Source organism: Pungitius pungitius, chromosome 2 (genome assembly GCF_949316345.1).
Source record: "Pungitius pungitius chromosome 2, fPunPun2.1, whole genome shotgun sequence".
Taxonomy (NCBI): Eukaryota; Metazoa; Chordata; class Actinopteri; order Perciformes; family Gasterosteidae; genus Pungitius; species Pungitius pungitius.
Genome location: NC_084901.1, coordinates 15,256,322 through 15,544,679, shown reverse-complemented (window position 1 = coordinate 15,544,679; position 288,358 = coordinate 15,256,322). Strand labels below are relative to the sequence as shown.

General features: G+C 45.1%; 7 protein-coding genes across 20 annotated transcripts in view; 3 read left to right on the top strand and 4 right to left on the bottom strand.

Moving 5' to 3' along the window:
• fstl5 (follistatin-like 5) overlaps positions 1 to 87,086 on the top strand; it is a 102,594-nt gene extending 15,508 nt beyond the window's left edge. Inside the window, exons 3-17 of one of the 2 annotated variants that reach the window (XM_037460562.2) lie at positions 7,151 to 7,181; positions 21,253 to 21,501; positions 38,657 to 38,853; positions 41,894 to 42,014; positions 53,891 to 54,057; positions 56,791 to 56,802; positions 60,187 to 60,307; positions 67,670 to 67,831; positions 68,338 to 68,472; positions 74,971 to 74,997; positions 75,196 to 75,314; positions 77,470 to 77,619; positions 79,796 to 79,903; positions 81,140 to 81,264; positions 84,712 to 87,086. In XM_037460562.2, coding sequence (XP_037316459.2) covers positions 7,151 to 7,181; positions 21,253 to 21,501; positions 38,657 to 38,853; positions 41,894 to 42,014; positions 53,891 to 54,057; positions 56,791 to 56,802; positions 60,187 to 60,307; positions 67,670 to 67,831; positions 68,338 to 68,472; positions 74,971 to 74,997; positions 75,196 to 75,314; positions 77,470 to 77,619; positions 79,796 to 79,903; positions 81,140 to 81,264; positions 84,712 to 85,414 — 2,427 coding nt within the window. In that variant the 3' untranslated portion in view covers positions 85,415 to 87,086. The remainder of the gene's footprint in view (positions 1 to 7,150; positions 7,182 to 21,252; positions 21,502 to 38,656; positions 38,854 to 41,893; positions 42,015 to 53,890; positions 54,058 to 56,790; positions 56,803 to 60,186; positions 60,308 to 67,669; positions 67,832 to 68,337; positions 68,473 to 74,970; positions 74,998 to 75,195; positions 75,315 to 77,469; positions 77,620 to 79,795; positions 79,904 to 81,139; positions 81,265 to 84,711) is intronic. The other variant, XM_037460564.2, reaches the window with a different exon arrangement.
• Positions 87,087 to 148,467: 61,381 nt separating this feature from the next.
• Positions 148,468 to 216,655, bottom strand: rapgef2b (Rap guanine nucleotide exchange factor 2b). Of its 13 annotated transcripts, none has more exons than XR_009947816.1 (31): positions 216,466 to 216,655; positions 199,105 to 199,175; positions 197,192 to 197,248; positions 192,920 to 193,003; positions 186,263 to 186,338; positions 184,441 to 184,608; positions 179,824 to 179,841; positions 167,396 to 167,527; positions 164,210 to 164,387; positions 163,010 to 163,146; positions 162,268 to 162,426; positions 161,608 to 161,760; positions 161,339 to 161,503; positions 161,115 to 161,222; positions 160,816 to 161,019; positions 159,752 to 159,860; positions 159,343 to 159,619; positions 158,967 to 159,124; positions 158,492 to 158,506; positions 157,873 to 158,113; positions 157,130 to 157,513; positions 156,839 to 157,050; positions 156,576 to 156,699; positions 156,121 to 156,144; positions 154,764 to 154,987; positions 154,494 to 154,661; positions 154,106 to 154,255; positions 153,028 to 153,232; positions 152,408 to 152,937; positions 151,730 to 152,145; positions 148,468 to 150,884 (listed from the first exon to the last, which is right to left on the bottom strand). XR_009947816.1 is itself a non-coding variant. In XM_062560484.1 (31 exons), the coding sequence occupies exons 1-31, from the start codon at positions 216,532 to 216,534 to the stop codon at positions 150,859 to 150,861; spliced, it is 4,908 nt and encodes a 1,635-aa protein (XP_062416468.1). In that variant the 5' UTR covers positions 216,535 to 216,655; the 3' UTR covers positions 148,468 to 150,858. The 13 variants fall into 13 exon arrangements, 12 of the variants coding, with proteins under 12 accessions (XP_062416468.1, XP_062416464.1, XP_062416467.1 ...); XM_062560484.1 differs by having other exon boundaries at positions 151,864 to 152,145; XM_062560480.1 differs by having other exon boundaries at positions 148,468 to 152,145.
• A 2,333-nt stretch (positions 216,656 to 218,988) lies between these two features.
• On the top strand, positions 218,989 to 220,403 carry LOC119211145 (protein SPMIP2). The gene is made up of 3 exons (XM_037461820.2): positions 218,989 to 219,132; positions 219,703 to 219,932; positions 220,277 to 220,403. The coding sequence occupies exons 1-3, from the start codon at positions 219,009 to 219,011 to the stop codon at positions 220,337 to 220,339; spliced, it is 417 nt and encodes a 138-aa protein (XP_037317717.2). The 5' UTR covers positions 218,989 to 219,008; the 3' UTR covers positions 220,340 to 220,403.
• A 2,515-nt stretch (positions 220,404 to 222,918) lies between these two features.
• On the top strand, positions 222,919 to 227,280 carry ppid (peptidylprolyl isomerase D). Its single transcript, XM_037461059.2, has 10 exons — positions 222,919 to 223,113; positions 223,726 to 223,866; positions 224,271 to 224,377; positions 224,604 to 224,792; positions 225,079 to 225,201; positions 225,497 to 225,603; positions 225,711 to 225,852; positions 225,986 to 226,072; positions 226,255 to 226,297; positions 226,836 to 227,280. Exons 1-10 carry the CDS (start codon positions 223,029 to 223,031, stop codon positions 226,922 to 226,924), a joined length of 1,113 nt encoding a protein of 370 aa, XP_037316956.2. The 5' UTR covers positions 222,919 to 223,028; the 3' UTR covers positions 226,925 to 227,280.
• On the bottom strand, positions 227,270 to 236,408 carry etfdh (electron transfer flavoprotein dehydrogenase). Its single transcript, XM_037461058.2, has 13 exons — positions 236,204 to 236,408; positions 235,342 to 235,497; positions 234,708 to 234,937; positions 234,206 to 234,287; positions 233,635 to 233,753; positions 233,051 to 233,128; positions 232,295 to 232,441; positions 232,019 to 232,159; positions 231,013 to 231,156; positions 230,578 to 230,746; positions 229,632 to 229,814; positions 228,514 to 228,735; positions 227,270 to 227,865 (listed from the first exon to the last, which is right to left on the bottom strand). The coding sequence occupies exons 1-13, from the start codon at positions 236,232 to 236,234 to the stop codon at positions 227,702 to 227,704; spliced, it is 1,866 nt and encodes a 621-aa protein (XP_037316955.1). The 5' UTR covers positions 236,235 to 236,408; the 3' UTR covers positions 227,270 to 227,701.
• A 3,058-nt stretch (positions 236,409 to 239,466) lies between these two features.
• rxfp1 (relaxin family peptide receptor 1) lies at positions 239,467 to 270,344 on the bottom strand. The gene is given in 18 exon segments (XM_062560479.1): positions 239,467 to 241,241; positions 242,703 to 242,921; positions 243,044 to 243,454; positions 245,901 to 246,136; positions 247,362 to 247,433; positions 247,903 to 247,974; positions 248,369 to 248,440; positions 249,479 to 249,550; positions 249,698 to 249,769; positions 249,891 to 249,959; positions 250,054 to 250,125; positions 250,285 to 250,356; positions 252,106 to 252,177; positions 253,690 to 253,761; positions 255,600 to 255,705; positions 256,980 to 257,063; positions 266,795 to 266,932; positions 270,049 to 270,344. Coding segments are annotated over 18 exon segments (2,295 nt in total). The 5' UTR covers positions 270,098 to 270,344; the 3' UTR covers positions 239,467 to 240,906.
• Positions 270,345 to 281,184: 10,840 nt separating this feature from the next.
• tmem144b (transmembrane protein 144b) overlaps positions 281,185 to 288,358 on the bottom strand; it is a 7,673-nt gene continuing 499 nt past the window's right edge. The window contains exons 1-12 of the mRNA XM_037462641.2: positions 287,947 to 288,358; positions 287,673 to 287,840; positions 287,451 to 287,573; positions 287,057 to 287,156; positions 286,517 to 286,594; positions 286,365 to 286,443; positions 286,127 to 286,206; positions 285,492 to 285,610; positions 285,187 to 285,306; positions 283,047 to 283,144; positions 281,926 to 281,979; positions 281,185 to 281,753 (exon numbers count right to left, since the gene is read on the bottom strand). The exon at positions 287,947 to 288,358 is cut by the window's right edge and continues 499 nt beyond it. Coding sequence (XP_037318538.2) covers positions 281,670 to 281,753; positions 281,926 to 281,979; positions 283,047 to 283,144; positions 285,187 to 285,306; positions 285,492 to 285,610; positions 286,127 to 286,206; positions 286,365 to 286,443; positions 286,517 to 286,594; positions 287,057 to 287,156; positions 287,451 to 287,573; positions 287,673 to 287,840; positions 287,947 to 288,037 — 1,194 coding nt within the window. The 5' untranslated portion in view covers positions 288,038 to 288,358 and the 3' untranslated portion in view covers positions 281,185 to 281,669. The remainder of the gene's footprint in view (positions 281,754 to 281,925; positions 281,980 to 283,046; positions 283,145 to 285,186; positions 285,307 to 285,491; positions 285,611 to 286,126; positions 286,207 to 286,364; positions 286,444 to 286,516; positions 286,595 to 287,056; positions 287,157 to 287,450; positions 287,574 to 287,672; positions 287,841 to 287,946) is intronic.

Below are 288,358 nucleotides of genomic sequence, written 5' to 3'. Positions count from 1 at the left end.
GGCAAGAGAAATTGCGATAAAGAGACATCAAATGGGAGGACGGAACAAGACTGTGAATGTGCACACCAGCTTAATGTAAAGCTGGTATAGAATTGTAGGGGTGGGTCGGTAGGGCTCCGGACACAGACACACGATGACAGGGTGGTCGGTTTAAATATATTTATTTTACTTCCGCTCGCAGGAACGCCGCTCGCTCGGTCGGTCTTCCCCCCCCTCGCTCGCCCCTGCCTCACTGCTATAAAGGGGAGAGCACACACACACATGTCATTATCCCCAGGTGATTGTTATTATTTTCACCTGGCACTGTTCCCCGAGCCACTCCCCCTCTCTCCCACCTGCAGCCGGGCTGAAACCACACCCGCCACCACATACCCCCACCGCCCGACTTAGGCCGGGGAGCCGTCCGGCCTAGCTTACTCCCCCCCCCCTCCCTCCAGCGGGCGGGAGAGGAAGTCCGCCACGACCATCTGCGTCCCCGGCCTATGGACCACCTTGAAGTTAAAAGGCTGCATGGCCAGATACCACCGAGTGATCCGGGCGTTAGTATCCTTCATGCGGTGGAGCCATTGGAGCGGGGCGTGGTCCGAACAGAGGGTGAATGAGCGTCCCAGGAGGTAGTAGCGCAGGGAGCCCACCGCCCACCGGATGGCCAGGCACTCCTTCTCCACCGTGCTGTACCTGGCCTCCCTCTCCGACAGTTTCCGGCTGATGTAGACCACCGGGCGGTCGACCCCCCCGACCTCCTGGGACAAAACGGCCCCCAGCCCTCTGTCCGACGCGTCGGTCTGCAGCACAAACGGGAGAGAAAAGTTAGGTGTGTGGAGGAGCGGCTCCCCACAGAGAGTCTGTTTTACCTTCTCAAACGCCCGCTGACACTGCTCCGACCACTGGACCGGATCTGACGCACCTTTCCGGGTCAGGTCGGTCAAGGGGCTGGTGAGGTCCGCAAACCCGGCGATGAACCGTCTGTAGTAACCTGCCAGCCCCAAAAACCGCCTCACCTCCTTTTTCGTCTTGGGGCGCGGGCAGGCTGCAATTGCCGCTGTCTTGTCCACCTGGGGACGCACCTGCCCCCCCCCCAAGTGGTACCCCAAATACCGTACCTCCCTCCGTCCAACTGCACACTTCCCCGGGTTGGCGGTGAGCCCGGCCCGCCTCAACGACTCCAGCACCGCGTCCACCCGCCGCACATGCTCCGCCCAGGTGGTGCTGTGGATAATGACATCATCCAGGTAGGCGGCTGCATATGCGGCGTGCGGACGCAGCACCCTGTCCATGAGGCGCTGGAACGTGGCCGGAGCACCGAACAATCCGAAGGGAAGCATGGTAAATTGGTACAAACCATACGGAGTGGAGAAAGCCGTTTTCTCTCTGGACTCTGGGGACAGGGGAATCTGCCAGTAGCCCTTAGTTAAATCCAGGGTCGTAAAAAAACGTGCAGTGCCCAGCCGGTCCAGGAGTTCGTCGACCCGGGGCATTGGGTAAGCATCGAATCGTGACACGTCGTTCACCTTGCGGTAGTCCACGCAGAACCGCACAGTCCCATCCTTCTTGGCCACCAGAACGATGGGGCTGCACCAGGCGCTGTTGGACTCTTCTATTACCCCCATCTCCAACATAGCCGCCAATTCCTCCCGAACCACTTTTCTTTTGTGTTCGGGTAGTCTGTAGGGTCGTGACCTCACCGTCACCCCCGGGGGTGTCTCGATTCGGTGCGCTATCAGGTCGGTGCGGCCTGGCCGGGGGGAGAACACATCAGCAAACCGCTCCTGCAACTGGGCAATGTCTGCTCTCTGGTCCTCAGAGAGATGACCCTCACACGGGAGCGGGGTGGGATTGGCCGCTTTTGGCACCTCCGGCCCCAGGTCCTCTCTTTCCGATACTGTGGAAATCAGAGAAACAGACTCCGCCTCCCTCCAGGGTTTCAGGAGGTTGAGGTGGTATATTTGTGTAGCCCCGCCCCTGTCAGACCGCACCACCTCATAATCAACATCCCCCACCCGGCGTGTGACCTCGAAGGGCCCTTGCCACTTAGCCAGGAGTTTTGAGTTGGAAGAAGGAAGTAATACAAGTACCTTTTCTCCCGGTGTGAATTCTCGCAGCTTGGCTCCTCTGTTGTACAGCCGCTGTTGTCGTTCCTGGGCCTGGAGCAAATTCTCTCGTGACATCCTACCCAGTGTGTGGAGCTTTGCTCGTAGGTCCAGGACGTACTGGATCTCGTTTTTCCCGGGGCTCGGACCTTCCTCCCAGCTTTCTTTAATAAGATCCAGCACCCCTCTTGGTGATCTGCCAAACAGAAGCTCAAAGGGGGAAAACCCGGTGGAGGCCTGGGGGACCTCCCGGACTGCAAACAACAGAGGGTCAAGCCATTTATCCCAATTACGTTCATCGTCGCTAATAAATTTACGAATCATGGACTTCAGCGTCCTATTCATCCGCTCCACCAACCCGTCAGTCTGGGGATGATAAACGCTGGTGCGGACGGACTTAATGCCCAGTAACCCGTAAAGTTCTCCCAGTGTGCGCGACATGAACGAGGTGCCCTGGTCTGTTAGAATCTCTTTCGGGATTCCAACCCGGGAGATGACCTGAAACAGTGCTTGCGCGACGCTCTTTGCAGAGATATTGCGCAATGGCACCGCCTCCGGATACCGGGTTGCATAATCCATGAGGACTAACACAAAGCGGTATCCGCGTGCGCTCCGGTGGAATGGCCCGATTAGATCCATGCCGATGCGCTCGAACGGGACCTCCACCAGCGGTAGAGGCCGCAGCGGGGCACGCGGGATGGCTGGTGAATTGACTAGCTGACACTCCGGGCAGGACGCACACCAGCGGCGCGCGTCCGCCCGGATGCCTGGCCAATAAAATCGGGCCATTATCCGGTCTAGTGTTTTCCCGTATCCCATGTGACCCGCCATCGGATTATAATGAGCCGCCTGGAAAATCATTTCCCGGCGGCTTTTCGGCACCAGCAACTGGGTGTTTTCCTGCCCCGTTCGAGTGTCACGACTCACTCTGTACAACCTGTCCCTAATCAATGAGAAGTGCGGGTACGACAGTGCTACGTCAGGGCGCACCAAATGACCATCAATTTTTATCACCTGGTCGTAGGCTGAGCGTAGAGTATCGTCACGAGACTGCTCGAGTGGAAAATCTTCCATGGCGCGGAACTCGGGAACCGCCGGAGTCTCCTCGGGAGGCTCCGCCGGTTCCCCCCCTCCCCCGGCGGCGTCGGACGACCTCGCGTCACCGCTGAGCACAGCACAAATACCGCATGTCCCTGTCGGTCGTGAACGCACCCCCGCAGCCTCTCCCATTAGCGTGTTAAATCCCTCCCAATCCGTCCCCAAAATTACGGAGTGCGTCAGGTGGGAGCTAACCGCGACCTTTATTCTATATTTTCTCCCCTTGAACCTAAGTTCGACGGACACTATGGGATACTCATGAATGTCCCCGTGCACACACCTAATTTTCACCCGCGACGCTTCTACCAATGCCCCTGGCCGAACCAGGCTCTGATGTATCATGGACTGCGAGCAGCCCGAATCCACCATCGCCTGGCGTGTACCCCCCTGGATTCTTACCGGAACGCGGTACGTCGCTCCCGGGCCGGGGGAGGGTGATGGAGCGCCGGCGACCCGGATCACCTGCCCCACCTCCATCAGCGGGCACTCCCTCCGCAGGTGGCCGAGCCGCCCGCACTTCCAGCACTCCTGCCCTGGCGTTTGAGAACCTCCCGTTGGGTCAGGAAGGGTGCCGGGGTTTGCTGCGGTCGGGGGGTCCCGGTGTACAGCTGCCGGCGGCCGACGTGGGGCCGGTGTGGGCCGCTCCGTGGTCCGCTGCGGGCTCCCTCCGGCTGGCGCTACAGCCGGTTGCGTCGCAGGCAGCGCTCCCTCCCGGCCGCCCCGTCCGCTGCGGTGCACCGCCAGGTGGTCCTCGGCCAGGGTGGTGGCCGCCTCCAGCGTCGGTGGCCGGTGGTACCGGACCCACGCCGCCGTCCGGGCCGGGAGCCCCTCCACGAACTGCTCCAGTACCACCGCCTCCAGGACTTCTGCCGCTGTCTCCACCCCCGTCGGCCGGAGCCACCTGGCGGCGGCGTCCCGGAGCCGCCGCCCGTAGGTGAACGGCCGATCCTCTGGCCCCTGCCTGGCCCCCCGGAATCGCCGCCGGTGGTCCTCGGGCAGCAGCCCCAGCCGGTCGACCACGGCCTTCCGCACGGCCGCATAGTCTCTCCGAGCCGCCGGGGGGAGCCCCATGGCCGCCGTCTGCGCCTCCCCGGTCAGGAGGGGCACCAGCCTGACCGGCCACTCTTCCTCCGGCCAGCAGCATGCCTCCGCCGTCGCCTCGAAGGCCTCCAGGAAGGACTGGGCGTCGTCCTCTGCCGTCATCCGGTGGAGGGTCAGGCCCGCCATCGCCGTCGGGCCCGGTGGTGGTAGCGGGGGTCCCGACCGCGACACCAATAGCTCCAGCGCCTGGGCCTGCCTCCCCACCTGGGCCTGGAGCGCACCCAGGAACTGCCGGTTAGCCTCGGCCTGGTCCCTCTGGATCGCCGCCAGCTCCCCAATCATCTGGCCCAGTGCCAGCGCAGGTTGGGCCGGCATCGCCTGCTGTCCCTCATCCGCCATGCCCCACGTTGGGCGCCACTGTAGGGGTGGGTCGGTAGGGCTCCGGACACAGACACACGATGACAGGGTGGTCGGTTTAAATATATTTATTTTACTTCCGCTCGCAGGAACGCCGCTCGCTCGGTCGGTCTTCCCCCCCCTCGCTCGCCCCTGCCTCACTGCTATAAAGGGGAGAGCACACACACACATGTCATTATCCCCAGGTGATTGTTATTATTTTCACCTGGCACTGTTCCCCGAGCCACTCCCCCTCTCTCCCACCTGCAGCCGGGCTGAAACCACACCCGCCACCACAAGAATGTTTGGGTTAAATGTGACTGTCGGCATGCGACCCCCCCCCCCCCCCCCCACCCCAAACCTCTCAGCCCCCCCCCCCCCCCCCGATCCTTGTCAGTCATCTCGATGAGCTGTCTACTCTCTAACCCGCTCATGTAAAGTCTCCACGGGGGGGACGAAGGGAGCCGATCTGCTACATCAATGGCGGCGTTAAACTGTTAAAAGTCCGTCCTGCTGTGACTCTTCATCCTCTGGACGCTGTGCTTCATCGGTGTTCCGGTGCTTTGCAGTCGACCAAAGGGTCTGCGCTGGTACGCGGGGGAAGAGTGTGAAACCACAGCTGAGAACATGTGCGGGATGAAAGACAACCGTTTTTCTCTCTCTCTCTCTATATATACTGTATATATACTGTATATTATATGTCTCATTCTTACAGAAGCCTGCAACACGTTTCAGTGTTTACAGGAAACCACTTAGTTATGTTTAGGTACCAAAACCACTTCTAAAGTCCTTTTTCACTACGACATGTGTTTGTTGTAGCCCCCCCCCCCCCCCCCCCTTGGCTGCCCACCCCTCACACTGAAATGAAGCCAGCGAGGTGTGACTCGGCCAGATGAACCCCGATGTCGTTCCACTGGGTGCTTCCTCGTCTCCGGGGCCTCGGGTCGGCGGAGACGGACCTGCCGGCGGCCCCTTCGGGGGGGCGGGGGGGAATCGTTCTGCTCAAACAAATGGAGTGTGAACACAGTCTGCCGTATGCAAATAGGCCCTGTTTGACATCTTCCCTACCTGTGGTGTGTTTCTGAATGTCACCTGCTAAGGAGGGAGGAGGCACAGGAAGGAGGTCAGGGAGCCGCTGGTGCTTCTGGGGATTTATAGTAGATATTTTGTAATACAGCTGGAAAGATGCCTATTATCAAAGCATCATGTTTCACGCGGTCATCTGGTGGAAAAGGAAGTCGTTTCTTTTAAACTGAAATGATGTTTCTGGACTGGTTTGAATATGAAGGAATTCATTCCAAATATATACAACGGCTGTTACTCATTTTGGCGCTGAAACAGAAAGTTAATTGATTGATGAGTTGAACAATTCAGCTAAATCTGCCACAATCTGTTGACTGTAAGTCATTTTTCACTTAAAAATGGTCAGTTTATTGTACTTTCTACATCATGTAAACTGTTCAATGTGAAAACAATGAATGAATGTTTCTATTTAAAGGCTAATTCGGAGATCAATGAGTTGAAGAACTGCTGCACCTTGAGCTGAACAATATGGGAAATTAATCAAATTGGGTTTAAAAAGAAATTAGATATCATTCTCCTGTTTGTCCATTCTCATTTGTTTCACATTTTAATTCCGACTCTCTGTGGGAGACTCAAGTGGCCTTCTGATCATCGCCGGATTTTGGCACGTCAGGGTACCCTTCATGTGAAACTAGGACAATCAGGTTACTACACAAGTTAGCAAAAATATTATTATTATTACATCATTACCCTCATATGTGTAAAACAGTTTTTGCAAACTTAATTTATTAAGTAATTGACTTAGAATAAAATCCCAAATATTTAAAGGTAAAAACGTGTTCTTTGCATGTTGTAATCTGCCATTTTCTGTTTTCTGCCATGGACCTGTTGCATAATGCATCTCCTCTATAACACCACCCGTGCTCGAGTTTGAATGTTCTGTACAAGAACGAAAAGATGAGCTGTGCAGATCTCACTGGAGAGAAATCAAATATTAATGCCTTTCTCTTTGTTCAGAATTCCTTTTTTTGCATAGAGCAGCTAGGCAGAATAATAGTCCCGATAACATTGTTTTCTACAATCGTCATCAATATTCATGCCCCAAATGCATTTTATAGTGCACCCACTCCAGTGGTCACGGTTATTTGCTCTCTTTATGTGTTTATGAAACTGCAAATTTGTTCAAGTGGGCACACTTTTGTGTAAATGCAAAAAAAGAAATGTAAGTCTGGATGTGGCAGTGAAAAGAATCACCAGTGTGCATGTAAATTAGGAAAATTACCACTTAAGGTAATGGAATATTAGACCCCGACGTCATGCACTCACATCTGATCCCCGTTTGCAAAGCGTTGGCTCTTTGAAGTACAATTTCAATGGAAAAAACCTCAAACATTTCCCTCCCTGTGGTAAATGGAAATATGTCATTGATGTAGTGATTTTGTGGTTGATCTTAACTGTGATCTCTTCTTTTTTTCTCTCTCTCTCTGCTCTTGCTCCTGCAGGATGGGATCCCTGAGAGCTTGAGGATAAAAGGTGAGCTTCTATTTCTCACATCCCGCTCTTCCTAACTGGCCCATGACATGGGATTTACGTAACCAGCGTTGTACATCATGCAGGGTCGGCGTAGGGTTGTTGTGGGATGGAGGCCACGGCATTGCTCTAGCACATCTGCTCCAGTAGCTGCGCTGTGAATGATTTATTCAGGCATCTTTAAATAGAAAGCAACAGAGACCTCCAGATACAGAGAGCTCCTTTTAAACAACAATTCTCCACTTAAGGAAACCCATTAAATCTGAAGATCTCATCAAATAATCTAATCTAATCTAAATCCCTCCCATTTGGCTTTTCCAAATGTATAAATTACTGTAGTTTAATCTGTTTAAGTTCTGGGCGGATGTTGACAAAGTTAAAGTTGTTCTGTTGTTACCATTTTCTAAACAGTGAATTACTCTAAAGCGTAATCAATAGATGAGTCTTTAATGGACTTGACTATTAGCTGCAGCAGGAGTTGGCACCATTATCCCCAACCAGCTTAATCTAGCGCTATGCATCAGGGCGTGTGTGGATGCAATAATGCGCCGTGGTCCTCCTTGCAGTTTGACAGATGCGTCTCATCTCTCAACCAGGTCCCCTTGCTAGTGTCTTCTCTGTCTCCTCTAAACAAGAGTCAATGTCAGGCAGAAGGTGGACTTGTTGCCCAACTCGCATGCCACTAAGTGGTTGAAAAAGGGCCGCTAAATGGTCGTCTCCCCATTTTTCTTCGGCAGGGGGAAGGTCGAAGCAGTAATTGCAAAGGGTGCATCACCATAAAGGGCGGCCACAGCTGTCTCCTGCGATTCACTTTAATGTGCTGCGTAAGCTGAGAGGGGAGATCTCACTTTGGCCAGATTTCAGCAAACTCATTTCCAGCCCCAATAACAAGAAGGCGAGAGAACCATAAATAATTCAAGCGTCACCTCGTGCATTGGAGCCTCGTAGTTATTATGCAGCTGGGGTCAATCTAGCGTTAAAACGTTGATTTCACAAGCCGTGTGGCCACCTTCGTTTGGGTTGGACATTTAGCAAGTCAAAATGAGGGGGGGCAAGAACAAAGTACTTCTTGTTAGAGAAGAGGAAGGGGTGAAATGTGTACTTTTAATTATTGATGTTTCTGCAAAGCTACGCCTCAAAACACAAGATTTGACCATCCTTTTCTTCCTCAAAATCAAAACCAGTTGGGGCAGGTAGTCACACACAGTTGAATGTGTTCATCCCTCTGACCGGGTAATAGTCCTTGGCCTGCGTTACACCGGCAACCCGGCCAGTCGTTTCCCTGCCCCAATAATTCACCTAGGATGTGCTGCAGCCCTGAAGAAGACGAGCGGCTCAGATGGATGGATATTATATTCTCACATTTAGTGTGGATGCGAAAACACACAAATAATTACCGAAGGCAGCGGCCAACCAACTATAACTGAATGTCAGCGCGGAGGAGACAAAGACAGACAAATGAAGGCCGTCTTCCAGGATGCTCGGTAATTGGAGTCCCAGAACGAGCACCACACTAACCGGGCTTGTTATGCAGGCCGCGGCGAGGCCTTGGGCTTCTGGTGCGATGCAATTTTACGAAATAAATAGACGGATTTAGCAATAAATACCTGACGGAGACTTGCCTTTCTCATTACAGGTAAAATATGTCAGCGATGTCAACACTGCAATGAGGGATGACGTGCGCCGCTATGGGGCGCTAACAATAGACGATATGCCCGTGTTTACTGCCCCTGGTCACAGTAGCAAAGCCCTGTTATTCCAACAAATGACACTTTTGTTTATGTTCTGAATATGTCAAGTTAAAGAGGCTTTTTCCAAGAATCAAGACAATATTGTTTTGGCCTAGCCTCCTTGTAATTGGGATTTTTTATGCTTCCAGAATATTGTAAATGATGGGGCTGCAGCGATTAGTTGACACAATCGTCAAAAACCAAATCATCAATTCAATTTGCTTTACTTTGTCGGGGCTTCGTTATTTTAGGAGACAAGACAATACGTGTTGAGCTTCGTAAGCTCTGCAAATTGAAAATGGCTTGAAACAATCAGTATGCACGACTTCCGACTGCAAAAGCATCCCAGAGGGGATTACTGTTTGCTCCCACCATAGCGTGATATGTAAGGCTGATCAGGAAAGTATGCAGTAGTTACATCAGATGTGTTTTATTTAATTATTGTAATGCTGTTGTCATGGCAACGTAGCTTTACAACTAGCCTATGCTAACATTGTAGCTGCTCCTTAAGCACTCAATACAACGTAGTCATGTTCACACCACTGACAACCTATGGTTAGTACACTTATTTGGGAAGGAACTACAAAACACTTAAATTCTGCATCACCATTGCTGTGATTTACTTTATTTGCCGATGAGAAAAATGTATTTATATGGTTATTTATATTTATAAATATTGAGTTAAACTACAGTTTATGTTTCATCAATATCACTGAAATGCGTTGCTGCCATTTTTTACATGGACTTAAAAAGCATTTTAGAGACTTTTGTCGGGGTTTTCTTTTTTCGTTGTTCCGTTTAGTAGTGAGCAAAACTTGGGTTGGTTTTTAAAGAGTAGCATCTATTCAGTGATAAATGAACTGCAGCTACATGAGCACAGTATTTTCCCAGGTACTGGTATTGGAACCTCTCTATAGGATGTAGTTTGTATTTTGATTACACCTATAATTCTTGGTGATCAAGAAGATTATTTTAACACTGGAAAAATTCTGCATTTTAATGAACTTTTAGATAGCCGGTCGACATGCATTAACTGGCAAAGGACCCCTAGGTAAGCGGTACGGACTAATTCATGTAAAGTATGTAAATATGGCCGCTGAAGAAAGATTTCCCCCGCAGACACACAATGCAATATCAGTCTTAAAATATCAAACTCCCTAGACTATCCCTAATAAAAATATGGCAGAGCCTTTTCAGGTTTGATGTCTGCGCAAGAGCAAACATGTTGTTTTGTTGCCTAGCACCAACGTTTATGTTTTCGTAATCTATGCCACCTCCTATTCTTTCATTTACTGACATAATATAACAATTTGTATGCGCAACAGCTGCCTCGCCCCCACCAGACCCGAGCCCATAGCCGAGCCGCATTTGAATAATTCAGAGGCTGCAAACACGGAGCTCTAAATTGTATATTAATTCTAAAATTACACACCACCCCCTGGGCCCCGGGTTACACTTTTAATACCTCATCACAGAGTGCTGAACGCTGCGTTGCACTGCAACTTCTTTCTTTTTCCGACTGAATTATCGGAAGCCCTCCTGTTGTTTCATCTATCCTTTTCACTGTTTGGCTACAGCTCGTCTCGATCAAGTAACTGTAGGACTGCACTGCTTCCTATGCGACCGCCATTGACAGGCTTGGATGGGCCGCCGAGTAAAAAGTAAATGAAAAGCCTCTGGGATTTTCCCTTTTGAACTCCCACAAGAGGTCTCGGTCCTCCTTGACCCACTAAGCCATAGGGGGGGGACAATTGTGTCCGGCACTAAATACCACACAGTTCCACTGCGTCACCTCCTGTGCACAGAAAGCAGGCTCTACCTTCCAAGGTCACACTGCACTTTAGACCACAGGTCTTCACCCTCGGCTGTAAATGATTGCCCTTTTTTCTTGTAGATGACGGGTCAAATCCTCGACTAGAGCTCCTAAATTATGTCATCACAATATGACCTGACAACGATGTCAAAAACACACCCACCCAGAAGATGAACATCACCATAGATTTGGTTGTAGACACATTGTTTTTCCAATACTCTTTTCATTGAATATTCCTTTTTACAGGATTACCCTTGTCAACCAAAATAAAGGAAATCTCCATTCAATATATTTTTCACTTGATTTGTACGGTTTAGGGTTAACGTTAAATGCACTGTGTCCCCTCCTTCAGCCAGTGAAATCAAGCTAACGTTATTCTCATAAAGCACAAAGGAAGGAAAGGTGCTGCGATAGAAAAGAGGCTGCAACCATTGGTTAAGTTACACTTTTTCTTTAGAGGCTTTCATGTGTAGTGTTGTGCATCCTAAATCCGCTTAATTATTTGATGGCGTGAAGGAGTCCGGCAGAGTTCTCCGTGGTACCTGCTCGTTAGCTGCTCGTCCCTGGTGTCCCAGGTAAAAGTCAGTTCTTAATTAGATGTAAACCAGCAGGATTCTGCGTCCTGTGAACTGGTTTAGTTGCATCAAATGTTTCCTGCCCTGGGCGCAGACTTTTTAATGAACTAACTGTTCAAATGTTGTTTTTAAAAAAAAGCCAATTAGAAAGGATAGCTCTTGCTGCTCTCATCTCTGGATACACATTCCCAACGCCAAGTTAGCTGTTGGGTGGCCTCTGCTCTGTAGTTTGAAGTCAAAGATCCTCTTCAGCATCGGAAGGGCGAATCCACTTGAGTGGTTTGAAACGGCTGCACCGAAAAATGACGGATTTCCTGTTATCAGCTGTAATGTAGAAAATTCACTGTCCTCACCAGAGCAGCAAAAAAACACTCTGCGCCACATGAATGATCTTCCAGATGACACAAGTGGTTTTAATTCCTAGTTGTGTGCCTCCTGAAGATGTTTTTTAATTCCCTTCAACAGCCTTAACTTGATATACTTTAATTTATCTTCAGCTCTTTGAAGGCTTAATGAAAAAGTTAAACTTCTTACTTGAAAATGTAAGTTGTTAGGGTTAGGGTGAGGTAAATTGATAAATTGTTCTTAGTGATCTGCATGATCCCTAATAGTGTACTTGGCTATGGGCCTTTTTCATCTGAAAATCAACACAGAAATCATCGTAAGGAACAATATTCTTTTTTTTATATCTGAATTGCAGGACAGCATCAGTGTCCAAACTCTATATTTCACGTTTTCCTACTGTACATTGTGTGGCAAGTGAAGGTGGCTTTTCGGTTTTGCGGCTTACAAAAAAGGTTTTAAAAAGCCTGACGCGTATCGCCTCACAGCGGTAACGGAGGCTTTAATGTCTAAAGCGGCTTTCTGTGGTAAATTTAGGAGGCATCAATAGGTCGTGACTGAAAACCGCCGAGGCCCATGTGTCTCTGACACGCTGGCTTTTTGGGGGCACGGCTTGCATGTGGGGAGATGGGAGAAGTCTATTTGAGTGACAGAAGCCTCTCCTCTCGTCTGGTTTTGATCTCAGCGGGGCTCAGCTCATCGTTGCAGTTGCGGGGAAAAACAAAAACTGCCTTTTCTTGTTTTCTTCTTGTTTTTGATTGCCTTTTATGTGTTTCATCATGGCAAATAATAATAAAACAATCTCTTTGACTGCGTTGTGTGCTTAGATCGTTCTGTTATTCACTTTGTGTCCTATTTTTGGGGGGCTCTGGAATTTCTTCTCTTGCCCCATATTGAGCTTTAACGGTACAAACCTGACGACCAAATAAAAAAAGCCTTCATTTCTCGCTTTAGCATTTCAACCCGGAAAATAAAATGTCTTTTGAAAAAATAAACACACAAAAAAAAATCATGGTATAATATGTATTGATATTTCATTTTTGATTATTTGACAGAAGATCCATCTGCAGGAACAAAAACACGACTGGAGCGAGCGCTTTCTCCAGGGAAAGACGCAGAATTCTCAAAATTATTCATAGCTCATTTGTTAACCTTCGTACCCTCCAATCACAAACACTTCAGTATCACTTTGAACCCAGAGCGAGCTCTTAATGTTCTAGATGAGAGAATTTTGGAATGTTTCAATTAAATCTGAGGGGAAAGATTATATTTCAAACTAAAGCCGTGCATTGTGTAAATAAAATATCCGTTGGCTCAGATTTCCTCCGTGTGCTTCATTAGAATAGCGCCACTGGCTCAGACGTCTGTTTCTTTACTAAAACAATGTCATACTAATGTCTTAACTTTGCCGACATCATTGCTGAAAATCTACATTACATTAAACCGACACTTAATAGGTGGAAAAAGACAAAGTGACCCACAGTTATATTCGGCCATAAGTCTGCTTTGAATGGATAAACAAATGGCTTTATTCTCTCAAAAACCCTTGCTAATCTTTATTTATTCTTTATAGTCTCCTCACATTTGTGAAATTTGTCAAATCTGTTCAAACTAACATTTGAATTTCTTTTCATTTCAAATACTACTAACTACTCTTTTGTTTTTCTGCCGTTTGTCAACCCACCAATCAACTCGCTGTAATGTGTAGTATGGACGGCATTGGCGCGGGGTGCTCACCATCAGTCGACAGAATGAGAAAAATGGGGTTGTTAGTGGGAACGCTCCGGGTGCTGCAGCCTGATGTGGACAGAACGAGAGGAGCCGCGCCCACGTTAAGTCATTAGGAGACGGAATTAAATGGCGAGTGGCTGCCAGGTGCTCTCATATCCACTCAGCAGCTCATGCACTCAGCCACACACACACACACACACACACACACACAGTGGGAGACGGGGAAGTAACTCATCTCTTTTTGTCTTGTTTTTGTAATTCAACCCTTTTTGTTATTCAACTTCTCCTGTTGGAAGCTTTTGCAAAAAAAGTTGAATCCATGTAAATCGTGTAGCATCTGCCGAGGCACATTTAAGCGTTAAAATATACTACTTTTTTTCCACAGTGTTTTGGAAAAGCTGGAGAGAAAATAACAAGCAGCCCAAATAAAGCAGGTGCACATTAGAGTGATTGATATGCAGTGTTGAGTTTTCCATTTTCCATTAGATTATAATTCAGTGTCCTCTAGAGTTCAAAAGTAATAAAAGAAAAGTACTAGTTCATCAAAAGGATGTTCAGAATTACCGAATGAAAAATACGAATGGTAGATCCAATTAGCATGACATTTTGTTGTCCTAAAAGGTAAGAACTAGACAGTGCTGTGAGGAAGCCAAATAAACCTCACAGCTGATGGACACAATCTGAAAAGCGTAACTCAATAACTTGTATGCGATGCTTTGTATCATCCATATACTGCAAAATTGGAATACACCGTAACAATCAATTGTTTAATAAATAATTTATGAAATATGCTGGTCATTTTTCCATTGGAAAACGGTTCAAATTGTATTAGCTTATTGGAACAATGGATTCAATAAACAAGGTAAATAAAACAGACTTCACATCTTTATAGGTCAAAAAGTATTACTCACAGCAGACAGCTATGAAACATCCAGCTGCATTAGAGGATATTAATTAGATCTAAAAATCTGATTCTTCCAACAATTGTAGCCGACATTAGCCCCGGTGGCTAACATTAGCTCCAGTAGCTAGCATTAGCCTGGGAGCTAACATTAGCCCCGGTAACTATTCCCTCAAGTAAGGACCCTTTGTGATTTGTTTCTTACCCCTTTACCATCTGGTCTGGAAATAAACTACTTCGTAGAACGTGCACTCTTTTCCGAGATTACAGCCATCTCATGGTCTTCGCTGGCAAATTGAAGTAAAGTTTGCTGAGTTGTTATTACATGACCTTGACATTGACTATTTTTATCCCTAAAAGAACAAAATATGACTCGGCAGGAGGCGACAGAAATGCTCATGATGTAGTAGCTTTTGATAATGCCTAAAGGGAATTTGTTCTGATTCCAATGTGTACAGAAATAAACTATAAACATGTCCTCAATGATTGGTGGGGTACTTTTAATGGTCACAAGGGAGAAGAGTCATAGTTTGGGTATTAATATATTTTTGAACCGTTAAGCCGGAGGACATTCCAAACGCAGTATGACTTTTAATTTGTATTTACACTGTGTCTTTCTTAGTCGGCTAAGTACGATGTGATGTTTGTGTCGAACGGTATTTTATGAATAAATTGCACGTGACTTGATTTGGTTGTTTGTCTCCAATCTGCCTCCTTTATCCGAGCTGAAAATGTTCCTGTATTCTTTAAAAATACATTTCTTTCATTTTGCCGTATCAGGGCACACAGGACTGTTTTGTGCTGCCACTTCTGCCAACCCTTGCACTTTCTAACTGTTTAGCTGTCTATTTTAGAAGTAAATGTCAGAAAATGTGAAGGCAAAGGCTTCCTTTTCAATTAGTTATCAGATGCAGGGTGAGGCCGGCAAGGTGTCAGATCAGCAGGTGGCAAAGCTTTAAAAAAAAGCAATTGGTGTCCTCTTATTAATTACACTGTATATTTTTCCTGTGTTTGGTACAGTAGATCTGCATATGCAATCAAATCATGATACATGAAACTAGAGCTATAATAACTCCATATACCCACCTGCAACTACACGGTTAGTGAAAGTCTTCCCATCAGGAGCGTGAACCTGCTAAATATAAGAGATGACTTCACTTGTGATGTGCACTTCAGAGGAAGGACTATGGAACGCAGTCATTGAGGCGGAAGGGAAGACATCAATGTTTTAGACGTAGTGGGTTACTTTGCTCCAAAGGGTTGAAAAAGCTCTTACGCCTCAAATAGCTTCTCATAAAATGTTGACGAGTTGTTCATGCCACCAGGAGCAAAAGTGTAACACGTCTGCAATAAGCCGCATACGTCTTGGGAAGGAAGAAGAGACGCATTTCAGCAGGTGACCCGTTCACCGATGGACGAAAGGTCTTCCGGGCAGCTCCTTGGAGACAGACATCTTTGACACGTGCGTGCCGAAGGACAACGGAGCTACAACCTGCTGCCTTTCTGACATTTAAAAGCACAAAAGTGTGTGACCCCACAAGGATCTTTGCCAAGAATACTGAAGTTGCGTCGAAGTTGCGGCATACATTTCCATATTTCAAAGCAGTAGAGCTTTCTAAATTGACAGCTGAGTTTGAGAAAGTGCTAGTTATGCTCATTTGCAATTGCATACATGACACTTTCGATTAGACATGAGCTGTAAAGTTTTAAACAAAGTGTTGGCTGCATATTTTGATTAAATGAAAAATGCACCAGTCAGAATAACGGCTTCAAGCTTTATTGTAGATGGATGGATGGATGAATCCTTTGGAAGTGCGGTTGTTTCTGTGCACAACATTGAAGAGATTATTGAACAAAACAAAAGGAATTATTTTCAAATATTCATAACAAACATGTCATTTACGTTTTTCACCTATTCAACATTACCAGACACCGTATTGAGTAATCTTATAATATATGGATATGTGTGTGTGGGGGTTTTCTGTGCATTTCCTTTTATGTGATCACTTGGTGGATACATTGATGGGGACCTACGGACATGCAGTGTTGATATATTGCAATTAAAATATGTGACTGGTTCTGTGTTAATGAACTTTGACTTAAAACTTGAGCGGCGCATCAGGGCTCTGCATAGTAATCATTGACTGCAGCACTAGGCTGTCCTTGAGCAAAGAAGTTCTTGGTTGAGTTGTCTTTTATATGAGACTAATATTGCATGAAAGAAACATGTGAAAGAATACTCGAACACTGAAGAAATCCTAATGGACCACGGCGATTGATCCGGAACAGCAGTTCTTCATTTTGCAAGCTCCGACATGCTACAAGCAGAGACACCGCAGCTCAAAGATCGACTCATTGGGAGCAGGCGATGCACGAGGAACCTCAAATTTAGACATTTACTGTAGTTTCGTCTAATAAAAGTGTATTATAGCTGGGCTGTCTGGTTATTCGTTCAAGAGTTCAAAAGGGGAATGAATCCGGCTCCCGTCCATGCGTCACTAGTAATATATTCATTGTCAACGAATATCTGACATTCAGGATCTGGCTGTTCGTGAGACCCTGCTAATGGCCACAGTTTATTTTAGTCACTGTGGGAGAAAATCTCAGGTTTGGTTGCATAGATCAACTCTTTCTCTCGCATGACAACGGCTTTGCTAAAAATACACTCAACTGCTGCTGCTACTGTAGACGCTTATGTTTTCCAGTGTTTCCAGGGCTGCACACGGCCCCCTACATACCGGCGCAACACCTGTTGACGCTTTCAAACAAAGTGTCTGCTGCTTTGAGGGAATGTGACATTGCTTATGTGCCATGAACGATTTCAGCATTGTGTTAGTAGTTGTTTATTCTGAGTTGCATCCCCTTGTACTCCTTCATGGGCCTTGTGGGCCAGCTTAACTGTGGGTGTGCCGAGTGAGCTAGTAGCTCCTGAGTGTTGTTTTGCACACTCGGGTGTCTCCCTCAGGACCCTTGAGTTGCTGTAGTGGAAAACATCCGATGTGTACCGAGCGAAACCTTCTTAGTTTAGAGGGAGAAGTGCAGCCTGTTTGAAAAAAAGCAATAGGATTTAAAACATTGGGGCATTGCTAAAGTGGGAGGCGGCTGGTCCTCAGCGGCCCCGCCTCCTACTCTCTGCTTGTTGAAGCGTCCTTGATGTGCGTTCTTGCTACTGACCGTCGATATATATCTTTTTAGTTTTAAGTGGTGTTGAACATATAGATGCACAATGTCAGAAGGCAGCTCGAACTTTTACAAAGTTTCCACTTTGATGCTTTTTGTCTTTTTCTGCGATTGCGATGCTTTAAACCATCTGCACTGACAATCTGATTTTGCCCGGGCGCAGGCCTCCATCGAGATTGACTCGGCCAATTTGGCAGTGTGACATGAAACAGCGGCTTCTCGATAAAAAAAATAAAAAATAAAAAAAATGTCCCCGACTGCGGCTCGGTGGAAGAGCTGGGTCATCCTTCAATCAGAGGATCGGCGGGTTTTTGATCCCCGGCTCCGCTGGCCCATGTCGGTGCGTCCTCGGGCGGGACACTTAACCCCCAAATTGCTTGTGTGAATGTCAGTCATGGGCAGGTGGTAACCCCTGGCCAGAAGAGTCAGAAGACGAGGAAAGCGCTATGCAGTCAAGTACAGTCCACCATATATATTTTTGTGGAGCGAGTCATGTATAGATAAGTCACTAAACACATTTGAGAATTCACCCGTGTGCATAGATTGTGATAATATATCTAACCTGTCCGAATACTTCCGTCACCCTTTTAGAGAGCGTTCATCTCATTACGAATGCTTCCACGGTTGATGCCCTTCAGATTAAGTACTGGAGACACACCTGGTGTTTCCCACCTGCTCTCACTAAAGGTCAACATTTTACTCTGAAGGGACTCATTTTCTGGATACATTGTTTTTAATTAGATCATTTCTTTTGCATTCAATGCTGTTCTCCATGCAAACTGTGACAATAACAAATCAACAAAGACGTTTGATCATCGACATTATATAGTGGCAAAGTGCTTCATGTTCAATGAGGGATTTGCTGTCCGAAAGATTGTTGCTCATCTTTTCAGTATAAAGGGTCAACAGTAGCAGGAATTTATTAGTAACTAATGAATTAGGTGTCATGTGTTGTATCAAAACATTGTCTGACTTGACTTAACTGCAGTTTTTAATTAAATATTCATTTAAATGAATACATGATTATTATTATCTCTCTTATTCACAAAGGAAAACCAACGTTAAATGGCATTTAACATTTTGATTCCAAATCCGTCACTTGAAAGTCGACAGCTCAATTATTACATTTCATTGGGACAAATGTCCCAGTTCTGAAACCACAGACGCCGCAGCTTCTGTTGCGCTGGGACTTTAATCTCGTCTTATTCCTTGGATGAGCTGCAGTCTCGGTGAAATGTCATTTCAACTTTACCAACAGTTCACAATTTCCTAATAGGTGAAAATGACCTTCCCTGTTCCCTGAGCAGCCACCACATCCCCCCATCATATCTCATATACCGTACAATATTGTGCTACTGCAGGGTTTGGGTCTTGTACTAAAATACACAAAGCGGTAGCAGGGAGTAATCCACCCCTCGCATGTTACAGCTCAAAATCCCCGTAACAACCTCCGGGTTGCCGCTCATCGCTGAGCATCTCGTATTTCTGCCGCGCTCTGAAAAAGTAATAGGTCATCGATAAATGAATGGCAGCGCGTGGACAAGTCCTCATTTGTGCCTGATGTCAGCTGACAACCAGGCGGTTGGATGTGCATACTGATAACAAATGACTGCGCCCTTCGTTGACCCTTCCGGCGGCGCAGGACGCCCGGCTGTGCGACACAGATTCACCGAATAATGATTATGCCAGGCCACCACGAGGGATTTAATAAACTAGCAAATTGACTGGCTCCAATCAGGTCACAGTGTGCGCCCTCGTATCTGGTCTAAACCCTGTGTGACGGCTCAATGATGATGCAGGACGCTGCGTGGGAGATGCTGGGGGTGCAATACTTAGTGTGTTAACCACAACGTACAGCAACTGAAGCGCCGCAACACATTTAAAAAAAAAAAAGTACAATTCAATATCAACTGATATCACAGACCTCTTTTGATTGCATTAACTTTTACCAAATACAAAATGTAAAACTGCATTCAGCGGTTGGTTACTTTTTTGTAAAGCTGTGTAAAAACTGTGCAAAGACTAAAGCAGCTTCCTGTTGTGTTTTAATGAACACTGACACTTCCCATTTATCGGACACAGTGTTCAAGTTATTTGCCTATTCTGTGAATGTTGGGTGTTAATTTAGCCTTTTCTTTTCTTGTCGTTCTGCTCAAAGCCAACCGCATCGTAGATTGTAATTGATGCAGTGAAGCAGCACTCCAGTCAATATTTATGGGTCAGTGAGACATGGTGTGCGATGGGAGAGAAGAGGATAGTGCACGTCTGTATGTGCATCACTTCACTGATTGGTCCTTCTTCACGGAATGAGTGCTCCGACATCTTAGCTTTCATTGTAACTCTTAGCTTGGTCTGCTCGTCATGTTTAGAGAAAAACCAAAAGCCGAGATACTTTTATTAACTTTCATTAACGACAGTGCAGGTTTGAGGGGCGTTCTCTCTGAGGGATGTTGGGGTTTAGTTCTTTCTCCGTTTTCTCGGCCCTTAAGGAGTTTTGTAAAGGGCAATCTAAGAGTGAGCAGGCTGCTATTAGAAAGCCAATAATTGGATGTAATTCATGGCTTGCTGCACAGATCTGTGGCTTGTCAAAACATATTGGTGTTCATACAGGTTGAAACGCCCAAACCTCAAAAAAAAATAACACACAACTTTTATTTTACAGATGTTTTCATGAAAAGTTTTGAATATGAAGTCATGCTCACGATCCAGCAGAATTTACTGTTTTTTTTAATGAATTTTTTATTATGTTATATTTCCTCAAATAACTGCGACTGGAAAAACACATGAGTTGCAATGTTTAGGTCTGGTGCTTTTCGTTTGTTCCGGCCGCTCCACCAACCCCCCGGAGAGAAACCCTCCTTTCTTGGCTGCGGCATGCGGTGGTCAGGGGTTCAGGCTCCGCTGCAGGGAATAAGAGCCCCGTCTCGAGAGGCGCTTTGCCTCTTTCCTTTTGCTTTCCATTTCGGTTGAAGATTTCCTCAGAGTTTCACCTGCGACCCAAAGGATTATGAACTGGTGCTCTATGCGACAGCCAGATGAATACCTGTATGAGCACTGTGTATACACATTCATACACACACACACACACACACACACACACACACACACACACACAGAGGCCTCGCCCCCCCCCCCCCCCCCCCCCACTGCATTACGGTGAGGATGTTTCTTTTTTAGAGTCGAAGCATGCATTAAACATAGAGTGGGGCGCACTGTGCAGGCTGAGGTCTTTCTGCAAGAGACTGAGTTTGAATCTGACCCACAATCCTTTGCAGCGTCTTGTTTTCTCTCTTATCTTCCTTCTTGTCTATTGCCAGCTGAAGTTTAATAGAGTATTGGAGGATAAAAAGACCCCAAAATAATCTTTAAATTATTTTAATGTCACCACATGTTCCATGAAACCTTATGAACTACGAAAATTATACAATAATTAGCACTATATTACTATTATTATTATTAGCACTGAATCTTCTGTTTTAGTTAGTTCACTAATTTTACCACTAACAAATTTGATTAAATTTGACTAATTAAGATGACAAAGGCTTGTGCCAATTAAGCCATGATGAGGGTTTACCTTACACACATATTTCTCTTTTTGTTAAAATATTCAAATGTACTCGCATTTATATGACATCATTGCAGTCTTGGGTTGAAAATATTTTTAGCCACTAGCATTTTGTGGCCTAAAGATATTATGGGGATTTTCTTGCGGGTTGACAGCATTGAAAGAGCCTCAATGGGATCCAGCTTGTGACAAGAGCTTAACGTTGATCACGGCTTGTGGTGTGTTTTTTTTCTGCAGGTTTTATGGGGCACAACGGCCACCCGAGCCCGTGTGAACACAAGTACTGTGGCTTGGGGCGTCACTGTGTGGCCGACCGCGAGACCGGCCGAGGGGAGTGCAGGTGCTTGGATTACTGCAAGCCGCACTACAAGCCTGTGTGCGGATCAGACGGGAAGCTCTACCAAAACCACTGTGAGCTCCACCGGGCCTCCTGTCTCAGAGGACAGAAGATTACCATCATGCACAGCGAGGAGTGCTTCTACAAAGGTAAGAGCTCATGTGACCTTTCCTCCAATGCGGCGTGTGGCCCGGTGGATGCTGTTCTATGTCTACCGCCGGGCCCTCTGCAGGTTCCCCCCTCGGCCTTGAGACCTCCCGCCGTGACGGGTACCTAAATGTCAATTACATTCGATACACCCACATTATAGATATCTGACGCTAGTTTCCGCACAATTTTGTTTGTTGGCTGAAACATTTTTTGTTTCATTGCAATGAAGGAAAGGAAACTACGCAACATAATGCATATGAAGTCTTGCTATAGGTACCCTGCATGGGACACAGATGCTTATCCCTGGGCAGTGCTCTTCTCATGCACAACCCATCCTGTGACCTAGGTCTGAATCTAGGCTATGCATGACCTGAAAGGGAAAATCATTTTCTTCAACTTAGACGAAGAGGAATAACTGAAACATCTGTGAGCCACGGACAGTCTGGGAAATCACCATCAGCCAAAGGTTGGCCGCGGAGCCGGTTGATTCCTTCAGCATCTTTGGCAGTTAACCAGCCATCATTAAGGGAGAGCCCCTTCTAGTTTTCAGCTACTTGGTTCCTAACATGGTGCAAGTGTCCATTTTGGCCTGCAGACTCAAAAAGTTATTACCCTAGATCTAAATAGCTTAACGAAAAGATGTCACCCCAATGAAGATAAATAATAACTTCATCAGAAAACAATGACAAAAAGAAATAAAACCAGCCGGATCTACTAGTGAGCAGTATTTCTTGAATTTTTTGGGGGGAATGTATAAAGGGATCAATATCTATCTATAAGAAAATTACCACTTTGGGGAAATAAGGTGTTGTCTTAGCTTAGCAGAACAGCTAGCTTGGCTTGGATTAAGGATTTCAAAACTCTTAGTATCTTTAAAGCTGCTAAATTGTGCAGTTGCCAGTAGACCAGCTGAGACTCCAGGAAGATACCACAAGCAGCAAAGAAATAGTCTCTATATTTTTAAAAGATGAAATAAAAATACTTAAAATCCATGTGGGTGTTTCATACAGAGACAAACTCAGTATCTAAATGGTGTGGTTATCTCTAACATTCTCTGTAGATGCAAAATGTAGGTCATTTATATAAAATACACTATCAAATAACATAAGAGCACGTGCAATTTTAATTTAACATCTTACACATCTTTCATTAGCACAAATAACCTCGTTGAACCCATGATTTATTTATATATAATATTGTATCACGTTGCATGTCGTCAACCATCAGAGGACTGAAACCTTATCGTGAAGCTCAAAAGGCTCCGTTTGCAGGAGGGAGCAGGTGGTTGTGGCAGCGTTCATATTTCCCCAGAGGAGGATGACTGCTCCCTACCATTGATTGTATAAACACACCAATTATTTTTAGTCTCTGGATACAGGGCCACTCTCCCTTTTTGTAAAGCGAGAACCGGGATTGTTGCAAACTCTCACTCAGCATATTCATAATATTCACAAGTGATTCGACAGGTTTTTTTCCCGGCTCAATTGTTCACTTCTTACGCGACTGGGAACCACTTTGGCTCCGTGTCATGTTGCTGATGAAACCTTCTCGTGGTCGTCCTCAGAGGGCGTTTCAGGTGCGACATGCTGGGACTCTGACGTATCTCCCCGCAATCTGCCACGGCTGAAATGTTCAGTTTAGTAGAATAAAAGCTCACTGCGGAAGAGGTAAATATGTTCAAAATGTACATTGAAATCAGCCTTGAAAGAGCGGCGCCGTGGCCGCGGCGTCCTGCAGAGCGGCGGCCCGAGGCGGGACGGCGTGGAAAAGCCACTGGTAACAATGAAATAGCATCTGTTTCATCCCGATCACGGGAAAAGGTTCAGCTCAGTGATACGGGCCCGGCGTCAGTCGTGATCAGACCCCCCCACCGCTTCATCGACCAGTCGGCATCTCTCCGCATGCAGAGTGGGATATTGGGCCGATGTCAGGCGATCAATATCAGATCAACAGCAGCCGAAGGAAGCTCTTTTTTTTTTTTTCCTTCACGTCATCTCATCACCCCTGTCGCTGGGCCCAGACCTTCTTTCTTTTCACGGTGCCGGATATAAAATCAATTTCTCATTGGATGAGAGTGCCAGGGAGGGGACACGGGGCGCCGTTACTAATCTCTGCCCAAGGCATTGTTTTCTTCTCTACACTTTTAAATGTAAAAATACATCTAATCGGAAATTACACCAGCGTTTGCCGTTTTAAGTCTTTACACAGGAAAACAGAGGGGTCGCCTGGATACTACACGGCCTCAGGGGATTTGTTCTTTGTTTCAAAAGGGAACAAGAGGAACCGTGGAAATCAGAGGAAATAGATCATAAGTGATTGAGCTCACAACGGAATCTTGATGTGATTATGATTTGGGGGTCATTAGTGGGAGGAGTGGAATTGGCCCTTGATGGCACGTTAAAAGCGTCACTTCAGATGCAATCTCGTTATCACAGCATACAAACGAGTATCCCTCAGTTCAATATTAGTTATTATAGTGATGGTGGAAGGATATTCACTCAAAAGGGGCCATGGGTCAAGGGTCGGGACCAGTGGGACCAGGGGAGGCGGAGGGAGTCTGTTGGTCTGTTCACAACAAAGGATCAACTGCCATGAAACTTCCACAGAGGATGGAGGTCTCATTATAATAATTGTCCTCATAGCACTGTTTTGTCACATGTTATTTGTGTTGCCGCGTCATCACTCGTTGCAGCATTTCAAAGCACGAGGTAGAAAATATGTGTTTGAGTGTTAAAGCGGCTCATTGCTCTATTTCTGTTTCAAGTAACCAGGTTTTATAGTTATATATGAACACGTCGGCCGTTGATTTCTTACATTACAACCTTCCTATAGCACTTTTAAACTCTTGGCAATGTTCACACCTGATGTGAGAATTGCAGATTCTTCCCACCAAACTTTCCTTCCGCAATTTAATGCAGTGAGGAGAAAAAACACCCTACTGTAAAGTCAACTTGTTTGATGAATACAGCACGCAAGTGTCATTTGAGGGGGGAATGCATCATATTTGCACCTACAAACAGGTGCAGAAACCTTAATAAAGCCATCCCACCATTACAGCCGCATACAGTCTTCCCTTGTTCAGTATATTAAACCGGTTGTATTCCTTTTGTCCTTAGGCTGTTAAATGTGGGACACGGTGCAATAAACTGTCAATGGCCAATGGATGATAGGCCGGTTCCACTAATACTTCCCTTGCTGTTGATCCATGTGTGTTCCATGGATCTAAATTTCTCCACAGCACAACTGCTGATTAAACACTAACCCCCCGACAATGGAAAAACAAATGTTTAAGTTACACTCCAAAGTGCGTTTCACAACCATTGACACGTTTGGATTCCCTACTGATCTCACACACATTCCACATTCTACTTTGAAAGTGGAAATAGGGCTGCGGGACATTCTCATTATGAAGTGCTATTAGTTAATTTTTTAAGAGACACTGTGAAATTGTACCATTATCCCCTATATCGAAATCGTCTCAATGAGACGGAGTATCACACGAGTCCAGAGGATCACATGAGCTCTGAGGAGATTCTGCTTTGTATCAATGTGACGGACAGACAATTAGTCCCTCCGGGCAGCTCCCGAAATGATTGCTTTTGATCTGACGTCCCGTCGCTGGTTCTGGTACCAGCTGGATGGCTGCGTGTTGGAAATGGACAGGCTTTGTCAGCCCGGCACTCTCTGCTTCACGCCATCTTTGGAGGACGGGATAACAATGACAGCCACGCGTGGACCCGAGGTTTCTCATTAGCGCCGGTGGAGAGCATGTGACCCACCATTTACCCCTCGCACTGCATGGCAACTTAACCGGGATGGGATCTGATTGAAAATTAACTGGTGCACAAAAGCCTGTCCAATCTGGGGAGGGAAATGTGTTCACGAAGGCGAGCAATCTCTGCAGTTGCCACGAGCGGAGACAATCAGGGCTGCTAAGGTGGCGGCACATAAAGCAAGTGGTTTCAGCGCTTTCAGCACATCCAATTACCTGGAAGATCATACATTTAGAAAAACCTTCAGACATTTGGCTCCAAATAAATCTTCTGTGCCGGGGCTTCGCTATTTCTTTATTTTTTATTTACTACTTACTGTGTGCTGCCACTGCATCATTTACTTTATTATTGCTTCAATGGTGTTGGGGAGCACAGACGGAGGGTTTAGATGAGATGTGATGTGATTCAATACTGGGATGAGCAGACGGTGTTGGATGACACCTTTATAAAGCAAAACGACCTGCGGACTTTTTTAGTTGCATAGAAGTTCAAAAGTCTCTAAAGAGAAACCAACACATACTCAAAGTTTGTGAAATAAACTGCTTAGTTGCTATACTGTAAAATATGTAAGTTAAGCATCCCTTCTTTAACAGGATATTAACACACCTGACGCGATAGATTATACATCTTTTTAATCACGGTAATAGTTTTAATCATCAATGGGTTGCTGAGTTTTCAAGTACTGTCAAAATGTGATTGATGAGTAATGACCGGGAACTTTGAATAGCACTTTCATAATTACAACGCTTCAACAGCTCGGCTTCCTGTAGCCCTACAGTCACAGCTTCTTTGAACGGCATCATCTCCCGATTCCACCGTCTCAGCTTCCCGTAGTTCATCTTCATACTGTTTGTTGCTACTACCATTGAATCAGCTGATTGTTTGAGCTCTAAATTGCATCGATAGTGCAAATACACTGTGTGCATTAGAGCTATATACATTGGAGGAGATAAATAGTTCAAGAAACAAACGGTCTATAATAGTAATACATTCATTTGCATTTCATTGAGGGGAAATAATGACTTGATCCCTAATCTAAGCAGCAAGATTCCTGGCTCTCACAAACCAAAGAGCCATCTCAGGAAGGCAGGGAAACACAAAAGAAACTCAAAATTACCACGCAAGATCTCGCCTCGCGGGGTGTCATTGATCATGACAAAGGTGACGCATCAGCCCAGAGCTGCACGGTGGAGGAACTTGTTTATGATGTCGACTGATGACAGTTGGGAGCGCAGTCACCAAGAAAAACATTGGTAACACAAAACGCCGCAATGGATTCAAAGCCTGCAGCGAGGTGCCCCCGCGCTCGAGAAGCCACAAGACAGACGTGTCTGCAGTCTGCCAATGAACACCTGAATGATTCAGAGAAGCCTCGGGGGGGGGGGAGGTGATGATGAAAATCCAGCTCTTTGTTATCCACTCGACAACATGACCTTTGTGCTTGACACCGGTTGCTCCAACGAGTCACGTTTTGTTCAGGGGACCAAATGCTTATTTCCCCAATTCAAATGCAAATCAACGTTCATTTCTTTGTCCTGGGGACACTTACAAAACCAGCAAGGGAACAAATCATTTCATCCTATATATACTGTTTATGCTTCTGAAAAATGTTGTGCAATTTGGAGTGTAAAATGTGTTGATAGGATTGGATGTAGATTAAGAGAAACTACTCATTTCTGTTTTTTTCCTAATCACTGAGATGGAAAAATCAAAAGGAGTTTGACTTCGCTGGAGGCTCGTCCCTCACGGTCCATCTGTCAGAGTCAATCCCAGGATGTCATTTTTATCCAGTCCACTTGGATAAATATGTACTATTGATATGTAGCATTTCATTTCATAACAAAGCAGCCACACATAATGAAGAACATCCAGGCCGTCTCTGTAGAGGAGCTTTTTGAACTTCAGTGCTTTTGTTGCCGGCTGCCTCCCTGATCAAACTCTTTGTGGACCGCTCCCCTGGGCTCTGCCTAGAAAAACACGCTCGCACAGCATCCGGCCTCCAGAGACCCTCTGCTTTGGCGATGCGTCTCTTCTCCCCGCCCCCCCCCCCTGGAGGCTTCCAGTGAGAACACCTGGTGTGACTTTCTGAACCTCCTGTGGGCTCTTTCTTTCTTTTTAATGACTCTCCGGTGACCTCCCTGAGAGACCTGGCGTTGTCATCGACACCGGAGCCAAAAAACAAGCTCCCCCATTAAAATCCAGACCCGTTGGATCATTAAGTCTGCAGGGCCCATCGTCAGAGGCGGAATCGCTGAAGTCCTTGGTCGTCGGGATCTGCTCTGACGATTTGCTCCAACACAAAACGCGTCTTGGAGGTTAACCTCAGAGTATTTTTCTAACACATTCTTATTACCAGTTGAGGAAATACAGCATTGAGGCTGTGGCAACTGGCTGAATGTTGAATGTTGGATTCAGCCGTGCTCAGGGCGGAGCAGATTAATGTTCCAGTTCAATCTAGGGCAAAAAAAGCTCATCACCATCTCAGAACATGAGAATAGACAAAAGCAAGGTACTTCTCTGACTATGACTACCGTTCTTGGAAAGGTTTGAGCAGAAGAACACATAAACATAAACAGCGTTGTGACATTACAACGGAACTAAAGTTTGTTCACTTTTTTCCCATCGATTTCTTTTCACCTTTCACTCCATGACACATGTCACTGAATACACGGCACCACTGGCCTCCCTTATTATCGCTGGATGGAGAGCGATGAAGCAGCAACACGGTGCAGAGGCGTGACACAGCTGTAGGGAAAGGCAGGAGCCAATTTGTTAATAACTGATGTGGTCACGGAAAATTCAGAGCACAATGATCATCACTCTTTTTTTTTCCCGTCTCGGCTCGCAGGAATCGGCTCTTCTATTACAAGCGCCTGGAAGGACGCGCTGGGGACGGCAAGTGATTGACCAATAACACAGATTGGATTAGGAGGAGAAATGGAAACTATGATGAGGGTGAAACGTTGTGTCGCGGGCGGATCAAAACCCCTACACACCTGTTCACATTCAAAAATCGCCTTTCTCTCGCTTTCTCACACTTACCGTGCGACTAAACATATCCAGGGTTACTCCCGAAACGCATTTGGGAGGGATTCGTCTCGCTTGGTGCTATGGATGAAAAGGCAAGATGACGTATGTGTTGTATGTAACTTTGTTAGCACCGCTGCAGCCTGAACATTCTCCCAGCGTGCGTCAAAGTTTAATCCTTTAATCTGTGGAGCCAAATCCAGCTCAAAAGTTTTGTTCATTCAAAAAAAAAATGTGAACCTGAAAGTTTAAGTTTTGTTGTTGAACATTGAGAAATACAACACTCTATTCAAAATAAAAAAAAATTCGAGTTGAATATAGTTTTGACACACTTTATTTATTTTTTTCATTTTTCACTATTTTTTGATTTTTAATTTTCAAATTCAAAACTTTTTCTTGCAGGTTCAATTTTTTTTTTTTTCAGATTCTTATTTTTATTTTGAGAACCAAACTTTTGACCTGGGTTTGGCTCCATATTCATCCTGCCCACCGACGTTGGTCTGTGGAGAAAAAGATAGACGAAATAATCTGGCATTTTCCAATCCAACACATGTAGTATACGAACGCTTACATGCGTCGGGATAAATACAATTACAGAAGGGATTTGGAGGCAAAAGTTCACCAACTACCTCGTTGTTATTTCAGACTGTTTGTTCCTTCTCCTTCCTCCTCCATGCTTTTGTGAAGGTAACATCAAACGTTAACTAGAGACGGTGGTTACACTTCAGAATCTTTATGTCTCGGTTTTTATTGTATCGTGATCTCGCTTAAATGCATTTCTTCTTTATCTTATGTTTTTTATTTCGTTGTGTTCAATTTGCAGTTGCAGAGGGAGAATATTTGTTTATTCGAGGACACAGAGACAACACCTCCATAAATTGCTGGTATGAAGACAACATTAGCACATTAAAACATGCCTCATCCAAAGCAGTGAGAGATTTACGTTGAGTATGTTTGCTTACAGAAAATAAAAAATAGTGCTTTATATATTACTCGTTGATTCTAAACATATGAGGAGGGGGGAATATTCCACACACAAAAGTACAAAAAGAGGAATGGCATACAGTTACCATTATACTGTTTTGATTACATTTTGTTCCAAAGGCCCCATTTCTCCGTATCTTTCTATAAATAAATATGTAACCATGTGTTTATTCTTAGCAAAGGAGGAACCCTTCAGGGGTGCTCGTGAAAATATATTGAGTTCATTCAGTGTATTCTGTGTTATTTTGATGGTTCCTCAGCAGCACTCAGTCGATACACCTCAGGCTTACCGTATTCATGAAAACAATTAGCAGCAGCTGCTTTGCCCTGTACTGTGAAAAAGATGATTGTGGCTTGCTTTATTGTAGGTGAGATGGCAAAAGTTTGTCTCCTCTCAGTCATGATTTGAAGAAAGTGTAAAGAATGTTAAGCCCTCTGAAGCTAATTTGTCATTCAGAGTTATACAAAATCAATTAAGTTGAATTAAATTGAGTTTAAAGGTCTTTATCACAAGGTCTCGGAATAATTGAGTAAAAGAAAACCACCTTCTCTTTCTGAACATGGACCATAACCTTAATTAACAAATGACAGTCTAATCTATTATCCATTACCACCATTTTAAAAGCATTGAGCACCAAACAAAATACCACACAAGCATTATAAATATAAGACATACACAGAGGTGCAAGCCAAAGTGGGATATCTGTGTCAGGTAGAACAGTAAAATAAACAGGAAAGATATTGACAATGAACAATAAACACGTTTTTTTTTCCTTGAACCAACGGACTGAACTAGCAGCAATCAAAAGGGTGAATATAAAAAAACAAGCACAAGAGAATTCTAAATATTACATAACGACGTTGTGCTGCATGGATTTGAGAGGCAACAAGCTCATGAACATGAACATGAAGGACATGTTTGGACTAAATACGTGAGGAGAACCTGACTATACCAATTATTTTTTCTTTACAACACATTTCCCTTGCAGAAGTTGCATCTTTTTATTGCTCAAAAGTAACGCAGAGCGGTTTGCACTCTCCTAGACGGGGAAGTGGTGTGTTTGATGGACGGGTTTATTAATAGCTGCTGCTCGGCTTCAAAGCATCCTCTACTCATGTTCATTATGTGCTTTAAATTACCAATTATTCCATCAGAGGCGTGTGCACAGGACCGGGCCACACATCCCAAACAATCATGTGACAAATTAGCCAATTAAACATCTCTGATGTTCCTCCCTCCCTCCTTGTGCGGGTTGGGTGTGTGAAACTGAGCAATCATTGTGTTGATGTTCACAAGATGGCTTTGTGAAAAGGATGAGAGTTAATTACAAACATAGTTAAAAGAAGATTAAACTGAAAAAGAGATACAAAAGCTCAGGTTCAGGTAAATACTTCCCATTTCTTACAACACATTTGTACAGTTTCAACTTCTTCCAGCACTTTCCATGCAGCAGTTGGGGGTTGAACGCTTGAAATGGGTTCCGACTTCTCCAACTCTTTTTCTTTTTAAATTATTTTTATAATTTATTGGTAACTCATTAATGCTTACCCTTAAGAATTGTGTTTATTTTGAGTGAATGGGTTCAATAAACATTTTTGCAGTCTGCATTCTATCTCCACACCATTGTTTTCTTTACAGATGCCTTCTCAATTGTCCTTTGAGGTTAAAGAAATATAGACACTTTCCCTTTTTCCTGTGAAATGGTGTTCATTTCATTGCTCTCAGCCTTCTTTTGTCTCCACCTTCTCCATCCTGGATATCAAGCCTTTGAACAATTTGCTGAAATAAACGCAAACACTAGCTGCCAACGTGGCTTAAAGCAGTGCGCTTCATGAGTAAGACGCTACACGGAGATGGAGAGGAGAGACGAGAGCGCGCTGAAGGAGGGTCGACTGGGTTGCAGCAATGTGGGCGTTTTCTAATATCAAAGTGTTGACTTCGTTCTATGTATAGCACATCCCCTCTCACCCAGCGACGGACCCAACGCGTGATTTTTAGCTTGCTGGACAGTGAGCAATGGCTCTCTTATTAAGGAAGGAAAGGGCAGAATTGAGAGAAAAAATGTCTCTGTAATGTATGTTGAAGGTCATGTTTTTAATTGGCCTGAGGACAGAAGTCTCCTCTTAACAATGAGCAGCATAATGGAAAATAGAAAAAAAAACTGGGCTTACAAAGACATCCTCTGGAACATCCGAGTATCTCAGCTCTTATTCCGACATTCTTCAAGCCGGAACAACAACTCACAAAACAACGACTTTACGAAGCAAAGCTCGTGAACACAGTCTCAAAAATGACTTGCAACTCTGGAAAAGGCACCGTGTGAGAAGCACCTGAACGCACCGCTGCTGCTTTCCCTGAATGGCGAGTGACATTTGATGTTTTGTTATAGTTTTCTTTACAGTTCTTTGTTTGTGTCCAGCAGAGACTTTGAGAACGTTAACTGGCGGTTAACGTTCGGCGGTTGGCAGTTGTTTCTTTCAAACATCCCCCCCGAGTAAGACGACAAAATAAGTTAGTTAATCTATAACTATGAATTATTCTGTAAAAACATAATAGGATCAGCTACATTTTTGGTAAAAAAGCAGTGAAAGGCTAACACAGTTCAACAGAATACATTATTGATCAAACTTCTGAAAGTTCCTCTGATATTTGAAGTCGTTTAGCCTCTCTGAGTCTCTCCGGATTGGAAAATGGCTCCAGGTAAATGTTCAGTGAAGCCTCCTCTTTGATTCAAGCCGAGGGACTTTTCCCTCTGATTGCGTCTTTCAGTTTAAATGTGAGTCCTTCAAACAGCTGAAGTGACTGAGCTGGCTGCCAATATGGCAAATTACTCAATACATCAGAAAAAAAAAAACATTCCAAAATTCCCGACAAAACCATCAGTAAGAAAAATGTCCTGGACACAGAAGAAATGATTTAAAAAAACAGCTGACATGGACCTGTTTACTCCCCCCCGCTGACGTTCAAAACGCACTTCAACAAATAACCAAGATCGATGGAAATTAAGAGACAAAACAAAATGATATGTGAGTGCTGAAATAGCAGCAGATGAATGTTTGTAAAGCTGAAGCCTTGATGACTCGACCAGTGAAGGACGCTGCAGATCTGAAGGAATCCTGCAGGTGCTCAAACTGGCTGATGGGGTTGTGTCTGTTTAACATAATGCGAGCGTGCGGCCGACTGTTTACCCTACAAACGTTTCTCAGGCTCATCAATTAAACTCGCCGGTCCCAAGTAAACACGTTGAAATGCAGAAGCAAAGATGCAAGATGAGGAGGACAGCTAGTTAGTACTTCACAGTCCGGATTCCACGTGAGCCAAAACCGCAGGGTTAGTGTTGCAGAGGCAGATTATTAGCCAAGCATTAGACTCTCTGGGTCACATGACACATTTACGTTCCTTCTGAGTGCTGAGATGTCGTGATGTCTGTTTGTTCCATACTGAGAAACTCATTTTTACACATTTGTCCACAAAGAAAATATTTTTTGTAAGAGTTGAAAATACGTAATTTGAAGAACAACCACAAGTAAAAAATCCCCACTTGTTTTTGTTTTTTTGCCAAATTTCTGTCTTGAATTAAGAATTAAGCATAAAATAGCAGCATGTAAAGTCTTCCCAGCCGTTTACATTCACTGACACCACGGCCCTGTGAGCCGCTGTACGAAGCGTTAACTCGGGAATATCACATTTTATTTTTCTTTCGTCAGGAGCAAGAGCTTTTAGATTTACGATGTCACGAGGTTTCATTTACCTCCCTTTTCCCTCTGCAGTTCTAACGCGTCTATTAATCAACGTATGCCCCATCTCTGCATTTGAAGGCTGGTTCTTTTTTAAAAACAATATTTCCCTGCAGCTCTGCTGCGGCTCAAGTTCCGACCTGCAGCAGTGTGTCGATTTCCGATGTCACTACCCAGGTGTGTTCATCCCCTGGGTCACTGTCCTCCATCATAACCAACAATACCTGCCAAGGACGGAGTGGGCTCCATGCAATCAACTCCACTGGGATCAGATTTAAGAATATCTCAGTCAAGAAGGGCTGGGCGGTACCGGCCGCATATCACAGCTTTTTATTGTATGACAGGAGCTTTATGAAGGACTTTTACAAGACGTTTAAAATGTCCCCGCAGCGTGCTGTTTGGTGTGAATTTGTCAATCTGCCATTTATTTAGCTTTCAGTTCCATTAAAAAGGCACTTGATCCATTGGATCACATCACATTAAGGATGGGATAGGATCCGACACAGAGGTTAAGCCCACTTAAGTGGAACTGGTCCAGTTTGATGGTGCTGTAGTGTTTTGTAGCAGAAGGCATCTGGGGGGGGGGGGGGGTGAACTTCTTTTAGAGGGAGATTTTAAGGCTGTGAAACACCTCTGGAGGCTTCTGTCAGAGCTCAGTGAAGAAGACGAGGGCGGCAGGGGCAAATTGGACAAGCGGGAAGAGGTTGTGGGAAAGGCTCCTGGATGATAATGATCCCCTCCAAGGTGAGATGGGAGACAGGTGATACATCAAAGATGAAGACATGAGGAGCAGCAGCAGCAGCCGCCCAGCAGGGTGGGAGGCAGAGAATCCCATCTGCATCCGAGGAGGAAGCGAAGGATTCTGTCCTGAGCCGTTTCCAAAATACTTCCAAAAAACTGCTTTCTAAAAAAAAATGGTTTTACGAGTCGTCAATAAATGTTACATAAATAATCTGGGACACTTGTTGCAGATGTTTGGCCACTCTTCAAATGCTGTTTGTGTTTGATACATGCAAATTAACGTAAGCGACATAACAACTGGTGACAATGTGGTTTGTAGAAGAAGTAATACCAGCTCCAACACACTGGATGTGCACACGCACATAAAAGAAAACTGCATCTCCATGACAACGGAGCGCTTTGTGAGGTGCTTCGCGCCGACGCACAGCTCTGGCAGACCGAGACCAAAAGTTTCCTTCCGGACTTTGAAGGACCAGAAGTCGGTCATCTTGTCACCCAGGAAGGAGCGGCATGGGAGGAGTTTTTCCACTGCAGGTCCGGTCGGGCGCCGCCCCAGTGATGCCTCTAGTTGCTCTTAAAGAAGAGAGGAATCGCTGACCTCTGGTTTGGTCGTAACCCAGAGGTCACGCCATGCTGTCTCCGTGTGATGTGAGCCGTGGCAGAGTTGGGAGAGCTGGGGGGGGGAGTCAAGCTCGGTGGAGCAAAGATGCGACAGTTTCGGCGGAGTGGACTCCGGTTGTTCCGCTGAGCCAGCTTTTCCTCACATATATAAAGCAGTGGTGCTTTTAGAAGGGGGCAGGCGGAGGAGGAGGGCTCACCCACAGATTCAGCCTCGGTGGACGCGATGGATGAGGTTTGCCTTTTTTTATCTGTGACTTTTCAACCCGCCCTCACTCCCAGCGCTGCAGGCCCATCTATAATCTCTCTCTCCGCTTTTTAGATCGACCTCGATGGCTTCTCCTTGCTGTAATAATTATTTAAAGGTGTTGGATCTCTCTCTTTAAAATGGACCCTGGATGCTACAGTTTTTTTACATTTTCTATCCTGTAATGGTTGCAGGGATTCAATCAGCTAAAGGTGAAGCCTTTTTGCAATTTAGAGCGCAGCGATTGGGAGAATCCCCTTTTTGTTATAGCTCAGTACAAGCCGCTGCATGGGATTTTCTGCTAAAGTCGCATTAAAACTATAGTTTTGTAAGATTAAGGTTAGAGTCTGTATCAACCAATTTATTTTTCTCACATCATCATTCATTCACAAAAGCAGCATGTTTTTTTTTCAAATAATTTCACCAGAATCCGACACCTCGCGTACACTGGCCATGTAAAGACAGATGTGCAGCGACAGCTGTCTATAAAGAACCCTGCATTGAGTTTATTAGCAGTTATGCACTTAAAGCAAGTGAAATGTGACGCTTGTTGTTTGCAGAGGTGTCAAAAGTATTCACATTCATTACTCAAGTAGAAGTATAGATCCAACCACAATCAAATTCACGCAATCCCAACGGCGCTATTTATCCGGATAGTTTTTTGTGTTTCTGAACGGTGACAAGCCGGAAAACAATCCGAAATGAAAAAGTAACGTGGCGATTTTTTAAATGTAAGAAGTAGAAAGTACAGATATTTGCGCGAAAATGTAAGGAGTAGAAGTAAAAAGTCGCCTGAAAAATAAATACTCAAGTAAAGTATAGATACCCCAAATTTCTACTTAAGTACAATAACAAAGTATTTGTACTTCGTTACTTGACACCTCTGGTTGTTTGCGAGGCAGTTGGAACCTGTATTTGATTTAAATATTGTCCATCCGTTGTGAACTGCAGGTGCGACGTGCCCACGTAGACAGCCTCTGGCTCCGTGTTCCTACCATGAAGCAGCAGGTCTTTGCACTGTGTCATTCCAATTAAAGGACCACCTGTTTGTACCCCTCCTATTAGCCGTGGTATAAAAATACCACACAGATGGACAAGCTTTCAGCCAAATGGTTATAGTGCTGCTTGGACCGGCCTTAGTTTCCACTTTATATCGGTGGCACTTATAAGAGCACCTCGCTGATTTCACCTCGCGCCGACTTGTAGAACAAACAAAAAAGGCTAAATGTAGGAAATCCAAAGTTGTATGCATCTTATTCTTCTATGCATCAGTATAGCACAGACTGACATGCATTATCATGTACGCGATTATTCAGCGATGCCTTCAAGGTCTTCTTTTATACCTGCTACCTGCTATACCTTGCTGAAGATGCGGAAAAGTTGTCAACGATAAAAATAAAGACGACCTTTACTGTGCCAAGCAGGGTTTTACACAATTTGAAACAAATATAGATCTAAACGTAGCTTTGCAGTGGAATAACCAATCTCTATTCGCTGCTGTTCTGTTTAAAGAAACGCTTTGCCCTCATTGGACGAGTCTGACTCTCTGACGTGCATTTCCATCCAGGAGGGGACTTGACCTCCACATTATGGGAACGGTTCAAGGCAATTAACAAGAGGAAATGGCTGAGCTCGGTGGAACTTTGGCCAGTCGCCTGCCACATACGGGGGGGGGGGCATGTGACCAGGGGTGTTCGTCACGGAGGAAGGTCACCGAGCAGCCGAAGCGAAACGACCACTCTGATGTCCTCCGTGTGCTGTTACCAAGCAGTGTTAAAAGAATAATACCACCTGGCGTTAAATCACACCACATTCTGACTGAAAGGCACGTCGTCAGATTAACAGCCCCGATGAAACGGTACTATTTCACAGTGCAGTGAGAGCGATGGTGAAATATTGAGTGTATAAACTGCTGCGAGTGGATTAAAAAAAAGCTTCCTTCTCCACCTTTTGGCCCCCAGGGAAAATGTTGCGCGCTTCGTTCCTGAACGATGTTGACTGAAGCAGCGGCATAATTAAGTGGTACGGTGTAACACACCTAGCTCTCTTTCCACAGTGTTTATTCAGCTTGTAATGGGATGTTGGCGTTGGTAATTGTGGGAATATTTCTCCGGATGAAATTGTCCATGATAGCACGGGCACGGGTTTATTTCCGATTTTGTCATTTAGTGACAAACACTAAGTGTGTTTGCAGTTTGACATTTGTGTGGCAAATGCAAATCCAAGCCGTGGCTCTTGAGGTTGTGCCTAACTTCAAAAACGAGAAACGTAAATCTGCTAATTTGTATCATTATCATTACCGATAATTACCGATAATACGCATTCATGCTTTTTATTATATCTTTTAAATGTGAAAGTGAAGATCTGACATACCTGCAGGGAACAGGTTTGCAGAACGTTGTGGGCTGCTGCTATACTTCTCCAAACCCAAAGTCGGACCATTCAAGAACCCGACCTGTCAATCTGGCCTCAAACCAAATCTCTCTCAGACTTGATTGATTCTTGCAGCCATTATGTCATTAATGCTCACTCTTCCCCGTGCAGACACGTACGCTTTGGATACTCTGGGATGGGGAGACTATAATGTGCGTGGACAGCTGCAAATGTGCTTGTGTGTGCGTGTGTGTGTGTGTGTGTGCAGGCTGCTTTGATGCCGCTGACCTTCGTGTCCCCCAGTTACGCCAGCAGCCATTTATCTTTTATTCATTCTGCCATTTGTGACCAAGGCAGCTTCTGCGGCGCTGACGCTTGTCAAAACCGAGCCGGTCCCCCGACGTGCGGCGCGCTGCATCTGCTGATGCAGTTTCCTCTGCACACACACACACACACACACACACACACACACACACACACACAGAGGGAAGTCAGTGAGGGAGGGGGTCCACAATGTAGACATTCCTTGATTTGACGAGAACTGTGCTTGTTGCAGTGCAACCCTTGTGGTTAAAAAAGGCAGAAGCCGATATATAGAGGAAACATCTTTTATTATTCTGCCAAATATGAAAAATATAATTTCTGTTAACAAAATACATAACATTTAATTTGAGATATTATAAGAATTTTGTGAGCTTCTTAGTTTCGATGAACACTTCCACTTCAAATCCTCCAGCTGCAGATGCAGAAACACACTTTTCTTCACTCACGGTACTAAATATTTCAATGGCAGCCGATCGAGATTTGACATGTTTGTACTTCACGAGGTCACGCGGTTGCGATGAAATGGGCTCGATGGTCTCAGCGGAAGCTCGTTGATTTCGCCCACAGTGTTTGGAGAGCTCCTCTCAGCGTCTTCTGCCCCCCTCGTTGAAACGCTCCCTGATTGCTCAAGTCGTTTCCGCCGAAAGGAAAGGAAAGGAAAATGAGAAGAGAAGCGAGACCCAACGCAACCCGGCTAATGACGTTTGGTCTTCTGGCTGATTCTGATTCTGCTTAACGAGTCCCCCCCCCTTCCCCCGTCTGTTACCTTCCACACCCTCTGAAAGCTTGAGAAGCACCACCCGGGAGGAACAAAGTTGTTCGGCGGGTTGCTCAGCGCCCCGTAACGCAACCGTTACCCCGACGAGGAGTGGATGCGACGCATGTCAGCTCCAGTCATTATTTTGCTTTTGCCTTGACTCTACTCTCCGACTCCTTTGATGGCGGATTGTAAATGCAACGCCGTCGTGTTTTTTTGTCGTTGAGGCGGCTGACACTGTTTGTTCTGCCCTCGGGGAACGAATGAAGCTCAGCGTCTCTTTTTGTGATTCAAACAAAAATTAATTCCAACACCTCTCCTTGTTTAATAAATGCAGGCTGTTGTTTTTTCCCAGGTACTAATTAGCTGACTTTTCACACATTTATATGCTTTAAATAAAGTTTGATTTCAGCAACGGGGAGTAATTGGACGTCTTTATTTAATAGCTGCTTGTAGACGGCCTGTTAAAATTTTAAATCATTTTAGTGATCCAAGCAAGCAACAAAAAGACAACCATCCTCTCAGTTTATTCTAAATATTCTGCCTCGCCCCTTTTATATTTTTCTCCCCAGACGATAACTGCAGACTGAGCGACTACCGGCGGCTGAAAACCAAGATTTTGGATTTGCACGACAAGCGGTACATGGGGTCTAAGCTCCACGGGGCCCACAAGGACAACATGGCTGCCAGGAAGCAACTGGTGGACGTGATGTTCAGACGCTTTGACGCAGACAGCAACGGTCAAATAGATGCCAGCGAGCTCTCACAGGTAAGGATGCCCATCGAGGTCGAAGTTACAAAGGAAGGTTAAAGGATCGGTTTGTGTAGCTCAATATAAGTGATCACTAATTTACCTTAGATGGAAAAAGGATGAAACCTCAGGCATCGGAGAGAAGATCCCTCCCCCAGGAGTGAAATGTATACGTCATGTAGACGGAACATAACGGATTTACAACACGGTTGATCTGTGTGATGATGATGATTCATGGAATGATGGTGGTCGAAGCCGAAATAACACCAATGGTAGCAGAGTAACGACGGGTGATGGATGATCCATAATATCAGCAGTGGCGGATACTTTTAGAAATGTGACCACGGTGCAGAAAACGGAGGCTACTTTAATCTCTTTGAAACAAGTCGTGGTGTCGGTTGTACTCTGCCTCCCCTTCCTTCCGCTCGCTGCTTCAGGTGAAACTTTTGAGCAGCACTGAGGTTCACAGGGGCCTCGTGCTCGGGGGGGCTGCGGCCTTTAAAGAGATGCTTTCTGTGACTGCTACGAGGAAGGTAGATATTCTGTGCATAACAAATGACGTCTCGCAGCACCTGAGGACAGATTTGAGACAGAAGTGAGTTAAATGAATGGAAGGGTAAGGAACTGTTCTCGGGTCAGTTTCCCGCTGATCCAGCAGGATGTCCCATCTGGGTCACCTTGGTGCTCTTCGTCAGCGACCCTACGCCCAGCGGGGGGGGGTCTCAATGGATTCATTTAAATATTTTTTTTGTGTTTTGACTTCAAAAGCCTCCAAATAATGCTTTAAAAAACTTTTTGTTGCCATATTTTCACATAATTTACACATTTTTACATGTTTTTACATTTACTCTGCGCTCTGTTCCAGCATGAGAGGCATCAATATTTAGGGATGGAAATGCACAGTCAACTAATCATGTTGTGCTGTGTTTTATGAAATAATATTGTCAGAATGCTCTATACCTGAATTAGATTCCGATTCTCTTTGATTTCATTGTCGAGGCCGTCTGCACGCCATTAACCTCAGCAGCTTGGACTGGACAAATGGGGAATGTTGAAAGGAGATTTATGTAAACGATATTGAACAAAATGAGTGAGCAAACCCTCAAAAGGAGCGTTGCACGAGTCGATCACACCTTTATCAGCAGCTGAAAGCACCGAACCCTGCTGCCCCGAGGCGCCCTTTAGAAATTGGAGTCTTTTCTGCTTTCATTTGCCCCGGGAACAGCAAAACCGTTCTTTTCCTTCTTGCATTTACCATACCTATAATTTGACTACATGCACAATGCTGGAAATGTGACCTTTTATTAACAAAAAAAAAAGTATGAGAAGATTTCCTTTTGTATGGATTAGAAATATGTTATTATTATCGAAAAATGAATTGTCATATGCTCTTCTTTGTCCCTCCAATAAAGTAAAGTCAGAGTGTGTTATTCACCTATCTGAGTGTTTTTACAGTTTACACTTTGAGAATCAGACTGGAGCAAATGTAATCCTCGTCTAGACCAGAATGATATAATTCATTTTGCAAATCTCTGAAAATGCTCTGCGGAGAAAAACCCATCCACGTCCTCCCACCAATGCTTAGCATTTAAGCAGATTCATGTAGAGGGTTTTATTCCGTATCTTAACTCCTCCGCATCTAAATTAAAAGGAAAGTTTCCCAAAGAGGGGACAAACGTGACCTTCAAACTTTGTCCATGAATTTGCAGAGGCTCGGTGTCAGAGCCTGATTAGATTCATGTGGTTTTACACCAACACACGCCATGTGTTTTTACCGGAATGAGTCTGAACTGTTATAAAGTAGGGAAAGCTGTGATTGATCATCAATCAAGCGGCTACAACGCGGCTTACAAATCAAGTACGTGTCAATAAAAGCAAGAAAGGAATAAAGAGGCGAGCACAGTTTTAACTTTCAAAACCATTTCAACTGAAAAATCTGCATAGAGAGATTTGAGATTAATACCGGATCGGTTTCATTCTGCTTTAATTGAGGTTCCTTCAGAAAACACTGAAGAAAACACAAGACAGAAGAAGTAAAATGATGTACTCCACAGCGACACGCTAAGGATGCACCATCACTGGTGCACTGGTCCATTTTGGGCCTGGTCCCCCACGGGGGCGGGGGCGGTGGGGGAAGTGCAGGGATCCGATGCACCAGGCCTGCTGTGCGAAGCCGTCCCTTGTGATCGCTGGTCTGACAGCTGATCGGCCGTGATGGATGTCTCCCTGCGCGGCCGCGCCGAAGGACGCGTGTGTACGACTCCGTCGATGATGAAATCTGCATCGTTGGAGACGTTTTTTTAACCTTCTATTGTGACAAAACTCCAGTTCGGCTGCACCACAGTGACAGCTGAGGCTGTGTGTGTTTCATCATCTTTGACACTCGTCACAGCTCAGATTGGGCTCGTAATGTTGATTTATAGCCCAGAATATTCGGCAGAGCATATTAAGCAAGTACATGCACTGCAACTATTATATTCCTACGATTCAATTAGTGAGACTGTACTGTGATTGTGTAAAATAGTAAAAGTAATGTAATGTTCAATCAATGTTATTATCATTATCTTTTTATTACACTGGAAACGGTTTTAGGCAGAACATTCATAATAAATACTGAAAGCATTCACTTGAGTGCTGTTCTTTGGACCAGTGTTTAGATATTTGATAGAGCCAAGAAGAATGTCATTAACTTTCTACATTCAAAGCTTCTACTAAGGTCACCGAATTCATTCTGAATGTCTGATATTTTATGATGTCGTGAAGAAAAATAATCATAATCATCATAATTAAATCCACTTTGTTTGCTTCATATTCAGCTCCCTTTGTGTGAGGTGCTTGGATTGAAGGCAAATATGTGGATTTAGACTATTGGACAGAAACAAACCTATACATACATTCAGTATCAATCTGTTAGGAATTTGAGACATTCAAGTTAGAAACATCTTCAGTCTATTGACAAAAGCATTGAATAATCCGGGCGACAATGCCGTATTTTTCAATCACACCCGCGAGCACCATCCTCCCATTTTGACCAAACTTTAATGCAATCTCCTTCAAGGTCATCAAGCAAGAAGGGCTGTCCAAGGATGTCTCTGAGTGCACCCTGTTTGACCTGCTGAAGTACAACGACGTCAACGACGACGAGCACCTGACAAAGGACGAGTTCTACGCGGCCCTGGGTGAGTCCGAATGTTTGATAAAGTTTGAGAAGCCCGAACGCCGTCCCTGAGAAATCATCAGTGTAGAATGTGGCAGAGGTGAAAACCACAGAAATCCAACCTTGAATGCACCTCCCATTGTTTCCTTTTCCCTTTGTCACATTTCCCTTTCAGCACACCGAGTGTCATATTGACTGACCTCCTCCCCCCCCCGATGAATGACACCTGTCTCAAAAAGAACAAACCTTCCACGACAAAAAAAAAAGAAGTGCTTTATTTAAGTTTGGATCATTTTCTTTCCTTGGATACAGGGTTCATCCTGGAGTTACACTCTTCAAAGATTGAAACAGCGTTAATTATATAGTTTTAAAAAAGTCGGGCGGGCGGATTATTTACTTTGAACTGCAGCTTGTTGGCGGCGGTACTGTGGCTCTTGTTGTTTTCTCTCTCTTGGGGGGGTGGATAGAGGCGTTCAGCGCGGAGCCGGTGCCAGAAGAAGCGGGTGATGACTAATGCAGGCCTGTAGTTCAAACCCAACTCCTCGTTCCAACGTTCCAGGTCCTGCCTCTGATTCCCTCCAACACACATGGACAAGTTCCCTCCTTTTGTTTGCCCCCCCCTCCCCCCCCCAGCTCCCTTTTCCCCCGGATCTCCTCCGTCTGACACGTTCAGTCGACTCTATATCCATCCGACGGAATACATTCTGACATCCGGCTGGCTCGTCACGTTTAGCGGTGGGCGAGAATTTGTAATCAAGCTCCAGCTCATCAGTCGTTTGTCATTTGAAGCATTTCTTTGAGCAGACAGAAGAGAAGATACGGGGAGAGGGGGGGGGGGGGGGGCATCACGCGTGAATGTGTGGGAGCAAACCCCTTCAGGCAAATCCTGAAAATAATGTAGCCCCGGCCCATCAGCGAGAGCTGCATTTCCTCCTAGATTAAGTTCCCTAAGTTCCCAATTACTTCCTCCTCACAAGGAAACGGGATATTAAAGGAGTTTTATTCAACCCGTCTTTCTCTCGCGCTGTATTATTTATGAATTCAATTCAATCAAGCAGTAATGAACTCTCCTTGTCAACAACTCAGCATGACTCAAACAATCCAACGGGGGACTCAAACAGGTTGCAGTGTCTACTTGGAAAAAACGCAGATGCGCCACAATATGCGGTTTAAACTTATCCGCAGATTGCAGCGCGGCGTTATGCATCCTCCCCTGACGCCGCCCATGATGCAACATTCGGGAAAAACTGGCTGATTGGTGTATTTAATACTCGAAAGCAGTGCTTTCCCAGTGTGTTTTGGTGCAGCTCTTTTGTCACGCGGCCTATGAAACCTTTTCTCTCCGCGTGGTCGACGAGGACTTGAGGCCCCACAGGACATGCGCTCGGTGCCTGTGGCATGAATGCGATGCCACGTTTTTTTCGTTCACATCCTTTTCAGCATCACCTGCGAGTCGTGAAAAGAAAAAAAAAAAAAAAGAAAACTGATGCAAATACCTGGAGCGCCGATCCGAGGGCCGTCCTCGAGTGAGCCAGTTGATCCGGGCGCGTCCCTGCGCACGCTGCGGCTTTGAAGCAAACCGCGGTGAATGCAGAATGAAAGCGGCACCTGTCTGAACGCTCTCCTAATAAGAGCCGCTCGCACACCTTTGTGGAATATTCAAAGTGTGTCAACGATGTTTGTCATGACCGAAGATAACTCTTTAATGGTCATGCATTATTCATTCCTCCGTTGCATGGACCAGAAGGGGGTTGAGAATCAATTTGCTTCAGCTAGCAGTGAGGCAACAGTCTGGCAGAAGTGATGTCTTTTAATTAGATGATGTCACAGATATGAATGATGTCTGCCACGCTACTGATGGTCGGCCCCTTGTCGTCCTTGAATAATTTCGTGAATGATGGCTTAGTGCATCATGGGTAAAACTGATAAAATGTCATCTATCATAAAAAACGTCATTAGCTTTCGGTGGTAGAGTGTCACGATACATCGGGGCATTGTTAGTGAGACATTAACATCAGCCATATAAAGTACACACAAAGCGTAGGAGGAAACCCACAGTGCAATTAAACAAAGGTTCAGTATTTTCCCTCAGTTCTGTTTGTAAAGCTGCAAAATTATTTTTGCATTTCAATAAGTCAAAGTTACTTTTAAATATGTGGCAGGAATAGTTGTGATGTTGTAATCTGAATCTGAATCCAATACTTTCTTCAATGTCCCAGGGTAGAAGGTTGTTGATTCAGTATTATGCAAATAAACCCCAAACTCTATTATAAGTTGGTTGAGTTTCAAGCACACGCTTTCCTTTATTGCATCCAACCAACATTTCTTGACAAATATATTAGCAGATTTGCATTTTCAAAGACTGAGACATTGGAAGAAAGCCATCTTGGTTTATACTTTAAGGGAAGTATCAGAAGTGCAGCAATAGTCCATAGAGGGAGTTGGAATAAGTGATACAGGTGCACAAAAAAAAAAATGATGAAGCCGTGAAATAAAAATCGACATTCGTGATGACTGGAAATGAACTTTCTTCTCACTTTTTACCAGAAGCAGTGGAAAAGGAACCTGGTTGGTTGTATTAGGACTCCATTATTTACCATATCCAGACACTATAAGGGATGATTAGCGTCATGCCAGCGTCCGTTCAAACTTCCCTTTGAAGTCGCTCGGCCCGATGTTTGGATATGCACCTGCTGAACGCCTCTCGACATACTGCTTCACAGACGCCGCGCCTCTCCTTCTTTGACACGCGTGTAAACATCTCATCCCTGTTTGAGAGGCTCCATTTACCTGCAGCTATCACACTCTTGTCCGTCTTGACCTTGAGCGCACTTTTATGACTCATTCCGCCGCGTCTGTCAAATACAAACAGTTTATTTATTCAGTGCGCTGCTCGGCCGGTTTCGCAGTAATGACCTTAACTGTCCTATCAAGCAGAGTGCTGATGCTATTTGTGCTCCACCGCGGGACATACATCAGCCTTCCTTGTTGCGTTTTGGGTGCTATGATATTGATCTAAAACCAGGACAGCTCTTTGCAGAACACAACGGAGACACGGGTCTTTGATTTCTGCTGAGGGTGGACGCCTGGGACGGCTCGTTCGGTCACTCGAGGGACGTGTGGGAAACTGTGAGAAAGACTGTACGGTGATGCCCATGTCCCGATGGACCGGAATATGTCCCGTACGCCCTCGATCCATCCATTAACTCTCAACATTTACTCACACAAAGGTCTCGGCGGTATTCGTACTTTAGGTCTGGGGTTCACAGTTTGGTAGAGAATTTAAACAGAAATCCAGAACGAGAATGTTTATTTAAATATTTTAAATGGTTTCAATGTGCTCTACATTACTTGAATGCAAAATGGCGGCCGTGGTCTTGGGAGTTGCTGTCTTCAGTGAACAAAGCTGTCGCTGGTTGATGTTAGCGAGCACTGCTGCCACCCTGATGGGCCTTAATGAGGGGGATTTTCTCTACACTTTTCTGGTCTGTTCTTTGTTTCATTTCATTCTGCTCGTTGTCTTTTGCTTTAACAATAAGACGGCTGCATCCATGGATTGGAAGTTGGGGGTAATCCCTACATTTGCAGAAAGTTTGCACAGTTGGAAAATAAGTTGACTTACGCTCCCTGCTTCTGTCAAGATTTTAATTAGACATCCACAGCCTGGAAGGCTCTCTCCACTGAGGAGAAACTCTGCTTTTATTCAGCACACAATTAATGGATACTCAGCTTTTTCTTGTCTAAACCCCCCCGCTGAGCGTCCATTCACAGGCGAAAAAGAAGTGGTGTTAAATTGGTTTTTATAATTCATGGTTTATTTTCCAGCATGTGCCTTTTCCTATCTCCGGAACCTATTAGAGAGATTTAAAAGAGGTTGGATTCCTTTTTTTAGTTTGTGATCCTCCGCTGAAGGACAAGGGACAATTTCCCTCAACAGTTCTCGAGGGAGGATTATTCTTGTGCCACTAAAGGGAAGCGACCGCGTGTTTGTCACAACTATATGTTTACGCGTAACGCATGCAGAGCTGTTCATGTGTTTGTTTGGAATGGAACAAATTATGCCACCGCTGTTGTTTAAGACAGTTGAGTTGATTAGCGTTTTATTTGTTCTGGCTGAAATCCATCACTTCACAACTCGGCCTGGTAAACACAAGCAAACTGGTTAAGATGATGCTCAATGAAAATGAATTAGACCAGGATTGTCTCATCAAAGCAAATTCCGGTTGATGGTTTATGTAACAAGATTAAGTGTTACCGTTTAAAAGCTGTTGAACGGAAAGAAAAAAATCATCATCTTTATTTTAAGTGATGTGTTCGGAATTATTTTAAGGAGCGGCCACAACAGTTTAAATTCTACATCTGAAAGATGGACACAATAAATTATGAAAACGTAACTGCCACAACTAAGAGTGGTTTTGACGGAAGAATGAATCTGAAAAAAGTGCTTTTCACCACAGCAGCTTTTACAACATTCCACATCTTCTCCATAGAGAAGTGCCTTTCTCTTTTCTACTTCTCAAAGCGCCAAGTCGGTTTTAATTTGTTTGAAAAAATGAAGAACTGGAATTTGACTTGATTCAAATTTGACTACTCACTTTGGATACTCATAGATGGTTAACGAAAAAGAATCCCCACAATTTCAGATGATCCATTAATTAAATTAGTTGGCGCAAACAAAAAGCTGTGGCTGGTTTCCTATTTCTTCTGCCTAATCTAAGTAGTTAATCCAACTTGAATGAATTTTTCCATATGAGACATCTGGATCAGCATTCTGACTTCGTCATGTTGAACTCAACAACTTCCATTGATACCAACCATCTCGTGCTGGCTTTTTTGCACGGCCAACTGACGTGGCAATTTTTAAAGAGATCCATTGACCTTTCACCTCTGGATATGTGAATGGAAGTTGGTTGAATTGGTAAACACAAGACTGCCTTCACATACATGCCCACTTTATTATTATAATACCATGCAGTTTCAGGCAAAAATGCAGTTGTTTGCAAGCAGTATAAATGTATTTGTTTTACATATTCAGAAAAATAAATTGGGTAAATTGCATAAATCAGAGCCTCCCTTATGCTAAAGTTTAAGGGCTATAATATTTCCTTATTGTTGTAGGATGAAGAGATTTTTCATTAGTTGCTTTCCATAAGGTAGGCGTGATCACATTAATCCAATTAGAGCTCCTCACAGGCTCGGTTGCATGCTAATGCTGGTCGTCCCTCAGGATCTCCACCAACAGCTGCTTTGGAAACAGACTTGAGGCTGATCATGCAGAGGTAAAGCACTCACTAAGGCCATTTGTAAATGTTTAACAGCCATCTTGATGTGAACCATTTTAGTGGGAGGAGAGAGGAAAGCAGGTTATAATTATCCCCTCAACCTCTGCATGAAATTACAATAATACTGCAAAAACTGAACCATGCCATTAGATACTGAAACTAGGCGTCACTGCAGCGTTCCACTCAATCAAAGGTAGTCCCCCCTCCCCTCAAAATGACACCAGAGTTCGAGCTGCAGAGTTTTCCAAGTAAACAAACAAGAATCCGCACATCGACTTGAGCGATGACGTTGTGGATAAAAGTTTGTTTCAAGTGTTCCTGCCTGTCTTTCTCCTTGTGCACAAGTAACAAAGCACATGATGCATAAGAAAGGGATTGTTTAGATAAAAGAGCCCGAAGGGCTTAAAAAAGGCAGCTTACAGAAAAACAAAGTTTTAACGTAAAACACAGACATATTGAAAGCAAACTGGAATTACACAACATCATTTTTTCAGTCGGATTGAGTTTGCTGAAAAGGCCTTATCTCTGGTGGGGTAAAAATCACCTGATTGTCGTTGCTGTTGTTGCCTTGTGGCACTGCAGGGATGCGGTTTGTTCAGTACTGCGACAAGTGGAAGCATTTCAACAATACAAAGCAGAAATAAGTATTCCTTGGTTTGACAAATGGGGAGTTTGTGTGTTTCAACGTTCAAACTGTATTCTTTCTGTCAACATTTAAGTCCACCGAGTGCCTCCTCTTCCTCTTCCAAAACAAACACTCCATTCTTCTTTTGTTTTGGGAGTTGCACAAATCAACCATCCAGGATCAGAGTCACGAGTGTAGATCCGATTTTTTCGGGTTTTTTCTTTTCCCTCTTTGATAAACATCGTCAGGGCAAATACTTTATTCTCCGCTTCCAACTGTCAAACTCAAAACAATCGAGGGTACCCAGCTTTCCAGCCTCGCACATTTATATATATATATAAGAAGGTCGAGAGGAAGTGTGCTCAAGGATCGATGGGGGTTTGCTAATTTATCTCCCCTCCCCGCTCACGGTATCCGGCAGGCCCGGGCTTTTTTCCCTGACAAGCCTGTTGCATCCAGTGCAATAGGTGATTTACCTCCGGGCCGCGGCACTGACCGCCATCCCATTCCGGCAGCAGAGCAGAGTGAATCAAACGCCTGCGCCCTGTCGTTAATCAGTAATTACAGGTCGGACTGTGAAGGTTGATCCTTCTCTGGGGGCTGAATCCCTCAAGCCTCAAATCAGACAAAAAGAACAGGAGCCAAGGCCACTCCCTCCTCTGATAAATCTTTCAGAACTCAAAGTGTTTGAGACGGCTCCAGCAGCCAAGACTCCCTTCGCTCGGAGGAGCTTCTCATCCAGGTCGGATTCCAGCCCTTCGCTTCCTTCTTCCCTCCCTCCCTCCCTCCCTCCCCTCCTTCCTCCGTCCACCAGCCACGCTGCGATGGAGTCTGCCCGGCCTTCTGTCTGCCCACTTTCTTCTTCAAATCCTCCCTAGAGCTTCACTCATTTTCATCCTCTCTGGGGATCAGCGGCAAATTGAGTTTGCTGCTGGCGGGATACACCACAAGCATTTGGATACAAGGGGGCTGTAATTGAACGGTTTATGGGGGGGGACATTATTGACGGATGATTTCTGTCAGCGTATCCGCCCACCATCTCCTCAACATCACGAAGAGCGCCAAGTGGCTGAATGGGGTTGATGGGCTGATGTAGGGTTGATAAGCTGGCTGTAGGGTTGATAAGCTGGCTGTAGTGTAGATAAGTTGGCTGTTGGGTTGATAAGCTGGGTGTAGGGTTGATGGGCTGATGTGGGGTGCATGGGCTGCTGTAGGGTTGATGGGCTGGCTGTTGGGTAGATAAGCTGGGTGTAGGGTTGATGGGCTGATATATGGTTGATGGGCTGATGTAGGGTTGATGGGCTGCTGTAGGGTTGATGGCCTGATGTGTGGTTGATGGGCTGATGTAGGCTTGATGGACTGATGTATGGTTGATGGGCTGATGTAGGATTGATGGGCTGATGTAGGGTTGATGGGCTGATGTAGGATTGATGGGCTGATGTAGGGTTGATGGGCTGCTGTAGGATTGATGGCCTGATGTGTGGTTGATGAGCTGATGTAGGCTTGATGGACTGATGTATGGTTGATGGGCTGATGTAGGGTTGATGGGCTGATGTAGGGTTGATGGGCTGATGTAGGGTTGATGGGCTGCTGTAGGGTTGATGGGCTGATGTAGGGTTGATGGGCTGCTGTAGGGTTGATGGGCTGATGTAGGGTTGATGGGCTGCTGTAGGGTTGATGGGCTGATGTAGGGTTGATGGGCTGCTGTAGGGTTGATGGGCTGATGTAGGGTTGATGGGCTGATGTATCGTTGATGGGCTGATGTAGGGTTGATGGGCTGCTGTAGGGTTGATGGCCTGATATGTGGTTGATGGGCTGATGTAGGCTTGATGGACTGATGTATGGTTGATGGGCTCATGTAGGGTTGATGGGCTGATGTAGGCTTGATGGACTGATGTATGGTTGATGGGCTGATGTAGGCTTGATGGACTGATGTAGGGTTGATGGGCTGATGTAGGATTGATGGGCGGATGTATGGTTGATGGTCTGATGTATGGTTGATGGGCTGATGTAGGGTTGATGGGCTGATGTAGGGTTGATGGGCTGATGTATGGTTGATGGGCTGCTGTAGGGTTGATGGGCTGATGTATCGTTGATGGGCTGATGTAGGGTTGATGGCCTGCTGTAGGGTTGATGGCCTGATATGTGGTTGATGGGCTGATGTAGGCTTGATGGACTGATGTATGGTTGATGGGCTGATGTAGGGTTGATGGGCTGATGTAGGCTTGATGGACTGATGTATGGTTGATGGGCTGATGTAGGCTTGATGGACTGATGTATGGTTGATGGGCTGATGTAGGGTTGTGCTGGGCTGGCTGAAGCCGTCAGTATCAGGGCAGGAGCAACCGAGCGTGACTGATGGAAGATCCATTTTTTCCTAATTCTTTACTTTCCACATCAGAGCGGATTTAACATGTTACACTTTCTCCGCTGTGATCTTATTCTCCTATTTAGGGATTTTCTTTTTGTTTTTTGTTTGCTGTGTTGGATTTTGGTTTCTTGGCTTAAACTGGTTATCACATGTTTGTTCGGTTTCCTGCGGTTATTGAGGGGAGAGGTTATTGTTATTACAGCAGTCACATCAGCACTTTTGAAGAAGCCCAGTAAAAACAGAAAGTAGTAGTTATGATATTCAAAAATGGATTAGGGCTTTGCCCTGTAAAGGAGTAAGTATTCAATAAACTATCCCAAATAGTCGAGATGGGTTTAATAGCTTTTGGGTTTTTTTACTTTGTGAGTTCATTTTGGAGGTGCAGAAAATAGTTTCTAAATTAAGTTCATCAGTTCAAGGTTAAAGTTTCCTTTTCAACATCATTATTATCCCATCTTTCAATCCTCTTCTGCAGCATAGTTCCTTGTCATTTTTTCATTTCTTTCCAGTCGTTTAATTTCTCTGTCTTTATTGGCTCTGCCATCATTCCTGCTGACTGCCGTTGTCACTGCTTTATTACTGACAAACAGCTTTTAAACGAGCAGATGATCGCTGTTACATTATGACGTCCACAGGGAAAACGTTTCAGTCGCTTTATGTAGTCGGTTATATTTCTTTTCACGTTCCATTTGAACCTTTCTTAGATAAATCAAAGTGACGGGTGAACTACTACTTTTAAGAACTAAATAAAAGACCTGGAAACAATCCTGCCACGTCAGCCGTGACGCTGCATCAGTTACGACTACTAGTTTTTTGCAAGATGGCAGCGGGCGGCACAACGAGAAAATCTGTAATAAATGATGCAGTCTGATGTAACAGTACAGCAACACTGACTTCATGCAGCTGTAACTTTTTGTCATCTCGGTCACTCAGGTATTGGCTCCACCGTGTGTTTGTACTGGAGGTCAACATTTGGGACTGTTGCATTGAAATAAATTACAGCGTGGGCGGTTTTTGTGGCCAAAGCCGAGAGGGAAATTAATCAAACGCTGTCACGCCCGGGAGGAAAATAGGAAGCAGGCGCAGGGTTCTCAGGTAGGAAAGGAGATCTTTATTTACGCAGCAAAGGTCTTCCAGACAGAGTCTAAGGCGGGCTATGAAATTATCCTAGGTCACACTTCTTCCGATGAAATAAACCAGGAAGAAGTGTGACTATAAAACTATGAAAATACAAAATCACTCCGCTCTAGGAGGAAAACAAAAAGGCTTTTAAATTGATCAAAATAACAAACGCACTCTTTAGACGGAGGCAACGTCCCAAAAACTAAATCACTCCTTCCGGAGGAAAAACTAAGAACTATAAAAGATTAATGTCGCATCTAACCTAGGTATACAAAACCAAAGCAAAACCAAAAACAACCTGCGTGGAGGTGAAGGCACTGGACCGATCAAAGATCCTGAATAACAACAAAAAGGAACCTGTGGCGTGGCAGACGAGGTAGAACTCATGGGTAATGACGAACACACTGGCAGAGGACAAAGGGAGACGCAGACTATTAATACACATGGAGGGGAAATGGGGAACAGGTGGACACAATCAGGAATCAGGGAAGACAATCAGACTGGTGACACACGAGGAAGGGTAAGTGACCTGAAACGAGAGGAGTTATTATTTCAAAATAAAACCGTAAATGACAAGACAAAATGCCCAACAGAGTAAAACAACAGACAATTTCACCGCGGTGTGACAAACGCAGGTTTTCCATTGTTTTGCAAAGCTGTTACTGTTATTTGGCTTTCTGGGTATATAAAATAACAAATAACCAAAACTTGTAATAATGCCTGCAGAAAGAAAGTAGTAAACTATTTATCGAAAATATTTATTTATTAATTGTGGTTTACTTGATTAAATCACACAGATCTTGATTTTCTTTTCACAATAAACTGTGGCCTCCAAAATAACAACAAGGATCAACTCTACATTAACAATATAATCAGTCTCACTCCACTGAGAATAAATGGCTTTTATTAATCCTCTGACTTTGATGAAATCCGGGCCGAGATCTGGCCGAGCTTAAGCAGGGTTTCATCGGCCCAAATGGAAGATTAGAAGTCTTAACTTGGATTTTCCCACGGAAAAGAGTTCTGAGTGGTTGTGACTTTGGGCTGATTGGCCTGGATCCAACGGGCCGGCCAAGTTCGCAGTTCAAAGACGCAAACGAGCGAGAGGGTTAAAGAGCGCTCGGGGGGCCCGCTGCTACGGGGCTACCGGGGCCGCGCTGTAATTGAAGGTGCTCTCATCCTGTTTCCCTTGGCTCTGTCTGCTGGACCTGCTCTTTCATTAGGTTTTGTATTTCACGCCCTCAGGAGCAGAACAAATTGAGTCTCTGTTTTCTTTTGCTCTGTTGCTCATTACCCGAGAGGAAGATTAAAAAGAACTCTCTCACAGGCGGCGTTACCTAACGCCACCGCAGAACGCATCGTCTAATCAGCCCTCCTGGACACACAAAAGGCTTTAAATGGCCACGCCGACCCCTCGCCAGCCCACACTGGCTCCTCCCAATGGCACCAGTTAATGTCGGTTTACGAGTAATAGTTAACTGTTGCTCCCACAACCACATCTCAACCGCACCAGGAACATGTTTCAACGCCTTTTACCTATTGCAGCAATACTTAATTGGGCAAAGCTCCGCCTCCAGTTAAAGCCTCTCTGGCAGCAGGTTCTTTTTGCTTTTTCTCCATAACACTTCATCATCCGTCATAGAGAGGATGCACTCCTGGGCTTTTACCACAGTGCAGAGAGGCTAGCTTGTCTTAAACCAGCCTGTAGTTACATAGCAGCGTGCTCCAGGGAAGGTTTCATCAGACCAGCACATGGTGTCATGGAGTCCAGGTTCCTCAAATCAAAAACAAAAAGTAAAAATTCCATTATAGTATCAGTACATAAATTATGCAAACTATTAACACAGCATTTAACCTCCCAATTTTTTGTAATATTGCAAAATCCTTGCTGCCTTGGTGCGTTTTCAACAAAAAAAACATCCGCCTCCAGAGCACAGCAGCAGCTTATTGAGACACTTGTTTCCAGGCTTCATTAAAACAAAAATGTGGGCAAAACATGAATTGTAAAGAGAATCATCTCACTGGGCTCATTCCACTGAAATATAAGCTTATAATAAGTTAGAGAACAAAGTACAGGCAGAGTTTGTTAAGATTTATTTTTTCCTTTATTCAAGATTGAAAACTTGAAAACTAAAAGTTTTGGAAACTGGAATTGTTGGCTCTTTTTGTTCAGCAGCTTAATTTACTTTCTCCAGTCATTATTCGCAAAGGTGCAGCATGCTCCGAAAAAATAGGGGGGCAGTGTTTTACCTCTGCTGCAGGGTCCATTCAATTTAAATACACAGACAAGAAGAAAAAAAAAAGAGCCAATACTAAGTGACAGCAGAGCGGGAATGTGCCGCCTATGAGATAACGTCGCCTCCGTAACCTCTTCACATCCCGTTGATGATGTTTTTTCTATTTCTCCATTAGAATTCCAAGCATAGCTTCAAACGCCGCGCCTTGAAGAGCATTTTGTGTAATATTCTGCGTCATTTATTTTCCCCCTTCGCCAACAGATGTGTACCTGCTCACTCTCCCGGATGACCAGAAAGTGAGCGTCACCACGGTAACCGTCGGCCAGAGCGCCGTGCTGACGTGTGCCATCACCGGGGAGCGGCGGCCTCCTGTGCTGTGGAAGAGGAACCATCAGTTTCTGAACTCGTTGAACCTGGAGGACATCAACGTAAGCGCCGGCATCACATCTTCTTATAGATGGATTAAGGGGTTTATGAGAGTGATAGGTAGATACGTAGAAGAACAAAAGGTAGATGGATGATGGTATTCTTACACCTCTCACACTGGTGTAATTATTAGCGTTTCACGCTGTGAAGCATCATCAGTCCGTAACGGCTGGCTGCAAATTGGAGATCATTGAATATTTCCCTCTCACAACATTTCAATTTCTTCATATTTCGTTTTGGCAGTGGCTCTTTTCTCTGCCTGTTGGCGCTGGCTTTGTATTTGCGTGTCTGACAGTGATCCCGGATGACAGTCTGTGCTCATGGTGTCTGTGTTTAGGGACCGCTGGGAAAGGATTGGGGATTTCAGACAGAAGAGGGGAATGTGGGGGGGGGGATACCAAAGGGGTTCACCCCACGAAGAAGAACCTACTTTTTTTTTTTTTAAACGTGGTATTGGGTGTAGGAGGTACGGAGGAGCCAGATGCCTTTGGCCTCGTGCTCCCCCGCGGTCAGTGTGATTCCGCGGCGCATAATTAAGTCAACGCGCGTCGCGGCGGGCGAAGGGAGCCCCAGCGACGCCGCTAATGCGTCATTAAATGTTGATTGCCCTTAAAATGAGTGAGAGGAGGCCAGCTGTCGCCAGTCATCCCTTGGCACCATCAAACGGCTCCGAACCGGCGCTCTGGTGGCGCGTCGTCGTTTCCGGGAAGTTCTCCCTCCGTTAGCCTTTTAATGTCATTTTGTTTAAAATATCAAAACGGCTTTTGAAGCAAATCACGGCAAGAAAAGATTAATGCAAGTGCAGGGCGTGACAAAGAGAAAGAAATGTCAGGCCAGATTATTTCCTGGAAATGTTCCTGAATATATTTTGGAGGATTTATTGGAGTATAGGAAAAAAGAAAAAAAAAACTGCGAGGTCTTTTGCGGCGAAATAAATTGTCTTTGATCTGTCTTAAATTAACTTTTGTTTTGTTTTGTTTAAAGCAAGAACTATTGATTTTTTTGTCGCATATCCAATGGGGCTTCTGTCTCATCAGCTGATTGCGCCTGCAGACACGTAGCAGAGCTCGGTGTCTTCATCTGCTCTTCCCTCACACATCCCATCTTGTAAAGGTGTATTTTCAAATGTCAGCTCAGGGATCAAGATGCTGTCCACTTTATTCATTGTAGCCAAAAAAAGCTTCACATATTATGCTTAATATCATGTAGTTCATCATTAGCTGGAATAATGAAAGCATGGACAAGTGTCGAGCTGAATTGACATATGACCTTTTGAAAAGTGTAAAACCACTGTTTTAACAGTAGATTTCGAAAAGGCTTCATTTCTTTTAAAAAGAATCAAGCCCTTTTTGTAATTTGCAGCCATCAAACTCCTGGAGACGTCGACCTTTGATTTCAGTCCTGACGAAGCTTGAGTTATTTGTCAGAGATCCAAAGGAGAAGAAAGACGGATCAAACTAACAATTAACCACTTTGGTGCTGTGAGGATCCTTACGTTCCGTCTCTATGGTGCATACGGCCCGACGGGTCGGTACCCGTTCAGCTTCACGAGGTGAGTCTGCGTTAAACAACTGCCGGGACTAACCCGTCCTTTCAGCCTGAGAGCGCTTGCTGCGCTTTGACTCCAGATGTCTGCTGTTGTCATATCGCATTTTTGTGATTTAGTTGGAGTCCACCAGAGCCCGAGCTTCACGACCTGTGCAAAAGTGCACGGCTTTCCTCCCCGACACTGAACTCCACCGACGTGTGAATCGGCGTGAATCTCGTTGCGGCTCATCAGAGAAACGGTGCCCCGGTGGAACGTTGGCCGGCACGCCGTCACCGGCCTAATCCGCATTTACTTTTGGCACTCAGGCTACCAGTCAATCATCGTTGGCCCTTCCAGAGAGGGGAACGGATTTGGTCGGCACCTGTTCTCCACGGACTAATTCTAAAATGCCTCGTAGGCAGTTTCTGTATAATTGCGTGTTGTTGATATTCGTGAGCATCGACTGCCAGCCTCAATTAGTCATATTCCTCTGAGTACACATGCACTTTGTGCGGGTTTAATCCCAGAGGCTTTTCCCAGTGTGGAATTTGGTTATTTGAAAAATGTCGTCGGCTGAGTGAGTTATTCCCAGTGGCGCGCTTGTGTCCCGGAGTTCAATAGAGCTTCTCTAACTTTTGACAAAGCAGCTTACTGTTGACAGTTGATGGCTATTGCATCATCACAAAGGCTGTCAGTATTCCCTCCCTGAATAGCCGAGCCAAAGACATAGTGTGTGTGTGTGTGCCTTTATGTTTGCAGATGGTCAAACTAGTTTTAAAGAACATTTGATAAAATGTAAGTCTTTGAAAGTTTGGAAATGCAACAAAGCGCATGCTGCAGAACGATGATGTAGTTTGTTTGAAGCAGCTTTTTGCAGGATTATATCCTACTTGGACATTAACAATGTGAACTAAGTCCTTCTTCTTCATCTTCCTTGTTCTTTGGTGTTTTTATCCCATGGATGCCTTATTCTGTTACGATATGTTATAATATATGTGTATAATATATGTCCAGAAGCGGGAGGTTTTGTTGTTGAATCGCCTGAACAACACACATGAACTCGTCTGTATCTAAATACATGATCCTGCCGTTAGATCTTATTATGCCAATCATTCCGGACAACAGCAGTGCTGTGAAAAATTTATTTACTATGCTGTTATTGAGTTTAACTTTGTGATGTTTCACCTCTGTTTCACCCCCCTAACAGATCCCTTCCCAGGTAGGGTGTTTTTGTTTGTTTACATCGTTTCACTCACTTTGGGTTTGTTTTTTTCATTCACCAAAAGCCCACAAAGCTACTGAGGTGCTGACAGCGGATGCATTGTGCTGCTAGGGTCACAAATATGCATTAAATTATTTAAGTATTTAGCTTTTTTTTATTTTTCCAGCTGCTGCACAAATTTAATCCAAAACCAATAATCTGATAGAATCAACGGATTGAATAAATAAAAGCTACTTGTTTTTTTCATCCCTCTGTGACTTAACTTCCCCAGCTGGTCTGCAGCTCTGGTCTCAAGCTATTTCAGCCACTTTGCAGATTCAAGTCCTCATTAATGAGGGCAAACCTATCTAAAAACACTTTATAATCTCACAAACAGCTGAGAAAAAAATACCAAATCTCATTTTTGGTCGTAGTAACAAAGGAACGCACCGCAATGCAAACAGAACATCTCTTCCCAGACACTGTCCTCATTAGCAGCAAGAAAACACCATCAGCAGGTTAATGGGAGGTTTCCTTGATAACAAGTGATGCTCAGTGACACTGAGGCCTGCGGATGATGCGCGCGGAGTGACAGGAGTCTCTGCTCCTCACGAAAACAAACGCCGCTGCAAATCTTTCTTGTTCCGCGAGCACCAAAAATAGGATTGTGTTCAACTCCCCTTATTCATCGGGGGGGGCGGATGAAATGTTAGCGTTCAGGTACCAGAGCATCGGCACATGCAACTCAAACGACCTCTGTGCTTAAATAATCCCGGGGGCAAGCCAGTGAGTTTGTATTTAACATTAGTCCCGCCCTCACACACCTGGGGGTGTCACTCAAATGAATGTTTCCCCTGAGGGCCGCTGGGCGGACGCCTCGTCACTCGTAGAAGTCGGCTCTTTATCGTCCTTTCAAAAGGGCCACACGGCTCCGACAGCTTTGTTGATTAGAGTTTCTTGAGGGGGCCACGACCTTTTTGTAAATCCAGCTACCTACCCCCGGGACGTCGGCCATCTTTGTCTGCAGAGTGCCGCCGCTAGCCGAGGCGAGATGAGGTGGCGGAACCACGTCGACGGCCTTTGCTCCTCTGCGCTTCATTTCTAGCCCCATTCTTTTTTTTCATTTGAGAAGGTGACACGATATGTTCTCAGCCCCCCGAGGGGGCCGGAGCGCACACCATCGATTCCCCCCCCGCTCCCCCCTCGCATTGCAAAGCTCCCCCCCCGGGTTGGATCGGAGCGCGCCTGTAAACACACTGTCGAGCAGACGCTAAGCGCCGGGATGTAAACAGCTGGCGGAGGTGTGATCAAAATGTTAAAAGCTGTTCACTTTCCTTGTCGCGAACTCGTTAATTAGGGCCCGGTCCTTTCTGGTGAAACGCGTGCCGCGTTGGGACGAGGGTCACAAGGACCACACGGGGTGACGCGCATACATTTTAAGAGCAGAGTTCACGCCACTCCAAGATTTCTGCATGTTTTTTTATTGCGTGGCAGCGACACGTTTCAGCACTTGGCCTCCATCAGGTCAGCGGGCGCCGAAGAAGACTCTTAAAAAGTCGCTGTGCATCGGAATGAGGTGAAAGCAATACATTTCTCTGCAAAGTTACATTTGTGTTGTTGAAACAGTGAATCGTATTTGGGGTTGTACATTTTTCTTCAATATCGCCACGAGCAACTCAGAATTGACATTAGCAAGAATCTAATGTACTTTATAGATCTATATAGGAGGTACCGATAGTGATGAATGATGATACCTTATTCTGCATAGTAGGCTTATCTTTTTAAATGACATGTAAATTCAGGTTACAAATGGTCTTCCTGGCCAACGCTCTCCAAATGAGCATGTAAGTTAACAAATAGCCTTTAATCATTCGTGAGGTTCCTTTTAACCCGACAGAAATGTCTTTTTTGTGAGAATCAAGATGGTTCACTTTACTTTATTACCACAATAACACTCTACATATAATGCAAAGACTCCTCCTGATGATTTTGCTTTGCCAGCAGGGCGTTTTACTGCTTGTGATTTTAAACTGTGGTTCATGTTTACTGTTTGCCAAACGGATTCATCACAGCACAGAAACGTCCCTGGGCTCATTAGCTTTGGGGGCTTCTATCTGTGCTGCACCTGAATAATTAATTCTCTCTTTTCTTGTCCAGCACCATTGTCTTTGTGTTTGCCTGCTTAATCATTGTGCCTCACTGGGGGACATTTTAGGGCTTTTTAAAAATCTTTATATTCTTTGATAATTTACTGTGTCATAATCCGTGTCAGTAGGTCAGCAGAGCTGTAAAAGGAGGGTCAAGATCAGCTCCTGTAACAACAAATCCATCATTTATACCGCTGAACGGTTCCTCAACAGAACAATCAAAACCACTATTTCTGATCACACGCGTGATTACATCAATTACACATTTAATTATCTCTGGCTTTCAATGTAAAGGCGCTGCTGCACATTCTCTTATGAAAGCGAGCGAAACAAATGCCATCGCTAATCTTTGCAAAATAATATATAATTATAAAAGAAAAAGAAAATTACCCAAAAATGTGAAACCCTTGCTTGCAAATATTTTACGCTCTGTTATGCATCTCTTTAAGATCAGTACAATTAAACCGGTGAGTTGTAGTTAGAAAAGAAGCATTTTGTTGCATGTCAGTATTTAATTGCAATTATTTATTGTCGCGGCTCATTGAATAGTCCCATCTAATAGCAAAGAATAATTCTAATTTAGTGTTTTATCTATTATTTTTGTAAAAACCAAACCAGTGAAGAACAATAAAGCTTCTTCTAATACTACTTATTTAGTTACGAGCAACTTTTTCAAAGTCAGGCACAAGGGTTAATGATCACACCGCAGAGTGAAACATTCATATTTTATTTGCCTCTTCATTAGTTCACACACGCTGATGTGCAATACGTTTTGTGTATTCGTGGGACATGCATGTTGTCCTATTTGTGGAAAAGGGACATTTTGGAATTCATTTTGATTGACTGCATGTATGCAGCACTATATTTCCCTGTTTTTGTTTTGGGAGCAGCTAACGCTGTGTCATTTATATGCTAATCAATTATCGCCTCCGTCCTTTTGCATCAGATCACCTGCCTCTGATTGAACAAAATGACACGTACCAGAAAACGCTTTCTCCTCATTTGTTTTTGTGTGGCACCAAATGGCTTCAACTCAGATTGATGGACGTTGCACCACAACGTGTCTTTCTAAACGTTTCCATGGCCTGTGATATGAAACATGTTCATCTTGTCGTCTGCACACTGCAGGGCTTTTTGCATTTATATTGAAACCGTTCATTCCCAGCTTCCAACACCCGTGTTGCAAAGAGACCCCTCAGTTCCTCCTGTGAGTCATGACGATTGTTTTTTTTCTCTTCCGTTCTCTCGCCGGCAGGACTTTGGCGATGACGGCTCACTGTACATCACCAAGGTGACCACGACCCACATGGGCAACTACACCTGCCATGCCGACGGATACGAGAAGCTCTTTCAGACCCACACGCTTCAAGTGAACGGTGAGAGGCCCCTCTGTCCATCAATCCATCACCTGCCGTCCATTGCAATGGCTCCTGTTGTTTTGCATTGATGTATCACAGCGCATCGACGCACCATTCGAGGAGCCGCCGCCCAAATCTGGCATGGATCGGAAACGCCTGCGTTCGGTCGGCAGAGCGCTGAGACACACTGAGCCCGCTACGCAACACGTGTCGTTAGCTAATGGCTAACCGCTATTATTAGCTAACGACAGACTGCGTCTTATCTGACGTGTCTCGCTTCTTTCGGTGCAACGGCCTGACTACCAGCAGACAAAACGCAGACCATTCGGTGGAAAAAGGGGACATTTCTGTTATTTCCCTACGGCCCATCAGCCACTATATATATATCTGTAGCTTGCAGATGGGAAATAGTTTTGCACGATTGGTTGACTTTTCTTGTGCTGGCAAATGGAATCATTGTATCTTGTTCGAAGGGTCGAAGGGATTTGTTGTTGGTGTTTTTCGTTGACAAAAATCTTTAAGTCCAACAGAATTTGCCTCGCTGGGAAATCTTTTTTTCTCTGAATACATTGTGAGTTGTGGTTTTGGACGCGAAGGCCCTTTCCTTAATGCTCCCTCCCCCGACAGCGCTTTAAAATGTACTTGAGGAGCTCCGGGTGTTACTCCTCGTTCATTTAACACAAGGAAGCACCGGCTGGTTCGCGTCACACAGCCGTCGGAGCGGCGGGAGGGAGGCTTGGCGGCGAAGGGTCATCGGTCGCTGTGCATCACCGCTTCGAGGGCAGCACGCCGCTCTCACTTCCTCCTCCCTCTGCGTCCGCGCTCCGGCAGGCCCATGTGATGTAAGCGTTACGATGTGAGCTCCATGCGTAGTGCCAGTTCATTCAGAGATCCTGGTGAACCTGCACGTGAGGGCAGAGGGCAAAGGGGCGTCGCGGGTTGAGTTTGTGGGAATGAGCCTGTTTTGTGGCTGACTGTTAATAAACCACATTGGAATCTTACATTACGTTTGACAGACAGTTCATTATCATTCTTACAAAGGCTTGCCGGCAAGTTGATTGCAATGATCTACAGGTCTTATTGCAACACAGTATATTATACACAGTTATTGTGTTTACAGAAACAGGGCAAATGTTAAGGGACCTTTGACCTCAGTCTTAATTGATAGCAAAACTTCCAGATGACCTTTTCTACTGCAGACTACATTTTAAATTCATGAACCGGGGGAAGTCTCGGAGGAGCAGCTCATCACGCCGACGTGACTACTGACAATTTCAAAAAAGTCAATCAAGAAACAGCTGAAGGAGTCATTCTGGGAAAGTGGATTCAGAGGGCTGTCCATCACTGTGAGGCCACGTGAGAAGGACAAGTGACACGGCATTTGATTTGATTCAGATTAGGATTTCCCTGACAGCTTTATTACACACACACAGATACGCAAACACTGAGTCATCACAATGCCCCTCGTGGATTGCACACATGCCCTTTGCAAGTTGTCCATGTCTTTTTTTTTAACCGGCAGTCGTCCTTGTAATCTGCCTCTCGGTGACACTGGAAGGCTTTCTCTTAGCTCATGATTATTCACGATGTGCGCCACGCCATGTCTGCTCTCTTCTTTGTTTAATCCATAGCCCCGTCGTTGTTGCAGTGACCTCACTTTACACACAGGAATCAATAAAGTTGCATTTAATCTGTGGTTCGGCTGCAAACTTTGGCCACTCTCCCGGGCAGTTAAGCAGACAACAAATTGTTTTTTAAGGGGGGGGGGGTAAATTAATGAAAGTCTAGGTTGAATCGTGGAATACAACAACCACCCTTTTAAAATGAAAGTAGTCTTGATGTTGCTTTTACTTCTGCCCGGCAGCTTCATCGCTCCAAAGGAAGCCCTACCTGGTTGAAGCCTATCAATTCATTAACATTATAGATTTCACATATTTTACTGATGCGGTAAACATAAGCAGTTATTTGTCATTGTCATCATTTTTTCCCTCTCACTGTTTCTGAGAACAATGAAGCAACACCCTTCTGGGAATGACCTGCTGCTGACGGTGGGAGGTGGGGATTGGTGTGCCTCCGTCACCCCGGCTGTCATGTTGCTGGGTTTAACATTAAGACCCGATTCCGCCATCGGCCAAGCCTTTACCCAGGAGGCCTTGCTGGGAGGTAATGTGAGAAAGGGCCAGCGTCGTAAGACTGCAAAGTAAGTGGCAGGATGTGGCGTGCTGATCCCTCACATGACCTGTGATGTCATATCGCCGGTGGGGAGAGGTGGAGCCGCGCCGAGTGGATGGGCAGCGGTCGAGCTCGCCTCGCCTCCCAGCGGAGAACCGATGGCCTTGATCGTTTCCATGGTTACTGAGCGGTTACGGCTATACTCTCGGGAAACAACAAAAAAACATGCAGTAAATGTATGTACAATATGCACAAGCATAAATGCCGATTCAGACTCATTTCAATTCATCTTTCAACTTCTCCCTCAGAAATGATAAATATCTCATATATACATTTATCTATTGCTAATTTGTCTTTTAGGAGTGACGTTCCCTATGCGCCACATTGTATTAATTTCAAGTGTATTATTTAGAATCCTCTTAGTGGTTGAAGAAAAAGAAGAAAAGCCTGAAGAAGACATCTGCTGCACAGAAGACATGATGCAAACCTAGTGGGACTCCTCGGAGATCCGTTATGCTTCTTCGCTTTTTGTGCCGTGTCTTTTTTTTAGAACAGAAAAATGTAACTTCCGTCGGCTATGTGACGTACATGTGATGTGTCGAATTTCAGGTTGTGGGTAAAACCGTTGGATTATCGCCACACGTCTCCTGTGAGGCGTGACGCTCAGGTGGGACAGTGATCACAGCTGTGAGAGACAGCTTTCATCGTGGTGAGAGCACGTTTGTCATGCCGTGTGTGTGTGTGTGTGTGTGTGTGCGTACAGTGCGTCATGGTGAGTGTTGATGTGTGCATGTGATGGAGAGGGATCACGTGTGTTGTTTCGCTGAGTGTTCGTCACTTCTCACAATCCAGCGGTTATTATGGCCGCCGGGGTTTGCAGGCAGCCGCGTGCTGGTTGGACGGCGGACGTGGTTCTGCCCCCCCCCGCCGCGGTGACTGTGAGCGAGGCCGACGGGAGCTTTGCCGGTTGATTGACGGGCGGCCCGTGGCGCTTGATGCGACGGAGCCTTCTGCCCTGCGGCGTCGCATTCCACCGACACTCAGAAACACTTTGGAATGCAACTTCTCTCCCGTCTGGCCTTCATCGGGTTTCGTCCCACTGACCGAACCGCTCTTTTCCTATGCTGGACCGGGGGGTGGTGATTTTACACATGCACACCGGTGGAGTGTGTAAGCAAAGCATTTTGAAAAGGAGGGAAAAGTAGCGCTTCATGGTTCTCTGTGGATAATAAGGCTGTTGGGCACCTGCTGGAAGATGTAGATTTATTCTGAGAAAGGAGGAATATCCATGTTTGTCTTCAAGCAGAATACCAAAGCTTTTGGAAATTCTTTCAATATTCTAATCACTGCTTTCATTTGATCATTTAATGCCGTAGAATATTGATATATACAAGGTGTTAAAAGAAAGTTGGATCACTCTATAGTTGCTCCCTGGGATGTTTCTTCCCTTTTTCCCCGAGCACAAAGCTGACCAAAACACCACAATTCCCATTTTCCTAAGAATTCTAAATCCTTCCCTCTTTTCAATCCCCTTTGTGATGAACTAGATGTTCACTCTTGGCTCATTGCCATTCCTTAACCCCTCCTCAAGGGGAAATTTAGACATTTACTTTTAGTGACTGTTTGTTGAAACTAAAGAAATCCAAGATGTGCTTTCTCTCCCATATTCAAGTCCCAGAGGGGACTCGTTGGCACGAGGTTTTCCTCAGATAATAGGCCTTTAACTGAGGAGTCACGTTCAAGAAGCCAGTGGGAAATGACCTGGCTCCTCATACATTTGGCTCTCTGATGCCACCCCCTCATCCCCCCCCCCTCCCCCCCCCGAGTAATCGACATAGAGCGGATTTCAAAGAAGAGGTTGGTAAAGTGGGAAGATGGGCCGAGCAGATACCCCACAGATGGGTATAAGAAGCTAATACAATGAACGCAAACCCGTTATTTTTTTATTTTTTAGATCTTCAGCCTAAAGAATGAAGTGAGTCATCGTAGGAGGACGTGAAGCACTTAGTGGAGATAACACGAATTGACTGATGTTCAACAAAAGTGATATTTTCCCACCGCGTGGAAAGACTTCGGTGCTCTCACGCTGTGCCTCACGTGTTGCACCTTTTAAACTCCATTTAAAACACCACTCCTTTCACTCAATACCTTTAATGCCTTTTAGCAACAACATCGGGAGGATAATCCCACGTTGGTGGTTGGAAGTGGAGGAGGTGGGGTGAGGGGGGGGGGGGGGTACTTTAATTTTGCAAAAGGTTTGATGATTTACAGTTTCCTCGGTCCTTTATTCAAACTAATTGATAGCAGGTGACGTGTTCATCCTCGCAGAGTCTTTACAGGAAAGAACAGTTCTCACAACAGTCCAAACATATCGAGTCCACTCGTACCAGCGTTTACCCCTCTGAGCATAAATGAAGCTTAGCTTTGCTCTGATTGGTCAATTGTTCCTCTAACCAAGTGAGTTTTTATACAATGTTTACTGAAGTGACTTTGTCCACAAAAATGCTTCAGAGGACTCGGCTGAAACTTCTGCCTCTCGGACGACCTCCGCGTTGGCAATTCGCGGCGCCGATTACGCCTGCACTCACTCACACACGCACGCCATTACCGCCCATCCACGCGCTGCACCTACTATTTCCACCGCCACCTCTCTGACTCCGGCTCGGAGTGCAGATCTTCAGCGCAAAATACCCACCGGTTCCATCTTCTCGAAAGCTCGCGAGCAATTTGCTCAAAGAGGTGTGTGAGATGAGATGTGAGCTCGATGGCATGCCATCTATTTTCTATCAGTCTCAATGGCATCAGAAGATATTTCTATTTACCCTATCAGGCCACCCTGATGATACGATCTCTTCTCCGTCGCCTCTGTTTCTCGATTGATTCTTATGGCTGTGAAAAATACAAACTCATATATATAGATATACTATATATCTATATATCTATATATATAGATATCTATATATCAGGGTCTTCAATGGCTCACATTTAGATCATTTCTAACTCAGACTCTAGGTCAAGTTGGTCCTGCTTTAGTTTAAATGCATTTATTTTTTTTGCTCAATAGAATTTTCTCTTGAACTAAAAGTCCTGTGGATCTGCTTTGCTTTAATTCCAAGAACCAATTAATACAACGTTTGTAAGATTTCCTCCGAGGCTTTAATAACGAGGTGCTGAAGGGAGCCCGGGTCGATCCGTGCTCGCGCCGCGCGACTGTTGATTAGCTGGCAAAGACCCCAAAATCTGCCCCCAACCCGCCGCCACGCACACAAAAAACTGAAACCACGATTGATCCGATTCATTCACCACTGAGCATAACTTACGTGTTACAACTTGAGCGTGAGAAAAGGGAAGCGCTGACCGAGCCGGCCCTCGTAATGAGTACAGAATCTAGTTCACATTTGGGGTATTGAGTTGACATGGAGCCAGACACGTCTAATTATCCAGGTCTTTGATTGCGTCGGTGTAACTTACAGTTCTGAGTTACATCTCACTCAGTTTTTGGCTGCGTGCTGAATATAGCTGAGGAAAAAGATAAAAACAATTCAAGCTATCGTTGGTTTTTGAGAAATGTAAAAAATTTCGAGACCATTTTAAATCCCCAACGGATCAACCTGTCACTTAGTACAAAGGTGAGCAGCATATCTTATGGCTTGGAATTTCTTCTTGACAAAATAATGCAAATCATTTTCTTCAGCTATAATTTCATTTTAACTCATTTAAACTTTTATTTTTGTTTCACTTTCACACTGCCACCATCAATCATTTTCCAGCCACCTGACCTGAACTAGCGTGCACACTGATTGAAAAAGGACGCGCGCCGTGCATGATGCCAAATCAAATCACATAATTCACACCAGGCTCTTAAAAGAATTCACCTCTTAGGACGACTTGAGATGGCTTCTCTTTACTACGTGAGCGTCCAGGAAGACGGATGCAGAGGTACAGCTTTACTTTCAACCTGTCCGCGTACACAGAGCAATTTCACCCCCCCCCCCCCAACCCCCCCATCCACCACGAGGTGATTCACAGTGAACACACGACACGTAACGGGATAAAAAGAAACGTAATAAAAGCAGATGGAGGGCTGGATCTGCACACACACACACACACACACACACACACACACAGTGTGTGAGGATATTGAGTGTGAGTAATAATCTCCACTCGAAAGATGGTACAAAATAATTGTCTCCGTGGGCTCTATCCAGTCAACCTTGTTACCGCTGAGGGCCCGTCACAGCAACCGTGACTGCATGGCTCTGCATGGCCCCGGGAGGGGGGGGGGGGGGGCGTGGTTACCAGATGGCGGCTCACCTAGCTGAGTAGAGACGCAGGAAGCCGTCCCCACGGCACGTCTCTGCCTCTTCTGCTGCTGCCGAGACGCTCGTCTCTGAAGTCTGTTTTCAGAAAAGGGAAAACATTTTAAAAAAGAGATGACCAGGGGTCGTCGTCTCCTGTGCGACAGGCGGCAGTGGGATGACCCACGCGCCCTTTTTGTGGCCCGCCTTGTGAACGCCGCATTGTCCAAGGAGAGACCACCACGCTTTCTCTTCAAAAGGTTTCATGATTGTTGTGCTTCTGAGAGGAGGCGACTTTCTCTGAAGGATTATCACTCTTCTGATATTTTCCATGTTTTGTGGCTGTAGGACATTTTTCTGCCATAATCTCAGCCGCTGTATGAATTCCTCTTGTTGATGTATATTTGTGTGCTTTATTGATTTATGTTGATTCATGGCTCTTGGAAAACACAGCGTGCAGGATAGTTTGTTTTTTTGTTTGTTTTTCGCTTCGGGGCAGCGTAAATAACTGAAGGTGCAGGAAGGCGTCCGGTCAGCTCTCCAATCAGGAGTTTCTAGTTAGACAGCGAAATTCAGTTTGTGACTTTTCTTTATTCTTTATTCCGTCCTGTCATTTCCTCTTGACAAAAAGCTAACATGAAATCAATGGCTACCAAGCAAAATCAATCCGGAACGGAGATTCTCTGCCTTATTTATCTGTCTGATTGGTTTTGGCTTCCCGACGCCTGAAGGCATTCAGCAATGTGAATGCCAAACCAAGACTTGGCATCTCCTCTGGAGCCCCTCGTTTCAATAAACCGGTGGCACTTAAGGAAGCAACGTTGCGGGATGCGCTGCATTTATTCACCTCGAGTTTCTCCTCCCCCCCCCCCCCCCCCCCTCCTCCTGCTCTTTGTCCTCTGTGTTCCAGTTCCTCCCATCATCCGAGTTTACCCGGAGAGCCAGGCCAGGGAGCCCGGCGTCACGGCCAGCCTGCGCTGCCACGCCGAGGGCATCCCCGCCCCCCGGCTGGCCTGGCTGAAGAACGGCATGGACATCGCGACCAAGCTGTCCAAGCAGCTCACCCTGCAAGGTGTCCTTCCCACTGAAATGAACGGCGCACTGTGACCTCCATCTAAAGCTAGCTTCATGTTCATGACAGATGATTTAAACAGCAATTTATATCCCGGAACAAGCAAGGTTTTGGAGATATTAAGATTATTATTGTCCATGTTCAAAGATTTGAGGAAAGAGAGATTCATGTTGTCGATAGCCTGCTACTTATTTTAATTGCTTGTCCACAGCGTGAAAGACTCATTTTCAAACGACTTCATCGTCCTTTCAAATAACAGCAAAGCCAAATGCACCTCTTCTCACGGGCCCTCAGTGTGTTCAGAAGCACAGCAAGTGGCAGCCACGCGCCACCTTCTTACTTTGAACTCCTCCCTCCTTTAATTCCCCCATAAAATAACCCCCTCACCTTCTCCCCCCCGACATGTGAGAGAACTGTTGTGTAACAGAGTAATAGGTGCATCCGAGTCTCCTTTCATCTTTGTCTTTTTTTCTGTCCGTTTCTCCCCCTCCTCTCGCTCCTCAAAGCCAATGGGAGCGAGGTGCACATCAGTAACGTGCACTTTGAAGACACCGGCGCCTACACCTGCATCGCCAAAAATGAGGCCGGCGTGGACGAGGACATCTCTTCGCTGTTCGTGGAGGACTCCGCCCGTAAGACCTGTACGTATAAGTCATGCCGGTGGCCATGTTGTTGTTTTTTTCGTGGGATAATGGGGTCAGTTCTTAAATACTTTCTAAGACGCGGAGCCTCTGCAATGGAAATAGTGGCCGACGCCATTGTTACTTTCCTCATCATCAACCTTTTGGTATAGTGGCTTACAGTGCTTGCTATCTCCAATCAATTGATTAATATGTCAAATGAATCTTCATATTGACTGAAAACATTCTTTGGCAGCAGCCCTAATGTTTTTGGTTGTATCCAGTTAATTAAAGGTGAAACAACTAGGGTCTGATGTTGGTTGATCTAAACCAACAGAAGGACTAACTGCTCAACCCTCATGTCCTCTCCGTCCCTCCCTGTCACAAGTGAATACTCGTAATTGATTAGAATGGTATTTGGCATTGCCAATAGGTTACCGTGTAACATCTGGATTGTGACACGAGTAACCTTCTTACTTCATTTGGAGGCCTTTTTTTCTCGCCACAAACAACCTCCTGTTGCATCCTCCTCCCCCCCCCCTCTCTCTTTCTCCCCCCACATGAATAGAGTCTCACGCGCGGTGATTAACGTTGACCTTCTCTGGAAATGTCAGACTCTTGTCTTCGGGGGTCGAAGACCACTTGTTTTAGTGTGACGTCCTCTCCTTCGGGGTAATTAGGGAGCCCAAAAAGCTCACGTATTCACCTCGCTGTCAGGTCACACGGATCAAGTGTCCCCCGCCCCTCACCTCTGCTACGCCCAACATGGATGTCTTCCTCCGCCCGCTCCACCGCGCGCTCCCAGAGGACGGGTGTCAGCCGCGCGCTTTGAACCTTGTGAGGCCGAACCCCGGGGGCCCAAAACGGGCGCTGGGAGGCGGTTGTTGGTGTGAGCGAATTCAGCGCCTGAGGCTGAAGGAAGACGTTGTCTCACAGCCTGCACCCCCCACCCCCCCCCCCCCCCCCCCGTGAAACATTCCCCTGCAGAAAATGAAGTGAAAACACTTAATGTCCTTTTTAAACTCATGTCATTAACGTCTACCACAAATATAACAAATAACACTTTCATCAACAAAAACCCAACAACACACTCATCCGACTGCTTTCAGACGTTTATGATGAGTGTTTTTTCGGTCGAGGCATCAGCTTAATTAATTGGTACACTTATCATGAATGTGTTTTGTTCTCAGGTATCTCTTCAAATCTCAAGCTCATCAAGGTGTCCTGATTAACGGCATCTATTAATAACCGCAGCGCTCACGTTACTAAATATTACACAGTACAAATGTGTTGCTTCGATGATTTTGAGATGATTGGGCTACAAATTGGATTTAGATTATTGGATAGTATTTGTAGGAAGTAAAGTCATTTCAATATTCTTTCCACAAATTCAAAAAGAAAAAAATGATGATAGTGAATGCTTCAAAGGTTTAAAATATCATTAAGAAAATAAGCAACATTTACAAAGCTCAAAACAAGTTGAATTATAATAAAAAATACAATACATGCAGTACAAAATATATATATAATAAATACAGAAAAAACAAGACGGAAAATACAGGGACAAAAATCCTGGAAAAACCTAAAACATCATCAACCTCGTCTCACACACACATACATGGACATCGAGCAGTTGGTCTCTTAACAACAGCTGTACGTTTCATTTGTGCCCCACACACAGAACACACATCTGTCAGATGATTGCCAACACGTTTTCTTCCAGTATGTTCTTTGAGCCTTCTGCTCGTCTTAACTTTTTGTTGTCCCGTCTCTTCTGCACTTACTCTAATTGCCTTTAAACGGGTGACGGTGGTCTTTGACGCCCTTCTCCGATCCGTCCACACGCTGGTGGGCGCATCGCGGTGCCTGAGTCCAACGCCAACGCCACTGCCACGAAACCCACTGCCATCACACTCGGAAATGCGTTTCAAAGTTATGACTTTGTGGAAAGTTAATGATCTCATTTTGTGGAAATCGCGGCGTTCACGAGCCGCCCGGGGGCGTCCCTCACTGAATGAGAGCCGGCGCCGAATCACCAGCTAAAGCCCGTCGTCAAAGGGCTGAAAATAAAAAGGTATTAAGCAGCAGATGAACTGAAAAACTTGATCTGATGAGCGAGGCCCGAACAATCTTTTTTTTTTTTGAGTAATTCACATGAAGGTCAAAACCTTCTCCCCAGTGAATTTTTATTTATTTTCTCTCAAATGTAGCCGAGCACTGCTGTGCTGTTTTCGGGGGAAAAACCCTTGAGGTCGTTTTTTAAACGGAGCCTCCGTCACCAGCAGGCCGAGCGCCGTCCGTCTCCGTCTGTCTGTCGCCGAAAACCCCCCCCGCCTCCAACACCTGCACTTGACCCGCGAGCCAATCCTTTCTTGCAGAGCGGATGTGCGGCTCGGCGTCCGCTGCTTCTGTCTCTAAAGGGTTGGCGCGTTGTAGCTGGCAAGAGCTGCGGTGCCTTTCTGCGCCAAATAATTATCCCAGAAGTATTCCTGGTGCTGCTTTAGTGAGCGGGAGGCTGGCTGTAGAGGTTCGGGGGAGTAAATTACCCTCTTTATCCTCCACTCTTCCATCTGTAAACCTCCCTTGACCTTTCTTTCTTACTGTGGTGCAGGAATTATCGCAAATGGAGATGTGTTTTACCCGCGCTGTGTGTACTGAGCAGTTGTTCCCAAATGTTAAGGTTTCGCCGCGTGGGCGTTCCATTCTGGATCGGGTCTCATTAGGAAAATAATTGGCGCAGAGGACACAGCGTGGCAGAAGCGCTAGTGCTTTATTTGCGCTGTAACACAGGACTCATGCGCGTAATTAATGAGATTCAGGGACGTTTTCAGTGCCAATGTTGTTCATAAATAATCAAATCCTGCACCATTATACTGTATAACTAGCTACCAACAGCTTTAGGACTGAACTGTTGCATACCCCAGTTTACCTCATGTCCGCTAAATACCTCTTCACTAACTAACAAAACTTTTTTTATGAGTTCATGAGCATCACTTGAGTCCTGATTCACGTGACTCTTTGCTTTACTCCTTACTGAAGGCTTCATGACAAAAAAAAAGGACGTCTCGACGACTCCAGTGGGCTTAAGGAGCATCTCTCGGTCACGAGTCGGTTACTGAACCCTCTGTTATTATGGGCTGAAGTTATATCACCGGTTTAAATGTAAATCATTTTCAAAAATCATACTCCTGATCTCATAGTTCTGTCTAATTTGTTGATTTCGGGACTGTTTCACCTGTACTTGCGTCATTCTCTCTGACCTAATTCACACTTATTAGCATCACTGCCTCTTTTAAAGTGATGCATTCCACACAGCACTCTTCAATCTCTACAGTCTTCCGCAGCCTCTTCCCTCTTTTGACGTTCAAGCATTTGCTCCCATCACGACCGGCGGCGTTAGAATTCAGGCAGAGTGGCAGATCTAATCGGAGGAAATCCGCCGCTGAAGTGATTGGTTGGAAACAAGAAGCCTGGAATCTCTCGGGCCTCGACGCCCCCCCCCCCCGATAAGAAGCGCAGCTCCACGCCAAAGTCTCCACAAAGCTGTCTGCTGTCTGGGCAAAGCTCCCAATAGGGGAGTAGCGTCCACGTTTCCATGGCGGCGGGCTTTCACGCTTTCACGCTCTACCCAGACCTGCCCGTCTGCCGGGTTTCATGCTCGGGGCTCCACGAAAATCCAGCGGAGAGTTTGAAATGCATTTTGAGCTCTTGGTTACAACGCGACAGTTTGTGAATATTTCCAGACGATTCGTTGCGTATTGAATTTTGGAAACGCCAGTAAACTTGTACTGTTTTTAGTCCTCTGCAGGGCTTAAAGCTTCCTTGTTCTACTTGAGTGCTCTGCTTGCCGTAGTCCTCATTCTTCAAGCCCCTTCAAACATATGCAGCGCGGAGACGCTAAAAGCAACGAAAAAGTATAAAACCTTTGAAAAACACTTTTGGATCAAACAGGAAATAGTTCAAAATGACAGTTGGGTGCATCTCCTGAAGTGTATGAATCATCTTTTTTTTCAAGAGAAATCTTGTAATCTTACAGAAGTTCTGAGAATTGCAATTGCATGACATTCTATCTGCCCCTAAAACTCCCTGTGCTTTAAAGCTGCTTTCATAATGTCTCTGAATAATTGACACTCGATGTTAAGTTTTCTAACCTATTCGTAAAGTTTTTACCCGGCTATTTTCTTAGGAGATAAGATAGGTCGTATTATCTTCAAAGGACACGGATGGACTAGAAGGGACCTTCAGAGTACTGTGGAGTGTATATACCGGCAAAGGCTGAAGTGATATTCTGTACCAAATAATTATAGTTACAGCAAGCGGATGGCTCACAATAGATGTTCAAAGGAGTGAATTATCCTCTCCATCCTTCGCTTTTCCATCGCTAAACTTCTTTTGACCTCACTTACTTTGATGCACTTTGTTTGAGTGTTGAATAGAAGTTGCTTGTGGGTCTTGAGCAGGGGCCCAGGGGCCTGTAGCCGAGGGCCACAGACTGATGCATTGTGTACTGTAGTCTCCTAGAAAACAACCTGCTCAATTCTTCAAACCCTGCAGAAGCTGGATCTCAATTGAAGGGATTGGAACTCTCCAAAGCTAATTAAGAACATTAAGAAAGGCAGCAAAGTAACCTCCGATCCGAATTAGAAAGGCAAAGGTTGGGCAAAAACTTGCGAAAAATGAGCACACTTGAGTTTACAAGCTTTGGAATTCGAGACGTCATCGATCAACACACATTTCTGCTGATCCCTCGCTTCACAGGCTCTGCTAAGAGCCAAAACAGGGGGGGGGGGGGGGGCCTGATGCATCCTAATCCACGCCGGGGTGTACTGTAAGCGAGTGTTGGCCGAGGCGTCAGAAACCCCTTTGGTGATGGATACGTGTTCCCGCTGCGCTCGCTTCCTTTCTCTCAGTGGCTCGCCCCATTCTGCCTTCTCATGGCGGTGAATCAAAATGAAAGCGTGATTTAACACACTTTGCAGTCAAAGTTTCCCGAGCTACTTTTTTCACATTTCATCTCCTGTGACCCGATCACTCCGCTGGCACCGCGCGTCCGTACGCGTCCACGGCTCCGCCGCCACGGCGAGCACCACGGGCCTCTTTAGCACAGCCCTGGTAAACAAACAAATTGAATTCACGTGGCGGGAAGGAGCCCCCGCGGACCGGGGGGGGGGGGCGCCAGCTGGTGAGCCCGGTGACGGTTTGGCGTCCCCCCCCCCCACCCCCACCCCCACCCCCCGCGCGCGTAGAACCGAGCGGAAACACAGTTATTACGGCCAGAAAGAGCGAACTCGCCGCCTGCGGTGGCAGCGGGCTTGTTTTGTTATATGGATGAGGAAGTTGATGCATGGGCCCCTTGCACAGCCACAGTCTTCCTGCCAAGTGATGAATGGCATCAATACTGTGGACTGGTGGGGAAAGTCCGAGGCGCACAGATCTCATCTCAGACCGCTCTCTTCCATTTTCACCCTTTTTCTTTTTTCCTTCCTCTCAAATAAAATGGGTTGTTGTGCTTTGTGTTTGGCCCGACGCCCCTCCCTCTGCATACGTTTTAATGAGCTAAAAGGGACGCTTTTTGAAAAGATTAAAGGCCGACTGACGGCGCACAGTGGCGTCTCGTTGCCTTTGTCTCTGCGGCCCTCCGGCTGCAGGGACGAGCGCTGAAAGTAGAGGTGAGATTAGAATCGGATGTGAATTGGGCTGCAGATTGGTTTGTAGGCTGAAAATGCCTGAAAGTGGAAGACGGGGAGGAAGCAGATGAACAATGAGAGAGAGAGAAGGTCACCGTTAAGAAGCCAGTGTGTGAGGAAAATGCTGCTGGTGTTGTAGAAGATAAGACTGATTAAATAGAATTTCCATGGAAAATAACTTTATAATGGCTCCAAATGTTCTCCTTGCCACATCACTCTTTAGTCATGTAATTTTAAAGTAATTGCACTTTTCTGTCAGAGTGCCCATCGGCTGCTTTGAAAGCCACCAGCTGCTCTGCGTTTTTAGGCCGTCCATTAAAGCACTTAGTGTGTTAGGTGGCTTTTATTCGACTTTACACATCATTAGTCACCTCTATGTGATTTTAATGAGAAATGATCTGTTACAAGAGCCAAAACTTCTTCCTTTTTTTAAAGTACATATGATAATCATCTGAGCTCAGAACCCCGGTGCTTATCCATACACCTATTGATGGAAGGCGGTCCGACGTCGGAGGTTTTATTTCCTCTTTTACCAATCTGCACGAACTCAGCATGCAGCATCCGAAAAAAGAAGAAAAAAAAACACACAAAGTGTTTTGCAGCACTCCATTTTCCAGTGTTTGGTATCACATTATTTCCTTGCAGAGGGCTCCATCGATTGTTTGTGGAAGCAGTGTCACAGACACAGCTTCCATAAAACTTTCATGCGGCCTGCTTTGGTCTTTGCCTCGACAGGAGTTAGTGTTTGCGCGTTTAGCTCTCACAAAAGCCACCGCATTGATCCTCGCATTGATTTTCAACAGCACTTCTTCCCTCTCTTTCTCCCTCGCAGTGGCAAACATTCTGTGGCGAGAGGAAGGTACGTCTGCTTCTGCTTCGCCGCGGTGTTGATTAAACTGAGTTAATTGAATTTTTTGCAACGGGGTCACTGAACTGTGATGAGAGGGATTAAATGATTCGATGCATTCAGAGCAGATAACAATGCCGTGGGCCAATTTCCGCCCTGTGCAGTCTCATGATGCATTTTTATCTCATGCACTTTGTGCTTTCTTTCCAGGTCTGGGCATTGGCAACATGTTCTACGTGTTCTACGAAGACGGCATTAAAGTCATTCAGCCGGTGGCATGTGAGATACAAAGACACATTAAGCCCAGTGAGAAACTGCTGGCTCTGCAGGTGAGTGGTCGTGCAAACGGTGCGATTCATTTTAAAAGGAAAAAATGACGCCGACTCACTTTTTTTTTATACGTAATTCATTCTCCGGCGAACTCAACCACGCAGCTCATCCGAGTTCGCACACTCAGGAGGGGGGACGTTAGCAGATCTGCACATTTGTTCTACTTCCCTGAACAAGTAGAATGATTGTTCCTTCTTACCTTCTCTGGATAATCAGTGTGCAGACAGGCACATCTTTCTCTCCCATATTAGTCAAGAAAACCTTACAGATTTATTCCTGTCAAGGACGTCGGCGTTGAGTTGAATTCTGGCCTTAAAATCTCTTATTACATTAGTAAACCTTTTAAAGGAACCAGACAATGTAATAAAGAAGAAGTGGAAACGGGAGCGTGCATCAATCAAAAACTCCACCAAGAAGCAATAATGAACTAAACCTTTATGATGTCCTTTTCTTTCAGTGAACTGTTGTCAGCTGCTGTGTGTTTATGTTTTTGAAAAGCAAACCGGGATAATAATGTGGGACTCGTGTGATTTGTCATCCGCCGGCCTTGGCAAGCGTCCTGTTGCCCGACCTACTAGAAAGACTGAAATCAATCACCAGCAGCCAATAGTTTCCATCGGGATAGAACTGATGTTCAGAAACGGCGAGCTTAGAGGACGCGGCCTCCGACCATCACAACACAACGTGTAGCAATGAGGAGATCTTGGTTTTCAGTTTAGGCCAGAATCGCTCATTAGGGGGGGGGGGGGTACGAGTCTAAATGGGAACCGTTCATCACACAGAACACATTTGTTCCCTTTTGAATGAAACAGATCTTTGTCCAAGTTTTTATGTTTCTTGGATGGACTCTCTTCTTTCAAGTTGAAAATTGGAGACACTGGATTATTATTGAGCGCCGACCAAGAATATGTAGAATAAAGAACCGTTTTATTAGCAATGCAGTTCTAAAACACAATGATTGAGAGTTGCATGATGATCTTCAGATCTTGTTTCTTGACGTTTCTTGTAAAACAATGGTTTCCGACGGCTGCACACGTTCTCCAGGCTTTCGCTGCTGGCCGCTCTGCCTGCGGCGTTGCACCTTCAGGCAGAAGGTTTCACGTTTCATTCTCTTTGCATGCGCCCCCCCCCCACCCCACCCCCGCGGAAAGGAAACCCCGTTTATCGCCGAAGCCTCCAGCCTTGCAACAGGTTCACACCTCAAACCGGATGCTTCCCTTGGAGCCGCAGCCCTCCGAGCTCATTGGACGGCTGTTATATACATGAAGTGCGTCCGTGAATGAGCAGCAATCAGGGAAGCGTTCCTCGGAGGGCTGTGTTTGTGTAAATCCATCACCGCGAGCTGCGCCATGGGGGGTGGGGGGGGGGGGGTCTCTTTATGGTAATCTTGCGGCCGATTCATTCTCCCACCATGTAGAGCGTTTCACTGTGACACACACTGTGGTGTCCAATAGTTCTGAACTCGGTTTCCCTTCCATCTGCAGCCGGGAAGAAGCTGGGACACTCGCTTTTTTCTCCGAGCCAAACCATGGTGTCGCGTCCTCTCGTGTTGTTAAATGGTTCTTGCACAATGGGAAGGGTTTGGTGATTGCATTAATCCAAACATAACATTCAACTAGTCCAGCAAATCATTTAAAAAAAAGTATCAATGAGCTGCTTTTATATCTTTTCGTAGTAGTATTTATTCTGAAATCACTATCTTACTGTTACAGCAGTTTGGATTGAGATACACATGCACCCACGTGCATACAGAGGTATGGAATACACACACACACACACACACACAGAGAGGAGAACGGCCGCCTGCATCCACACCCTCAGCAGGGCATCAGCATCACGTGTTTGATTTCTCACCTCTTAAGGGTGAGATACCTAAGATGTGGTCAGCCAGGAGGCGCGGGGGCCGCGGTGCGGGACCCAAGGGGTCGCCAAGAGTTCAATGACTCTGAAAATTTGTTCGCGAAGGATGAAGCCTGTTCTTTGGACTCAAAAACACTGGCGGACCGGACGCTGCGACGTCACCGCTGCAAATAATTGAAGCCAGAAGAGCCGTAGCCGTGTCAACGGTTGACCTTTCTGCTCTGCTGTGTGCAAACCTGCCGAGTGCCGACTGGATGGACATTATTGTAGTTTATTGTGTGTGTTTCCTTGCAGGAGGAGGTGTGCCCCACCTCCCCAGGGGAAGAGGTCCAGAGGTGCGTGTGGTCATCGGCGGTCAACATCAAGGACAAGTTTATTTATGCGACGCAGCCGACCTTGGATCGAGTGCTCATCGTTGACATCCAGTCTCAGAAGGCTGTGCAGGTAGTTTTAAGGATGCACTTTAGAAGCAGGTTGATGTTGTTTTTTATTAGCAGCATCACAACAAAGTGACGTGTTGGAAGGAGTTGACGGGAGCCAAAAGAAACTCAATAATCTTTCCCCATTTTGTCAAATCAAAAGGTCTTTGTTCCAAAGTTTTCTTAAAAGAAGCACACTTTTTTGTCTCCAATCTGTCCTTGTTTAATAGCGAGATACAATACATCCTCCTCCATACAGGAACTAAATCCTTTAACGGCGTCCTCCAACTTTCACCCAAAGTGCGCGGGGAATGTTTTTGAGAACAGCTTGCGCATTAGATATGCAAGCACTTCTAATATTCTACTCCAGTAATTATTCAGCAGGACAGCGATACACAGGAGACATTGCCGTGGCGACGTCGTCCCCGGTGACCTTCATCCGTTCATCGGGGGGTCGAATGCAGGACATGTGTGACAGCAGGCTGCGTCCGGAGGACACTTTATTATGATAGTACATAGAAGTCATTATTTACAAAGCGATGTAAATTTAAGCTGCTTTTTTCTGAGGCTCATTCAGATACGCACAGCTCATATTTATAACAATGTTGTTCCAACTAATACTACCAAGCACTGCCTCTGTTTTAATACACCGATAGTGCTTTGACAAGATGACTTGCTATTAAATCTATATATATATATATATATATATATATATAGTCCATATGCAACAAAACATTGCACAGAAAAATGATGATGCAGGAAAACAGGCAAATGACGTCATCAGCTTCTTCATTATAAAACACCCTGGGCTTTTATCCTCCAGTATTTGGATCATGTAGCTTGAGTCTAATGCGTCTGCTGCACTAAATGACCATTTCATATCTGCGGCTCCTCATCTCAGTCTCAGGTTGTAGCTGTAGCTTTTGAATATTAAACAGGCTGCCACTCCAAACTGTTTCTGCCCTCTCAGCCAACAACAGCGGGTCGATCCCTCTTCCAGTGGTGGACTGCGATGTTGCTTTTCCAGCTTTAGAATCGTCTTCTCCACCTTTGGTTCATCTGCTGACCCCTGACCTGAACTGCCTCGCACCTGCCGCTGCGGTCAGGACCCGCTCCTTAACTGCCACATTGATGCGGGCCCCCGAGACCCCGCCTCTTCGCGGAGCCGGTAACCTGGCAACCCCCCCTCCGTAGATGTTGTAACGTGGCAACCGCCGGGTTTCCTCACTGATGGATTGAGACACAATTCCCCAAACAATCAGCAGCACGCTCTCGCAGCTCCATTTGTTTTTCTGAGGGATTTTTGTTTTTCCCCCGAAGGCCGGGTTCAGGAAGCTGCACGATGACGTGCGTGACGCTATCACCAGGAGAAAGTTGGAAATTCGTGACCAATGAAGTGGCCGGTTTAATGTTTAATGAGCAGCTGGTGTTTTGTGTTTCATAACCACTCCCGTTGGAAAATGCACACGGATAAACGTTTGAAGGATGCTTTCTGCGCTGCGTCGTCGGCAGATTCCCCCGTCGGCGAACATGTTGGTACAGGATTCTTGCTAATCCTCCGCAGCCTGAAAGCAGTTGTTAATCGGGAAGAAAAAGAACAAACGCAAACACCTGTTTTCTCCCGTGACAACACATGCTCGCAGATAAAGCTGGGATTCAACAGATATTCCCTGTTTACGTGCAATAACTCATCTCTGGCTCCGTTAACAATACATTGTATATTTGGGCAAGCTAAACAACACCATTAGGTCTGCATGGCAAAACAAATAATAATAAAAAAAATAGGGGATTGTGGGGATCTGGAGCTGCACTCAGGTGGACGTAATGCACGTGTGACTCACCTATCGTTCTGACTGGGAATATTTGCCGCGGTGCGTCAAGGAAACGGATAAGGCCTGAAAGCAATTACCTCAGCGCAGTAAAGCAATCGCGTCTGTCACCGTTTGATCTAAAATGCAGCCCCAACGCCGGCAACAACAGCGCGTACTTTAAAAGACCGCCTCCACCCGCCTTGTTAAAGGAAGACCTGCTCCTGTCAACCACCCCCCCCCCGATGCATTAAAAGCAGAACCACCGCACATCAAAGGAAGGATCTCTTCTCTTCACAAGCAAGCTCTCGATGGCCCTGAGTTGTTATTCTGTGGTCCTCGCTGTCCCTGAAGTTGGGTTTTGGATTTTTGCCGTCTCTCTCTCTCTCTCAGACCGTCGGCACCGACCCGTTCCCCGTGAAGCTCCACTACGACCAATCGCACGACCAGGTGTGGCTGCTCAGCTGGGGGGACATGGAGAAGAACCTGCCGACGCTCCAGGTGAGTCCAGAAAGGTCCCCCCCCTGTGAAGTGGCAGAAAAGCAGATTATGTGTTTGGGTCCCTTTAAAAAAGTTGTCATTGACAGAATATATTTGGTTTTGGATTCGATTACTAAAGATGGTCCAACATTTTCCATCAGGTCTTTTTGCTAATCACCATAAATAACACAATTGCTTTCAAATTGGCCCTAATATCGGTTTTGCAAGGGGCAAGGTCACAGTACAGACTTTGTCCCGCCTCCAACCAACAAAGACCACGTTCAAATGAATGTAAACAACTTTATCATAACCATCTGTGAAAAAACAGGGAACAGCAGGACATTTCATTTAATGAAATGTCCTGCTGTTCCCTATTCTTCCAATTTGACAGAAATGCAGCATTAATCACTGCATCCTCTCTGGGATATCCAGCGGCTGATTGGTTCGTGTTGCTTGACGAGGGGTGATTAATCCTTAGCTTAAAGTGCAGTGTGTACGTGTTTGGACATCAGCGTGGGACAAGAGCAACGTTTTAAGCCAAGAATTCGCAAAACGCTTATTGTCACAATTTCACAAAAATGTCCAACAATATTCCGACTTGTTTTGTCGGAGGCTTTTAACACGAAAGGCGGAGAGTTGTAGTTATACGGGATATTCTCCTGGTATAACAAGACAAGGAGGAAGTCAAATCCATATTAATGTTAAAATGAGACAATGTTCAAAAAGAAACCCGACGCGGACGTGAAGATCATGCTACAAACAGACTTATTGTAATGAAATGGTAATTTATTATAGGAGTAGCTTTTGCTGCTCTTAGTCGCCTGCATCAGAATTCTAATGGTAACAAAAGGGCAGAGTTTGTTCTGTGCCAATTGTCTTTGTGTGTTGCGGCAGAAAAAGCTGCCCACACACGCGAGCATCTGTCCGCCCCTCTTTCGTGCACGCACACGTGTCGTTTGGACGCCGGCGACAATGGCACAAACATCACCTCCCACTGCCGAGCGCCAGCATCTCAGCGGAGAAGAGGCTGAGGTCGTGTGTGTCTCACAGCGAAGATGAGCATGATAGCAACAGACTACTTTCACTTCATTTCACTGTTCTTACTCGCATTAAACAATTCGTTTACACGAAAAAAAAACGTAAATGACAAATATATCGCCGGCTTTTTGGGTTGCGAGCTTCGTCGTAAGAATCAAGCGCCGGGAAGCCGCCCTTTGACCCCCTCTGACTCCTCCTCCTCCGTTTGGTGTCCACCAGGTGATCAATCAGGCCAGTGGACGAGTGTCCCACCACACCGTCCACACGCAGCCCGTCGGCAGGCGCTTTGACAGGGTGGACGACTTCTTCATTCCCGCCTCCGGCCTCGTCGTCAACCACGTCAGGTGCGTCCAGTGTGATCCAAAGAGCGCTGCTAATGGAGATTGATTTGCAAATTGTATTCACCCCAGTGGCATTTCATTCACTTTTTCTCCCCTGACTCAAGACTACGGTAATGACTTGGAATGGCCATTTTGTGGGAAAGAGAGTGTGTGTGTGTGTGTGTGTGTGTGTGTGTGAGAGATGAGGTGATTATGGAGCCTTCTGGTCGTCGGTGCTGCAGAGGAGAACACCTGAACACCTGGGGAAAATAATCCACGTCAGCTGTGAAAGGAAACTCTTTATATCCAGTTCTTCAAATCAACTGATGCTCCTGAAAAAAACAAAACTCACTGAATGAATAAAGGAACGTATAGACTGTTCCCCCAAATAAACACAGCAGGGTTGGATGAGGAATCTAAATGTTCAAGGACCTGATTATGTATATATATATATATATATATATATATATATATAGATATTAACAACACATTGTGTTGAGCCTCTCCTCTCGGGGAGGAAACTGAAACTGGAGAGCGACAGTTAATAAACGTATAGAACTGTCGTGGATCGATGAGGTCATCGGTTTGATCTTGAGCCCACAAAGGGAACTCAGACTGCAGATTATAAATGCTCGGCGTAGCTTTCCATGCCGGTTTGGTCCTTCTTTTAATGGACGCACACCATAAGGAACTTTAAGAGATCTTTGGATCTTCAACTTCCCGAGTTCAAAGTCATCATTTGCGTCATCAGCGCACGTGTTCATTTAAGTTCGTTTGTTTTCGAGATCGAATTAGTGATGTGCATTTAGGAACGAAGGGAGACCGCTAGCGCCACACCTCGACCCTCAGCAAGGCCGACGCGCTGCTGTGGTGTCGCACTCGAAAAGTGTGCGTGTGTGTGTGTGTGTGTGTGTGTGAGAGTGGGTTGTGGGTGGTGTAGTGAGTGCGCCTGCACAGCTGTAATTAGATCCAATGAGACCCAATGAAACATCTCAGGAAAATGGGCTCCTAGTGTTGGAAAATTGCCGTCTTTACCAGATAGCTGCTCGTCATCGTCGGTGCTCCTAAAAACAACCTTGCTCATCTTATAATGAATGTTCGTTCCGTTCGTTTCGCCAATAATAACAGATACGTGCCAAATCTTTTCAAGCAATCAAAGCTACAGTCATCAAAAGTTTTCACTTGTCGTTGACTCAGCGTTGAAGCACAGAGCTTAAGATCCATATGTGCATGCGTGCTGCTGTTTGCAGGGAGGGGCGGATGAACTGCTGCCCCGTGCCTTGCGTTTATTTAGGAATTGATCTTGCACGCAGACAAGCATTTGTCTGTTGGCTCGAACGCAGCGCTGATCAGTTGATTTAGCAACGTGAGCAGCTGCTGGGGATTGTTTTAACGAGACGAGGAGCAGCAACTTCTGGGGTCCGCCGTTCATTAAAGCCATTGACGTTCAGTCAGGAGGCCGCGCAGGTCAGCAAAAAGAAAACAGCTTTCCCTTCACCCAGGTGGAGGAACCCTGCAGCTCGGTTCCTTCACCCAGGTGGAGGAACCCTGCAGCTCGGTTCCTTCACCCAGGTGGAGGAACCCTGCAGCTCGGTTCCTTCACCCAGGTGGAGGAACCCTGCAGCTCGCTCACGCCGCCTTTTTGCAGATGTTGGTTCGGGGGTTTCGGCTGAATGAGAAATGCTGCGTGGTGTTTGTGGTTCTCCTCATGCAACCAAACAACCAAACGGTGACTTTGGTATTTAATATCTGTGGAGGTTTAAACTGCATAGTGCTTTTTAAAAAAATTACGCTAATTCTTCGGTAAAAAGCCTTATTTATTAGAATTTTTTTTAAAGTGGGACAGAGTAGGATGAGTCACATTTAGATGTTCATGACGTCTATTACGTTGATTTGACATTCACGCCAAGACATTCAAACATCTAATAGTTGAATTATATAGAAATTAAACATTATGGATTTCATGGAATCACTGGAATTACTTGAGGTAATTACTCATTTAATTTTAAAGGCAATTGCTCATAATCATATTTCCCTCCCTTTCAACCCAGTGACGTTTCATGGTTGATGGAAAAGTAAATATAGAATATACAAAAATAAGTATATTGGTGTATTTGCGTTAACTAAACATGGCACAGTGAATAAAAGCAAATTGCATTTACAAAGTGAACAATCGATCCAGGAGAAAATCAATGTCTCTTTGTATTTAATGCAGTTTTTTTTTTGGTTGGATGTGCTTCAGGTTATGTCAATTTTTTATCATTAACCTCAAACAATACAATACATTATTACAAATATTACAATTTATTAAAGTATTAACATTGTTAAAGTGATTAGAGCAGAAGCCCCGGGGGATGTGAACACAGAAAACTTCTCAAACTGAAAGAAAATCAACCACAATATCAAAGAGCTCAGGGCATTATCGCACAATAATGTCGAAGATGGTTCAGCACTATGTTCTGTGAATTCTCTTCTCAACACAAAGCCTTATTGCCTGGAGTCGGTGGTCCCATGAATATCTGGATGAACGATTCTCCCTCCAGAGCGATGATCGCGTCATCGTCTTGACGATAAATGGCGGCAAGATTCAAAAGGCCGCCAGCATCGATCAGCTGGTACTCTGTCAGCTCCTCGCAAAACCCTCCTGTTTTGTTAAAACGTAATGTACCATAAACACACTCTTTGGTTTCTATAATGAATGATTGAATCTTTAGGGCAAAAGGTAGATAATGCAAGGATGCCACTGTCTGGTTGTTTAGGTGGTAAAATGGATCCTTCATCACATGTCTTTCTCCTCTTCTTTCCATTCCACTCCAACCACTAGAATACCCCACTACAGATTAAATTCCATTTCCAGTTGATGTATCTTTATATATGGAGAGTGCAACTTTAGGATATTACCACTCGCTGCTTCGGAATTAAATATCCTTTGAAAAAAATAATAATTACCACACTTTACTGGCACATTCGCAACTAATGAAAAATTCATGTTCAAAAACACCGCTTGGTTAAATTATAACATTCATTTGCACAGCGTTTACAAGATTTACCATTTAAAGTCGTTATTAGTAAGTTGGCTTTTATCTTACCTTTTTACTTTGGTCTTACTCCTTGTTTGCCTATTTTGAACTGGTCTGCTCACATGATGTCTGACCATTTTCCCCTATCGTAAAAATGGTTTAACATGCTGAGTAGCATCCGAAGCGGAAGGGAGGGAGGATGTTCTAGAGGAGGAGTTCCCATAGTTACAATCCCATTCAGACATTTCATCAAAAACATGAAACTCGCTGTGACGACATTTATTCCAGAGAATCCATCGGTCCAATTCATTCCTATCTGCTCAACGTTTCATGTCAATCCATCCGCTAGTTTTGCGGTGGAGACCAACCAACGTTGCCATAGAGACCACGCCGCTGACACGACTACAAATGGGCTGCTGGTTAGAGCGTTTTACTGTTTTTATGTCTCCAGGTTCGGCCTCATCCTTCACCGAAATGAGCCTGTCCTCCACAAGATCGACCTGGAGACCACGTCCTACGTGAAGAACATCAGCCTGCGGGAGTACGACTGCATCCCTAAGTCCGTCACCTACACCCACCTGGGCGGCTACTACTTTGTGGACTGCAGGCCCGACTCCACCGGCGCCACTCGGCCGCAGCTCGTCGTGGACGGCGTGACGGACAGCGTGATCGGCCCGAACCGCGACGTCACCGGCGCCCCGTACGTGTCGCCGGACGGCCGCTACCTGGTCTCCGTCGACGACGGCGACGGCCTGATGCGGATCCAGGAGATTTCCGAGCGGGGGCAAATCCAGGAGCCCTTCGACATCCACACCAACCTCCACCTGTCCGACCTGGCCTTCCAGCGCTCCTTCACGGAGGTCCACCAGTACAACGTGTTCGGCAGCTCCGGCCGCCAGACGGACGCTCTGTTCGTGGAGCTGCGCACCGGCAAAGTGAAGATGATCAAGAGCCTGAAAGAGGCCACCAAGTCGTCCGGGTGGCCGTGGAGCAGCAGGAACAGGCCCATGGCGGGCAGCGGCCTGTTCGGACAGTACCTCGTGACCCCGTCCAGGGAGTCCCTCTTCATCCTGGACGGGCGGCTAAACAAGGTCAACTGTGAGATCACCGACGTCGTCGAGGGCAACGTGGTGGTTTGGGTCGGCGAGTCTTAGGTCGTGACCCTGTGAGCTTTTCCTTCTTTTTTTTCCACGACAGTGAACGCCACACAGTTATGAACTAAATTGACCATTAGTGAATCCATCGGATGAGGGACTGTCATCCAAAAAATACAATTGAGGAATTAATTGGTTGATGTTTAAACCTTTCTTTTTGCCAGGAGGGGTCTCATGTTTGTATCAACACCACGTTGCTCGTCGCTAATCAATTTCAGAAAAATTGGTACTAGTCTGTTGACGTGTGCAACTTTGCATAATTATTCACTATTGTTTTTAGTCAGTCTGTGAGAATGCTGTAGATAATCTGTGATTTGGCAAATATATATTTATATGTATATTAATATATATACTGCATATGTCCAGATTAACTTCAAATTTAATTGCATCATCCCAAACGTTTTCCTGTGCCTTCAAGGAAAATTCCCCTCCATCAGAGGAGTTGGCATAATTATTCTCCCAGTGTGACTGCAGACTAAACCTCCTCCTTCGACCCCCAACCCCACCCTCTCATCCTCCATTTGTGGTGAGTGCGGTTCCTCCCATAATCCATTGCGGCCGTCTATCGGTCCGTCCAACTCAGTCTAATTAAAAGAATCCCTCGCTCTGAACCAATCCTGTTTGAAGTGGAGATTGAGAGTTTCATTACGCTCAAAAATCTCTGATCCAAAAACACTTTTGAATTATATCTATATTTTTTTTTTCTTCCTTTTTTAGTCCAAAACTGAAAAAAAATTCAGTGGCAATGTTAGATGAGTTATTACCGGCTTTAAACGCCACACATTGTGACATTTCACTTATTTCAAAACGTTCCTTAGCGGCGAGTCAGTAGAGAAAATTATGAATTTAATATCTCTGGACCAAATGTAAGATATGGAAAGCGTCTTAGAGTGTGATAGAGTGCACTATTAAAAAAAAACACGCATTTACCTATTGGTTTTAAATGGATGTTTTGATGTGGCACGTTGGGGGATTGTGGCGTAACCGGTTCGTGTCGAGGCTTTTTGAGGCAAACGCCTCTTTCTGAAGGAGACAAGTAAAATGATCCGTTCCCTAGCTGGACACATTTCTATGCATTTCCCCACTAGCACTTAAACGTAAAAAACGATGGGAAACTGCATCGCAAAATTTAGTAAGGACTTTTCATGTGTACAGGTTATATGAAGTCATTCCGTCTTTCCCCTTAAATCTTACTTGTGTTTTCTTAATCTTTTTACTTTTTCCTTTTTTTCTCTCTCCGGTTACATTTTTTTTGGCAAAACCCTTAAAATCCAAATGTACCCATGACTATGACCTCTGACCTTTTCTCTACTACGTTCTTTCCAAAGCGGCTGATTGTGAATCCCATTCTGTGTGCAGATCCACGCAGGTCCAGCTCACACATACACAACACACTCCTTTTTGAGATGTTCAAACCAAACACACAACTGTCCCTCTCGCCACCTTGTACCCCGAGCACATTGTGATCAATGCTTTTACCTCCACACAGCCGTGTCTCGTATGTTCCTTCATGTGGTTGTTATTTATATAGAGAAAACACGCTTGTCATTTTACCCAACAATAAAAAAAAAACTAGACAAAGAAAAACAAGTGTAAAATTGTTTGTTGTTTACCAAATGGCGTTGGAGCGAGTTTCCTTCAGGAGTTACAGCGGCCTGCAGACAATTGTGATGAATAGAAGCTACGTGAACAAGGTCAGAACTCTGGTTCCCCTTTGGATTCATTTTTGAGAGGAGCAAGGGGCATAAAACACGATTATGATCAGCAAACAAAGAAAATATATTATTGCGGGGCTTCAAGGTCTGTAAGAGAAAAGGAAAATGTCGGAAATGTCAGGAAAGCGGAGAATTACGGGCTGAAATAACTTGAAAAAATTCATCTTTTCTTCGGAAGGATCTTTAGAAATTGGAAATGAGATGAACATGATTCAACATGTGAAGGCTCAATGAAAAATAAAAACAAATATAAATGTTGCAAAAAAAAAGAATTATTATCAAGTATTGATACATATAGATTTAGTTTGTAAAAAAATACATTTATAACATATTTATAGATCTACATTGTAAAGAGAGTCGTATAGTCTGTCAAAAAAAGAATTGAAAAGAAAGTGAGTAAATACTGTATATAAACCAGTAATAAAAAAAGCATATTATAGTATGTAAAAAAGAAAGTCATGGTATAGCATGTTAAAAAGGTTGCTGTAGTTAACCACACAAAGTAAATCTTTGTGAAAAACGGAGGTCAAATAAGAATAAAGGCTTAGTATAGCAAGTCGAAAAACAATTAAAAACAGTCAAAATATAGTAAGTCAGGAAAGGTAGGAAGAAAAGTCATTTTACACCATTAATATAAAAAGTCATCAAAAATGAGGATGACAAACTAACTTAAAAAAAGTATAACTGTATGTTCATGATCTGAAGCATTTATAGACACTTCATAAATGGAGGCTGATGATGGTGCAAAGTTTGGCTCCTAATAAACGCTCCCCGATGAACTCCTCACTCCACCGCTTCCAATTTTACATCCATCTCCACGTCACACAGGCTGCTGCTTTATATTCATTTTCCTCCCGACAGAATCTGCTTTAATGAAACAGCCGCGTGGATAGAAAAGAGGTCCCGGGCACTTCCTTAATTATCTACTGTCGGCCCTTTTATCTTCTCCGGGGCGCTCGTGGGACAGGGCCTCGGACCCCACCCAAGCAGCTGCTTTCCTCCGTCTAATACAGCCCCCATGCTCTGCATCACTCCACCCATAAGGGGACAACAACTATCACGTTTTCCCGCAGTCTGCCGTTGCACCTGATGACTGATTAAGGCCACCGGTGGTGCCGCACCTTGTGCCGGATGAAGGCCCTCTCGTCCTGCTCCTCCTCTCTCTCTCTCTCAACCTCTATCTCTCTCTCTCTCTCAACCTCTATCTCTCTCGCCCCGGCGTTATCAGTTTTACGGTCTCCAGATGGGAGCAGGTGGAAAAGTGGCTTCCTCTCAGGACAAAGGCCTGCAACAGCAAAATGGACTTGACGTGAAATAATGAAAGGCTTTAATTATAGAAAGAATCACGCACTTTGGTTAAATTAAAGGGTAAACTGTGTTCTCCCAAAGAGGATATTCTTTTCAATGATTAAGATGTCAGAAAAGAGTGTAGACGATCATTTTTCTTGTGAATCTTGTGATTTGCCATTAATCAAATCATGAACCAAAGTATTGGATAAATTGAACTATTAGTCTGATGAATGCTGGGCAGGTTTTGGAGGTGCCACGTAAGAATGTTTGCACCAATAAGTCAGGAACATCTAAATCGGTCCAATTTCAATCTGCAAACCGTGAATGTCTGGACGCAACAGTGTATGAACCCATCAAGTAACTATTTCACCTGAAAAGATTCTGTCTGCACCACAGATCCTCGTGATCCTCTGAGTGCCAATAATGTCAGCACCAAGGTCCAACATAACCTGTCCAATAGGTTTCAGTCCAGACACTATTATTAAAAAAGTAGTGGAGCAACAAAACAACTTCAAATTGATAAAATGATCATTTACAAGATGGATTATCTAGTCCAGATGTGTTAATCATCTGGTTGGAACCCAAATGTGTTACTCTGACTGAAAACACATTGTGAATGGACGGAACAGGATAAGGCTGTGGGAGAATCCTGTCAATCACAAGGTAGCCCCGCCCTAAAGCACCATTTGTTTTACTGTCTATTTTACTGTCTAAAAAGGAACACTATTTACAGAAGGAACATCATACCGGATTATTTTTTTTCTTAGACAATACAATCCGACAAAATTTTCCGATGTTTCGCCTCCTTCTGGCTATTAATAATACTAATTTAAGTTTGAGGCACGTATTTGTCTTAACTCATTAAGTCTGTATTTAGCAGTCTGTTACGGAGTGCCTGGGCAAACATAACTTTTCAAAGGTAATTTAGCAAATCTTGGGTAATGTTGACTGGCGGTGCTTTATAGGATCATTTTTAACCTTTAATAAAGAGATGAAATTAATTTGTTTAGCAAATTGATGACAGCAGACACCTCGTTCCCATCAGTAGTCCTTCAGTCGTGCTGATCTGGTTGCCATGACATCGAGAGAACTCCCTGACGGAACCTCCTCCATGTCTGTCCTTCTGCTGTTCAGTGTGCCGTGAAAGGGAAGCAGAGGACCCCAGAGGGCAAGGTGACTTTCAAGGTTAAACTCAGGGGTCAGGGTTGTTGAGGGTTTTTTCGATTCAACCTGAGCCGTGTGAGATGCGTTAACTCATTTCCCAGGTGTGTTTTGTGTTAATGATCAGGATGTTACAGCACGTTTGAGCACATTTGACTGGTGAAAGAAATTCACATAAATTGGTTCCAGCTTCTTAAATGAAATAATTCGTTCTATGCGTCATTTTGTATCTGGACCTCTCTCTCCCCAATTTTGGTTTCCTTTAGCAAGACATAGACTGTCAATAAGAAGTAGACATCGTCATATCCTTTGGTTTTAGACTGATGAACTTTTAAAAAGTCACCTTTGTCTAATTAATGATAATAATTAATTAAAACTAAGCGCGACGCAATATTGAGGTACTTTAAACACATATTTTTGCAGGAGTATTGACAAACTATTAAGAGGCTTGGTGTTGGCCTAAATGTCTTCCTGGATTGCAGACTTTTCTGTTTGATTTAAAACAATGTTTATTCAACATGTGATTGTGCAATTGATCAATTAATCAAACCAACATCCTCCAAGACACCGCCACATAAATGTTGTTCACTTCTCAAGCAGCCGGATGTAACGGTGTCTCTCTGCACAAAGTCAAACACTAAACTATTTGTAGCACTTTAATTGTACTTAAAAAGGCTCTTATCTTTAGCAAGTTGTAAATCGGCTCATTTCATGACATTCTGGGTTTGTGTCCTTATGGTTGAAATGCACTTATTGTAAGTGGCTTTGGATGAAAGCGTCAGCTAAATGACACGAAGTGTAAAGTGATGTAATAAAATGTAAGGTCAGCACATGGTTAGGGTTTGGCCAGAGACAACAACCTTACATTTAAAGGAGAGTGGTCAGCGTCTCCATCCCTTAAGATCATAAAAAAACAAATCCTCTCTACAATCAAGCTCTGCGGCTTATTCCAAATGCATTTTGTGGTGAAATGACTGAAATGTGGTTATTCATCCCGACACGGCAGACTTGTGGGTACAGTGGGAGTGATTTCCAGCTGGGATGTTTGTTTGGATGCTTTTAGCCAATTTGTACGATGACAGAATATCTGGGGAATTGAAACTCTTTTGTTTATTGAGCCATGGAGGATTACTGATGCTCATGCTGATCATCAAATTCTTGAGTTTTATTTTACAAACATATGATTTTGCGAGAAAAGCACCCTGTCAACACATCAACATTTTTCAGTAAGAAAAGATAAACTAAAGTCATTTTGAAGATGATCGGTCATCAGTCTGATGATGTATGAACCTCCGGGGGGGTCAAGGGTCAACATCTGGATAACATCTCCAGATGTCCAGGCCAAGACTTCATTCTTCCGTGTTCTGCTTGCTGTTTACAGTCCGATAATCAAGGGACACGAGACGGAAGTTGGAGTTGAGAGTAGACCGCTTTAGCTCATTTCAAACCAATAACATATGCAATCTTTGTTAGATGACAGACCAAATCCATAACACCCAAAAAAAGAAGGACACCATGCGGCATTTTGTGAGGCTGTGAGTAATTACTAAGGACTCTGACACGGAGCCTGCACTTTAGTTCAGCCACACTTCATCCCCTTTGCTCAAGTTGTACCCTCTCGAAAAAAATGTTTGGAGCTAAGAGATACCTGCTGCCCGTCTGCTACTCGAATACTTCTCTATTCCCGCATGTCTTTCAATGGCGGCTTACGTCACCATCACAGCGACAGAGAGTGCAGAAACCGTGAAAGGAGTCTCGACTGCTTTTTGAAAGCATTTTTTTTTAACCAATGATATAGGGTTGAACTTAACCTAAGCCTATCAGATATTTATTTGACAGCGCTTTTAGACAATCATTTTGTTAGACTGCGTTCCATCAAAATATTCTGTAGTGCGGCTCTTTAGTCCCAGTGCAACTCCAACAAAAGGGAGGACCGGGCATTAAAAATCTAGATCCGGACATCTGGTCGCCTGAGACTGCATTTGGGCTCGACTTTCACCAGTGCGCACACTCTAAATGCCCTCCGAAGAGAGAAAAAAGGCCACATTGGCAACAAATATTAAGGTCCACCCACACATATCGCAAATAAATAACAGTGCGGCCTCATGCTAACAAGCTAACAGCTAGCGGTGAGGGCCTGGGGTGACACCGTTGTGGGAGGGCTATTCTTTTTGTATCTTTGTTGTTTTTTTCTGCACACATCAGTCAGAACACGAAGGACAGTTCAGATATATTGGCGAAAATGACTTTCCTGCATCGATCATTTTAGTCGTAAACCAGCCATCCTATCCTATCAGGCAGTAGAAAGGTGTGGAATGCTTCACAAGTCGCGGAAGGTTTACATCTTTCGACGTCTCCCTCCACCAGAGCAGGAGGCCGTCTTCTCACCCAGGCCCCAGTGAATCGGGCAATTTAACATTAGACCAGCATATTATTGGAGTCATCGCAACAATTCCTGCACGATGCAAATGAATTCAAGAATGGTGTTTGAATGCATTCAATAATTTGTAAACATTTTAAAGTAACTAGACATTTTAGAGCTAAATACTAAAACTTAATATAGAGTTGGTTAATGTGCGGTTTGGATAATAAATATGCTATATATGATATGTAAATGTTTCTACAAAAATATTTGTTCGATTAACAACGACGCATTTCATTTTCAGCTGTTGAATCCCCTGCAATTTGACAGCAACTTGGAAAGTTTTTACTTCACTTCTTTCCGTTTGCGTTTAATTAACAGCCATGCACTAATTAACTGATACGGGGAATGTTAATTAGCAGCATATTTAATTGTGTGTCCATGGCTGACAGTTGAAACGGGAACATTGTGACAGCTCCATTACAGGTTATGTTTCATTTTGGTGTCTTTGACGTGAACTCATCTTTCCCCCAAACACCAGTCCTCATTTTGTGGTGATCTGAAAGCTGTGTGTCTGATTCTCAACATCGTAAAAGAGGTCCGGTTATCATCCATTTTGAGCAGAAATGAAATGGAAAAAAAATGGAAGGTCACCAACACTGTTTCAAATATACTTTAATTTGAATGATTTTATCAAGAGAAAACTATCATGTTGCATCTCAAAAAGAGTCGGATGCTCTAACAAGGTGCTTTAAAACAACCTGTCAATCTGGGCAGGAGGCCAGGCCTGATTAAAATCAGTCCAGAAATGATGAAGCAGAAGGAACATCTTACAGAGATGTAATGATGAAAACAATGTACATTTACTTCCAACAGCAACTGAAGATCTATTCACCGCTAACATTTCTAAAAAGTTCAACTGCACTGCGCTTGTTACTATCATCAGCATTTTAATACCACAAAAACACTTGTGCAATGTTACAATATCCTACATCTAAGAAGATATCTGGTTTCTAATCATAAAATCTTACAGGTTGACTCATTTGTAGACTTCACTTATCCGTGCAGTGCCAGGCCCTGTTTGGTACGCTGCGTCTTTAAATAAAAAGTGAATAATGCCCGTAAACCCAGTGGCAAATGTACCTCCTCTGTTGCCTGCCGTTCCCAATCTACCTGCCAGTGGCAGCCAATGAAACATAATCCAGATTAAGGATGCCCCATCACTATTAAACCGAACAGAATGCTCGCTGCTGTGGATGAAGCGACGCGTCGTGATTTGGTGTCATGAAGCTTGTTTTCCACGGCTCGCCTTCATCGGCCTTCGGGAGACTCAGCCTGCAGCTCCGTGCACTGCAGTTTGTCACAGGCGTTTAGACTAAATCTATTTTGTGTGTTCGAGGCACACACACACACACACTGTAATGCATGTCACTTGCTTGAGAAATTCGAAATAACTTTGTCCATCACATGAGGACATTTTGCTAAAACACTGCTGCCTTCCCTGTGACACGTTTCCCTCTTAAATCCTCACTCGTTGCCTCTGATCCCTCTCAGACGGGATGCAATCCGCTCCAGCCGGCCGGAGAAGAAATCCACGTACGTTCACCACTCGACTCAAGTGAGCCATTTGAGAGGCTTTGACTTTACTTGAGTATTTCTAATTCATCCTACTTGTACTCCTCTACCAAAGGAAAATGTTGTGTGTTTCATTCCACCACATTTTTCTGACAACATGAGAAATCAAACAAATCATGTCATTAATGTATGAAAAGATCTGGCATTGATTGAACCACGACAACGTAGTTCAAACGTGCTTCCGCAACATTAACTTTAATGTACTTTAATACATTAGGGCTCATGCTTACTTAGGTAAAAGTTAAGAGTACTTCTTCTAACACCAATCCACAACTGTGATTCGACTCTGTGCAGAGGAAAGCATTTCAAACCTGAATTATTGTTTAATTGGGCTCGGTGTAATTAATTGACATGCACGTCATCAGATTTCCTTTAGGGGTTGTTATTGTGGAAAACATTTAAAAAGACGCCATGAAATAAAGTAAAAGAGGTTCATCGATCTGTATTGACTTTGGGAACAGCGATAGAGGAAACATTTGCAGCAAAATTCCCTTTCAATTTTTATGGTGCTTTCAAATACAGTATATTTGTCATGATAAAATAACATTTTGAAAAGTTCAAGTCTTTTGAGCAATAAAACATCTGGACTGTGCCACCCCAGATTGGTAAAAATAGAAGCAGCAGCTCTCGGTTTCTCTTTCTCTCTCTACAGGCAAACACTGAAGAAAGAGTCAGGGCCTTCAGGAGATCACACTGTTTCTGAACATATAATGATAATAAAAATAGAAACAAAATGTAAAGTTCAGAAAATCCTCTCAGAAAAAATTCCGAAAAATTGTATTTATGATTTTATTTTAAATATATATATACATATGCATTGGACCGGATCCATCAAGAAAACGAGGAGGTTTGAGAATCCATTCTTCACATAGAATGATAAGTATTGTGTTGCTTCACTACTTGTAAAATGTAAATTATAATGTAGTGGAATTTGAATGTCGAGGTATTATTTCACGTGGAGGACTTAAAACAAACACACTCGTTAACAATGGCACGATAAACCTTGCAGGTTTACTTTTCTGAAGGAAAACCACATTTTAAATATTTGTGTGAGAAACAGAATGATGCCATGGAAAGTTGACGCTTTATATTCTCCATTCTTCACCCTCTGCACGCATCTCTAACCTCGTCAGGAGTTTTCCTTCCGCGCAGCGACACACACACTCGTCTTGTGACACATTTACTCGCAAACTGTGAACCGCGCTCACAGGGACACGACTCTCTTCTTCCACTTCTTCCACAAAGCTGCAACATATTGAACAAAAAGTAGAGGAACCGAGTGTGTTTGGCATTCAAAGATTTGATTGAAGATACTTTTTTTTTGCCACAGAGCTGTCAGATCTTTGACTGATGCTTGACGCTGTAACAAGGCTTTATTGTTCTGTCTCACACACCCGACTCCACGTAATAGTTCCTCCCCTGGAGAGAGGCAGTAAAGCTACTTTATATAATTCTCAAAATACATTTGTTTTTGTTTTGACAACAGGGAAAAGACAATGTGGATGTAGATGCACTTATTCCCTCTGGGAGAAGGCTTCTTTTTTGTCCTCAGGTGAGTTGGAGGCAATAAGAATGCAATGGAGCAAGCAGCTATTTCCAGAAAGCCAAAGAATCCTCGGAGCGTTGCTTTAGCAGCCGGTCTGCTTTAGCAGCCGGTCTGCTTTGGACCCGCCGCGCCCCCCCCCCCCCCCTCGCTGGGGGATCTCAGAGCTTTTCTTGGGAATATATTAAACTCTCTGGGACGGCTCATCGCTCATTACTGCTAACTCCTTCAGTGCTGCCTGCAAGCGCCTTGGGGAAATGACGCGGTGACCAGTGGTTAGAGGAGTGAACACATAGAGGGGATCAATGCAAAGGAGTGTGTGTGCTTTAGGTAATGAAACCGACGCGGTGGTCATGCATGCAGTGTGACCGCAGAGGCTTTTCATGGGTTACATTTGTTTGGTGTTATTTCCGTTTTCATCAGACGTTAACACACTCGCTGCGCTAGAGGAAATATCTGAGAATGACATAAGTGTCTTTTTTGTTGCATAAAAGCTATATATACTATACTATGTATAAAAACGTGTTGAGAAATGTTGCAAGAAAAGTGGAGATGTTTGAATCATAGGAGCATCAAAGCAAATATGATGAATCCCTTTTAGCTACAAGAGTGAAACAGGGTGACATTTTCACATTTCAATGCCACGTGACGAGGTGCATTGCCAATTTTGAATGAAACAACAAATTATGGTGATTAGAGCAGCCTACTTTTTTTCCCCCGCTGTTGCTCTCCTTCGCCATCACAAGCAGCTGATAGTTGTTAACCACTGAGCAGTGGAGGATGGTGGATCTTCTTTTTGATATATACCAGTTTATATATACCAGTGTATATATATGTATGAATGTATGTAAACAAATAGTCTCTCTGTGTTTGGTCTACCAGTAATTTGCTTAATCTCCATTTGGATGTAGCTGGTGCAGCTTTTCCCATGTGTCAACGCGACCACTTGACTTACTTTACCCAACTTGCTCCGTGTAATCTCCCACGTGAGTAAAATGCAAATCAAACTGCGGAGCTTTAAAGCACAAAGCTGCCCGGAGAATAAATCCGACAGCGAGGTGCGTCACGCCAGGTCTCTGCTTTTAATCGACGCGTTTGCTCCATGATCATCATCCATTTGACGCTGTCTGAAGTTCCTGGGATGGGATGCGATTATCCGTGTGCACGGTGCATGCTTCACATTTTATTACGTTGACCTTGTCCATTATGGAAATGGGAAGTTGGGTGGGGGGGGGCGGTTATTGTGCCCAACATGGGAAGTAGTTCACTAGAAACCTGGGTATTGGCTTGTATTGGCTGAATTTATGCCCCTGAATAGCAAACTAAGTGATGCAGTTTACGCCGTTGTACCAAAACGACAAAATTAAAAAACTCTCCTATTTCCGCCTCACTGGGAACGGATCCTTTTGTTGCTTCTGAATCGTCCACAGGGAACCATCCAGACCTGTTGCTCTGTTTGTCCCGGTCATTTGCCTTTTTCCGCTGCAGACCTGCATTTAATTATTTCACACAGGGCCCGTTTACAGAGATAATGACACAGAGAGAGAGAGCAAAACTCTCACCATTTCTTTCCCCTCCCTGAGGAGAAATACAACTTCAAGAATACTAGAAGCCTTAATTGGTCACTGCAGGGCGGAGCTGTGGATTTAATGAGGGCACGGACGGAGATCAGTTCAAATTGAACTCATATTCCAAGCTCCCGTCTTTCCTGAAACGAGTAAAAAAACTCCCTCGAAAGCTACGACGCTGGATGTCATTTCCCGGAAGAAAAAAGGTCTGTTGCACAATATTCAACTCTGCATGGCGGCAACATGAGAGGAATGAGAGTCCACGAAGCGCTGCATATTGTGTAGCTGTATGCTGTGTGGGTTCAGGAGTAATCTAATAAATACCTCCAATATTAACACACCATTGGGTTTGCATTGTAACAGCCGCCTCACTGCAGATACAGTAGTTCACACACAGCGGCGTTTGCGTCCCAATCATCTCGTTACAAGCAGACGACACAACTTGATTCACGCAAGCAATTATTTGAGGCGGCGGAGCCGAAGCAGCGGGTGCGTTGTGATACGTGTGAGTTTTAACCCGCGCCTGCGTCCTTCTATTAATTCTGCTAATCTTGTGTTTTCAGCCAAGTCAACCGACCGATTCACATTCCGCTGCAGGGATGAATTCACAGGGAGACACATGTTTGAATGAATGTTTACTTGTACGGTCAGATTTCAACAGGAAGTAGCAGTAAATAAAAGCAAAAAGTGAACAACTTGTTTAATCTCATGAAACCTTTTCTAAAGTTTGCTCAACTGTCTATTTTAACCTTTTTCTCAGATTGAGTTTTAACAAGATTATTCAGAGTTATCTGACAGTTTGTCTTTCGCTGTGTGTTGCGTGTTCATTGAATTCATATTCATCTGTGTTAGTGGAATCAATATTTCTTAGTAAGTACATTTCTGCTTTTTGAAAATCAGTTTAAGTTCTTATCATTGTGGCTTGTTGAAGTATGTCAAGGTATTTTTGAGCCTGTTTGGGGTTCAGTCGGGAGAGACTCATGAATTAAGTAGCAGCAACCGTTTCTTGTTCCAATAGATCGTGTGGGACAATAACCTTTTCACAGGAAGTCTTCTCTTCAGCGCTTTGACTCTGGCTCGGCCCTGAGCAGCAGCAAATTACCCCCCCCCCCCCTCCCCCGCGGAGTCCCAGACACGGGAGGTGGCTGGTGACTCGGCTCTGACTCTCAGGCTGAGAAGTTGATGAGGACGATGGAGGGCAATGGAGACGAGATGAAGGAGCGAGCTTAGCACCAGCGCGAGAATCTCACTTAAAAGGGGACAGCACGCTAACTATGTCCATGTGGGAGGAAGAAACCGGCTTATACTCCAATCGACAGCCTCATGCAATGACTGCAGGGATGATCAGTTAGTGAGTATGAGTGCATGGAAGGTCAAGCATGCAGCGACAACAAAAAAAAGTCATCGCTGACTGCACTGCTGCTGGAGCTTGGTTTAATGCGTCTGTGTGTGTGTGTGTGAGTGTGCACCTCTGTGTCCGTCCATCCATAATCTCCGGGTCTGCTTTATCAAACTCTATAATATGTTTTGTCATGGCTGCCTGCTTTTGCACCTGACTGTTCTCCGCTTGCACCTAAATCTGAATGCATTCGCAGATAGATCTCTTTTTCCCAAATAATCCAAAAATGCTTCTTTTCACAGAGTCATAAATGGGAAGAAAATCTCAACAACTAGAGCTAGAATCCACTGTCTATCACTCTGGGTGACATTTCCATTCCAATTTAAACCGTTGAGGTGTGAAGAAGGTTAGGGGTGGGATTAGATTGTTTTGGTGTTTTTCCCTCCAGCTCTAAAAAAGGAAGATTTAATCATTCTTAGAAAACAATAATGCCCCAGGTGTGATAGGCGGGTAGCTGTGAAATATAAAAAATATACCAATAAATATAAGGTATGGAAATATCTTCATACGAGATCCAGCAGGAGTGTCTTTTTGACAGACCACCGGCATCATTTTGATCATCTCAGCGGGGTGAGATGTCTCCACAAAGTGTCTGTGGAGACCAACCAAATTGATGAGAGAGTGCTGCACATCTGCTGCAAGCTGCAGGTGAAAATATGTCACTTTTCTTATTTTTTTGTGCGTATATCTAGACTTGTTCACTTCATTGAACTAACATGAAGAGTGTGGCCTTTTGGTGGAAACGGCCCCCCACTCAGCCTTGAATGTAAAGCAGGGCTTTGCCAACTCGTTCTGCAGACACCTTGCAGCCTACTGAGGCGTGAGGTTCTGATGACGGCTCTCTCTATTTCCTCGGTCCGTTTTATTCACCGTGTCACGGAAATTTGCATTGCAGAATAATCTATTCCACTCGCACGGGATAACAGACAAGCGTTGCATGGTGGTTTGTTTTGGATTGACCTATGGATTAATAAAGCAGCAGGTAATGAGATGAAGGAAAAGTAATTGCATACCACATTTGATGGCATATTTGCAGAATGACAAACTGCTGCTTTTTGACGCATGTTAAAAAAATGACTGCTTCCAGTTGGCTGAAGTCACTGTAACTGCGTATATCAAGCTCTTTGTTCATGCACATCACGCATGCCTCTCACAGCCACAGCTAAAACAATGGCTCCTGGATTCCTGACTGAAGTAGACAAAAGCGGAGGCAGTCAAGTGAACTAAATGTTCTTACAGCCAGCCAGCAGACTAATTAGGCCTTAACTTGATGAGGTGGTTGAAAACAGCATCTCCGGGTGACAGTTTAATGTTCAAGAATGACTCATACGTTCATACATTATGATCCGTATCATAATGGCAGCATGTATCCAGCAAAAAGTCAGTTCCCTTCGCTGTTGAATCGACACATTTATCGCAGTGTTTGTGTGGGAGACCTAGTTTTATGATGTGAAATGGAAAGAAGATCACACTGTTCTTTTCTTCTCTCATAATCCTGTTTGCTTGCTAGGCCTGTACTTATTTTGTATTTTCACTTGAAAAATAGGTTCCGATGATTGACACCGGACGACACATCCATAACAGAATACCTCATTAAATAACACTTGAGTATAATGTTGAACAATGTTGTCTGGATATGCTGGAATATCGACTTCCGCGTATCCAATAAAAAGCAGCATGAAGCTGCAAATGTTGCCTGAACTCTATCACCTATCAATTGTTACTGTAGTTTATCGGCAGTAGGGTTTTTTAAACCCGAAGTGAAATAAGAAATATTTATATTTTTCACTAAATATGAATGAACAGGAACAAGAAACTCCTATAGATTGTCTTGCGGGGTTTTTATTTTTCAGACTACATACAAGCCTTTGGTGGAAATCACATTATTTTTACCAACAGGAACACATTGTTGTCATCCTCTTCTTTTGTGTAAGACGTACAGTCACACACTAAGCTGCCGAGGAAAATGTCTAATTGCTCATGCATCGCAAAATAAAAAACATTTATTTTGTCATGGATTGACTATTCGGAAAAATGAACACAAGAAAAACACAAGACCATGAAACAGGAAGGTCGGGGCCCCTTCTTTCAGATGGGTTTTGTGGGCGCTCTAAACCATGCTTTAGACAATACCAAATGTCTAGAGCGTTCTCTCCCCTTTGTGCTCGTCCTCGCTTACAAAGAACCTTCATCACAGCCTCCTTGCATTTTTTTCTCCCCGCGCGCCTGAAGCGAATCTTCTACTCCGTGGGAGATGAATAGCTCTGCTTCACGCGGTACCTGTTCGCACGTGAGACCGTCTGCTAAGAACGCCAAGGAGACACACGAGGAAAAAGGAGAACGCGCGCGATTAAAAAGATGCGGAATGAGTGTCTGAGAGGCTGCAGAGCCGCCGGCCTCCGGCCACTGAATGCTTCTGAGATGCCACGGAGCAGCAAAGGTGGACTGGTAATTACGCATACATCACCATAGTTTCACGTTAGAGAGCCTCCCAGGAACGGTTGAAGGCATATTAATAAGTTAGGGAGAATATTACATTTACGGAACAATATATTAATTGAATTCCAAATTTGATGAATTAAAGAGGAGTTATGTAAATTCTAATCTTCAATTTACTTGACAACTCAGGCGTGAAATCCATTTTCTTTCTTTAACTTTCAGTCATTTCTGAATGGGGCGCCGGATCATGTCAGCGAGCATTTAGAACAACTGGATCTGACTGCGGATAAAAGAGAGATCTCATTTACAGAAAACTGCTCAGACTAACACGAAACCGATTTGCTGGAAAGGACAGGAAAACGAAAGCAAATTTGAGAGACTTGGTCAAATCATTTTAATCAAAACCATCCCTTTTGTGAATATAACAAGCTTTCACCTCACTCGGTCTTCCCGATCGTCAGGCTTCTGTAGGTAATAGCTGGTGCTTTCCATCACCGGGATGGAAAAAGATGGAAATGAGTCCCTCCCACACCTGCCTGGATGAATGTAATTCACTGGACTTTGCCGCCTTCAACAGAAAAGTCATGCTGGCTACTCGGGAAACTGTAAAAAATCTCCAAAATGAGACCATAAATAGGCCATGTAATTACACATTCATGCATGCTTTATTTTATGTGCAACAAAGAAGATTGAAAAGGGGGAGTTTTAAGAGGGCGAGCGGCACCATTACTGAAACGGTTTTTCCCTGAAGACACAAACTGGAAGCTGCTTTCCACGGAAAAATTTGCTTTTCAGAACAAGACCTGCCAGAAGTAAAGACACTGGTGCTACACTAAAACACGTCGGGACAAACTGCAATGAAGGAAACTGCAAGATTGGAATTGACAAAGGAAATTGTCGAGTTCTTTAAATTATTCATGAAACAAATGTTTTGTGCTGGAGCATCAAATGGCGATTTCTCCCCCCAGCTCATCTCGATGGCTCCTAAAATGTGCGTACTTGTAGCAGAAGGAAATACGTATGGGATATCCCTTACCGATGTTCGGAAGCCTGGTAAGAATTGATGCTACTAATTAAGTAAGTATTTAAATGTTAACCACGTAGATCAGGAGGCCTCAAGTTAAACCGGAAGTCGAGCATAGAGGCAGCAGACATGACGACTTGCCTCCGATGTTTTCACCCTTCTTTGAATCTTTTAGGCCCTCACCGCTTTCATCGGTCCAGCTGGTTCTCGGTGGACGCGTACCAGACATTCTGAGCTCTCTGCCCAGAACAACAAAGCAGCCGCCTTGATCAACGAGCAACGGCAACGAGCGCGTTGGATGCAGAGAGGTCGGATAATTAAACAATAATTGGCTGGCCGTGTGTCAGCTGCATGACGCTGTGATGCAGCGTCCAACGTGGACGCAAAACAAATTCCACGAGTGTCTGTGGTCTGTGCTTTCAAGATCTAATTATGTCTATGCAGTTACTTCTGTAAGCAGACAGTTAGAACATTGGAGCAGCATCTTTGTTCAACCCATTTAGGTTTAAGCCTGGAAACGAGTTCTCATTATAATTTCCCCCCGTTGTTTTATTGAAAGCCTAAATGGTGAAAATTGATTGATTTCCAGTGTCATGTTCCTTTAATAGCCAGAAACAACACAACATCTTTCCTCTCGTTAAATTTAGATATTGCAGTTTTACGCCAATGCTTTTCCTAACTGATAGCTACTCTCTTTTAGTATAACTTAAAGCCATTTGCAGGGAAGCGGGTCCCAAAGTATTCAGCAACAAATCAACATATTCAGCATCAACAAAAATGAGCTGTATCAAAATGTACACACTTTCCAGTGTGCGTTTAGTCAAATTAGTGGAAATCCAACAACAAGCAGGACCATTTGATAGAAACGACTCTGGGGGATAAGGCGGCATCTTTGTTTTATCATCAAGCCAAAGTAAGTGCAGCGGAGGTGGAAGTCAGCTCTCTTTAAAGCACATTACTCATCATAAAGAAGACACAAAGTGTCTTTTGTTTCCTTCCCTCAGATACTTTCTGCTCTCTTTGGAATTCCAGTTGCATCCTTTTGAATCTTCAGCAAGTGATTGGCTCTCATGTGTGATGGATGGTGAGTGTATTTAAAGTTGTGGTGCATGCATCTGATTGTCTTTGTCTGACAGATGGAAGCAGCAGACAGTGAGTCTGATGGCTGCCAACCTTCCAATCTGAAACCCGAACCTGGTTGCACACAATGGAGGAGACTGTGACCGATAGTCCGTCCATTCTGCAGGCATGTTTCATTAAGGAATTCATTTGTCTGATGTGTAATGATACTTTGGAAATGTAAATTGTCACAGAAGGTGTTCTTGCGTTTCTGACGTTTGGACATTGGCAACTACATGGACCAGTAAAGTTATATCACAGAGATACAGAGACAACGAGGCTCTTTTAAAAGGGTTGTGGAACATAATTACGTCTCTGGTAGAGTGGGATATTAATTACATGAATTATTTGGATCATGGTCAAAAAGTCCAGCATTTTAATCAAACACGAAAATGATCCCATGGCGCCTGAGGCACTAAAACCACAGAGCATTCAAAACCTGTACAAGTATGCGAGGATAATCAGCAAATCTGTGCGTAAGTATCAAAACTAAAATGAATCTGCAACAAATAGTCCCCGATGGTGTTATATAATGTTATAATAATGTATGATGCTTTGGTATTACTGGTACATTTTAAATGTGTTTTACTGCTTGTGCTGATTTACACAACTAAGGCTCAGAAGAAAAGGAAGAAAACACCATATATTCTTAACCATCCATTGATCGGAAGTTGTCAGTTTGAGCTTTTGTTGCAGGTTTTGTCCACCAGGATGGAGCAGTCGATGGACGAAACCCGTGACAGCGACGCCGACGGGTCCACTGGAGCTCCTCTGACGGATCTTCTTGATTTCACGCCTGTGCAATGAAATCGGACAACGAAGTCGGGGCAAAATGCCGCGTGAAGTGCATCGCTCGTGGAATAATCTAATGGTGTCCAGATGAAACCTCCCTCTTCATCATCTCTCCAGGTCTGTCCAGATGAATCCCTGCATCCCAGAACCTCCCACAGTTTGTCTCTCGGGCTCCAAGAGGGGATTTGGCAGCGTTACAATAACGGGGCAGACAGCCAGCATTTCCTCCTCCCATCCTCCTCTCTCTCATTATCCCATTTCTGCTGCCCCCTCTTCTTCTCCACTTTAATTACTGTCCCTGACATCCAAACTAGTCATACGTTACCTGCTGCATGTTGGTGGCGGCCCACAGAACAGCATAAAATCACATTTCGACTGGTAGACCTTCCTGTCTGATGGTGATTAATGGCCGTTGGCCCTTAAATATCCAATGTTTTCCTTAATGTATTTTGCATCCATTTGTTTTCTATGAAAGTCGACGGCATTTAGCTAATGTACAGATGAACTATCAATGCAGCCTTGTTGATGGTACGGGTCTCAGCCAGACGTATATTCATGGCGGAGCTGAATGAAGGAGTTTTGGCAAACGCTTTGACACTGTGTTAATCAGGACTTAATCGGAAACAAAACCACCTCCCACAAAGTGTGACACGTCCTTTTTTTTTAGCAGAAGACAGGTTGCCTGAGTGTCCTCTTGGTCTCGGTTCTCCTCAGCAAACGGGATTCTTTGAGGATTTCTGCTCATTTAGCGGCTCCCCGGGGAGCCCGATGATCTGGAGAGCCAGCACAGTAAGTCGACTCAGCTGTGGAGCGTGCGGCGGGTAGTGAAGAAGGATGAGGCGAAGGCAGAGGATGCATTGTGATCGGCCCGGAACCTTTCGCCTCCTCTCTGCGGCCAGTGGAGCGTCTGGCAGAGCTAATCTTTCCCGGGCTCCTCTTCCGTACCCTCTCTCTCTCTCTCTCTCTCTCTCTCTCTCTCTCTCTCTCTCTCTCTCTCTCTTTCTCTCTCTCTCTCTTTCTCTCTCTCTCGTTGCTGTCGACAAAAAGGGAGCTGGCAGACAAATCCAGTCGAGCAGAACACCATGTTCAGATGTAAGACTATTGGTTTTAGCAGCAGCGAGTCGGAGGAAGAAGTTGCTCCTTTTTCTGCTCCTCTCGTCAACTTTGTTTCAGGGGTCGAAACAAATGGCAGCATCGGGGTAAATGGACACAGATATTAAGCCTCAGAGGAAAAAAAAAGATTTTGCTGGCTTGAAAAGCACGTACGTTAACACAAAAGCATGTAGGAAGTCGATGCATCACCAGTTTAAACAAGGATAGATCAATTATTCCCGATAAAAGGAAGCTCATTTTCAGTATTCAGAGTCACTGGGTGTTTGCTTTGCCCCTCGAATCAACTTTGAGTCGGATGGAAATGTTGCAGATGATCAGTGGCACGCGGGCCTCATCTGTATCTACAAGGCGGCCGGCGTACCTTCACATCACATCACATCCGGGCTGGACACCTCATCACAAACTTGATGGGACTCAGGTAACTGCAGCTGTAGTTTTGCACATCGGTGATTCCAGAAGAACCACTTTGACGTAAACGTTCCAAAGCTGGAACAGACCGCTTACGTGATCAGCAGGGCGCCTTTAAAGATGAATTACCTACACGGTAAGGTCGAAGTAATGGGACCACCTAAAACATAAAGTCACCCCCCCCCCCCCCCCCCGAGTGACGGATGTGGTTTCTGTTCCACAGCGGCTTCCTTTGCTGGTAACTTATCCGGGAGCTGGATTAATTGTAGTAGTTTCTGGTACAACACATCGCGCTGAATACTCTCCTTCTGGGATGATGCTACTTCACATGGCGCCTGCTGCACTGTGATTATCAAGTAGTTGGGGGAGAACAGCAGAAAGAGGGGAAACTGCTTTCAATTTGCTGATTACGCTGCGTGGATGGTGTTATGTCAAGTATAAATATTTATAAAGTAAAGCTCAACTGGAAATATGGAAAGCATGCACAAGTTTATGGTTTTGCATAATATTGGAATTCAATCGTTTTAAATGTGATTATGGAATATTGCGAATGAAATTGCATCAACCAGTGCCAAGCCGGGTCCAACATGGACCCCCATGCGAATGTTTCAAAGAGATAATGGTTATGAGGACAGGTGGATGTGCGCTACATCATGAAGTGTAAACCTGTGGAGTTAGCGTTAGTAGAGTTTGCACATTGTAAACTAGCAGCTGGGGGATGACATTTTGTATGTGATATTTTTAATGAAAAAGATGACTGTGAAGTTTTATATTCATGGGATCTATTGTGATACATCGATCAAAGGCAGATTATTGTGTTGCACTAAGAAACTAGAGACAGCCATGATAGCCGAGACCTTTGCTGAATGAAGCAGCATGGTGTGCTGCAGGAGAGGTTTCATTTGAATAGACTTGCACAGAAGCTCACGCTGTTCAGCCCCTACACCCCCCCCCCCCCCCCACCCCCCACTTTGAGTTCTCTAGCAGGGCAGGAAAAAAAAAACACACATTCCCTTTTAACATCTTAATGTGTTCAAAATGGCAAGTAACTACATTTCCTTCATATAGGGGGAGACCAGTGTGGCAAGACCACACCTTTTTTCTTATGCAGGAACTTTTCTTTTTACTTACTTCCATCTACTCACTCTGGAAAGACTCAAACCGTTGGATACAACACACCTCCGTGTAAGTGTATGGAGCTCTACAGATGGCCAGTTGACATATTAATGCCACATAATTCACCTCACATCCATGGAAACGTATCGGGGCTTGGGATTTTTTACACATCCTTGTAATTTGATCAAATGATTGTGTTTTTCCTCCTTCACCAACCGTGCAATCAAGCAATCGGCAAGACGCTGAGCACAGCGGCCCCTCGTCTTTTTGAGTTCTCACTCAAAGGCAAACAACATACCACACAGTGCGCTGCTGTTTGCACGCCGATGCCACATTTACTATTATTTCTTTATTTTTGTTTGGCTTGCTGCAATGTTCCTTTTTCTTTGCGGCACATTGGGACAAAAGGCCAAGAGGGAGCATGTTGGCTGCTGTGTGATTGAGTAAGTGACCTTCAAGTCATAATACAGCCCATTATGTCATCTCTACGGAAGATTGTCGCCATCATTTCATTCATTTGCATCGGACCGCTGGAATGTCACTGTGGAGTGTGAGGTGGAGTTTGCTGATTCAGTAAATGTCCTATTGAGATAAAAGGTTAGATCTGGTCCAGGCTAAGAATTCACACTAAAAAAAAAAGCAAATGCTAACTGCACAGAGGAGCTATATATCCTCCAAAAACGACAGACAGGTCTTTCCCTTCGTGTTTCCAGGACCGTTCAGAAGCTTTATCTTGCCTAAGGCTCAGAGGAGACTTAGACTGACACATTCCAGCTGCTTCTCTGCACTAGCTGCAGACAAAACAACAAGCTGCCAACAAACAGAGATGTGCGAAGGGATGCACACTGAGCCCTTAAGGATTTATGCCCTGAGCTCTTTGTAGTGGTGCTGCAGTCTCTGTAATTGTCTGGCCTTTGTGGACTAATTGCTTGTCTGCTGCACCATGGCACGCTTCAATTGCCTGAACGGAGGACTCACTTAATAAAGTAAAGGGGGCGCTGTCGTCAAGAGCTGCGGGTTGAGGGAAGTCAACAGAACATCTAAAGTACCTCTTCTCTATAAATGTATGTAACACTGTCAAAGGGCTTTGGATTCTGACCGACCACCACTAGCGTTACTGCTGTACACTGCTGACGATGTCATTCGTTTAACTGAAATCCGGTCGTAGGGAACAATTAGCAGGTATGTGTCTTAAAGAGCCATAGAGTGCGTTAATGCAAAAAACAAATGTTACTTTTACTGCAACTACCGCTGCCACCACTATTTAACCACCTGTAACACATCTGCATCAACACTCGAGGTTTGTTTCCGTCAGCTCGGCCAAATGGAAACAGCTTAATTGGACCATATATGAACTGACATGTCACATTGTTCCCAACACGCTCCTTCTTCCTGTCGGCACCGCAGCCCGCGACTTTCGTGAAAAGGTTACCGTGACATTTTCCAGATGGCGGGCGGAAAACAGTCGGAAACAAAACGCTGGTTAAATGGATTCCGTCCGGTGCTGGGGGTTCGATGGCGTGTTATCGACAGGCTGCTCCCCAGAAGGAATGGGGTTTGCCAGGGGACAGGACTAATGGAACAAACTGAGAGTTGTATCCCCACCTGACACCCCGTCCAAGTCCAAACTCGCCCGGCTCCGGCTGCCTCACTCTATCTTTTTTTTGCTTTGCGCCGCTTGCCGCGTCAGGGGAGAGGGGGGGGGGGGGGGGGTCTGGGTTGAAAGGTCAAATCCACATCACATTTGTCTTTACGATGTTTTTAAAAACCCGACATTATCCTCTCTCCACTTCGGGCCGTCGCGCCTGAGAGTGACTCGCGGAGCTCAGACCGGTGGGGAGATTGGACCCAATGTGACAACGCTGCGGTGTAAATAACTCCAGCAGGGGATTAGTCGGAGGACGGAGCTCACAACAAGCTGCTCGTACCGTTTAGACCGAGGCAAACAGAGCAGACGCGGCGAGCGGCACGTCAGACCAGCTCCTGCACCGGTGACACGCAGGTCTCCTGAGGCGACTGGCTCAACTCTCCGGATGGGGAGGGAAACGACAGGTATGTCGGGTAGAACATTTTTCTAAAAAGGACATGTTTTTAATTCAACATCACAGTAATGAACAGAAGATTTAAGGACCAGCTGCTGCTGTTTCACATCGGGGAGACCTTTTGGCAGTGGGAAAAACTTCAGCGTGTTGACGATGCAGCAGGGCGTCTCCTGAGATGTTCTTTTGTTAAATGAGCAACGACCAAGAAAAAAAACAAAAACAATCGAGACATTGTCATAAAACAACTGCTGCTTTATTAAAACCAGGGCTGGCGAGAAGATTCCTAAACCGTGATCACAGTAAATCTGATCCTGATGTTCAACCAGAGCAGATGGTCTATATTGGCATTATAAAGTAGTTCATAAAGGATTACTGGTGCTTGAAATTAATTGTAAATGCTTTTTTTTTTAACTGGTCTGCAACTCAACAGAAATGGCTACAATGTTTCTTCCATCTGAATGAAGGTAATTAAACTACAACTTTAGACAATTCAGCAATTTTGTGGCAACTGCTCCATTTCGATAGATGCATCCAATCCATCATACCAATAGTTTTCTTTGGTTGCTTTCTAATTTCCAGAATGTTATTGATTCGGATTGAGATGTTGTTTGACTTAATGGCTTTTGTCACCAACATTCCCTCTTGAATATTCCCTTTGTATCTGATATTTAAATTACGCCACGACTTATGATACGATTACTATAATGGGAAACTGAAAAGTGCAACCTGCTGGAAGGCAATGTCTCAACGTGCTGAAGCCAACGGGGACGTCTCAGTGTGATGGAGACAAAGACACAGGACACAGCGGTGTGCAGATACATCAAAGCGCTGAAGATCAAGTCATCTCAATCAATAGCTTTCCTGAAAGGGAGCAACACATTTGGAGCCAGAGGCGGATTAAGGTTCAACATAGAGGTTAATATTTAATTCCCCTTTTTATGTGTACTATTATTCATATATTATTGTGTTGTGATGTAATTAGAAATTAGAATTTACTTTACTTTGATAATAACAGTATTTTGTTAGAATTAGTGCCAATTATTAATCTAAAATGTGTTGTTTTACAGTCTTTTCTCTGCTTAAGATGTTACGATAAATTGAATATATTTGGGTGTTCAGACAAAACAAGCATGAAAATAGCCAAAATACTCCCTTTTGTGAAATGCACATGTTGGGAAGTTGTAACAGTAACTGGCCAATGGAAATTAGTAACAAACAACCTTTCAAAAAATAACTAACTAAAAATATTTGTCCATTGGCGCCCACTTTGTGATGAAAGAAAAGAAAACCTTGAGCGCCGTGAGGCCGCTTTCCATCCCGCTCCTATTCAGGTTATTGACGGCCCTCAGGTACAAACATACAACACACTTCATTGCATTTGCCAATTTCACTTGTGTCCGCCACGCACAAATATATTTCCACAGCAACCAGGCAGCCATGTGCCACCGCTGCCTGCCTGCATTATGTATTGGATTTGGAAAACAAGTGTTTTTTTTTATTTTCCTGGACAGCATCTTGGCCGGATTGTGGTTTTGATGGGCTGTCACAAAAACAGCAGCAGCAGCCCTAACCTTGGTGGCGTGAGGGCGGCCCTCTATCTATTGAGCCACACACTAGTAAACCCCTTAATCCTGCCAGTGTTAGTGTATCCCTCCTCCACTGAGCTTCAGAGGACACGGGATACCCGAGCCTCGGAGCACTGACACGTCTTGGCAAGCGGCAGAAAGGAAGATGACGAAGTGAAGTCCAAGGACGACGGACAAAAGAAATATATATTTTAAAAAAACAAAATATTCCTGTCCTCGCACGGCAAGGGGGGGGGGGAAGTGTCTGTCACAGTTTGATGGCTTTGATGGAGTAGAGACGAGGTGCCCTTGAGGCTGGAAGATTGTGTTCTGTAGTCAGAAAGTCTCGGGTTTATTCCATCCGAGGAAAACTCATCCATCGACAGCTATTTGTTCCGTCAGAAAACTCCCCTCTTTTTTTTAGTTCCGTTCTGCATGCACAGAGCACGCTGGCTATCGACCATCCTCCAGCTAAGGTCTAATGTGGATTCAAGCCAAAAGTAACCTCACACTGATTGAGTATCCCGGAAGCTTAACATAATACGGCATAACATAATAAGTCAAAAGATGTCAAAATAAATAATTATATCAACAACCGTCCTTTGTGCAAACCTCTCTAAACCTCTAGACCTCTGAATCCATAAGGGTCACACGTTGAGTTCTGCAGGTCCGTAACACTGTAATGCCGTGTTGATACACAACCGTCACTGACCACATGACAATTAAATCAAAGCAAAGCAATGAATGTGTCAAAAAGGCTCGTAAAGTCTCGGGCAGCGTCTGAACTCTCTGGCATGTCGATTGTTTTGGCTGAAGCTTTATTTTCTCTTGGCGGTGTCTCCACTCCGGGGCCAGTCGAGCCAGAAAGTCAAGTTGTGTACTTTGTGAGAGGCCGTTTGTATGTCGACATCAATCACGTTGTCTCAGGAATACGGCGTCCATAAAGCACAGGAACTACGAGTCAACCATGTTAGAAAAAGCTTGTTGAGTTAAGAGTTTTTCTAAATTATTCTCATCCATGGCTGGTGTTTGGTGTATTCTTATAACATGAATACATGTTTTGTTTTCTTAAAAGGCTTCTTTACGTTAAAGTGTATATGCATGATTACTACACAAAGCCTCATGATCCCGTGGTAGAACTATTGATTATTTCTATTATCTATTCATGTAATTCATTTTTCAACTAATCAAGCCATTGTTTAACGTACAAGACGTCAGAAAATGAAAATGGAGCTGAAGAAGAATTTCAGACAACGGCCTTACTGGACTGGACACAGTCCGAATAAAACATCAAGTTATTCAGTTCATTGATAATCTGTTTTTTTTTCTCATTTTGGGGACATTGCACTTACCCATTCCCTACAAAATATAACTGTACACGTAAACGCACACAACGGAACATTTTCAGTGAAAGGACTTGAAATGTGGGGATTTCTTTTAGATGAAATCGTTATTTCTGATCTAGGGAAAACACCAGAAGTGGTGATAAAAATGTATAACAGCATTAACAAACACGGCTGTGGGAAACAGCGGCAATGAAGGCTGAAGCGACGCTGAGATTTAGAGGCCATTTGAACGGTTGTAAAACTGAAGATCTCCAAAGCACCTCAACAAACCGTGTAATATTCTAGACTAATTGCACACGGTTGCACACGGGGCTTTGTGGTTCTTAAAGCATTCCATTCATTTGGCTGGCGAGTACGTACGCACTAAAAAAAACACAAAGCCAGAGCAGCAGTTGGTTTTTCCAGCGGCTGTGACCTTTAGTTCATGCGAGCCCGACCTCATCCGCGGTCATCCATCACTGGAGTCATTAAAGGTAACGCCCTCTGCTCAGATGCTTCACCATGTAACGGCCGGCGCTCCTCACTCACTACTTAGTCCAAGGTGTTGTTTACAGGTGAAGGGAAATAACCGTCAAGGCTAATTCATTTTGACACAAACACCTCCCTCTACTTCCTGTGTTTGGAGCGCCATGTAATACTGAAGAGATGAAAGCTCTCACGGACGTAATGGCACAACGCGAAAAAGGACTCGCACGTCGATGTGGTAACTTGTTGTTGACATGCGGGTGGAAATAAACACAAAATATTACCGAGTTGATGAGCTCCCCAGGCGTTTTTAACAGAAGCTAAAACGTTACATCTACAGGACGCAAAAAAAGCAAATCATTACCCGAAGCCACAGTGCAACCAGCACAGGTAACCCCAGACGCAACAATACCTGCCCACGCCATGTGGCTTAATGAGGCAAAAAACACCATTAGCATGGCGAGGAACACATCAATAAACGACTCAACCGGTAGCGACATCATTAGCGCTGGACTGATTGAAGTGTCTGTAGATAACGCCGCATTTCACCACCCCTCCCGCTGCGGCGCAAAGCACACAAAGGTTTTGGTAATATGCAAGAAGGCACTTTGGGAATCCAATTAGTCTCGCGATGCAACGTGCCGGCGAGGGAAGCCAAGCTGACGTTTGCATCTCGACGAGTCGAGGGCGCCGTACGACGTACCACCCCGCCACCAACCCGCTTAGAAGGGCAAGGGGGGGGGAAGTCATCAAAACGAGTCTGGAGTACCGCCTGACACATTCAAGTACCGTCCATTGCTCTGACAGATAACCCAGTCATTCGTTCGAGGAACATTCTTTTTTTCAAGGACTGGAGAATTGATTTCCAGGTTTTATCGGCTGCATGGAAACCACATCGATGATGAAAGCAGAAGGGACAATGAGCTTGAAATGGGTGTCATGGTTACCAAACAACAGCAAATCCCTCCATGAGCGCGGCAGGGTGAAACGCTTTGTTTCTAATGAACATCCGTCAGTTAATCTTAACCTTTTGGAGAATTTGACCTCGCTCTGTGCGCTGTTTTTGGAGCAGTGGATGAAGTGCAACCTTTTCAGGCTGGTGAATCATTTGCGAAAGCAGCTATACGACTTTGCAAATTGCCACTAAAGTACAGGGTTCCTTCACAGGCAGCGACACATGGCGCGTGATGCAGGAGAACTGTATTCAGAGGCAGCGCTAAGTCCCCTGTGAACATCGCTCCGATATCCAAACAGATGGTCTGCAGGATTAAATGAAGCCCCTGACATTAAAGTTGATACTAACCCAGTTCTATTTACTTTGGCTTCTTGTTACAACAAGTTGATTCAAGTGGAGAAGGTCGGGCTTTTTACCTTTTTTAGGTAGTTAGTCATTGAACCTTTTTATTTTAGTGTTCAGACTACAAAAGTCACCTGACTGTCTGGTATTTTCTCTGTACTGTTTGTTAAACTCATTTAAGATATTTTTAATATTACTTTTTTCACAACGCCAGCAAAACAAATCCAGACGGATACTTTAATTTACCAAAAAACAACCTCTCCTACTTTACAGTTGGTACGCAACATGTCAAATCAATGGAGGTAATTAAACAAAAATGGACGACTGAAACCTTGACCAAGATTTAAAAAAGCTCCCTGCTTCAGTCTGGAAGCAACATTGAGAGTGTCGTGTGTTCTTTCTACAAGAAATGTATCCGTGAAATTGTATATTGATGATCGAACAGGAGACGGGACGACTCCTGAAAATGAGGTTGCATTTTGTCATCGAGAGCGCAAAGACGAAGAAATGGAATATTTCGAGGGAATTGATAGAAAGGACTCTGGGAAGTGAAAGTGTTTATTGCTTTGGCATCATTTAATTGGGGGGGGTGCAGCGGCCCCCTAATGCCATCACCTCAGCAGTCTTCACACCGCGGTAGATATTTTGCAGAGCTGCACAGTGAATACTCGGATACAACGAGCAGTGTACCTTTGATTTTTTTTTTCTCACCGTCTAAATGGAGCGTGTAATTCTGAAGTGGTTGTCCCAAGATTTGTTCAGTGACATTAATCATTTACTGGCACACAATACACTAATTTCATTATTTAACGATTTGCATTGAAAATATCGTTAAAATAAGATTAGAGGGGCAACCATGTGTATCTGGCGCACACTTGTTATGAATGCTCGTATATTTGCCTAACCTTTGTTAGTTAGTTAATGTGCTCAGTAAAATTAGAAGGCACCGTGCACTATTTGGAGGCCCATTTCACAACTTAAACAAGTTATAGTTAACAAGTGTAAAGAGGATGACGAGGTCTGATGGTTCTCCAAAGGAAGGATTGATCATCATCTCCTCGTCTTCACCTGCATGCACACAATGGATAATGTACTCTCTCTCTCTCACACACACACACACACACACACACACACAGAAAGCTCCAGACAGAGTGAAACACCTGCCAGGCGCTTCAGGCAGCTCATTGGTTTTGTAATGTGATGTAAAACCAGAGCTCACGTAGAAGCAAACCAAGCAACCCAACTTTGTTATTTAGATGTTACATTCTGAAACCATATCACATTATCAGATGTATGAGGCGTACTTAAAGATGGATGTAAGATGTACATTCTGAGCATCAGAGAAATACATTTTCCTCCGAAAATTGACCGGCGTGTGGCTCCACGGGAGCGTAACGCGTTGGACCAGAACGGGTCAATGGGACGCACTCCGCGCCGCGTTCTTTCAATAATTCGGCAGGCTCGGCTGTGTTTTGTGTTATTTTGTTCACTCCCCCCCGTGAGTATTGTCAAACTATCCACACTGAAGGCATAAAATCTGAGTGGCCATTGTGTGATTTACATTTTAGGGAGGAATGAACGCGAGTGGAGCAAAGGGAGAATAAGTAACACCTTTCATGGGATTTGTTAACAACAAAAACACAGAACACTGACAGCCTCGAATCTTGAAATGTGAGCAGAACACTTCTTTAGTGTGAACCAGTTTTTAGGTGTGTACTGAGAATAAAAAGTCAATCTTCATGTTATATATACACTATCGGTGTGGAATATTACTATTCATAGCTAGAGTAAGTTATATGTTTACAAAATTCAGTTATATACAACACATTGAAGTCATAAAGATTTATCTATACGGTATTCACTGTAAATGAAACAAGCAGAGTAAAACAATTTTAGGATGAACCCGATCGATTGGTCAATAAATGAGCTATTACCCTGACATTGAATTAATGGCAAAATATCTTTTAGGAGAATTTAGGAGACCAAACATTTGACTGATTAATGCAAAAAATGCAGGAAATTACTGTTGGTTGCAGATACCCAGGCAGTCGAGGAAGTTATTTCTTACCCTGGACCTGTAATATTAAGTGAGACTTTTAGTGCTACTCGGGTGCACAACGGCATTTTTCCCAGTGAAATGAAGCGGTGTCCTGTGACTGTGTGAGTGAGTCAAAGGAAGACGTGCCGTGGGTTTCATCGCTCGTCCTTCAGGGCGTGATCCTCCCGCCCCGTGTCTTATCTGTCATTAATATGGACGAGACATTTAAACACATTTTCTTGCCTCTTTCTCTCCAGTGAGCACAAACCCTTTGATATGGTTCCACGGAAAGGGAGAAGATAATTGGGGAAGCCTTGCTAATCCTTACTATGGGGCTTTTTTTGTTGTTAATATTCCTTCCGCGTGTGTGTGTGTGTGTTGTGATGGACTACACCAGCTGGAGTAATGAAATGAATCCCTGAATAGATGGGAGGATAACCCAAATTTAAAAAAAAGGAATTAAACGTATACAATATTGTTGGCATGGTATTTAACACCATCCCCCTGACATTCAACGGTATTTCCATCCTCTTAATTGTGTGATAACGAGCAGGTGTTGGAATACATTTGCGACATTATAACCAGCTGCAGCTTTTGCGCCGTAACATTTTCATCATCGCTGGGTCTTAATCCTTGTTGTCCACCAATCAGAGGAGTCGGCCACCTGTGGCCAGAAGGACGCTGCATGTTCACGGCACTTTCTTAACTTTCACAGGATCTGATGATCAACACAGATTCTTTTTACCCTGTTTATTTGGCGTTGTTGCAGGTTTGGGGGTGGTGGGGGGGGGGGGGGCTGACAGGTGAAGAAGGAAAACCGGTGGAAGCCAGTGTTGTGGAATATTTCAATAAGCTCGGTAGAAGAGAATGATTTGTCTAATAAAACGGAGTCTTGATGAATGATCAAAGTTGCAGAAAGTCCATTTATTGCTTGCAAGCAGGAGGTCAACTACACAGGCACGTATCACGGTGCTCTGTGGAGATGGCGTCTCCGAGCAGTGAAAATGCTGAGTTCTTATACACACACATGAAGGTCATTTCTAGTGGTATGCAGACACGAGAGCTACTGAAGCCTGAAACTCTAAACCACCTGTGAGATAACACAAATGAAAAGTTACAAATCAAGCAGGAAAAGAATCAAGGCAAAGATGGGAGTAACAGGGTTCCTTTGTTCGAGCATTCGGGTGAAGGCCAGTTTGACTATCCTCCTTCACATAGCTGCAAAAGGCAACTTTTGGGTCTCCCTTTTCTTCTCACATTGCTTCATTACAGACAATAATCAATCTTTTGGCATAAGATTATGTTATAACATATTTTACCATTACACCAGCTCCCTCTCTGCTCTTTTTTCGCCGGGTTGTAACGAGCGAATCGACCCGATAGGAGATCACAGCCCGAAGGCCGTCCGGGTGGCTGTAGGGGCGAGAAGCGTTAGCGGGAGTCCAGACTTGTGCGACAGTCAAATAGTTGTTGATTTGAAATGAGTTGTGAAAGCATGGCCCCACATGTCTGCTGAATACACTACGGTAACAGATACGTAGCCCCTTGCAATGAAATGCACTTCCCTTGCGAAAAGAGGGAACTCAAGCCATTTAAAACGTTCACATTTTTCTACCTACATTTTTCTTGCCATCCAGGCTTCTGTCAATCGCACACTTTCATGTTCCCATTGGGTGACAGCTGAGGCGCGATAGTGCACTTCGTCAGCGGGTTGTCAGGCGTCTACTTCACTAAAGAAGATGGAGATGGGAGCCGGTGCCTGCAGTCTTCAGGGGTCTCTCCTAACCTTTTCCCAGGAAACCAGGAGCTCTTTTGCTGAGAAGGTCTTTGATGCCGACTGCAGTCATAGGAGAATGTCACCTCTAATTACCTCTGAAATCCATCTTCACTTTTCTCCATCGCCCGCCTGTGTTTGTCGGCTAAAATCCTGTCGATTAAGCCGTGCTGCTCCTGTAGAAGAGCTCAGATCATGTAGCACAACAGTTAAAGCACTGCTTCTTGGCGTTGAACATGAGTGAAGCCCACAAACCTTCCTGAAGGAGTGAAACTACCTATAAGGTGTGCAGAGTTGTGTCCACTCACAGGTGATGACCGTCATTTGAACGGATCCCCAATTTGCTCGACTCCAAAGAAATATGCAAGAACTGAACATGAGCTGAGGAAAAAGCTCTGTTTTCAATCAATCACTTTTGTTCAATGAAATACTGTTTCTTGTGATGAGCTGGAACAGATGTGCTACAGCTAATTAGCATTTAATGAAAAGGATCATCTGTGAAGCCTTTCTTAATGATGAAGTACAACCGCCCCTCTGCCTCCGCGCCACCACCAAATCCAAACGTCATCAATCAATGAAATCAATCAATTGACCCCATTTTGATTTGCAGCATTTCTCTTCATCTTTCAATCTCTCTCCTAACTTTACCCACGGAATCTTATGACAAAAGGAAGGAAAGTTACAGTCTCTCACGGCGGTACCTCTATCTCTCGGTTGAATTTAATCCCCATTAAAGTGAGTGAGTGTGATGTTTCCTGACGGCTCAGATGTCCATTTCCTTGCACAGTTTCCTGCCTTCACGCATTGAAAAAAAGCAGGACGTTTACAGTTGGCTTACAGTGGTAGATGGGAAGGTGTTGTCTGCATGGAGCTGTTTCTCCTCCCACCTCCTCTGATTTTCCAGAATAGCAGATAAAACCAACAGACTTTATATTGTGAGACTGGCCCTTGCTTCTGCACTTCTGAATACCCATTTTTTCTTAAAAATGGATATGCGTGGTGTGTGCCAGGATTTAACGTCGCGTTGGCAGCACACGGTTACTACTAAATGTTTGAACCAGCATGATACAAACATATTACTATATGACTTATGAACAGAACGTCACTGAGCGGCGAGGAGAGCCCTACGGAGGCGTCCCCTCCCACTGCCAAAGTCTCCGCTTCAGGGGCTGCCGGTCAGGTAAAAAGACCGCCGCCATCGGCTTCGTTTTTGTTTAAGCGCCGCATTCAATTACAAAAAAAAACGAGAGAGAATCCGTTGTTTTTTTTAAGTCATTAAAAAAGACAAAATAACATCCTCTTCTCCTTGCTTCATTAACTTTATATCTACACTGCTTCGGCACAGTGTTAAGGATTTGCATTCTCACGGTAATCTGCAGACATGGCGAACGCTAATGAATATTCCTTCAGCAGGATCCCCGACCGGGCTTATTCAGAGAATACATTTCTTCTTCCTGGTTGAATGCCATTTTCTTGGAGCGGCACCAATAAACTGGCCTTGTGGAGAGGGCAGAAATACAGTTTATTTGTCGACTCGCGACGACAGATATGAGTTTTCACTCCCCTCCTCGAGCGAGACATTAATCTAACGGACACAATAAGGTCGGAACTGGAGATCATTAGCAGATCTCCCAGAGTGTCAAATTTACCCAAGGAAACGTCCCTCTCTGAGGGGGAGATGGCCGCAGCGAGCCCCCCCCCTCCTGATGAGGCACCATTTGTGCCCTGTTGCGGCTGGCGGGGGACTAATATTTCGTTCCTGGCGCCGCTTGCTTCCCGATTTTTTTACAAGGTCTTCAGCCTTTCGAAGGCAACAACCCTCTGAACCGGCAATTACCCGCTAAAGCACATTGGCTAATTTGGATCCGGTTGCCGCAATACACAGATGCGGCTGCTCATGTGTAAATATTTGACTATATATCACAAAGTGAAGTGTTATCTGAATATTTACAACATGATGGGATACACATCTTCACAATCTATTCGAACAGGAAGGTTCACCAGCTGCTGCCCTCGTTCCTGACGGATATCTAACTGAAGGTGGACACGTGGAGCCTTTTCAGGGAGATAACTGAGGGTTTGAAAATGAGAGGAGCGGCGCTGACAGGCGAAGAGGCGACGCGCGCCTCTTCACGGATTCAACAGACATCACAAATGTTTTTTCTTCACCCTCCCGCAGCGGCCCTCGACAAAGCAATTATGCACGTGGAGAGCAACATAGGTTCCTATTACGCACCATGACAGATTAAGATGTGAGACAGACAAGGCGGTGTAATTACTCTTAACTTACGACGCACGCGGTTTGAAAGCTCTTCACGAGAGTCTTGGCTGACAAAGACAACGTGACCGGCCATAAGCCCTGATTATTTATCAAGGTAAGAACACCTTCTTGGCTCTAGTCCACCCGTGTGGTCATATCTGGGCTTTGGCCTCAATAAAACACAAAGATGTTTTCCAGAAAATCATTTTTGAGACTTAGAGGCTTTCATCTGTTCTGCTGTGGGGTTGTTTTTTAGCCTTGATGTAGCAGGTCTCTCCAGGTCTGTGAAGCAGGTGTGAAAGCTGATGGTCAAACTCCACGAATACAATATCCATCAAAGGATTGTGCCCAGGAAGCCCTTTTTATAATCAATCTCCCTGTATGTATTTGTATCATTTGATTGAGTGATTTCCTTGTTAATGAGACTGCTGTCCTTGTGTCCTGACCTGAATACGCTGACAGTGCATTAAGTCCATTTAACAGTGCGTGACATCACAATCCCAAAACCTCCTGTTATAAGAAAACCGCTCAACAAAATGTCTCAATTCAGCCCAATCTCTACTTGCTGTTGTTAAAAAAACGCCGTCGATTGCTTTGAATCAGATGTTGAGCAGTTTGTAATTTGTTATAAACATAAATATACACATTAGAAGCATTGTAGTGCTGAATGAGCTTTATAAAATCTGATGGCCATGATACACACAGTGTTCAGACCGATAAAGTCTAATTAATATTATATTTGGTTATCTTGAACCCCTTTTTGAAACTTTGGTGAAGAAAATAAGCATTTAAATGAGTCAGAAAATTTATTTTGAAATGTCAACGACCGGGAAAGTAACTTTTGGGGTCGATGCTATCGATCAGCAGCCCTTATCGGTCCTCGCTGTTTTATCATTATGGTCGTTTCCCGCTGTGGTGCATTAAACAGAATCAAACTTGTTACCCTTTTAATAATTGATTAAAGTACAGCTTAGGGAAGTTTTCACCCTGGACCTTCCTGGTATTTCCAGGCTAGCCAATAAACAAACCTTTAGCTCGTGATGTAAGACAACGGAAAAACCAATCAATCCTACATTTTAAAAACTATTCATTTAAAATGAGTATCGATAAGCACTTTTATTTTAATCTCCAGCTGTGATGAAAATGTTTTTTTCATAATGAACTCTGTCTCACGTAGTCACTCTATTTACACATTTTACGCACCAGGGCACATTTCTTGACAGCTATTAGCAGAGCCGCCGCAAGCATTTCACCACGTAGCTACAGAGGACTTCAGGGACTTCTCCTCATTAAGAAGAATCGGGGAGAGAAACGCTCTGTGGTGTCGGGAAATGTACTCAACGGATGCAAAATGTTCATTTAATTTGATCCGCCTGACATTTTTCACGCGGTTCTACGGCTGTTTTTACATTAACGCCAGCGAAACAATTTTTGAACTGAACTGTTGTCTGATTGTTAGAAAACAATAAATTAGTTCTCATACGTTGAGGTCTACATTGTAGGGAGATATTTTGAAATTAGGATTCACAGCCATGTCCAGATCTACTCTGCTAATTCAAGATCAAAGAGAAGTCCTAATGTTCTCAGGTTTATTTGGATGCTGTTGGAATGCGTGACGTAAGCGATCATTTCACTGCCTTGGTCTTCACTTGCATCATCTGACATTCTTTCAAAAGATTCTTTTAAGTAATGGAGGGGTTTTTTTTTTTCACAACCGCCGGGTTCATGACTGTGGGTTTTTTCCTGCTCGCATCCTCACAAACGGACGTGATCTTCACAAAAAAAGAGACACTTGGTTGAGTTGTGGGTGACTGCTGCATCCAAACGCAGCGTCTGGTTCAGCTCTGACCTCCGGCCGTGCGCCCTGGAAACGCTTGTCCTCGTGCGCACATTTTGTCACAAAGACAAATGACTCAATCAAAGTGATTGCGTTGCGCTCCGTGGAGCTGTTAATGTCTGACTGAAGTCTCCACTAGGTCAAGTGAATGTTTGAGTGGGACACGGTTCAAAGCAGGAGTCGGTGCTTTAGAGGGTTATAATTATGGTGCTTGACATTATTCCAGTTTAGATGTACAGCTCTTCACTCTGATCCCATGTGCTCATTTTGAGTACAAAGAAAAACAAAGAAAAAACAGAGAAACGACAACGGGCTGAGATGAGAAATTTTGTCGGTGTTTTGAAGGAACAAACATTTGTTCGTCGGCTCGGACCTCAGAGGAATAAATGCGATGCACCAATGTCCATTTTGGTTGAACTCTGGAAAAGCACACACGTTGATGAGGGGTCAACAAGCACTAAAACACCAAAGCCATGACACGTCCACAGTAAATGGAATTCAGCCACTATTAAAAAGCACATTTACACCTTTGATTATAAAGACATTTGCCTGCGTTTTACTTAAGCCAAAAGCCAGTGCGTCGTCTGCAAATGGGCAAATATGATATTTAAAAAGGTGGATAAATCACGGGCTAAAATAAAAATAAACATTTTGAGCCCAGAAACTTTAAAAAAAACTGTGTTTTATGTCTCATTGTATTTAATAATAACGAAAATCTGAAGCCTATACAGGTCTTTTTAGCCTTGTTTAGTTTAAGTTCTATGTAAAATTCCATTGTTCCCGCTCATGGGTTGTGTTTGCCGGGTCACACATGGCCCACAGTATTAAACTGGTGGAAGCCGTTAACACTGATCGATGAGAGACCTCCTAAAGGCCTCCTTCTGTGTTTCATTGCCTTTTGTTGTCCGGGCCGCATGTAGACAGGAGAGCGACTGAAAAGGAGACGTGATGTTAGCAACTGTCGCGCAAGGATTTCAATCCATGCTACAAAACATGGTGTGAAGGGACAACAGAATGCGCCTCGGCCTCCGCAGGCACCCTGGAAATCACTCGCTGTGGTTTTCAAATTTAAAAACAACTCACATAACGGGCGTGATTGCATCATTTCAGTGTTGCCCAGCAACAACTGAAATACATTCTATTAGGTGCTCTGTACACTTTAGACCTCTCCACGGTCCCCCTCGGAAACAAAGCCCATCAATTTCCGATACCGCTTGGAATCACAGATAGAACTCGGCGTTTCTACGCAGCCAAAAGAGAAGGGAGGATGCTTTAAATCAATGGGTAGGGCTTTACAGCTACGTGTGGGAGTTTGGGAGTTAAATCTTGTTTGGTTCCTTATTGAATTTTACAGACAGAGCAGTCAGGAGAGTGCTGAATGGTAATTACCTCAATGTAGAAACGACCAGAGTGCTAAAAAAAAAAAAAAAAAAGAAGGGGAATAAGAATGAACAGCAGCGGGCCGTTTGCTCGCTGAAATGTGAAAAGTTAGAAAAAGGACAAGGCAAGCTCTAAAAGGACCAAACTGAAACAGAAGACACATTATGGCTCTGGTTCTTGATGGTGTTTAGAGTCAGGGACTTATACGTTTTTAACAGTTTGCTGTGGGCCGAAAGGTTTCCAATTTCCCCGTAAAATTCGACCTCTTAATGAGCCGACTCCGCCGGTACACAGCAGTGGACGGACAGTATAAGACCTTATCAGATGACTGCGCACACACACTTTATCGCCCCTCCTGCACAGAGATTTGAATATATCTATTTTTAAGATCCTGCCGTTACGACGGCGCTGCTTTTTTCACGTCGAAAAAATGGCGGCTCGGCTCCGCGACTTCGTGCCTCGCATTGTGCCTCCGAACACGGAGCAGGTTGTGTGAAAGCGGATTATGTGATTTACACACTGCATCGAGCAAACTAATTCTCAGTGGATTAGGATCTCCCCTTGGAGATCAGTGCCTATTATGGGTGAGGGTGTTTTGCAGAGAATAAAAAAAGGTGTTAAGCCTCGTTTTTAGTACACAAGCAGGTCGTTGGATAGAAGCGTTTTGATATTTCTTCAATGGCCGTATAGATGTTTATATGACAGCCTACTTCAATTATCAGTTGAAAGAAAGTTACTTAGCAACCATTTTGATGATAAATTATTCATTTTTAAATTTGCTGGGTTTGGGTTCTAAAATATTTACGACTTTCTGCTGATCCTCTTCTGAAACTGTAAACTGACTGCTCTGATGCTACCCTACTAAGTTAATAATCCCACAATATAAATGGGGAAAAAATGATCATAGTGCAAATAAGTGCATTTTTTTACTTTAAAGTAATTTACAGTATATTATGTAGACTAAAATATAAGTATGTGGCTTTTTCTAAAGATGTATGTGTTTGATTGGTATAATCAAAAGTAAGTAAAAGTGTCATGAAAGTTAGCTCAGTTGACATTATTGCACAGGGAAATAAAACTAATGGCCCAATTTAGTAAAGAAACCTTGCAAATGAGCCAATTTGAAATGTATAAAATGTCAGCGTGTGTTAAAATGTTATCGAGATGTGATAATGCGTCTTGATGTGTTTTGATTTGGCTGAAGGACTCTGAACGTTGGTCTTCTCAGAGATCGAGGTTCCATATGAAGCTTCTAAATCAACGATGAAGAAGGTTATTAATAATAACTAAAAGATGTGGCAGGAACTCAAACCCATGGGCAGTGGAGAAAAACAACCCACTTAACGTAACAACAGAGATGCTGAGAGAAATTACGACTGCAGCTATTTTCATTAGCGATGAATCAGTGATGGTTGTTGTTAGTAGAAAGAAGCCCACAATGTGACCAATTTGAAGGAATTCCTTCATCTGAACAAAAGTGTAAAATCAAGTTATGCTGAACACATTTAGTTTACTGCTTTAAATGAAAAGAACTTTTAACGAGTGTTTCATCACGAATGGGGCCGGTAACAGTGGCCCAATGACATCATGTGTGTGTGTGTATGTGTGTCTGTTTTTTTTTTTTGTTAATTTCATGTATCTATCTTGTGGTTTTCATTTTTGAGATTTTACAACATTTGATTTGGATATTTTGTCTGCTGTAAAGTTAATTTTAAACTCAAATAGAAGCTGGGAGCAAATTTAATTTTGTCCTTCCAGCTGCCAAAAGGTCAAAGGTGGTGTTTGGTTTTGATACGAAACTTTTTACTGACTATTTTGAAAAATCAACCTTGAAAATAAGTGACCCTGTGAGTCAGGAGAATAAAAGGAAGTCCAACAAAAAGAATTCACAGCCTCAGCGGCGAGGTCATTCGCGTCCATAGCCTTCATTTTAAGACGGCTCGCATGGAAAGAACTGCCTGTCTGTAATTACTTCACAATGGAGGCAATACCGGGCCTCTATGGTTACAGGGAGTATGAGTGGTCCCCAATCTGCAATCTTCCCATGATCCTTATCTTTATTAGCTCATTATTTTCCGTGGAGCCAGCAGTGGCTGCTGATCTGTGGCATTTATCCGGGTGAGCAGAAACAGCCAATTAGTGGGTGCTTATCTACTCACAGGCATGGAGGTGCAATAAGAATGGAACAGCACCGTGGGTTCTTCAGCTAAACTTTAAATTACATTGCTAATATTATGTTTATTTATGTTGTTCAGAAAGTTCAGCTTAATATTCCTAATCTATGGTATAATTACACGCATAGAGATACTGCCGAGAAAGGATGTACAAATGAATTTATAGATGTAAACCAAAAACGAACAAATAATACAATTAATCATTCAACTCCACAAAAAGTGTGTCTGACTTCTAATCTGATTCCTACCACACAACAGAAAAAACATTATTTGCCTAAATCAATTAGTTTGAAAAACGTAGACGGAGTGAGATGCTGGTGGTGGGACTGCATTTAAGACTCGAAGTGGGCCAATTCTACTTTAATAATACATAAAATATACAGTGAACGAGTAATAACTTGGTATCTGGGACATCATCTCTAACGAGCATGCTGAGCCAAACAGCTGCTACACACACACACACACACACACACACACAACCACCCGGACCTCAAAAAGTTTTATTCACGACAAGCTCCTTGGACCCCTGCCAAAGGTCCCCCGGTAGAACCTGGCCGACAGCGCCTTTGACAGGTGGTGCACCACCTGTGCACCCCAGCTTCGTCATTAAACCTCTCCAGTGAGGGGGAGTGGGGGGGGGGGGGGGCTTCAAGTGAGAGGAACACCAGCCTCTGAGGGGACGGAGCACTCGCTCTCCGGTCAGTTTTTTACTATCTTCATTATTGGAAGTCGATGCGCATGTTGACTAGAAGGATTAGGTCCTCCACCACGAGGGGCACAACGGGCTCTTAGAGCGCTCTCACCCCTCCTCTGAAAACACTTTTTTAATTAAAAAATGATCCTACAAACATCTCGCACTGCTTGTACTCTGACAGAACACCATCAAATGTACGACTGCATGGGAGCCAATGAGGAAGGTCCAGGTCCCTGTTGCTGCTCGTCCTCCAGCCCTTGCCTCCAGATGGCTGGTGAAATTCATGCATTAATTGTTCCCAATCAGTCTCCTGTGTTTTATCTTGTCAGCATGGACCTGAGCCTCTACGATGTTGTTTCTGGACCAAGATGTCCCCATGTGACGTGAGGATTTGCTGCAGTGAGATCATTGACATGGGTGTAAAGCTTTGATCTGGAATCGACAGCTGATGCTGAGGCCGATTTGATGCCCGCAGGTAAGTGATGACATTTAGCTTCGCTAACTAAAAAGGAGCTGGTTCACATTACGATCATCACTCGAGCGATAGCTTCCCCAGATAATTCCATGGCGATTTCAAACATGTCCACGTTCCTGCAGGGAAAACCTATTCTTGTGTCCTCTTCCTGGTCGGAGCAAACCCAGGAAACCGACTCTTTCCTCCGTAGCCCTGCAGCGCTGCTGTTTCATCCTCCCTTTGCTTCCATCCCATTCCATTACCATTTCTGTTCATACCACGGACCAATCTTCGGTGATCGGGAGGAACATTTTAAGTGGACCGCTTACGAGGAGTAGAACGCGCTGACATCGAGGCCTGGTGCTCATCTCATCGGTGGAGCACAGACTCAACGTGCATCCCGTCAGTCCAAACACTTTAAACTTCACACAGAGTCTCCTCCGTGTTGTGACCTCGGACTTCTCTGCTCCTGAAAAGCTAAATGTCCACTAGGTGGGCTAAACTGCTTTTTTACTAGATGCTAATGATAACCTTTTTTACTGCCTCTATTTTATTCTCTCTTAAAGTGCATCCAAAGGTGTAACATCTAGAAATGATCAAAATAGGGAAAACACATTTCATACAGCATTGAAAAGGTCAGTTAAGTATTCTTAGCTAATTACAAGTCGAAATAAAAAGACCATTAATACAGCAATTAGAAAATATAAAAGGGTTAGCATTGCAGATACGATGACCATTAATCTCTTTGGTATTCTCTTTACATTTAAAGAGATGTTTTGCTTTTCTTATCTTGTTTAATCCTCTTTCATCCTCGTTATAGATAAAGACAGTTGTGTCTGCTTTAAAGGAAATGAGTTCTGAGAGGAACCATATTCTTGAAAAGAAGTAAAGCAGATTTGACAGTGAATTGCAATTCGATTAAAGCTAAAATGTTTTAGTTTTCATGGGAATAATGGGACGTGCCAAGAGCTCTCCTGAAAGCAAAGAATGCCTGTTCAAACTCCAATTACTGGAAGATAACAAATGAAACCCCAAAAAGCAAAGTTACACTTTCGACTGGCACATCAGTCGTTAGGATCCACCTGCCAACAAAAAGAACAGTCAACAATGTAGTTAATTGGCTGCAATCTCACAGTCTTACATTTGAAGTACTGCCGCTTGAGTGCTTGGAGTCTGTGTTCTAAACGGTGGCAAAACAAAAGAAAAAGGTGGAGAAACCAATTAAATGCTGAACAATAATGAGTTTATTCAGACTCTACCGCAAATAATAGAAGCTTTAAAGCTCAAGCGGCTTTGATTATTACAGGGTAAATCCTGACAACACAATGACAACCTGTGCAAACCAATAACCCGGCAGAGTAGATTTTCAACAAACTCTACAGACCAGTTTCAGTATTCTGTTCATTTGCTCAAAGGAGCCAAACAACATGTGCTGATTTTTGCTGGTACTGCGCTTGAAGATGTTTGTTTACCAGCAGATGAGCAGCGGCTGAAATCTTTGGGATTTCTTCTGTGAATTTGCATTCAAAGATGAACTCAAGTTCATCTGCTTCCTGATAAACAGTTTTACCCGTTTGCTCGTTGGGATTTTGATTAATGGGAGTCGGAGAAATGGAGTCCTTTTTCCTCTATTGACAACTCCACGTTGCCAGAGTGCAATTATGCCTTCCCCTTATTTACTTAATTGCTTATTGTAGTTCCTGATTTGATGGTATTTTTTCCACCGCATTTCTACTTCTGCTTCCAGTTTGTTTACTGTTGATTTATGACCCTTATTCAAATGGCTACCTGCAGGTTACCCATGACTTAATTCATTAATTAATTAATTCAGTCTTTGCTTGCTGTAGAGTAGCACGACATTCACAGGAGATGATGCTGCAAGTTCTCAGACTTCCTAAAGGAGTTTAGATTTAAATTCCCCCTAAAGCAAAAGTGACGAGCAACTTCAGGAGCAACATCTCAGTCAAAAATCAACTTACAGAGTAGAGATCATGACTCTTTCTGTGAAAAGGACTTAACATTCGCATCACTTGTTGGGCAGTGAGTGAAGCTTCTCTCCTTGACACCTGTCTTTAAGGGATTCTATCAAACTGGCCACGGGGCCAAATCAATGCAGTCAGACGGACACATGAGTTGATCTTTGATGAGCTGGTCGTCCAACGTTAAATCCTCAGATGTCCTCGTCAACGATCGCAAAGAGCACGAACCTCGCAGGGTTACGCTACACTTACTCAATCATTCATAAGAACACAACCAAACGGGCCACAAACTGCTTTTTTTTTGCCAATGCATGGTCATGAATGGTGAGAGGGACTAATGATCAGCGAGTCAATCCATCCATCATTCACTGTATCAAACATCACTTGTTTGGTATCGGAAAAAAGAAGCTTGTGGGATTAACCTGTCTATTGCTGATTCTTATTTATTTTTAATCACATATTTTGTGTATTGGATAGTGGCATTAGCACATGTACTGTTTGAATTAAATAACTTTATCAAAACATGATAAAAAATCTACACTATTTCATATCTTAGTTCATGCGTTTGTGTGTATCTATATATTTATATATATATTTTTCCATCGAGTCACAAGTGAAGCTCTGCACACGATTTATTTTCAAATGATGAATTCCTTCATATCTCATGGGGGTGAGTGAATTCAGCGGGGAGGCTGTGTCCCCGAGAGCTTTGCGTCAGTTTGGCACATCTCGTTTCCAGTTTACGTCCCTGGAACGGGACGCTCAGACGCCGCCAGCGGCTCTCTGAGCCGGAGGGGCGGGGATGGATGGTTGCTACGGATACGGGCATGCACCGTGCATAGAGGCGTATGTTCACACTTACTCAGCGGGTGTCATTTGTCAAACTTCCAAACAAGCGAATGGGATCATAAATCTCGCCAGGGTTACCTTTGTAATAAATACAAATAATAAAAAAAATCAATTCCAGGGCGCTGAAAGTTTCACTTAATTATTAAAGTCAGTTTAAATTTGATTCCATATTTTTTATGTGGTTGGGAGTTGACGAGTGCTGCTTTTGGAAAGATAATTACTTATATAAGTGGGGGAAAGAGGGAAGGAATGTTAGATATGAATGTAAATGACACCAGCTCCATCGTTTCGGGCGATGTCTGAGGGAAGAAGCTACGTAATACTGCACATCATTTAGAGATGTCTGAGGTTCATTTTACACAGCAATAGAGTTCTTCACACGTCCAAAACGTCAAAACAGACACCCTGTCCAAGAACAACATCCGTGAATGCATCACCCCCCACCCCGAAAAAAAATGAAGTCAGAAAAACACCAGAGGGCAATCAGACATCAACACGCAACAGTGTGCCACCGATTATTAGAAGCATTGGCTGTGTCCATTCTGACGTAACTCGTCCCCTCGGGTTCACTGTCATATTTGGACATTTTGACACACGGAGACTAGGTGGGTCTGATAGAAAACCGGATCATGTGCAAACAGGAGTCATGGAGGAGGACAAGCAACAGGTCTCATTTGTATGCGCGCCCTTAACTTCCTCTGCTGGTGCACGCTGGCCGCACAGAAGGACGGACGTCCTGGGAGAATTAGCTCCATGTAAAGTGGGTCCCCAGGAGCCTTGGAAAGCCCAATGATTGCAATGATTGCTTCGGCGAGACACTGGAATGAGTTACAGCTTCCGATTGACCACAGGCGACAGCGTAGAATCTGCACAACTGCAGCTGTGCTCTCTTCTTGATGGCATCTAACCCCCCCCACACCCCCGAGCGCTTCATCACACACACGCACACACACACTTACACACACGTACACACTTTGCCCGCTAGCCGTGCAGCCCGTGGGGCGGCGGGTCCAGAGTCCCATTACTTGAGAGGATTGCTGGGCGGCTGGCAGCACCTGGAATTCATAAAATCTCAATATCTGTTGTTTTCTCGAGAATGTCAACACAGACTTTAGTGCCTGGTGCCTCGGTCACCGTTGAATACACAACAATATTCTGGCGGAGGGACACCACATATGCATCGTACCCGTCTCTTGTGGTACTGGCGCCCCACTTACACATGAATAAAACATCAGGTGGTTTGGAAATAACTTGATGCCCTTTTGAACACGAAGCCACACCTCATGCCGATTACATTTTGAGTCTCTTGTTCCAAAGTAATCAGGTTGGCTTCCTAGAAATATGATTGTTGGGGACACAAACCCATATTCACAACTATGTCATTTGACAAAATCAGACTGAAGGCGAAAGGAAGTTGACTCAAAGTAATAGTCAACAGTTTGGACACACTCATTGAATTGAAAGAGAAAATGTGTTCTGGTTCTGTATGAAGCATTAAGCCTGTTTTTATCCTGACATTCAGACACTGCTCTTCTCAAAGTAATCCCAGTAGCACCAGAATGTAATAGTTGTTCCCCTTCTAATAATCTAATTATGGGTTTAATGGTTAAGTGATTGAGATCAAAACACTGTTTTGGGGATTCTTACGTCTGAGGTTAAGTAGCCGATAGCATGACACAGCTGAAAGGAAACACTGTTACTAACACAGTAAGTTCTTTCTTTCTTTCTCCAGCTCCAAAGGAAGCAGAATGTACCTTCAGCGGGTTGTTGTACAACCTTCTGGGACAATACCAGAAATAACGTGACAAATAGGTTGAGCTAAAGGAATCCAGCAAACAAACGTCAGCGCAGATGAACAGATGCTGAACGCGACACGCTCACTTCTCATCGGAGTAGCAGAGAGTGGCGTTGTCCTCAACTTGATCCAACGTGTAACATCTGTAACATCTGTCTGTTTCTCATTGATTTAGAACAAAACTACGAAAGGGTTTAAGGTTTGCTTTTAATGAGGCTGGAGGCTCTGATTCAATGAAGTGAAGGGACACTTAGAAAAACTCTGTTCACTGCAGTTCATTTTAGTGAGAAAACGGAGCCACTGCGTCAGTAGAAAGAAAGCTTTGAAGGAGAGTAGTTTTAAACTATAAGGGGGTCTTATTGGCAAATGCTGAATCCTTGAAACATGGTATTGAGGTTCAATCGTAGTCCAACATAGATTTCAGTTGCAAAGGAAGGTTCATTAGTGGTTTTATGTCAATTCCTTTAGTCAAACAATGGTGTATTTCAATGAAACTTTTGGTTTATGGATTTACTGTTTAAAAAGAATAAACTACTCTGCAGCTACTCTGCAGCTTTCATCTACTTCAGACGTTATCATTACTCAGAGGGTGGTCCCGAAGACCTCAAGTTGGACATGAAGGAAAGAATGAGCTCACATGTATTCGAGCACAACCCCCAAACTGCATATTTGGATTTCTACTCTCTCTTTGCACACAGTGATTTTGTCCTGCTGTTCTGATAACTCTAGCTCATATGTGTGTGAAATGAAGCGTGTACATACGTGAGAGCTGGATGAGAAGAGAAGAAGTTCAAATGCAAAAGTTCCTTCAGCCGTGAATTTAACATTCTGGAATGTTTGTCTTCAACGATTTGATGATTTTAATGATTTGAGTGTTGCTTTACGTTTTAGGAGCCAGCATATCTTCATGCGTTCTATATGTTCTATATCATTTTGCTATGCTGGTAGACACAATGGAACTTGAGCCGATGGCAAATGGGACGTACAAGGCAGCCGCTGGACATCTACGAGGTGAGCTCATTTAGGGCAAGGCAAACACATGTTTATTGTCATTTTATGAAAAAGGATCAGTTATTTCTAGGAAAAAAGCTGGAAGCAACTTCATCTGGTGGGTTCAGATGAATTCAGTCAGTGTGTTAATCCAGCCAGATGCAATCGATTTAAAATAAACTTCAGAAATCAGAAATGCTTCCCAGTGCAAAATGATGCAAAAAAATAAATAAATGCCTAAATAAATTGCCAATTTAGCTTCTGAGATTAGGCACAAAAACACATTACAAATATTAAATCTAAATAAAGCTTTAATGTACTCTATCCGTTTTATTTAAATTTACATTTCCCCTGTTGTGATGCATTTTGTTGTGCTTTTATTGCTATTATGATTATTAATAATCATAATCAGGTTACAAATCAGTGGGGTTAACTTCCTCAAGTATCAGATAACCTTGCAGCGATATTTATGAGTCTTACAGTTGGCAGCATCATAAAACCCAAATTGTGGGGCACATTCAGTGGCAGATTTATGAGTACATCCTCACTGCGGCAGAAAGACACCACGATTGCAGGTAAATAAATAATGTATTAATTATGCACAGGAGGGTTGCCATGGTGCTGAGGAGTAAAGAATAACAGACAAAACACTGATTTGAATGAACAACATGAATTTCTGACTCAATAAGTGATCCAATTATGTATTGATTTGCTGATCTACTTATGACAAATTAAACTGAATTAAACATGTTTCAAATGATTACAAAATGAATGTTTGCATTTTTCTTTAAATATATATAAAGTTACAGGGGGGGGGTTTCTAGTTTAATTCAAGTATTATAAGCTTATTAGAACAATAGAGCAGGTGTCTGCAAAAACATTTTATATTCCCTTGAAAACATCTTCAAACAACTGTATTCTGAAGTTTCTTGAGTTACTAAATTTTCCAAGATTATTTTTATTAAAAAAAATTTTTTATAAAATAATGAGAAACCTACAAGATGGAAATATATTTTTCAATCAATCTTATGATAATTGTTTTGCTTTCGCGTGACGTCACCACATGTAAATACATCTCACTGCATGAGGCGCGAGGCCCTCGGACCACGAAAAGCCCTCGTACTGAAAAACTGAATTTTCTCTCCTGTGGTCCAACTTTGCTCTCTTCGTTCTTATAGAACCGGTTGCAGAATGAGCCTCTCTATATCCTTGTGAGCGAGTGGAGATTAATGATGACATATTTTAACCGATTAGCTAACCAACAGCGGGAGAAAAACACCTGCATGAGGAAAACAATGCAACAGTGTCAACGGGAGGAGGGGATTTGAAAAGAGGGTTTTGAGTTCATCGCAGAAAGCTGGGGCTTCAGAAGACTGAGATGTGAGGACCAGATGGTGGCTACGTGGTTTAACTGTTGCATTGATGTCTTCGTCCTGACTCCCCATGCAGAGACGTCTTCTAAAAGGTTACTAATCCCATCATACATTGTTTTTAAAGTACCGTATTTTCGCGACTATAAGGCGCACTTAAAATCCTTTTTTTTCTAAAAAAACGGCGCGTGCGCCTTGTAATCCGGAGCGCCGTATATATGGATCAATTGGTTGATTCATACTGGTTAACGAGGATCCATTGGAGAGAAAGTCTTGTGCCAGCAGCCGCGGTAATTCCAGCTCCAACAGCGTATTGTAACGGACTGTGTTTTCATGTTCTGGAGCGGCGTTGCACTTTACAGAGTTTTGGGATGGTCAGTGAAGGGCGCACAATGTGACGTCACTCATCTTAGTGCCACCTATGGGGACGCGGGAATTGTTGTTGGAGAGCGATGCTGCGTTTTTGTTCGGCGTAGGCTACGGCCGACAGTAGCCTGTTTCTCCACAATAAAACCAGAAGATAAGCACATTGTCCAGAGATTCATTAGCGAGAGTCGCTACAGTACATTAAAGCTCGTAGTTGGATGTCGGGATCGCGCTGACGGTCCGCCGCGAGGCGCCACCGTCTGTTCCAGCGCTGCCTCTCGGTGCAAGATGCACCAAAGCATTTGCCAAGAATGTTTTCATTAACCAATAACGAAAGTTGGAGGTTCAGAGATATTGTTAATATCCACATTAACGTTTGAACAACGTTTCCATGGGAGTGAAGAGTTTTCAGAACGCTTAATAACGTTTGATTTAGCACAGCCCGATCTAGTGGATGCATAACGCAGCCCCAATCAAACGTTTTACTGCAGTTACTTCTATGCGCCTTGTGATCCGGTGCGCTCTATATATGAAAATAGTTCTAAAATTGGCGATTTATTGAAGGTGCGCTTTGTAATTCAGTGCGCCGTATAGTCGCGAAAATACGGTACTTACTTTAGTTGTCTCCCTTTCTTTCAGCGCTGCAGTCAGTAAATACCCGACTCCACCATTTCATATTCATCAGTGGAGCTCGAGTGAGTACATCCACAAATGGGGGGTAATTGGGTTATTAGCGTACATTTGTCAGGGCACAGGAAGGCAAAGAGGGACACGGTGCGTTGCGGTCTTTGAGTCCTTTGTGGAACGTGACAGGTGGTCAACAACAGCTGGCTGCGCATGCTGCCTCGCTCCGGTCAGAACTGCCCCCCCCCCCAAAAAAAAAACCCAGCTGCCCCGTCAGCGTGCTTGGCCAACAGGTTACTGCCCGCCTGTCTCCATTTGTCCGTTTCGTTGGAATTCACAAATTCGTCCGTCTAAACTCCCAGATTTTGTCTTTGGCTTATTTACTTTTTGGACCTTTTTAAATGAAGTAACGGCGAGATGAGAAAACTCTGTCTGCGTGGGTTTGTACTATGAACAATAAGCAGGAGTTTGTTCAGCCTCTGTTTTCACAGTGAAAACAGCAGCGTGTCGACAGGGTCAATGGATTCCAGTCCTTCCTCTCGAATCACATCTCCGTAAGTCAGGACCAGATCTAAAAAAAAAAACAAAGCACCAGGTGACCGCAGCCGTTGAAATGCCCCCGCCTGGCCCGGCTTTTCGGCCCTCATTGCTCGGTACCTCGGGTGGAACATTGGGTTGACGTTCTGCACGGCGCATCGTAGCCCATTACGCCGATGGGAGCTGCGTCTGCAGGTGATGTTTTGGACATTCCTTAAAGGGCAGTTTGAAGGTGCATCTAATTTCCACCTTATTACTTGCGTAACATTCGACGGCAGGACCTCCAGCCAGCTGCATGTAACATCGCCTCACCGATGTGATCAAAGAATTCCCCCTGTCCACCTCTGAATTGATGTGCTCACAGCGCTGAGGAGCAGGAAGCCCCCAAAAGCATTTACACTTCATTCGAGTTCACGTATTAAGCCATGGCTTAAAAAATATGAATTCCAGGATAAGTTATTGTCATTATGCAAGTAGCTTATTTGCTACACAATCAAATCAAAAGCTGTTTTTTCATATGTATCAGGAGGAATGTGAATGATTCAATACAATGACACAAGTTTTGCTTTTAGTTCAGTTCCCCATAAGAAAATGTTTTGTTATGGTAGTTTGTGCTGCGGTGCCCATCCACAGAAGTCCATTACTTTGCTCTCATGCATCTTACTCCTCTCAGCATCTCCTGTGGGAGCATCTACTGTAGATAGTACACAAACACAGATGACAGCAGAAAACTTTGGAGGGCAGATTAAGAAGATGCTTTTTGATGATGGGAAATAAAAAGATAAGCAGTTTGTAGTTTCTGCAACTTCCTCCTTGGCTTCCCCGATAAAAAAACTGCTGTTTTTGCTTTCATTGTGTGACACAGGCCAAGAAATATAAGACTTATGAGCTGAATGGAAACAATTAAATAGAGCCGTGTATTTACTTAAGGTGACACATGAAGCAAGATGACTGAAGTTGAGATAAAACATAACAGGAGTTCCATCCTTCTTTTATTTTCCCGTTCACCCGGGGCAGCCGACTTACAAGGTAATCCCGACCCCCCCCGACCCCCCCCAGGGGGACTCAATAAACCTTTGGATCCTCGGGGAAGGTGCACAGCCTCACAGGCTCATGAGTTTACATTCACACACTCCAGCCCGGGAGACCCTCCCCTCTCCTTCGGTCCGTGCACCAGTACGTCAGCTCAACCATATTGAGGTTGAAGTCCTGCGTCACCTCTGGTTCCGGTTGTCTGGGCCAGAGCGATAGAGGGAGTCTGCAGGGCTTGGCGAGGTCAGGCCCAAGCAGGAGGTCCACAGTGCGACGATGCAAAGCGTATTTACACCTCACTGATAGAGGAAAATGAGGTAAAGCTGTTTTGCTGTCACGTTTTCTCACTTCATTTTACATTCCCCAGTTTTACGTCTCATTCCATTCATCAAACAACACAATAGGTGCAAGGTGCTCAAAATGTCTCAATCATGATGATGGAGAGGAGAAAAAGGAAAAGATGGTCCTCTTCAAACCGTGTCTGTCACATGTTAGAATGTGTTCAACTGGGTCTGAACCTTCGTTGGCACCACTCATCGATTATCAAAGGTCACTTTCGCTGACGAGCGAAGGTCAGCCCCTCTCTTCATCCGTCACTGTCCTCTGTTCCATTCTTTTCTCTCCACGGAGTCTCTGCTCCCTTCAGCTGTCCCTCCCATTGTCTGCCAGGCGGCAGAAGAGGAGGACGCGTCAATGTTATCAGCGTGCGACAGACGGCAGTTACTTTCAGCTGCTGCCCCGGTGGCTAATTACCCAGACTCCTCGTCGCGTGGACCCCCGCTCACCACTTCACAAAACAAATCCCCAAGCTACGGGCGGCCATTTTGCGCGTGGGAAGCAATGCACTGTTTTGTCTTTTTGATGGGACACATTTCATGTCGGAAGTTATTCATGTTACGGCGCTCATTAAAAAATGGTTCATGACAGATGCCCACATCGAGACCACGTGAGCAAAAAGTCCACTCGCATTTCCAAGTAAAATCAACTTTCATCTTGTGAATGAAGTGATTACTATGGCACTTTCTGTGACCACGACTGACATCAAAATTCAAAGTAAGTTGACATTAAAAAATGTCATGTAAAAAAATATTAAGTTCAGAAATTTCAAAAAAAAAATTGTTGAAAAGTGACATGAAAACAAAAATAAAAAAATATCAGGTCAAAAAATGTTTAAAAAAAAAATCAAAATATGCTACTTTAACAATGTCATGGAAAAAAACTATCATGGTCGATGTTTTTTCATTAAAATGCTAAAAAATGTCCTGGAAATTTAGAAAAGATGTATTACTGTAAACGTTTTGTTGTGGAGCTCTGGCTGCAATGGCTTGTGGGTTAATCTGGCCTTGAGGTGCTGCTTGCATTGCTGAAATGTTACATATTCCACCTTATCAGGTTTTTACTTTTTTTAAAGATTCATTTTGTATCGGATCAATTCCAAAACCTCTCACTGGTCCAGGTGTGATTTCACTCTCTGGCCCATGCTGCATTTTTCTTTGAATTGAAGGGTTGCTTCACAATGAGTGCAAATAACGGGCCACCATGAACACATTCCCACACTGCTCCGTAGCAAAATAACTTGATTCAAATAGTGGATCACTTGAGAATGTACTCAGTGTTCCTTTAAAATTAGAAGTGAATAGAATACACTAACAAAAGCACATGAAAATGAATTTCCAAGAACAATTCATTTTAAGCCACGCTGCATGACATCGATCTCATCGCTCATTTAGAGGCCTCTTCAGACCAACAACTATCGGATTACACATTTCAGTTCCCTGTCATAAATTCTCATTCATCAACAGCTCAGAATTCCATTAAATCCACAACTGATGCACATAAATGTCGCTCAAAAGTCACATCCCGTCTTCCCGTGGCTCTCTCTGTTCGACTCAACATGCTGAGCGCACACAGGTGACGTCGCCGTGGACCAACAAACCCTTTTTTCACCCGTGGTGTTGAGGCCTCGTGGTTCACTTGATACTAGACGATCTCTACCAGCACCGCGTCCTTTGCTGTCGGAGCACTCTTTTGTGTGATGATTACTTTTCTCCATTTCTCTTTCACTGTTGAAAAAGAAGTTGAAGGATAATACAAGTTCAGCAAGTATAATAAATGGTTTTCCAGACTGCTTGTTTTCTTAATAGAATTTGCCTGAAATAACCAAAGGAAGTAAGTTGTTACTAGAGAAGGGGTCCTAATCTGTTTACATAAACAGGGAAGCTAATGAATCTTAGATAAGCTTGTGTTTTTTTTCACTTTCTCAGCTCTTTGAGACGAGAACCTGGACTGCGATGCTACATATGGTCACATGACTAATGAGTAGAATAGCACAACAAAAGAAGAGAAGTCTGATGATTCCCATCGACATGTCTCCTCTGCATTCATGCAGCGTTTTAGGTGAGGGGGGGTCAGACTGAGGTAATGGCAAACAAAATAATGAACAAGAACTAATGATCTCTTCTCCACACTCTGTTCCTGTGAAAATCACCTCTCTTGTAACGTTCCCTCACGCCTGCACCCTCGGGTGAGCTTTTCTATTTTCTCCTCCCTTGGGCTCAGTGGGGAGGAGGACGGGGGGGGGGGGGGGGCGCCATATTCACAAGCATGCGGGGAAAGGTATGGAGTCATATTTGGAGTGTGTGTGTGTCTGTGGGGGGCAGGATTCAACATGCTACTAACCAAACAGGAAGCACGACCCCTCCTGTCACCGCAGACGCCCTGAAGTGACCCTTTTTGCAGCGCTGCGATAAATGGCGCTTAGCAGATGCTGGCCGCACTTTATTTCTTCACACAACAGTAATGAGCAAAAAGTCTATCGAGTTACGGGCCGTTAGCCGCTGAATGAGTCGTGAGTGGGTTTTGAAAATTGGGTCAGATCAGACTGTGGAGGTGTTATAAAAATACGGATTGAAATTGATGGCAAATGTGTATCATTTGTAGATCAAATGTAGATCAAATCCACCACCTCATTGAAACCAGATTCACATTTCTGGGATACTGTTTGAAGATGACAGTTGGTGAATATCTTTACGACGGATGAAAGCAGCAGGAGGTCAACAAGGGCTGAGACCACCTCTTCACAGAGACGTGGACCCATGGACCGGGCTTACATCGCAGCCAAAGTTGCCATCTGCTCGGATCATAAGCTGTTGTTTAACTTCCCCATCGTGCAAAGAGAAAGATGGACACGTGTGCATCTCTGTTTTGCTAAATGACCTTTAATCTTCTAATGTCCGAGTTTAAAAATGAGCGAAGAGGAGAGCAAGGCTTGGACCTCGCATTAATCAGATGGCCAGAAACAGAACTCCAGCTGACGGATGGTCTTTGCTCTGCATCTGCTGGACGTGAACCAAGGCGGCTCTTAGCAGACACTGTGGCCACAGCCGCTTCAACAAAAAGAGCAGCACCCTGTTCTAGTTCACCTCCTAATGAAAGGTAAGCAGCTTTAGGGTTTGAGGGTATTATTGAATTTGTAATACAAATGCCCTTGTTCAGCCACTAATTGATCAGACCGGTCCAAGTTGCTCCCTACAAGAGCGGTTTGGCAAGCTCGCACATTGGCCACTTTAGCAGCCGAGGAAAGTAAGAAATTGAGTTTTTCACAGCGCCTGGCTGCGAGGAGCCGCCCTGCGACGTGCCTGCCGGGCATCGCACTCCTTCGGGATGACTCCTTTGCACGTAATCTCATGAGAGTTCGCCCAAGGCCATTCAGGAAAAACCACGCGAAACTCGGTGGACTTCAGGAATCCAACACTAGAACCTAAAACTATAATTATGCCACTGAATAATAACTTCTGTGAACCCCGTGTGAATGCAGCAGGTGCTCCGGGTTTCAAATGGAGCTTTTTTTCTTGACATTTTAGAGCCACATTGGGATGTGTTGCATCACTTTTTAGTGCCGTCGCGGTGGGGCGAGCGAAGCAGCAGACGGCGGTACTGGTAATTTAGACTCTGATCACATTAAATGCCATGCTGAGCCTTGAAACCAAACGCCCCCCCCCCCCCCCCCTTCCAAAGGAGATACAACATCCCATCGTGTGGTGTTCACAAACTGACCTTGAGTTGCAGAAACTGACAGATGCCAAATGCCTTTCAATTCATCGGTTTGAAATTCTGCCTTTCTAATGGAGTTTGATTCGTTCTCTGCATTCTGTTTCTCAGGTGAGAACTACAAACATGCCATTTGCTTTTCCTGTAGATGTATGTGCAGTAAATCATTCATCTCTAATCGAGTTAGAGGCGATTATGAAATATTACTATGCTGCCAATAATAAGACATATTTTTTATTTTTGATATCCAATTGATGATTCGATTCATTTTTCTGGCAAACAGGCCAAACATTTGTCTTTTTAGTGTCATGACTTGCTGCTTCAAAGCCTGCTGTATAATTAACACATTACCATGGAGCTGAAACCCATTAATGGACTGACGGAACACATTTTCTTCTGCAAAGACATTCATTAGTTCCAGATTCTCCAATGTGTGAAAATGCAGCTTTTCTTTGTTTAACAATATTTTACATCCTTTTGGAAGCTGTGATTCTTTTTTTTTTCTTTTTACAGCTTTGAGTTCAAATTATGTAAAGCTGGATACATAGATAAGTCAAAGCAGAGACAACAGGGAGTGGTTGTTTTTTGCAGATCAGGAAGAAACAAGCTCTGACTAACGTAATTAATCTATTTCTCTTTTACTGCACACTTACTAGCGACATGGTAATAATGTGCTGCCTTGTTGATTTGGTTGTCTTACCGTACAAACTGAAACACAACCTTGTAAAATATGTTTCATTTTGCTATACAATTTGCATTAGAATGGTTTGTCCGGAGGTTATCCAATCCTTCTGTGTTATTTTGTGTGATTACAGACTGTGTCATGTATTAATATGGATAGTTGGACTGAAAACGCTGCAGCTCCACAAACAGTTCAGCATTCATGTTTAATCATGTTTTCCTCATTATGCTCAGACCTGCAGGGTGTTTGCTGCCCCGGCACCCGACAACATAATGCCATTTTAACATCCAAATGTCAAATGTTTTTGTCTCATTCTGAGAGGGCTTGGATGGAAGAGTGCAGAAACGCCGCCACTGGATTTTCACCCGTCGCTGGCTCTGGACCTCGCTTCAAAGCCCGAATTGTTCCATGGGGGTGCTCTAAAAAGAGAAGCAATAACGCCTTCCCGCTTCACAGCCACGTCTTAATTAACTTGACAGATCTGAGTGACAAAGCTGTTCTGATCCATTGTTCGGACGTAGTGGAACCTTGGGCCCGGGATAAATGGAAACAGTAATGCTATATCTAATTAATTGCAGCTGAGGGGCATAGAGTATAAATGGGTTTCCTCTTCTCTTCCTTCCTCATTTCCTGCCCTTCTACTTAATCTAATGATGAAAGGAGGTATTATCACAGGACAAGGTAAACTCCTCTTCAACCTCATCTCCCAACCTCACGTCACAGAATCTGACATAATTAATTCTCGTGATCATGCTGCAAATGTGAAATTATCTCACTTTGGCTTAATGTTGTGTGAAAGCGGCCTTCTAGATGCAAATGGATCAAGATAACTCGAGTGGACATTTAAATGCGCACGTCGACACAGATATTTGGTGGGCAGCTGGTGAGAGTAACACGAGGCAGGATGCAGGAATACTAATGTCAGGGAGCTTCTTCAGGGGGTGGGGGGGTAGGGTGTTTATGGGATGTGGCCTGGATGCCGTCATCAGCCTTCCACTTCCCCCTGCTGTATGAGAGGTCACATGACAGCTACAGGAAGGAGACGGGAGGCGTGTAGGCTTGTTGGGACATACGTTAACACGGAGGCCCACCGTAACAATGACTTTCACTCCAAACAAGCCACCACGGCCTGGTTTGGGGTCTGCTGGAATATTACACCTTGCATTTTACAGGTCTGGCTACGCCGCTGTGGGTGTATGCGCCGGCTACGCTGCTCACAGACTAAATCTGTCAAAACTGGATTTTAATGGTCTTTCATTCGTTACGACTCCTCCTTGTAAAACATGAAAGCACGAAAAACGTATCAAGTAAAGTAGCAGCGTACATGGATTGAGATTCACTCAGCCTGCAATCTTTGGATTACTAACAAGGGAGGGAACATTTGTGTGGAACTGATTCGCCGACATGCTAAAGAAGCATTGAAGCTGCTGAATTAAAGATTGGAATGCACAGAAAGACAATTATACATACAAATGATGGTGAGCAGTCCTCTGCTATCATGCAGCCTTTTAGCCAGTGTGTAGATTAGGTTTTATGTATTAGTTTAGAGATAGGTCACTTCAGACAAACAGTGCACTGGGAATACAGAGGTGCACATGTGCAGAATGCAAACCAAAACAAGACAAGTGAAAAAACGTGTTTTAAGGGCCCTTAGTTCATAGAAATTATGAACCGCCTTAGACTGTTCTATGCGGGCCCTGAAGTGAATACTTTAATAATAACATCCAGTTGCTTAACACGGAAAATAAGCTATGGATGCAGATGCTCCACTTAAATCATATTAAATGCAAAACCTAATGACTTCCATTATGAGGAAGCCACTACTGTTCTTATTCAATATATAATCTAGTGAATCGAGATGGACCAATCCAACCCTCATAATCAACTGTACGTGCTGCAGGATGTGATGCAGCAGGTAATTAATAACTTTTTAAAAAACATTCATGAAACATTCATGACTTGATTTAACATGATAAGCATTGGGCTGCAGCAGCAGGAAACCAACAGCGGCTCCGCATTTCAGATTTGATAATGAAAGTAGTGATGTCACGCTTTTCTGTCACACTGATAAGAGCTGAACATGAACAGCTATTCTACATGTGACACTGATGCAAGAAGCAAATATTACTGAAGCAAAATGACTAAATATGTGTATGAATATGCTGTGTGCTAAATAATAATAATAAAAGCCAATAAACAATAAAAGGCTCAACAAGAGACTCAAGCCTGCAAGAAATCCCTCAAAACAATGGTAATGTCCTAGAAAATATGTAAAGTCAATTAAACTGGAGTACCCTATTAATTCCAACCATGTAAACAAAGTGCATGAGAGCATCATGAGACACCTGCCAAAAAACCATCACGGAGATTAGCCACGACAAAGTAGGCAAATTCCTAATTAATATCAATGCAAACGAAAGCAGCAGCATCCAAGCAGAAGGGAACGGCTGGGAGACGCCAATATATTGACACAAAAGAAAAAGCACAAACTGAAAACCAGCGGTTTCATAACAGCAAGCAAACATCAGCCACAAAACAAACAAGCAACGGTCGCCTTTGAAGAAGTGAAGCATTGATCTGTGAGGAGAAGGAGCCACTGGTCCAAATGGGGCCGCCAGCCGAGAGGACAAACAAAACCTCAAGGTTCAAAGTTCACATCAGAGGAAGCTCAGCAGGCGACAGTAGGGGGGGGGGTATGGGGTCCATCTCAAACAGGATCACTTCCTCCACAGCACATCCACAGGTGTCAGAATTGCTGCTAGCATCTCGTAAATCAACTCACGTTAGCTTACGAGGCGCCGGCCGCTTCAGCCGTGTTAGCATGTGGGCTAGCTAGCTTAGCCGCGGTCAGACGCTAACGGGCTAATTGGGCTCATGACGAACCTACAAGAAACTTTGTTCGGAAATAGACCATTATGCATATTGATTCATTTTACATTTGGCCTTTTGATTATATTATGATTCTGATAGAAGTTTTGATTAGGGAGGAGGGTGGGGGGGGGGGGGAGAACCTCGTCTTTAACAACACACATTTAAGTAATAGTAATTATGATTATTGATGAGTTTCCATATCCAATGGAGTCGGTGTAGTATCTCACACATTTTTACAGTTTTTGTCTGTAAAAAAAAGCATGTTCTTGAGAGAACTGTAGGTGACGCGATATTTTAATACCAGCATTCTGCCCCCCCACCTGTGTGCAGACTAACCAGCTGCCTGTAGCTTAATATACATTCTCAAACTAATCTCTGCAGGAAAATAAATGAGCTAACATCCCAATTTGTTTTATTGAGATACAGCTCCTTGCTCATAAGTCAAAGCTTCATGCCGCCTTCTGGAACAACAAGTGTGCTGTTATTACACAACGAGAGCAGTTCTCTTAGCTTAGCTCTCGGCCCACCACAGACGGGGGTGCGAGACGTTGCTCGGGATTGGAGTTCACTTGAGTCCCTCAGCCTCCCCTCCGCTGCTGCCTCCAGGCCGTCCACAGCTCTATTACGCCAGTTTGTTTATCCTGCCCGCCTCCCTCCCCCGCTGCGGCGCTGCCTCCCAAGCACACAACGCCGCACACAACAGAGGCTGCTGCTGCTGCATAAGGGCCTCCTGCAGGCAGAGGAGGGAGAATGCCAGTCAAATGGTGCAAAGAGACGTTGAGTGGTGCTTTGCGTTATCCGTCCGGACGTCCAATGGAACGGGGTTACGAGGGAATGTGTCTCAACAGCGGATGCGCCGGTTGTGTTGACTTAAAAGATGGCAGAGGGCAGTGTAAGATATTCAGCAGGAGGCACATGCTGCCCCATCGACGTATTCTGTGCCTAACAAAGCATCTCCAGCCGCTCTGACCAACGCGATGTGTCAACGCTTTCTTGTTAATTAATGCAAAATCGTGTGACTTTTATGGGTGTAACAAATTCAGAGTTGCTCTGTCACCGCTCGCCGTTAATGATGAATTATTGACCATCCGCACCAGGGTAGAATTGGTCCGTGATGAGAAAGTGGTTTGGAGGCATTTTAAACTCCACATCACTCTCGCACGATTACCTGTTGAATATTGATTACGCAAATCAGCTTTACCGGAATCAAGCTCGACCCGGATTTGACCCAAAGATGTTCATGGCATACAGAGTTATACGTAACAGTGGTTACAACAGGTTACATCCCCACCAAAGTATTGTGCGGGGTCGTCCATCGGACTAATTATTTTGTTTGCGACGTAATTCATAATTTGACTCATTAGCCGGTGCATCCATTTGTCCCCCGGCCCACACCTCCCTCCCTCAAAGGGCCGCTCGTTCATTAAGGCTGTAGTTAATCCTGGCTGATATGTGTGTGTTTTCATGAGAGAGCCTCGCATTACTACCGCCGGTGGTATTAAGAAGCAGTGACAGCCAGGCCTCAGTAGTGTCCCCTCCATGTTCTTCTAAGCACTGAAGCGACATGAAAGAGCCCTCTGATGTCTGGACCCGTGGCTTTTCCTTTTGTTCGTCCTGAGCCGTGTGTGCGAGTGGGCACCCGGCGACGCATTTTAGATCCGAGCTCCCAGTGAATCCGACAAAAAAAAACTGTTTAACCGGACCCGTCTTTGTCTTCTATTCGCGGCGCGCCGACCTCGGTGCAGTTTGACCAAAAGCCAAACAACGCACTGCAAAGGAGGGAGAACCATTCTTAATTATAACAGCCAATTTCTGGAAGGTATAAATGCAATATAACAAGATCAAGCAGCTTTTTGTTTCAATTGAACATTGTGTTTCCATAGCAACCACTGCTGGCACAGTTAAACTGACGTTTCAATCCCCCATTTGTGTTGTGACAAAGCAAATATCGGCATCCATCTTTAATTGACTGCCCACATGCCCCAGTTGGACCATTATTTGTGTACCTCTTTAATTACAGCTGCTTTCTCATTATTGATTCCTGATTTAGCAGTATTAAATTATTAAATCAGTTTGCTGAGAACTAAGACGCCCAAAGCTCTCCGAGGCGAATGTGTTACTAATTCCTACTGTTTAGCAGTTTTGGGCACGCTGCGCTTTTTTTTCTTTAAGATTCACTGAAGTTATTAAAACATTTAACATGTTTGCTGACATTGCGGCAGAGATGCTCACACGTGTCTGAGCTCGAGTCTGAAGTCTTTTGAGGACGAGTCTCGAGTCAAGTCTGAAGTCACTGTGTGTGCGACTTAAGTCGCACTCGAGTCCGAGTCTCAAACTCGAGTCCCCATCTCTGCATTGCGGTCACATTTCTTTAAGTAGATTAATGGAACTTTAATGACATCCGTTGAGAAATCGGATATTATGACAGTAACTGTTTTTACTTTTGACATTTCCAACAATGACTTTTTTGTATTTTAAGCAATGCTAAAGTAGTGCAGGATTAAACCATGGCATATTCTTTTATAAAATTCATGAAACCACGCTCTGCATTTTTAAACAACGCCTCCCGGTAGGTTGAGACCTCTAAATCACAAGCTAACCCACTCCGCCAACGGGGGTCATTGAAAAGGGAAAAGCTCCTCCCGCCGCATGCTAACGAGTGGATTCACGGCTGCTCGTTCCCTTAAAATAACCATTTAAATTGAAAATCTCTCAAAGCATGGCTCAGCTGTATTTACAGCTTGGATAGCGCTCAAATAAGATCCTTCAGGGTGGATGAAAAGGAGCAGGACACAGGGAATGAGTCATTTTTTTTGTTACACGCTTCCTACACATTAAATTACAAATAAAAGTATGTTTCTAGCAATTCGTTTTCATACTGAATGTTGTTTTTAAGTTGTCAGCGACTGTACGAATACATTGAACATGTGTGTGCCTCATTACTGTTTATACATTTAAAATAAATGTTTCTTCATGAAAAAATATTAGAGCTGTCAATAGATTTTAAAAAACGAATTAATCGCACAATTTACGATTCATTCATTGCGATTAATCGCAATCGATTCCATTTGGGAATCGTAGTGGTAAACAAATTTGCGTTAATCAGCTTTAAAATGTTGTATCGCTTTAATCTCGGGCCCCTTAATGAATTAATGCGTTCATTTTGACAGCCATAAAAAATATTCACGTTTAATATTATTATCTTTTCCTCGTCAGCCAAGTGTCAATCCTAGAAACACCAAACGTATACAAGTATTTCATATTTAATTTAGGATTCACCGGGATGCAGAACATACAACACTCCTGACGCAGAGCAGATGTTTCACCGCTCCGAGAGCTCTTCCGTGTGCACAAAGAATGACAAGAGAGTCGTTACGGCGCGAGACAACAGATCTGTGCAAGTCACTTCTCAGAGGCCACGTGGCGCAGGAAGGTGCAGCTTCACGCACGGGACCAGTGCAGCACCGTGAGACACGCTGGGAGCAGTGGGACGGCCTCTGCTGAGAGACGCCTCCGGAGAGAGACAGGACGTTGCACAAAGAGTCCTGTGAGGGATCGGCTTTGTTGCCTGTTTATGGTGAGGCGCCGTCCTCTTATTTCTGCACATGGGGAGGTGAACCCCCACTATCGTCTAGTGGGGGAGTCGAGAGTCCAGGGAAACGATTCTCTTCCACAAGTAACAGACGCTTATCTAAAATAAATAGATTTATCAGTCCTTATTGCTGGTTTATAGTAGCCTTTCTTTTTGTGAGTGTAACATGATATCCAAAGGTATAAAAAAGTCATTTTTTACATTGCTTAATGCTTTTTGGAGAGGTGTTATTGGAAGGTAGGGTTGCTGTTATCAAAGCTAAAAAGGACAGAACCTGTGAAGAAATGTTTCATGTTATCGCCTCATACTGGGAGCAGGCATATTTCAAAGATAGCTCTGTAATAGATAGCTGAGAGAATCATGAAATGTAAGAATAGCGGGTAGGAACCCGCGGTGACACCCTGACATTACATCACAGCCTCTCTGCAGGAGTGCTTGGTAATAAAGCTTAATGAACCGTGGGGAATGTGGAACATTTTTCATAATCAGAACAACTAAAATGCTTCTGTAAACTGCTCTCTTACCCCCAACCGCCACTGGATATCACAGAACATGGTGCAGGAACGGCACCTGGACCCATTCATGGCTCTTTTTCTCCATCCTTTTGAACCGAAGCGCGCACAGGCCGCAGAGCGCTGTGACGCCTCCACTCCTCTCCTCTCCGCTCTAGTGCTTCTGCCTTCATCCAATTCAGCAGGAAAAGGACTCCGGACGGCCCCTAAATGTGACCCAAGGGCCCGTCCCGATTGAGCTGCTCCACAAGCAGCCGGCTATCTACACAGGGCCATGGGCTGCCTGCTACCCCTCGATAAGGGGCCGTTGCCCCGGGTTAAAAAGAGCAGACGGTTCCGCCACCTGGCGGCATTCCAAGGTGAAGAGTGCCCCCTGGTGCCTCTTTGGGCGCAGCGCAGTCTCAGAGCCGAGCGGGCCGCGAACGCATCGCCTGCAACGGGGGCTCAGGGTTGGACCCCAGATTACAGCGGCGTCTCCTCTGTCTTTATCTTGTTGTTCCTGTTGCGACTGCAGGGAGATTTATTTTTATTTTTACTTCAAATATTTGAAGCGGTTTTGTCACTTTTCCTGCAGTGTTGATTGAAGAAATCAAGGGTTGTTGGTAAATGTAGGAAAATATGACAAACAAATGAACATCCCGCTTACTTTTAAAGTCAGACAAGTTAGTCCCCTCCTTATTCAAGAGATTAAACATCCCACAATGTAACGAATAAATGAGCTCCTGGTCTCTGGAGAGGTTCTTCCTCTTTAGAGCTTGACAAACTAATGGAATAAATCAAACGCTATGGCAAACGGCAGCGTGCCCGAGGCCGTTTTGTTACTTTTGGCATGGACGGACCTACAAAGATACTGAATGCTGGCGCACGTTTCCAGCACCTTCAATTCCCCCCCCCCCCCCCCCCAAAAATACTCTTATCTCCCAAATCCTCTCCGAAGTGCAGCGAGAGAGTAGAAAGAGAAATGGAGCGAGAGACAGTGGAAGTGTCTTTTATTTACTGGGAGGGCAGCTGGCGGTTTCTCAGATTTCGGGGTATTATTCATGAGGGGTGAGAGCGCTGATATGAACGTCTGCTACAGTGAAGCCGCAGGATGCCAGACTGCACTTGTATGTGTAAGCAACAATGAATGCATAAATAATGAGGGAAAACACAGTTTGGATAAGATTCTGGTGTTTTTTGGGGGGGGGCGGGGGTGTCGAGATGTGTTTATGAAACATTTACAGGTGCATTTTTCTGTATATAGGAAGAGCACCAACAGACCAATAAACCCAATATATACGTTTATAAAAACTGTCAGTCACTGCAGAGATAATGATTTGGAGTCTTGTGGTTTGAAATCAGACTTGTTCTCAACACTATGAAAAAAACACTACATTTTCATCAAACTTAAGCCTTTTTTTTTTAAAAATCAACCTGCCTTCTTTTGTTTCCATGGGCAACTCAAAATAGATTTTTTTCTTATCCAATGGTGTAAATAAACATTTTTTTGGCATTATGTTTTATTCATGGTATATCAATCTTCCTCTAAGTCATAAAATACAGGTTAATCTTAGCAATTACAGTAAAAACAAAAAAAAGAAGCAACAAATGATATGTTTCCATGAAAAATATCAACAAGCAAGTATCCCCCAAACACCAATGACAACAGAGGTAGTCATTTTCCTTACAGGTGCAGTTGGATATATTGAATAATATTATTAAACCAAACCACAAACCAGAAAACAATTGTGTTGGGACTTGTACTAGTTTCAAAGTTCTAGAACAAGACGAAACAAAACCAGTAAAGCAAGGAGAGACTTTAATATCTCTTTTTTTATTAATTCTGACACACTCTGGTCAGATAGAAAAGTACGAGTTACACCTTTCAAATTGCTTCCATGACTTGTGCAAACACTAGACGGTATCCGGGGAGAACTCTTCTGAAGGAGGAAAAAACTAAAGACATCAAAAATGCAGAAGAAATGAATAAGTGCATTTAAACCTAGGTATTGATTCTTTATGCAGTATTTATTGATTCCCAGCTTCATATAAACTGGCTGTTGAGGCATAAACATAGTACATTTGAACAAAAATATAACCAATATTTACAATTATTGTATTAAAAATACAAAAACAACCGATACGTACTCCACCGATTGTCTTTTTAAAAGACATACAGGTCAAAGTAGTAAAAGAATGAAGAAAAGAAAGTCATCACCAGCTAAATGTACATTTCTCACTGACATCACACATCGACGGGTAGCAGTTCTACCTACCACACTTATCTTTACGCTTGTACATTTTTGTGCAACTTTTTGTTTTTCGAAATAGGACTCGGGCCCGCTAATATGTTCACTATCTTCAGAGTTGAATGATGCACAACTGTGTTACAAACAAATGATCAACAATCTATCCGCAGCCATTACAAAAGAATTACACTAACAAAAAGGAACCCAGGATTTCATTGGTGTTCAGTCACAGAGGGAAACTCAGTCTGCAGCTTCCAGGACCGATCAATGTGATCAGCGTGACCAAAGAGAACCAAACATCCGTCTTCACAACTGGATTCATGATCGTTCTGATTGGCAGAAAAAAAAAAAAAGAAAAAAAAATCAACTTCAACTTCCCCACCGGAGTCCAAAAAAAAAAAGAATACATATAAATCATCAGTCTTCGTTTGATGGCGAGATAAAGTGGGGCGCCGGGTTCAGGCGTCCAATGAGCCGGTGTCTGTAACAGACGGGATTCGGAGGATGCAAACAGTCGATTTGGGATCCACGGCAACGGGAAGAAGAAGCTCTGCTTCATCTTGTACTGAGTCTTAAGCTGTAAAAAAGAGTCTTGCTCGGGAGGGGGAATGGGGGGGGGGGGGGTCTTGAATAAGGCATTTCACTCCACTTCTGCTCGATTCAAGACTCGATCTCTTGAAACCAAGGTGATTCGTGATGGAACAACCATGCAAAGAAATGTACGCGGTCACGGCATCGTAAGGCGCTTCGGACGTTCACAGGTTACAAAACTCAACTAAAAATTGGAATTTTGCGGGTGGTTTTCATCTTGAGGGGGAAACGCGTGTGTTTACAACATTATATAAAGACTCTGTACAAGATCACTCGTAAAAAGGTGGACAGTCACAATTTAGTGCCTGCTCAGCGGACCCCACCCTGACATCAGCGCTCGGCCCGCAGCCTCGGCTTTCGTTACCGCGGTTACCTCCGATTCAGCAGGGGGGCGGGGGCGGGGGGGGGGGTTGGGAAATCACCTCTGTGCTTTTCAATCGGCCAGGAAAGATTTTTCTCCCGACGTAACAGCGAGCGAACGGAATGAAGGAAACACGGACGCACCCACGGCGACGTGGTTCATTCAAACCCGGGCGTCCAAATGTCTGCTAACATCTAGGATTGTGCTGAAAGTGCTATTTCTCAGAAACAAATTGTGTGTGTGTGTGTGTGTGTGTGTGTTGTCCCCACTGGGCTCTCCTCCTCGCTTCGACGTGAACCAACACTTGGAAAGCTCTTGCACGCGAGGTGTGAGATAATACTGGATGTAGGGTTCCAAACACTTGACAGACGGGTAGTTTCATTCCAGGCCCACAGAGTGCAATCAGTCAGAGGAAACAACAACAACAAAAAGAAAAAAAAGAAATGAACTCTAGTGGGAAGGTGAAAATGTGAACGTCAGGTCAAACGTTTCTTCTCTGTGTCTCCAAACGATCTGCTTTGATTTCTTTTTTCAGAAAGTAGAAAATGTGCGGATGGAGATCCACACGTCTGATGCTGTGGTGGGTTTGGGGGGTTTGGGGGGCGGGGTCAGTGGGTGGGGGCCGTCCCGTCTCTGACCGCAACCTCTGTATGTGTCGCCGGGTCGACCCCTCCGGCACCAGTTCGGTTCCTCCAGTCTTTATTCCCCAAAGTGCCGGCATTTTGTCGTCGTCGTCTTTGACCTTCTCTCCTTCACAGTAGTTTTTTTTTTGCATGCAGGGTCCGTCAACCCCGAAATGATGCTTTAAGGCGGGGGGGGAGGGGGGGGGGCCCGCGGAGGAATCCACCAATCACGAGGGAGAGCCGAGTGGAGGAGGCAGGCACGTACGTAACAGATGATGAGTCCATTGGTCAGTATCTTTAACCCTGCACACCCCAAGACCAAGAAAAGGAGGGGAGGGGGGGGGACTTCAGGCTACTGCAAGAGGACGTCCACCGTCGTCCCTCAGACTGCTGACACCTGTTCATCCTCTGTGGAAAGACAAGACAGGGAGAGCTTCTGTTGAAGGTGGACGGGTAGAAACAGAAAAGAAAACGTGCACAAAAAGGGTAAAAAGGAGCCGACTAAAGTGTCTCATCTCAACAAAAACATGTATAATCATTTCCAGCTATTTGAACCTGACGGTAATAAAGCACATTTTGTCCCACGAAAGAAAATCGTTTAACCAAAGAACGTGTGACAAAATGTTATCAAGCTAATGTCAGTGTCAGGGTCCAATTTTGTACTTATTTGATTCCTTTAAATGCTTCAATTCATTTCACGGCGTAACATCCATTAAAGGACAGCGGATGTTTTTGCACATTTTACAATGTTTACAGATTCAAGACTTGACACGAAATGTAAAACTCCTGTTAAACAGTTTCTACAAACACACAGAATGCATCTGCAGGCGAGTCGGGTGCGTGCTGGTGCAGGAGAACGCGGGCGCATGCTCTCAGGCATTGCGTGGGGGGGGAGGTGGGGGGGTGTCTAACAGTACTGTGCCTGCTGATGACTGGGCAGGATGCATGGGGGGGGACGGGAGGGGGGGGGGGTGACTCATGCACGATGACATATTGAGGGGTTGAAGGTGAGGATCCCGCTCCAAATGAACAATTCCCAGACGGGGGGGGGGGGGGGTACAAAACGTGGGTTTGTCTTCATCGTTGGGAACCCTTAAATTGCAATTTGAAGTGGGACCTGCTGGGGGGGGTGTGGGGGGAGGTGTCGTGTGATGGAATGATCGGGCCTCAGTCCAAAAGCAGTGTGCGCTCCTGTTCACATGCAGGTTCATTGGAGGGGAGGGGAGGGGAGGCCTGATAAATGAGTCTTTTACCTGCCTCGGGGGAGAGGGGCCCTGCCTGTCGACCCCCCCGTACACACACTCTCATGGTCTGGGGGTCTCGGGTGTGCGCCGTGCCACTGGCTTTGGCTTCCTCAGAGCGATTAGTTTGGAAGACAAGGACTCACCCTCCACTTCCTCCTCGGCCTCCCGCTCCTCGGCCGGGGAGCGCGTGCGGTGGGGGCCCCCCGGGCGCTGCTTGGCCCCCCGCTGGGAGTCGGGCGACTGGGTGACCATGCGCGAGCGCTGCAGGGCCGTGCTGTAGTCCGGGGGCCGACGCCCCGTGTGGGGGGCCGTGGGGGCCGGGGCGGGCGGCGCCGGGTGCTGCCCCTCGGCGAGGTCCGAGATGGTCAGGGCGGTGTAGCCGGGGGGCGTCGGGGGGGGCTCCCGGTAGCGGCTCTCTTTACGCGCTGAGAGAGAAACAAAAGATACAAATTGTTTGTATTGATTGTAGAGAAATGAGGGAGAAAATCACAGGAGAATTAATGACATCAATTAGTCTGAAGCGGGATGTCTTTAACCATTTGGGAAATGTACTAAACAGCTGCAAAGCCCACTAACTAACAAGTTATATTTAAACACAAAGTAAGGTAACAAGGAGACGTTGGAGTTTAAGGACACGCCTTCATGTTCCGTGACGACTAGAACCGTAAAAATGGTGCCGCCACTCACAGAGGACGCCTTTCCCCCCGGCGGTGATGGGCGACGGCGAGGGCCGGCCCGGATGCTTGGCCTCCTCCGACCCGGTGGAGGTGATGCTACTGGTCTCCGGGTCGGCGTTGACGTCCTTCCCCCCCCTCCTCTTGATGGTGCCGGTGTCTCCCTCGGAGTCCTCCCCCCAGTACGCCGCCGAGGACGAGGACGAGCTGGCCGACGCCCAGCTCCCCCGGGCCTGGGCCGCCCACAGTGCCGCGTGTCCCCCCAGCAGGGCCTCCTGCCCGATGGGTGGGAGCCCCCCCACGCCGCTGCCCCCGCCGCCCACGCCGAAAGCCAGAGTCTCCCAGCTGCGTCCCTGCTGCATGGTCTGGATGTTGTCGTGGGAACCGGAGGAGCAGGAAGTCCAGGAGCCGCGGCCGCTGTCGGCGGCGTCGAGGGAAACGCGGTCGCCCTGATCCTGAGTCAGCTCCTCCGAACTGGGGGAGGAGAGCACCGTGGGGCAGCCCACGTAGATGCCCCGACAGTCCTGCATGGACGAGTACGACCTGCGACGGGGGGGACACAGAGCAAAGAGTCACTCGGGAGCCTCCACAGAGCCGGGCTCCGGATCCAACAGGGCCCCCCCGGCCCCTTACCCGAGGCTGTACTGGTCCGGGTCGGTGGCGGCTCGGCGCTCCAGCCGCTGGCCCCCGAGGAGGTGCGATTCCCCGCCTCCCCCGGAGTGCCGCAGCCTCCTCTCGTCCTGGGCCATGTCGAAGGAGGAGTTGCTGACGAGGCTGGAGCGGGAGGAGATCTCGCTGTGACCGGAGTCCGAGTAGGCGTCTCCCATCCGGCTGTAACCTGGAGGAGAGACGTGGTGGGAGATGTTCAACAGCAGAAGGAAGCAGCAGCTACAAAAGGGAATTCAGCGTGAAGGAAGAAGAGGATGAGAGATGTTAACGCGGCGCCCTGTGTGTGTGTGTGTGACACGACTGGGTCCAACGTGAAGCTCCCTGCATCAGAATAACATCCTGTTTAGTTCACACACGTCATCTCAGTCCGTGTCTAAAACCCAGTAGACTCTAGTAGACTGTAAACTGTAGAGGGCCATCACCAAGTCACTCTAGGGATCAGTGCATTATCCGATTTAAAAGGCAGCGCTGAAGAGAGGAACCCTTTAGATAATGAGCAGGAAAGGAGGTGAAATCACAAACAAAAAAAACACTTTGCTGAAACACATTTTTTCCTACATATTTTGTAGTAATAAGCGAATGTCATGCTGTGATTTGCCGGATGGTCGTAACAACATAAATCACTAATAATTACCTTTTTGGATCAAATTTTAACTTTTTTTGTCACCAAGAGCTATGTTAAAAATATTAAGAGTAAACATTTATGATATTCATAGCATATTGCATGATTAGATTACATTTTTACTTAAAAATGCACGTTTTCCTGCACAATGAGGTCACGTTAACTTTCTGTAAGGTGATGAACAGCCAGTAGAAGGGCTGTTTAAATTGAACCACTGACTGACTAACTCAACGGATCAAGCAAAGGAATTAAGACCATAATAAAGTGCAAAGACAGTAGCTCTTATTTTGAAGGGAAACAACAAGTACAAAACGCAATGCATGATGGACGCCACCAGGTGGCGCATTTGTGTCGCACTGTGACAGAAGGAAGGAGCCCGAAGATGTCGCGGGATGGAGGGAGGGAGGATTATGGGCTTACCCTTCTTGGGCGAGCTCTGTGGGGAGGTGGGGGGGGAGGAGAGCTGAGAGGAGGCGTTGGACACGGCGTCCTCTGGCTGCCTGCGGTGCCGCTCGTTCCCCTCCTCTGACAGAGACAGGATCTTCTTCAGAGAATGAGGGGAGCTGGTGCCTGTGGGCATTTACAACAAGATGAGCTAAATTAGCATGAAGAACACTGACACCCCCCCCCCCCCCCCTCACGACAGGGGGCAGGGGTACAAGAAAGCATTGTCTGGGATTTAAAAAAAGGCTTTGTTATAAGACAGCCTGTAGGTGGCAGCACAGTCGTAGAACTGTGTGAGACAACAGGCTAATGGAGGCACACGATGATTCAATGAAACGTCTTCATTGCATCCTCTTGATCTTACCGAAAGGTGGCAGATCCTTGACCGGCACTTTCTTTCGGGATGGGTAAAGGGCCACGGCCGGCACCTGGAGGGCCTGGTTCCCTTTGGCCAGCTGGCCCCTCTGCTGGGTGGCCGCTCTGGACACGACGGGGGAGGTGTCCGGACGCTTCCCCCCGGCGTTCTTGGGCACTTGGAGAACGAGAGATTGCAGGTTTGAGCGAGCGTCTTTTGTGGTGTCCTGTTTACTCCTTGTTACTACATTTGAAGACCCGTGTCCCCCCCCCGACTCACATGTGCTGATGGAGGGCTCACACTGCATGGAGAGCGTCTGCAGGCTCTCCTCGTTGGACTCCAGGCTCAGGTGGGACAGGTACTGTTTGACCTTCCTGGCCATCTGGGCGTCCTCGTAAAGCTTCTTGGCGTTCAGGAAGGAGCTGCGTCGCACCCTCTTCTTGTGGCCGCCCGTCTGCGTGACGTCCAGCACCGCCGCGTTAGCGCTGCCCTGGCTGAGGGACCTGGACGTGCACATAAGACGGGGGAGGGGGGGACGCAGGCAAAAGACGCAAACAAACACAAGAGTGGAGAAGGAAGTCGTCAAAGTGAGCCAAACCAGGTGTTTCGACTCGGACATGCAGGGAGCAGCTTTTAACTCATAAAACATTCCAGTCATTCCAGGCATCGCAGTACTGGGGGGGGGGGGGGGGTGATGGATGGCGGCTGTAGTCAAACAGGCGAGTAGAAGAGGCGGGGCGGGGGGTGGGGGGGGGGGGGGGGGAGTTCTAACAGCGCAGCAGGGCAGTAGTTTACATTTCTGTGGCTTGAGTCAGAGCTCGTAGTAGTGCTGGTAGTAAAAGCTGCTTTTAATCACGGGACATTCCCTGGATGCCATTTCATGCCCTAAAGGTCTTTCTGGTGGGAATGCTTGAAAAACATGTGGACTCCAAGAGACACCGACTACCAAAATATAACATGTGTTGTGTCTGTGGATAGTCATTTTGATTGTGTGTTGTAATTATAATGTAGCACCTCATACTCCCGTGATTAAGATCTCATAATTACCAGATGAGGATCTTGTAATTACAAGCTGGCTTTGTCATAATTACAACACGCCAGCATCGTAATCATGATGGAGAATTTTATCACAACCAGAAAACCTATTCTACTGGTTCCACATTGAATGACCCAGTGGAGGGTTTCACTCCAAAGGATCTGCTATTTGACCACAAGAATGTAAACCACGAGAAGAAAAACCTTCATATCTAGAATCTGTGGTATGAAAACTGGAAAGGCAGCATGCATATCGTGAGGATTTTTTTTTTTAGAAAAGGTCACATTTACTAAATCAAGCTGTAATGCTACAGCGATAATATTATTGTATTACATTTATATTTATTGTATTTTTTTGTAAGCACAACAGCTTTCAGGTTAAGTTGATAGAATGTGAAATAGTCCTCAAGTAGCATGAGTGACCTTTATTTCCTCTGAGGCCCTGGGGTCAGGGTCAGGCGGGGTTAGTGGGACGACTCAACTCAAACAGATTAACCGGAACAAGGTTTCAGAAAAAAAAAAAATGAAGCACGCAAGTTGGCTGAACAAAAAAGGGCCGTATTGTAGGGAGGGCAAAAGGTCGTAGGGTCACCGAACTTACCCTAAACTTCTCCATTTCTTCTTCCTAGAGGGCGGGCGCCATGAACAATGAAGCACGGAAGGGCAAAAGAGGGGGGTTGGGGAAGGGTGGGGGGGGGGGGGTGAGTAGAGGGAGAAAGAGACAGAGCTTAGGACAGGAAAGACCACCAAGATCACCAAAAGAGGAGCAAATTTCACCCACGTGAAAGTCAGAGAGGAAATCAAAACGGTAACACCACTAAGAAGTGACATCATTGGACAGAGACACACTTTCACGGGAGCACTGTGCACATCTTAAGCCAACAACGTGTACTAGAGAAACGGTTGCCAGGGGGAACAGAGAGAGAAGCGTGATGCAGAAGCCTTCGCTTTAAATCTACGTGAACCCCGGGTTCCCCCCCCTCCACCACCACCCGAGGCTCCAAAGGGGCGCCTTTCAATCCGGAGTACGCGTCGGTCTTTTGAGAGGCGCCTTACCGGGTCCGGAACATGAGGGCCGGGTCCATGTTGACGGAGGCCATGCGACCAACGTGGCGGATTTCTTTGGCGATCATCCTCAGCTTCTCAAAGTTCACCAAGCCGTCCACTTTGGAGTCGTTGCCTGAGAAACCAGGAAGAAGAACAGATGCTACTTTCACATTACACACATTTAAGTTCGTCACACCACATAAAACATTAGCTAAACCTCAGGGGACATTTCTAATCAAACTGACGTGGGCCGTTTCTAGATCACGGTGTACCTTCATGGAGGAAGGTGAGGTCCTTCTTGATGACGGGGAACAGGGGGATGATGGGCGGCTGCAGGTTCTGATTGTTGAGCACGTTCCTGTACTTGGCCATGTTCCTGGAAGGGTCAAAGAGGTCCTGCAGGTCCCCGAACAGCTTCTCGTACTTGCTGGGTAGCTTCTCCCACGTTCCCCTCAGCCTGGAGACTGGAGCCAGATTCAGACCACTAGGAGAGGGGGGACACGCATGAGACATGGACCTGTGGAAAACTGTTCCCCAGAGCGCGTGCGTTCATTTCCCCTCACCTGATGATGGCGAACATGGAGTTGAAGTTCTTGCACTCGCGGCAGTGCAGGGCGATCTTGATGAAGTGCTTGACGGTCTTCATGCGTTTGATCTGGTTGGGCTCCCGCGTCACCTCCGTGGCCACCCAGAAGGTCTCGTCGTTGATGGCCTCCTCGAAGCGCTTGAGGCTGGCCGAGCCGGCCTTGGAGCGGTGCTTGAACAGGTCGTCGATGTACTCGGTGGGCTCGATGGCGCAGAAGAGCTCGAAGGACCGCATGGAGAGCTGCGTGGCGACCTCCACCGTGCTGAGCTGCAGCAGCGAGATCTGGCCCTCGCGCAGGAGGTCCTGGGCGTCGTCGTCGGAGCACAGCGTCTCCGTCTCCATGTTGCTCTTCAAGTAGTATCTGCAGAGATGGGAGAACGTGGGGTTCGTTTCGCTTAGATGAAGCTGGGCTTTACTTGGCTTCCCTTCCTGCGCTATTATTCCGGATAACAAATAGAATATAAAGGTTTCACCTCACTGAAGTGTCACACTTTGTGGACTAAATTAATAATTAAGGTCACTATGCGAAGACAAAGAAACCGTAAATCTCAGCTCAAATGTATCTTTACTTGCCCTTTGTTCTTTTAAAAAGTCCTTGCAAAATTGGCAGCACAATTATGTTGCAAAATCAACATTTTAAGGAGAGACGAAAATAATCCTGACAAAAAAAAAGAAAGAAATGGAGCCACTTTAAGCACATCCAACTTAAGGTGAACCTACCTTCCACTCAGCTGAATCCTGTCGGCTAGTTTGGACAGCTGGTCCGGTAACCGCCTCTGCTTGATGACGCCCTCCGGCGTGACGGACACCTCGCACAGAGAGTAAGCCTCCGGCGCCGCGGTCAGGGCAAACTCCCTGATGGCCTGGGCCACCACCTCCTTCGCCGTGGTGTCCTTCCCGATCATGATGTACCGAGACTGTTGGTCCGCCTTGAACACTCGCAACACCTGATCCGACATATCTGGGGAGGAGCAGAACACAGTGAGCGTTCATGCCGCTTATCAGTCTTATTATTGTAGAGAAAATGAGTTGGTTTTTTTGCCCTTTGATTCCCAAGATGCATAAAGAATCGTCACCAAAGCATCGTTCTGTCGTCGCCCTCAGAGTTAATTTCCCACCATTCATGATTTTGGCCAGAAACACAACAGTACCGATTATATCCCCGTCCATTGAATTTTTTTTAAATACCCATGTGCCCTCAGAACCTAACGATCAGCAGTCAGAGCAATGCTGTTAGCTTGACTTAAGGTGAAGAATTAAAGTACAGCAGCTGATTGACGTCTGACACACAAAGACACGACGGTGAGAAGCAGGATCACACCAAGGAGAAGATACTCACTGGGTACGACTGCCACTGGAAGAAAACAAGCCACATGTGGGGGATGTTAATGGAGATATTTGGATAATTCCTTTAGTCCTAGCCCCCCCCCCCTCCTTTTCAATATTTATGGTTGTACTATTGATTTGTGGCCGGTGAGCATGACATCTTTACAGCAAAGGATTTACAGAATGGTCGATCAATGGGCGTTTAATGTGGTGTAAATGTGGCAATTACGCATTAATAATTGAGACATCAATTACATCAATGTTTGACCTCGTGAACCTAAAACGTATTTCTGATGAAACATGTGATATGATTTCAGACTTTATTTCAGGTGCAAATATGAATTAACAGCTCCAATCACGTCACTAACTCTTATTTTAAATATTGAGTTTCTAAAAGTAAGCGAGGAGCCCATTAATGGCGTGAGTAGGTTTTAACTGCTGCAAACTCAGATTGGCAATAAAGGCAATAAAGGGAACAAACTACACACCGGGCTGGTTGTTGAAGTCCAGGATGCGGTGGTGTGACTGCAGCAGGTCCGGGTTGGACGACGACAGGTTCCCACTGACGGGCAGCGCCGGCGCGATCTGTTTGGACTGCTTCATCCCCACGATGCTGTCGTCCTGCGATTGGCCCACGCACACGTCGCTATGGAAACAAGAGGGAGCGCATGGGGAGGGGTGAGGCGGCAGTTCCGTCAACCGGAGGCAGGGGGCGATGTTCGTCCGGGCTCGGAACATATTCTGAAAAGCTGAACCTCTTTCATTGAACGCAGGCCTCAAATTAAGACATTTGCAACGTGACCAGCTAATTCACCCAATGAGGTGGCGTTATTCGGCTGATCGACGGGACCACGGTTAAATTACTTGTATGGTTTCGGCGGCAGGATGCTGGTGAGCGTCTTGTCGAAGATCTTCTTCAGCTTGTTGCGTCCTCCCACCGAGTTGCTCTTGGCTTTCTTGCTGGCCTTCTCCAGGCCCATCACCTGCTCCACGTCCACCGCCAGGTCGGGGATGGAGTAGCGGCTGGCCTTCTTGATGTCTCCGATCTTCGGGAGGTGGGGAGCACCGTTCTTCCGGTCGTGGTCCTCCTCGCCGTCCGCGTCGTGGTCCTGTTCCGGCCGGGTTAGCAGCTCTTTAAACACTGGCACACCAGCAGGGAGGAGAGGAAACGTTTGGAAAGTGGGATTATTATTAGTCTTCTACCTGAACCGTTACCTGGCTGTGACTGGTTTAATGGAAATGGATGCTCTCACAAACATGAGGGAACTCCTACCTAAAAGGTTTGTTTTCACAGTTATGGACAAGTGGGTGTTGTTCTTCAGAATCTCGTTGGCTTTGCTGAGCTGGACATTCTCAAAGTTCTGCCCATTGACCTCCAGAATCTGCGTAAAGAAAACAGAATATTCGGTCAAAATGCACCTGATATATTTGTTCTATGATGCAGTCGTAGTTTTTAAAACCACATAAACCAAGACTAAGAAAGAAGGAAAGCACGTGGATTAAGAGTCAAGTAGCAGGTAAAATCAAGACAAACGGTCGGCCACATTCGATCAGTTCAAGAGCCTTGAAGTCACAGTTAATGCAGATGCTATCTGTTGAACAGAGGTGCAACATCTGGCATGTTGCACATCGTGACATTTAGTCCAACACGTCTCCGACACCAACGTGGTCCGTGTCACATTCAACATCGTCTCAACAGTTTGACCTCTGTGCCCGGCCCGGATATTTGCATGTTAACGAAAAGGGTTAGCGACCTTTGTCCCCTTCCTCGTTAGCGGAGGAGGAGGGAGTCGCCTTTTGAGTGCGAGGCGAGTGGTCCTCTGCTGGTGCGAAGCCCGAATGCTTCTTTGTAAACTCAGCAGTGATTTACTGAGACATTGATACTCGAGGTTCATCTCTAAAAAGGGAAAGTTGTAATGATGTTTGAGAGAGTGAACGCTTCCGAGGATGCCAGGTTCTCCGCTTTTTTTTTTGGGGGGGGGGGGGGGGGGGGGGGAGACAGCTGCAGGGGATGTTTGGAGTCAAGACGGCTTAACTGGCATCCCGACACTCTCAAGATGGCTTCAGGGATTAAGGGACTTTACGTTAAAGCCGGAGGAGAACTGCAGAGTGTGAAAACGGGTGAGAAGTCAAGTCGCGAGGCAAAAGCCTCGGGAGGGGGGGGGGGGCTGGCTGGGGCGCAGCGACTGGCAAATTTAATTTAAGACTTTCGAAAAAAAAAACTTTACAGCTAGTTAAAACGTTAAACCAATTTCACAAAAAGAGGCCGACAGACAGGACGAAGTGCAATCTGACCGTTTCAGTTTTCCTGACTTAAGGAAGCGGACGGCGCCTCACCTGATCCCCGCGCTTAAGGCCGACCTCGGCTGCCTTGCTCCCGGGCTCCACGGCGTCGAGGAAGATGCGGAAGCCCTTCTCCTGCCCCCCGAGGAGGCTGAAGGCCAGCGGCGAGTCCCTGGACGGCTTGGTCAGCGTCACCAGCCGCGGCTTGGCTTTGGCAGCGCACGCTATGTTTAACAGTCGGAGGTGGCCGCACATTTTCTGTGAAACAAACATACGAGACGGACATGAGGGAAGTGAAACACGTCGCCTGCATTTCGATCCATTCGAATGCCTCTGCGGGCTGATCCACTTACTTCTTTTTCCAGATTGTTTTCAAACTCTTCCAGGAAGTGAGTCATGGCCGAGTCGCCCTCGAAGTCGTTGAAGTGGTTGTTTACCCACAGCAAGACTACCCGTGTAACCTGGAGCAATCACATGATCGGCAAGGGTCAGCACACGGGTTCACTGCGGCCCGCGGTGTGTTCGAGGGCCTGCGTCAATGCGGGTAAAAGCAGTCGCAGGGCTCCCACGCGCGTACCTTGTCCCTGAGACTGGGGTCGTGGAACCACTCCAGGAGCTTCTTGCCCACGACCATGGGGCTGGAGAGGAACGTCCTGTAGGTCAGCAGGAAGTCCTCGATGTAGGTGGGGTCCACCACCGAGTGCTCCTCCACCAGGTGCATGGTGAGACGCTCCGATGTGCCCTGGGGTTTGACATCGCGGTGTTACTCTCGTTTGAAATGCAAAGGCCCCCCCTTTTGGAGCCCTTGAATTTGGAGGAAAGAAAAAGGGCGGATAGACTCGTCACCTTGATGACGATGTGTCCTTTCCGGGTGCCGGTGCGGTCCAGTTCACGGTGCTCCTTCACCATGACGATCTCGCCCTCCTCCTCGACCTTCTGCATGTTCTTCTCCACCTGGTTGAGGATGCAGCAGTAGTCCTGCTGGGCTATGCACACGAACTGGACGAGACCGGATGAAGCAAGAGTTAGAGGAAAAGTAGATGCACTTTGACACAGTAGCACGTAGTTTAAACATATGATATGACAATCCTGTGAATAAAAAAAACATATAAAAATTGAGTTCAAAGCAGATTGAAAATCAGATAAACAAAAAAAAAAATAGCCACTAAACTACAGTTCTTACATGAAAACACAGATTTCACTCCGTAAGGGCAACATTGGCTCAGCTCATGAGGATGAAAGTGCATTCAGTTATTTATTCCCATTAAACACATGATGCAATAAACGGGATGTTACTCTCTACTATTCTCTTTAGAAAAGGCGGTTTCTCACATTTAAGTGGATTTAATTTCCCAAAGTCTCCTGCAACTTACTGTCTGCATGGAGTGGGTCACAGTGGGAGTTAATAGGATAGAAAACAAAGCCTCGTGTCCTGCTTTTTACACCCAGACGCAGATGAAATGGACCTGCTAGCGCAGAGACCATGACACAGCCACAAGAGCCCACCTGGCAGTCGTCCACCTTTGTCTTCATCACGCCCTTCATGTATTCCTTCTCCATGGTTGGTGACACGCCAAAACTGTTCCCCATACACAGGATCTCTGCCCGGCCCTCGGGGTACGTCACCTCCACCGAACCGTTGAGGATCACCGACCACGAGTCCAGCTGCACACGGGACCACGTTAGAGAGAAATCAGACAACAGCTTACAAAATTAGATCGAAGTTCATTCTAGAAATATTACCAACAGCTGGTGTCCCTTAACGAGTCAAAGTTATTTATCAAAAAGAACCAACTTCAAGGGGACTGCTGCCCTAACAGATGGGTTCTCTGTTTCCCACCAGAATATTAGAGCTGCAAAGTAAAATAAAGCCAGAATACGAGAATCCAAGAAAGTAATACGTGCTTGGTTAAAAAAAGAAAAATCTAATTTATGGCCCTGTTGAGATATTCAATGAAAATAAATAAGTGTTTTTCTAATTGAACCACGACTCCTCGAGACATGTTTTGAGAGTATTGGAAAAACGACAGTGAAACCAGAGACAGCGAGATAATAAGTGATGGCTTCTCCGTTGCCGGAGGCATCTCGAGTACAGGTTCCCCCGCCATTCAGATTTAATAGAGCAGAAAAAAAACATTAAATAGAGGAAAGAGTCATCGGTGTGAACGGGCGAGACGATGGTTCTGTTCCCCCCCCGAGACAGGGCTGGTGTGTGCATGAACGTGCATGAACGTGCACCAACACGCACCTCCTCTCCGTCGTTGAGGACGATGGTGCCGGCGCGTTCGACCACCGCGAAAACCATGACGGCGCAGAGTTCCCTCCTCACTGACATGGTCATGTTGGCAAACGCTGGCAGTTGATGCATGAACTCCAGTAATTGCTCTGCGGGGGAGACGGGGGAGGAAGTTGTGAGATTGAGAAAAAAATCAAAAAACAAAAACAGAAAAACTCTGGAGAACCAGAGCGAAGGAGGAGGCGCGGCGCCCTCGGCACGCCGCCGTCGCCCCGGAGGCTGGAGCATCCAAACGGATCATCAACACAGAGAAAAGGCCTGCAGAGGAATCATTATCCGTCTACTCCGTCGGTATAAACCTCCGAGGCGAGCCAAGAATAACTGCTGACACTTCACTCGATGACCTCCCGGGGGAATTTAAGTGAGCTCACAAAGAAATGACCGATGCAGTCGAACAAAACCATTAGAATCAGAAACAAATGTCCAAATCACATTAACCAACAACAACAACATATTCATTTCGAGCCTGAACGAATGCCTTTAATATTGGGTGCAAATACTTTTCATATGTACTCATGGGTGCAACACATTCTGCAGCAGTCTTTACTGAGGTCTGAAGTGGGGAAAATCTACCAACCAGCACCAGCCCCCCCCCCCCCTCCCTCCCTCGATCAGTCTGCCGCTCTGGCTGACCTGTGCTTGGCACGGCAACAGCGCCGCGTGTGAAGCTGCGGAAGCTCTGAAAGTTTAATGTGCTGGGAGAGGTGAGGCGAGAGGATGTGCCGGAGTGACCTAGAAAAGCCTGCTGGCAAAGGGAGGGGTCTCTCCCGCGTGTGGGGGGTGAGGAGGGGGATAGTTTGCATTTACTCCTACATGCAGCTAAACACGCCTATCGTTAGGGCCGGATCGTAGCTCCAAGGGATATGATACTGAACGCCCCACGTGGGATTACTCTGAAGGCTACATCGTAAAGGAGGGCAGAAAAAGCAAAACTAGGCATCAGAAGAATGTGGATTCATTGTGACTGACTCAAAGGAGAAAGGAGGGTGGGGTGGGGGGGACAAGGAATACCGGCGCAGCCAGGAACGCTGCTTGTGCTTTTTAAGCATTTCTTTAAGCAGAACCAAACCCTCCTCAGAACTCTCAGGCTCGCACAGATCTGGTATTTTTGAACCCAAAATCTTAATCCGTGGAGAAAACTTGTGCCCCCACCTATGTCGTCGTCGGTCCGGTCCATGGGGTCCTTCTCCAGGCAGTCGCGCACGATGTCCCGGCTCATGAGGGGGTCGGACGCCCGCTCGATGTCCTCCTCGTCGTCGTCCTCCTCGGAGTCGACGGCGGTCTCCGGCAAGCCGCTCAGGTCCATGTCGCCCGGTTCGTTCTCTGTGGCCTGCGAGAGGAGAGAGGAGAGAGGGGAGTCGGTCACAAAGCTCAACAAGGTGGAGGAGGGGAGGGGGGGATGTTAAAAGGGTTAAAATGACAGCATCTGCCGACCACACCAGTCGGGGGGTGGTGGGGAAGCATAATCCGGAGGCACACAGACACACCGCTGGAATCATTCCACGGCACGAGCATCGGCTGCGACACGTTTTTTTCCACCAAAATAGAACAGGAGCCGGTGTAAAGATTTGACCCATTTAATGAAATGGATCATATTCAGTACGGCGTGAGTGAGACATGGCGTCAACAACAGTGCACACCGAGCACCGCTGTGCATAGTAACAGGCTAATTAACTCCCAACTTCCCTCTCAGCAAAAGCGCACCGCCTGCTGCCTGGAAGCCAGACCCTGTTCTTTGAAAGCAGAAGATGAAATAAAGTGCGGAGATGAGGGAAATTAAGCGAGACCAGGAGCGAGAGGAACGCAAATGACTTGTGAAGGAGCGCCAACCAGCCGAGTCCCTCTCCCGTCACCAGGGGGGACATTTCTATGAACGACAGGAGGGGGGTAGGCACATCGCTTTGGTTCACGCTCGCACAACGCGAACCCACCGCACGGGTCAAAACCACTGTGGCGTGAAAAAGAAAAGGTTAAAAAAAAAAAAAAAAACTCCTTACCTCAAGGTGGCGCCCGGCCCGGAGCTTCTTAAAGGAACGAGAAGAAAACGCCGCCTCGGCGAACGGCCCGCAGAAGCCCAGAGCCAGACGCATCTTCGCCTCCCAGAATGTCAGCCCGCTCTGAGAGCCTCACAGCTCAGCGCCCACCCCCCTCCCCCCCCCAACAGAAACCCTGTGTCATTTCCCCCTCAAACGCCACGTGCAAAAGGGCCCCCATCAATGATGCATGCCGGTGTCTGAGTGGTGGACACACCCTGGTGGGCGGGGGTCGCCGATCTGGTTGTACAAGTGTGGCCTTCACGGATTGAGCAAGGAGCGGTTTATTGTCATCATTGTTGCAAATTGATGGCACGAGTTGATGATAATTAGTTGTTAATAATCCACCTGATTCATCATTTCCCACTAAACGCGCTGCATGGAGAGATTTGGTTGCACCCAGAGCGGCAGCACGCTGCTTCCCCAAGATGCAGGTCGGCTATGTGTCTTTGTTTGTGCGCAGCGTGGCAGCTGTGCATCAAACACCCGTTAATGTGCAGTAAGCGTCACAAGTCAGGTGCCTTAAATATTTCATCGGGGCTATTCTTGGATCAATCCTTTCAAAGTTCTTTTGAAGGACCAATTTCATGATTTATTCAGATCCAAAACAGCGCGCGCCGTGTTGCCGGTGACGTGAGAGTGATGTGGAAGCCGAGGCTGAACTCCTCAAGGCTGCAATCTGCGCCCCTTTCTGCTTAGAAAGAAAATAAAAAAACAACAACTCTGCATTCTGAGACCTGCAGGAAGCAACCGTCTGGGGAAGCATGTTCACGTTTAATAGTTAATAGCTTTCTCCTGGTTGAATTGATCAGAACGGAAATCTTTTAATTGCTTCTTTTGTTTGACAGTCCAAAAACGGTACATTTGTGATCCAAAAGGGACCCAAAAAAAACGATCCACTTGTTCACAGTTAGTTGCAGATTCATTTTTCTAGCAGTTTGACTGGTGGTTTCAGCTGACGCAGACAAAAAGAGCCTTGTGAACCAGTGGTCCAAAAGACGTGACACAAGTGCAAGTAGATGACCACCGGCGTGCTGAGCGGAGCGGTTTGATCCCGCGTGACAAGAGGAAGCGATTTAGGATTTATATAAATATAGATGTGTAGCGCATAAAGACCGAGCAGCTGTTGCTACATACGATTCAAAGATGTCAAGATCCAGCCAAGAAGAAGAGAGATGAAGAGCAAACAGATGGCAGCGAGAGCAAGATCACAGGCCGTTTAAACCTGCTCCGCCACAAGCACACACGCACACACAGCGCAATTACTAATCTGCATTCAAACAACATGATCCAATGAGTCAAGGAGAGGTCCAGGGAACACAAATTGGTTGTGACTGACGCCCCCTTAGCAGTCACAAGTCCACTTACACGCACACAAATAGCCACACAGCAGGTGACAGGACAGGGAGCCAATGGGGTGGGCAGTGCGTGTTAAGAGGATTAGTTCGCAGGGACCGTCCACAGTCACGAGATGTTGTGTTGGTGTGTGTGTGTTGAGGTGAATCTTGTTTTTATTTACTGCTGGTGGGAGGTTAAAAATCGCTTGAATACATTTAAACGTCCTTTTGTCATTCTTACTGGTATACTACCTTAGTTGCATTCAATAAAACAAACACACAAAAAAAGAGGTGTATCTATATATTTATAGAGAGAGAGAGAGAGGCTACTGTTGCTCTCTGTCATATTGAAGCACTGAGAGAGCGGCTCATGGAGCTTCTCTTCACAGCTCCCTGGGAGTTCTGTACTTGTGCTTCGAGGTGACGAGAGGCGGAGCGGGAGTCAGGACGCAGGCCGGCCCACCTGCTCGCAGCCCCCCCCCCCCCCCCCCCCCCGCTGAGCAGGGACAGCATCCCATTAGTTTCTGCAAAGCGTCTGCGTTCACTCACAAATGCTCCCGTGCTGCTTAGTGAGAGGAGCCCGAGGTCACTTCACCAAGCTAAGAGGGGCTTTGTCTCAGTTGACTTAATGTAGCCAGAGATCAGGTGAGAATTGTTGCTATTGATTGGGTTTGAACCAGAAAGCAGGCCATTAAAAATCCCCTTATCAAAGAATGTCATTGGTTTTTGTTAGATGAGCCATCTGTAAAATAAATATAAACCCAGCAGCTAGTTAGCTTAATGTTAAAAAAGGGAATTGACTGCTACAACAGCCACCTGTAAAGCGTACCGATTCTAAAGTCAAGTGTGGAGTGCAATCGACTCAGACATTCAGAAACATCAAAGCGGCTGAAGAACGATATGTTTTTATACTGCACTATATGGGGGGGGGGGGGGGTCTACTGGGGGGGGTCTAACCCGCGCCTTACCTGATAAATGTCTGACAGGCTGCTGCTTCCAGAGTCGCTGGTGATACTACATCCTGAGTGGCTGGAGGAGACGTGGGTCCCCTGTGGGTGCAAGCCGTCGGCCAAGTGAAGTCTGCTGAAGTCCGCGGGGAGCTGCACGCACACACACACACACACACACACACACAACATACACACAGATGGTCAGTATCGCCCTCCCGCTGGTCACTCACGCTAACACGCATGCTGGCTGGCGGCCAAGCGGCTCGCTGTCCTCCATGCTGGATGGAGGAGGTAGCGGAGAGATCGTCACTGCCTGATTGCAGGAAAAGTTTGTGTTTTTTTGGTTTCTGCTGTTGCATGCGATTCATAAGCGGACTACAAAAAGAGTGATTTCCCCCTTTGATTCCAATGGGGACGTATTCTAAAAACGCTCTCTGTGAATGCAGCGAGGATTATCGTTGTCTTTATTCCACAACTGTGATTATACAACGCCAATGGGACAAAAAGGAACATTAATTAGTCCCACTGCAAGAACTTATTATCAAAGCAAAGATGATGTTAATTAAAATCATCCCACTTCAGTTTAACCCACAGTATAGGAGGGGTTTGAAAAAAGTCTCCTTGTCCTCACCTTCCGTCCATGTGTCAGTTTACTTGCATTACGTAAATGAACACCAGGCGGTATGGGGGGTGGGAGGGGGAGAGGGGGTCCTTCGAGGTAATTCATGGTGTATAAGTCACGTAGAGACGCGCGGTGATTAACCGTATCGTTAATGAGCCAACCCACTTCTCCATGGAGACGACCCCGGAATGTGAAGCAGATGAGGAGCGCCCTGATGGTCCTCAGACCCGGAAAATGAAGACGTCGGTAGAGACTCGGGTTTATTTGAGGAACATTCCGTGTAGGCGTTGGAGCTGAAACAACTCGAGTGGTGGCAGCTTCTTAAATATTCCTATAAATAACACTTTGTATCGGTTTACCATTTTTGTAAATTCAACATTTTGGGGATTTGGACGGTTAAAAACAAGGCCTTGGGCATTTACAGTATTTTAAGTTAGTAAGTTTTATAGACCAACTGACAATTAGTTAACTGACAACCTAATGGGCTTATGTCTAAAGTACATATTACCATGACGTTTATTTACAATCTGTAAGTGTATTAGTTTACATTTCATCACAACTTTATTCCAAATGTGCAAAGTATATAGTGTGTTCAAATGAAAAAACATCAAATATGACTAGAAAGCCACAGGGGTAAACCACAAATTTAACCAAATTGCATGAACTGGTTCATGGAGTCGATAGACCTGAATATTTTATGGCCAAATGTTTTATTTACCAACATATATCTGATCCTCAACAGGGAAGCTGATGAGAGCCGCTTTAAACTCCCCTTCTGGCTGCGGCAGATCAACAATATTACATTTTTTACACCTAAAATTCAAATATGATACAAACTAGGTTGCTTCATTCACCACGTGACATTAGAAGCGCATCTAAACATCTGCACAGCGAGAGCTTAACAGTATTTACATGCTGTATGATTTCAGAAAGTTGATAGTAAACAAGATTTGGGACACTATCCATTTTTAACGTTTTCTTCTAGAAGGTAAAAACATTCATAGAGGCCAGACTGCGTTTCTCTGCTTGTGGGTGTGATAATGGACACACTGTGCTGCTCAGTCGGTCTTCCAGCTCTTCTTCTGTGTTGTGCCAAAGGTAAAATGGTCTCCAGGGAACAGCGTGGGTGTCTCGTGCCGGAAAACAAACTGGGCTGCGATCGGCACAAATATTCAGCATCTGCTCTATGGGACATTTAGACATGGGGGAGCTTGGAGATGATGCTGTGGCACTGAATTGATCAGGCAGCGCCTCGCTAAGGTGTTTTTTGAGGGGAGCGTTCTAAAACAAGAGATGGTTCGACTACAACTGTGTCAAAGATTGCCATCACGTTTAATTATCCGGCTGGCTGCACTAACCCAAAGTGGTCGACCGGAGGACCAAGTCAGTCACAGACCACACCCCCCCACCCTCCCCCGACGCCCTGGGCTAATATTTCCCCTTCCCCTCGTCTGGTCGACTTCACTCTCGACGCCTCCAGCTGACTTCCACGTTGTTGTTATTATTATTATGACGTGCTGGGCATCATTGTGCAGCGCGACTGATCCCCTTTCTGTCTGTTTGGAGCTGCAGGGACGAAGCCGCATCACATTTCACGCTGATGACTTTTTCGGGAGATAAACAGATTATGGAGCAGAATATAACTCTGATGTAATACAAAACCCCAGCAGTGGAGTTATGTTGGAGCTTCGGGCAGGACCGTTTATGTCTATTACCTGATAGCTGTGGCAAGAGGAACATTTTTTTTTTTTATACTGTAGACAAAAGAATTGTCCAATGAGAATCATAGAAAATGCTTATAATTATTAAATTATTAACATGTTATTATTGTTGCACATTCAATGAATGGAAGTGCAGAATGTTGAATTCATTCAATAATCTCATTATTGAGAGTACAGGACCTCATGTGGAGTTTGTCAATTTGGCCTTGCAACCAGCCACTGGAGTGGTTTTCATCAATAATAAACCCACTGGTTTCCAAAATCAGCTATAAAGCCCCCCCAACCCCCAACAAACCCAAATAAACTACAAGCCACACCCCCAGGAAAGTGGGAGAGATAAAGGGAAGGCGGGACAGCGGGATGAAGGCAGCGGATAACACACACACTTAATCCTTTCTCTCCGCTCATTTAGGTCATCCGTCTGTCGGCCAATAAGCCGCGGTCCATTCGGCCCGTGAGCATGTGGTCCACTGACCTCCTCCGGCCCGACGGCATGCGAGAGACCCGGCAAAGACGGACACCATAGCTCATTGGGCCTTCCCCCCAAAAATCTGTGGTACGACGAATAGCGCGGCGCCGACCGCCCTCCCTCCCCAATCGATCCCCACAGAAGCGTTGCGTCCTAATGACTGTCCCACCTTGAACGCGCCGCGCCCCCACCCCCCCGTACGATTCGGCCGTCGCGGGAGGATTAAGCCTCGCCCCGGTGCTGGAGCCACGACACTCGGCTCGGCCTCCATGGGAGCAGATGTGGCTTAAATTACACACTGTAGACCTAATGACCTAGATTGGGCGGGAGCTCTCAATCTCTTTAGCGCCTGTGTGTGCTGGGGCTGAATCTGTGCTACGACACCAGGTCCAGTATTTTCAAAAATACAACCCTGCATTAAGTGGTCTACAAAAAACACTTGTTTTAAAGGTTAAAGTTGTTGGTTCAATAGTTTTAAATTATGGAGCAAAGCACAACGTGATTTTTCTTCCAGCAGCTACAGAAAACCCAACGACTCACGTGTGGCTTTGAACTTTCTTCTAATAAAATGGAGGTTTGCCAACTTCTGAGGGCTCAAAGACAGCATGCATGTCGCAGAGATTCTCCTGACCACGTGGCAGCTTCTCGCTTTCCTCAACCTCATGGATCAAGAGATTAAAGACCTTTTCGAAGGGGCGTCTGATTAAATGGGCCCTATGTGGGCTTTCCCCTCCCCAGTTTCAGCACCACACGAGAGGTGATGACTACCTACAACAAGGAACACAATCCATCCCACTATAGTGCTATTGCAATCATTACTATACTATTGAATACAAAAAGTAGGCTTCTCCTGCCTAAATAATGTGGGTAGGTGCAACAAATCTCAATAAAGTATGTCAATTGAATAAATGAAAACACATTTTTGTGGCACACTGAAAAGCTGATAAAATCTTATGGGCCCCTCAGTCTTTAGCAGGTAAGCATTATTTCAATGCACTATGTAAAGATAAAGAGCATTCATGGTCAAGTTATCACCAAAACATGAAGTCATGCACGTCCATAAAAAAACGTGGATAATCTAGATTAATTGTTCCACGACAGCGTGAGTCAATGTCTGTCTTCTCGCAGTAAAGATAAAATGCTGCTTTACGAGAGGAAATCACAGATCTCCAGAGGAAAGAGAAGCTCCCGAGGAATTACAGATAGTGGCAGCCAATGGTCATTGACCTCCAACAGTGATGTCATTACTGTAATAAGATCAGGTGGCTATTATTGACTCTAGTCCTGCAGAGTTTCCAGCAGGGCTGAATGAATATTTACACTAGCCTCCATTCATATGTAAAGAGCATGAGAAAATACCATTCTAACGAAGGGGCAGGAGAAGGAGATAAAGAGGGAAAACATCAACAATCAAGAGATTTTCCCAAAGAATGAAAACAAAAACATGTTTATTCCTTTCTACCCTGACTTCAGATTATGTAGCTAATTTACACAAAAGACATTTAACATATTATAAATCAAGTTCTTCTTTGTTTGATCTAGTAATAATGTTAATTTGCTTTTTTATAACCTGGTGTGTTTATGTTGTACTAAATTATGTTTTGGCTGTAGAAATTATATTTAATCCAAAAACAATTCAATTCAAATCAGAATCACTGCTTCGGTTAGATTCCTGAAGAGCCAGTCGAATCAATGTTGAAAGAGCTATTTCAATGTGGATGTTACTCATATTGCACAGTACATTTGAAAGACTATAGCTTATTACAGCCCAGACTTATAATGCTGATATCAAAGCAAAAGTACAGAGTTGTTATAAGAGAGTAGCCTTTGGCTACATGTCGAACATAAACACTAGATTGTGTAAAATACATTGAATTCTTTTACAATGATCATTTAAAGCTAAAAGGGTGTTTCATAAAAGCATCAGAAAGGTTCTTATAAGGCCACACCGCTGCACAAACTATGAGGAACAAGGATAAGATATATCACCAAACGACACCTCCATGACCATTATAGGAATATTAATGTGATTTTGCCCTCCACCCCCCCCCCCTTCCCATCAGTGTTCTGCGATCCAGAAACCGTCCATCAGTGAGATTTAAAGCCCTGCCTCGGTGAGTGTCTGTCTGTGTGTGAGTGATGCCTGCCACGCTGACAACCGATCAATCCGTTTACTGTTCAAGTGCAGATCAGCTGAGGCCTCCCGCCTCCAGCACCACGGACAGCGCCACCAGCTGCAGAGCCCGATCACCCCGGGGGGGTCAGACCAGAGCTTCAGCTGGGGAGGCGACACGAAAATATGCCCCAAAACGGATCATTTGGACGCGTTTGAAACGTGCTATTCTTTAACATTTATTCAATGACAGATTGGTTGTTAATCTCACCGACCTACAATCAAATAGCGCCGTCTCCGTGCGCCATAACGAGGGTAGACACAAACATGCGCGCGCGCGCCGTCAACCCATTGCGACTGCACTGTGTGCACGGGCGTCAACGAGTATTTCAAATGGTAATAAGTGACGTATTGAGCGGGACGCTGTACTCGTTTTACCTTCAGTCCAAATGCTCCACAACCTCTGGGCTTTACTACGAGAAGGTTCCCGTACGGTGGCCGAGAAGGTTCAGACAAATACAAAAGCAACAACACAACCGCAAACGCCACAACACAACACGAACGCCGCAACACGAAAATACAAAAGCCACATCACAACCGCAAATGCCACAACGCAACACGAACGCCGCAACGCAACGCGAAAGCGAAAACGGAAGTAGCTGCCCACGGGAGCGAGCGTATTTTGGAGGAACGCCCACGGGAGCGAGCGTATTTTGGAGGAACGGAGCTGGAGGATGGCAGATCGTTTAAGAAGTAAGTGAAACATGATTCCTTACTTTAACTGTAGCCGCAAGGAATCATGTTTCACTTACTTCTTAAACGATCTGGCATCCTCCAGCTCCGGTGTTACGTGCCTACTGGTTTTTGAACCTACTGGTTTGGCTACGCGTTTAGATGTTCTTAAGAGAGTAATCCTACTTGGGCAATGTGCTAGAAAACCTGACAGAACTATGTATTTCACGCTACGCCACCAAAAACCAGTTGTCTTGGCTCACCCTGAACCAAAAGATGTTCTTGCCACTGACGATTTGCAATTTCATGATAAGTAGTGAAATCAGTAGCGGCATTTGACAGCTCGGTTGGCCGACGGCGTAGCGCCGCCGTCTTATAAAGTTTTGCTATTTTGCTCGACTGCGAGTTCGAATCCAGGTTGTGGCGATCTTTTAATAAACGTATGTTCTTTTATTTATTTCTTTATACGTAGCAGTGATGAAGTGCTCACTTATACAATCATAACCGCTGCATTGGATATGGGATACATTTTGAACATTTTCAGAAATATGTTTGCGACTGTGTGACGGATCAGGTGACCGAGGCAGACAACATCTGCCGCTGTCGGGGCAAAACAAACACGCACGCGTAGCCAAACCAGTAGGTTCAAAAACCCAGTCGGCACGTAACACCGGAGCTGGAGGATGCCAGATCGTTTAAGAAGTAAGTGAAACATGATTCCTTGCGGCTACAGTTAAAGTAAGGAATCATGTTTCACTTACTTCTTAAACGATCTGCCATCCTCCAGCTCCGTTCCTCCAAAATACGCTCGCTCCCGTGGGCGTTCCTCCAAAATACGCTCGCTCCCGTGGGCAGCTACTTCCGTTTTCGCTTTCGCGTTGCGTTGCGGCGTTCGTGTTGCGTTGTGGCATTTGCGGTTGTGATGTGGCTTTTGTATTTTCGTGTTGCGGCGTTCGTGTTGTGTTGTGGCGTTTGCGGTTGTGTTGTTGCTTTTGTATTTGTCTGAACCTTCTCGGCCACCGTATTCCCGGCCTGCGGGATCAGCGCGGCGCTCAGGATCCAGGGCGCGTGAACGCGCGCGCGCGCTGAGTGACAGCGAGCACATGGCGGCCGCTCCGAGTACAACACGCCGACACGCACCGGAGGCTCGACGCGGACGCGCAGCGCTCACTCCTCTCGTCGATGGAAGTACGACGGCCTTCCATCATGCCGCCGGGGGGGGGTCATACCTCGCGGTTCGTAAACGAGAGAGTTAGGGCGAGACAGACAGGGAGGGAGGGACGGAGTGGGGGGGGGGGGGGGGGGGGGGGGGGTGCGCTGCACGTCGATCGGCTACTCACCGGGCTTCTCTCCGGCGGGTTGGGTACTCCATTGCTGTCTGGTGCTGCTAATGGTTTCATAATGAATTAATGTTCACCGGGGTGAAATCTAACATCCCGGACGTGCTCTACGCTACGCGCCCCCCCCCCCCCCCCCGCGACCCGACCCTCGGCTGCACCGGCTCTCTGGAAGGAGGCGGCGGCTCGGCGCTTCTGGGAGTATCCGCTGCCTTTTGCCCCGATAAGTCTCTCCAACAGCGGCTTCTGCGTTTATTCCAGTCCCCCCCCCTCCCACCCCTCCTGCTGCTTGCCACGGAAATATCTTAAAACCACAGAGGGGGGGGGGGGGGGGGACCAAATATCCTTTTATCCAAGCGGAGACGAGCGAACTTCTCTCCTTCCCCTCTCTCCCGACAATCACATCTCCAGCGACGCGCCGATTATGAAGCGGAAAAAAGGAATAAAAAAACAAAAAAAGATGTGAAAAATGGCTGACAACACTTTCCCTCACGTTTGTTGCTCCCTCTCTCCCCTCCCGAAAGTAAAGAGCTACACACACAGTGACGCGCGTACCCAAACGCCTCTATGCACCATTACGTTGTTTGACGGAGACGCCCGCAGCCTCCACCGAGCTACTGTACGTTAAAGCCAGCGGTTTGTTTGGAACGTGTGTATGTGTGTCACGGGTGGAGGAGGGGGAGGAGGAGGGGGAGGAGGAGGAGGAGGAGGAGGGGATAAGGACCTCCTCCCTGCCAGACAGTGGTGTTGTAAGAGCAGCCATGGCTGTGCCCCCGTGGAGGTCTCACAACACCCCCCCTCCCCAGAGCAGATATATACGAAAGTGTAGAGGCGATGCGAGGTGACACAGGAGAGCACAGCGTCGGGTTGGATGAGCGAGGTAGAAGGGTGGATGAGGCGATGGAGGGAGGAGTGGAGAGCACGGTGCTCGTAATGCCATTATCACGCTCGCTTCGGCACAAGAGCCGGTTGGCATGGTAACGGAGTGAAGGAGAGCCATTTCCTGGGCGGGGGAGACAGCAGCACTTCCTCTTGAGAGGGTGAGTAAAGCAGGCAGACGAACAGGAAGCAGGGACGACGTGAAAAGGAGTGAAAGAGCTAAAAAATTAAATAAATAAAAACATTCCATGTGAACACATGAGGCTGCCAGCAGTGACGTCACTCTGTCACTCAGCAGGAATAGCCATGGCAACTGGGTGAGCACCCTCCGCCACGCACACCCCCTACACACCCCTCTGGGGCTTTCAGTTGCTGTGGCAACGGCAGCAGCGACACAAGGCAAAATGGAGGAGGGGTGTGTGTGTGTGTGTGTGTGTGTGTGTGTGTGTGTGTGTGTGTGTGTGTGTGTGTGAAAAGGGGAAGAGACAGCAGAAGTGGCAATAGACTTCCACTTCACCTTCACGCAGCTGTAGTACAATGAGCAGCAGCATCACCAACAAACAAACAAACACACATCACTGCTTTGTGAAGGGAGGAAGTGTGTGTGTGTGTGTGTGTGTGTTCGTTCTCAGGTGGCAGTCCATGCCTCCAGAGACCCTGGATATTGGATCCGTAGCCGGTCCCCTATATGAAGGTCCCCTGACAGACTGAGATATGAGGATAGCACTTTAAACGACTAAAGGACGTCCTGGGGAACAATGGGAGGGGTGTGTGTGTGTGTGTGCGTGGGGGGGGGGGGGTTTAAAGGCCAAACAAGGCAATAAAAATGAGGTGTCGCAATTCATATCCTCATGGCAAAAATTAATGAAAAAAATTGACAAATTAAAGCAGTTCACAGACACAAAGGACTCGATACAAGCAACCAGAGAGGCCATCATTTACACATTGGCTTCATCCAGAAGTTTTACACCTCAAGAAATCAGGTTAAAATTGTGTAAAAGAAAAACTAACGACTCCCACAAATAACAAAAAATATTAGCTAATCCAAAAACTATTAAAGCATTTTTCTTGACGTACTTTCTTTTTGTTACAGGACAGACAAAGCCTAGAAAGCAGCGTACTGATTGCTGATTTTGGAGCTGCTCCAGTCAGAGTAATGGGGGGTGGGGGGGGAGCTGAAGAACCGGTATGACATCACCTCTCCTCCCCCAAGCCATGATGTAATGCATCACAGAAAAACAAAACAAAAAAGGAGCTCAGGTGCTTTGCTGGGGCCAGCCCGGTCATTAACATCTCCAACCATCACCAGAGGGGGAGGAGAGCAGCAGCATCATTACATCACCGCGGCAACGGGGTCGGGTCTGGGGAATATCAGACCTTCCTGGCCAACCCCGCTCATTTTAAAGCGTTCTAGGAACAAACAGGCCAATGAATCTTCCTGTTTTAAATGTAAAAGGAGGGAGGCGGGAGAGCATCGATCTCAGAGCATCGTGACAGTGATGTGAAAAACGCACTCGAGAAAGACATTAACGCACTGGTGCTCAATGGCAGTGTGTGCTAAACGCATGAGGTGGAGGAGGGGGGGGGGGGCGGAGCCTCATCTGCCGTTTGTAAACAGGCTGTGAACCCGGCTGCTGCTTGATGAGGGAGGCCGTGTGATGGTGTTTTGCTAGCTGATGCGTAGCATTAGAGCCATAAAAAGCTCATTACACTGCTGCATGACAGTATCATGTGACACACACACACACACATCATGCATAGCCAAATCAGTCACCTACCTCCCTTACTTTCCAAAATTCAACTCTTTGTAATTTTCGTTAAGAAATCAATGTCTGAGGAATCTGCTGATGTTCAACCGGCAAAGCGAGATGAGGTGTTACTGAATTCAAATGAGGACACAGCTCAGATAAAAACAGCCCTTCAGCATCGTAAAGGATGTAAAAAGAAATCATCGTTCAGACACACACAAAAAAAAACCATCCTAAAAACCAGCAAAACAAGGCAACAAATGTGGCCACATGAGGACTGCGTGTCCAGGGTTCAGCTCCTGTGTCCCTGGACCTCAATGTGCTTCTTACCCCATTTGGTCTCCACTAGAGAAGGTGAATTATTTGCCGGCAGAACTGGAAATGCTTCAGATTTCATTTCTCTTTCACCAAAACATCAACTCAACTCAACCAAGTGCATTTTCAAATTGCCCAGTTGCAAAATCCGGGTTAAAATGATTTATTGTTAAATTGAACTTTGGATTTGCCATTTCTTCCTTTTCTACAGGTAAACTACTGTAATAAAACACTAGTTTATTTCTTTGTGGACCTCCAGCCGACGGACAATTCTGCCCCGCAGCAACAGCAGGATATCAAGGAAGCCAGAAAAAAATAAATAACACTATGCACAAAAGCATTTAGGAAAAAAACAGAAACACTAAACCACCCGGCCCTGCATTAGAGGAGCAGGAAACTTCCACAGAACACATGACTTATAGACACACTCTGGCTATTATGGGATCAAACTCCACACACGGTGATTCATTAATCGCTGTCTTATTGACTGAACGTGTAAACCAACAGTGGAGGAAACGCAGCGCTCCTGAGTGCCTTAATCCTTCAAGTCGGTCCCATCACGACGACTCTAAATAGCATTGTTAGAACCAGAGAGATCATCCAATAAAGACGCCGCGATTTCAGCCCGAGGGATTTTTTTTTTCATCTATCAAGTCGCTCGAAAAAAATAATTTGACAGTGTAAAAAAAGAAAAGAAATAAAAACAGGCAGGCAGACGCGCGTTCTAAAAGATTACACGTGCAGCTTCGCAGGAGGCAAAACATCTGTCGGGCCCGCGCGGCCTGCTGCAAAGTGCATCAATCACAAGAGGAAAAACCGGGGGAAAAAAAGGCGCTCTTGGAGGATAAGTGACAAACGGAGGTGGTTGGCGAGCAAGGGGAGAAGTTGATGAGAAACTAGAGGTTTCCGGTGAAGGTTATTGACTCACCGTGGAAGGTAATTAACTTTGAAGTGTTTAAGTGTGCAGTGGAGGAGACAACGGAGCGCTAACCGTTAGCATCAGCATGCTTCCCCACCAAGACGAACATTTGCACCTCGACGTCCAAAAGAGCCACGGCGAACCGATGGGATCATCAAGGTTGCAATCAGTCGTGAAGTAATGCATGAAAATATGTCGCAGGTTTAAATGTTTTTAACCCTTCGGTGAAGCGTAGGAATGCAGATGTGCGTCTGTTGAACCTGCAGCGATGCACCGAGCAGCTCAAACAGACTGCTGAAGGACATTTTCAGCATATTTACATGACAAACAACAAAGAGCACTCGGTTATCCTCGCCACGCAGGCTCATTACAGCGGACCTAAATGTCACCTGTCAAGCCTTTTGAAAATAACTTCATACATTTAAAAAAAAAAAGGTCTTTTGAATGTCAAAAGTGACGTGAAAAGCAAACCAAATGTCAGCGAGCGTGTTCTCCATCAGCGCCTGTGAACCAGCGGCTCGTTTCTCTTCATTTCTTATAGAGTACAAACGCTACCAAAAATACCTGTTCTATTTCTGTCGAGGTTGCACGTTTGGCTATTAATAACCAGAACCACAGATCTGCAACGGGACGACAACAACTATTATATTTATTGTTATGGAGAAAAGAATACGACCCCTTGTTTTTATGCTAGCCGTGTTTGACCGTCCTCAACGGATTTCCGGCTTCTGTGCTGCAAATCTGCAGCTGAAACAAATAATCCATTTGTGGAGAGACGGGAAATTTGATCCCAAAGTATTCATAGGCAATTCTGACAGATGAATGAATACAAAAAAGAAAGCTGCAGCCCTAAGGAAACCTCACAAAGAATGAGGCAGCAGGCAAAAAAGCTCTAAAGTGTACAGTGAAGCTTCCTTCCATCCCCACGATGTCGTCACAAAGGACCTGTGCTTCTGCTCTGTTCTCTCTGCCACTTCTCAGCAGGTCTGACCTGCCAGACGCCTTGATCTCAGATCCCATCCACCCCCCCCCCCGATGAAATCAAACCCTACTGGGCAGCATAACAGGCAGATTCCTCTTTAAACAGCTGTGTGATGTTTGGGTAAACGTCATAATCAAACACTTTAAAGTCCCCATCAGTAGATCACCTCTGCGGGGGGGGGGGGGGGGGGGGGCGCGCAAGGCAGTGCCATCATCAAGCACGTCAGCAGGGAAAAATGATGGCCCTCAATCAGCTTAATTGTGGCCCATTATCTCGGTTTACAGGCCCATAAGATGTTTATCGCTCCTCCTGTCATCACCGGCGACGTGACGAGGTCCATTCTCAGCCAAGCACGTTCCTTCTTCAGATCAAAACCAAGACTATGCGTGTGGAAGGAGAAGGAAGAGGTCCCCCCCACCCCCTCCCTCAACGTTAGCAAAACGTGAAAGGTATTTATTTATTTATTTATTTAATCTACAGATACAGTGACAAGAAGCAGATAAAACCGCCAGCAGCAACACAAACACAGACAGCTAGGACACACAAACACACACACACACAAATCTATATATAGAAAACAAAAAACAACATTGCCGAGTGATACGGTACCTGAGGTTTATTGCATCCCTGGGAGGCAGGTTAAGGGAGGAAGCCATGGAAAGAAGCAGAGGAGATGAAAGTTATCAAACATGCCACTTGTCAGTCGAGGCTTTGTGTGAAACCAGCAGCTGGAAGCTGCAGCGTCGTGTTAAAAAATGCAGCGTTTGGCACCACACACACACACACACACACACACACACACAGCAAAAGTGTGACAACTTCAAACGCCCTTCATGCCCGATAAGAATAAACCCTTTAATGAATCACTTCTAACCCGTTCAGTGTTAAAACAAAAGGTGTTGAGACCGAGAATAATCATCATATCAACCGTTGTTCTGGGGAAAACTCAACTTTGTTAATGCCAAGGACAGCTGTGTGCATTATTATTACACACACACACCCAACGAGCCTGCCTGCAGATTACAGAATAGATCACTTTAACTTCAGAACCTCCTCATTACCACTGCAGGACATGTTTGACCTCTAAATGGACAATAGGACTCCAATTATAAAGAGGCTATGTGGAATTGTTTAAAAACCATTCCAGTCTTGTGAATCAACGTTGAAACCGTCGGCTCGTCGCCTCAAAGCGCATGTGAGCGAGGCTACCAGGAGGAGCTACAAAGTTAGCCGGTTTCTACATGAAAACAAATTGCATGAAATTGATTAAACGAACGTAAACGAGATTCGGTTTTTCCAAAAGATTTCTTTGAATTAAAGCACGCACAAAAAGCAGGCAATAGCAGGTGGCAAGGTGAGCTTTCTCATTTGGAAGAAATGAAATCAAGTTAATAGTGTACACTTCTGTGATTGCTTGCAGACAGAAGAAGAGATGGATGCGTTAAACTGGAGGCTGCAGCATGGTAGCGCGTGTAGTATGGCCATAAAAAAATAAATGAAAGGAAGTGTTATGTTTGTACGCTCCTTTATTGGGAGGGAATAATCTGATCCAGAATGAAAATGTTAATTAGTGAGCTTTATAGGCGCTAGAAGGGCTGAGTCCGTGGCCTTTGGACTCAACAAGGCCGGCTACTTTCTACCGTTTCATATTTTAGGTGAAACCAAACTAACAAGCTGCTGGCTGGAGCCTCAGCATTGAACAGACCGCTGAGTCATTCTTCATCTAAGAACCAGTGCAAGTTCCTTTTAAAGTGAACAAGTTTAAACCACCGGCAGAACAAATGCATTAGCCCTAATAACAGATACGCTAAAGAACAAAAATGATTTCATTATATTAACATGGTCTCCGATGCAGAAATGTAACTTTCTCCATCGACACAAACACTCCTCCTCATGTGGAATAACTCACTTCCCTTAAAACAGTCAGAAGATGAGGGAGCAATGTCAGTGTCAAGGGCGCTGCAGCAGAGCACGCGGCTGCTGACGGACGCTCGGGCTTTTGAGGGGATTAAACGTGACCTTCTGACTACGGGGCCCTTTGGTTGGTTGGAGGAAAAAAAAAAGGGTAAAAGGAGTATTGATTGGCCGACTCCTGCTGCTCGCATAATTATAGAACAGCCGCTTGGCGCCTTCGAGTCAACCCCCGTCGGCTCGGACAGTTCGGGGCGTCTGGGGTGGGGCAGGAGGACACAGAGAGGAGGAGAGATGGAGGACAAAGGATGAAGGAGATGTGAGAAATAATCATCATTTTCTGGTTGATAAAATCAGGAGTTTGGCGTTCAGCAAACATGAGGCCGGCCGCATCAAACTGAGTGACAGCACAAAGATATAAAAGGGACTGACTGAGTGAGAGATAAAGGGTGTGTGTGTGTGTGTGTGTGTGTGTGTGTTCCAGGACAACATGGCTGTTTATATTAGAGGAGGAGATTATTACGTGCAAAATGGAGAGCGTTTGAAAAAAATGGAGATTCGGAGCGTGTACAAGGTGGAATATAGAAACCTCAAGTGTGTGTGTGTGTGTGTGTGTGTGTGTGTGTGTGTAAGGGAGCGAGAGAAAGCGTGACGCTGGACGTGGCGGGTGAGCATTCTGAAGGCACCCGAGTGTTAACCCGCCGCTGCGAGCGCACAGGAGACGAGGGTGGAATCATAAACGCCGTCCTCTTTCACGGCCCCGATTCATCCGGCGCACATCTGCAGGAACAGAAACGTACTTTACAGAATCCAAAACCTTTTTTTTTTTTTAGACGCCCAGTGGAGGCTAAATGACACATTTAAGTTTGCGGGGACAGCCCAGAGTTCCTTTCCAGGTGTTTTGAAATGCGAGCTTCAGTTAAATCTGGAATATCGGAGACCAGAGGAGGGAAACAATACCAAAGAGCGGTGTCTTGAGTCATACTTTGAATCAAAATGTTTCAGTGTTTAGGAGATAGGAGAGAACTTCATGCATCAGAGGTGAAGCCAGAACCGCCGCCCCGGTCACCAGAGGCCAGAGTGAAGAGAAGAGGGGGAAACCTCTGCATGTGATCGTATGTGAGATCGTCTGCTCGGCCTGAATCGATTCCAAACGATTAACTGGACGGAGACGAGTGAAAACAAAACACGTCTTCATTCATCTCAGAACGTCTCATCTTTCCCTCTCAACCACTACAAGAAAAGATCACCAAAAGCACTTCTTTCGGCCTCCCTCATGCTGGTCGACTCGGCTCATGATTGTGAAGCATAGGATGGCATGTTCTATAGAGATCAAGACTAGACTGTCAGACTGTAAAGGAAACTAAGAAATACTATTAAACGCTTATAAAACATAGCAATTGTAAAGCCGATCATAATGAAACCAGTTATTGGTATGAATAATAACAATAATGACATTTAAAACATTCAATGTAAGTAAACAACAGTGTCTTTTATCTTCGTTGTTAAGGGACTTTTAAATGCTACCTAAATGCATCGCTCCAGCATCGCCGGCTACCACCATCTAATATGTAGTCAAGTCCAATCTTTGAGATGCAGCTTCAATAAACAATAGGTTGCTTAAACGTCAGTCACACACACACACTGCTTCCTGTTCCTCTCACTTTGTAGTATTAACAATAATCTGGGAGAGGAATCGTCTCTAAATAAACACCAACTAAATGAAAACAGACCTGTGTTCAGTATTTATCACATTCCATGTGCTTTGAAACCTGCGGCTCAGTGGCTGCTCTGCTGTTTTCCTACCTCGCATCACATCTGCCTTCAGAGGGGTGACCGAGCGGAATAAGACCTCGCCTTCCATCCCGAGTTTCTCCTCGGTGCGTTTCTCACCTCCTAAAACACGGCTGGGGGCGGGAGGAGAACCGGAGCGCCGCCTGGCATTCCAAACGCTGGAGATCAGCTGGCTACGGCGTGCTTAGCTCTGTCGCTCTGCTCGCCTCCCCCCGTCTCCCGCGCTAACTCGGCTCCCTTCCCTACTGTACTTCCGTGAGTGCACTCGGCCAGAGCCCATTTGGGACTGCTGGTTGCCATGGCACCCGCTCCATCCCTTCCCCGCCGGAGCGGCGCTGGAGCCGGGGAGAGTTGAGCCTGCGACGAGAGACGTCCACGTGGAAGTTCAGTGCGGTCTTACGAAAGAGCAAAAAAAAAAAACAGCGAGTATGAATCTATGAAGGCAGGGTGGGGCTGGAGGGAGGAAGGGAGGAAGGAAGGGAGGGAGGAAGGGATGGAAGGGAGGCAGGCAGGCAGGGAGGGGGAAGATGACGCTTGCCGCATTTTCCCTTTTTTGAGCTTGATTGTTTCAGCGTTGCAGGAGGAGCCGGCTGCACTGACAGAAGCCCCGCGGGAATGCCGGGAATGAAAGGAATGTGGTGAAATTGTGCAGGACAGGAAACGCTGTGTGTAAGAACGGCATGCTGGGTATTTACATCATTAGTGTGAACATGCTCTGCTTCCTATTCCCAGGGAAAGAGCACAGAAGGGAGAGACCATGGTGTCCAATCCCTGTGCATGGTTAAAAACTAACATGCATCCGCGCTGCTCTCTGATTGGACGAGGCTTTGCCCGGTCAGAGACCCAAACTGCACTTCTGCTTTTCATCTTTCTTCCAAACTCTCCGCAGCCTCCACAATGCAGACACATTAGGGCAAGTATTGTGTGAAAACACCATAAGCATCCAACCCCCCCTACCCACCCATTTCTCTGTGTGGATCTCTTGAAAATAATCATTAAATCACACTTTATAGTAATCAGAGGGGTTTCTCACATGCTTCATTCAAACATTTGACACTGCGCTGTTCCTCTTTTCATCGCCAGCAGTACGACTTTAACAAGAACCTATTTACAGGAAACATTCACCTTCATCTCAGAGCCTTGTTGTGTTTCCACGTTGACAACAACTACTTCAAAATTTCTTTACCTTTGGTTCGGTGATCATAACGTAATTCAAAAGGTTCAATTCCCCGGGACGACATGAACCTTGAATTTCCTTTGCAATGTGCCGACATTTTTATCATTCACATGAAAAATCAAAGAGAAATGCATCAATAAGGAGTGTTTACGGACGTCGACAACAACCACAAACAAACGTGTGTGTGTGTGTGTGTGTGTGGCACCGACACGCCATGGCACAACGGAGGCTCAACAACGCAGCGCACGGCTCTTTAAATCAGTTCAACACTGCACATAGGAGAGCACGTTGAAACACAACTACAGCACACACACACACACACACACAGCGGGGGGCGGACTCACCGTGTGGTACCCCCGGTCTATGGGCGGCTTGCCGGTGGGGTAGGGGTCCACGGTGTCGATGATGGTCTGCCGCTCCCCTTTCTGGTTGATCTTGCGGAAGCGGCGGCGGGACTGTCGGTGCGAGGCTTGCCGCTGGAAGTACTCCTCATTTTCATCCATATAGTCCACCTGGAGACCGTAGTGAGCCGAGCAGAGGGGGAGAGAGAGGGGGGGGTGACTGTCTTCATCTTCCATTCACGCCCAGAGCACACCCCCAAAAGAACCCCACCCTCCTATGCTCCATCTCCGGTTCCTCCTCCACCACCTCGCTGCCTCCCGGCCGTCTCATTGCGTAAAAATAGAAGTCACTTTGTGTGTGTGTGTGTGTGGGGGGGGGGGGGGGGGGGGCTGCACGGTGCATACCTACGTCAGAGAGAGCTCACAGCGTAAAAGAAACAGACACAGAGGGAGGAGGAGGATAAACGTAGATGGAGCCTGACGGAGTAAAAGTGTCTGCTAAACGTATCACACACACACACACAATAACAAAGCATTTTGCAAAAGAACTCCTCCCCGAGTGGAAAAGGGCACAGGATGCCACTCTGTCAATCTACGCCCCACTCTGGAAGGACATTTTCAGGTTTCTTCTCCTCCTCCTTCTTACTTTCACATTCCTCTCTCCGCTCACTCGGCATTGGGGGGATTACACCACCGAGATCTCTCTCTTGACTGCTGCCATGACAACGGCAGGGGAGCCGCGACGTGTGAAGTGCGGGATTGTGCGTCTAGTTGCAAATCTCCGGGGCGGCGCGTGTGCATTTGTGCGAGTAAGTACAGTAACGGACGCATGATGGTAACTGTGTGTAACTTATGGGTGGGGGAGAAGGGGGGGGGGGATCCATATGGGATCCATCAGCACAAATCCCTCCTTGGTTATTGCGGGGCGGGTTGGCACCCGTTACAGCACAAGGGTTAAGGCAAGAAAGTGTCTGCAGCGAGCGGAGCAGAGGGTGTTATTACCGGCGGGGGGGAGAAGCTGCTGATCCAAGATCCGTTACCAGAAGCCGCCCCCCCCCCCTCCACACACACTCAAGGAGACGAGGTAATTACATCATTTGATGTGCGGTGCCAAGCCGCCGGTGTTTCAGAGCGTCAAGACGTGGGTCGAGTTCATTTAGAGACGGCAAAGAGCGTCTTTTCTATCTGAACCGCTCTGTTCCCTGGGACAAACTAAAGATCATGTCTCTGTGTTCCTGTTTAAATATGAATCTGTTGGAGGATGGATTTTTGGAGGTTATGGTGATTTTTTTTTGCCAGTGCTCTCCAGCAAAAAGAATGAGCAGAGCATCTGTTGTGTACCTTCTGGTGGACAGGTGATGGAGTCGGGAACGAGTTGTTGTTTAGAACAACTTTATTTTCAAGCCAACATTTGATTCGCCATAAAACTGCGTCACGAGCTTCTTCTCCCGAGCAGCTCCACGCATGCCGCAGTTGTGCATTAAAGAGAATTTTAAAAAAACCCAGCTGTGCTTCACTGTTCCCTTGTAAGAGATGGGCGGAGAAACAGAGTCAGCGGACCGGCTCGATGCCACGCTGCCGTGAGAAAATCAATCACTCATTATCCACCACGGCGACATCAGAGGAGACTGAAGCGTGACGCCGGGAGCACTGCTGGATTACACTTAAACCAGAAAACAGACTTATTGTCAAGTGGGTTTTTGTGGGGTGGAAAAGTACTGGAAGCGCAAACAAACAGCAGTTTGGATTTGGGTTCTGGGTGATTTGAAATGAACGTTTGAGGGGAAAAAAAAGAAAAAAAAGAAAAAAAGAAAATGAGACTCACCACAATCATCTCTGATGGTTCCAGGACGATGCACTCGCATCCACGCCGCAGGCTGCCGGCTGATCGCTTCCCAAAACTGGACAGAAAAAAGAAAGAAAAAAAAAAAGATTAGGAATGGATGAAATGAGGAGAACAGGAATATGGACGCTAGCAGGTTTTTACCCTCGGGCCGATTGCCAACACGTCTGCGGCCGGTATTTTCAAACCTGCGGTGTGGGAATCCAGAATAAAATATTGAACACAGCGGCATTGAATGAGACCACTCCCACCCGAGGAGGGGAGGGGGGGACACCCGCCTCTGGAAAAGTCCACTTTCACGACGTCACAGTTCGTACAGTGTCCCCTCTCATCTAACGAGGCGCGGAGCGGGGAAATATTAGAAGAAGAAAAAAAAAGAAGACAGAGCGAGGAGGGCCGCAGCCGTGGAAACTCATGCAGCATGAGGAGATCCGACTGGTGGGTGTGGGGAAGAACGGCGCCTTTTGTCCAGCAGCACGACCGCGATCGGGGACACAAGGGCGTCCTTGTTGGTTTATTTCCAACATCTTTGGAATCCGAACGTGACCTGCGTCCACGCCGGCTTCACTGAGCGATGAACTCCAGGGACTAAAAGAGGTCTGAGGGCACAACGCCGTTCTGCAGGATTCACATGTGCAGGTGAGGCATTCATCTTTGAATGTACATGGAGTCAAAGCTGGAAACAGGCTTTTCCTCTTTTAAAGCCAAAGAAGCAGGACAATGCAAAATAAATCCATGCTATTACCTATCTAGTTTCTTTTTTTAAATGACATTCTATTGTTAAAAAGGTGCAAATCCAATGATGTAATCCTGATGTTCTATCTCAGTTCATAAAGCAGGTCCAGTGTGGACACGAAGCTTCCATCCATCTCGGCGACCGTGTGAGAGCTTTCAGGCCGGGGGCTCGTGGGAGATACTCTGCCCGACATCTGGCAAAGAGAAAATAAGGATTTTTGTGGAGTCTTTTATTTTTTGAAAAAAGTCATTTTCGCTTGCTTTGCTTTTCCCTTTCGGCCCCCTTTCAGAGTCGAGCCTTTGTCGTGTTTTTTTCCTCCTTTGTCAGCCGTTCTGTTGTTTTCCGTCTGCCGGGGCTGCAGTTCCACTCACTCGACTCATTTGTTTCTCACTTTCATGCCTTTTGAACTATACTTCGTCAAACCATATCCACGTGAGCACAAAACTGAAATCACAGACACCTTGAGTGGCGAGACCGGACCACAGAGGATGATGAAGGCAGTGTGGAAGGGGGGTGGGGGGGGTTTAACTTTGCTTGCATCCCCAACCTGAGCCTGAATTCCACCACAGGGGGGGGGCAAGCGTATTCTGCATTTTCCAAAGAAGACAAACGTAATTGTGAAAGTCATCGCAGGCAGAGATGAATCCTCAGCTGGGCTTTTGATCTGCTTTCACAGACGCTAGGAGTCGGTACCCCCCCCCCCCCCCAGGCCGGCTCTCGTTTGAGTTGGTGGGGGGGGGGGGCAGCAAATCCTGCCATTACGCATCACCCAACACGGCGGGGTCACCAAATGCTGCCAGCGCGGCGACGTGCTCCATCATGTAGCTCCATTACGTTCGTGACACCGGTAATCCAACCCTCCATTTTAGCTGCAGGGCAAACGGCGCTCGCACCGGGGGGAGACATTAAGAGACGGGATTATGGGAGTGGAGTGTGGGGGGTGGGAGGCTTTTTCAAAAACACAAACGTTCTCCTGTTTTTGGAGGCTTAAAGCCTCGGGCAAATATTAAAACACAAGACAGATAGGATGCGTCCAATGCTTGGTTCTGTCGGGGTTTGGGCATCGAGACGCCTCACACTGCAAAGATTCTCATTTTTATCTATTTATTTATTTATTAATGCAGCGCTGAGGAGTTCAGGTGGGGAGAGGTCTGTGCTGGCACACAAACAACCGGAAAAGACAGATGAGGAATGTGCCAGATGGTTGGAAGTCAGTTCTGACAGAGCCTCCGCGCTGCTGTGCGCGCTGCGATCGACAACGCAACGCTACATTAAAAAAATCATTATCTTTATTGTCCCTTCGAGGGGGAATCTTCCCCCCCCCCCCCCCACCCCCCGCCGCTGAGGCCATTAAATATAAAACAACACGCGGTGCATTTATTCAAATCAGAGTTTCTTTAATTACCACTTTCTGGCTTCCAGGTGGTTATTGCGAGGTTTCACAAAACTTGATGTATTTCAAATAGCAATTTCAAAATAAGGGCGTGCAAATCGACACCTGACGTCACACACAGCCTGTTGCTCAACGTTTACAGGAACGTATGAATAATAACCAGAAAACAACCACAGATTCTATAATCCTGCTACATAATGAAGTTATTTTGTGTGACCTCGGGCATTTTTTGTAGGAGCTTGTTTTCCACTTAGTCATTTTCAAATGAAAGCCTGACACTTTCGCTCCCAGATGACTGACTGACTGACTGACTGCTCCGCTCCCCGGGCGCCCTGGCGTTCCCGTCCATAACACAACACGCCCTTCCGTCCATCTGGAATGTGGTTCCACGCACATCACCAGCCTTCCCCTCTGCCAGCCCGACAGGGGGGTTGGGGGGGGTCGTCACTCTGGGAATTGGTTAATTAACTGAGTAAATAATGAGGGAGCAGCTTTTAAGCCACAGAGCTCAAACTTGTTATGGAAGAGTTTTGATCCAGCTCAGATTTGAGAGGCCGGAGGGGGTCCAAGGAGGGAGAGGACGTCTCTGAAGCGACTGTTGGCTCATCTGAGCTGCAGCGGTCCATCCAGCCACCTCTGACCTCTCAAACATACACAGGATTCCTGGGAGTTACGGCCGCACACACAAACAGGCAACCCCCCCCCCCTCCCCGCTTCTGAAATAGACGCTGATGTCGAGAATGTACGAAAGGAACGTGACTTAAGGTCTTCCCAAAATAAGATAAAATGTGGCGTACAAGAAAAGGGCACCAAGCACGTCGCTCTATCTATGGGGAACGATTCAACAATCGCCACCCCCCCCCCCCCAAACAGGAGCTACATCTTTGTTTTGGATTCAAAGTTGCCAGAAGTCTTGTGTAACGCCCCCCCCCCCCTCCCCGACCCTGACCTCAAAGAGCACACACACACACGCCTCTATTTAGTTTTACTGGCAGCACACACTGCTGCGCACTGACAGGTCCAAAATAACATCAGAGACATGATTCACATTTTAGACTCAAGGTTCTACTGCTCCGACCCCCCCCTCCCCCACCACACACCCCCCCCCCCCCCTCGGACACCAGCCCCATTCTGACAATCACAAACCCCAAAACACAACATTGAGTTTCTGGCCAGAGATCCACACGCAGGACTCATGTGCTGGACACTCACCCCCAAACCGCTGCTGGGGTGTCTCCGCCCACGGATCAGATGAGAGGACCCCCCCCTCCCATCCAGTTAGTCCACAGTCGGTCCGGCGAGAAACCTTTCAAGCGCAGAGACTCCGGTGTGACCGCATTTCGTCCTGCGCACACGAGTGTTGCCGTCTGAGGGTTGGAGTGTGTGTGTGTGTGGGGGGGGGGGGGGGGAGATCAGCCTCTAACCAACAGCTCTGCCCCCTTTCTCTCTCTCTCGCTCTACTACCAGCATTCCAGCATACGACTCACTTCCTGCCACAGAGACGAGTGAGTGAGAAGACGGTGAGTGAGTGTGCGTGCATGTGTGTGTGCATGTGTGTGTGTGTGTGTGTGTGTGACTGAGGGCTCGTCAGCTGCTGTGCTCTCCTTTCTGTAACGTTACTCATGAAGCACGTTTATCAGGCATTCTGTGGAACAGCAGTTTTGGGACCACTGGGGTTTCTTTGAAATGATTCCATAATTGTTACTTAAAGTCAAAGATATATTAAACTCCCAAAGCCACACAGTCAAATGCTCCACAAGCTTTATTTGGTCTGATCAAAGAAGCTGTTTTTTTACACATGTGACTCAAATCAGCCACAATAAACAAACCTAGCCACTATAACCCTCTAAAGACATTACATTTTTCAGGACATTTAGTTCTAGCTTGTGCAACTCCCCCCCCCGGCCACAGATTTTGTGCTTATTTTGATCCTAGTATGAATGTAAAAGCGCACAACACAGCTCAAGATTTAATGAGTAGGCAGCGTTACGGATAAAAGATTAAACTGCTTTTCTGGTAAAAACTAGCAACTGTTGTCAGAATTTAACCCTAAACCAACAGCTTTGAACTTGATGTCCCAAGTTTGTCTTTGGGGAGCAGCAAGAGACAAAAGGGTGAACCAGTGGGGGGGGGGGGGGGTTAATAAAGTGGATTTCAAAAAATAGTTTAACTCCATTTGTCTTTCCAAACTGAGGCGAACAAGGAGACGTGAGCTCCTCAGACGACATGTTGTTAAACAGCACGTGTTGCTACACGCTTCAAACCTGCGTCACCCGTCCGCTTGGACTCATTTATTCGGCTGACCTTAAATAAAGCACGGAGCTTCACCTTCTGCACCACGGCGACTGGGTCATTGGCTCCTTTCCCCTGGATTGGATCCCACTATAGCTTTCAGTGAGGGGGGGGGGGGGGGGGGGGCAGAAAGGGACCCGACCCTCGAGTGAGTGAGCGTGTCGGGTTCTCCACTCTGGGCCTGGTCCGTCTGATACCCAATCCCCCCCCCCCGTCCGTCCGTATCTGCTGGACTCCCTGCAGCTCCTTGTATCACAACCAATCCCCCCCCCCCCACCAGCCACTCTGCCCCTCACCATCTCTCCCAACCACAATGTGTCATTTTGAATATGTCATTTAAAAAATAAAATGTCTTCCTGTCAACAGAGAAGCAGGTCCCCCCCCCCCCCCGCGCGCGCGAATGATGCTTTTAACGCGGCACAAAGTGATGTGATGGAGGCTAAGCTGGTAACAGAGCGCCAGCTCCGATGAAGATGAAGTGCTCAATCTTCATCCAGATGAGTGAGCTCATCATGCGATGGACTCGTTGGTCGTGGCCAAGCCGCATTAAAATATGTGACAGCTGCTTTAGAATTCTGCAAGACTTTTTTTTAATCTGCATGATATTCCTTTAGGTCATGGAACGGTTACAGCTTTTGGCTCAGGGACGGCGGGGGGGGCGGGGCCGAGAGGTTCTGTGGCGCCGCAACTACAATTCACTGTGCATCACACGGCGGAACAACCAGAGGAGACCCGCGAGGTGGCGAGCCCGCCGCCGGCCCCGTGCACAGCGCGGCCCTCCTGCAGCAGAGCGGACCCGTGCATCGGCCTCCTTGCAACACTTTCAGAGTGACTAACTTTAACCTGCCAATATGCACCAATCCTCCTGCGGCGCCCCCGCATACACGCATTCACCTTGGAGGAGACCAAAAGGTTTTCGTCCATGAGAGGAGCAGCGTTATGGCACATTTCCGATAGTGTTGAAAAGCCTCCCACGTTCCCCTGAATCCGGGGAACCGATTCTCCCCCCCCCCCCCACCAGGGCCGATTAAAGTGGCCCCGACCGTAGGTGTGCGTTATGCAACCCGAATGGATGAAGGGATCATTGTTTTCAGCGCGCCCACAGAGCTGCTTCGTGTAACACAACCACTCATGAAATGGAGGATTTGGGCTCCAGAGGTGAAGATCACTGCTGGGAGGAGGGGGGGGGGGGTGGTCTCACGTCCTCAGAGCGCTTTGCAGTTCATTATTATACATAATGGGAGACAAAATGTCTTCCTACCACTCTTCAAAGAACAAAATATTTGTTTCTCGGAAACAACCAACCTTAAGAGAAAAAGGATTGGAGACTTCACAGCATCTTTATCGACATTTGATCACATTACAGTAACATCCATCATCCATCAGTACAGCAGCTTCCCCGCTGCCCACAGGTGTAACGAATTAAAACTCCTTTGTAGTGTGGTACAGGCAAAGTATTCATTGGCTATATACCGCTTTTAAATACTACATCTGAGGGAATCATAAGTTAAGTATTTGCAATTATTTTGAAGGTCAACACCGGTGCTATAACGTGTTGAAATATTGATATGGGGATAATATGTCCTGATCTAAAATATGTACATTACATGTTCTGTAGTTTAAATAAAGTTTACTAACTGGACGTTTATCAATTTGGCAATTTGTTAAGATCTTTCTGGGGAAATGATCCTTTTCTTTCTGCGTCGTAGCGAGTGAAGCTTTAATCAGGTGAGAAGGGAGTTTAGTGATAGATTTGATAGATCTATTGTGAAGCTTTTTTCCTCTGCTCAAAAATATGCTTCCCCACACTGAGCTGCAAACTCATCAACATTTTGTTCATTATTTAGAAGGAATTTATATAAAAATGAAAACTTACAGTTGGCAGCAGCCACTACTCTTCTATTTTAAAATGTTAGAAAAAGCAATTATCTGATTCAAACTCTCTTTTAAGAGGGAAACACGCTGGGTGTCCGTTGTAACCTTAACTCTGCAAACAAGGCTTCAACGCCGATTAGGGTAAAAGAAGACATCTGTATTTACTCTCCTTGATAAGAGCAGGTTGATAAGAGTGGAAACAGACTTTCTTGAGATAATATAAATTAAAATAGCCTCTCTCGCTGGTCTGGGATTGGCTTTTTATCTCCAGATGTGACCGCCCTAAGTGGGCTTTAAAGGGCGAGTTGGTGTGGACCCTTCAAAACGTGGCCGGGGCTCCTACCTGCTTCTGGGCAGGAACATGGACTCCTTGATGAAGACGGAGCCGGACAACAGGATGTACCAGCAGCTCCCGATGTCGTCAGGGCTGGAGGACGGAGAGAAAAGACACGTTGAGTACAAGTGACCAACGGAGACAACGCATAAGGACTCAAAATACTTTCATTATATCACTTCAAAAGGTTTAGCACCAAAAGCTCGTGCTGCTAGCTACTTTATTTGGCAACCCTGTGCTGGGTTTCTAGATAAATCTTTTTTTTTTTTTTAAGTATCTTGAGATTACCAAGCCGGGCTTCAATGCAGATGTGCTTGTTATTATGTGACGCACTGCTGCTGCTGTGATTCAATGCATCAGCAATGCGAGCCCACTCACTGTGCCAGATCAGATCAATGCTTCCAAATACATAAAAAAAAAAGGAAACATAAGAGAGAGAGCGCGTTAGAGGGAGAGAACTATGAATGAACCGAGGAATCATCACGCCTCCCAATCCTCCCACACAGTCCAGGGAAATGGGCACGGCAGACGTAGTGGATGCAGACTGACCCCCGGATGACGCATCTGTCTGTCAGGTTCTTACAACAAACACCCTCCACGCTCATGGCAATTTAGTGTAAATCACACTTTTCCAGGCATTTTGTGGCATTCATGTTGGACCAAAGGCCTCATTAAGAAGCATCCAGAGATCCCACTGAGGGTTATTTGCCATGGAATAAACAACTCACTAAATTACAAACTCACAAATGAAATGAAGTCGGTGTTTATGAAGCATGCCGGGGATTCTTAAAGGATGAATTTCTTATTTTCATTTTGTACGCACTTCATCTCGTGAGTGCAAAGCGATAATCTTCACAAGGCCGAGATACAGGGCCCTGTGCGTGCAGGATTATCAAAGAGGCTACGTTAGCCTTCCCAAGCGCTAACAAGCGCTACGTGCACGGATAATGACGTGAGCACACGCTTTGATTAACACGCAGCCGGCCAGACGGATCAAAAGCCAAATAAGGTATGAATTCTGTGTGTGAGTGTCGTCCGTTCCGGTATCAGAGGGGCTTTCATCTTTCATCTGGGTTGTGGTTAAAAGTAAAAAAAAAAAGTAAAATAAGCAAGAATGAGAGACAATTTGTTGCCTCCGTGGGTTAATAAGGAACGCCCCCCCCCCCCCCCCCCCGTCTGAGGGGGTATCGATGAACACCCACGAGGAGATACATATTCACACATACAGAGTGCAACATCCTCCACCAGCATCTTCTCCTTCTCCCCCCGCTGCTTTTCATCCACCTCCATTCCCCCCCCGCCCGCCTTTCATGGTTCCCCTCTTCGCGTACCGAGATGACACCGACGAGATGCTCAATTATTAATTGGCGGCACGCAGATGCGAGCACCTCACAGGAATGACGAGGAGGAGGAGGAGATCCGATGCTTAAGAAGAAGGAGAAGGGAGACGGTTATGCGCCGCAACAGCTCGACTGAACTGGGTCACGAACACTGAAAGCGATCGGCAAACGGTAAAAACGATCCACAGACTCCTCTCTCTCTCCTCCCCCCCCCCGGGGAAAGCTTTAAACAGCGCTGAACCGGGTTGATCGGGTACCGCGGCGAGGAAGGCAGGGGCTGAAGTGACAATTACAGCACAGACTTTTGTGCAACAAGGATCCAGTTTATGTACAAAGTTTTATTCAAGAATGAATGAATGCAAGAAAATAATTGTGCAACTGGTAGAATCAGACATTCACTTGGATGCCACAGGATACCATCATTTGCATCTCATTGATATTCATGCTCAGGTGTAGACAGTGTTTGGACTGACTTACAACACACAACAGACGTGATGGCACAATGCTAATAGGACACTAACAGCTAACACATATATAAAGCACTCTTACCAGTTTTAAGCTAAAAAAAGCTCAAGAGGGAAAAGGCCGAGAGGTTTAAGGAGGTAAAATGTTTGATTTCTTGTTTAGAGTAAACTCAAAGATCAAAGACATCTTTTCAAACACAATAGTAATGATTTCAGGACAAAACCGATTCTGGAATTATCCACGTTTCACTTGCTCCCTTTGTGTCTTATTGTCAGGAGGTTTGGTCAAGATTGGGTTATTATTGTCATGTTTTGTTACTTATAGATCACTTTTGACCTATCTGCTCCTTTACTGATGAGCTCTAGTTGACTGAACTACAGCAGGACACTAATTATAAAGGTAGAAAAAAAACCCCCATCAAGTTAAGACACGGAACAACCGCTTAATGTTGTGGTTTCCATGACAACGGAAAATGAGATCACATCATACGCTTAGAAGCCAAGCCGCTTAGAATACGACAACTTTTTAACCTTTTCAATTCTTCATTAAAAAAACTGACTATTAAAATGTTGGGCTCCACTAACAATTAATTTCATTAACCTGCCAACTAATTTCTCTAACAACCACAGGATAAAAACTGCCAATATCTAGTTTTTAAAACAATTTACTAATGCCAATTTATTTTTATGAAGGTGGACCAATTATGAAAAATTCTAAATCAAATACAAAAACGAACAGAGGCGATTCCACCAGAAATAGCAAAAAACACCACCCTGTTGCACATCTGAAGTCATATTCAGTTGGACCACACAGATTAGCGAGGGTCAAAGGTCAGAGCAGACGTGGATGAGGTTAAAAGCAGCCCAGAAGGTACCGGCGCTCTTCACCAGCTTGTGCTGGATGTGCCGGTTGGGCCTTTATAATCTCTGGATGCTCGCACAGCATGCAATGTTCCCACGAGGCATGGGCTGTGTGTGTGTGTGTGTGTGTGTGTGTGTGTGGAAAATGAGTACTTTAGAACTTATCCTCCTATCATTTCTCTGTCGGGGTAGTTAGAGAGGGAGAGCGCGGCCCATTAGCTCGGCCTTTCGTGGGAAGCAGAGTGCGTCTTCTGCGACACCATGGAAGGAGAGGAAAAAATAACACGTTGTGTACGTAGCCAGGATTTAGTTCAAAATGTTCTTCTGGTTGCCGTCGTCTCCAACTTCAAAAAGGAGGAACATTTTGCTCCAATTTATGTCATGCGAGGACAGTTGTAACTAAAGCTAAAAACAAAACAGCATTTTCCTCGTTTCCTGCATAAAAGATGAGGGAAGGGATCATTTGAGCTTGTTTCACAGATGAGAAAACATCATTTCCAATAAAATCAATAAAAAAGTGATTTTACCGATTGGTCGACTAGCGGGGCTTAACATGACGGAGGCCCCCTCCTCGCCCTGTATCGAGCCGCCATTGTGTAGCTATATAGATTAAATGAAATAAATCCTGCTGCATTTACCTGTTGTGAACCACTGCCGGCATCACTGTGACTTCAGTTATCTCTCCGTTAACTCACCGCTGGTGCGTTAACAGTCATCAGGGAGACGCTTGTATTAAATGAACCCAAGTGAAAATAACCTGTTTATGCTTTTTTTGCCTGGAGGTGAACAAAGAACAGTGGTTTATTCTAATCGACTCTCATCCTCCTTTTATAGAAGACGCACGCATGCGACAGATGAAAAGAATCTCATTAGGATTGTTTAGACTGAATGGCCTTTGCAATAGACAGAGACTGTTGTTTTTCCACCACGGTCTCATTTTCATTGAAGCTGTTAAAATCGGTTGTAATGGGATCTCTGGCAAGTAAATGTGTTTTCTTACATCAGGAGAAAACCACGTGAATGCAACGACTATTCTGACACACGTTATGCCTTTTACAAAATAACACCTGAAAGTGCATTTAAACGCAGCACTAATTATAACGCAGGTCTCGTGAAGTTATGCTCCACCTGCGTGAGACTGTTGTTAGCAGAGACTCTGGTCTCCAATCAACACACTCAACTAATTAACATGACATCATTAACGAATCAAATCATCCACCGCCCTCCGATTAGTGTCACTATTTGCATATTGACGTTTCTGAGACGGAATCTAGCATCCAAGAATGCTCTTTATTATAGATACTGCTCAACATGCAAAGAGACTGTGTGTGTGTGTGTTTCTATTATGCGGCCACGGTCTAATCTGCATTCCTATTGTTTAATCAGCTCGCACACCACCAGCGGGCTTCTGGTGAAGTGCGGACTAAACGCCATCATCCCCCAACGCAAACACGTATACAACTATACACTATACAGAAGGAGCTTTCCGGGTCTTCATTGGTTACAAAATGGCCTCACTGAGGTGGTGGGGCTCACTGGGACCCCCGCCCTGTGTTTTCTGGGTGCTGATCAGCCATTCACCACACGCATGCAGTCCCACACATGAAGGTACTTACTAGTAGAGCACTTCGTTGGCCTCGTGTCTCTCGTAACGAACCGTCTCGCACATTATCCTGCAAGAGGTGAGAGGAAGGGGGGAGGGAGGGGGGGGGGGGGGGGGGCAGGATCGGAATACAATGGAAGGAAACAGAAAACTTCTGTTAGTCAGCAAACTTTACAAGGCAGGATACATCAGACGGAAGCGATTTCCTACATTTCCCAGAAGGACCTTCAGCCAACGTGAGTGAACAGAGGATCAACATCCTTATTGATGACACCGACTGGAGGTCTTATAGTGGGTTGATGAGAATTGGAGCTACAAAAGAAGCCTTTTAATATTGAATTGCAATGACATGTTGAGATTTACTTTATTTTTAATTAATTGTATTGTTGATGGCCCATGGGATTTTAGTTTAGTTGATGAACAACAGTAAACAGCAACAATAAGCTTATTGCCTCTGTTGTTTATGCAGGTCAGCTGAGCTTGTTTTGTGCAGTAAAGTCTCCTCCTCAATTAGGCCCTTTGTGCTTTTGCCCTCATTAGTGAAACGCTGTTTATTAGTGCTAATCATCTAGGATGTAACATTATAATATCAAAGTATTAGTAGTAAACAAATGGTATAATCCTCATATGTTGAATTGGGGGGTAAATGATGTTCACGTTGTTAAAATTGCAGACACACAACACAAACGTAACACAAAAGACAAAGTCATGCACAAGCAAAAACGCCCCCCAGAGAAGACGGCTGCGCCTCAAATTTTATAGACAGGCAGCCGTAGTGAACACAAGCTGATCAAAACACAAAGGGCTTCAAAAAATAGCTGGGGGGGGAATTGTTCTGCAGCCGCTGCACATCAGCAGAAAAAAAAACCCAATTCCGGCACAAAAAGAAAACAGTTGCTGTTAAAAAAAAGAAAAAAAAGAGCGGCGCAGGGAAAACCAGGCGCTCCTCACAGATAAAAGGAAGTAAAAAAAGTGAAGTAAAAAAAGACAACATCTATACCATAATCCCATCGTTACTGGGGTGGGGGGAGGGGAGTTTTTTTCTCTGAGGGTGGGAAAAAGTTGGCCGGAGTGGAGAACCTCACTGTGGGACACACAGGGACATTCCTCAGGGTCCACACAGCGCGGGGTGGGGGTGTGGTTGGGGGGGGGGGGGGGGGGGGCATCACACACACAGCGGAATGTTCTGTGTACGGCCACATCGTTCCGTCCACTCGATGCACACAAGGCATGCTGGGAACAGACAGAGTGTGACAGAGACCGTACAATAAAATGTAGCTTTGGTTTTTTGTTGTCGTCAATATTGAACTCAGAAATGTTCGATGAAAATTAACTCTGAAGAAAAACTAATCATTGCTTTTATTGTAGAAAAATAGAATCGGGGTCATCACTTTTTGTTTTGACCGAAACTAGAGGCTCTTAATTTCTTCTTCATTCTAAAAAGAGGAAGCGAGCAAACAGCTCTACTCTCACACCTCTGACCTCGATGCTGTGATAAACGAGGCTGAACTTCCTCTCTGAAAATGCTCTCGTAGTTCTGTATCATGTCGATGACCCGCCATGAACAAGAAACAATAGATCCCATCAATGAGTTACCTAGAAAGTGACACTCCCCAGCGGATAACTAAAGAAATATTACAGCTTTAAATACCTTTGTGCCAATCAGGAAAACATCATTCTACATGCTGCAGACATAGTTACTGATGGATTACAGTCAATGGGCCTTTTTTTTAGCATCAGATTACTACAGAAAAATGCTGCTGGATTATAAAACCAGACGGACCTCGCCACCAACGTGCTAACGTTCCTTTTTCCACTTCTGAAGCGGACACAGGAGACATTGTCGGCGTTTAAATGTGCAGACTCATGTGACCGGAGTACGGAGCTCCCGGTCATGTGACCCGAGTAGCTGGTGCAGACACTGACCTCAGCTGGTGCTCTCGCAGGTTGGACAAGGCCTCCATGCCGTGGAGGTACGAGTAGACGATCTCCAGGTCCTGAGGGACAAAAGGACAAGTGGGGTTAGACACAGACGTGGATTATTGGTCCGGCTCAGGCAACAGAACACACACACACACACACGATGGCCATAAAGCGCCTCGCAGAGAAGAAGAAAATAATGTGACAAATAGAAGTAGCTATGAACTGCCCATTCACTTCCTCCATCAAGTGACCCAGTGAGCGGCTCCGAATCCCAGTCAGAGGTGAAACAAAGTAGCTCTTTCTGAGCTGGCAGCCATTACAGCTCCTCCACTGTCTGCTGGTACCCACTGGCTCGGTGTGTGTGTGTGTGTGTGTGTGTGTGTGTGTGTGTGTGTGTGTGTGTGTGTGTGTGTGTGTGTGTGTGTGTGTGTGTGAGAGAGACGATGCTGGCTGCAGCCACTGGGACGCCTCTGTCGGTGGCGACCTGTTAGGGGGGGGGGGGGGGGGGGGGGGAGACATGGCGACAACAGAGAGCGTGTTGAAATCCCTGATGGACGCAGACATGGAGGTCCTGCAGAGGGGCCCACCTTGAAAAATTTTTGGAAACTGTGAAAATGTTGCCGTAAGAGCTGAATGAGGGTTTGTGTGTGCTGGTCTGGGGTCAGTCAGTAGATGAGGACTCACACTGATGTAAGAAGCTTAGCTAGGTTTAGAAGGCTTCAAATGTAGAGGAGAAAATAGTTCCGAGGTGCAACGGATTATATTGTGTAATATTCCCATTTTATTTGAGAGAAGGCAGACATCGACAGCTAGTAATTACAAAACTAGCAAATACAAATGATGAATAGAAGGTAAATATGCTATTTTCTGATGTGGGTGAACTGTCCCTTTAAAAAGAAAAAGGCAAACAAAAACATTGGGAAAATGAAGATCTGATGTTTCATTCAATGACACATTGGAGCATTTTAGCAAAAATCGGATCAAAAGTGATTAGAAAGTCAAACGCTGCACATGGTGCCACACCAAGAAAACACCCAGAATGCCTGTGTGACCGATCCCCACTGACCAAATCCTGATGTTCCAGATGTCTGGTCAGTGAGACAAGCGGCACAGGAGCACCTGTTCGGCGGAGGCGACGCTCAGACAGACGCTGCCACCTGCTGGCCGGCAGAGGAGCCGCAGCCTCGGCCCACGGGAACATTTGGGATATTGAGCTCAAGCGATGCACAAGGTAAATAATTTATGAAGTGTTCTAAAACCGATGCAAACTATAGGACAGCAAGCAATTACCCAAGAAACAAAGAGGGAATAATTTGGGTAATGGCTGAAATTATTAATTAATTACTTGGTATAAATTAGCAGGAAATGCCCTGCTATTGATTAATTCAGTTTTCTGTATATATTTACATATATGGAAGATTAGGATAACACCACAAACTGAAATTGTTAGTCATTAAATAACCTTTACATTGTTAAATTATCTGACGTAAACCTCATCAAATCTTTAAACGCACCGTTTCCCTGAGAAAGAAACCGCATTTATGCCACATACATCCATAGAAAGTGATCTCTCTAGATGGGGGTGGAATGAATAACCCAGGCACAAGGTCACCACTGGGGGGCAGTGTTCCCCTCAAAGTGAATAAAACAGCGCCTCTCAAACACAGCCTCACAGGAAGAACTATGCAGAACCATCAATTATGGCTTCAGTCTCAAATATTTCACATTGACTGTATGGAAAGAATGCAAAGGAGCCCCATCTTTTTTTCCGCTACATTTCCCTTTTCCTCTCCGGCCTCCTTTCAGACGGCGCCAAACACAATAACCACAAAGCGCACAGGAGACGGGACGGTTTTAGGACAAATCACAACCAACGCAATTTCAGAGGTTTCTCTAATTTGTTTATTTCAAACAATTTAAAAGCCAACAACTTCCATATACTTTAATTATTCTCACAGCTGATTGTAATGCTTTTGATTCTGGGAGATCAAAAGCAGAGCGTGTTTGAACTACGCTTTCATGCTCAACACTGAGAACCAACAGCATCTCGGAATCAGGATCAGAAGCTAAAGTAGGACACTAAGTCTGCTCATTGTGTGCTGAATAAAGAAGGCGCACGTCCATTCACAACAACACCACCACCACCACCCGGGCCGCACAGGTGACAGCCTCTAATCCAGCCTCCTTCCTTATCTGAACCAACGTTATCCTTCCAGGAACACAGGTGGCCTCCGGGGAGGGAAATTAATTTAAAAAAATGTAAAAACACACAAAGCTGCCGGCGCTGGACTACCGACGACATTCCTCGCATGCCGGCTTCATGGCGTTGACACGAGAGATAAACTTGCCCAGGTTTTCCGGTGGCGGAGGGAGGTCACGGAAGTTGTGATGTTTTTCCTTCAACTCTTTGACTGATACGTGGAAGGGAGGGGGGGGGGGGGTATTAGCTGTGTGGTAATAAATTTCTTTCAAGAATTAAAAAAGTGTGCGAGGTACCAGGGATGTTGGTGTAAACAGGGCTGCAGGAATGAGGGATACGCGACTAAAGGCGATTCATTTCCTGGATTAATCCTCTATGACATGGAAGGAAAAGCAATCAAAACAATATTTAAAAAAATAAGCCAGGATCCATCTACCGGTCATTAATCCACTGCATGTTGCAGCTCTAAAATAAATTGCATCATGTTCTGTTTCTTTTAAAAGGTGGCTTCCTGATAGCTTTATCTTTAAGGCAGGGCTTCAAAACAAATAGCGCCGATAATTTTCTCAATTCCTCGAAGGGTTTGTCTGTGAAACGTTACTTAAAATAAAAAGAACTAAAATACAGGCAAATGGGCTTTTAACATTTACTCAGCGTGTTCTCTTGATGAATGACCCACGTAATTAGTACATAATCTAAAAGGAAGCTGCTGCTGCTGCTGCTTTAATCCCATGTTGGTTTCTCTTTTAGCTCCTCTTCACCTGGCTGGGAGCAGATAGCCGACCTCTGCGTGCATCCATCACCCAACATCAAAACATCAAAGAGCCGGCGTGCAAACCGCTCAGACACAATGGGACACTGCAGGGGGGAGGGGTGTAAGAACATCACTGATGACCCGAGCAGATTGATGACCAGGCTTCAATACTTGCGTGAGTCTTATTGGAATGATCCACAAATGGTGGTTTGAGCCTTTCACAGAGCAGTAACCGTGTTAACGTGCGTCGGGGGACTGATGCATCATGGGATTTGGTTGGTGTTAGGACGTCTCTTAAAGCCAGACGGCCAAAGGCTGAGTCGGAGGAGACAAAAAAAAAAAAAAACGCCTGCTTATCAGACGGCCCGAGAACATCCTTCCATCCGGTGATTACAGGTCCGTTACCTGCTGACCGGGCCGAGAGATCAGCGGGGGGGGTGGGGGGGGGGGGGGGGGAGGTTCTATCTGCGTCAGAGGCCGACACCCGACAGGGAGGCCAGATCAAGCAACTTGAACCCAATTGAATCATTTTGTGTGTCGTTACATCTCGTAACGACACAAACAAACAATTCCACAAACACGAAGACCTGATACCGGCTCAAATGGCGGCATCGGGTATCGGTCTCAATTAAACACGCGGCCGTCAGACTGCACATCGTTACCCCGCTGCAGCTTCTGATTCTGCAGGGACGATGTGTTGCCCTTCCGTTGTTTTTCCAATAATAGCTGGGAAAAGCACAAATTAAACCCCTCTCCAACTTGGGAGCAAGGACGACCTAGTTTTATAACAATTGCTCACTTGTCACTGCGAGGGGGTGGGGAGGGTGGTTGGGGGGGGGGGGCGGGGTCTTTGCACTCCGTACCTTCACCCTGCAAACTTCACTGTGGCTTGAAATCGAGGTTGAAATCCAACAATGAGGAAAAGCTCATTAAAAGGTGACATCACCGACATCCCATAATAATCCCTGCACAATGAATGGACTTCTTACGTTCACCGTCCCGTTCAGGACGGGTAGTTTTAGAGAAAATTGAAACTTTTTTTTCCACCGGTGTTCATTAACTCGGTCATTCCAACATTCCTTTTCCAAAAGGTTCGCCTCTCCTGCGCCGCCGACCCCTCGCTCAGCGATGCGTCGGCCTTCCTGGATCCTGTTACCGTGGCAGCGCGGGGGGCCGTATCTGCTAATGTCTTGTGCGTCGGGCCGGGGTGAAGCTTGCATTCCTCAGATGACACTGGCTAGAGTCACACACACACACGCTAAAGAGGCCATCTCTGCTGCCTCTGCTGCCCCTGCAGCCCCCCTGCTGCTCGCTAACCTCTGCACGGTGCAATAGCGCCTACAAAGTGTGGGTCAACTGCCAGCTCCCTGCATGCGGGGGCCCGCTGGGACACCATTGGACAACCAACTTAGTTGGAAATGATACATTTGAAGCTTAACATAAAAGGAAAAACACATTCAGAGGCTTTACATAGAAATCCCTCCCCCTCAGTGTTATACAAATTTAATATTTACGTAAGTTTGTTATTGGTTAGTCGATAAAACCATTTTCATAATCAACGTTTGTCATTTTGAGCAGAACTGTCAGCTGGAGGAAAGAAGACGTGTCATATGTCAAAAGATGAAACCATGAGGAATATAATTTCCAGTTCCATCATGACAGCACATCCAAGCACACCGTCGGGGTTCATTAGCTAAACAGCTAAATGTCACTTCCATAAAATAAAAAGTCAACACAATCTTTGCATGAAATGAAATGCCAGCCTCGTCGCAGTCGTCAAAGACAAAGAGCATACGGCTGAGTAACAATGTCAAGTCAGCGGCGGGGGGGGGGGGGGGGGGGTGGGGGGAGTCGGAGCTACAAGGAGGTCAGCGGCACAGAGCCGCGTAACGAGGGAAGCGGGCCACCGGGAGTCGGACGGCCCGCTGCTGAAGGTCGGAAAGGTTGTGTTGTCTACGCTGCAGTATCTGCTAATGGCAATATATTGGATTATATCGTCTGCTCAGCACAAACTGTATCCGTGTGCCAAGTGGGACTGGTGAAGACCCCCCCCTCCCCCTCCCCCTCCCACCCCGAAGCAGACAAAACGGCAGCGACGGCAGTTTATGCCAAATGTGCACGACATTCATCACCATTCACCACAGGTATGATGTTCCACTGGGGGCCACTGTGTGCACGTGTGTGTGTTTGTGGTCGTAAATGCGTGTGTGTGTGTGTGTGCGCATTCCGTTGCCTTTGTTGGTACATTCGCCGCGTTAACAGGGTGACCAGCAGCTGTCCTTGAGTCTCTATTGACAGAGAGTGTGGGATCTGCCGGGTATTTTTATCCATTAGCCCGTCTGAGAGGGCAGGTGGAGGCTTTGTGAGCTACAAACAAGGTCACGTGGTGACGCCGCCGCGCCGCTACCTGGGCCCGCCCGCCCTCGTTCAGACCGTTACGTTACAAAGTTGGATTTTGTATGTGAGGAAGAGTGAGGAAGACTTCCCTCTGGACGCCGTGTTTGTCACTGCGGCCGCGAGCCTCCTGAAACGAGTTGGCAAATAATATGCAAAGCTAATTAGCACTTCCGCCGCCACCCGTCCAGGAGCGTTTGAGAAGGCGGCGGGACGCCTCCATCTTCCACTTTCGCCCCTTGAAGGAACCCCACCACGCTGGGATCAAACCCCCGAAGGACGCCGGGCAGCTGAAGTGGCCTCCGGAGCCAAAACGACTCTGCAGGCGAATTCGAAAAAGCACTCGCTGTTTATTTCCCACCGCGGTCGGGCAGCTGGCGGTCTGGGAAGGGGCCCGGAGGGGGGATGAGAATGAGCTTAACAGCACCTACTTCAGCCGCCTGCCAGAATAAAAAAAAAAACCTTAACCACTCAAATGCACCCGGGCCCCTTGGGGCATGCAGATGAGATGCATGCTAGACTGCACAAGTAGCAGCAGACAGGACGTTTTATTTAAAAGGTTTTAAAAGAAATGTTCAGCCATTCAGGTGTGGGTGGGGGGATAAGGAGGGGGGGGGGGGGAGGCTAGGAAATAAAATGTGCACGTTTCAAAAACAACAAAAAGAAAACAGTGGCATCTTTGTCTCAGCAGCAATACAAATGTCGCGGGTTTGCTATAAAGAGTCCGCTTGAGTAAGACTTCTCAGGTGAGGACGCATCTGGAGACCCTGTCCATTTACACAGAAGAGAAGCCACTTAACGTCAATGTGATGCTTTCACACAGAACTGTACATAAGGAAGGTTCAGTTCTTGCCTTCAGCAGCGTATGGACACAACGCCGCCGTGTATTAAAGTAAGTAAGAACTTCCCTGCCTCCATCTGGTGCCATTTTAACATCTCCGCATTAGTCAGGCCACACTGACACAGGATCTCGATCTAATTAGCACTAAATGACATTTGCCCACCCGGTCACACCTCATAATAGCCGAGCGCTAACCACACATCAAAGCGTCACGCGGCTACATTAAAGCTGTCGCCTGGTCAGTCAGCGTCCAGCCGACGCTCTGAGCTCACGAAGCAGAGCAGCTATCTGCAGAACTTACACGTCCAACATTCACAGCCCCCCCCCCTCCCTCAGGTTTTTGGTATCCACCAACCGTGGGAAGAATGTGCAGCATTATCAGCTAAAGACGCACAATGTGATAGTTGCTGCATGTGTTTGTCTCCTGTTTGGGGCTCAGCGGACTGTGTGGTGGGACTTTGTAGAGCTTCCTGCCGGATGAAGCCGAAAACAACGTGCCCCCCCCCCCCCCCTCCCCCCCCTCCCCCCCTCCCCCCGACTCGACGTGCACCAGAGCATGTGAATCCTCTGACAGTTCATCGCTGCGAGTGACACAATGTCATCGATTGGGAGTTTTAGGCGCGTCTGTCCACTAGATGAAACTGTTGAATCGTCGGATCCACCCGGAGGTGAAAAGTTCATCGCCAGGGTTTATTTTCTTGACATTTCATCTGTCATCCGTCCGGGCGGAATTATAAATTAATTTTCAATTCTTCAAGCAAAATGCCAAACATTTCATGTTTTGGTATTTTCAAATATGGGAATTTGCGGCTCTACCTTTTCAATACAGTGTGGTTCCATTTTCTCATTGAAAAAGCAATTCAATTCTAAATATTTTGCTTTTATGAAGACTAATCATCAGATCATCAGGGATAACAGCCCCCCACTCATTTAGGCTGAATGGAAATGGTAAACATTGGATCAATGTGGATTAACGGAGGCCTCGGACCGATACTGGACACAAAGAGACCTCTCAGCTGTGTCATAGAACCTCGTGGCAGCGGGTCCGTACCCGGGAACAAAGCCAACTGTCCGGCCACATGAAAGGCGCTCAAACAAAAGGCCTCAAAGAGGTGCAGTGCAATCATCACAAAAGTTATGCAACGTCATGCAAAGATCAATTCATGGGAGCTCAAAGCGAAAACAAGGAGTGGAGGGTAGGAGGGGATCAAATGGGGGGGGGGCGGGGGGATGCGCTTTAATCTTCCCGGGGAAAGTGGATGGCTCCCGCTCTCCTCCCCCTTTCTTCTGTCCAATTACACCTCGCCTCAAATAGAAGCCAAAGGCTGGGGGGGAGAGGTCCCGAAAATATCCCACCGGGTTCCCAACGCTGCTCGGGGTCCAATAATCTGCGCGGCCCGCATCGGCTCGGCCCGCTTCCACGACGTTGAGCTCGTCGAAATAATTTTTGGAATTCAATCATCTTTCTCTGGTGGCGTTGTGCATCAAGTCATTGCAGCATTACAATGCTGCGCAGGCTGCCGGTTGCTAGGGAACAACCCGAGAGGCTCTGCTCAACACGATAAAAGGCCTCCACACCAGCCAGAGTTTAGCGTGCGAACAATCCCGGATCATCGGGGGGGCATTCGGTGAGGAGTCAAACGTCCCATGTGAAGGAAAGGACATCTTGTTCATCAGTTCTCGCAACTGAACGCTAGAATTTGTTTTACCCCCCGTTTTACCATTTGAGTAAACGTGCATTCAATCAGACGCCTTTTAGTAAGATTTTTATATTTATAATGGACCGGTGTATTGTTTTTGTACCAAAATGCGAGGTCATTCCACAATATTTCTCAGAATTTTCAGAGAGAAAAAGAGATTTAACAAACGGTGGCTCAGCATCCGACAAATGGAATCACCGCACAACGTGTATGAATTGAACTAACTGTTCACTAAATTGCTACATTAGTATAGAGAAATGTGCCGGTGAAGGGTCTGCAGGACCATCCGTACAGGAACAGCGTGCCGCCTTTTGTTGGCATCCAGACGACACTCATCCGTGCTCTTTCATCACAATGGAGCCCGCCCGCGTTAGGTGTGACACCTCACCTTTAAAAAATGTTTATCTCCGATTGTCACACCGCAGACCTTCCACCCCGAGAGAGGGGACAAGGACAGCGTTGTTGGCAAAAGCCACTTTGGTTGATGTGAGCGGATGATGCACCGGGGGGGGAGGGGGGGGGGGGGGAGCTGCCAGCTCAGGTCACAGTGGCTACAAAGAGGTAGCGGGGGCTGTGCGTGTCTTCATGCCGCTATGAGAAACTATTGGATAAAACCCTCCAACCCCCCCTCCATTGTTGTGAAAGGAATTCAAGGCATTGCTATCCCAAAAGGCCTGCGGGACCCGAAAGAGGCGGTGCGGATCACTCTTTTCCCCCCCCCCCGCCAGAGTCTGGTCTCCGTGCCACATCGGTGAGCCCGGCTCGCCTCGTCCTCACTGGGGGTTTCCTGTTTACCACGTTGCCTTATGATCCCACCCAGGGCTTTGCACTTCACGCAGACCAAAATAGGCCCCGCTGCAGACGGACGGGGATTCCAGCCGATATCCTGAGGATGTTTTACAAAAGAAGCACGGCGAACCATTGTGGTCTTTTAGGGTTTGCCCTTTCCTCGGCACTACTTAAGCCAGCGTCTGACTCGAGGCGTTTTACATCCCATGTCGTTTCACTTTGATGTCCCAATCTCTCTCCGTTCAAATGTTCAAACATTTATTGCTACTATTTGTTAAATAAAGTCTTTATGCCGGTGGTTTGTTTCCTTAAATGCATACGGTGTAACAAATAAACTGTCAGTTTAAAAGAGGGCTCCTTTGCAGGTAACCTGTATAACCAACCTAAAAATGATCTTATGTATGAAATATTCTCACCATTAAAAAAAAAATGTTTTTTTTCTCTTGTTGCAATTAGGAATCTATAAAAAAGCAGCTCAGACAGGAACTCATGGGTTATATATATATATATAACACAAGTCTTTGTTTAAGTCGCCTTGGCATCAGTACAGCTGCAGTTGGTTCAAATTAGCTTAAACTGCTGCCCAGTGCAGAGACAAAATAATTGTGTGTGATTTCCAGTGTTTTTTGACAGGCAGAAGCTGCCTGTAACAGGGCGGCATTTGTGTCGGGTCCACAGCACCCTCGCCGGGCGACTCAAGGCGAGCCGATGGGAACGCCGCACGCATGAGCGGCCTGCATCTTTCCCTCCGATTACAATCAAACAGGAGGCGTCACTCGGCGCAGCAGCAAACAGCCACAGGCAGCCCGGCCTGCACGGGTGAAGCGCACAAACAACGCGTCACGTGAGAAAGCCGCCACACGCACACGTCATGTGACTTAGTCAAACAGCGTCCGGTTCAGGTTCAAGGGTCGTTTGTCATTGTGCCAGCCTTAATGCACTAACACAGTAAGTACTGCCCACGCAGTCTAAGAAGTGTGACCGTACAATGGAAGCTGTTTTTTTTTGTGTGAACAAATCACATTAATCTTTTATATTTGCCGATGCTGTCAGCGTCGCTGGGGATATTCCACAAATGATTGACCCGGCAAACACATTATCTTTTCTAAACAAATAGAGACCCAGAACAACAACATTTTTTTGATCACTTTTCACTTTCATGACACCACGATCATTTGGAAATGCTGCAACAACAAAAAAACGCGGATTATGACGTATTCATCGGGAAATATAGATAAACAATAACACCAAGATAGTGTACATTTTGGATCTTTATTCCGTTCACCCGGTGGCTCATGCCACACTTAAAATGCAAGTTTGGTTTTCGAGTGGGAGAGAACTCTCTGCCATCTTTCTCCATACTCGGGCACCATCATCCAGACTCCTCAAACGGTCTGACTGATCGGAGTAAATCGTCGACGCAGCAAAACCACCGGATCACGTCAGCGATACACGCGGTGGCAGTTGTGAAAATGCACTCGCGTGGGCCGACGCTTGGCAGTAAATAAACCTGCAGGACCATCAGGATTCTGACTGACGAGGCTCCTTTGTTACTGGGATTGATTTTCGACCCCACTGTGCTGCGAAGTACATTCGAGAGGACCCAGGATCCTTTGATCTCTGAATAACACCGTTAACCGCGTCTCAGTGGGGCATCACGCAAGTCTTTTGTTTTTTTTTTGTGATACTTGGCATTCCCTCCGCCGAGGCTACATGACCCACAAGGAGGCCGGCATACTAAATGGCGGCAACGGTGATGGATGACAGGGGTCGACCCTCGGCTTGAAGGGTTCGAGTGCGGAGGAAATGTGGGGCCATGTGGGACGCCAACTGGCGACGGCTCTTTGAGGTCAGCCGAGGAAAGTGTCAATTAGCACGGTTCGAGGTCTGAGGCGCCGGTGAACTCACGCCGTTTTAATCCCCGGATGGCATTTTGTAAAGAACTATGGCTCGGTTGGTGCGAGAAGAGCACAGAACGATGTCACCAGGGTGAAATAAGAATAAAACGGGATGAAAGGGGGGGAGGAAGGTTGAATCACAGCAATACACAGGTTTCCATAAAACCTTTCCCCAAAGGTAAGAGCCTTTAGGAAGAAGAAGGACACACACACACACACACACACACACACACACACACACACACACACACACACACACACACACACACACACACACACACACACACACACACACACACACACACACACACACACACACACACACACACACACACACACACACACACACACCAGGAGAGAGCATCCGGACGACCTCTCACAGCAGCTCTGGACGGTAATCAGTGGTATCGGTGATCGTGGCAATTATCCCCTTCTTCCCAACAAGAAGCAAGGGGGGAAGCTGTCAAACACTCAGATGAGAATCCGATTACGCTGAGGCCTTCGGTAATGAACTTTCCCCCCCTCCCCCCTGAAACGTGACCGGCCGCAGGTTGGACAAACCCTCCGGGAGCAATTAAAAAGATACGGTTGCATCTAGATATTGCCCAGCAATCTGCTCCGCAGCTCGCAGGGAGCGGAACAACCGCATTCCTAACCACTGGCGTGGAAACGGAGGAAACAAATGTTGCGTGGGGCAGTTTCCTCCCCCCCCCCCCTTCCCAGACCCGCTCACACTGTCAGAACTCGAAGGGCCGCCGCCGCTTTCCCCTTTTTTGACGACTGTCACGAATCACCGCTTTCAGCTCATAAGGCGAGTAGTCACCTGCCCACCACCACCGCCACATCCGCGGTTCGTATGTGGCGTGACGGCCCACAGAAAAAAAACAGTGTGATGAGCTGACGTTTTAGCGAGACGAGAGACGCTGAGCGGCGCACGAAAGGCGTCAAAGAGGCCTGAAAGAGTCATCAAAAAACAACACTCTTCTCATCTGCTATCATGACATACTGGTCATACTCGTCATACTTTCACTTCTCTTCTACTGGTGCGTGCGTGTTTGTTGTCACTGGACTTTCTTCCGCATACAGACACACAATGATTAGCGATGACATCACAGTGGCACCGACCCAAATGTATAATTGATAAGTAGGTGTAACATCAATACCCTAAAAAAAGGACCGGAGGACTTGAGAGTGCTTTCCAGCTCGCTGATGAATATTTGAAAGCTTTAACTTAAGTTCATCTAAGCAGGTGAGCCACGAACCACGAAGCTGGCGCTCTGGTTGCTGCGAGGCATCAAAGCGTTCACTTCTCACTCCATCGTTCCTTCGTATGAATTAAGGATTAAAAAGAAAAGTGTGCACCTGCAAAAATTAATCTCCAAATTTAAACCTTTGAACAAAACCGCATTGGAGTTTTGTTAGTGAGTAAAGCGCCGGCCCGGCTTTGACCCCCCCGTGCATGCGTGCGTGCGTGCGTCTCTAAGTGCCGCGGTAAACAAGCATCAGCTGCGCGGCCGACCCGCACACTGGGATTTAGGAGAACTCTAATCACACAAATTAATCAGCTCTCCATCTGATCCCCTTCATGTCTGAGCAGTTCTCCGAGAGGAAGGATTAAAACGGCAGATTATTCACCGGCGTGGGACCTCGGCGAACACTCAAAAAAAAGGAGTCTGCTGGTTGTTTGCGCCAACGCGCTACAACCGGAACGGAGTCTAAAAATAATTAAAGAATGGGGGGAAAACTGCTGAATGTATGTTTCACTTATGCCATCGTCACTTCTAACCCCCCCCCAAGGCAGGAATTTCCTACATCTCACACAGGAATGAGGTTCTTAACGAGCCGCAGCGAGCAGTAATTCTATAGCCGTCATGTAAATACTGAATGTTCTCCGAGCTCCACGGGGCTCCAAGTTATGTAAAGGCTGCGGTGGCTCGGCAGCAGGAGGTCGCCCGCGTTCTGCTCCTGGAATTTCTGGAGCCTTGAATTAAGGAGTTGTTTTTCTTTTTGCTTTAAAAATAACAAAAAGGAATGTGAACACAAGGAGCCGAAACATGCCTCTGACCTCATATTGTGGAAGATTCAGCACTTAACAAGCGCCAACCCAAGAAGCTTCCTCCTTGATCACTGCTTAAAAATCTTTTGGCAGTGTGTGTGTGTGTGTGTGTGTTTTAAGACTTCCTGCAACACGCCGAGTAGCAGGAGGTTTAATAAAAATCCTTTGGTGGCTACTGTGGTAGAAATAAATTCTAAATATATCTTCTTAAATGTGAATATTTGTTGGATTCTTTAGCATTGTATTGGAAATCAAGATTTTTTTTTTCATTTTTCCTGGACAGACCAAGCAATGAGAACATCTCAACTTGGGTTTTGAGAAATGCTCGGAATAACCTTTAGTCAGATTTCACAATCAAATACCTGAAAGATTCATCAGCTGCTTAATTTCTCAGTAAACCCTTTAGGCCGGCCTAGTCCGGAACATCGCAACAAGGCCGCAATAAACAGCAAAACAACAGAACAACAGAAAAAGACAGAAGAGAAGTAATTGGATGTTTTCTTGTATCCGTGGTTACACAAACCTGCGCCCGATGCCGAGAGGGAGGGCTCAGTTCTGTGCTCCACTCACGTTTAATCAAACTTCAAGGCTTGAAAGCCACTTTGTGTTTGACTTACTTTAATCCCAGCAGTGGCGCAATAAAAAATAAAAAAAACACAACCTTAACCGGATCGGTCGTTCCGTTATTAGATCTCAGGGAGTGCACGTCAGGTACAAAGGGCTGCGCACACACACACACACACACACACACACAGACACACACATCTTGGTGCATTCCAGGCATGAACACTTTCTGGAATGCCAAATGTTTCCTGGCTTGTATTCCACCTCAATACCATCCACGAGAAGCCCGCATGAACGCCGCCTTCCTGCAGTAAGGAGCCGCATGATTGAACGCCACCTGTTCATCAGCTGCTCCCTGAGCAGCCCCGACCCGGACAAACCAACGCTTTTAATACCACGTGCAATGTGCTTTACAACAGCATCCATTGCTTTGACCATCACAATATCCGGAATTAACAACACTACTAACAACGAGCCAATCAGAAGCCGCGCTTCTCTTCCATGTGGGTGTTGTAGTTTCTTTTGTTTTTGCATTTGTTTCTTTATTTTCTTCCTCAAATGCTCCCCTGTATTTAGTATTTAAACTGGGAGGACGACGTCACTGTGACCGCGGTGTGTGTGTGTGTGAGACCACATCTGCTTACACAGGGATAACATGTGACATCACTTTGCTTCTACAGGGACAACGCTGCAGAGGGGAAGCTGGGAGGTTGTTGTTTTTTTTAAGGATCTGGGAAACGACACAGCAAACATGTTTAAGGAATCTGTCCTACTTCTCGTGCCAGCAAACTTGAAGTGGTTTTTAAATACACACTTGCTTCTGACGCCTTGACGGAAATAGGAGGGCAGCTGCAAAACAACCCAGAATCGAAAAAATACAAACCGCTCTGTGGCGGAAAGGCGTTCTGTTGTTCTTCAAAAAGCACCCTAATGCTTTCCTTCTTCCTGCTGCTGGTATAAAAAAAATTTTTAGGTACAGGATGCTCAGACGCTTGGTGCTCATCAGTCATTTTACAACCTGCGACAACTACATCCTCTCCAGGTTCAGAGTTGCACACATTGCATTTGGAGATGCTGTGTGGTTTGGCCACATTAGAATTTACTGTATAGTGGCTAGTTCGCCAATACTTGAGACAATGTAATTGGTGTGATGTACAGCCGTGTTGTACCTTTGTTTCACAGTAAATAGTTTCCCTTGAAGTCATTAAAAAAAAACTAATGTGCAGACAAAGGATTACTTGTTACTTTGAATATTTGCGATAAACGTCAAACTCCTTTGCTCTTTGAAACACAGTTTGAGCAACAACTAGCTAGAGGATTTGGACTCGTTTTGTTTGCGCTCTCGTTTCCTCCAGTACAACCTCTGCAGGCCTGCACGGATCTCCTGTGCCGGCGCAGGATATGTGGAAACGATGTAAAGTGGGCGGCTTCGTCCCTGCAGCTGTGTGAATGAGAAGCAGGGTCACCGCAGCGGTTGTTTTGTGGCCTTCAGCTTTGCCACCTGGCTAAACAAAGAGCAGAGTGCAGAACTATACCTGCGTGCCGCCGACAGACCGTTTGCAGCTTTTGGTCCCAGTAAGACCACAATTCACTGGGTTTTCTCCCAGATTAGGTGGGGCAGTCTCGGGTTTCATAATCTTAGGTCCTTCACGACTAACAGTTGAGCGGCGAGATAAAGAAATGAATGCTGCATTGAAAGACACAGCTCTTTTCAACGCCTTTGTGAGCCCGCAGCAACAGTTTGGACGGGCTAAGCACTCACATAGCGACCTATAAAAACACATAAAAACACGTCCGGATTGTGCTTTGCCTTTGGGAGGGTGCATTCACGCTCAGAGTGGTGAAAAAGTAACAAGCAACGTCCCACCAACCAGGTTTGCGCCTGAGGTGTCCTGAAAAGTCCACTGCCGTGTCTTTGATCAATGCAATATTAAGCTTAAGAGTCATTGAAACGTGTCAGCGCATGAATATGGACCCACACTATCCCGAGTCTGGCTCGCTGTCAAATCTGATCATGTGCTTGTCCTGGTTTGGACTCCTTCCCTCCTCTGTGCAGAGATGAAAAGGACACCCCTGAAGGGAGGAGAAGCTCTTTTAAGATGAAAGAAAAAGCAGATCGAGTCTCCATGATAACATCCATCATCTGTTCAGCAAGATTAACATGACTTGCACTTTTTTGAACCTCTAAAATGTGCGCCTTGATTGAGTAACGTCCGGCCCAATAGTTGGAGGTGGCAGCCTATAATTCGGGGTCGATTCCCAGCGTGGTGGGTCCGCGGCGATGAAGACGGATCCCTCTAACCGTGAGCTAATCCTGACAGAGAGGCCCCCGCCAACGCCATTAGGGTAAACGGCGTCTGCCGCCGCTCGCCACTTGAGAAGAACCCTCGGGGGAAGGTGGTGCTCCAGAGCCTCGACACCGGGGAGATTAACGTCTGTTGCTTTTCTGGAGATCACTGAGAGGAGGCCGGTGGACTTCTCTCAGCACAGCGACATGCCTTGCGGATCCCGTTTAGGACGCCAGGCTTTTTGATCCTGACTAAAAATCGCATTCAGATCATTGAGCAGTTTGGTCAATGATTGAACTGTCGATAAAAGACTTCCTGGGTGAAATGTTTGCGTATTGACACAGCAGGGGTTCATACCACAGCGTGAAGGACCACAGACATTCCGGCTTTACTGAATCACACGTATCTTGTGTCCGTTATTCTGTGCATGTTCCAACTCACACATTCCAAGTAATTAGCCTTGGCATATTCTCGTCAGAAACAGTGATGAGGCGTCGATGTGACACAGGAGAACCACGTTGAGGTTAAATCTCAGCTGGTTTTGGAAGATCAAGGGGGGGGGGGGGGGGGGGGGGGACACGCGCTGTGGACTGCCAGCTTTAAATCACATTCTCGCTTGCATATCTATAAATGGGAAGAATAAAAAAAAAAAATACAGATATCTATTAAAAAGGATGACATCACCAAAACTAGTTCCCCCCCCCCCCCACTGAGCAATTCAAGACTCCGTGGGAAACAAACAAAAAACAAGAACACTGAGGCACAAATAAATAAAAAAGCAAATGTACAAAAGAAAAAAAAAGATTTAAGAGACTCTACCACGCAAATATGACCACTTTTTGCATGAAAAGAATATGTGATAGCTAATTGAAGACGTCACTATGGGCTCAGAGGGTTTTTAACCCCCTCCATTTTCTTTGGGCAGCTTCAGCCCGAATACAGACGGCTTCTACCCGGCCCCGTTTTGGATGAGCATCGCTGCCACTGGTGTCAAACCACACGATCCCCCTCTTTGTTTCCGCAACCATAAGGGCATCTGCCACTCACACACCAATCCGCCCGCTGGTGTCGGATGGAGCCGTGCAGCCCGCTGGCCCATCGATCGTTCCCCGGGTGCAGACATCACTTTTGCTGAAGCAGAAGTTGCATCCCTTTGCAGCGGAAGCCGTGTGTCCGCGTGACACAGACGCCACCACCCGCGCGGGCAAACGAGGATTCACAGCGTTTATCTTGCGAATTCTAACCGCTCAGATCTTCTGAAGCGCCGCACACTTTGTGTGCGTGCCTAACCACATCCCACGTGATTTGCATGTTCCTAAAAACACCCCGGAGGAGTTGCACCCGTACGGATCCGACGGCACAGAGGTGACAAGTGACACAACAACGACAAGAGCACGGTGTTTTGTTGCTAAGCTAACGTAAGCTATTGGCTGGTTGGGGATTAGCCACAGGCTGCGCCTCTGACGTGCACACGTATTTATACCATTCGCATGTTATTTTTTATTTAAATCTTAAAATGTGAGTGCGCCGCCCAAGTCGCCCGAGCCTCGCGTGTGGAAGCGGGCCGCACGCAAACTGCGGCTCCGGTGTCATTCCCAGACCCAACTCCCGGCTCCTGTACCGTTAAGTAGCCCCCGATCGCCCCGTGCTGATCGGGGGGGGGGGCTGCTGCTGCCACGGGGAACAAGTGGCGACAGTTGCACACGGACACACTGCAAACACACTGCTACTTAGTTGCAGCCATGGACTTCATCTGCAACATTGTGTGTCAAAATGTAGCAAGTGCACGACCCGAATCAAGCGGGTACGCGCGCGCGCGCGCGCGCCGGTGCGCGGATTCCTTCGCCACAGTAAAACAAATAACGTTCCGTTTGACTGACCTGTTGCGTCCGTTCAGCCGGATTCATCATCACAGCCTGCCGAAAGCTGTTGTCCACGTAAGACGCCATTGTTTTTGGGAAAGACGCCGTCCTCAGAGGGTATCGAGTTCCTGGTCCAAAATAAGTGTTGTTGTTTTTTTTAAATATCCAGCGCCGTTGATCCAAACAAAAGAAGAGCCCCCGCCGCCCCGCTGTGGTCCGAAGCTAGCGGATAAGCTGGGAGTGCCCGGAGCCAGGCCACGACCGGAGCCAGACGGCCGAGCGCTCTCCCCCCGGGGCGTCTGCGGTTCTGTCGCCGGAGATGAAGCCGGCCGCCGACAGCGGTCCCACCGAGAAGAAAACTTTAACCGAAAAAAAAGCGTGGCGCGGAGTCTCTGCCTGGGGGGTTATTTTCTCAAATGTAAAACAAAAAGAAGGGTCCCTTTATGGAAGCCGACGCCGTTCAAAGCCATTCCGCGTCTCGAAAAATAAATTACATGCAGGCTCCGGCGAAGAAAAAAAAAAGAAAGAAGAAGAAGGAAAAAAAGTCGGCGAACAGTTATCCCGTCAACCGCAACCTGGCGTCCATCGTGAGAGGCAGAGCCGAATCCACTCACCGGGAGAAGGCATTACATCAACATTTTTTTTAATGGGTCGAAAAGTGGGGCTCGGTCCGCCGCCGCTGCGCTCTGTTGTACGCCACCATGGTGACTGACACGGCGGCGTAAAGTCGGCCCTCGTTAAAGGTTACACTTCCTTGGGTGGGTTTCAAAATAAGACCTCTGGGCTGCCATCCACGTTGTTGTTACAGAGCGATGAGGGAGAAAACGGTATATTTAGGGAGGGGTCCCTAAAAAAAGGAAAAAAGAAGAAGATACACACGTTGTTGTACGACCGCAAAAACATTGTACTTCCCCAGCTGCGTATCAATAAACCTGCAAACATAGAAGATGGCGGATGTGATTGTTAATTCTACAGTAGACTACATTACAAGCAACGGACTGCACTCTCAAACAAAACAATACATCTGTTCTGCTCATCCCGGTGTTTAATTATTTCTTATTTGTTCCTTACAGTCTGCATGGTTAGTATTATAATGTTGCTATCTTATTTTGAAGGGACATTCATACTATTTCCTTGACAACTGCTGTATCTGTGTTTGACTTGATGGAGATTTAGTCACGTGGGGCGGCCCATGGGCGAGTCCATTTTCCAGAAGAAAAGAAAAAAGAAAAAAGTGTGAATGGGAAGGGAAGGACAATATTAAATAATGATGCTTTGCGACCATCTAGTGACCTGATGAGGTAATGCACATTTAAATGAACTATGCATGTAGGTGTTAACCGTAAACATTATTTATTAGGAAAAGAAAACATGGAATGAACATATGAAAATATGAGAACTGAACAATTAATCGACAAGAACATTTTATTTTCAATACAGTTCCCCATGCCCAAATCTCGAAACATTTCTTAATACAGCCACTCGATATTCAGTTATTTTAGACTCATCTTGATTACATAAGTGTTTGAACTATAATCAGATCTGATAATAATAATACATATAAAATATAAATATAAATAGAGCCATATTTTATTGTTGTAGTACTCGTATTATGACAAGAACCTCCCACCTGCGTAAAAAGAGAAAAAAGTCCATCAATATTTGACACATGGAGGTCAGACAATCTGGAAAATGTCAAGAGTTTTGATTGTCTCTTCGGGGCAGAAACCATAGAAGCTTATGAGGACCGAGGAAGCTGTCTCTCTCTAGAGGACCGCCCTAGGAAGAGGAAACACGCCTCCGGCCTGTGTGGGCTATTTCCCCAAGACGGAGAGCGATGGAGTGCTGCATCCGATAACCCGGACCCCCGACCCCATCAGAGGTTTGGGCTTAGTGAAGGAAAAGCAGCCAACTGACAAGACTGAGCCAAACTTTCACCGAGGCCAAAGGCTGCTACTTTAGAATGAAATATAAAACGTGTTTTGCTTTAATCTAATGATTTAACAATGTTTTACGTTCCCCTCTTCATATAATTTCAGATGGTTCTTGATGTATTGATCTACAATGTCAAAAATGAAAATAAAGTTAGATACAAAAATATGATCATTATAAAGATAATGACGACAATAATACAATACTAATAATAAATAATATCTTTGAATCAAAATGATCTTTTACTTCTTCTTTATAATCTTTATAAATTAAGTTACAGCACAAAACTATTGAACAACAATGTGATTTGCTGTTGATGGTTTTACTCTATTTATCACATACTTGCTACGATAGGATTGTTTACCATAAAATTAAGCAACCATATATTTCATATTTCACACAAGATAATCATTTTCATATTTATGGCCTCATATGAATCACTTCCCATTCATAATATCTGTAATAAAGTAACATGTACTGGAAGTGCTTCAATAGAGCATCTTTTGTTCTCTGGAGGTAACTAGGACACCACCGCTGACGCCATGACAACCAGCGGTTGCCGGACAACCGGCAATGACCCCACGGACAGAGCAGACAGCTGGGCTCAGGTTATCACCCAAGGGGGCCTCATGATATATACGGTAGGTGCACCTAACCCACAAAAAAACAAAACTAAGACACTGGGGGAAGAGATGGAGCGTCACAGTGAAGCAGCTGCGGCACCACACGTTGGACAACGCATGCTTTTTACAGGTAGGAGAAGCACTGAGAGCCTCCATTGAGTCATTCAACTGAGTGCTGGGAGGTTAGTTATCTCTAGAATATGGATGCTATTATGACCTATGTACAACATTTATGTGATAGCAGTATTTTATGGTCCAAATATAACTGTAATTGGACACACGGTGGCACTAAAGCCGTGGCCACAAGAGCATCGACGCACTGTGTGTGTGCCGCTGGGAGCCTCTGTAATTATAAAGGATGTTTGTTTTATACAGTAGGGCATGTGGAAGTGTACTAACACTGTAACAGTTCATATATTATATCAATCAACTATTTCAGACTCAAGGTCCAGATAGCACAGAAACAGTAAAACATATAAATGTACAACTTGTAAAACCTGTTATTGAATCTTTCATATTTCTTTACGTAGTAATATTCTTTAAAAAGAAAAATCCCCCTGGCTGAGTGCTAAGTTCTTTATTTAAAAAATGAATTAGTTTCCATTGTATCTCTTTCTTTTTAATAATGTCTCTCTCTCTCTCTCTCTCTCTCCATATCCGCTTACCTTCTTTTCTCACATTTCCTTTAATTCACCACAAGGCCCGGGTGGAATCGGAGACTACCGGCCGAGATCCAATTATTCCCCCCGGTCCATCGGTGTGGGCGCCTCATCGCCCGAGGCCACAGGTGACCTCGGCTACCTGTGCCGAGCTGCACCACAGGCCCCGCCTCCCACGCCCAGGCACAGCCGCGTGGGGGAGGTGGGCTGGGGCTGGCAGTACAACCAGCTGTTGAACAGCGGGGCGCTGCTCAGCAACATGCAAATTAAGGTACGGCTTAAGAGCACCGTGTGCGTCTCATGCAAATGAGAAGGATAATTATTCAGCCAACGTGCCACAAGGTCACGGTGGCGAATACGCAGAAATGTCATCGACGTGAGGACAAACACGAGCGCATTCTGCTCATCGAGGATAGGATTATTTTTGTAGTATAATCAGTGTGTAGTGAAGTCATCATAAATGTTGGTATTCTGTAGGGCGGAAACATTCCACACATTCACAACCAGAAAGGTGAACTTTTGACCTTTTCCTCCTCAGAACAACAAGTTCAGAGTTCTGAATAAAAGAAAAGGGCATTTCAGCGAGGAATCAAACTTCCGTCCTTTTTCTGACAGAGGACGGAGGTGCGGACATCGCTGGAGGACAGAGTGACTCAGCGGTTCCAGGGCGACCAGTAGGACGGCGTCTGTGACCCTCACGTTGGACGCGCTGGGTCCTGGAAGTCGTCCCGTGTGTGTGTGTGTGTGTGTGTGTGTGTGTGTTAAGTGGATGAGTGGGAACGGCTCAGGTGGCTCGGTGTTGAGTGACTGCATTGTTGCTTTTCTGCTTCCCCATCCATAATTCAGCACATCCCTCATCGTAGGGACACGCAGCGCCTCCAGCCGCGGGCGACAAATGTGCTACAGAGACCGGAGACATTAACACTGACCTATAACTCTGAACGCTGCATCTTCTATCTTATTAACGCTATTCTTAAATACTGCAACACCCACATCCATTTGCATTGTAATAATAATAGGAGGAGCAAAATGATGCAAAATGATTATGTTAGCAGGGGACACGGCTCAGGGATCGTCAGGTGAAGAAAACAGAATGCAAATCTCCTTTTTGAGGAGAACTTGATGACGTTCCACGTGATATGCTCACACCAAAAGCAACTCGTTGAAACGCCACGTGCACAATGCGGCAGATCCCAGGCACGAGGACAGGAAAGAACTGATTCAAGGCGGCCGGTCCATGTTCAGACAAACACCGACCTCTTCTATGCAAAAGGAGGCCAAGTGCATTATGACGGCACATGTGACCTCCGGCTGTTTCACACAAGCTCTACACCCTGAAAGTATGCCGAGGCACACACAGCTTGTTAAACCAGGCAGATGTCAGTCAAAGCTTAAAGAGGCGTCTGATCGGTGTGTTCAAGGCTCACACACTGGGAAGCAGCGGCGACGCACTCTTGTGTTTTGCTTGTTTGAATATTATCTCATCGGGGGGGGGGGGGGGGGGGGGGGCAGGTGGGAGGTTTAGGCTTATTAGGATGGATCCGTGGTAAACGGAGCCCCTGGAGCAGGAAAGACAATCCAACCACTGCAGGAACAAAAATGACCAAAAAGAGATACAAAAAGAAAAGAAAAAAAAAAAAGAAAAAATAAACAGTAAATAGACAAAAAAAAAGCAGAAAAGTCAAAACGAGAACTGGAGAACAAATTAGAAAATGATCATATTTATTTCCTAAAGTGTGTATTAGTGTATTTGAAAAATATTTTCATCACAACCACTAATTATATAGGACCTTTATAATGATTTGAAATAACAGCCCTTTGAGGACAAATTGAAACCCAGTAGCTCCCAGTAATTCTCAAACCAGGTGTTACTCTTGTGATATGAAAGACCTATGAAAGGTGGCTATTTAATAACAGAGAGATCATTTAACAAGTAAAACACACACACACACCCTGTAGGTACACATGGGGGTAATTGATGTCATTGGAATCTGGCCTCATTCATTTATTTCACCGCCTCTTTGGTTTCCTCCCAGAAAGAACACGATGGATGACTCACTGCGAGTCAACGCAACGTTTCACACAGACTGTCGGAGCTGACGCAGCAGATGGCTTTCTGCTACGCAGAAATGACCCCGTCTGCTAATGGGATCTGTCCAGTTTGATTAAACATCTTTTAATCCATGTGTTCACACCTTCTTATTGGAATGATTCATGAAGGATTGTCAAAATGTAAAAAAAAATATATATATGTAAGGATTGCTGTAAGGACTGCTTAAAAATAAAAGTAAACATTTTTCCACAAATGACCAGATCTGAAAATGTAGACCGGGGCACACTATGCGTTGCACTGTGTCTTTGTCAAAGTTTTTACAACCTGATTGAAAACAGTCAGATACGGCTGACCCGTAAAAATGAAGGTTCTCTCCAAAAATAGCAGCGATAGCGGATTTGGTATTGTGTGTCGGAGGTCACAATCCCCACTCACAGGACCACTGATATCATTTTAATTCCTGCTTGAGAAACACTCGGTGATCCATCCCTGCCGCTGAAGCCCTTGTGTCCAGTGTAGATAAGTGCACAAACTCTTAACCACAAGTGATACCACCAATTTCCATGTACAGGGCCACACAGACATCCATTTATTGCAGGTCAACCGCAATTTGCTTGCACCTCGCTACGATAAGGCCCCACTCAATCTGACACCCGCCTGAGGGCATGCTGTGATACGATTTTGTTGAGACAGAACATTGTGTTGGTTCAGGATGGTTAAATCGTTTTTTGCCGCTGATCTAGCCTCCTCAAACTAAGCAACGTCCATTTGGGCCAACCCAAAAGGTATTTTTCTTGTCTTTTAATCGAGCCATGTGGAAGATGTAAATGTAAAAGTAGAAAAGATCACATTTTAGAAGCAAGTGTCTAAAGGACAAAATTCTATTATATTACCACTCAGATCTGTAGAGAGATATCTTTAGAGCACCTCACCACCTCCACCCGGATGAACCCTCATTATGCAAACTTTGTCTTTTATGCCCTTTGACTCAAGGTTTTATTTTTTTCCATGACCGGAAGCTTTGTGGAAAAGCTCAATCGCACAAAGAATTACGCATTAACTGTACAAGCGACATTTCGAGTACAGTTCTGTATTTGGTTTGTCTGGGCTACCAAGCTAAACAAACAATTATTTAGTTATCTATAGCTTTTTGTTTTAACGCCAAAGCATTTTCCCTCAAAGGAAGTTTTATTTTGAAAATGTTCCACAGGAAGTGATCCGCTCGCAGTTCAACCTGCTCCAGTAGTAACGTTACACCGGCCGGGATTAGCTAGGTTAGCCGAAACAAGTGTCTAAAATCGCCCTGTCCTTAAAATGTCTCACCCAGTACCGTCCGAAAAGCCTTCAAACCCCGCAAACCCTCGCGTCTTCTTCGACGTAGACATTGATGGAGAAAAAGGTCAGCACATTTCTATTTTAATGTTTTTTTTAAGGGGCCAGTCTGAGCGTTGACGCTAGCCCCTTTAGCTTAGCACAATCCTGTCTCGTAATGGTGACTTGTGCAAAGTGATTAATCGGCGCCGGGGGCTTCCAGAGGAGTTAACGGTGCACCGGAGATAACAGGAGCAGCCCGTTCTCGGTGTGTGTAGCCGGCTGATGTCGGGTGTGAGCTAACGTTAGAGTTGATGTTCCATAGCGCTCATTAAATGGCGTCAGTGCGCGTGAAATTGCGTTTAACCACGTGTGGTTGTGTTGTTCTAAAGTGACCTTTTTATTGTAGCTTCAGGTACAAGCTTAGCATTAGTTCAAGTGGCGTATTCAAGAAATAACACGTAATGTACTAAAACAACAACTGGCCTTTATGAAACGCTACATAAACACCTCAATACTCTGCTCCACGTAGTCTTTGTTCTAGTAAATATACTAATATGTGTTAAGTAACCAGTAATGTGCGCATAAGGATTTGTTCCGTGTCGTTGTCATCAACCCCTCACTTGCTTCTGACTCTACTGCAGGTTGTCCGAATATTTGACTAAACTTGTAATGAATAAACTTCTTCCTCCGTACACAGCCGGCCGGATAGTTCTGGAGCTGTTCGCCGATGTCGCCCCAAAGACTGCTGAGAACTTCCGGGCTCTGTGCACCGGGGAGAAAGGCATCGGCAAATCTACCGGGAAGCCGCTGCACTTCAAAGGATGCCCGTTCCACCGAAGTAAATGACCTCGAGGGGGACCTTTTACTTTGAAAGGGCAACTGGGGGTTTGCAGTACTGACCCATATATTTGTAGATGGGGCTGAAAGGACGCTACATGCACGAGTTACTTTCCTGCTCATTGCTATAAAAAATAGGGTTCACCAAAATCCACAACAATTTAAATTGCATGCATGTGAAAGAAATGACCAAAATAGATGTTTTAACCTACAGGTTTATGCTGAATTTATTATTAAAACACATTTAGTAATTATTTGAATCCTTTGATAGACTGTATAGTATATCTAATCTGTAGTAACTGACATCATTTAACTGGCTAATTCATCTGGTCACTTTTTGAATTAGAAAGATTCAGTTTGGTTTTTCTGTAATGTATTTTGTCTGTACTTTTTCTTTTTGGTCAGTCATCAAGAAGTTTATGATCCAAGGAGGGGACTTCTCCAACCATAATGGCACCGGGGGTGAGAGCATCTATGGGGAGAAGTTTGAGGATGAAAACTTCCACTACAAGGTAAACTCTCAGATACGTCGGTCCAACACGCAACGGTCTACACTGTGCCACAAGTTTCTCCATTACTGTCGCTATTCATAGGAGACCAGGGCGTTCTTTCAGAAGAAAGCAATACACATCCCTCTTGCTTCTGAATAACAGAGAAATAATCGCTACATTTGTTTCCTGTTTCTGTGCGTCGGCAGTGCCGTATTGTGTCTAGTTGTAATTCATTTCCTTTGTGCAGCATGACAAAACGGGTCTGCTGAGCATGGCCAACGCCGGGCCGGACACTAACGGCTCGCAGTTCTTCATCACTACCGTCCCCACTCCACACTTGGATGGCAAGCACGTGGTCTTTGGACAAGTGCTGAATGGGATTGGAGTCATTAAAATGCTGGAGTCCCTGGAAACCAACGAGGACGCCCCTGTAAAGGTGAATAAGACACAAAACATTTACCCTTAAGGAAACCCGTTTTACCATTGTGGTGTTACCTCCTGTTTTATTTATTTATTTGTCTTCTGTACTTAGTACAAATAAAGAATGTTATTTACTAATTTATTATTAACAGAAACAAAAGGATAATCATTATTTTTCAACTCAACTCAATTTGACAACTTTAGAAAGTAATTTGACTATTTTAGATTGATGACACTCCGCATGATGGATTCATATGAACATTAATTTTGTTTAAATATCTTCTAATGTCTTTTGTTTGCAGCCCTGTGTCATAGCGGACTGTGGGGGCTACACGGAGGAGGACGGCTGTGGCTACGGGCCGAATGATGGAACAGGAGACGTCCACCCAGACTTCCCAGAGGACTCTGACGTCGACTTAAAAGATGTAAGTATCAGCGAGCTCTTTGAACTTGAAGGAACTTGAGCAGATAGCATCAGGCAGCTCTGCAGGCCCATTTGAATACCCCTGGCATTTTGGAAAACGAGAAGATGGATATCGGGATGTAGGGACGTGTCGGGCATGGCAAACTCTGGAGACATGGGAGGCACGAGGGATGATGAGGAAACATGAGGGATGATGGACTGCAGGCCTTTGGGACAAAAAGGGCTTTAGATAATCGGACTGAACGCTTTGTTTTTTTTTACCGGTCTGATCCTGTTTCTTGGCTCGTTGCTTTCAGGTTGACAAAGTTCTGGCCGTCGCTGAGGATGTGAAGAATGTTGGAAACAATCTGTTCAAGGGCCAAGACTGGAAAGCTGCAGTCGGCAAATATAGCAAAGCCCTCAGGTTTGTGTCTCTGTGTGCTTTTTACAAATGAGAATTTAACAAGCGAGGCTTCAAACTGCTCTGTCACCAACGATGAGCAATGTTTCTGCTCTCGTTTACCTGTGCAGGTACCTGGAGGTGAGTGGAGACCTGCTGGAGGAGGAGGCGCAGCAGAAGCTGGTGCCCACAGCCCTCAGCTGCTTCCTCAACACAGCCGCATGTAACCTGAAGCTGCAGCTGTGGCAGGACGCTGTGGACAGCTGCAATGAGGTACTTTAGTTCCTGGTGGGGTAAAAAAAAACATTCAACATTCATTCAGAATTGATTTTAAGGATATCTTAAAAAATAAAGTAAAAAGTGAATAATATTGGCAACTGATGTGTTTTTCTGTCGTGTTTAACAGGCTTTAGAGCTGAACCCAGCCAACACTAAGGCCCTTTTCCGGAGGGCCCAGGCCTGGCAGGGCCTAAAGGAAAACAGCAAAGCCATGGTAGCGTCTTTAAATCAAATGTATTCGTGGTTTTATACAGTGTAATTACCAGCTCCATGTGACTCGATATGTCAGCTGTGGGAGAAACAATTGAAGTACTGGAGTCCAGAAGACTTATTTATTGATGTCCATAGCGGGCTGAGCTCCACTTGACTCACCGAATGCTTCTCTGCATCTTTCAGATTGATCTGAAGAAAGCTCAGGGAATTGCTCCAGAAGACAAAGGTGGGAGACATTTTCTTTGTCCAGCTCGCATTGCTGTCATGAATACTGCAGATAACCTCTTCTCTCCCTTCTATTTAACATCACATGCATATTCACATGTATTATTCAAACTTAGTATGCAAGCTCATTAAGGGAAAAAAAATCTGCAGCGGCAGGAGACGTCCTGTTGTTCCTCCTAATGGAACGTTATTGGGGGAAATGAGTCATTGTGTTCTTTATAAGCAGCATGCTAACAAAGTAATCAGCTAGATTAGACCTCTGAGAATGGTAAAGCCGCATTATGTCCATTCTGAAGACAGCAGCTCTACGGGAACCCACCCTAGAGGCTGTCCCACTGTACACATCTACTTTGATCCATGACTTGTGATGTAATGGTTTGTATTTTATTGTGCTGCACATCTGGAGCTGTCCTCTGCATTGCGATATCTTACAAGTGAAACGCGTGTTACTGATGCACGTTGGAAACGTGGGCTCACTGCATCCCGTCCACCCGTCAGAGGTATTCATGGTGTTTTCCTTTTCTTCTGCCTTTCAACAGCTATCAGCAACGAGCTGAAGAGGGTTCAGCTCAAAATCCAAGAAGAGAAGGAGAAAGAGAAGAAAATCTATGCCAAAATGTTTGCGTGAGCACGCGACGCAACGTATTCTCGTCTGTAACGTTTCTCAATGTTTGAAGTCATCTCTGCGTGGGAAGCTGCTCCCTGACAACGAGGCCGTAACCAGGTGACATGTTCAGCGGTTTCCTCCGTTTGTTGTGTTAAGGGAATAACTGTTGTAAGCTTTGACCTGTCTTATTGTGACAAGCGCCGCCACTGTAATGAATATGTCGAGCGTTGGTGTGATGCATGGCCGACTCCGCCGCTCGTCACTGGGCCTCACAAGTAGTTGAGCAAAGCTGTGTCTGTTTTCATTTGATACCCTCGGCTACATGTCTATTTTTATTTTGTTACAGAAGTCAATAAAACAAAGGACAACCTTCAAGAGTTCTTTATTCGTTATTGTGATGTTATCATCTAATGATTCTATGTACAATACTTTGTGGATGAAATGTTGATATGAAATCCATTTGTTCTTGTTCTCACAAGAAATATGTTAAAGGAAATAGATGATTAAGTGCAAATAAAGAGCCATTTCATCCTTAAACTTTTTCAAATGCCCACAGTGTGGATTTTACAGCAGTGATTCATTAACTGCTTCACTTATATGGTCCTGTGTTAAGCTACAGTTTCATTTCACTGTATCAATCGAGAATATATTTCAATGCTAAATCATATGAATTTCTAAAATCGCACTTTTTGGAGATTTCATACTCAACTGTTATTTTTTTGTTCCATACTCAGGCAACTTTGAACGCGTAATAACTTAAGTTCTTTCTAAACAAAAAAAATGATTAAAACAAGATGTTCACAATCCATTATAGGCAGGCCCGCCTCCGCCTTCCGGCACCACCCAGTTGATGTTCTGGCTCGGGTCCTTAATGTCACAGGTCTTACAGTGGACACAGTTCTGAGCGTTTATCTGCAGTCTCATCCCGTCTCCGGTCTCCAGGGGAACGTACTCGTACACACCTGGGAGAAAAAGCCAGGGTGGGAAATGACCAATGAGCATTAAGAGGTCAACCGTCAGGAACAGAACAGTAAACAATGTTCTTGTTTTCGAATCCACTCATTGTCACGGAGCCTCCGTCTGCTTGTTCTTATTAAATGAAAGATGGAAGCTTCTACTCTGATGTTGGTGGTTATCAGAGGCATTTCTTTTGTTTATCATTTCAAAAATCAACGAGTGAAAACCACCTCCCGGACCATCTGGTCGATCTCAAAGCGCGAGGTTTGAGGGAGTTATGAGACGCTCGGTTTGTTTGACAGACAAAAGAAGCTACATGAAGGTTGGATTTTGAGCATTTTGTTAAACAGATTAAGAAATAATTCTGATGAATTCATTTAATCTGAGAGGTTGTCTGTTAAATAAAGCCACCTAATTCCAGTATGGTATGAACATCACAGCGTGCACAGACCAAACTATGAAAGGTCATTTTTATCCGGGGATAAATTACATTTAGGGATGCAATTAATGAGGTCTCTGCTCATAATTCATTATCAGTTTTTAATTCACAGAGACATGCAAACAATAGGCTTTTTTGTGTACTTTTAGTTAGGGCGATTTGAAAGGACCTTCATCCAATAGAAGATGATTCAACCCAATATGACAGCAGTTACCTGCGGGGCAGAAGTGCTGCTCCGGTCCGCCGTAGATGGCGAGGTTCCTGCTGACGGGCACGCTGTCGTCCTTTAGGGTCAGGTGGGGGGGCTGGTCCCCCTCGTGGTTGGTGCCGCTCAGGGCCACGGAGGACAGCAGGTCAAAGCTCAGCTTGCCGTCGGGCTTCGGGTATTCAATGGGCGTGCACTCTTTAGCCGGTTTCAGCTGGTCGGCGTCCAGGCCTGACACAGACGGAGCAGTCGGGTTACGAAATGTGCCGAGATAACGCGTTGAAAAAGCACACTGTACACAAAATGTTCTTTATGTAACCAGCACAGGTCACCCACTGAAGTACAATCCGGTTCTTGACTTTTATTAAAGAAAATTAAACTTTCTAGTAACACGTTTTTAGCGGAATCATCTTGTTACGTCTTAGTTTTCTTAAAGTCTGCTCATTTTAGTTGTATCTTAGTGAAAGTAGACCATAACTATTTTAGTAGAAGCCATTTGTTTCTTCCTCCCCATCGTCATTATCAACGTGTTTGAGCCATAATGGAGTTTCCCGTGTATTTCATCTAAAACAGTGAAGATAATGGTGCAGTTCTGACGCTGAACACATGGGGGAGCAAAACGTAGGAGATTCCACACACAGGGGTGTTTTTAGCTGTGTGTTTTGAGTCATTATCCTGTTGGATGAGCCTTGACCTACAAATAAAATTAAGCTTTGTGACACTGGGCAGCATTTTGCTCCAGAATGCCTTGAGTCTTAAGATTTAATCCCAGTTTTAACATGTCCCTACGGTCAAAGTATTGTCAATCTTTTCTGGGGGGTTCCATCCTTTTTGTCCAGGCCATTTTCATTTGTTTAAAAAAAAAAGATCATCAAAACGTTTTTTATTATTACTATTTGTCAGTTTCAAGTTATTTAAGTGACCAGTATGTTTTTTTTGTCTTTATTGGAAAGGAACCGGTTTGTTCACGTGTATGTATATTGTTTTTTAAACTACAGTCGAGTTTGCTCTTGCAGGTCAACAATGCAACGTTAGCTCGGCGTCTCGTCGTAGTTTTTAATTCATCACCCTTTGTTCCTTCTGATCCGCTACACGATAAGGAAAGAACTGCCGGAGTTAAGACTCACCGCAGTGTTTGAGTGTCCACGGCTCTTTCCCTCTGAAGATCCAGTAGAAGACGCCGGTGTAGGCCATGCCCCCGTACAGGCCAAAGTAGTTGTGGAAGGACGGCCGGATGTTTCGAACCGCGCGAAGCTCTTTCCACACCCACGAATTCTTCAAAGTCTCAGCGTACTCTGGTGCATGGAGGCCTGGGGGGGATTTAGTCAAAAGTAAATGAATACAAGGATGGTAATTTCATTTCTGCTCTGCTCTTATCACGTTTACTTTTCTGCACGTTTAAAGCAGCAAAGCATTGAAAAATTCTTACTTTCTGAAAACATATTTATGAAGGAATGACTATTTCATCATTTTCCATGGGCAGAAATAGTCTCTATAAAAACATTTCCCAGGGGGAGCCGACTTTCCTTATCAACCAGGGGACAGTGTGGTAAAATACCACATTCTAAAAGAAGCATTAAATCACATCCACCACAAAGAAGGTGAGCGGTGGCGAAGGTTTCAGCGGGAGATCGCTTCACACTGTGGCACAAAAAAACAACCCACAAGTTGTACATTAAAAGTCCCCTTTTCAGCTCTGTGCTACAGAGAATAGACTAAATTAAATAAAGCGAATAAGTCACCTTAGTGCTACAGAAATGGGCCATTCATCATTTTGATGTCTTCAACACGTGATCCAAAAGTTTTTGCAGGCTGCTTTGAAACCTCAAATTAAAAAGTGAACTGACCTTTAAGGCTGACAAATGCTGCTGCCTGACTTTCAACCAGTTATGAGGCTGCCTCACCTCAGAGGTCCGGCTCCGTGACCTCAGAGCTAATATCATTTCTTTAACCCCCCGTGGTATAATTCTGTCCAAGATTTCTCAATTCAAGCAGCCTTTAATAACTCTGACCCCCAATGGGAGCTCCTGGAGCGAAACCCAAGCAGCGACTAGGTGCCCCTTAAATCTCTACCTGTCGTCTCTGAATCCAGATTCTCGGCTGTGATCTTGGGGAAAACGGCCTCTGCAGCCAGCATGCCGCTCTTCATGGCGGTGTGGGTGCCTTTGATCTTTGGGACGTTCATAAAACCGGGGCTGCAGCCTATCAGCAGCCCTCCAGGGAACGTCAGCTTAGGGATGGACTGCCGAGGAGGAGGAGAGAGGCACATTTGTTTAGAGTAAATATGACATCGGTGTATCCATAGTTTATTGGATTTGATCAGCCAACTAACGTCCATTATTCATTCATTACACCTTTTCAGAGCAACAGCTGAAAAAGGGTAAACTTAAGTATGAAACGGTTTAAATAGCAGCCATATGATTTGGCTGCCGTTTCAAGGCAAATCATTTTTGGTAATGTATTCCTAACGGTTATCTAATCTAAAACCCCTGTGGTGGAGACACTTACCTGGAATCCCCCCTCGTTCAGCGCCCGGGCTCCGTATGCAATCCTGGTGCCTCCCTCCAGCGTGGCCGCCACGAAGGGATGATGCTTCCAGCGCTGGAACTCCCTGAAGGGGCTCAGGTAAGGGTTGCTGTAGTCCAGACCCACCTGCAGCGGGAAACACGATGCCGGTTTGTTCAAAGTCATTCCCAGCAAACGAGTAGAACAAAGAGGTAGTGTCCCAAAACTCTGTGTTGACGCTCCAATTGCCGCTGAACTCAAAATACAATTATTCTTTGTTGTTGTAACCCACTGGATCACAAACGTGCACAAACACACAAACTGCGTTATCAGCTCGGGGTATATATCATGCTTCTTTTATTAAATGTATTCTTTTTGATGCATTTTGATGAGTACTCCAAATTTAAGTGACTTTTCTCATCGATCACCAAGCACCTGTATTAGCATGTTGATCAATCTCCACTTAAAGGAAGCACAGAGGGTCAGCCTACTAAAACATATACAAGTACAAACCAGAAGGACAGATCAAGACAATCTGCAAGAATACAAAGGAGCGACTAGTGCAGAGCGGCAGAGAATCGAATAAGAAGATATGAAGCTGTAATCACTGACAGCAGAGCGTCCAACTTTACGTAAACGAGATGCCGTTTTATCTAAGTGAGAGGAAAAGTTGGGGAAGAAGAAGAGGTGCTCCGGGAGAGAGGTTAATGTGATATAAAAACCCAGAACGTGGGACTGAATCATTTCATGAGCATACGCCAACGATGCTTACATTAACATAACTATTTCTTTAATAAATGGAAGCACACAGACAAAATCTGCAATGTATTTAGCACTTTGCCATAGTGAAGTATTGAGTCACATTTACTTATCCTTTGCAGGATTAATAGAATGTAGTCTCTATGCAGACTGCCAACGTAATGAATATTTATCCGGGAGCTCAATCTGCATGACAACGAGTGGTTTTCTCTGGTCGCATCGTTAACAGAATTCATGTTGAGTCGCTCACCACAAACCCCAAGGCCACCAGCGGCTCTCCCTCGTTCAGGTGATACAGGAAGGATCCTCCATAGGTGTGTCGGTTCAGAGGCCAGCCCACAGAGTGCTCCGTCCTGCCCGGCCTCCACTTCTTCTCATCAATCGTCCACACCTGAAAAACAAAACACACTTAAACTTAAATCTATTTGTTTGCGAAGCTAATCAAGCTAATGACCGGTTCGAGCGGACAAAAGAGGAAATCCAATTCACGCCACAGAGTGATGGAAAGCATCGGAATGTCATTTACCTCCTTGAGGCCGATGGCGTACGTCTGCGGATCGCAGTTCTCCCGCAGGTTGAATTGCTTGTAAAGCTGCTTGGCCAAGTGGCCATGACAGCCCTCCCCAAACAGTGTGACTTTAGCATGGAGCTCCATCCCTCTCTCAAAGACATCCTGGAGCAAGAGAGGGGGGGGGGGGGGGGGGGTGGGGGGGGGGGGGGGGGGCGCGTAGGATGACAGTCAATTATTTAGAGGAAAACAACATTTGGTGCAATCAGATAGAAACTCAATTATTCATTCAATTAATTCATATGTAAAGCCCAACATCACAAATGAGCCTCAGGGGTGTTTACAATGTGTACGACACCTCCGAGGGATCCTCTCTCAGGATGGCCAGGAGGGGAATAGAGGGCACGGGGAGAGAATACACAACGTAATAGATTTACAACGCGCTCAAAGCAGATGAATCTATTCAGAGTAGGAAGCAGAATAATTATGGAAGAATTACCACTAGAACAGCAGCGGCCGATATAGTAGGTGAATAATAACAAGAGCAGTAAAGAAAGGAAGAACGCAACCTGAATAAAAACATGAAATCCTACCCTCACAAAAAAAAGCATAAGAACTAATGACAAAATATCCTAAACTTGTTGCTCAACACACTATATTGTTAAATAATTTACAATTACTTTTTTTGCTAATGATGATGCCCGTTTGTGTCATTTTCACTCAGACAAACAAACGCAAGCTATGTTATGAGTTCATCTCGTTGATGCACGATACCTTCGGTGAGCCGTCTTTGGCGATGCCGACATCGTTGGTGGCGATTCCTTTAACGCTTCCATCCTCGTGGAACAAAACCTTCACAAGAATAATACAGGAAAACGTTACGCTTCGAAGCTGTACTCAGAAGTTAAAACCAATATGTTTAGCAGGGTGTAACAGGCCAAGTCAACCCGGACTTAACCAGATTATACCTGGTATACTTGGGCCCAGTCCAGAGATTTTTTATTGTGTCATGAAGTTGACATTTGAGTGCAAATTTGTGGGGGGCTAGAGGTGAAGCCTGCTTACATAACTTAACACCACTGATATCATGGGGGTATAATCTGGCCTGGTTTCTTTACCACCCAGGTGGAGACCGTCTTTCCATCTCATGAATGTGAATGAGGCCAAATGGTACAAAACAGACACAAAACCATTCGATTATCTCAGCAATGTTTTGGGTTCTATTCACGTTTTACGGAAACTGATCTTCACTGCCAAAGGTCAACCCCCCTACTACGGTCAATTTAAAGAACCAACAACTGGAAAAATAAACTAAAAAAGCAGTAACATGAAAGAAGTCTTTCAAAAGGAGTTCCCACCTCGGCTGCAGCGTAGCCGGGGTACAGCTCCACTCCCAGCTCCTCGGCCTGCTCCCCCAGCCAGCGCACAAAGTTCCCCAGCCTCACAATGTAGTTACCATGGTTCACCATAGGCAGACCTGCAGAGACCAAGAAAAAAAACACATAAAGCACAAGCCCACAAACCAAAAGACGCTACCAAATGGTAGGTTATCCTCCCCTTTGTGAAGACACGATTATTTTACTTGCAAGCCTCCAAAATGCCTTTTCTTTTTGAAGAATGTCGCATCAATCTCTCGCTTTACAATCCGTCTGCTAGCTCCACACAACGTCCACACAACGTCCCTTCTCTCTCACTAAAAGGCAGAAGCTTCTTTTTTTCCAATCTACACTCTCACCTGTTTGGAGCTTGGTAGATAACAGTAATATTTACAAAAGTCATTCCAGTCCTGTGTATCAACAAGGCGCCCTCTCTGCAGGTCAGAACCCGTTCGCGCCTTGTTGCCTTCGTCGGAGCAATGGTGTGACGTGCAGAGTGAAAGAGAGCATTACACCATTCTGTTTAGTTTAAATAGAATAAAAAGACTTTTACCTGGCAAAATGGGGACAGGAATTCGGTGTTTCTTCGTTAAAATGCTGAAAACGTCTTCGGTCACTGGTGTGTTCAAAGGTGCCTGAGGTGAGAGCACAATGTGTGTATTTGAGATTTTGCTAATAATAATAATAATAAAAACATATGATGAATAATCTATACTGTATCCTGGTGTAGAACTGCTACTTTTAAATGAATGAGCAACATTTTTGATAATGGTTTGAGTCATTTTCTGATTCCAGCTTCTTAAATGTGATAATGTTCTTGTTTCTTTACTCCATGATAGTAAACTGAGTATATTCTTTCATATGAAACTTTTGATGATCTCTTTGGAAAACGCTGATTAACATTTTTTTATATCGCACGGTACGTAACGTACGTGAAGCAACAACAACATGGAGCCCAGATGTAACCATCCATTATGGTATAAAGGAAGGCCATCGTTGTAGATACTTTTATCTATGCACCAAACTCACAAATAAATATAGAATAAGACGCTCACCCCTCGTTCCTTCCAATCGGGAATGAGTTCGGTGAGGGCACTGGGCTCCAGGCAGGCTCCTGACAGGGTGTGTGCTCCAATCTGAGAGGCCTTCTCCACGAGGCAAACTCGCAGCTCCTTCTGGTGTTCATTGGCGAGCTGCTTCAGACGAATGGCTGCCGAGAGACCCGCAGGGCCCCCACCCACTATCACCACGTCCGCCTCGTCGGCAAACCTCTCCATTTCGACCCCTGGGAAACGGACCAGAGGAAGGACATAATGAGGAACGAACGATTCTGATCTTGAGTCAGTTTGCAACATTATAACTGCAGCCGTGTTTGCTGCAGCAGAGCATGCAGGAATCAATTGGTTCTGTTTGCACTTCAAAATATAAATGCAGGGAAGTCATCAATGGAAAAGAATAATGTAGGGTTGACTTTGTGAATTCTCGAATTGGTCAAGCACAATTATTCTGTGTAAATTCCAAATGCCACACATGGACTAAACCAGGATAAGACTACCGACAAATAGACCACAGCGCATGAGAAAATGGTCATTGATAGACCTTGTTGATGATCTCAAGCAACTCAAAGGGTACCTGTTGTTGACATATATTTCTAACTAAAAAGTAACTTCACACAGTGCAGTATCTTACCTTCCCATCTTGAATCTTTGTCCCGAGAATGGATGGTGTAGTGTGTTGTGATGCGGGGCGTTGACACCGAAGAGCACCTTCTGTTTAGTGTTGTGTACAGCTGAGGGGCAGCATGCTCCACCTGAACCGTCTGCAAAGCCCTGATACACCTGTGGGCTGCACGGGGGAGAAAAGACACCATTATCACTTGTTTAACTTAGTCGGATCTGCTTCTCAAATGACAAAACACCAATTACATACTTGGAAATAATGGCAAACAAACACAATAATTAAAAGTATTTGCATGATGCATAATTTACCAAGGATTGCTCTAAAACATAATAGCTCAAACACAATAACACGCTGTCAAGGTAAGGTGATGTAGTGACCATGCCAGGCAGCTGTCATAATAAGTTGCAGAGGTTGCATGGTAGCTAGCAGTGTAAAGTGTGACCACAGCTAAGCTAACTTACATCAAAAGTGAAAGGCTGCGAATAAATATCCTTCTTAGAAAACAAAACACTTACTCAACCTTTACTATAATTACACCGTAACGACGCACGTCTATTTCCCATAACGTGTATAATGGACTTAAAGCGTAAACCAAGGGCAAGGACGTTGATTAAGTCACCTATATATTGAGTGAACTTTAACCTACATTTTAGCTTGATGCTAACGTATAAAGTCATGCTGTACTGTTTTGCTGACGATAACGCTGGTAACAATAGGCCTCCGTATGAGCAAATTGTACAAGAAGAAAGATAAAATATGTTAAGACGAATACACTGTCGGTAGGGATGTTATAAAAAGTCTCTCGCCCAAGTTTAGTAACCTTACAGCCGGCTTGCAATATGCTAGCTCAGTTAGCCATTAGCTGACGCACCTTTACTCGAGTATCTGCTCGCTGGAAACATTCTGTATCAGCTGGCGTGAGCTCACTAGACCCCGGCAGTGAGAGAATACGTCTTTGCGTCCCCACCTCGCGGCTCGTGGACAGCTTGTGTAACGCCCGCAGGAAAAACTAACGTTGAGCCGCGGTACCTTACGAAACACGTCTCATAACACGGACCGTTTGGCAGCGTCATACGCCGCGGAGCTGCGCGCAGCGGCAACTGCGCATGCGTAGATCTCTACACCAACACAGCGGGATGGGCTCCATGTTCATCCGGGTGGGAACGTGTGGAGATCTAGCATCGTCTCGCAGGCTGTCTATCGCCGGAGTAGGTGTGCAGTGCGCGTCAAAAAGGAGGTTAAATGTGTGTGGGTTATCTTAAAGCATATCATCTGACGGTATGAATACTTATGGATAATAATAGAGAAAAGTGTAAGTCACTAAACAGCAGAGTTTCATTATCCAAAAACGAGACTTTATAAATTATTTATCAAGCCTAACTTCTCCTTATCCATATCGATATACACGAGAAAGGGTAATAAGGTAAAACATTATGAATGAAATTGATTTAAATATGACGGATAATCTGCTGACACTAAAATTGCTATAAAATGTTATTAAAATCATACATGCCTTTTTGTCTATTGTCCCCAATGGGCTTTTCCACGTTGTGATTTGCCGGCTGAATTTCTGCTTTCCACTAGAAGTCCATCTCAATGGTGAGTTATTATATTAGACATAGTCTCAAACACACAACCCTAGTGTGGTACAACAAATACGCATCGCTCTCTAGTCAAATCTGCATACACAGGAACGGAGAACCAAAGAGATTTGGGCTGTTGCTTAATTTAGGCCCGATAACAGAATTTTCTCCAACACGAGAAGCTTTGCGATAAAGTCCATCTCCAGTGCACTGCCAAGTCCTGTAATAGGTTGTTAAAAGCAAGTTGCAGAGCAACCTGTTTCTCTGAGATTAGTAAATAAAGAAGACATTCGCCGCTCAAGGCTCTCTTCTGGGATGAGGCAACTTCTGCATCAAAGCAATTGAAAAAGCACAAACAGAGACAGTTTTTGAAAGTTTGGGACAAGTGTTAGTCAATTTCATGCCCATGACAGTGTGTTTAACCCTTTCACTCTGCATTTTGCTCCCTCTTTCTATCTGTCTATGTCTCCTTTGGCTTAGGAGACCACAGGAAAACTCAAAGGAAACAAAACCAGCAGCATCACTCTGCATCGCGAGTATTGTGAGAACTCCACAATTGATCCTCCCAATGATTTGGCCTTTGTTTGTGCTATAACTGCTAATGCAGTGTTTTGGCCTGATTAATTAATTAATTAATTTTGTTGTTGTTTTTATTGGATCTCTTTGGTCGAGATGTATCCCATTAAAGTCTCGCAGTTGCTTCTAGAATGATTTATTTCCATTTTTCTCGTATAACTATCAATCTTTTTTGTTTTTCTTTGCTACTCATACACATTTTGAGCATACCAAATTTGGTGCATCCCTGGAAAAAGTTGGATACTAATTATAATAATTATTTAAAATATAAAAATGTTTGATGTCTCATGCAGTTTTTCTATAGACGTCTCCAGGAGTTTTCTCAGATGTCAGGGTTTACCGCATACTTTGGATCACTCCATTCCTAAAATGAAAATAAATGAAGGTCATGTGCAAACCCCCTCCAACCACCCCACATCGCCCCCCTTAAAATATTGATCGATGACTGCTAAAAATTACAGCAATCAGCAATCAGCAATTTTATCCGTCAATAAAAACTGGATGTCAGCACTTTATGTGTTAACATTAATTTGCACCGCTGGATTGTTTTCGAGGAAAATTGATCATTTTTATTGCGTTCACTGCAAGGTGGGATTATTGGTACCGGTTGGTGGAATTGTTTGCCCTTTAAAAATGCTGCTAAAATTACTTCTCTCCCCTTATTCCATAACATGAAAGTGTGCCCTCTATCACATAACTGCAAGCTGACCAAACAGAACAGAAACTGTCTGTTTTTACTGCCGGTGATTCACGTTCCGCCTTGGCCAGGTAGCATTATGATTACAAAGCTCACCTTGGTTCCCCTTACCAGACTAGGATAGACGAGGCAAGTGCTTCACACACAACCAGTGAAAACCAACAAAACAAAAGGACAAAAAGAATAAAGCAGACATTAAAACAATAAACAAGCTCAAAATAGAATAAAAGTTTCTCTGCATTTCATGAAATAACTGCTGGGAGTTGTGTGTGGAGCAGAAGAACTGACCACTGCTTCTCCGTACGGTCCAGGAAGGAGACCCGTCTCGGCAGGTTCAGCAGGTAGCAGCAGTCCTTTGTTGGACAGGAAGCCAGTGTAAAGACCTCACAGCTGAAGTGATGTGACCCACTTTCTTTGTGAGGACTTGAGCTGCAGTGAAAATCCACACAGATTTAAAGTTAATAGCTACTAAAGAAATAAATCAAGTGGGAAGTGCGGTGATCCTCTCCGAGACTTTTAGACTTTCAGTTTAATTTTGCAATAAATTTGAACTCTTCTTCAGGTCATGATGTGCGCCGTACGTTTCCTGGAATAATAACAGGGCCCTCGGTGACCTCTGGGGGGGGGGGGGGGGCCCTTCTCTCCTCCTCTCACACGTCCGGCAGGGCCCCCGTGTGCTCGGCTCCCCGCTCTCGGGCCTGTCGGTGTAACCGAGGCACTGAATCATTCATCAAAGTGCTTCTCGGTCACTGACAGCATCAGCGGCCGCTGTGCAGTGAAGCCCATCACATGGTACGTTACCAGAGGCTCGCGGGTTGTTTGTGCATGGGCTCCAGTGGAGTTACAACAATACTACACTCAAAGTCAAATTTATCATTTTTAATTACTATCTTCTATAAACTTGCATATTTTAATTGTCTCCGCTGAGATGTTAATCCCTTTAGATCAATGTCTAATCATTGTCCCTGTTGCTTCTAGAAAAGATATAATAAATTAGTTTTCAGTTTCGTCAGCAAAAGATCAACTCTGGGTTTAACTTTTTGAAGAAGTTTCCAATGCAGCATCTTCACAAAGTGGTTTCTCTACTTTTAATGAATGAAAAGCCCTGAACCCTTCTTCCACGATGGTAAACAATTGTTTTATATATCAAAGAAACCCATGAGACACAAACAATGGAACTTCTGGAACAAATAGACAATCCAAATATAAGAATGAATACATTTAACAAGCAGATGAGAGGCATACATGTTTATTTTCCAAATACAAACCCTCCCCCCCCATTGTAAATAATTATGACAAGACACAAGTCAATACAACAATTCAAAGGATAACATGTTTAAAACACATTTCCCCATCAATATGTAATAGGAGCCTGTAGACATTATCTACAGAGAAACAGCTGGCTTCCTTATCTGCATGTGTGAGGATGTAAATACAAATGGCACAAATATCCCCTAATATTCATACAGTTACAATGACTGAAAAATATACATTTCCACAGGAATCAGTAGTTCATTGAACAAAGGATGTGTACAGTTTGAGATCACAGTACAAATACCTTCGCTGTAGAGATCATTATAAAAAAATGCGTAGTGTTTTGTGTAGTGGTTGTTTGAGTCCCAGACCAGCTGGGGGATTTTATTCTGCCCAAATCAAAGTACATTCTTTGTTCACCGCGTTGGACATAGCTCATGCATTACATTCAGTACTTCTGAAAAAACACTTGTTGTGGAAGAAGCAACACAGAAAACATTAAAGACCAAATGCAGACGGGATGAACGCTCGCGCTTTGAGGGGTTGGACGGATGTGAAAGGGTTCTTTGCGGCAAGTCGGTTGCATGAATTGCGATCAATATGAGATTAAGCCATCAGCATGAAATGTACGCTGCAAATGCCAAAGCACTTTTGAAAAGAAAATTCTTCAGTAAAAAGCTCCCGGGGCCTGATAGTACAAAAAAAGAAGAAGAGAGAAACATGCCAGTAATCTTAGTTTTGTCCGTTATGTCCTTTAGCTGCACGTTATTGCTCGCCACACACTTTTCTTTGAAGACCCCCGAGCTCGGTGCCTGGACAAAGACTTTGAGAACCACAATAAACGCGCTGCAACGTTTCACAACGCAATGCCACTGGTGGTCCTTTTCGATTTAATGCTATTTAGACGACACAATGAGCAACAAATACTCGTTTTAGTTTACCCGCTCTGATGTTTTTTCAACATCTTTGGAACGTCATCGCTCAATTTTGTTAAATATAAATATAATATAAATATTTTCAATATGATTATTGGGGTTAAACCACCGTTTCAAAAGTTAATGATGTGCTTCAACACATTGTTTGTACTGTGTCTTAAACACAGAGGTTCTGTCAAATGAATGATGAGCTGAACTTTAATAAAGAAGAAAATACTCCTCTGTGAGAAATTAAACCGAGCGCCGAAACAGACGAGTGGGGCGCCGCTTCCGCTTTGTGCTGATGGAGATCTTTTTGGAGTCTTCATTAAAACAAGAGCCTCACGAGGGATTCCTGCGACAACACTTGGGCCGATGCCGTTTTGGCGATTTCTAATGAACACTAATGATTTATTTAAACACCGGCCTGAGATAAATTAACTTGAATCACAGTTAATTTGTATCATTTACCATGTGTGTGTGTGTGTGTGTGAGAGTGTGTGTGTGCGCCTCTGAGTTTGTCTGGCGTTATTTCTCTGAACACCTCCCACTACGCTGTAAGCGGCTTCTGTGGCCGATGCGCGCACGCGGCGGCGTTGCTGGTGGCGACGTTGCCGGCGTTCTCGGCGGGGCCCCGCTTGGCGTCCGGCGGGAGCCCCGCGGCGGGGCCCGGGCTGTTCTCCTGGAGGGGCCACATCTCCTGCCAGGTGAGCGACGGGTGGTGCGCCGGGTGAGGGGCGCCGAGCAGGGGCCTCTTCTGCCTGTAGTTAGCCCACACCTGCAGAATGGTCTCCTTGAAAGGCCGTGTGGTCAGAGTGTAGAGGATGGGGTTGAGGGCGCTGTTGATGGGCAGGATGAATATGACCACCCACGAGCTGATGGTGCCTGCAGAGAATGAGAAGGAGCAGAGCGGAACAAGTGAAGCTCGTGTTGGTAGAATACAACACAAACCTGTTTGTATAATGAATTGGATTCTGGTCATTAGGAAGCCTGTGATGCATTGTGCACACTGACATTTGGGTACAAGTGTAAGCAGCTTTAAGGTTGTAGTTGAATGCCCTTCATGAAGCAATAAATCCCCGTTAAAAACCTAGTTGGAATACTCACTAGACCAGTTATTCTCAACCACTGGCTCGGGGGCCCACTGGTGCGCGTGAGAGCGCCACCTAGGGGTCGTATTCTGTTACCCCAATTTACCCAAAAGTATCTAAAAACAACTCTGAATTCACCAGAACATCTGATGAATTTGAAGGTCATAATAGAATGATAAAATAAAAAAGATTATTTGTCAGACAAAAGTATATAAAGACATTATTTCATATATATTTGTATTATGTTACGAGAAAAAAATTGTTAAGGAAATAACCAATATTGGGAAAAGGTGATTTGGAAACATATTGTACACCAATAGCCTCGAGAAATGTGTACAAAATACCTAACGAACTGAAAACCTTTAGTTTGAGGGATTAAAAAGGTTTAGGTAGTAACCGTGGTTCTGTTTCTGTTAATGTTTCAATGTTCCTAACCATTAGTGTTTGTTTTGGTCCTTGGAGCAGGCCAAGGTGTAACACATTTATAGCTAATATAGTTCACTTTTCTTCTCCTTTCTTTGCCATGTTACGTTTCTTTCTCAATTATTTGGGAAGGTGGTCCCATTTTCTTTCACTATCAGAAGTGAACCATAAATAACAAAAGGTTGAGAAGTCGTCTGCCAGACGGCTGTGAAATGGAACAACATACAGAAAAGGCAACATTTTCTAAGGCACACTCCAGAAATCCTTCTTTCAAGCTTAGAAGTTGGCTTTAAAATGTCAAAATATAACTTTTAGTTGGGAGCAATGAATAACTTTTACAAATACAGTAGAACAACTGGAATAAGATCCTGGTAGATGCAAAAGCTCTATCTAAATATATGACAAGAATAGAGACAGAATTCCTAAGTAGGACACCAGCTCTCTTCACGCGGGCTCCAGCAGCGTTTAGAAAAATGATTTCCGTCAATTAGTTACGAGGCTGCAGGTCTTGCACTATCTCTCTCGCACACGCAGCGATGCCTGGGATCCGTTATCCGCGTTGAATGAACCACCGGCAGTCGCTAATCGAGGCTTTTTTTGGGGCTGGTTTTCTTCCGGCGGCGCGACGAATCAGGGAAGGACACTTCGTGACAGCTAGAACGCAATCAAGCAGCGAACGCAGGGGGTTTCATCTCCATCGAAGGGTCCGCGTTTACCCCCCCCCCCCCCCTCCCCCCCAACCTCTCTCTCCACACTACATCACAACCCAGAGTCTAACCAACATGGCAAAAATGACTAAACTTTCGTCGTAGTCGTAGCACTTCTACTGTACCGGGAATCTCCACCTGCAGCAGTGACAGGATCTTGAGGATGAAAATGGGGATCCAGCAAAGGGAGTCGGTGATGACGATGGAGAAGAACCTTTTGGCGATGGTCACCTCCTTCTTGATGTGGTTGCTGTATTTAGTGGTCTGGGTCCCCGTCCTCTGGATGTTATAGAACATGCTTGCATAGGATAAGACGATGATGAGGAACGCCACCAGGTTCAGACCTGCAGACAGATACCATGTCACATGACTTATTACACCGCCACCTGCGCTCATATGAAACAATGACCTTTTACAATCCAGTAAACTCACAACAACAACAACAACAAAAAGGTCCAATGCCCACCCAGGAAAATGACGATGGAGTAAACGCGCGCCCAAAGCGTCTCCGGCTGCTCCGAGTGCAGCGGGAAGCAAACTCCATTGGTCCCGTAGAAGTTCCGAAACAGCCCCTTGCAGGCCAGCGGCAGAACGGCAACGACGAAGCCGAACAGCCATATGCCCAAAAGGATGGTGACCGTTCGTCTCCGTCCGGGCGTCAGGTACCGGAAGGGGTAGACGATGCAGATGTACTTCTCCAGGGTGAGGTAGGTGAGGAGAAGGACGGACACCTCGGTGGACAGCATGGCCAGGGAGCCGATGACCTGACACTCACCGCTGTCCATCCAGGCCTGAGCGTGCCGGTTGTACTCGCCGCGGAACTTCAGGTCATACGCGCCGATCATGAAGAGGTAGATCCCCATCAGCCCGTCTGCGCCTGCGAAGGGAGGACGGCGGTTATTGGGAGGTGTCAATCGGATCTGGTAGGATTTGAGAGGTCTGCGGAGTGTGACTTAACCTCCAGGTCTGAGCCTGATTCCATCCGCTCTCTAAAGCCACATGTTCATTCACACACATCAGGCAGGGCGCAATGCTGGCCGAATAAATTTGAATACGAAATGTAAAAGCCAGGAGTTTCTCATAAAGCCGGTGCTCCTCAAAAGGAACTCACCCCGCCCCTCACCCACATGAAGCCATGCGGAAATAAAAGGGACCGAGGACACACCACTCAATGCCCCCTTGAAGCCCTTTGAATACGTTGTGATCAATGCAGGAAGGAAGCAGCTAAGTGTGCAGAGAGCATCATGCTTTGTTGTGAAGAAAATTAAATCTAGAAGGCCTTTCATGTGTACAACATACGCTGGGGTCGGATGTATAAATGATGGGCGTGTAGGAGAGATTGCAACCTATTGTTGTGCGAATATTTACCTCCAAAGATATATAGCAACGAGGCAAAGACAACCACAGTTAGGGCTCCATTGTATTTGGACCAATGCCAAACAAATCTTAAATAACAAAGTGAATAGATATGATCGTTATTCCAACATTTCAGATGAGGATGATAAGATGCAGCCGAGGAAATGAATGAACCCCAAATGATGATGTGAATAAATATCATGTATGACCACACAAGTAACTTAGCCAAACTCCCTTGGATAATAGCTGTTGACAGAATTATAAATGGACATTTATGGATAAATGTGGACTAGGCAGTAATCACATGTGCATAATTATATGCCATCAAGGAATACAGCTTATATAACGCTTAGTACGGTACATCAAGTGTATCAAATGCATATGCACATTTCTGCTTTCATGCATATGCTGTTTGCATTAAATCTTCACAGATGCACGGAGGAGCCATAAGGGTCTACATTGAGTCCAAGTCAAAAATATCCCCAAAAAAGTATATAAATCCGAGTACCAGATGTGATTTTTCTTTTACTCCAAACTAACTTTACTTTTAATAATCAAAATGGTAAATCCATGACCTAATACCTCCTGATAATTGTTCTTTTGATATGGAAAGGTTTCATAATCAAAGGACGTCAAATAACTCCAAGCGCCGCATTGCTTTCATCATTTGATGTTTTTTCTCGCTGTGGAGCCCTTTTATAATTGATATTAATCATATATTTGTGACATATACATTCAGTAGACTCTCATATGAAAAACCCCCGAATAAAGCTGACAGACTTAGCATCTGTTTATTTCATATTAATAAAATAAACTGAACTTCCACTTGTTCCTTTCCTTTGATACTAGATTAAAGCGACACTCCGTCACATCGTGCCTGCAGAGACACGTAATCCTAGTGTGCACATTTTGTTTGTGTTAATTACCTTCTGCTCTGTTTTGGTCTGGATCTCAGCCACCAGAATTAGAGCGTGGAACACAGTCCCACACAGAAAATAAAGGTTGCAAATGGAACCAAAAGTGGTTCTTAGGGGGACCATTTTTGGTTCCACAAAGAACCTTTCATATCATGTTTTCTTTATATTCTAAATTTTTCATATCAATGGTTCTTTAGAGCACCATTCATGGTTCTTTGAAGAACCTGAAGAAATAATAGTTCTTTATAGAACCCTTTTCAATGGTTTTTCAACCATTTTTTCAACAACCTTGGTTTAGTTCCTTTATTTTGGATCCAAAATAAAGGTTGATGTTTCAGTCAAGTTGAGCCCCAATGTAAGACAACGAATAACAACGGCCCTCCTCCGCTTTGCTGTCAGTACGGATTTAGAACAAAGAGGGCTGATGTCGGCTGTAACACAGAAATAGTGCTTTGTATATTTGTAGTTCTTTGGTCTCAAGGATATGTCCATATGGGGGTCCTTAATATTTGTTTTTGGGACATTTAACTCTGATATATTCTGTGCCTCCATGCTTTCTCTCTCCGTTCAGTTACTCCTGCAGTGGACAGATATTCCCTCTTGGGACTGATAACCATTCAGTCAATGTACACCGGCTGGTTTATAGGGCCTGTTTCAATCCATTCCGCGCCTTCATATTCCGCCGCTTTAAATTTTCTCTTTAAAAACAGCATACTCACTTAAATAAAATATGTTGTGAATTCAATTTCCCCAACGTGACATAATAATAACACTACGGGAGCCATTCTGCATGTAAATCCAGAGCACGCAGGCCAAGAGGGGAAGGAAAACGCATTACTTATGACTCTCGCATGAGCAACTGCAGCCTATTAACGTGCAAGATCCCGAGATTGGGAGCATTTGCATGGGCCAGCCTCACAGGAAGGAGGTGGTGGTGGGGGTGAGGGGGGGGGGTGTTTGGTCGGGGTGCGCGGTTGGCCGTGAGATAAACCAGCGGTGCACGCTCCCACGCGGGTAAAACGCTACCCCCCCCCCCCCTTTCTTGGGGACACGGCGCTGCGACTCAGATGATGCACATGGCGTGGAGCTTGTTCTCCGACCGGATGTACGAGCGCATGCAGATGACGAAGACGTTGCCGAAGCAGGTGGTGGCGGAGACCACCCACACGAAGACCCTCAGCACGATGTTGGCCAGCAGGTCTTCGAAGGACGAGATGCCGTCCGTGTTGGGTTTGCAGCTGCGCACGTGAGGCGCGTAGCCGCAGTACTGGAATTTCTTGAAGTAGCTTGGCATTGAAAAACAGACAAGCAGAAATAGTGTGAAGTTAAGTGAGAAGTGCGTCCAAGGCCACGGTCTCGCGTGCTGCGAGTGCTCTATTTACACGGACAAAAAGCAGAAACAGCAGCAGAAAACAAGAGAGTAAGGTTTGGGCGCTTTTGAGTGGGAATTTGATTCTTTATCAAAATCTAAGTAGCTCGGGGCTTGAGGCCTGTACTCAATCAAAAGCTTATTTGGATTGAAATTGCTTTTTTTTCTTTTCTTTTAAGGCTTATATGTGCCCATTTCTTTGAGATGTCGGCACAGGTTAAAAAAAGTTAACGCGCTAATGTCAAACTGCAGGTTACCGTGGCAACTCGGAAAGAAAGCTTAGGGAGCACCGAGGTGAGCGGGGTTTATTAACCGGGGAAAATGAAAGATTGTAAAACGCTTTTGACCAGCGGATTGAAGCTGCCATCCCCTGGGCCTTGTTTTAAGAAATGCAAAACCTGCACAATAACAACAACCGGTCAGAACCTCACGGGTGGATTAGCACAGTATGCCAGAAAAGGGGAGGTTTACTTTGGAAAAGATGAATATAATATATATATATATATATATATATATATATATATATATATATATATATATATATATATGTTGCTGAGAGTAGCACAAAAGATTATCCATTAACTCCCATTGTGTTGAGCGAGAGGCTAACATTTCAGAGACAAAAGCACACAATCTGCACGACTGGACAGACCGCCGCCTCATTAAGATACACTACATTGATGGTAATATCTGGACCTTGTTTTTTCCTGCTGAGAATCTCTCTTGCTGTCCCCTTGTGTGTGATTAAATGTCCCATTAGCATCACTGCCTCCCCCCCCCCCAGAGTATTACTGCTTTCTCGCCTCGCAGGCTTCCGTGGAACAGCATCTGGACCGGTTCATTCTAGGCACATGACACTTATTGCACGCCTGTCGATCCTGCGAGGACTGTCTATACAAAATACATCGATTGAAATAATTCTAGATTTTCTGGAACTTGAATTTAACAGAATAAAGCTTGATGATTTCTTCCACGCTGTTGCATCCGTTCTACGGCTGCTTTACCCCGAGAGAAGACGGATTACACCAAACTCGCCTCTCGCTGTGCACCCAACACTGGAAATACATGTGAAAGGCCTCCAGTCAACGTGACCCGAAGACGGGGATCAACAGTACCAACATGGACCACAACGACATACTTACATATGAGTCAGGTATTGGAGGGGTTCGAACATCCTGCGCTGTATGTTTTCAATTTCAATCCCTTCTATGCTCCTTGAGAATGTAAAGACAAATTGATTGAATGAGAACATAAACAAAGACACATTAAAAAAACACGATTGTGTCTCGTAGGGACTGATTGAAAAAAAGGTTCATGTTTTTTCTATTAATTGATGATGAGGATTGCGATGCTTGTGTCACAAGAAGAAAGAGCGCATGTATCCAAATGACAACAAAGAGCCATCATTCAGCCAATGGTGTGACCCATGAAAACAAATGGGCCTTGTTTGAAATAATAACGTTAGTTTGTTTGATAATGCACAGCATTACACACACACACACACACACACACACACACAGGCCTGACGTACATTACTCACACTCGCACAAACAGAACCCAAGCACATGCATTCATCAAGCGATGACAGGCGCCTTCGCTTCCTCGCTCGGGGGGGTACAGAGGCAGTGGCCTAGCCTTAAATTAGCCGTAGGAGTCATGCAGCGCGTGACAGCATATACTTACAGAGACTTAAGTTTGTGCAACTTGTCAAAGTGGTCCACTTGGAGCTCCACGATGGGGTTGTAGGATATATTTCTGAAGACAAGAAACCAGCGATTAGATCACTCCATGCACATGCATATCTTGAAGATGTGTCCTCTTATTATTCACCCTCCACAATGTTGAGATTCCTACAGCTTAAATGTATCACCATATATCACCAGTAGATACATCTCTAAATAGTTACGCGTTCCTGCATTGAGTTTAGGACGCACACAAAGAAAACTACAGCATGCGCCTTATTATAGAATGAACTAAAGTCATACTGTTTATCTTCACTGCATCTTACATTACAGCCGATGAAGAACAGAAGATCCTACTGCTCAGATGGTGGCTGATGTTGTGAAATCCACGCTTACTATTTATCGGATAGCAACGCTCGTGCACGTTCATGCTCATCACAGGGGGGAACGGTGTAAACATTACTCACAGTTGGAGCAAATCCCCCAGTAAGACAAAGAGATTGGGCGGGATAGCCACCAGTCTGTTGCTGGATAGATCCCTGTGAACAAAAAACACACACTGACTGCTGCGTCCACCGATCTTATAAAAGAATCAAACTGTTATGAATTATGTTTGGTCTTAGTCACAGTAGTTCTTGGTGTGTAACCGGGGGCGCGTGTCGCCTCAACGGAGACCTCGAAGAAGCCTTCGTGCACACTGCGTCTGAATACCTCATCATTTTTGGAGCCTGAGATGCAGAACTTGGACCTTGATGCAGAAGTTATGTCTGTGTCGTCTCCACTAGATCGTTCGCAGGCTGAGACGCAGACCTCAAAGCTGCTTCTACTCTTCTACTAAGTTTTACTTTACTACTATGATTGTAAACTGGTATCGAGTACTGGTATGTGTCACCAACACCAACCCGTGTGACACTGGAAACGCCACTCCCGCAGTAAACGCTGCTCCATAACGTATTATAATCACTTACATATTCCGCAGCCGGTTACATGTTGGTGCAGTTTTTTTTTCTTCTTGTCAATTTTGGCAAAAGGAAAAGGGAATATTGTCAAAGGATGTGCTGATTAGGTCCCTGCATCCGCCACAGAGACCAGATTTCAGAGCATTTCCGTTAATTCATTTTGTCGCAACGTAATGAGAATTTCCACAAATGTAACAAAGCCATTTAATGGAGAAGATTATCAACTTCGAACTTCATAACCAGCAGAATTCATCGTGTGGAGTCGGTGGACAAAAAGGCATTTCTTGGAAAGCCAACCCGTGGATTTTGAGAGACCTTTTCTGGGGGAATTGTGTGTTCTTAAATGGTGTCGTTTGCGTTTCATGTTTGTACTGTTTGGCCGGGAAAGTTACTGCATCTTAAGGGTCACTTTACAAACACGGGTTGGAAATAAAGTATGAATTATAACTCATAGTGACCTACAGTATAGGTCACTCCAAAGGCCTCCATGCTGCACTTAATGTCCTTACGCACATCTTTAGCATGACTCGCATTTAAATCGCACCACGTCAGCTTCTTCTTCACATAATCCTGATATTAGGGACATTTCTTTGTGCGATGAAAGCAAAATCAACTCACAATTCTCCGAGCTTTTGTAGGATTGAGAACGCCTGCTCGTGTATATGGCTGATCCTGTTCTGCTGTAAGACCCTGAAGGAGAGCAATACATAAAATGCCATCGTATATTTATTCACAACCGAGCATTGGTCCCACTCACACGCTCACCACATTTTGAGGAATTCTGTGACATCTTGCAAAAAAAATAAAAAGAAGTCAGTTATGTGAATATATACTTACAGAACTGTCAGCATACTGCAGGAGCAGAATGAGATATTTCCGATGGTTTCAATCAGATTTCCCTCCAAATCCCTGAAAGATCGTGTTATGAAATGCGCACAGACAGGAAGAATCAAACCCGTGAAGAAGAACACGCGCACACAAAGAGCTCAAATGACGCGTCGGCTGTTGATATCTTCGGCATCCTACTTACAGCCAGTTCAATATGGGCATTTCCCGACAGATGTCATCCAGCTTGGCTAAAGAGTTGTTCATCATAACCCTGTCAATCAGCGAGAGGCAGTGTGACAATGTGCACCTCGTCAAAAAGGCATCACGTAGCACCACCAGCACAAGAGTGTCGCAGAGAAACTCACAGTAAAACCAGGGAGTCCAGTCCGGAGAACGTCAAGGAAGATATTTTATGGATATTGTTATTTTCTAGAATCCTACAACAAACAAAAGGACGTGTAAGAGAACATAACCCACCTCATCATTAGGTAAAGTTTAGGTAAACCCTTGTATTTGTCAAATTCATATTTACGGAAAATAAAATATGCTAATATACTATGCATGCATATTTAATATACAACAAAAATAATACATACAACCACTGCAGGTTGTGCAGGTCCTGGAAGACGCCCGGCATCAGGACGCTTATCTTGTTGAAGCTCAGATATCTAAGAGAGGAGAGACCAGTTTGGTTTGCTTATCATGTTGGATAACTGTTTGGATTTTATTGCATAAGTCCCATAAAGACACTTTCAAGTATCAAAATGACATTCTACAGATCATACTTACTAAATATACTTCAATAAAGAGGGTCTGCAAGCGACATTTCAAGCTAATGCTCTTCTACACACAGACACGCCATCTTTAAACACTTTCTAGTCACATGATAATTCCGAGGAACCACACAAACGTAAGAAAGCATCAGTGTACGTGGACAGAATGAATGAATGAGGCGCAGTGTGTGACATAGGACCCAAAAACATCCAGGAGCAATAATACACAAATCATTTCATGCTTACGAAAGACTACGTTGCAGTGAGTCAAAGTACATCACAACAAGGATGAAGAAGAAAAACCTCCTTATCTCACAATACAACCAGGTCAGATGGTTCTGAAATCTGAATCCCCCCCCCCTCTGGTTGGCCTCAGAAAACTGGGCCACAGAGGGGGACGGGGGGGGGGGGGGGGGGCTGTGTGGGAATAACGGAGGCTGAAAGAAATCAAAGGATGACCTGCTGTCAGCGGTAAGACACCGAGGGGGGGTGTCTGTAAAATGAAATATTGGTACATTGAGATACAACACTTTCAACAACCCTCCCCCCGTCTTTGTGTTGTGTAGCTGCAGCCTTGTCTTTGCAGTTTGCTGGTGAGAGCAGACGTCACACTGGCCCTCGCACTGAGCGCATCAAGGAGACTTTAACCCCCCCCTACGCTGAGGAACGAGGCCGGTTCTCAACCAGCAACAAGAATCACCACATGACAGGGGAAAGTCGGTTGGCGTGGCGACAAAGCAGCATTGGCGTTCCCTGCTTTCCCTGAACACATCGATGACACACACATGATACACACATGACACATGCATGACACACACATGACACATGCATGACACACACATGACACACGCACGACACATGCATGACACACACATGCCACATGCTTGACACACACATGCCACATGCATGACACACACATGACACACACATGATACACACATGACACATGCATGACACACACATGACACATGCATGATACACACATGACACATGCATGACACACGCACGACACATGCATGACACACACATGACACACGCACGACACATGCATGACACACACATGCCACATGCATGACACACACAAGACACACACATGATACACACATGACACACACATGATACACACATGACACATGCATGACACACGCACGACACATGCATGACACACACATGATACACACATGACACACGCATGACACACGCACGACACATGCATGACACACACATGACACACGCCTGCACATGCATGACACACACATGCCACATGCATGACACACACATGACACACACATGATACACACATGACACATGCATGACACACTCACGACACATGCATGACACACACATGCCACATGCATGACACACACATGACACACACATGATACACACATGACACATGCATGACACACACATGACACATGCATGACACACACATGACACACGCACGACACATGCATGACACACACATTACACACGCATGACACATGCATGACACACACATGACACACACAATGGCATGTCATAAAAATGTTGATAAAGACGTCATCAAATGTATCATTTAATACGTTCAAAAGGCTATAAAAAGCGCACAGCACCATGTAACACTACTACAGGACTCTGTGTGAGACAAAAGAAGGCACTTACAGTCTCGTTAGGTTAAAGAGCCCTCGGAATGCGTCGGGACTCACATCTCGAATTCTGTTGTACTGAAGATATCTATATCAACAAAAAGCACACAACGGTTTGTGAGTCATTTGAATTCCAAATGAAAAATAGGAAAATAACAGTGAAAAACCATTGATCGTGTTGGTTTAATTAAAGACACCCTTAGAAAGGAATCAAACAAAAGGAGACGATGCTGACGGAGAGATGAGTTTGTGTCCGATGCTGTCGTGGTCGTAACGACGACTTGCTCCCAGCGCACACCAGGAGCTTCCCTCACAGCTGGTGTTTGTGTCCTTTTGTATTCGTATGGTTGCATATTCCAATCCGCTCAAATATTCATAGCATTGACTGAATGGCGACAGTCGAAGGGACGCCGATGCTTCGCGGCGGGGGGGGGGGGGGGGGGATCGGGCTTATCGTCTCGCGGCCACAGCGGCCGCCACTGTGTGCGGGTGATAAACGGCGCGAGTCGGCAGTCAACGGGGGGGGGGGGAGGAGGAGGAGGAGTTAGTGAAGCCAGTGAGGCCGGCTCCCACCGGGCCTCACTGGCTTCATGCGCCTTGAAGTTGTGGAACTCGTCTGCTGTCACTCAAAAGGTGGCTCATCATCTCGGCTCCTGGTTCTCATAAGGGAGGCCTTATGCTGCAGTGAGTTAATGCTGTGGGCCCTTGTGTCATTACTGTCACGCCCGGGAGGAAGATAGGAAGCAGGCGCAGGGTTCTCAGGTAGGAACGGAGATCTTTATTTATGCAGCGAAGGTCCTCCAGACAGAGTCTAAAGCGGGCTATGAAATTATCCTAGGTCACACTTCTTCCGATAAAATAAACCAGGAAGAAGTGTGGCTATAAAACTATCAAAAAACGAAATCACTCCGCTCTAGGAGGAAAACAAAAAGGCTTTTAAATTTATCAAAATAACCAACGCACTCTATTGACGGAGGCAACGTCTCAAAAACAAAATCACTCCTTATAGAGGAAAACAAAAAACTTTTAATCTTATCAAAATAACAAACGCACTCTTTTAGACGGAGGCAACGTCCCAAAAACAAAATCACTCCTTCCGGAGGAAAAACAAAGAACTATGAAAGATTAATGTTGCATCTAACCTAGGAATACAAAACTTAAGCAAAACCAAAAACAACCTGCGTGGAGGTGAAGGCACTGGGCCGATCGAAGATCCTGAATAACAACAAAAAGGAACCTGTGACGTGGCAGAACGAGGTAGAACACATGGGTAATGACGAACACACTGGCACAGGACAAAGGGAGACGCAGACTATTAATACACATGGAGGGGAAATGGGGAACAGGTGGACACAATCAGGAATCAGGGAAGACAATCAGACTGGTGACACATGAGGAAGGGTAAGTGACCTGAAACGAGAGGAGTTATTATTTCAAAATAAAACCGTAAATGACAAGACAAAATGCCCCACAGAGTAAAACAACAGACAATTTCACCGCGGTGTGACAATTACTACTGAATAAGAACAATAATCAATCACATGGAGCGTATATATATGTATATATATATACAGTATATGTATGCAATCCATACACTCACAGTTTTTGTAGGCTCTGGTACTTGAAGAATGCGTTTGCTTTCAGTTTCTGAAGACGGTTCCTCTGCAGGGACCTGAAGGGTAGAAACAGGCTCAGGTTTAGGACAATTTAAGGGATCAGCCCCATTCCTTCAGATTTTAAAGGTTGTGATTCCCTTGATGCATGTTTGGATGATTAAAGTTCTCTATTCTACTAAGAATATCTATACGCTTCAAAAAGGCACAAAGACAGGTTGTCAATGTTATTCTGATTTTCTATGTTTACATTTTCTAGCAGAACCCAAAATAGAATAATGTGCCTGGAAGTGAGCATAATAATGTCCCCATAAGGCAATGATACCCCCTTTGAATAAAATAGTCAGTCAGATATAAATCATTTCACAACTCAAAACAACACAGCAGAGAAATGAAAAACACCCAGAGTGAATTTTCAGAAAGTCTATAAAAATGCCCTCTAGGTGTTCTTAATCCATCTGATCACCTTAAAGTGACTCGGCTGATGAACCGGTCGGTTTATCTGTTGATCGGAAAGCTTTTAACGGATTAAAGGGCTGATTGAGGGCTCAACCCGTCAAACGCATGTTTAAGATTGTCCTACTGTGAACACCTTCGTTCTCTCGCCTTGTGTTTCTCGGGCCAACTGACGGACGACTGAAATTTCTGTGGCGTTACTCAAAGTACCCACAGGAGGGCTTGTAAACAAACAAAAACAAACGTGTCTGCCTGGTAAATAGCCTCAGAGGCCTTTTTTAAAAGTCCTTCACCCTTGACGTGCTTTTACATCAGGAGCCTGTGGCTTTGTTTGGTCTCCTCGCTGGTGTTGAGATTAAACCACGTGGCCCTTTATGACCTTTGGCTACACTCGATGGTTTCTTTCCACGCTCACCTGCTGTGCTAAAGCTGTTTATTTTTTAGATGTGAGGATTTTAAGCTTTTCCTTAATAGGCTTGGGAATATTTAATGAAAAAAACAAGATGTTTTCTGACATTTTCTGACCAGAAAATGAGCAACACAAGAATCCTTGTGAGAGAATCAGCTCATTTTGGAAAAAAACACCGTGAAGATTTTTCCCAGTCAATGAGTCCAAGTAACGAAAGACAACAGGGCCAAACCTCCTGATTCAAAATAACTCATTTGCATAAAACTAAAAACTGAAAACCTCAAACAAACTGGGCCTGTGGGCCAAAGCGTTGCTGCAGATATTTAACTGTCTGGGAACATAACTGAACAAAAAAAAATACTTTCTGTTGTATTTTATTCAATAAAATATCAGTGACCAGTCCACTTTATAAAAGGCTCAGCACTCATCCATTAACTACCATTAAAAAAACATAATAAAAATTAGGATCAGGAGGATCAGGAGGATCAGGAATGAGGAATCAGCAAACGTTTATTGCCATAATATGTTAGACATACATGGAAATTGTCTTGGCGGTTGGTGCATGACGGAAGAAAGTAAAAATGTCAAAACATATGTGAATTGTCAAAAAGTCAAGGGGGTCACAAGTCTTCCTCTTGGCACCGTGAACGCCTGCACAAAAAGGTCACAGGCAACCGGAACCAGAATAAACAAATAAACACGCTGGTGGGAGTCTGAACCTTTGCCCTAAAACAACATGTGGACGCCTAAACGTCCGTCGCTGTGGTTTCAGCTGCGCTCTAAAACTCACGGAGGGAGACACAGTTCTGCTGGGACACTTTTTTTGGCAGCGAGGCTCCAGGAGGAAGGGAGGAAGCGTGTGAAAACAGTTTGCAGCCCAAAAACAAAGCGAACGATCCCGGGTCCGTTCGACAAAGCAGACGCTTTGAGAGGGACGCCGTGGACGGGGCCGACCCGCCTGCCAATCATCACACACACACACAGAGCCACAGAGTCACGGGATGAGCAGTAAAGGATTCAAAGCCGGCTCACATCATGGTAACGTTCATCGCCACCGCCGGGATGTCCAGAAGGTGAGCGCCGTCACAGTCCAGCTCCAGGTCCCTGCACTGGCACAGCTCAGGGATCCCACCCAGCACTGGAGGGATGGAGGAGAGGGGGGGGGGGGGGGTGAGGGGGGGTTATGAGTCATCAGAGGACACTTCAGTCAACCGGGCCATGTGCTGCCAAAGAGTCGAGACTTGGGATAGAACTCAAAGTGTGACTTAGAGGAGGAACACAGAGGAAACCACCGTGTTTTCAGTCTCTGACATCACGTAGGTTTTATTGTTTCCTTTGATACTCAAGGCCATTCTCATTTGCAGGAACTAGGAGACATTTTAGACCATACGTGTCTCACACTCCAAGCGGACTGAATGTTTTCCGGGTTACTAAAAAAATAAATATAATAAGACCAGCATGACCTGAGCAGGTGTTGTTATATTTATAAAAGTTCAGGTACATTTTTGATAGATAGACCTTGGTTGAATAAAACACAATGTTGCAAACTCTTTGCTCCGGCTGAGCCTACTCTCAAATAAACCCAATTTGCACTCCATTAAAACACAGCTAGAAAGTTCCCTTCCACACAGAGATGCATCCACGTTGAGGGAACACACCAAATCCAATCAACATTATCATTTCATTTTTAACTACATTAACTGCGTAAAAGGCTGACCGTAGAACGGGTCCTTGTAATAGTTTTTTAATGATTGTGTTGGATATCTCTAACATTCCAAATCTTTGGATTTAAAGTAAGTGAACAACGGCTCTCACTCATCCGTGCTCAACAAAAGCCACGATTAAGAGGCCGCGCGGTTTAGAAACCCCATTCTTTTATTTACTTCTTCTTAAATAACATTTTCATGACCCCAATGTAACATTTCACACAAACGTATGCTCATTCATTCACATACACCCCTCCTTTAAAACCAGATGCTCAAAACTAGCATTAGCCTTAATGGACCTTAATCAAACAGTCAATTAACTTTTAAGGGATGAAAGACAAATTAAATATTTGTTAAACTAAAAATGTCCTTCAAATAGTTTCTTTTTTATCGAGTTCAGTAGCATTAATAAATGTAGTTTATTTACGTATACTTTTTATCTGAAGCTCCACGATGAGGGAAAAACCCTGAAGGAAACCAGACAGAGTGATTATGACATCATCTTTCACCATTAACCAGTGTGCCGTTATGCGGCGGGCGCCACGGGTTCCTTTCAAAGGAAACAGATCTATGAAACAGCGGTGAGCGCCAACAAAAAAGAAACAAGGCTCTCAAGGACATTAATATCGCTGCCGAAGCACTGCGGGCTGAAACGATCTTCAGTTCAAACGTGGATACGCGTGGTGTAGATAACACCGGTACTTACAGCAGACGTTGGACCTGGTCCCCGCGTTGTAGCTGGGCATTCCAAAGTACTTGTCGAAAAGATGGGGCCACCCGTTATTGTCTCCTGGAAGAGAATACAGGACAAAGGGCAGCGATTTTATTAAGTATCATTTAAGGGGGTTCGGAGGTTCCCTCCCACCTTTGTGATAGAATGACCTTCACCTTACCCACAGCTGCCCGAGGGCGGGGTTCATGTTCTGCTGCTTGGTGAGGATTGCAGGCATATGTAATACAATGATGACCTGTACTGTGATAGCTATGCAGGTGGAAGCCATTGCTGTACATCAAAGGGTTTACCTCACAATTCCCCACCGTGATGGCGGCACCAAACGTATTTGGTATTTGGTTCCTTTGTTGATTTTGTTTCAATACCAGAAACTTATCGGCGGGCCTTAAAACGCTGTCTGGAGGTCATTCAACTGGTATTTCTTGGGGTGTAATTCCCCAGGTGCCTTTTCCCCCCATTAGCCCTGTCACATTTGGAACAGATAGGCAATAACAGTAATAGTGATGCAGTAGATGTCAGATCTTAAGAATGGAAAAAAATGACCCGAATCGTCCAACAGCTGAAAAATGAGAAGTCATGAATGATATTATCAACTCAAAGTGATTTCTATTATTATCTGTCAATTATTGCGAGAGGAGCCGGGCTTCTCTCATTTTATGTCGATACTATATGTCTGTCACTCGTCACAACAACTGTGTGCAATGCCTTCTGGGACAAATAGATGGGGGAAGTTAAGCAACATGAATTGACTTTTTTTTAAATGACCAAAGCCGGAAGATTGCTCTTCATTGTGGATAAAGAGGAATTGTAACACTCCATATCTTTTGTAAGGATGAATAATTCGTTTTTGAATACGTGTACAGCAATGATTTCATCATTCAGTACTTCATTGATTCCTAGCCGTTTTATAAAACATTCAGATTCTCTACAAATGGTGAAATTCAGAGAAATCACCCAAGGAATCATGTGAAATAACTATATTGATTTGAACACAGGTGATGGAGACTCCACATGATCCGCATACCAACTGTCTTCGGACATACAACGACAAACATTTACGCCTTGAAGCACCTTTAAAGCGCCTTTAAAGTGCTTTTGTAAAGCAGGTTCAGGCCTTGTTTTGGGTCAAAGTGCAGTGAAGTGATGTTGAAAGTCTTTGGCCATGAAGCAAAGTACCAATAAACGTTGCAGTTTTAAACTGACAATGGTGCAAGATCACTAAAGTTATTACAATTCGTCTTAAGGGGGGTGAAGAGGAAAAACAGTGCTGTAAACCACAAAAATGAAAGGCATTTCATATTTGGAAAGAGGTTGAGCCTCGGGTGGTATTTAGAAACCTCAATAAACTTAACAAAAGGTTAAGTCAGGAGGATAAAGACCTGAACCGAGCTGCCTTAAGGTAGACGGGCTTTTCTCATTCACCTTCCATTCTGCTCAGCAAAGTAGGTCATCACTGTGTGCGATGCATGTTTGATCCTCAGGACACACATTTCCACGCACATACAATAAAGATCAACAATTTTTTGATATTCTTAATTTGAAATTGTAAAATGAATTGCCAGAAAGTGTGGTTTGGATAGTTGGATGGTTGTGTAATTTATCACTTACCTCAAAACTGTGAAACACACATGGTTGGTTAAGTTTAAGTTTAGGAGAAATAAATTATGTAACTTAAACAACTTCAAATAAAGACTGAAAAAAAATGTATTCCATCAATGTTGAAATTGCATCTTACGTGGGTGACAGTAATTGCACATTAAATCACCTCCTTTATATATTAGTTGGGTGAGAAGGTGCATTAAACACAGGTGGGTGAGTTTGTGCATCTCGCTCTTGCTGCTCCGGGTTCGTTGCACGCGACGCTCAAATCGTTCCTTTTTGAAAGCAGAAGCCTCAGAGGAATCTAGAAGTGATGCGGAAGACGACCCCTTCTTCCCTCTTCCCTCCGGTTTTTAATCTCACAAGATTCAGTTAATGTTGTCACAGCCAATTGGACTCCCGATGAAGCCTTTGAAGCACATCTCCCTTTGAATAGGAGTTCTGTGTCGATCATGTGATAAATAGTTCTGTGGACTTATTATTGACTTCCACAGTGATCGCTTCATGAGAAGCTGCATCCAAAGGTCATTTTCATGGATTCCGTTTGACTCGTTCTGACGGATGCAACGTTTGTTATTCTCCCCCCCCCAAAAAAACCACTAGTTTTCTGATGCAATCCAAAGCAGCACTGATACAAAAGGCAGCCAGTGTTGTATATAAAGATCAAACTGTATCACAGGAGACATAAACAACGTATGAAAAAGGTGATGAAATACATTGTGTTGATACATCACTCGTGGATAAACAAAGGAAACTAAGTGCTGTCGTCTTTATTAACATTGCTTCGATTCGTATTCACAACTCGCTCTTGGCATAAATACTCACATTTCTCTCCGTTCCCTACAACTGACTCTGAGTTTATCAAAAGCTGCATTAATGCGAGACGGATCCGGGGGTCGTTGAACTTGAAAACTAGATTCCACCGCGCTGTCCCAACGGGATCTGCTCCCATCTTCCGTCACAGACGAGGTTATGAGATGAGAAATCAGTGTCCATGAGGATTCTGTTGTATTCACAAGAACTAAAATCAGACAAGACGTCGCCAGAGGGGTTGCATTTAATCCCCAGCGGGTTGTTGTTCGCACGTGGATTCCTGTGTAAGCCGCGACTTCATCTCATTGAGCCGTTAAAGCTCCCATGTGAGAGCTGCGTTGCTCCCTCAACGCGACTGAGAGGATCTGCACCTCCTGGTGTGAAGGACAACGTTCACGCTTTAAGATAGAAGACGACAGCAGACACATCCAGTCGGTTCCAGGAGAGGCAGAGGATACAAAACACATCAGGCTTGGAACATAAAGACAACGACCCGAGGGTTACAGACTTTACTAATCATATGAGAGCAATGCGATCCTGCAAAGGGGCTTGAATGAAACAGAACTAACTAAGAGCCCAACATAGCTGCCAACACTAGTCTTAATCATCCGGGATTGACTTTTTTTTAAATGGGGAAAAAAAACACTAATTGTGTTTGGTGTGTATTTTTTGTGCAATTATGTGCTACTTGAGTTTAAATGCAATCGTAAACCAGATACCCACAAATGATGAGGATGGTGATTGCAGGTTAGTTTAGAGCAGGCAATTTCCATCCACTCAATACACTTTGCTGAAAATATAGAGCGCAGTAAGTACAGAAAGTTTCCAAAACCCGCTGTGCTTCGATGCGGTTGCTAAGCTACGATGGAGGAATCCACGTTGGAGGGGAGGGCTGAAGCCAAAAAAAAATCAATTGCTTCGGAAAAAGCTAAAGACAAAATACGCAGAAAGTTTTTCATATCTTTTGGGGTTGTTTTTGGAGACCATTTATTAATCTTCAAAACGGTTGGTCTCAAGGTAATCTACATTCATGAAAAGCCTTGAGACACCACACAGAGGAAATCTATATTTCGGCAATTAGTCACTGACACGGCATGTGATGGAATAGCATATTTAGTTTACATTATTTTCCATCAACAGTGCAATTAGATGGAAAGGAAACCATCAAGGCGATTCCATGTTCTGATTAACCCTGAAAGTGAAATTTTCTGAATTTCACGGTCGCTTTCGACTGTGCCTTCAAAATGCAGATTCATTTGTGACTCATTTAATCCCTGTGATGATAGACATAAGTTAAATAGACTTCTCAACAAAACCAATATTTAAAACGCGGGCGCAGTGATTCTAAATGGAGAGATAAGGGGAACAATGTGATGCATTTGAGGTCAAACCCAAAGAAACAAACTAAATAATAACTAATAATAAATAAAATAATCTGCAAAACGCACAGCTGTGATAACAAGCCAGAGCCTTTCCACCATCTGTGGACGACTTCCACGAGGGCGGAAGGCAGGCTGCCCGCTCCTCTGCAGGCCGGGACACCTGTGCTGTGAATGTACTCAAATGAGCCCACTTCAGATCCATCAAAAAGGCAACAGGGAAAAGATCTCAAACAAAGAGGTGTGACCTACACGGCTCCTCGGGAGCCTCCCAACCGAGACATCAGCATCAACATCCTCCACTCGATTTCATCCCAGACATCTGGTCAGGAACTGCCCGGGAGTCTAAGGGAACAGAACAAGCCGGTCGGCAGGGACGTGCTGCACAGGATGCGTGGGGGGGGGGGGGGGGGGCGTTCTGTAGGATCCAGGCTCAGACGGATGGAAGAACTTATTTCGTGCCCGGGGGGGGGGGAGAGGGGGGGGGAGTGGGCGCACTTCTCCATCACCTCATCTTCCATCGCCAAGGCACTTCCAATCTCCCCGCTGGAAGGGAATTGGCTTGGTCACGCTGTGTTCTGTTCGGTGCAGATCTTCATACCTGCAGCTGAATGCACTGCAAGTAGCTAAAGCTACAAAGGGGGCTGAAACGGTTGAATGAATCAATTCTTAGAAAACACTTCATCCACCTCAAGTCTCTGATGTTCATTTTTAAAATAACCACCACACCACAATGGGCTTGAAATGAGAAACTTGACTGTACGTCTTTCCCCATTTCGTCAACGAATCTGATCTTCTTTAAGAGGATTAACCCGTGAAGACCAGAGTCCCAGCAGCCAACCGAACCCACCGGCGGTTTGGGTTGAGCTCGGAACAAATACACAGCGGGTGTTTGCAAAGATTGACTTAAAGCGAGAGCTTAAAGAGGTTTTGCACCTAATCCCCTTTCACACATAAAGCCTCATCCAGAAATGTACCTGAATTGATCCATTCCTGGGTTTCTGCTGGAGTTGATATGAAACAAAATGGTCAATTTCATGCTACAAGACAAAGTTTGAAAATCCAAACGTGTGCTTGTCCCCACGTGAAGGTCGAAGAAAAGCAGCAATTTACCAAAAAAGGCATGAAGCTAGTTAACAAAATTAATTTAGGTGACAAACAGTTGAAAAAGGGCACATTCCTTACAAACAGAACTTTAGTAAAGAAGCAACTTTAAATCACTGATAACCGACTGAATGCGTTTTATCAGAGAAATGGTCTCATTTTGGAAAAAACATGCTCTTTCCCTTTAGCACCAAAATAGAATGGGGTCGTTTTGGGCCCGTCCAGAGCCCACCTCTGGTTTGTCCGTTCGGGGCTACCGTAGAAAAATGGCGGCCGACTCGGGCAAGAGGAAGTGCTCGTTCTAAAGTGACGCAAACGCAAAAGATTCTCATTCTGAGGTGAGAAGGACAATTATAACAATAGAAAAACTATAAATCTAAACGCACGCTGCTGTCAGTCAGTGTTTGTGTGATTAATTCATGCTTTCTAAAAACATAATAACTTTTTCAAGCAAGGTCCCACACGGTTATTTCGAATGTTTCAATTATTTTGTTTTGCGGCTTGTGCAATATTTCTTGTAGAATCAGATACCTCATTATAAAGAGCACAAACACACAATTAATCGTATGAGAATATTTCCAAAACAATTTATCAACAGTAAGGTAGATAACTGCCATGTTATTTCAGCAGGTTCATACTGAAAGGTAACTGTGAAATAGTGGGTGCTGTAGTAGTTGTAACAAAAGTACGGTTACTAAAGTATTGGAAAATAGGATGTCGTTCATAGAGGATATGATTTTTTTCTTCTTCTACAAAGCCTCAACCAGCCTGAAGGATTTCCTGGAGATGTTGCCAGAGTGCTCAGACAGTTTGTGCCACTTGCTTCACTTTATTGGAAAAGAAGGACAGCTTATTTTTCGACAGTCTGCTGTCGTCATTTTCTGCAGCGGTGGAATCAAAAAGAAGAAAAAGAACCTTGCTGGTGGGAGTCGGACGAGCTACAGGTTACACGACAGCCCTCATTTAGAGTAAAGCCGGGTGCAGGTTAGTCTTCGTATTCTGGCGACCTCCTCTTTCAGCGCTTGGGATGCTTGCTCCAATGTTATTGCACAAAACAGCGGGGAACAGAAACCTTTTAGTAGGTTTTAGCTACTGTTTGAAAACAAACAGGCTCAGAAAAACGCCGATGTAGTGGAGGCTTCGTATGTTTTAAAATCCGTTTCCCCAATCGTTGTCTTGACGGACGCCATTTGGGGAAAGCCTTGACACAGCGTAGATCGCCGGGATACACGTAAGGCATCCTGTAACAACGGATACGGCCTCCCTCTGGGCTTCCAGGGGGGAGCTGAGCATTGGCGACACTGTAGAGCACAGAATGGAGGAACCATCTCCCCCCGAGGTTCACGTCTACGAAAAAGGGCCGACAAGCATCACTTTCGGTCGGTGGATCATTTGTGGAGACGGAGATAAGAAAGCCAAACAAAACCAGGATTGTGTAAATTTCTCCGGAGCCTGATCCCAGCACAGCTCGTCTGGAACGGCACATCTGAAGCAACAAATGGGACGCAGCAGCCGGAGCGTGAAAGGGCAAAGTCCCGTGGCTTCAAACTCCATTATCATCTATTTTCAAGCAGGGGGAGTTCCCTGAGGCTCAGAGTTATCAGCTTCTTGGGGATGAGAAATATTTTGTATTTCAAAAATATGAAACGCATGAATATAAAAAAGATTCAAACAAATAAAAACAAGTCTTTTTCCCCGACCGCTCGGATGCAGGCGTCGCACTGAGCAGCTGATGCGCTCACAAACAATGACATCCTTTCTCCCAAAAGCACCACATGCTGATGACTTGTTTACTCCGTGGCAGCAGCAGGCCTTCACTGCACACCTTCACCTCGCTCGCCTTTCCTAACAAGCCTCCTCAGAGACACGGGGGGGGGAAAAACACTCGTACCAGCAGTGCCTTTGAGTGTGGAGCGAGCTGCTCTCCTACACGTTCCTCAGGGGGGGAAACCAGCTGTGGTGGACGCCGTTGTTGATCAAGATGATGTTGAGGAATCCAAAAGGGATTTTCTTTATCGAAAATGGAATCGGCAAAGAGCCAGAGAGAGAGAGGGGGGGTCATCGAAGTCTGTAGGAACATGTACAGCCATTTGCACTAATGGTTTGACGCCTGAGCAGGACGTTGGGTGTTGGGTGTGAATGCCTCGGGCTGCTCTGAAGGAGCGGGAACTGGACACGGACTTCGGTTAGTGGAAGCTTGCACACAGGAGGAAGAACGTTCCAGACATGCTGTTAGCAGGAATAGAATCATATCTGCCAGAAAGATAAATGCCTTTTTTTTTTTTTTTTACACGAGACAGACAACACAGTGTACAGTATGTCACCAAATTCACACACCTGCTACCGTGAAAAATTGTTTTTTATGGTGTCCCGGAGATCTAACTTCATGAGCAAAGCATTTCTTCTAGAAACCATTTGCATTGCATTTTGAGTACAAACGTCTCTTGAATGAAACTTTTCCAGTCCTAATCCAATCAGTGATCCCTCGGAACGTATTACACCATTCGCAACTTTCCCCCCCATGATCTCTTTCACTGAAACTTTGTTGCTGGTGTTTTATACTTTTCATCAAAGCTAGGACATTATCACCCTCCCACGGATGAAGGTGCACCCACTCCACACTCATTCAGACTGAGGACACACACACGTTCCCTCACACAGACTCTGATGATCAGACAAACGCTTCCATTGAGGATCACACGAGAATGAAGCGAAGGGCAAAAATCCAAAAGTATACCGAGAGCTTTGAGTCGCAGAAGACAAAACAGACACCCAGGAGAATAACGACGCTGCATTAAAAAGAAAAAAGAAAAAAAAGGGGGCATACACAAACAAACCCAGAGTGCTCACTAAAAAAGGCAAACAGAAGCAGGCTGCAATGCAAAAAAAAAACTGGAAATAACCATTATTTTCCAAAGAACTGAGACAATCAGGCCAATTGGTGGTGAACAGCAAGGGGTATAAGTGACGAGATAATAGGACGCAGCTGAGGAACTAAACAAGAGCAGCAGGTAAAGCAACCAGCAATATAAAGCACAACTTCTGCCACCTGATGTCATGTGATACGAATCGCCTTCATTTATCCTCTCACAGAAACCACATGTTTATTTATATAAACCTAGTTATAGACCAAGCATTTTTCTTTGCATTTTTATGTAAAATCTGTCATCTCTCTGTATCTGCACAAACAACAGGTCACCTGGCTGTCAGGTGTTGATCAGCCGGAGAAGTGCCAGACACACACACACACACACACACACACACACACACACACACATAGCAGGAGCAAAAGCAGGCGTTACTGATGCGTTTAAATCAGCGGCAAACCATCAGATGAGTTATTTTATCAAAAGCAATTTAGATTTGACCCAGATAATAGCTACGGTTTTCCAAGTCAATCAAGTAGATGAAATTCTATTGTTTTTTTCATCGTCACACACACTGTATGAAACTATTTTACGCCACCAGTAGTCGTCATTCGCTGTACTCGATCGTTCCTAAACATTCCTATTCACCTTTAACACGTGCACGCTCCACAAAGACAACGCGTTCTTCACAGTCACTGAATTGATTTGGATCTCATTGAACTTGTCCGACTGTGATGAAGCTCTTCGGAAGGTTACCCGTCATTTTTGACAATACGAGACTCCAGCGCTCAACACAAAGAAACACATGTCCTCTGCTTCCAGAACACCATCATCACTCAAGCTGTAAATTAAATGCAGTTAAAAGTATATATATATGCATTTTTTATCTCTTCGTGTACGAGTCCGTAGGTGAAGAAAGTAATTGCTTAAGCGTGCGTGGGTGTGGATGGTGGAAAAGGGAAAGCCAGATCTTACATAACTCAAGAGAGAGAAGAGCGTAGATTTGAACACGGATTAACAGCAGACCGAAATAAGAATGGATCACAAATCAATGCAAGAGTATGTAAAACATCTGGTGTGTGTGTGTGTGTTTTTTCTCTCCTTTTTTTTTTGCTTTTTCTTCGTTTACTGGACAGATGTCTCCCCCGTAGTAAAATGCAAATAGGTGTGTCGGAAGAGGCCGGTTTCGTTGTAATGCGTCAACATCAACAGTGAAGGTCAGAGGTCGCGCGTTGTTCTTTTGGAATCTGGGGACACCGTTTGCCGCCCTGCGCTCATGCCGCAGGTTCCTGTTGAATGGTGGGTGATTAAAGGCGTGCGTGACCCCGCTGTGCAGCATCTCTGCGCGGCGCCGTCTGCTGCTGCCGGGGCAAAGGCCTTTGTTTACACACTTGTCTCATGATGGTGTGCCGCGTTGTCAGCGTTTTTTCCCTCTTTCTATTAACGGTAATTAAACGCTTTCAGTCCTTGAAGAGACTGCACGAAGCACCGGAAAACAAAGGATCACGAGGGCGAAGGTTGGGTGTCTGAGGAAATTCGTTGGTTATAATTTGACAGGTGTTTCGCGAGCGGCTTTTATTCTTTCGGCACAGGAGTGGCGAATGATTATCGCCTCTTTGAGGTAAACCCAGTCACGCAGTCAGTCGCGTGCTTGTCGAGTGTTACCTGGCATCTTTGGGGTCCTTTTGGTTTGAAAGTTAACAAAAAGCTGCCACGATGGTTTACTTCCTGGGCGTTGATCTCCGAGCTGCTTTGTGCTTCTCTTCACGTAGCCGGTGCACGTAGACGTTTTCGTATTTCAGTTTTTTTTGTACTAACGTAGTTAACGTTTTTAGACATTTTGACTTGATATGGTTGTGGATATTTATTTTGACATATTTCTTCTCACTTTTTGCTGTTTTTTATATTTCATATAAGGTTAATGACCGTTCTGCGTGTTCAAATAAAGAAGTTACCAAAATGAATACGTACAGTAATTTACCAGCTCAGAATTGGATTGTATTTGATCGGCAGCGGTGAAAATTACCACAGTTCTCCTCATCTGCTTGATTGCCGCAGTCATCGATGCCATTGCAGTGCAGGAGTTGAGGGAGGCACATGGTCAGGTTCCCACACGGGAAATACCCAAGAGGGCACGCCGCCGTGTCCTCCGTGACATTGAGTGCTATAAACAAAAGCAGAAAAGGCCAGAGTGAGATTATGAACGCAGCATCGTGAGCCCTCCAGAGACATGAATCAGAGTTGCTGGTTTCAGAACACTGCCAGTTGAATACCGGTGACCTTGTATGGCCGAGTAAACCAGGCTGTGGGAATATTTGACTTTGCATCGGCGCCACTTGGTCAGATTACACACAAAGTAGGTCGGCCCACAGCGGAGGTCCGGCAGCAACTGGCCCACCGCTGAGCGACCCACATCCCCCCCCCCCCCCCCCCCCCCCCCCCCCACACCCCCCACCGATGGCAGAATCAGAACCAGGTCTGAGCAGTGCTGACAGTCGGACTAAGAGCATTTCACCTTGGAGTCTTGTGTTAGGAAGCACTGTGGAGGAGTTTCTGCGTCTCGTAAAAAGGAAGCTTACAGTAAGTGTCCATTTGTCTAATCCCAAAGACAGAAGCTCAGATGAAAACACGCGGAGGGAGAGCGGCTCCCGGCCCGGGTACACATTACTGTACAATGTGTTTGCACAGGATGTCAGATAAAGCCTCTTTAATCAACAGTTAAGCAGCAGCATCAAAATATTGTGAGGGGAAATGTGCATCTGGCTCAACAAGCCTCTAAAGTTAAAAATATCTATCTAATAATAACTAATTAAGAAGGGAATATAATTTATTATCCACATCATTATCAACAGCTTGATCCACATTGATTGATGATGTCATTACGTCTCAGAGGTCTTAAGCCATCACTGCTTTTTAAAAATTTACTCTGCAAATTTTGAATCATATTTTTATGAATTTACTCTGGGAACATATTAGGATTATTTTTCTGGGAAATAAATTAGACATCACAGATGAGTTTGCTGGTTGAATAACTTCAAATGGAACTCTTAATGTCTTGCAAGATAACTATAAAAGCTCTTTGGAGGCTAAATCCTGCTGCTGGATCCCGAGAGGCCGTCTATCTATGAACTAAGATCCGATAGCTTTGACCTCAGCTCAGAGTCACGTTAAATCAAAAAATACATTTTATAATCTGTTTATGTCCGTCTTGAGCCGTCAGTGTTATTAATGCATAATAATAATACAAAGCAATAAATGAACAATGTATTGTGATTACTGGAAGAGGAACAATTCACTTTTCGGTTCGCATTGCATGCCACTCAAGTTCTAAATGAACTCATCAAAATGTTAATATTCTACACCGAGTCTGGTTTAAATCTTTAACCGAAGCAGAACAAACGTGAGATATGTCCAGCTGATAGTCACGTGAAACTCATGACATTACAATGTGCGGATGGTCTGCAACTTGACCGCCTCAGAAATAAAGCCGCTGGTGAGTCGGGTTTTAAGCTGTTTGATGTAAAGTGCTTCAGATGGGATGAGGGAGTGACTTGGCTGGTCTTGGGCTTTCCTTTGCACGATTCTGGGACCGAAGGTTTCATGGCCAGATTGCACAGACAGTGGAAATGGAAAAAAAGATATCTCGGATCACTGTGCAGCAGTTGGCATTTAACCTTCCTTCTCAGCATGATAAAGAAAATGTATTCCAAACGGAAAAAAACGTACAGCAGGTGCATCTGGGATTAGAGAATATAAAATGTTGAATGGATTCCTATCACGCTCTATACCGTCTTAATGTCTTTGGTGATATAGTGCTCCTACACTATGCTCTCCATGCTCAAGTACAAGAGACTCAAAGTGAAATGTTCTTCTGACTGGATGCAAGGTCAAGACGGTCATATTGAGTCCACCTGAGACAGCACTTCATTTACATTTTAAAGAAAGCACCTGAACACGAAAGAAGTTTGTTCCGTTTAGGGGGACAGATACATCTCATCAAATGCAGGATGGAAGAACACTTCCTTGTTTCCGTGGGGGAAACTTTTTCGGCTTTTCGTTTCACTGAAACGCCGCCGTAAATATACTCTGTCTTGCTTGGGAATTGGAATAAGAAGCGGCGTATTTGTGGTTCTTACATGTCAACACTGTATATGTGGTGTGCATCAATACTGTCATTTTATTTTGTTGGTTATTCTGGGTGACATCTGTGTTGTGCACCACGACTCCTCAGCTGCTGCTCCACACTCAACGGAAGGGAAACGGCGATTTGGCAGACTGGCCTCTCGGATAACTCGGACTCATCCACTGCCTCCTGCTGCAGATTCAATGAACTGACTCGGGCAAACAGAAGCTGATAAGGACCACAACCAGAACCGTGGCAGGCGCATCGCCAAGCTACCCCTTAAGGCAGGTCCGGCTGTGGGTCGTGATCCAGGAGATCCCAGCGGAAGCTGGAGCGCTGCCTGTCGTCTGTTGACTGACACAATGTAAACGGTAGAATCTTAATTGGTTGCTGTAGGAAGGACCGTTTTCCCTAAAGGGGGCACAGGGGATGGCCCATTATGATTTATTCATTGCTTTTTTTTCCCTTTCTCCACAGCTCCAGCTAGAAAGCAAGCCGTCATGCAGCGGATTCCTGTCTCGACCCCCCCCCTCCCTCCCTCCCCTCCCCTCCCACCAGAGCCTCACGGTACCCTGAGCGCATCAGCAGCTTGAACCTCAATGCACGAAGGCAAACTGGTCCACAGTCACACAGAAGAAGAATTTCACGCCCACCTGCCCAAAAAATGGAAGAAAAGGTAGAAATTTCCTCAATTGGGATGAGATTGTTTATGATTTATGAGGCGTTCTGACCCAGAAAAAGAATTGCTGCCAGTCCTAGTTCAGTGTGCGGATACCTTTTGGTTCTGTGGGCTTCACACGGACCTGTAAGTGTCCTTGACAAAAGGATGCGAGCGGGACCACTGGAGCGCGACTGATGCAGCTCACCTTATGAAATGTAACAGGGTGATGGATGAACTGCTTAATAAACAGACAGAAAACAAACAAATCCACAGCACTCAGTGGAAAGAGAGAGGGGCAAAAAAGCACAAAGATCGGATTCTGCTCCACATTTATTCCACTTAAATTTAGATTCATTCCGGATTCATTTGGAGTCGCAAGCATGCTTCTTCATCAAACAACTGTTCTGCACAATCTGCGCAACCATTGACGACAGCGCGATGACCGGGATTCACTGAGGCTTCAAAACGAGTCAACCGGAGAAGTTGCGCCACTCACCCGACACCCCGCAGAGCAGCGCCACGGCCACGTACACGTGCACGTGCATGGTCCCCCTCGAAGTTCCCACGCAGATCGCCAGGGTTGTTGGCGGCGAGGCAGCAGTGGCGAGCCGCTCGTGCCCAACGCTGGAAACCCGCGCGTAAAAAAAACAAATCGGAAGGATAAAAGTTTGTGGGATGGAGGCGCGCGGGTCAGAGGCAGCTGCTGCGGCAGGAGAGGATGCGAGCGGGACGACTGGACCACCACTGCGGTCACTTCGCAGAGGGTTTAACTCCGTCTGCGCCCGGTCCGACTGGGAGGAAGGTCCGACGAATCAGCGGGCATGGCGTGACGCGCGAGCAGCGGCGACAGCACAGGTGCAGCGAGCGCACGGAGGGGTGGGAGTGAGAGAAAAGGGAGGGGAGGGGGGAGGAAATGGAGGATTTATAGGAAACAAATTGGCGGTGACACGCTGCTGTGCAGATTCGTCATGAATGCTTTTTTGTAAACGGTCAACCCTGCAGATGTTTTGCAAAAGAGGCCGGATGCATTAACTTGTTTCTATTTCTAAATAGAATAAAACAACACTGGTAAGATTTCCTGGGAGAGTTCTCCATTATATGCACGAAACTCTTTATGAATCGGTTGGCATGAAAGACTTCTTCCACTAATACATTGTCCATCTGGACTGACACATGCAGGCCTCTAAAGGTGCAACAATGAAAGGGTTAAGAATAACGTGACCAAACACCATGCTGGTGAAGTTTCCAAATGGTAGAAGAACTCCTTACACGAGCCAGATTCCTTTGTATGTGCAAATGCACAAATGTGCCCACTGCTCAAAAAGTGCCAAAGGCCTCCCTTAGAGACACATTCATCACCAGTGACAGAACCCTGGGCTCCAGTGTGCCAAAGGACACTGTGACATGTAAACTGCAGAGGCCATGGGGGTAATACCTTTCACGCGCTCTAAATGGGAGCAGTACATGTATGAATGCACTATTACCTCTCAGGGACTCCGATTTCCACGGTAATATGCAGACACGTTGTTATTGACAAGCACTTTTCCAAGGTTGAAAATAACCTGCAAGAATTACATTTACTGTCACTGAAAAGCCTCCGATTGATCAGAACATCAGACGAGCCCCGTGGCTAATTGGCAATCTACCGTGGCTTGCGATATTTTGGCAGTCATTGAATTACGCCACCAAAGGCATCTCCAAGCAGATCTTCAAATTGTCTCTCTGTTCTTGTAAAAGGGGATTGCATCTTTATTTTGAGGATTCGCGGCTTCAGAATTAAAAAGTTATTTTTGGTAGATGCCGGTTGTTACTGTCTCTCTCTGAGATATGAAGATACGTGATTATTTTATATTTCCTGATGATCGTCAGTTTAATTTCCCTTGATTTAAGCCTCTCACTGCTGAAGTGTGTCACCAGAGATCGCATGGAGGATCTAATATTGTCCGATGGTCAATAGTGGTGGCAATACGACACCTTATTTTGTGGGACAAAAACATGCTACGACCTCAATTAATTTGAATGAATTAAATATGTCAGAAGACCTTACTCTTATTAACAATAGGCTTCATTTACCGTTAAAGGTTCAAACTGACAATTAATGGTGGAATGTGGAATCAGTGGAAAAAAGTACTTCCCAAAGCTAATGCAGGTTTTATGCTGAGCGGGCATATTGAATTTAGTTAGTGAAGTTGTTTTTCCAGTTGGCTTTCCAGTTGGCTTACACACACACACACACACACGTACACACAGAGTGTACACACAAACACACACGCTGATGGCTGAGTTTGGAGGGATTTGGGCCAACAGCGAGGATCAAGTTGTCTGTTGTCATTATAAATTATACATTGCTTTACAGCTTCCTTCATTAGAAAAAGTAATTAATAATTCAAAGACATATAGAATCACAGCAATGTAGAGGGACACTTTACATTTTGTGAGTGTTGAGGGAGTGTGCAGCTGTGTGTGCATGTGTGTGTAACATCGCTATGTTTTCATAGCTTTACAGAGTTAATCTTATTAATGCGTTTAATGCATCAGTTCTCTACATTCTAGCGCATGTGTAGGATGTCACATGGTTCCAACAACTGCACATCCTGTGCACACCTTTGTGTACAGAATGTACGTCTAAATGAATCTCAGACCTCTAATGAAATGAACTTTGACAGTGTTCCAGCTGGCTGTCGCATCTAATGATTTGATAAATGATAACCTTCTCAGTAAAAATAGAATCATCACAGGCTCTGACTAATACATGCTGCAGTTCAGTGGAGGACTTGCATTTTCTATTTTCTTCACTAAAGCTGCCAACGTGGAGGACGGTTTTAAATGTCCTTTGATCACTTTGTTTTGGAATTTATAGTAAAATGGGTTAACCATCCTGCCGCAAGCGACAATAGGGACTTCACCCTCAACGTTATCAATGATAACACTGAATTATTCCTGATCTTCGGTTGCATCCATTGCTCTTTCAATGTAAAGTAACGGAAGGCATTGAATGAGCCTGTGACATTTACATCCACAACAATGGAAGAGTCAGCAAGGTTTCCTTTAAATCATGAGTCTGATTAACCAGGGACAACTCCTCAATCACTTCCTTTATACCACGGAAACAACTTAATCAGGACGCGCTCTGATCATCCGGAGATTATTATAGACAGCAGACAATCAGTGTTCACAGTGTCTCCAGTGTATTTTATAAAACACCCACGTTATTCATCAAAGTACATTCCTATCAAACTAATGGAAGCAATTACTACTAACATAGTCTGGGGGGGCATTTTCATTGTTTTTTTTTATCTTCTCTTGATGGATTTGTCTCGTATCAACATGTCCGACTTCTATAAAGGGAGGTGATTCCCTTAAGTGACAATCTGGTCCACAACCTGTTTGATCTTGTTTACTTGCTGTCACCTCCTCGAAAAGCCACTTCTCTCTCTCTCTCTCTCTCTCTCTCTCTCTCTCTCTCTCTCTGTCAATGATCTTCATCACCTCCATAACAACCCAGCAGAGAGGCAGATTATCTGCTGTTTCATTAGAAAATTGTGCAGCCATTGGTAGTGAAGTTTGGACCACTGATGACACCAGCTGATGTCTTATCATTATTATTATTATAGAGATGGAGCAGCAATGGGTGCAAATGTTTCATGTGCTGAATATAATGGACCTTCTATTTGGGGAAACTCTAATCTGCTCTAATCTCTAATCTTATGTTGTAGTTTGGGGGGAAACTTTAAAAAAGCCCCGCCCCCCTCACCCCCGCTGACTGCAGATACATTTGGCTACAGTATTTTCTTAAACCAGTCAGCAGGAAAAATGAGAAGGTCGTTATTTAAATAATAGAAACATGAAAAGACAAAAGTCAGTATGATTGAATTCGGAGACACAATGCTGTCCTTTCTTTTTTTTTACTGCCAATTGAGTGCTTGAGGTCACCTTTTGTGGGGGAAACAAGACGAGAAAACTGCACTGCACAGACACATTTGATCCTTTCTCTAGGCTGTACAATTCATTTGAGGTCAAGGAAACAGTAGGAATTTCTTGGCAGTGCGTTGATGATAGAAACAGCTTACGGATACAAAAAGTTAAGTTCTTTGTAAGTACGCAAGGCTGCGGCCTCACGGTGAGCCGGTCCCCAAAGACTTTTCCATCTACGCCTCGGCCTCAGTGACACGCCGTTGCCGCGTTGTCACCTGACTAATGTGCCCTGTTATTGACCCTAATGCAGCCGGGGCCGGAGTCTTTGTGGGAGAAAAGCAGGACCACTTCGGATATCGGTCCCGGAGAACATCTTAGCCGTCTGAATTATTTTCTCTTTGACTCTTGTCACCCGTCCATCTTGTCTGGGAACAACAACTCCCTTTGACCATTGATTTCTTTCTGTCTGACAGACATTCAACTCACCTGATGGACAAGGTAATGTGCAGGTTTTTTGTGTGGGGGGATAGAATGAGAGGAACCTCTGGGTCAGTGGATGAAGAGATTAACAGCATTCACAATGGCACAGAGCTCTGCCACGAAAGGTTTCAGCTCTGTGAGTTGGTCCTCTGCTTTAAAAGCAACTTTCCTGTTCATCTTGGTCAAAAGATCCATGTACGTTGGTGTTTTAATCTGCACGCTGATGAATCGTTTCTTTGTGAAATAATTATTAGAAACACAGCAGGAGGAGCCACGTCATTCATGTAAATCTTTCAAAAGATGGATCATTTCAATGTAGCTTAAGCGCAAGTTCAGTCAGGAAGACAACCAGTCTGACTCTGTTCGCCTCCTTTGCAATTACTCTATCAGCTGATTGGAGGCGGGCACATTTTAGTAACCAATCAGATTCTACACACGGTTTCCTTAAGCCAATCACGTTGTCGTTGTCAATCTTTAAAAGTGTTCTCCTCTCTGTTGGCTGTCAGCTGTCATTTCAGCGTGTAGCTGAAGCGACCCTCCTCCACCCCAGTCACCTCCAGTTGGCATCAGCGTTGTTCCTGGTTCGTCATCAGGTTGCTGCTATTGTTTACACCACCTCCACCAGTGTCTGGACTCCAGGGGGATTGGGCTTATTGGACCTCACTATCCCTGCCTTCGGGGATAGTACTTCGTGATGGAGTCCAATCGCCAAAGACCTTGCACAATTCATATTTTATGCTTGTGGAATAAATTATTGTATTACTATTAAACGAGTCTCTCCTGATTGAAATGGTTCCAGTGGACGCTAAGGTGTGAGAGGACACAGTGGACACTAGAGTGAGGGAGGACACAGTGGACACTAGATTGAGGGAGGACACAGTGGACACAAGTGTGAAAGGACACAGTGGAGACTTGAGTGATATTTTCAACACATTACAGTAGTGAAGCAACATGACCAAACCTGTCATTACAACCAATTACAAACAGTCAGTTATAACAGCCACAAATAACTGTTTCATTGATTCATTCTCAGAATCCCGTATCGAACCTTTCAAACCAGAACCAGCAAGTGACCTGCTGGGACGATGGCAGCTGTGTTTCAAAGAACACAAAGTAACCCACGCGCCGTGGACACAGTGCTGCTCACACAGCAGTGTAAGTCTACATCTTCACTGCTCAGTCTGTGAAAGGCTTCTAAATGAGATCACACGGGTTGAACCTTATGTCTGTCAAAACCGATGGAGACATCGGTGTCAGATCTCTCTCTTGATTCATTACTGATCTCGTGCAACATAAGCGTCGATGAATACGTGAAGATGACTCCGAGCGGCATCACCTCAGCACGCAGTTGCAGTTATGAATATAGTGCATCGAAAGGGCTTCTCTTATTGATTGTGTTTCTGTATTATCGATGTTACCGAGGCACGGAATATGCAAACCCTTCCCCTCTGGGCCTTCAAGGGGCCGTCAGCGTTTGGTGATTATTCAACGTCCAGAGAGGGTTAAATCCGTTAAAGCCGAGGAGCACAGATCTCGCTCCAACGTGAATCAAAGCGCCTCCTTTCAAGGGTTTCCAGCCGTGTGTGTGATTAGCCGCAGACAGGCCGTCCATCTCCCACTGCCCCTGATCTTCTCCCATCTCGAGATGGATCGTGTCACCACCGCCCCCCCCCCCCCCCCCCACCCCCCTGGGAGCTGAGCTGAATTTGCAGCGTAAAAGATAAAACTTCAAGGTCTCAAAATGGTGGCGAGAAATGTGAAAAATAAACAGCCGCCCCGGAGACCTTCGGTTGGTCGCTGGTCCAACAGATGACAGTGGGGTGGGGCTGATGTCACGGGGACAGTTTTTAGATTTGTTAACTGACAGCCGGTCTGTTCAAGTAACATGAGCACATTAACTTAAGCATATGAGAAGCCTGGGGAGTTTGAGAAGTGAGCTCAAAATGATTTAGTCCACGGCTACACCCCGAGCCGGGTAGCAAAGTAGAATGTTTTCATCCTCTGTGACACATTAGACATAAATGTTCCAGCTCATCAGCTTTGTGTCTATTGTATTGTTGCTTTACAGGCCGAATGCTGTTATTTTAATCAGGTCAGAAGGGGAAAGGATGGATCGTCACACCTTGATTGCATGTGTCCAAAATGTCAAAGCATCTTCTCACGCTGAAGAGGAAAACCGCATTTAGCTGTCAGCTCATTGTTTGTCACGTGTCACAATGTTCTGATGGGTGTAAGCCGTAGTTAGCGAAGCGAAAACACGTCGACAGCCTTCAAAGTACCGTCACAGGGGTTTAGAGAAGAGGCCGCTGTGGAAAATACTCAAGATACGTTTAGTGGTACGAACGTCAATATGTTAAATCAGACTTAAAATACCTTGATTTATGGGGAGCTTGTTTCACAAGAAAAACTTTCACCAACTGTGTCCCCACAAGGAAGCACTCACAGATCCACCTAACACACACCTAATGGCTCGGCAGGATTCTTAGCTAATGCAGCACTCGCAATTAAAATATTTCATATTCAAGCCACATTCGCAAGAGTTCCCAGATGAGCTGCAAAGCTAAAGTGCATTTTATCTTCTTCAATGAAATAAATAAAGTGCATGTACTCTTGCTCTACATGAGATGGCATGGGAGGGACGTGAGGTCGACACCTGCTCAAAGCGCTGCTCTGTGGCATCGAAGCGACATTCACCATCTGCTTTTTCAGCTGGCTTTTTTTCGATTCGAGTCGAGTTTGTCTCACCCTCCGGCGATGTGGAATTTAAAGGCTGAAAAGCTCATCGAGATGAGCCACAAGTCCTCGGTCTCGACATAAAGGTAAAGGAGGGCAGGGAAAGGGGGAATAGTGCATATTAAATATAAATCAGGAATCGGAAAAATGCATTTTAAACATTTCCCCAAATACTAAAGTGTCAATCTGAAAGGGTTCAGGAGACCGATCTTAAACCAAAGAACCATTTCAGCAGAGGTTGTATTTTGGGTTACCATGAGGGTAAGAGGGACTGTGACCTTATACATTCATACCGAATTTGGATAGCGTTTTTATTACAGGCGAGTTGTGAGATCAGATACTATGAAATGGATAGAGCTATACCAAAATGAATAAAAGGAAAATTCCAATAAGCTAAAGTACCCTATGAAATAGAAGTGTCACCAGAGATAAACAGAAACCCGTTGGTCCATATCAGCTCCTGCAAAAACAAAAATATGGCTGTTCTAAAAAGAGTCTTAGTACCTTTAATACAGTTCAAGAAAAGGTCATTCTGGTATTTGGAAACTGATAAGAAAAGAGGGAAGGTGCATAGTATTTAGAGAAGAAGCTGGTGGTGAAATATAAAGCTCCTTTCGAATAATAAGCTAATAGTCAATAAACTGAAGTAAAGTTTAAAAAAATGCAGACTATTCAGGTTTTGGCTGAAAAGTTGTTTGGACATATTGAGAATCATTTAAAAGAGAAAACCAAGATATTATCCAAGACAATAATGTCCTTCATGAGCCACAAAGTTATGATCCTTTCTTATTTATTCATTCTATATTTCCATTGATTATTTTCATTGTTGATTCATCATTTTCTCAAAGTAGAAAATTGTCACATTTGGACCTTGTGTTGCAGCAATTAGGAGGCAGATCTCAATATCGCATTGATTTGTACTGGCTAATTTTCAAATTACCAAAATTATTTAGACGTAATTCCCATTTCCAAGTGTTGAAAATAATGCAATAATTACCCCAAATTAAGAATAGGGAAAAACAATGTAAGTGCTTACTTAGCCAATAAAGCTTGTTGGGATTCTAGTGAGCATAAATAAATCATCATAAAAAAGAACCGGCTAGCTCACGGATGCAAGAGATGAAAGTTTGAGCTGAAACATAAAACTCAAGGTCTTAGCTGACTGCATTTTGTACTCTCTACTTTCTGGAAGCGGGTCCTTTGTTGCCACATGATGATCCTTGCGATCCCGAGTAACCGTGGCAACTCATGGCAACTCATTAGTAGAAAGGTTTTTTCTTAGTAATACAGAGAATAAAAAACTGGACATTAGTGGTTTCTGTGCATTATATCAGAGCTTTGAACCAGATTTTGAATCAGATTGATGAATATGAGCTGGAAGTTTCATAATAATTCAAATTATTACCATTCCTTGATAACCGAGCATGTGAAATGATCCAAAGCTCCAAAGTTCATTCCGTAACGTTTGCAGCTACAGTAATTCTCTGTTAAGACCAATTTTCTTTGCGGTATTCATTTCAGCCAAATTTACTCATTCCAATGTTTTCATGGCGAGAGCAATTTCCTGGAAGCACAAAGTAAACGAGCTCTGCTCCAAAGCTGTTAGTACAGCCTCAAAGTAGGAGGACAACGCATCAGTGCTGTGAAATCCTCTTTATCGTGAACATTCATTGGAGCCCAACAGAGAAACGTCCTCCATCGCTTGTAGAGTGTTTGAATTGTTCAGCGTAGTTTGTCACATGTTGTAAAGATCACTGGAGTCAATTCAAGCTTGTGTGTAATGTTAAATAATGAACATGTAATCTGTCAGGAATTTAACAACTTGTCCTTCATCATAAAAGTTATTGCATGAATTTACATGAATTTCTCTCTAAATGTTTGAAAAAGTAACATTTGAATATTGTCGTGCTGGTTTTTTTCATATGATAATGCAAAATGTACCAAAACTGCGCAGGATTTTAGAACGTGCGACATTTTACAAACGGCGCCCCATACCATCAAAACCAGAAACTCTTGGTATGTAGGTTTTACAAAACAAGTGCTTATTGTCATATGTATGAAGGTAGATTTGTGTCTTTATTATGCAAACCAAAAAACATGTTTTGAGAGTAAATTTCTTACATTGCAAGCAAGTGAAGTTTGTAAGTAAAAATATATAAATTAAGAAAGAATTATTTGTTAGTTTTGCTTATGAAACTATTGTTTTTGCTCTCAAAACAATAACCTTTGGTCTCAAAACAAAAACTTTTGGTCTCGAAACAAAAACTCTTTGGTCTTGGATCCAAAACCTGATAGTAGTGCAAATAGGACTCGACATGGATTCACAAATTAAAATTCCAGCCTTAGACATAATACTTTACCCCGAAGGGAAATGTTCCCCGTTAAGACCTTCTGTCGGAGCTCAGGAGGGGAACCAGGGACTTGAGTTATTAGAGAAATGAAGGGAGAGAGAATTATAACATTGCCCTCGGGAGACCATTCAGTAAGAGTTTGAAGCCATGTGGAGACCTGAAAGATGTTCTCCCATTAAATAAATGAAGGAGAACAACGTAAGCCACCTAGAGATGTGAGAACAGATACTACTCAAAGACCACTGACTGAGGTGTCACCACTAGTGCTGGACAGCTTTATTCTGCTGAAGATATACTAACAGTTTCCCTGCACAGAGTTAAGAAAAATAAGATCATGGATTTGTAACTTTACAAAGAAATGCACATGGAAATGAAAACCTGGTGTGAAATAAGAGATAAATACAGAACAGATTTTTTTTAATGTGAGAGGACAGATCCCAGTTAAAAACATGCAGATGGTTGCTAGCCCTCCAAGTGTTGCTAGCCCTACATTTGAAAAGGACACGTAGACCCCCGTGAGGCGGATTTTGTGTGATTCACTAAATACATCATGGCCTGTAAAACACTTTTTTTAAGCTCTCAAAGATGTATTCATGGGCAACATACAGTATATCATACGACCAAAGCTAAATCTCCCCAAGCTGCAGCCACCGTGATGTACTAAAAACAGAAGCTTTATTGGACACCAATCAATAACCTTATTAATAACTTCACTTCAAAGTAGGACACCCCCCTTTGACATGACTATCCACCTGGAGTTTGATTGCATCCAGTCATTTCATTCATCATCTACAGAGCCTCGCGTGATCGATTTCACAGACTCAAACCTTCTGCCTCTGACGCGTTTGTTCGGCGATTGAAGCCCATAAAGTTTCACTAAGTGACATCGACGGCGGGCTCCGCGTCTCATGAATCACAGCTGCTCGTTGCCGTAGTGGATTTATTCATGCAGGCGCCTTTTAACCCAACGCCAAGCAGCCAGCCATCCATCCATCCATCCATGGCACGCGGCTTCCAATGTGAGCTATGAATTAGGAATCGGACTATTCACAACCGCTTGTTAATGTCTGGGCCGGAATTCTCCCGTTAACCTTTACAGTCAGCTGATCCAAACAGAAGAAGCTCACCGCTTGGTTATGTCTCGGTATCAGCGGGCACATCTTCCCAGCTCTTCATCTGTGCTATTTAACAACTATTAAAAGACAACCGGCCATCGATTTTCTTGGACCCTTCTCTGGTAGTTACTGGAGTATTGCTCTCTGTCTCTGACTGTCGTTTTCAAGGATATTGGTGTAATGCTTCGGGACTGTGGCTGAATAATGTAATGTCAATTTAAGACACTGAGGAACTACATGTAGATGATGTCATACCTAACAGCAAGGTATTACGTTATGTCCCCGGAACTTATTTAGAACCATGCATACACGTTTTATTGGTAAAACTCAACCAAATAAGTTGGAAGGTTTTGGTTTAATTCATTTAAATGCATAGAAAACAGAGCCTTTTCCTTTAGTTGATCAATCATGTTTGCGTCTCGCATCAATGAAGATATTTCATGCTGCAACAGATCTAAAGTTAATGAAATCTAAAAGAAATGGGATGGACAAACTGTCCAGTCTCCATTCACTTTTAAAGAGTATTCCCATTATTCACAACTTGTTTCACTAAGCATGCAGGCTCATTACCTACATCGTCATATTCATCCACTTCAAGCCACGCGTTTAAGAAACTATTAAATTGAAAACACCATCAAATCTCTGCACTGTCTTGACATTCAAGACCCCAATGGTTCTATTTGGAGTTTTCTGTTGATTTCATTTGCAGAGTAAATGTGAGTGCAAGTGTGCTGATGCTTATATAATGACAGAGGATCATTTTCCTTGGAGTAATGCATTCAGCATGAACGTTACGCATCCCCGATGGTTTGCCTCTTAATGGGTCTCGTCCTCACTGCAGCCTGAGCTTTTGTTTGCACGGTAACTCATGAATATTCCAACCTCATGGTGTCCATGCAAAACCAGGCAACATAATCCAGTTTACGTCGAGCGTGGTATTAATAACCACACGTCATCGTTAATCATTTTTATCTCTAATATGTAGCCACTTTTAATTGATAACAACCTCATTAAAACGCAGCCCATATGCAATTTAATTAGTCCTGTATATTCACTCAGGGAGGAGAACATTTTCAACCCGGGCTACTGCCTTTGTTCTCCCATGTGTGAAGGCTAAAAGCCATCAGGCGCACTGCTGCAGAATGATCGGAGAGGGGAGAAGGTACGAGTGAAGCCAGATTTCCTAAATGAAGCCAATCCATTCAAATTTAGGCTTTTTGGAGGGATTAGTAATGCAGTCTAATTATGAAAAATTAAAAAAAAACTATAGTTTGTGATCAATCAAGTAAGAAATGTGCGTGTGGGCATTTTTTGAACAGCAACTTATTTCAGCCGCAAATAAACGTCCCCTTTGTACCAACCAGATGTCACAAGGTGGATTCCTGTCAGTCACTAAATGTAAGCGCAGAGTAAAAACCACACGGGTCCAAAAGCACTTTTATTCCAACGGTGGACAGCCAATACGTGCGCATGGATGACAAATGTCACGAGGACTAGCTAGTTTTCACGACTCTTCTGCTTTATTAGAACTTTGACAGGACAGTCAGCAGGGAGCCGGCCAGCACGACACAGAAGGCCAAGGTGAAGATTAAACCGTTGACCAGCCCCTGAGAGGGAAAAAAAACAAGCTCAGTGCTCAGATGATTGCTACGGGTTGTTCTTCAGGGAAATTCAGTCGGAGAACCCGGTTTCCCCATTTCTGCTGCTCAAGTCATGTCCTCCTTGGTAAACTGTTAGAGCCAATTCTCAAAGTCTAAATTAGATCTAGATGGCACTTACCTTGATCTCCTTAAACACCAAGGTTCCCCACAGAGCTGAAACCAGACCGTATCCCTACAGTGAAGAAACAGCATTAGAGCACAACGCAATGCTTTAGTCAGCATTGATACATTGTTACACACCAACATCCAGCTATTGGTTGAATAATTAGGTGAGACAGGTATTTATCGCTGACTCCACATCTCGTCTCTTCTGAACACATCAGGGAGAAGACGGAGTGCAAACCAAACAGCCTAAAACCATTTTCTGTTCCAGCCGCAGTATACTGATCAATGAGTTTATCAAAGCTAAAAGTAGATTTTACGCTTCCTCTTTTGTATCCAGAGTGACGGACCGCAACGCGTTCGAGAATCTTCCCCTTTGGAGAAAACTCCCAGAATCCACCCAGCTGTCAATCTGCATGGACACAATGGCTACTGTGAATTCTCTTTAATCGGGATACCGTTGTCAACGTTGCTTTAAGAGGCGAGGACACATTCATCTTTACATAAGCTTATTTTAAAGAATGCATTTTATTTGGCCAGTTTTAAAATCCAACTATTTGCATTTTGTGGAGGATTGGAACAACGCATAAAGTCCGGCTGCAATTAAAATGTCCGTCTCTCCTTGTGATATCGAGGGCGTCGATACAGAAAAGCTTACGGAGTGGAAGAATACAACTTTCTCATAAAAGCATCACTATAAATGAAATGCTGTGGAATTGTAGACCGTTTTGTTACTTAAAATAACCCAACGGTAAAAGAAAAGATTCATCATCTTGGGATCTAATTAATCCATTAGCTCTCAGTGTAGATACAATGGATAGAGGTGCTGGTCAGATGGTCAATAGTTTTTTATCTGGAGGCAGTTTCAATCAAGGCGTCATCAGATGGTTTCTTTGCAGTGACGGCACACTGTGGAAATGAGCCAGCCCTTAATGGGATACATCGCCTGTCAAACTCCTCGGGGAAGATAGTCACAAGCGCGAGAAAAGGCATCGGTGTCATTAAATACTGTGCAACTGATGCTTTGGCAACATCTAAAGCCTTTAGGAGCTTTCATTGTGGTTTTGAACGATGTGTTGCCTCACACACAATTAAGATTTCACAGCTCATTAAGCTTTAAGGGCTCAATGTACTTACTGCTCTGACAATAGGAAAGGTGATAACCGCACTCAGGTATTTACTGGCCAGGAACCAACAGTATGTGGCCAATGCCCACATCAGTCCAGATAAGATACCTGAGGAGCACAGACAGGAGATTGTTCAATTGTAAATGCAGCAGCAGATAATAATAATAATAATAATAAGTTCACAATAAACAGGTACATATATTTAAATAGAAAGTCAAACCAGATGTAATGAATTAAAATGTAGATTTGGGGCTGGTTGGGGACAGGTTTACTCACAGTAAACACATGATCCAACCATCCCCATGGTGTTGAGAGAAAAAAAAAAAAAAAAAAAAAAAGATATATACAGGACTGTCTCAGAAAATTAGAATATTGTGATAAAGTTCTTTATTTTCTGTAATGCAATTAAAAAAAACAAAAATGTCATGCATTCTGGATTCATTACAAATCAACTGAAATATTGCAAGCCTTTTATTTTTTTAATATTGCTGATTATGGCTTACAGCTTAAGAAAACTCAAATATCCTATCTCTAAATATTAGAATATTTCCTCAGACCAAGTAAAAAAAAAGATTTATAACAGCAAAACAAAATCAAGCATTTGAAAATGTCCATTAATGCACTCAGTACTTGGTTGGGAATCCTTTTGCACGGATTACTGCATCAATGCGGCGTGGCATGGAGGCAATCAGCCTGTGGCATTGCTGAGGTTTTATGGATAGCCAGGATGCTTCAATAGCGGCCTTTAGCTCATTTGCATTGTTGGGTCTGGCGTCTTTGAGCTTCTTCTTCACAATACCCCACAAATTCTCTATGGGGTTCAGGTCAGGGGAATTGGCAGGCCAATCGAGGACAGTAATGCCATGGTCAGTACACCAGTTACTGGTGGTTTTGGCACTGTGGGCAGGTGCCAGATCATGCTGGAAAATGAAATCCTCATCTCCATAGAGCTTTTCAGCAGACGGAAGCATGTAGTGCTCTAAAATCTCTTGGTACACAGCTGCATTTACTCTGGACTTGATGAAACACAGTGGACCAACACCAGCAGCTGACATGGCTCCCCAAACCATCACTGACTGTGGGAACTTCACACTGGATTTCAAGCAACATGGATTTTGCTCCTCTCCAGCCTTTCTCCAGACTCTGGCGCCTTGACTTCCAAATGAAATACAACACTTGCTTTCGTCTGAAAAGAGGACTTTGGACCAATATGCAACTGTCCAGTGCTTCTTTTCCATAGCCCAAGTCAGACGCTTCTTCCGTTGTCTTGAGTTCAGAAGTGGCTTGACCATGGGAATACGGCTATTGTAGCCCATTTCCCGGACACGTCTGTGAACAGTGGCTTTTGATACCTGGACTCCAGCTTCAGTCCACTGTCTTTGAAGCTCCCCCAAATTCTGGAAGCGACTCTTCTTCACAATGCTGTTAAGGCTGCGCTCATCTCTCTTGGTTGTGCAGCGTTTCCTGCCACATTTCCCCCTTCCAACAGACTTTTTGTGGATGTGCTTTGAAACTGCACTCTGTGAACAGCTTGCTCTTTGAGAAATTTCTTTTTGTGTCTTACCCTCCTGATGGAGGGTGTCAATGATGGTCCTCTGGACAGCAGTCAGATCAGCAGTCTTCCCCATACTTGGGATTTAGTTTACTGAACAAAGCTGAGTGTTTTTCAAGGCTCAGGAAACCTTTGCAGGTGTTTCGAGTTAATTAGACGATTCAAGTGATTAGTTGAATACCCTACTAGTATACTTTTTCATAATATTCTAATATTTAGAGATAGGATATTTGAGTTTTCTTAAGCTGTAAGCCATAATCAGCAATATTAAAAGAATAAAAGGCTTGCAATATTTCAGTTGATTTGTAATGAATCCAGAATGCATGACGTTTTTTTTTTTTAATTGCATTACAGAAAATAAAGAACTTTATCACAATATTCTAATTTTCTGAGACAGTCCTGTATATATATAAACTCCTCGTTAGGGGGATACTTTTTGCATTGATCCTAGTTGTTCCCGGGAACCATTAGCACGACTCAGTCGAGCTCAGTTGCAATGAATTCTCTCAGGGTGAAACGGGAAAACATTTTACCGACTGAAGGAGTCTTCTGTAGCATGAATGATGAATATGGAATATGGTGATTACGTGTGGAATACCTGGTAGGATGACTCTGGAGTACACCCTGGGCCTGTTATTCATGGCAGCACAGTAGATGGCAAAGTACACCGTGCTCGCAACAAAAATTCCAGAGCACTGTGCATGAATATAGTCCAGGTCTGTGAAGAAGTTGCAATAAGAATTTGTAGCTTTGTGCTTATTTTTCTACTGTCATGCAACAACTAAAAATAAAAATAAAGTCACTATCATCCCATTGCTGTGGAGAGGTCAATGCTCACAACGTTAAAGCTTGAGTAAATACCTCATTAAAGAGTGAGGTCAGTCATTGACCCTTACAACGTACCGTAATCACTGGCTCCATGGAACATGCTGTCACCGCGAGAGGAATGGCTCTTAATGTAGAGAATGGGCGCAAAGGAGGACCCGTACATCAGGCCCGACATCACAGCCAGCAGGCAGCCTCTGAGGGACGAGGGAGGGACAGCGAGGACGGATTATGGACACAGCGTTGAACTTCTAATCGCCAAACTTTACCAACGCATGCCAAATCAATGCAGAAAATGTGCACGGTATTTCTATGAATGCGCCTATGAAATGTGTAGCAAGCATATTTAAAAGTCAATAAGTGAGACACACTTGCATAACCTTTAAAAAAAAAAAAAAAAGGTCCATCACATTATTTATTTCCTTCATTTAATGAGTTTTATTTATTGATCCCTTCATAATTGTAAAATAGATTTTGTAATAAGTTAGAAGGTCCAACTGTACATTCACTCAAAAAGACAAATCCCACCACACATTTCATTTCAATCCAAAGCCCTCTGATTACCTGTCATTTCATATTCTATTCTTGTTCCTATGCAGAACCTTTTGATTGATTACTAATCCATCTCAGAGCAAACTTTGGTAGTATGTGTGTGTGTGTGCGCTTGTAGCTCGCAAGACCAATAAATCCAACTTTTTGCGCGTTGAACTCACACAAAACGCCTGGTCCTCGGTCCGATGACGTCCATCCAGAATTCTGAGGAACTTTGACCATAGCTGCAGGAATTGGACCTCTGCAGGAAAGGAAATAAAGTCATGTTGTCGGCACCATCAGAACAAACACAAAAAAAAAAAACATCAAGTGGCATGAATTGATTGTCCTTTGAACAAAATTGCTAATTTATGTTGGTTTGAGTGAAGTCAGCAATGACAAAAGAATCGTTGTACTCACTCTGTCAAGAAGCAAAGGAATCGATTCAGAGTTAGGATGCAGCGCCACGTCCGCCTTCACAAAGAAGAACAGCAGGCCACTGGAACAAACAAAGGGCGGATCGGGCATCCAGAAAAGGACTCAAAAAGGAGAAGGCAGATGGCACAGGTTACCTGAGCAGACACAAGCCGGCGCCACAATAATTTAACATTGGCCTGGGAACATCGTCGGGACTTCCGAACCAGCCAAACCTGTGAAAGGCAGTCGGTTTCTTGTAACAACGCGTTCACACTTGATCCAAACCCCCCCCCCCCCCCCAAAAAAAAAACCAGTACAGCATTTATGGAGAAAGCACGCTCCTCAGTCACCGCTTACATCCACTCGTGTGACTGACATTCGCAAAGTTTTACTGCACATGAAAACCAAACAGTCTGACTACCTGTGAACTCTGATCAAACGGTGAAACTAGGCATCAACTCGGATTAAATATTCTGTTAGTGCATTTACTTTCATGAAACATGCTGTGCGATTAAAAAAGGTTGATGTTTAGCCAAGCTGTACCTCGTCCGCATGCACCAAGGAGCCTTCTGTTTGATCAGAGTTTACAGGCTCCACGAGCTGATTGACAGCTGCGATGAGACTGCTCTTCTGGAAGTATCACAGAATCTCCTTGTTAAAGATAGTCAACCGCTAAAGACAGTAATGCGCCTCACCTGGAACTGGCCCAGCCGATCAACAAACTTGAAGAGCCCCAAATCACGCTCCCGAGGCCCAGGCCTATCGCTTTGACAACTGGAACCGCTGCTATATTCCCTGTCGATGCCATGGGAGAAAATGTTAACACGTGCTTCTCAAGTGAGGAGAAGGTCGGTCGAATAAGCAGTGCCAAAGATGGGTTTTCAGTCGAATGCACGGTTCAGCTATGAATGCACAACAAGAGTTGCACAAAAGTGGGACTAAAAAAGGGTCTGCAAAGATCAGCATCCCACAGAAACTTGTTTTAAGATGGATTTTTTAATTAAGAGGTTCTTGCTCCAATGAGATCGACCCACGTCAACAACAGCACAAGCTACTCGGGGGTTGGTGATCTGCTTGACAAGAGGTCACCTGTAGCCCAGATGGCACCTCCAACCATCACAAAAGGGTAAAATTTGGGCGACTGGAGTATCAAGTCCACAACCATAGATGCGATCCATATTGATGCACAGTACACCCACTGGAAGAACATGCCTGGAACACAACGCAGACACATTATCACAATAGGCCACGAAAACACCAGCAGGTCACATGGTCAACGTCTCCACAGAAATACATTTTGAGAACAATTACCATCGCCGGTCTCTATTCTTTTTATTGGAACCAAGTTGCTTCCGTACAACAGCGAAGCAACCACATTAGCAGCGATTCCATAGCCCACGTTGGTCATGTTGGTGGAGTTGATGCTGAACCCAGATGTTTCCAAGTCGCCAGCACTGACATTATCACCCAGCGGCACAGCTGGAAGAATTTTAAAGCAAAACAAAAAACAAAACAAAAAAATCCAGCATTGTTGTTTTTGGCCCAACACAGCAGCTTCCCACTCACACACACACTGATCCCATACCTTCACCAGCAGAAGGTTCAGCGCGACGGCAGCTCACCGCCAGCAACGTGGCAACAAATAAAAGCAGAGGTGCGCGTTTTGCTTCATGCATATTAAAATAAATGTTTGCTTTTCTTACAAGGCGGCTGGTGCACAGTGTTAAAAGCAGCTCGAGGGGGGTCAGCGGTGGGGGAGGAGTGACACTCGGCCAGGTGCTGCCAATTATCCAATCACTCAATGTGACGCGTGGCGGCGGCAGTGCAGACAAAATAACCGGGAGTCTTCTGTGCCTCACGTCACAGTGGAATCACAGGTTGCGGGTCGAATGAGGGGATAATATTAAATGTGATGAGGTGCGGGTATTTCACCTATTTCACCTATTTCAAAAATAGGAAATAATGCCAATTTGGTTGTTTTAAGTTCAAAATTGTGG

Excerpts from the sequence above, each read along its gene's own strand:
- rapgef2b (XM_062560480.1), bottom strand. The coding sequence starts at position 216,534 with ATGGCGTCTTACGTGGACAACAGCTTTCGGCAGGCTGTGATGATGAAT. Across the intron at positions 159,861-160,815 it reads GCCTTAAGCGCGGGGATCAG|ATTCTGGAGGTCAATGGGCA; the intron begins GTGAGGCGCCGT and ends TTCTTTACGCAG. Across the intron at positions 152,146-152,407 it reads CGGGGGGAAAGGCGTCCTCT|CGCGTAAAGAGAGCCGCTAC; the intron begins GTGAGTGGCGGC and ends TTTCTCTCTCAG.
- LOC119211145 (XM_037461820.2), top strand. The coding sequence starts at position 219,009 with ATGATATATACGGTAGGTGCACCTAACCCACAAAAAAACAAAACTAAG. Across the intron at positions 219,133-219,702 it reads ACAACGCATGCTTTTTACAG|GCCCGGGTGGAATCGGAGAC; the intron begins GTAGGAGAAGCA and ends ATTCACCACAAG. Across the intron at positions 219,933-220,276 it reads TCAGCAACATGCAAATTAAG|AGGACGGAGGTGCGGACATC; the intron begins GTACGGCTTAAG and ends TTTTTCTGACAG.
- ppid (XM_037461059.2), top strand. The coding sequence starts at position 223,029 with ATGTCTCACCCAGTACCGTCCGAAAAGCCTTCAAACCCCGCAAACCCT. Across the intron at positions 223,867-224,270 it reads AGGATGCCCGTTCCACCGAA|TCATCAAGAAGTTTATGATC; the intron begins GTAAATGACCTC and ends CTTTTTGGTCAG. Across the intron at positions 224,793-225,078 it reads ACGAGGACGCCCCTGTAAAG|CCCTGTGTCATAGCGGACTG; the intron begins GTGAATAAGACA and ends TTTTGTTTGCAG.
- etfdh (XM_037461058.2), bottom strand. The coding sequence starts at position 236,234 with ATGTTTCCAGCGAGCAGATACTCGAGTAAAG. Across the intron at positions 233,754-234,205 it reads TCCTGTCCCCATTTTGCCAG|GTCTGCCTATGGTGAACCAT; the intron begins GTAAAAGTCTTT and ends TGGTCTCTGCAG. Across the intron at positions 228,736-229,631 it reads GTGGACACTCAAACACTGCG|GCCTGGACGCCGACCAGCTG; the intron begins GTGAGTCTTAAC and ends CGTCTGTGTCAG.